This window comes from Emydura macquarii, unplaced genomic scaffold (assembly GCF_026122565.2).
Source record: "Emydura macquarii macquarii isolate MOO-44397 ecotype Brisbane River unplaced genomic scaffold, CSIRO-AGI_Emac_v2 contig_3305, whole genome shotgun sequence".
NCBI lineage: Eukaryota > Metazoa > Chordata > Testudines > Chelidae > Emydura > Emydura macquarii.
Window position 1 is genome coordinate 3340146 of NW_027133442.1, and position 265228 is coordinate 3605373.

General features: G+C 53.3%; 6 protein-coding genes across 14 annotated transcripts in view; 3 read left to right on the plus strand and 3 right to left on the minus strand.

The window, feature by feature from the left end:
* LOC137143195 (heme-binding protein 1-like) overlaps nt 1-4106 on the minus strand; it is a 13530-nt gene extending 9424 nt beyond the window's left edge. The window contains exons 1-2 of one of the 2 annotated variants that reach the window (XM_067532845.1): nt 3976-4106; nt 2338-2504 (exon numbers count right to left, since the gene is read on the minus strand). In XM_067532845.1, coding sequence (XP_067388946.1) covers nt 2338-2485 — 148 coding nt within the window. In that variant the 5' untranslated portion in view covers nt 2486-2504; nt 3976-4106. Of the gene's footprint in view, nt 1-2337; nt 2505-3483; nt 3900-3975 lie in introns of those variants that run through there. The other variant, XM_067532846.1, reaches the window with a different exon arrangement.
* A 3621-nt stretch (nt 4107-7727) lies between these two features.
* On the minus strand, nt 7728-60482 carry KLC4 (kinesin light chain 4). 5 transcript variants are annotated; one of them, XM_067532930.1, is made up of 16 exons: nt 60344-60482; nt 43137-43407; nt 42650-42880; nt 42149-42227; nt 41726-41951; nt 41294-41381; nt 40638-40739; nt 39793-39966; nt 39546-39645; nt 38803-38855; nt 32077-32144; nt 30300-30408; nt 29038-29169; nt 11143-11267; nt 10559-10616; nt 7728-8736 (listed from the first exon to the last, which is right to left on the minus strand). In XM_067532930.1, exons 2-16 carry the CDS (start codon nt 43383-43385, stop codon nt 8647-8649), a joined length of 1884 nt encoding a protein of 627 aa, XP_067389031.1. In that variant the 5' UTR covers nt 43386-43407; nt 60344-60482; the 3' UTR covers nt 7728-8646. The 5 variants fall into 5 exon arrangements, with proteins under 5 accessions (XP_067389031.1, XP_067389030.1, XP_067389032.1 ...); XM_067532929.1 differs by having other exon boundaries at nt 29011-29169; XM_067532931.1 differs by lacking the exons at nt 7728-8736; nt 10559-10616; nt 11143-11267 and adding an exon at nt 20608-21740 and having other exon boundaries at nt 29011-29169.
* Nucleotides 60483-68815: 8333 nt separating this feature from the next.
* Nucleotides 68816-75196, plus strand: MRPL2 (mitochondrial ribosomal protein L2). Its single transcript, XM_067532892.1, has 8 exons — nt 68816-68856; nt 68999-69076; nt 71661-71829; nt 72293-72434; nt 72665-72780; nt 73379-73489; nt 74264-74337; nt 74944-75196. The coding sequence occupies exons 2-8, from the start codon at nt 69008-69010 to the stop codon at nt 75154-75156; spliced, it is 894 nt and encodes a 297-aa protein (XP_067388993.1). The 5' UTR covers nt 68816-68856; nt 68999-69007; the 3' UTR covers nt 75157-75196.
* Nucleotides 75197-78289: 3093 nt separating this feature from the next.
* CUL7 (cullin 7) lies at nt 78290-107614 on the plus strand. Of its 3 annotated transcripts, none has more exons than XM_067532908.1 (30): nt 78290-78303; nt 82192-82798; nt 85386-85540; nt 85807-86325; nt 86588-86723; nt 92344-92528; nt 93729-94095; nt 94356-94548; nt 95788-95995; nt 96191-96384; nt 96526-96752; nt 97093-97327; nt 97566-97671; nt 98131-98358; nt 98768-98858; nt 98954-99125; nt 99677-99782; nt 101458-101553; nt 101718-101893; nt 102017-102150; nt 102236-102397; nt 103058-103167; nt 103566-103748; nt 104138-104295; nt 104574-104787; nt 105238-105406; nt 105760-105908; nt 106311-106428; nt 106624-106820; nt 106907-107614. In XM_067532908.1, exons 2-30 carry the CDS (start codon nt 82204-82206, stop codon nt 107189-107191), a joined length of 5868 nt encoding a protein of 1955 aa, XP_067389009.1. In that variant the 5' UTR covers nt 78290-78303; nt 82192-82203; the 3' UTR covers nt 107192-107614. The 3 variants fall into 3 exon arrangements, with proteins under 3 accessions (XP_067389009.1, XP_067389010.1, XP_067389011.1); XM_067532909.1 differs by having other exon boundaries at nt 103061-103167; XM_067532910.1 differs by lacking the exons at nt 85386-85540; nt 85807-86325; nt 86588-86723.
* Nucleotides 107615-107841: 227 nt separating this feature from the next.
* LOC137143237 (phosphofurin acidic cluster sorting protein 2-like) lies at nt 107842-237863 on the minus strand. Of its 2 annotated transcripts, none has more exons than XM_067532911.1 (24): nt 237628-237863; nt 159205-159292; nt 137803-137892; nt 137151-137276; nt 136785-136947; nt 136494-136585; nt 134465-134545; nt 133013-133072; nt 128310-128461; nt 126584-126677; nt 126121-126192; nt 125068-125198; nt 124680-124812; nt 124367-124471; nt 114237-114343; nt 113395-113549; nt 113141-113251; nt 112935-113037; nt 111396-111438; nt 111239-111281; nt 110587-110728; nt 109831-110054; nt 109602-109715; nt 107842-109403 (listed from the first exon to the last, which is right to left on the minus strand). In XM_067532911.1, exons 1-24 carry the CDS (start codon nt 237789-237791, stop codon nt 109288-109290), a joined length of 2709 nt encoding a protein of 902 aa, XP_067389012.1. In that variant the 5' UTR covers nt 237792-237863; the 3' UTR covers nt 107842-109287. The 2 variants fall into 2 exon arrangements, with proteins under 2 accessions (XP_067389012.1, XP_067389014.1); XM_067532913.1 differs by lacking the exon at nt 107842-109403 and having other exon boundaries at nt 109831-109887; nt 109934-110054.
* An 11726-nt stretch (nt 237864-249589) lies between these two features.
* On the plus strand, nt 249590-254976 carry LOC137143179 (transmembrane protein 121-like). Its single transcript, XM_067532824.1, has 2 exons — nt 249590-250262; nt 253738-254976. Exon 2 carries the CDS (start codon nt 253739-253741, stop codon nt 254660-254662), a length of 924 nt encoding a protein of 307 aa, XP_067388925.1. The 5' UTR covers nt 249590-250262; nt 253738; the 3' UTR covers nt 254663-254976.
* The last annotated feature ends 10252 nt before the right edge of the window (nt 254977-265228 follow it).

Below are 265228 nucleotides of genomic sequence, written 5' to 3' on the forward strand. Positions count from 1 at the left end.
AGCTGCTCCTGGGACACACCCCAGCACCGGGCCTGTTCAGACTAGCAGCCGTTTGGGGAAGGAATCCGTGCTCCATTTCTGCTTGCAGAACACCAGGCCCATGGTCAGCACTATTCAGTAACAATAGCTCTGCCTCATTAATGCCAGACTATTGGGCCGACGCATGCTCTGGGTATCACAGCTGTAAGCATGCGGGGGTGGAAATCTCCACAGCAGAGCATGCCCCATGCAGCTAGTGAGTCAACACCGACTTTCCATGGCACGCAAGCTCGTTTCTGAGCAAGGGTACGACTGATTTCGCCTTTATTCTCAGATCTTATAAAGGCCGTTGACAGTCGCTGCATTAAACAGCGTTTATGGGTCAAAGCAGAGGTCAATGGCCATAGGCGGAATGTACCCAGGTCATTACGCGAGTGTGGATTACCTGACGGGAAGGAAGAAACAACCAAGGTTGACAAAGCGTGTGTGGGTGGGGTGCTTCCACATGACACCCCCCGTCTGTAAATAACATCAGCCCCCCTGAAACATTCACCACGAGCCTGTTTGCCAAAGGATTACTGGACATGGGCATGTCACTTATTTCTAAAAGGAGCCAGTGGCTCGTTGTGAACCAGCAGAACAGTTCTGCTCTGACCCCCTGCTCTCCCCACGGACTGGAAGGCTGGTGGGGACTAAATCATTTCTCTGAGGGCTCTCGCTGTTGGAGACACTCGGCACTGTGGACTCAGCTCTGGCTTCCACGCAGGCCACATCTGTGCTACAAAATGAAATCGACCTAACTCACGTCGGCATGCGGCCGCCACAGCAACTGCATTGCTTGTGCATGTCTGCACCTCCTCACCAGGAGCTTGCACCGATCGGTCGTATTGTCAGGGAGGGGCATTGGGGGATGTCTCCTGAAAGCTAGCAATAGATGATGTGGGCAAAGCGGTGTCTCCAATGACACTGCATTGACCTAACTGCATGGCCACTGACTCCACGCCTCTCGTGGAGGTGGAATTATTAAGTCAGCGGGAGTGAAACGTTAGGCTAGACACCTACAGAGGCAGGTCAATGCAAGCTGCCTTGCATTGACCTAACTCTGTCATGTAGACTTGGGCTCAGATGTAGCAGTTAAGAGCCGGAGTTGTTTGTTTGTTTGAACTGGTCACTGAGAGTCAGGGCCTACCAGGTCTATCTTTTGAACCCAAACTGAATTCAAACACCGTGATGTCAAAACCAATAACTCCTTAGTGCTTCCCCCACACAGCATCCTGCATCAGAGCAGCTCAGGGAGTCTGCAGCAGAAGGGGCTGGAAGTGGAGAGAAGGAAAGGGCCTTTCCACAAGTCCCACAACACAGCAGTGGCAGGGCCAGTTACGAAACCAGGAACCGCGACACCCAGCTCCACTGTTGGGAACCAGGACATAGCCTAATGGTTAGAGTCAAAGTCATGCCAAGGGTCTGAAGCAAGGCACAGGGGCAGGACCAGAGATGGGGCAAGGATCAGGAAGAAAGCAGGAGTAAGGCTGGGACTGGGACAGGAACCAGGTAGGAGCAGGGCAGGAGATCGCAGGAGACAGGCAAGGAACGGGGTCCGATGCATCAGCAAGAGAGAGTTTACACAGCCACCCGGACCCCGCTCCTTCAGTCTGCATCAAGCCCTGTTGCTGATCTGCTCCCTGCCTAGTTTTTGTCCCCACTACCAGTTCCTGCCTTACTGATGCCCCTGGCTCTCTTCCCTGTCCCCTATGCTTTCACTCCTGATCACTGGCTCTGAACCCAGCTCTGACTCTTGGCTTGACTCCTGTTCTGCCCATTAGCCAAGACCACCGACATCCTGGTTCGTAACAGTTGCTCAGGCAACCCACCCAGCTCACTCCTTGGTTGAAATAATGGGTGCAAGCCAATCAGGCGACCCAGGCCATGCATGTCCCCATAGGACTTCCTGGGGCGCCTGAGCTGCCAAGATTAGCAAGGTGCTGCTTCCATCAAGGGAGTGTCCGAGACTTAGGGCCCCCAAAGTCCCAGGTTCTAGACCCGCTGAAACCAAGGGCCTGCGCTTTCAGCTCCTTGCACGCATGCTCCATCTGTCTGGCCACAGAAGTTCCATCAACACTGCCCAGTCCTGTAAAGGAGCTACTAGTTTCATGTTGCCCAGGCCACAGGGTTTGGAGCCCTGCAGACCATACACTTGGCCCTGGAGGGCCATCTCCTCATGGTGGGGCAGTCAGAAACCGCTGCAGCAAAGAGCTGCACAGAGATGCTGGTGACCTCCACAAGGGCTTCCCTTTGAGGTACTACATGCGTTGGCGTTTCTAAGTCTGTGGGTGGGGCAAGAACTCAGCCTCGGCTCACCTCGAGGAAGGGTCACTTGGTGGGTGCTGGCCACTGTCTCCCAGTGAGAGAATAGCCTGTTCTGTTCTTCCCCATCCATTGGCTCCTCATCTTCATCCAGAGGCTCGTCATCCAATCCACCGAGGTCCTCCAGGGTAATGCGAGCCATGCCACCACCACAACTCCTGCTGCAGGGGGGAGCAAAGCAAAAAGCAGAGCACTTCAGAGAGGAGCTGGGGGCACAGCTGGCAGCTCCCACCCTGCCACAAGGGGAGCAGCGTGTGCTCTAGAGGCCAGGGAACTGCAGGCTTGGAGACTGTATTTGCCAACACAAACAAATCTGGGGCAGGGTCTGGAAGAGCCACCGATGCAGCTCAAGCATGACTCTGTTCTCCTCCCCACTCCTCCATTCAATCCCCGAGATGCTGACGAGCAGGTGGGATGCAGGAGGAGTGGAAATGGTGCAGACAGGGCCGGTGACTTTCTGGCTGGCAGGGGCCCGGGAGGATGGCGAACTAAGGTCTCCATATTGACACAGCCCACTTGAGCCCCAGAGATGTGATCAGAATGCAGAAGTCCCGAGTCTATAGCTGCTCAGATGCTTGTCTTTCCAGCAGAGAAGCATCAGAGCGCACCTCCTACACTGTAGATTTTCCTTCCCCATGCTCCCGTGGGGCAGAGGGTGGCTCCCCATTGAACAGATGGGACACTGAGGCAGAGTGACTGGCCCAAAGCCATGGAGTGAGCCCATCTCCAGGCTCCAGCTCCCCTCCTGCAATGGGGATTAAGGCTCAGTGCAGTGGCCCAGAAACAAACGCTAAATATTTAGACATTTGGACTAATGAAATCATAGCACCAGGTTTCGAAGGCCAACTCTTTTCAAACAAGCAGCCCCAGGCACTTCCAACCACGAATAGCTTGTATTCATCAGCCATCTTTGTAAAGCAACCCGAGACCGACACCAACCAGCACTGTCTCTAGGGAGAGCATCGGCTGCCGGGCCCCGGCCCGGGGGCAGGGACTGGGCAAGCCACGGACACTGCCCAGCCGGGCGGGTTCCCACTGCTCTGCCGGGGAGCTGAGCACGTGCAATGAACGTCCCGGTATTTCAGCGGCACCAGGGTCCGGCCAGTCTGGCCACGGGGGATGTGATCGCATGGCACGAACCTGCCCTGCGGAGAGGGACGTGTCTCTGTCTGTCTCTGTGTGTGTGTGGCGGGGCGGCTCAGCCCCAGGCCCCCCTCTCCTGGCCGCCAGCCCGGCTCCAGACACCGGTCGAGTCCCGCCAGCCGCGGCTCCCGAAGGCGCTGTAAGAAATTCTTCCTTGCCCAGCCCAGCCCAGCCCAGCCGCAGGGTGCGCACGGCCCCGGCTGGCTCACGGCCGCCGCGGGACTCCGGCTGCCTGCCTTGCCCGTGTTCACGGCCCGGCCCCGGCGCACCGCAGCGGGGAGTTCCGCAGGCCGAGCCTGCCTGGGGCCGCGGAGAGCAGCTGAGCCGAGCCCGCCCCCGCTGCCACCGGCTCGGCTCGACCCGGCCCCGGCCCGCAGAACGGGAGGGGGCCCACGAGACCGGGGCTCCGCTGGGGTCAGGGGTCACAGGTCACCGGGCGGGGCAGGACTCAGGATCCGGCGCTGGTCGGGGAGGGGGGGAGCCCCTTACCTTGCACTTCCTGCTCCGTGCGCCCCCGTGGGTGACCCGGCCCGGAACCGGAAATTCCCCTGGGTGAGGTCACCGGCCCGGAAATCCGGTGACGCTTCTCGCGTCCTGACCTAACCCCTACCACAGACTGCGAAGGGCGACACCGGAAGCCAAGTGGATGCTTCCGGTCCCGCCCACACCCGACGGCGCGAGCCCGAGGGGCGTGGCCCAGGTGAGGGGCGGGGCTCCCGGAGCTGTGTTTTGCGGGTCCAGCCCCTGAGGGCTGCTCTCCTCCCAACCCGCTGTCCTGGCCCAGCCCTATAGGGCGGCGCCCGCTGCCCCAGCCCCACACTGGCTGGCAGAGCCCCAGGACAGCAGCTACCACAGCTAAGGGCTCCGGAGAGCCTGGGCAGAGGCCGGGCTGAGCTAGCCGGTGCCCTGGGCCAGGCTGGCCACTGGACAGACCCCCCCACTAGCTGGACTGGGATGATGAGCCTCCCCAGGGGGTTGGCCATGCTAATTAGAGCAGAGCAATGCAGGTCATTAGGGTCACAATGTCAGCCTACCTCATGACCAAAACTCGTGAGTCAGGCCCAAAAGATTCCCAGAGTGGTTTCCAAGGCATGAGATTTTGAAACAAATTACCCCTATGGGGCCTTCACATTTGTCTTCTGCTCACTGAGCCTTTAGGTCACATTGTCGAGCTTTTGTTCCACAGCCACAAGGGCCGGACATGTCCCTCTTTTGAATAGAGGAAGCGGAGCTGCTCCTCTATGTCCATGATTCTAGGAGCCAGAGCTTTGTAAAAAACACCATAAGATGCAATAAAAACAGTTGGCGACACAGCGTGCTGATGCCTGTGTCAGTCGCTGAGGTGTCCCGCGGGATTGAGCTGGTGCAGAGACCTGAGGAAACCATAATCTATAAACCAACAGCTGCCCCTTCTCTCCTCTCTGACCAGCCTATCACATGGCCTTATTAGCACAGGTGGTGCCATGGCAGCCACTCTATCCCAGTGCACCCCTGCCCCTCCAAGTCTAGCTACATCACTTGTGCAATGCACATTTTTCCCTTTGTAATGGCTCATTGAGCTGACCAGTACAGTGGGAGGCTGTCCAAGTCACAGAGTTAGTCATTTATCCTTTAGTTCAGTCCTGTGTGTATTTGGAGCCAGCTGCCTTGGCTACACAGGAAGTTTGTTTGTCTAAATGTGAATTTAAACAAATCCAATTATACTGCTCTAATGGCCACAGAGGGGAGTTATACTGAGATAACTATAGTGATAGCATTACTAGGCTGGTAAATTTCCCCATGTAGCTCAGAGAGGAAGAGAGAAGGAAGACATTGGAGCCAAAAGCCGGTCAGCACAGGGAAGAGAATGTCCACATTGCGACTAAGACTCTGGTACAGTTTGGTAGCAATGACACAGTGAGGTGTAGAGTGTAGTCGAGAATTAGATTGCCAGGAAGAATAGTGATAAGGCCCTATGTGAGAATGAGCATCAGAAGAGGAGGAGTTGGAACAAATTGATGTTAAAAAGCAACAAAGTCCCAGACCCTGTTGGTCCAGCTAGGAATAGAATAATAGATTAGGGTTTGAAGGGACCTCAGGAGGTCACCTAGTCCAACCCTCTGCTCAAAGCAGGACCAACTCCAATAAATCATCTGTTAAATCATAGGAGTTCTGAAGGTGCTAAAAAAGGACTGGCTGAGTTGGTAACAAAGATATCAATCACTAATTAAAATCAGCTACTATGTCAGAGAGTGCAAGGGTAGATAACTTTATGCTTATATTTTAAAAATGTCCATCTTTTTCACAGAGACAAAGTGGGTGAAGAAGAGCTCTGTGACACTCGAAAGCTTGTCTCTTCCATCTCACCCACCTTGTCTTTCTCATAGCCTACGACCAACATGGCTACAATAACAACGCTGAAAATACCCTTTTAACCTGAGTTTAACTAAAAAGGCTTGTGGGGTGAGCCAGGGAAGTACAGATCCATGAACCTGGCTACAGTACCAGCTGAACTGTATAAAACAATAGTTAAAAACTGAATTATAAACCTGCTAGATGAAGGGAATTTAATGGGAACTAACTACCACAACTTCTGAAAAGGGAATTCGTGCATCACTAAGCTAGGAGAATTCTTTGAGCATGTCAGCAAAATAGCAGATACACTGTCTGGCATAATTTACTAAAAGCCTTTGATAAAGTCTCTCACAAAAGTTTACTAGCAAAACTAAGTAGCTCTGGGATGAGAGACAAAGAAAAGTAAGAATAGCTGAAAGTTGCAGTAGGGTGCCATGAGGTGCTGTACTACAGCCAGTTGTTTCATATATTTATTAGTGCTCTAGCCAGGAGAGTGAGCAGTGAAGTAGCAAAATGTGCAGATGACACAAAGTTATTTAGGTTAGTTAGAACTAGAGAGAACTGTGAGGAGCTTCAGAGAGAACTAACCCAGGTAAGAGAATGGGCAGCATGATGGCAAATGAACTTCAGTGTTGAAAAATGCAAAGTAATAAATACAGAAGGGAATAATTTGAGCTATTCATACATGCTACTGGATTCTAAATGAACTGTATTAATTCAGGAAACAAACCTAGGCATCTCTGTGAGCCGCTCAATGGAGATCTCTGCTCAGTGGGAAGCTGTGTCAAATAAGCAAGTGATACATAAGGAATGAGATGGAGAATAATATAATGTTATAATAATGCCACGTCACAAACCACCATGACAGCCTCACTGGATACTGTGTGCAGGACAGGGCACCCCATTTCATACAGGGTATTGCAGAATTAGAGGGGTTCAGAAAAGGGTGATGCATGATGCATAATTAGCCTGTGGAACTCACATGTGGAACTCACTGTCACATGATGTTGTTAAATCCCAGAGTTTGGCAGCATTCATGAAAGGCGTGGACATTCACTGGGTAACAATAATATGCAGGGTTATAATAATAAATACTGAAAACAAATGGGAGTTTTGGAAGGAATAGAAACCTCTAACTGATGGGGTTAGGAGGAAACTGTCCCTGGGGCAGAGTATTCTACAACAGCCACTGTCAGAGACAGGATACTAGACTAGACGGACTGTAGTACTGCATGATAAATTTCCTATGTAACTCTCCAACCTGCAACTGGGGAGTTCAAGGATGGAAAGCTGGAGAAGCCACCAGGCGTTTCACCTCCAGCAGCTCCCCTGTATTTAACACAGCAGCAGAGAGCCAGGGATCTGCATGCAGCCAGGGGTTGGTGTGAGACCAAACCTTCCTCTCCCATTGGCAGCATGGATGCCAGGGTGCCAGCTGAGTCTGAAGGCAGGCCAAGCCAGGTGTCTGTCTCCGGCACCTGGGGTGAGTCAGCTCAGAAGAGGATGTGGGGTCTTGAGGCTAAACAGGCCTGGGTATTAGGAGTGGAGTTGGGCGACATTTTTTGCACAAAACTTTTTTTTAAAACAAAAAATGCATGTTCGGAGCGACCAAAACATTTCACTAATTTATGTCTAATTTGCCAAATTGGTTCATCCAGAAAATTCAGGAACCATCAAAATGTTTTGATTCAAAAAACCTTTTTGATTCAAGTTCTACTTTCATTTCATTTCATTTCATTTTTTTTAAAAAAGATAAACCCTCTTAAACAAAACCACAATGTTCTGTTTGACCCAACAAACCTTTTTTTTTGGTTCAGCCACTGACCTCCAAGGTTAGGAGCAGTTGTCCATGTCTGGAAGAGTGCAACCATCCCTCCCTCCCCAACGGCTTTGAGGCTCTCACCACAATCATTCCTGTGATTTATTTAATAAAATAAAGTACCACAATCAGAGGTAAATCATGGGTAACAACGGCCCCGCCCACTCACCCAGTGCCCCTGATAAGGCAGGCACAGGGAACATGGCCAGAATGAGACCAGGGCTTGTAGGGCTCCCAAGGACAGGTGCCAGTGGGTCTCCAGTGGAATGTCGGGAACTGGACACATTCCTGATGGGGTCAGCACCTGCCCTCGAAGCCTGGGCTGAGTTACACAGGTGAGCTCCCCGGGAAGGTCCTGGGGTTGCCAAGACCCTCCTAGCTCTTCTCTGCTTCCCAGGGAGCAGAGCAGGAAGAGCCCCAGTCCTGGGCACTGGGTGGCGCTGCGGTCAGGGAGCAGCTAATAACTAAGGAGAAGGGCGGTGCTGAGCTGGGAGAAGGGACAGGCATCCCAGGGGATGCTGAGGGAGCCTGCAGGTCTGCTTTAGAGCCCACCTGAGAAGGAGCTCCTCTCAGCCAGTCCCTGCCTTGTGGAAGGGCTGGCACCAGTCCTAGGGAGTGGGGAATCTCCACCCCTCAGCTCTGACAGCCAAAGCCCCAGGTAAGTGCTGCTGATGCTCATCTCTGAGCAAACACTGCTCTACGTGCTGCACCCAAAGCTGCGAGTTTCTGGCAAGGACCAGCCCCGGGCAGTCACCAGGCAGAGGGAGGCTCTCTTCCCAGGCTGTGCTCCCCACACCATGCAAGGCATGCCCCTCTTCCAGGGGCAGGGTCTGAGCCTGGCCAGGCTGGAGCTGTGGGCTGCAGGGAGGAGCAGTACAAGGCTGGAGCGATGTGAGCGTCTGAGAAGGCTCAGCTGGAGTGTCAGGCAGTGTGGGGGCCTGGAGGCAGTGCCAGTGCCCTGCTGCAGTCAAGCAGTAGGTGCATCTGAGATGGAGCCAGGAGGTGAGTCAGTTGGAGGTGAGCAGAGAGCTGTGAGATGACAGATCCAGGCTGCTGGCGCTGTAGCCTCTGCTCTTTGCCCCGAGGCCTGGGGAACCCTGAAAAACAAACCACACTGTCCAGGATCCCACATCCTCAGCAGGCAGGCCCATGCCCCGACAGCTTCCGCTCAGGTCCCCTGTCCCCTCCCAGGGGAAATGTGCTGACTGCCCTGCTCTGAGCTGAGCCTGAGGGGCCATGTCCTCTGAGCTCTCCGGCCAGACGTCCAGTGGCAGTAACCATTCGGGTTAGTTCACGCCCCAACCTCATCTCAATGGCATCATGTCTGATTTTCATCGTGACCATAGATGACAATATGACAGGAGCTGTGGAGCGAAGCTGGAGGCTTTGGGGCCTGGGGAGGGGCCATGGGGGGCAGTGTGGATTTAGCACATTAGTTGGGGGTGTTTTGTTAAAATCATCATCAGGGAAAACGTTACTGTTGACATGCAACTGTGCTGAGTAGGCTCCAGAGTCAAGAGCTCATCAACAGAAAGGAATCAATTCAGCCCTCTCCGAGCTACCGTTTCAGGCTGTCTGCAGACCCAGGCAGGCACATGCAGGAGTCATGCTTGGGCCACGTTTAAGGTTTCTTCCAACAACAGGGCTTGATTTTTGTTTTTAATGAACACTCAGACTCTGGAAAACAGTTCTGCAGCAATTCTGCCGTCCCTGGAATCGTACAATCCAGGCTCGGGCCGGTTCACACATGGGCCTGGAAAGTTGCTGCCCAGCCTGAATGGTCCTAGACACTGGTGTACCTGGCCCAGATCTCCTTCCAGAGCCTGTCAGGGGTGCTCTAGTTGGGCACAGGGCTGGGCTCCCACTGAGCAATGCCACCCTGCGTACTGGGCCCCGCTGTGGGGCGGGAGGGCTGGCACCAGCAGGGACCGGTGCTGTCCCACTGCTGGTTCCCTGTGACTGCAGAGTCAGTCATGGGCCTGAAGCGAAGCCAGGATGGCTGCTGCACATGGGCAGACAGCTCCACTGAGTAACTGTGAGGGCTCCCAGGTGTCTTTGTTCAGAATCTGGGAGCAGATCTCCCTGGGGCACCATTGAGGGAGAATGGCTGTCACAACAGCTCTGTGCCACACCACCTCTCCCGCCATCCAAGGCATCTCTCTACTCAGAGACTGGGCATCTGCCTGGGCTGAGCTCCCATCTCGAGAGCGGGACAGGCAGGAAAGGCTACCTTTTCCTGCAGACCTTTCTACGAACTGATTTTGGTTTTGTCTCTGTTTTCATCCAAATTTTTCATCAAATTTTGGAGATGTTTGCTGCCAACCCAAAACCTGACTAATCCCGTTTTTGGTGTGGGGTTTTTTCCTCAACAACTCTAGAAAACGTCTTTGAAAATGGGCATTTCCCATCACAACATCCGTTTTGAGCCCCAGTGCTCTGCCCCAGGATGCGCCTTTGCAGCAGGGATCGGCCCAGCAGCTTCCACAGGGAAGACTGGCATCAAACAGACATCTCTGCTCCTTCCCCCCTCTGCCCCTGGTCTTCTCCAGAGCCTACACTGGTGTCTCTGCAGTCTGCGTGAGACCTATGCTGTCCCCTCTCCCTTCCCCCCACTCCAGGGCCCCTGGGGGCCTAGGCTGCAGACACCTGTCAGATTTCTTGCTTCTAAGATCCTAGAGTCTGGTTCCCTTAATCTCTGGCTTTTAGTCCCTATCTCGTCTTTGCCCGCTGTGTCCTGACGCTACTGCACAGCTGATGGATGCTGAGCTCCCACTTCATTCTGCCGGGGCAGGATTTCGTTTCAGAAAGGAGGCTTTTCGGTCCTAACTGGTCAGTGTGCATCCCTGCTTAACCAGGCAGCTTTCCTATGCTCCACAGGCTCTAAGCTGAGGTGTGGGGGGCTTGCTGCTGAGCACTCACCTGGAAGGAATCGTCGCTGGATTTATCCAGGTAATTTAGTGATGCTGCTCGTTTCATGCTATAAAAGGAAAGGGAAAACGAGTGAGCTTTTGAGCTTGGCCCCTGCCCGTGGGGGGCAGCCTCCCGCCCCTCAGTCTGGCCATCACCTGTATCTCCACCTCCGACAGCACAGGGGCAGGAAGAAAGGAGCATAGTACATATGCTATCCCCTTGTCAGCCCCTGCCTCCACCCAGGGCCAGAGAGCTCCAGCCCTACCTCCAGGCCCATCCCCACAGTCTCCCTAAAGTTCCCTGGGTTCCCATCTCCCCACATGGGCAGTACGAGAGGGCCTCTTGCTTCCCCCTCCCCGTTTTCTCTGGGCCCAGCCTGCTGTCACTCTAGTGTGACTGAACGGAGCTGGCAGCGTCTATGCACGGCTGCCAGCCCTGGCAGGGCCCGAGGCCAGGGGGCTCTGCAGAAACCACTCCGTGAAAAGCCTCAGGAATGGGCAGCCCCTGGCATGCAAGGGCTGGGTTTCCTACTATGCCTTCCCATGGGCCTGAGAGTCAGCAATGGGTGTGAGGGCCCCTCGGGAGACTCGTACCTCACGTTCTTGGGCTCCACGGGGACATTCCCCTGCAGCTTCTTGACCAGCATTTCACTGCTCCTCCTTAGCACGGCCCGAAGCTTCAGCAGCGAGCTGCTGCGTTGGAGAGCACCAGTGCCATCCTGCAGAGGGTGAGACAACCAGCCGAGGGCGGTGAGATGGCTGACGAGCGCAGGGACTGCACCTCACACCAAGGGACAGCTGCAGCAGGACCTCTGCGCAAATCCCCCTGGCTCACTAAGATCTAAATACTTGGCAGATCACAGGTGAAACGGAGCCAATCCTCACCGAATCGGCACCTCCACCAATACAGCCCCAAAGCCAAACACGACCAGGACTCAGCTGGGAAAGACTCAGACGAGACAGGGGCTGATCTCCAGCCCCGCACTGATGCCAACCAGAGTCACTCACTCAGCCCAGGGAAATCAACATGACAGAGCGATTGCCAGCGAACCCTGGTGCCCCTTAACCAGCCATTAGCGGATAGGGACTCTCCCCGGGGGGGTGCTGGTGGTGTGAGCCCCATGCCTCTGGAATGCCAAGTGACCCCCCCATCTCGGTGCAGTTTGCAGAGGGAGAGCTGCTCCTGGATTGCCCCATGGCATCGACCCAGCACTATGCAATCTGTGGAGACTGAACCCCTTTGTGGGTCAGACGCAGGAGGAGGCAGAGTCCACACACTTCCCCCAGAAGGGCACCGCAGCTTCCCCACCCCGGGATGCAGCAAAGGTCAGGCAAAGACTGGTCGGGCTGTTGCTCTCTGATGAGCATGCCCTGGGTGGGCTGGCCAGAGCTGGGGTGGGTATACACTGAAGGGAGCTTTGCAATTCTTCTTAGGGGAGCCTGCTCATTTCTCACCTCCCTTGCCCTGGTAGCACTCTCTCTCCTCTCCACCCTCTTCCCTTCCCTCACGTATGCTCTTGGGCTGACCCTCCCTCCCCCTCCCAGGACCAGCGGGAGGCACAGGAGAGCGCTGTACTGAAAGCCTCCGGCTCCAGCTGGGCTCCTGCCAGAGGAGGGGCTGGCACTAGCGATGCTGGGTCTGAGAGACAGATCCTGCCCTGAGGAGGGCTTTCCCTCTCAGAGTCATGGATGTGCTTGGCTCCAGCTTTGCTCTGCTGAAGATCACTCCCGCTGCCATCTCTGCTTGGAAGGGTGTTTATTTGCTCTGTTTAGCGCATGTGGAGGCACCAGAGGTGCTCTGCAGCCTCCTCTTGAAGCCTGCTGACCTGTGGCTCTGGCAGCTCTGGGTTTGTGAAACATTCATCGGTGGATGTCTTGGACTGATATGGGGCAGAACAAAGAGGGGGCCACAGGCCCAGCATGGCTGTGGGATCCACCATGGGTCCCAGCTCAGCTACCCTGGGGCCACGGTTCCAAAGTGGCTACCCTGGGGGCCATGGGCCTAGTATGGCTGTTCTGGGGGCACGGGGCCAACATGGCTGCCCTGGGGGGCCTGCCAAGGGCTACAGGTCCCAGCACTGCTGCCTGGGGGGACCCACAGGAAGCTGTTCTCCCCCTACTCGCAGAGCAGGCTGACTTCCCTGGTCCCCTAACGGGAGCTGATCACGGCACGTCCCAGCAGGACCAGTGAGACCAGCACTCCTGGCTCACGCTGTGGGCCGCTGAGCAGAGCTGCCCTTTGTCGCTGCTCAGTTACTGCACGAGTTGGGGTGAAGGGCCTTGTGTTGCACCCTTTGGTCCAGTTTCCCCCCTTCAAAAGGGCTCTGCTCTCCCTACACCCTCAAGGAAGCTATCCCTCCCACGGCCCTTGCCAGGCACACACGGGGGCTGTTGTGTGTCCCAGCTGTGCTCTGCCAACAGCATGTCTCCGGTGCGTGGCCCGGCAGAGAGCACACGAACGCCCAGGATGTATGCTCCCCAGAGCACTGACCGAGTCTGGATGGTAATGGATGGGCCCTGCTGTCCTACGGCGGAGGGGAAGGCTGCACTGAAGCCCACAGAGAGGCAGTGCCTAAGGTCACCCAGCAAGCCAAGCCCCAGGGCTGGGGACAGAACATGGCAATTGCCTGGCCGGGTCCAGCCCAGGTCCCATCTCTGACATGGGCCAGGACCAGCTGCTCCTGAGGGAGGGGCAAGAAGCCCCCAGTGGCAGTGACAAGATAAGCTGCCCTCAGGGCAACCTAACCCTCCATTGGCTACGCCTGGCCTGCACTACCCAGCTGGAGCACGTTGGCACCCCGCTGTGAGAGTTGTCTCCAGGCCAGCCCCAGTGCAGAGACCAATGGAGAGCAGCGCAAACCGAACTCAGCATCATGGCAGCCAACACCACTGCTGACACGCCGGCTCAAGACACGGTACAACACTGTGCTGTGGGACAGGCCGGTGGGGTTGCCTGGCCCCCGACAATGGGACTATATCCCTTTCAAAGCTTTTGGTTGGTAAAAGATCCTTCTGACTGTGGCTCCAGCAGTTATCCTAAGCCACGTGTCCAGTCCTGTTTTGACGCCTGCTAAGCTCTTAGCCTCACCCCTATCTTGTGGCAGTGAGTTCCACACACCAACCGTGTCTTGTGTAAGTCTTGCCTGTGCTCAGCTGTGAGTTTGCCACCTTTCTGTTTTAACGACCGTCCCCTCATTCTTGTGTTATGGGAGCTGGTGAATAGCCATGCCCATGTGCCCATCCTTTTCTTCGCTCTTCGGTATTTGGGGTCCCTTTGTCACATCCCCTCTGATCCATCTCCTCTCTAGAACAAACAAACCCTATGTGTATAAGGCAGCACCTACAGGCCACAGCTCCAACTGTGCTAGGCGCTGTACGGACGTGAAGTAAGAGCTTGACAAGTGTAATAATCATGTATTCCCCCTATGCTAAAGAAACACACTTCCAAGTCCTGGGAACAGTGAGCTGTTCAAAACAGAAGCAGCCAAATCAGCACAGGGGCCCAGCCAGCCCAGGGTCCTGGCTCTCACACCAGCCAGGAGCAGCCAATCCAGAGGTGAGTGCATGAAATTCCATAAAGGACAATAAGGGGATAACTTGTGCAGAGGAGTGTCTCTCACAGCCTGGGCACTCAGTGGCAGAGTCATTCTCTGAAGCACTACGGCTTCTATCCCACTCCCAGCCTGAGTATCCCCTATACCCAAATGGCTCCATCTCTAGGAATGTGACAAGCTTTTCCTTTGATCAGGGTGGCAATTGCTACTTTCCACTTTCACTGAATGCTCCTTGTATCATGAGATCGTCCCTGCACGATGAGAGTTCTCTGTGCCATTCACTGATGTAGACCCCTGGGTCATATTCCCTCTAATTTGTCTCTTCTCTCACTCATCACTTCTAATCTTTGCAGTCTCCACCTGCAGAAGCTTTTCCAGGCCTTGAATAATTTGTGATGTCCATCTAAAAATCCCTTCTATTTCTCCTCTAGTGTTTTCCAAACAGGGTGATGTGCAATGCTCAGAGCATCGCAGGTAAGAGCACGCCATGCTGGCAGTATGACTGGCTATTCCATTCTTCTGTATTTTAGAGAATTTCACTGAGCTGCTGACAGCACTGCCCTCGTCTCTTGCACATGTGGTTCCAGTTAATTCAGAAGCCAGGCAGGTGGGGGAGTCATTCAGATGATTCTCTCCAAGTGCACTACCTTGGATTTGTCAGCACTGAATACTGTTAACATTGTGTGGCCCAGTCTCTGAACGCAGCTGGGTCCCAATGAGGTCCCTCAGAGTTCTCTATGGTCCTGACAAACTTAAATAATTAGGTGTTACTTGCATATTATCATTAATAAATATACTACACTCAAATGGCTCTTTTATGGAACCTTCTAACACTCCACTGTAGCCATCTGCGATGGTGGAAACTAACCATTTATTCCTGCTCTTAGTTTTCTATCTTAGCCGCTGTCTGATCATGACAGAACTAGGCCTCTCACTTAGTTTCTTTAGTAGCCTCTTGTACTTCAAAAAGCCTTCAACAATATCCCCCACAAATAAATCATACCAGCCATTCTTCTTTATTCGCTACTTGACATGTTCAGAGAAATCTAATAGCTTAGAGAGGCATGAAGCACAAGATAGGGTATTAGTTGGTGATTGCAACAGACCATGAAATCACGAGGGACCAACATGACCACCTCCTATTTCAGCAGCTACTAAAGTTACACATTTTTAAATCAGCAGGTCTGGCTACCTTTCATCCAAGAGTTTTAAAAGAAATTGACTCTCAATAAATCTTGAAACGCTGAGGAAGTTCCAGAAGACTGGAACTAAACTAACATCGTGCCAGTATTTAAAAAGGGTACACAGGATGACCAGGGTAATTATAGTTTGACATCAGTTCTGGGCAAAATAATGGAGCAACTCATATGGGATGCGATTATTAAAGAATTAAAGGAGGGTAATGTAATTAATACCAATTAACATGGATTTATGGAAAATAGATATCAAGTTATTTGACATAATCTATGTTTGATGAGATTTCAAGTTTGGTTGATAAAGATAACAGTGTTGATGTAATATTCTTAGACTTGTGTCAGGCATTTTACGTGGTACCACATAGTATTAGGATTCCAAAATGAAAACGATATGAAATTAACATGGCACATATTAATAGGATAGGTCTCAAAATGTAATTGTGAACAGGAAGCCATCATCAAACAGGCGGGTTTCTAGGGGGGTCCCACAGAGACTGATTGCTAGCCTTATGCTATTTAGTATTTTTATCAATGATCTGGAAGAAAAATAAAATTATCACCGATAAAACTTGAATATGATACAACAATCGAGGGAGCGGTAAATAATGAAGACAAGACACTGACACAGAGCGATCTGGATCACCTGGTAATCTGGTCTCAAGCAAACAATATGTGCTTTAATCTGACTAAACTTAAGTGTATCCATCCAGGAACAAAGAATGTTGGCCACACTTATAAGAGAGAGGACTCTATCCTGGGCAGCAGTGACTCTGAAAAAGATTTGGGGGTTGGAGCAGGTAATCAGCTGAACATCAGCTCCCAGTGCAACGCTGTGGCCAAAAGGGCTAATGTGATCGTGGGATGAATTAACGGGAATCTCAAGAAGGAGCAGAGAGGTTATTTTATCTCCGTATTTGGCACTGGTGCAACTGCTACTGAAATGCTGTATCTAGTTCTGGTGCTCACAATTCAAGGACATTGATAAATTGGAGGGAGTTCAGAGAAGAGCCACAAGAAGGATTAAAGGATTAGAAAACACGCCTTATTATAGTGACAGACTCCGGAAGGATTTATTTAGCTAATAAAGAGAAGGTTAAGGGGAGACTTGATTAGAGTCTGTAAGTACCTATACAGGGGACAAATATTTGATAATGGGCTCTTCAGTCTATCAGAGAATGGTAGAACACGATCCAATGTCTGGAAGTTGAACCTAGACAAATTCAGACCAGAAATAAGATGTCAATTTTTAACAGAGGGAGTAATTAGCCATTAGAACAATTTACCAGGGGTCGTGGTAGATTCAACATCACTGCACATTTTTAAATCAAGATCAGATGTTTTTCTAAAAGATCTGCTCCAGGAATTATTCTGGGGAAGTACTATGGCCTGTGCTGTACAGGTCACACTTGATAATCACAATAGTCCCTTCAGGTCTTGCTATCTATCCAGGCTGACTAGTCCCACATATCTAACATATTGAGAAATTAGATAACCCTACTTTTAATTATAATTTCAACCTAGTTAGCTGATCCGGAAGTATGGGCCCTGGGCTGTAATTCACAAGATCATTCTTGGAGCCTTTGCAAAAATAGGAAATGTTGTACCTATCTTCCAGAACTCTGGTGCAGTAGCTAATTTCAGTGAGTGGTGGTAACCAAGCCACTAAGGACCTGGGTTTAGGGCAACATGCCTCTGCACAAGTTACCCTCTAATTGTCCTTTATGGGATTTCACAGCCTGTCCTCTGAACTGTTGTCCTCTGTTGGCCACTGTTAGAGATGACCCATGGGTTAAATAGGCTCCTACTCTGCATGTTTTGGTTAGCCACTGTATTCCCAACCTCATCTAGAGCTCTTGACAGTACCACCTTATGCCAGAGCCTCCTTGCACTTTAATATTGGTATGATCCAGCATCTTTCCTTCTGACTCCTCAATCCTTGATACAGCAGGTCCAGGGTGTGAATTTCCCCAACATCCTTGGCCATGAAGACTTAGATGAAGAAATCCTTTAGCTTCTCAGCAATGTCCTCCTCTTCTGTATTTGTTCTCTTTGACTCCAAGTGATCCAGCCGACCCATCACTTCCCTCACACAATTCCTGCTTGTGATCTGCTTACACTTCTCTTTTTATTTTTAATACTTTTGGGCATTTGCTCTTCAGATTCCATCTTAGCCTGGTTGGCTCCTCAAGTTTTGTCTACTATAGTGCATGAACTTTTCTATTGACTTCAGTCATTTCTGAAGGGTCCCTTTGGCTTGAGTAATGTCTTAAACCAGCCAGTTAGCCAGACAGGTTTATTCTTGTGCTCCCTTCGCTTGTCCTGAAGTACACCTACCCTCTGAGACTCTTATCATTGCTTCCTTCAGTAGCATCCAGACCAAATTTATGAGGGTTGATTTCTTTACTTTTTACTCCAGTGCCTCTTTGAACAGCTTCCCCACTTTTTAAATTCCCATCGTACGTGTAGTGTCGACGTGCCAGGTTTTGGTGACTGTCCTTCCCCATCTGGTGACATTTTGGTCACTATCACTTAGAGCTCATCTACAGTCCTTTCTTGAGCCAACTGCTGTGTGCTACTCAGGACTCTCCTCTGATGTGCTCTGGAGCCCCTGTTGCAGAAGCAATCACTGAAAGGAACTGCTTCTCTGAACCAGGTCCTGTTGCACCATCTGACCAGTTTCTATGTGGAAAGAATCCCATTATTACTGCTGCATTACAGTGAGATGCCCTTTGATCTCCTTTAATAGGGCACATGCCGTATCCTTTTCCTGATCAGGAGGCTGATGGTAAAAAACTCTACTCTTGGATCTGTATTCTTCAGATTTGGAGCATGCCTGTATATCAACTGAGCTGTGTGGTTATTTCCACTCAGAAATATCGCCTCATTAGGTTCTATTGAACCCTTGATCTCTAGCTCTATTCCATCCCCACAGCTATCCTCACTGCAGAGGTGGATGCTACATGGCTCTCAGTTGTTCATGGATGTTGGTCATTCCGCCGTGTGCCACTGTATGATCAAGCTTCTCTCTCTGGCCAGGAATTCTAATCTCCCTCACTTGCTCATTTGCTTCTCACTGTAGGATAGACTCACTGTAGGGGTGGAATTACTTGTGACTGTATGCCTATTCTTAACTCCTGGGTCTGCCACTTTGATAACAGCATTTCCCTCTGCCTCAATGCTCCTGGCCTAGCCAGCCTTGTGTGTGGAGCTAAAAGCATTTCAAAAGAGTCTGTGACAGAGGCCCTTGGTTCAGGCATTCTTCTGAGTGATCAACATCTAGCTTTCAGCACTCTTCCTCCCACTACACTACTGAGGTAAATCATCCAACAGTTCTCCTCATCTCCCCAGACCCCACTCACTATTTCCAGTGGCCAAAATCCCCTATGGAAGCTCCCAGCTCCAATCCCAGTCACTGGAGCCACCTTCTGGGTCCATGAGGATTGGTCAGCCTAAACCATCTCCGTGGGAAGGTGGGCCCGCTCTAAGAGGATATGCCCTCCATCGCACCTACACCCCTCCTCCTGTGGGACTGACTGCAGTGCCAAGAGAACGGGAGGAGGCAGACCTGGTCGACAGCAGCTCTTTTGGTTGCCTCTCGAGTCGTTTCAGCTCTCTCTGCTTCTCCAGCACAGCAGCTCTGGCCTCAAGATGCTGTATGTGGGCTCTGAGGTCCAGGGGTTGTTTGCCTTGGATGCAAATGTACCCCCGCGGTCACAGCACCTGCCTCCTGGGCTGGGTGTCCTGGCAGCCAATCTTCTGGCCCAGAGCTAATATGGACCGGGGACCAGGTTATCTTCCTTGTAGTGGAGGGCAAGGTTTTCAGTGGTCTCTTTCATCCATGGGATATCTAAGCACTTTACACTAACAGCTAATCTAGCAGCCTGCCCTCTCCAACCCGCAGCACCCAGCTCCCCCACTGCTCACTCCAGCCATTGGCTCTCCCCTCACACAGGGGCAGTGACCATGGCTGGCTCCCCACGTCCTACGCGCTGTGGTGCCAGGCAGCCCACCTGGCTGGGGTTGGTGTGTGTGCTAGTTCTGTGTGCGGAGCCAGTGTGGGGTCCGCGTACTGGGGCAGACCCTTCCCCATGCAGCACAGGAGGGTGCTGTCCCATAGCAGCAGAGCTCAGGCAGGCTAGTGCCCAGAGAGAGGGAACGGAAGGACCAGAACAAGTGCTTTCCGACGCCCAAAGACCCTTCACAATAACAGGAGAGCAGATAAACCTTGGAGTAAAGCGTCAAGGCTTGTAAAAATAGGGGTCTCCCTCCCCCAGGAAATTTCATTAGTCACTTCAGAAAGTCCCACAAGGCAGCTGACCCTTGCTCTCGAGAATAAAGCCTGTCTCTAGCCGAGAAGTGCTCCTGTGTGAAATAACACGCAGCATCCTGCAGCGAGGGAGGCCAGACTGCTGGAGCTGAGAAGATGCTGCCTAGGAAGAGGGCACAGCAAGCCCACCTCAGAGTGGCAACTCTCATACTCCACGGCATGAGGGGCAGGAGGGAAGCTGGTCGCGTGATGGAAGGGGACATGGGAGAGATGGAAAGACAAACTCTTTGCTGGGACGCCTACCCTGGCAGAGGTAGAGGCAGCTCAGCATTCCTCATGTGCCCCGGCGGTCACTCCACACACACACATAGCCAGACGGGGGCAGGGTGATCAGCTAGCCAGACCTCCAGTAGAACACAGGTCAGAGAACCTCACCCAGTGACTCCAGCACCCAGCCTGACGGTCCGCTGGGCCAGCGCAGAGCGCTTTTAGAAACACATCCAGTCTTGAATGAGAGATTCCCAGCGATGGAGGAGACACTACATCCCTGGATGAATTGGTCCAGGGGTTAATTACCCTCAGTATTAAAAAGGAGGGATTCAGTCCTTACGAATGCAGAGGGCAGGGCACCCGATGCCTATGAGGACCATCTTGTAACTTGCCTGCTGTGCACAGGATGTTGGCAGACATTTAGACAGACTTGTCATTAGTGCCGGAGGGAGTCTGATCGTGGCACTAATGGCAGCAGGCAGCGAAGGTACATTTAGCTTGCTAGGAATAAAGCTTTCAGGTCTATGCACAGAGGGAGCTTCGGCATCTCCCAGCATTGACGAGAAGATGGGATGAGGGTTTATTTTTTCTGGCTTTGGGGATCCTTGGGGGGTGGGACAGCCCCTCCGGCAGGGATGAGGGGGACCCCACCCTGACCAAAGTGTTGCCGACAGTGACCACTAACAAGAACGTGGGTGGAGGGGTTTATCTGAACTCGGAGCTGAAGGAGCACTCAGGCCGGGCAGAGAGCTCCATGGGGTGCCAGCACAATGCAAAGACATCTGGCTGCAGTAGAGAGGGGACGGACTGCAGATGACCTGGATCAGGCACAAGGTAAGGTCACAGAAGTAAATTCTGGGGAGGTGACAAGGCATCCGCCTAAGTCCTACTGGAGTTAGTCCAATGTGAGATGCTCAGAAGCAAAACGAGGGGAACTAGAATGCCTGGCAGTGCACAGGGAGCTGGAATGTCTCGGGCTGTAAACAGTACAGGAGGACAGCTTATGGCCAGAGGGGAGGACCAGCACTGTGTCCGCAGGGTTCCAGACTCTAGTGGAGAGGACTACAGCCCCATCTGCATGGACAAATTACATGTCATTCCACTGTGGCAGCTTCGCAGAAGAGATGCAGGTGAGGCCTGTCTAGACCCAAGAAGACTGAGGAGTCGCAGAAGGACCTAACCTGGCTGTAGGAATGGGCAGAACAGGTGATGGCAGCACTGCTGACAAATACAAGGGACCCTCCCACTCACTCATTCAGTTCTAAATGGCCAGAGGTAACAGACAGGAGAGCCCTGGTCTGACCCTGGCAATTCTGACGCTCTGCATTGAACCATCTCCTGTTCCCAAGACTTGCCACTGGTTTCTAGCACAGGTCAAACACACTCTTAAATCCTTCCTGTTGTCACACAGCAACGCCCAGCCTTCCTCCTTCTGCCAGAGGGGGAAGGTGGTCATGTGACAATGCAGGGATTGAGAATTCAGGACTCCCTGCTCGTCAGAAGGAATAATTTTAACTACTTCCACACCTCAAAGAGTTCTACCTTAACCATAGCCGCAGGGAACAGGCCTGTGGGAAGCTCAATGGCAATCTCTGTGCCATGGGCCACAATGGTCAAAAATGAAAAAATATATTACGGCTGATAAGGAATGGGATGGAGAATAATGCTGAAAATTACAGTGCCCTCATATAAATCGATTGTGCAGGCTCAGCTGGATCCAATGCACAGCACTGCTCCCCCTGCCTGAGACAGGATAGTGCAGCAGCAGAGAGAATTAATGACATGCAGTGGGAATGATCAAGGGCCTGGAAAAACTCCTATGAAGAGAGGTTGGAAAGACTGGAACTGCACAGGCGTAAGCTCTTTGGGCCAGAGACTGTCTCCTCCTCCATGTCTGCACAGCACCTAGCACAACGGGGCCAGTCTCAGTTAGGGCCACGGGTTGCTACAGTAATACAGTACAGATAACATTTACTCTAGAGAGGGCCGGATAAGAGGGGACACGACAAAGGGACACAAAGTGCAGAAGGGCAAAGAGAAGGGCAGGCAGGCATGGCTAGTCATCCACTCCCGTAACACAGCAAGGGGATAGTTATGAAACTGAAAGGTGACAAATTCACAACTAAGCAAAGGCAAGCTATCACACAACACACTTGGCATGTGGAACTCACTGCCACAAGAAATATGTGATTCTTCCTAGGTTTTCAGGCCAAAAGAGACTAGATTATCTAGCCTGACCTCCCTTACCACACAGGCCAGAGCATTTCACCCAGTTACCCTTGGATGGAACCCAGTTACTTGGGTTTAGCTAAAGCCTCTTCCCAGAAAGGCCTCCCCTCGGCATTTCATGACATCAGGAGGTGGAGAATCCACCCCTGGCCTGGGGAGTTTGTTCCAATGGCTCATCCCTCTCACCGGCAAACATCTGCGCCTTCAGTCTAACTGGAATTTGTCTGCATTCAGCTTCCAGCCCCTGGCTCTTGTTCTGCTGGTCTCGGCTAGATTAAAGAGCCTACCAACACCTGACATTTTCTCCCCACGAAGGCATTTATACTCCGCAAGCAAATCCCCTCTCCATCTCTTTTACAATCTGAGCAGCTTGAGCTCTGTCCTTCTCTCACCGGGAGGCATTTTCTCCAGCTGACCAGCCCTCAGATCAGTTTACGTCTTTTCTCTGCACCCCTCCAATTTTTCAGTTGTTGCCAAATGCTTAGCAGTATTCAACAAAGGACTGGCTATTTCTCAGGCTAACTAATGAGATATTCAGAGATACAGCAGTGAGGTGTTAAAGAAAGGATGGGGTAGGGATACTCCCCCTGCTGCAGGGCATGAATCAGCCTCCAGCTAATAGGGTCAGGAGGAAACTGCCCTTGGGGGTAGATTATCCCACTGCTACTACTGCCACGTTTCTTCCGGCCGGCTCTGGCACGAATTGGAGATGGGCCCTGGCTCCAACCTGGCCTGGCAATTGCCACACGAATGGCTTAGTTCCCACAGTCAGTCCTAAGGGGCTCTCACGCTAGCCCCCCCTGCCCCCAGCACCCTACAATACTCCTGCTTGTAGCACTGATGAGCCCTGAATCATGGCTTGAGCACAGGCCCTGCAGCCTCTGTGAGCAGTTCTGTGTTGCTGTCCCAGCTTTGCGTATGTCGGGAAGCTCATTCCCAGCCCTACTGTGCTCTCTTACGGCCCTTTGGGGGTGGCAGGCTGGGACGCTGACCCTCAGTGACTGCAGACACAGGCCTAGGGAGGCAGAAGAGCCACAGCTCGGGTCCAGGACTGGGAGTCAGGGTAGCTGGGGTTTTTCCCAGCTCTGCTTCAGCCGCCTCACGTGATCATGGACAACTCACTTAGAGCAACACTTTCCAAAGTGGCTCCTAACTGGATGCCCAGCCTGAGCTAGCCACGGCCGGAGAACCCACAGCTCCCATTGAGGCGAGCATCAGCACCTCCAGAAACCAGCCCCTGCCCTGAGCCGGCCACTTTGGGACATGTGACAGCAGCTGTCCGTGCCTCACTCACTCACTGCCATGCTGAGGTGCATGGGCCCTGCTGAGCAGTAACTCCTCCCACACACAGGCACCCAGCCCCCCCACACACCCCTCCTCCTGGCACTGTTTTGGGAAGGGAGGGGCACAGGCTGCGCAGGGCCAGGCCCAAGGAAGGAGGGGGCTTGCGTCACACAGCACTGGTCCGAGGACCAGGCAGAGGCCAGGCCCGTGTTGCATGGAAAGAAGCACAGGGCAGCAGTTCTAGTCTGGCTGCCTTTAATTGGAGGTAAATTAGTTCACAGCAGCAGTGAGGAGACCAGGGCACGTCCGAGAGGGTGCAGGGGAGAAGCGCCGCAGCAGAGGCTATTCCCACACCCAGGGCCTTCAGCAGGCAGGCCTCTGAATAACCCAATGGCAGGCAGAGCGCACAGCCATGCAGGGCCCACGGCATGGGCGGAAGAGAGGCACAGGAGCAGGGGCTGGCTTAGGGCTCTCTGGGGAGGCATTGGAAGCAGCAGCCAAGGAGAGGCTTCCCCACAGTGGCCTGGACCAGACCTTGCTTAGGGCTAGAGCACGTTCACATGGGCAAGCGAGCTAGGAGCCCAGTGCCCCTTGGCACTCAGGGAGGGGAGGAAGCAGCTGCTGTGCATCTGGCATTAGCTGGCCACCAGCTCCCTGAAGCATGAGCCAACTAGAGATCCTGCCCCACCCTCATTCCCCAGGGTGCCAGGCCACAGAGGAGCCACTGGCAGCAAGGGTTGGCATTCTCAGAGGCCCCACTGAGCCCTGCCCCACAGCCCCCATAAAGCACAGAGCTCCAGGGCTGAATGTACCCCCTTTGCTAGGCAACCCACCCCAGGCCACCGAGCCCTAGGGCAAAAGACCCCACTGAGCCCCAGGCAAATGCCCCCCTTGTGAGGCAGCCCTGCATCCCCTTGTGCTGATGGTCCTAGGAGACCCCTCCTAGACTGCCTGCAGCCCTGCCATCTCCCATGGCCCTTGCGACAGGCAGCACTGGCTCTCTTCTCTGCGCTCCCACTGTTGGACTCGGGGCCAGTCCCACCGCCGGCTGCCTGGGGCCCTGGCTGAAGGGAACTGTGGTCTCAGCACAGTTCTCAGGCGCTCCCAGACAGACCCCTCTTCAGCATCAGACTCTCTGTCTGCAGGAGGGGGGCAGCCTTTCCGGCCACAATTGGAAGGGGAGAAGGGCAGGGCAGGCAGCGTGTGGACACATTCCCCACCTGTAGCCTCCTCCTAAGTGCTAGGAAGTGACCTGGAAATGCAACTCCCAGCCCAGATCCCAAAGGCCTGTGTGGGTCGAGGGCTGCTCAGCCGCTGTCTGGCCATGAGGTGAGCTAGGAGAGGGAAGTAGGGGCTCCCCTGTCCACGTCCCACCTTGTGCCTCAGAAACACACCCTGCTCTGCCTCATCCCTCACCCCCACCCACCTTCCCTCCCTCCAGCCTGCTCCCAGCACTCAGCCCATCTCCGCCCAGCTCCTCTGGCACACCCCGTCCCCTCAGCCCACCCCACTGCTCCTCCCACGAGCAATTCAGCCCTGCCCCCAGCGGAGCGCCCCACTGTGCGGGGGCCTTCTGCTGGGAGCTCCAGCAGCAGCCCGGCTGCTCTGTGTCCCTTCCCTTGCCCCCTAGCCCCAGCCTCTGCTCCTTCATTTCCTGCTCCCTTCTTCTTAAAGGAGCAGCACTGCCTGTGCTGCTCCCTCCCCGCCTCGGAGCTACTGGGGAAACACAAAGAGCCACCCCCGGCCCCACCCTACGGTCTCAGCAGAGAGGCCAGGACTGTATAAGCCACAGCTGAGAGCAGACGCAGCAGCCCCTGTCCCTCCCAAGCCCTTCAGCTGCTGCCCCCAGCCCTGACTAGGCGGTGCCCCGGGGCCAGTCTGGATCCACTGCCCCTGCTTGCAGGGTGTGACTCCTTGTTCACCTCAGCCTTGGCCCCTGGTTCAGTCCTCACTCCCACTAGAGCCCAGCGCTACCAGCCCAAGAGGCAGAGCAGGGCCTTCCCAGCCACCCTTGCTCACCCAAGCCTCTGGCCCAGCACAGCCATGGGAGAGGGCCAGGCCACGGGTGACAGACCCAGGCCCATTCTAATGTGATACAAGGCTACAGGGAATGAAGTGCCCACACACGGCCCAGGCCTGCACCCCCCAAACCGTACCCCCCGCCCTCCAGCCTCCCTGGGCCCTGACAGCTAGGGGAAGAGCAGGGAGCAGGCTGGCAGGCTGGGGCTGAGGGGGTGTGTGCTGCAGAGCAGTCTGTGAGATGATGGGGGAGTGTGGGTGGGGGGGGGGGGGGGGGGGTGAGGTCCTTTGGGTGCCTGGTGCACACCCAGGAAACGAGGACACTTTCCATCAGTAGGCCTGGCCCCAGCGACACAAGGAGAGAAGCAGAGGTCGGGGGCCAGAGGGATCCCTGGAGCAGCCCCGGCCTGGCCGAGGGCATAGGCAGCTCCACGCAGACTCTTCCTGCTCTCTGGCTGGCTGACAGCGTACAATGGCGGAGCCCCCTGCAGCCAGGCGCTCGTCTGCAGGTGCTGTGGCGCCCCTCGCGCGCTGGGAAGGTAGGTTGGGGACCGGTGCGGAGTCCTTGCCGAGGAAAGCAGGAGCGGTGGAAGGAGGGATGGTGTGGAGGAAAAGTCGGAAGGTACAACACATACATCCAGGTGATTGTAGTGGAAGGGAAAGGGAGTCTCAGGAGGCATTTAAGCCTAGTGCACAGAGAGGAGAAAGACATCATTTACAAAGCCCTAGTGAGGCAGGAGGTAACCGGAGGGGCAGGCAGGGCCAGTGCCCCAGCCTGGGCAGAGCCAGAACTCAGCAGCTGGGGCCAGGCCATTCCTAGGGGAGCTGGGAGACTCCACCAGGGGCCTGAAATGGTGAGCTGCTGCAGCACCAGGACAGAGAGGAAGTTCAAGGGGGCAGTGGGGAGAGCTGGATCAGGAGAAGACGGGCTCGCTGAGTGCAGACAGGGAGGCCGGGGAGGGTTTGGGAGCCTGACCTTGGACTGTGACCAGAGAGCTCATGGAAGGAGGTGCAGACACTCTATCTCCCAGGCGTTTAACTAGTCACAGCAGGGAACAGGGGCCCACAAGCAGTGACTACAACCTCTTCTTCTCCCACGTGCTGCCTGGCTGGCTCCCGGGGCTGTGATCAGTTTCTCAGGCTCTGCAGGCCAGATAGGCCTGGGCTTGCTAATGAAAACACCAGCAGAGCCCCCCTACCCTCCTCTTGCTGAGTGTTCAAGCCCCTGCAGGCCTTAGTTTTGGTTGGAAAGGGCCCACATGCACTGGGGCCCTTGGGAGGTCTCCTTTGCAGCTGCCTGCACTGCTCCAGGAGAGGGGAAGGTACTATCTGCCCAAACCCGCTGCAGAGCGAGCCTGCTGCCAGGGGAGCTGCTCTGGGGAGGGCAGGACAGCAATTTGTGGACAGCAGTCTCTGGCCCTCGAAGGCCTTCTGTGTCCACCAACTTGACCACTGGAAGTTATGCAACCTTTGGCCCAAGAGGTTAGACAGGCAGGACAAGGGATTAGCAGTAGGGGCTGGGAAGCTAGGATCAGAGCCACAAGTGGGGCTTTGAACCCTCCAGGTCAGAGCAGGGTGCAACTGCCCAGGCGGAACAAGATCCACCTACCACGGGAAGGGCATGGAGCCAAGGGGCAGGGCTGCACAGCAGAGCGGGGGCTGGCTGGGGGGCCTGGCAGTTACAATGGGACGGGAAAGGCACTGAGCCACCAGGCCGGGACTCCCTCATTCCTCCTCAGGCTCAGCAGGGTCCAGACAAGCCTCCTCGATGGGGGTAGCTCTGAGCTGCAGCCCCTCCCTGGCTCACTCCACGGCTTGCCAGCCAGGCAGAAGCAGCACTGCTTGGCAGCCCTGGGGCAGGACTCTACAGGGGGCACTGCCTTCCCCCAGCTGGGGCAGCAGCTTGGGCTGGGGCGTGGCACTTCCTGGGCCCCTACAAAGGGTGTGCAGCCCCCCACTAGGCCACAGCCGATCAAAGGGCACCCCAGTGCAGACACAGCATGGGAGGAACCACGCAGGAAAAGGCAAGCCAGGATCGCAGTGCTGGGGGAGTTCTGGACCCAGCACCCGGGAGCCCCCAACCCCCGGGAGCCCCCATCTCTGGGAGATGACAGGCCCGTGTAGAGACCCATCCATGTGGGGCATCCCTCCAGCCCCCTCCCACAGGCACTGAGACAGTTGTGTCTGCACAGCCTGGCCTCCTCCCTCTACGGAGTAGTGAACTGCCCTGGAGCCGTTCCCTGGGAGAAGGCGATGAGCTGCAGCCAGGAGAGGAGACCACCCCCATCCTCTGGCAGGAGAACCCCTGGCAGCCCCTGGAGGACAGCCCCTCCCCTGCTCCCAGCCCAGGGGCTCGTTCCCTGCCGCTCTGCTCCCAACCCCAGGGGCTCCCCACAGAGCCCATTACAAGTCACTCCATGGCTGCCTCTTGGGTACAATCCACAATCAAGAGAGCGAGGCCGTGGTGCTGCCTGTCTGTCATGGCAAGGGAGGGAGGGAGCGTGGAGTGAGGATGGAGGAGAGGCTCATGCAGGGTCAGTGTGTGAGTGGGGAGGGGTTAGTGAGCTGATGGAAGGGGTGTGTGTGTGTTAATGTAGCCGGGGTCACAGCAGGCAGGAGATCCTTAGCCTAGGCCAAGCCCACCCCCCACCATGGCTTGTGCCCCCTTCTTCTAGCTCAGATGTGCCCAGAAACTAGCTACAGTACATGGCTCCCCAGATCCTCCCAGTGCCTTGGCCCCTCCTGGAGCCAGAACACACGCCCCCTCCCTAGCACCACGTGCCCCACTCTCCCTGCTGCTCTGCACGAATCCCACCCATGGGCACTGCACCCCTGGATACACACCCAGGGCCATTCCTCTGGGCCAGGAGGTTGGTGCCCCTGCTAGCAATGGAAACAGAGCAGCTGCTCCCTTTTGGAGCAAGCCTGCCCAGACCCATGGAGCCAGCTGGCCAAGGCCCGTCTCCTTTGCAGGACCTTCTGGAGGCAGGGCTGGTGGCCGGGGGATGGAGACACGCTTCTCGCCACATTGCCTGGCCTGTGCTCCTCTAAGCCCCAACTCCTGAGCCCTCCCTTAGACCGAAACCACGAGGGGGCAGCAGTGAGGGTAGGGAGTTGCCTGGAGCTATAACCCACCCTGCCAACCCCCAATCACACACACACACGCGCATACACGCACCCCTCCCACCCCCAACAGGGTGCTGCCCGCCACAGGGCACAGGAGCTGTCCGCCAGGCCCCTTCAGGAGTCCCACACAGGGCTGTCAGGCAGTGCGAGATGCAGCCAATGCTCTCAGCCCACGGCTAGGAGGGGAAGCGCAGCTTGCTGTGTTAATGGGGATGGCAAGGCGGAGTTAGGGGCAAGCCAGGGCTGCTTTGTTTCCAAAGCCAGGCTCAGCAGCCCCTCAGAGCAGCAGCCCCCCTTGGAAGTGACAGCAGGAATGAGTACCAGGTGTTCCTCTCCCTGGCCTGGCTGGCTAGTGGCGAGAGAAGGCAGGGGAGGGTGCAGGAAATGAATGACAGGGATGCCACGACAGGCCATCAGCTCCCTGAGATGGCAGGGGGCAGCACTCCGGCAGGGCAAGCGCTGCCCCCTGCCTCTCCCGGCTAGCCTAGGCAGTTCTTGATGGCGGACTTGTACTTACCCCGCTCCACTCCACGCCCATACTCACTTCCTCGCTACCGTCTGTGGCACTTTCATACTTGACACTGGCGCTCAGGCTGTCGCGGCTCCTCCTCCTCTCCGCGCCATCTCCCTCCTTCAGAATCTCCACCACCTTGGTCTGGTTAATGGGGTCAATGCCCTGCAGAAAGGTCAGCACAAGAGAATGCAAGTCAGGGCTGGGCCCTCCCCGCTACCAAGAGCCAGCGCCACCACCTCCCCGCCATGGATGTGGCAGGGCCCATCCCGCTGCCCCCATCTCCGAGACCAGAGTGCTCCAAGGGGGCTGGGCCCAGAATGGGGCGGCACAAACAGCCAGCCACACACAGCAGGGAAGGGAGAAGCCAGGAGAGACTTACTGCAGTGCTCTCGGCAGCAGGCAGCAAGGCAAAGGAGAGAGAATGGGCCTGCCAGGCATGCCAGACCCAGAAAACGGCTGGAGGGCTCTTGAGCAGCAGAACGACCGAAAACCCATCGCCTACACCCTCTGCTGCTAGCTGCTCCGCGTCCTTGAAGCCCTTTGTGTGAGGCCTTGTGGAAGGCCACTTGAAAGCCAAACAATTGGTCATACAGCAACTATTTTCCTGATGTGTTTGGCCGAGTCTAACAGATCCTAAGGGCATTGCTGCCCTTTGCCAAAGCTGTGCCGGTCGGGCTAACATCTCAGCCAGCGGCTTCAGCATTTTAGTTATTAACCTTCCAACCCATTCCCTGGTACCGAACAATGCTTCCAGCTGTGCAGTTCCCAGGATCACCGCCACAGCCTTTCTGAACAGACCGGTCCATGCTCTGCTACCCTCCAGTCCTCAGCAGAGTCACTCATTTGTTAGCAGCTCAGCCACTCCACTTTCCACAGCCTCTGGCTGCACCACCAGGCCTGGGATCTGCTGTGTCAGTCTGTCAGTTTTATCTCTTCACACCTCAGTCTTGGAAAATTCCCCCTCTCCCCAGCAGCTTCTGTGGTGGAGACGAATGGTTCCCGCCACTTTCCCTTGTTCCCAGCCAGTCTAACAGATCTGCGGCCAGAGTGTTTCCCAAACTCCAGCTCTGTGCTGTACTGCAGACACCCCTGAACAATTCTTCCCCAGCCCCAGGGGGAGCCAGTGGGACTGCACTGATTTAAATCTGACAGGCCTAGGGAGCCAGCAGGGTGGATGTCACAGAGCCCCATGCCCAGGAGATCCTGTTGCAACTCCGAGGGGATGTGCCAGCCAGAAACCCCTCCCCTGTCCCCATCCCGCTGCCCAGACTGCAGGGCATCCCAGGGGTTACCTGCTGCCGAGACTGCAGCGCACAAGCCTCCAGCGTCTCCGCTGCCTCCAGCTTGCCCTGGCGCCGGTACAGAGCGCCCAGGTTCCGCAGGGTGGTGGTCACAGTGGGGCTGGGGACGAGAGGGAATGCGAGGCTGAGGCAACATCCATCTATCCCCCCCAGGAGTTCCTAGCACCCCTTGCTCTGGCATGGCTGCCCCTGCCCACTGGAAGGCTCAGCTCTGTGTGACAGTGCCTGGGAGTGTTCCAAGGGGTTTGGATTAACTGGGAAGAGCAGATGGGTCACAGCTAGGCTGGTCCCCTCTGGCAGATTGGAGTGGGAGAGCAGGAGCCCTCCATGTGGAGCATTAGGTGCCTGGCCCTCTGGGATGGGTCACGCTGCACAGGAGGGCCCAGCTGCCAACTCTCCCTGAAGACAGTGTGAACACACAGATGCTGCTTGTCCCTGAGGAGCACCTCTGTGGCCCTAGCAGCCCCTCAGTGCCACCTGGCAGAGGGGCCCCACTGTACCGCAGATCAGGCCTGACACTCATTGCCCCAACTCACAGTCGTCAGCCGGTCTCTCTAAGCATCACGTCAGACGGCACATGTAACTGGTGACTCACTGGCCCTGAAAATCATCGAATGACCTATGGTCGGGTGCTGGAAATAGATTCTAAGCATGTGTCTGGAAGGTGGCACATATGTGGAGCCTGCCCTAGCAAAAGGAATGTGGATTCCCCTGTCTGACTGGCTTGGTCACAGAGAGCCAGGATTGGGGAGGGAATGTCTTTTATTGGACCAACTTCTGCAGGTGAAAGAGCCAAGTTTTCGAGCCACACAGCTCTTCTTCCGGTGTGGACTCCGGCCAGGCAGAGAACAATGAAAGTAAATTTACATACAAGATAAAGTAATCAAGCTAACAAGCAAGGGAGGAAGAAACCCAGTGAGTCCAACGGGGTGAGTGCACCCCAGGGATGTCTTCCTGGCTCTTGAGGCAGACACAATGGACTTTGGTTAATATAGGGGGCGCAAAAGCCATTTTAGTTACCCCTCACTAAGGGGACCTAGGGTACAGCACCCTCTGAGCCTGTGAGCCGGATGCCCTTGGCTGGCAGTAGATGTAAGTAAGAAAATGGCTTAAGCAAACGTTGTAACTTGCTAAAGCTATTGTTTCAGTCACTAGAAAGCGTATTTTGTTTCATTTGTAACCCTACCTGTCGCTTTGTCTCTTACTTAGTATCACTTAAATCTGTTATTAATAAACTTATTCTTGGCTATTACAAAACCAGCTTAGTGCTGCATGTTAAAGTGAAACATGAGTCTTCAGCTAACCTAACAGGCTGGTGTGTGCCCTGTCTCTCTGGAGGCAGCGAACTTGAGAACTTCTGGGAGCATCCCAGGGAGAGGGACTGGACATGGCAGAGACGTCTCTGGGAAAGTGGGAGCTGGGGGTCACTGCAAGGCAAGGTTTTGGCTGGCAGTCTCAAGGGGTTTGCTGGCAAGGCAGACAGGCCAGCATGTCAGGGAGCCGACACAGCGTAGCAGCAGCAAAGCTGCTGAGGCAAAAGAGTAACTGGCTCACGGTTCAGGGTGCCCTGAGCAGAACATCACAACCCCTCGGCGCACCCTGGGGAGGGTGGCACAGCCAGCAGGGAGAGGAGGGCATGGATGGGACTGTTCTGGTGACGCAGGGCACAGCAGGGCAGCGCCGTGGCTCCAGAGGGGCTGGTTGCTGACGCTGATGCCACAGCCCCCGGCGCAGCACAGTGGTGCATGAGCCCCAAGTCCCGCCTTACCTGCTAACCTTGCAGGCTTTGTACCAGCCGCCGTACTCTGCGTAGGGGGTGCCGTCTCTGTGTTTGCTCTGCAAGGGAAGGGGAGGAGAACTTAGATGGAGCAGCCCCATGATGCCTGCACCTCACACAGGCAGGAGCTGAGACTCAGGCCTCCAGAACAGCCCCACCCAATGCTGGACTGAGCCCTAGCCTAACCGCTGTGACCAGCAGCAGCCGCTCAGCATTTAAACACCCTGCTCCCCAGTACAGAGGCCTGCCAGAAAAGCTCTACATCCAGCCTTAGCTTCCCAGAGCTGACCGCAATCATCCCAGTCCTCATCCCTGGGACCCATCCTCCTGCTGGGGCATGGTGTTTTCCTGCCCTACCCTGGGGCTGAGAGCAGGGGAGGCACTCAGGCCTGCCTGCCTAGCCACAGCTCACCAAGATTTTCACCAGCACAGTGGCTGGTTCCCAAGGCAGCCCAAGTGGGGCCAGCACCCACAGTCACTGGGGCACCTTGGGGACAGCAAAGAACCCAAACGTTCAGAACAACTCAGTCCTTGGGCTGGTTTAAAGGGAGTTCTTCAACCCAGACCAAGGCTCTGAGCGGCCTAGCACTCAGGGAGGGCAGTGAGGCACATCAGGTCTCCCCGGCCCACTTTAGGAGTTTCACTACAGTTTAGGCAGCTTCTCCAGACCCCAGTGAGAGCATTTTGGCGTAGGCATCCTCTCAGCCCAGGGCAGAGCCGCTCCCTTCGGAGGAATGCCAGCCTCTGGGCCTGTCACTCCAACCCCCAGGGCAGGCAGCCAGCGTGGGGACACTCAGACCATTCTCGGAGGCTGGCTTTCCTCGCCTGGCCCTGCCCAGCTGACTGGGGAAGGAGAGCCAGCCCTGGGCAGGGGATCGGCCCAGGCTAATTCAGCTGTGCCAAGACCACAACCAGGGGAAGCAGCTCAGCCATGTCTGAAGAAAGGGTCGATGTGGGGGACAGTGAGAGGCTATGCCCAGCCCTCCCTCTTCACATAAGCCCAGGTATGCCCTGCTGGACACCTAGCTGCAGCTCCTCCTGCCGGGGCCTAAACTATGGACCTTTCTGCTGGGCTCTGGGGCTGGGAGAGCTAGAGCAGGGGGTGCCGCCGGCCCCCAGAGTGACCACTTTGGCCACAGGACGACACAGCCACGAGAATAGTACACTCTGGACAGACAGCGAAAGGACAAACAGCAGGGGACTAAACGACCCTAGTACGTACAAGCCTCGCCCCTCCAAGGGGCCTGTGGCTTGGGGCCAACCTTGCACCCTTCCATACAACCAGCCCAGAGCACAACACCCAGCCTCTGGCAATGACCAAACTGCTGCTTCAGGACACGGCCAGCTAGTCATGGGTCTGCAGCACCCCTCCCTCATCCCCCGCCGTGCCCTCAGCCCGACAGCAACCCTTCCCTATTCTAAAGGCACCCTCGGCCCCAGATGGGCAGTGCCCCTCTGCCGCCTCATTAACACCCTGGTCCAAGTATCCCCTCCCCATCCCATTAATGTTTCCAACCTGCGAGCGCTCCAATAGCACCCCAGTTCAGCTGGGCAGCACTACACGAGGCTGGCCAGGCAGCCAACAGATCGTGCCGTGGGGCAGAGCACTCAGTTGTAGCACATAATGGTAATGTAGTTTATTGCTCAGACCCTGGAGAGGACCCAGACCCAGAGGTCATAGATTCTAAGGCCAGAAGGGACCCCTGTGATGATCCACTCTGCCCTCCTGCATAGCACAGCCCATGGGCCTTTCCTGAATTAATTCCTGTCTGAACCAGAGAAGAACACATTCAGTCTTGATTTAAAAATTAATAGTGATGGAGAACCCTACACATCACTTGGTAAATTGTTCCAGTGGCTAATTACACACTTTAAAAACATACACCTTATTTCCAGTCAGTTTGTCTAGCTTCAACTTCCAGCCCCGGATTGTGTTATACCGCTGTCTGATAGATTGAAGATGCCATTGTTAAATATTCGTTCCCACTGTAGGTACTTACAGACCGTCCTCAAGTTACCCCTTAACCTTCTCTTTGTTCAGCTAAAATAGATGGAGCTCTTTGAGTATCAGTGTAAGTCATGCTTTCTAATCCTTTAGTCATTCTTGGGGCTCTTTTCTGAACCCTCTCCACTGTATCAACATCCTTCAATTGTGGGCACCGGAACTGGACACACGATTCCAGCACTACTGACACCTGTGCCAAACACAGAGCTAAAATAACCTCTCTGCGCCTACTTGTAATGCCTGTTTCTGCATCCCAGGATCATGTTAGCCCCAGTGGCCACAGCAATGCAGTGGGAGCTCACGTTGCCGATTATCCACCATGCCTCTCACCTCCTTTTCAGAATCGCTGCTTCCCACGGTAGAGTCCCTCCTGCTGTAAGCATGGCCAACATTCTTTGTCCCTAGCTCTATAGGAAACATACACAGTCTGCTTGCCCAGGCTCTAAAACCCCAGCAATTGAGTTTCTCTCGCCTGCTGCCTGCTGGGGTATGTCTACCGCACAATACAATAGCTGGGGCTGGCCCGCATCAGCTGTCTCAAGCTGCCGGCACTCAGACTGCGGGACTATGAAATTGCAGGGTAAAGTCTGGGATTGGGTTGGAGTCCAGGCTCTGGGAGCATCCCAGTTACAGCATGGTCATGCCATGGGAGACAAGGGCCAGGGCCCAGCCCATCTATCACTCAGCCCTGCCTTTAAACACCCAGTGATTCTCCTGCGAGGCTGGCATCACCACAGCTCCCCCTCCCAGCCCTCACATCATGGGGAGAAGGAGGCTTTGCCTACCAGTTAGCATTTCACCACACCCTGAACCCAGGGGCATTCCAGCAGCCACTGCCATGGCCAACACCCTCCCGCCAGTGTTTCACAGTCTCTGCCATGGCCCTGTCCAATTCCCCCTCGTGCCTGGAGGCTAGTAAGTGCACCCTGCCCAGGCCCTCAGCCCCCCGTGCCCACAGCGCGACCTACTGTGAAATGACCAGCAAAGAGAAAGAAAGTGAAGCTCTGCCAAGGTGGGTATGATGGTTTTTAATAAGAGAAAAACAGACAGGAGCTGGGCTAGCACTGAGCAGAATCCAGAGAGCATGGCTCAAGGGAACAGGGGCCACCTGTGGGCTAGGCTAGAACACACACCTCCCACTGGCCACAGTGCAGCCCCACTCCCTACACCCAGCCCTCTGCAGGAAGGGGCAGCACAGGCCAAGGCAATTCTAGGGACACCGGCAAAACCTCCTTGTGCAGAGTCTTCGTGTCCTGGAGTGGCAGCAGGGGAGTCAGAGGGCCGGCTCATTTCTGTAGCACTAAGCTAAAGGTGCAGGCTCTGGGCCAGCAGTTCGGTTCTGGGACTGTGTGTGCATGGAGCAGGCAAAAGGCCTGGGCGGCAGGGCCCAGAGCTGGGAGAGCAGATGTGAGCCCTCTGGGCTCACGCAGGGATGTTGGTGACTAACAGCCCGCTCACTCTACTAGCCTGGGCCGCTGTCTCACCTCCAAGCCCTGCTGGGAAAGGAGTTGTTCCCATCTGTCAGAGCAACACTGGGGCCCCTGGAGAGCAGGGGGGGGACGCGAGAGCTGCCTTTCCGAAGGAAGGGCCTTCCCAGAGCCTTCTGGCACATGCAAACAGAGTCCCCCGGCCCCTCCTACATACCCTGTTGGGCTCCTCATCTCTGAACCAGTTGGCCAAGGCTCACAGGGCACCCAGCCATGGTGCCCAGGGAAAGCAACAGGACACAGCACTGCTCCAATCACCAATCCCACACTCCAAGGCTGGCAGTGCAGGCAGGCTTCCTGAAAGCAGCCTAGCAGCAAGTCCCACTGATAAGGGGTGGCCATATGGGCCATGCACCATCAGTCAATCTGTAGAGCTCTCCCCCTCAAACCATAGCAGCATCTCTTCTCTGAGTGAGCCTCCAGCCAGCCAGCTCTCAGCCAGCCCTGGGAGAGCACTGACCCTGCGCCATGCGAGCAGGTGGCACTGCAACCTCCAGAACTCACCTGCACATGGAGGAGGTGGGACCTTGGGGAGCTCTGCACAGCAGTGGCCTCAGGCTAGATGAGCAGGTAGCCAGGAGCAGAAGCCCTCTGGAGCAAGCCTGGTCAGCCCAGCCAGGGGCCACAAGGGAATCAACAGAACTGGATGGGTAGGGCCATAGCAAATTCACAGCTGTGAAAAACGCGTCACGGACCGTGAAATCTGGGCTCCCCTATGAAATCTGGTCTTTTGTGTACTGTTACCCTATCCTTCCGAGCTGGGTGGTCAGAGAGTGGTGGCTGCTGGCCGGGTGTCCAGCTCTGAAGACAGTGCTGCCAGCGGCAGCAGCGCAGAAGTATGGAAGGCGATACTGCTGCCACCATATCTTGCCTTTACTTCTGCGCTGGTGCGGACAGGGGCACTGACGTCAGAGCTGGGCACCCATTTAGCAGCCTCTGCTCTCCAGCATCCCAGCTCTGAAAGCAGTGCCAAGTAAGGGTGGCAGCACCGCAATTCCTCTCCCCCCCCACATACACGCAATAGTTTTGCAACCCCTCTTTTGGGTCAGGACCTTCAGTCTGAGAAACATTGAATCTTAAGGGCTTACATGCTATAGTTTGCCATTTTTAAATATCTATTCATGGTTTGTTAGAACACTGAAATTTCAGATTTCAATATCTGGAACCGTGAAATTCAAGATTTAAAAAATGTGACGACGGAAATATGTGGAAATGGACTGTGAATTTGGTAGGGCCCCGTATGTGGGCAATGGTATCTAAGGCATCCGACAAACTTAACGGGCTCAGTGCTGTCACCTGACCTTCATCCATGTCTAGATCATCTCCATGCCCCGCAAAGCTCTAGGGCAGGACAGAAAAGTGGAGGCAGGTTTCCAGGCAATGCCAAGGCTGCCTCACTACCGCCTTTTCCCCAATGGCTGCTTACAAGCCAAGTGACATTCAGCACAGCCACAGGGTCAAGAGGTAGCTACAGCCCTCCTTTTGGGAGGCGTTAACAAGCTAACAATGGCCCCAAACCCTTCATTCAATTTAGCCAGCCACAAGAGGCCAGGATTCCACCCCACCTCAGCGAGAGATCCTGGCTGGAGCCAAAAAGGCAAGGTGGGGCATGCTCCTTCTCCCTCCTCCACAGCTAGCACCTCTCTGCTCAGAACTGGCAGCCCACCAGCACCACTGGAGGTGATCCTACGAATACTATCGGTGCTAGACGTCTTGGCTTGACAACTGCCATGTCACTCCCTCCTTTTCCCCAAAGGTCTTGTCTAGTCCAGGCTACCAGCACAGCCAGCTGACCTGTGAGCCACTGCAGCGATGCTGATCTCTCCCTGCAAGCTCCTGGCTGAGTGCCCCATGGGTCACCAACCTGCTCAGGTGGAGCAGTGAGTGCATGCACCCAATGGGAGAACTAGTTTAGAGCAGCAATGGCACTGCCACCCGGATTCTTTACCGCTTGTGTGCTAATCTCTGCAGTCCTGCACCACCCCCTGCCCAGCATAGGGCTCGGCTTCTCAAGGGGACCCTCAGCAGCCAACAGGGACTACAGCGGGAGCTGAGGAGAGCTGGGGTTCAGAGATCACAGCTTGGGCTTCACACAGGCCAAGGGAGAGATCTCTAGACTAGATTGGCTTGTGCAGGATAGAAGCTGGGACAGCTTCCAGACACAGGGCAGGATCTCAGAGGGGCTGAGCACCTGCAGCACTCAGAGAGTTAGTCAGTCAAGCCTGGTCATCTAGACAACGACGCTGCCAATCCTGACCGCTGGCTCCAGGCACACAGAGACCGAAGATAGGCCTCCCTGCCGCATTTGCACGGCGGCAGAGAGGAGGGGTGGGGGAGGCATGCCTGCTGCATAAGATGGGACACCTACTCCCCATGTCTGTTTAGCTCAGTCCATCTCAGGAGTGCACCTGCTTCTCTCAACTGCCAAGGTCAACTCCCACTTCGCCGGGAGCCAGAGCTGCTGCCCACTGCCCTGAGGAAGGCAGTCTGGCTCCCAAGGCCCTGTGCTCTCTGGGGCTCTGGCTGCAGGCATGGTTTAGGTTGCCATGGCTCAGAGCTGGGCTGGAACTGGGTGCTGGGGAGAACGCTAGATCCCATTTTGGCTCCAGCAGCACACAGCAGAAGTTCTCTGGGGGAGATGACGGAGGCAGCAGACTGAGCCTCTTCCCAGTGCTGTCTGAGGGGAGAGGCAGACTCCCTTTCCCCTGATCAGACTTATGTGCTACCCCAGAAGTGAGCGGGGCTTTTGAGGCCCTTTGGGGCTGGAAGCTAAGTCTCTGTGGCACAGAAACACGCTGTCATTCCGCCATCTTCTGCTGTCCAGCATGTCCTAGGGAGAGCACTACAAGCAAAGAGAAAACATGCAGGCACAGCTGGACACACAGCAGGCCTCCCCCATGCCACAGTGCAGCCCTCCCTCCCACACAGACACATGACAGCAGTTGCAGCACCCCCCACACTCTGCCACACCCTACCCAGCTGCAGAACCCTGCCTCCTCGCCATGCCTGCACCTTCCCCGGGCGCCCCTCTCCTGCTGGATGTGACCAGCTGCAGCACCTGCTGCTCCAGAGGGCTACAGAAAGCAGAGACTCTGCTCCCACCCCTGGAGAAGAGAAGAGACTCCAGCTCCCAGGACAGGACCCTCCCTGCCCCCAGGATACAAGCTCAGTCACAGGGCTGTCTCCGCTCCCAGAGGCTGTGCCCATCCAACCGTTTGCCCTCACCTTGCTCATCTCCTCCCTCTCTTCTGCGTGCATCCAGATCGGCTTGTGCTCATCTGTGGGGCAGAACACAACAGAGTGCTGCTCACAACCTTGCTCCAGAGCTGCACCCCACCCACCTACACTTCTGGCACAGGCTGCAGCTCCGCTCCCCTCCCAGGAACCAGCCAGGGTCCTTCTGGCTCTCTCCATGGGACACTGCCTGTGCCAGTGGGTCTCTCCTCAACCGCAGTAGGAACACAGCTCCCGCCTGCGGGCTGCTAATCCCAGTCACTGGCCTGCTCTCCGCACACAAATGACCTTCCCTTTAGCCCCGGGGAAAGCCTCTGGTCAACTGGCCCAGCAAAGGTAGCCAGCCAGATTCCTCTTAACTTGCATAGTCAAGAGAGAGGGGCAGGGCAGTACCCTGCCCAGGGATGGCAGTGCAACGACAGCTGGTAGCCATCCTGTACAGTGTCCCTGTGCTCTGTAAGGTCTTTGGCTAGATCTCAGGGCGCCAGCCCTGCATGGGACGTGCAGTGCAGGAGGACCCTCTCCCTTCCCAGCCAGGAAGCCGAGAGCAGCAAACTGCACAGAGACGAGCCCAAGCAGAGCACAGAAGGCAGCAGGCCTTGCAGGGACTTGCCCCGTCGGCAGAGGGCACATCGCATCCAGCCAGTCCCACAGCTGGAACAGGGAACAACCCCTCAGAGAGCCAGGGCCAGGCTCATCTGCCCCCACTGCCAGCCACTTCCTGCTGTACGTACCATCCACAGAGCCAAACTCCTTTACGTGGGCACGGGTGAGGATCTCTTTGTACAGCACCTCAGCATCCTTGTATTTGCCTTGTTTCAGGTAGCAGGAGGCCTGCAACCAACACAGAGAGAGTTCTTCAAACCCTATTGGGCCATGGGGGATCATGAACACCCCTAGGCAGCTCTCCCACCCCTCCCCCACTGACATAGAGGTCACCCTATGCCCTCCAGGCAGCCCCCCCTCTCCCTGCAGACGCACCAAGTTGTTCTTGGTCTTGGCCACGTTGGGGTCATCAGGACCCAGGCGATTCTCGTAGATCTCCAGTGCCCGGAGGTAGTAATATTCCACCTCCTCGTACTTGCCCTGGTTCTGGCACAGCAGGGCCAGGTTGTTCAGCTGCTTGGCCACGTCCGGATGGTCTTTGCCTAGAACCTGGTGAAGCCAGAAAAGGGAGGCCTCAGACAGCAGCCCCTTCAAGATCACTGCAGGACCCTGGGGACACCATGGCTGCTGCTCCGTGGACTCCTGGGAACGCCCTACTCCGCTGAGGGACGCCAGCATGCCAGCCCTTGCCCAGCACCCCCAGAAGCTAAAAGCAGGGAGCAAGTGGACTCCCGCTGGTCTCTCTGTGGGCGTGCCTGTAGCCACACGGTGGCCAAATGCCAGGGAGATTCAGAGAAAAGCTCCACTGGCAGTGAACGGAGCTGGAGACCCTGATGCGGCAAATCAAAGCTGGAAGCAGGAGGAGAGCAGGGGCAGAGGCGAGCACTGGGAGTGGGGGGTACTACAGGGACCTGCTGACTATTTTTCAGGGCCCGGGGGACTCAGACTTTTAAGGCCAGAAGGGACCATCATGATCATCCAGTCTGACCTGCTGCACATCGCAGGCCACATAACCGCCCCACCCACTGCTCTAAGAGACCCCTGACCTCTGGCTGAGTTACTGAAGTCCTCAAATCATGAACTCATCTCCCCCCCCCGGGTCAGGTTGCCAGGAGAAGTGAGGGGCAGCCAAGACTGGTCTCTTCTCCCCGATGTCAGGGGTGTGGAGAAGCCCATCAGGAGGGGTGAGGATGTGTACGTGCACACATAGGGGCCGGTACCTTCTCACGGATCTCCAGGGCTCGCTTGCACAGTGGCTCTGCCTCCTTGTACTTTCCTCTCTTGCCATAGAGAACAGCAAGATTGTTGAGGGTCGCTGCCACCTACAGGAACAAGCCCCCCCACCCCCGCGTGAGAAAGAACCAGAAGGAGTGTGTGAGGGGAGAGGAGGTGGTGTGGAGCAAGGCCACTGTTGGCCCTTTACACTCACCACCGCAGCCGCTGGGGCAAGGCACAGCAGCTGTTTGGCAGCACACAGCAACGCTGCCCAGCTAGGGAGAAGCAGCCTGCATCCAGCGGCAGGTGCTGGGCACATAGGAAGGCTGCAGAGTTACTCAGGATGTCCAGGCTCAAGCCCAAACTCTTCCCAAAAGTGCTGGAAGCAGAACTGGGCCTGCACATGCCCTCACCCACAACAATATGCGGAGGGATCAGAGCAATGCCAAGGAGTGCTCCATGGCCAGTGCTAGGCCCCACTCCCTGCCACCCGGGGCTTTCCGTGGCTGCCTGCTGTCCCAGCAGTGAGCAGCCCAGCCATGTGTATCACAGAGAATGGGGTGAAGGGGGGACGTGACAAGGGACCCTAAACTGCTTCCTGCCCCCCACAGCCCAGCCAGCAGGGACATGTGCCTCCAGGGCCAGGGCAGCAGATACTCACTGCAGGATGGTCTTTCCCCAGTGTCTTCTCGCGAATGGAGAGCGCGTCATTCAGCAGATGAGCTGCCTCTTTGTATTTATTCTGATCCCTGCAGCACAAAGCCAGCGAGTCACAGTGCAGATCTACAGTGCTGGGACTCTGAGCACATAGAGCCTGGAGCAACAGTCCCCCTCAACCCTAAAGCCTTCTCCAATTCCCAAGGAGCCTCATCAGCCACAGCTCTCCCCAAATCCCAGCTCCCCCATGGCATTCTGCAAAACCCACCCCAGGCTAATGGGGCCTGGGCTCCGTGGCCATTACCTGACCCCAAGCAGTTTTCAAATGGAGACTCTGCCAGATGCAGGAGCCCCACATCTGCCAGACTCCAGCAGTGGCAGATGGGGAAGGAGTGGCAAGGCCCTGCTGGGCCCTGCCCCCCACCCCAACACTCACCTGTACACCAGTGCCAGGATGTTGAGCATGGTGGCCACATCGGGGTGGTCGTGGCCCGAAGTCTTCTCCAGGTCCTCCAGCGCCTGTTTGCAGAGTGGCACAGCTACCTCGTAGCGCCCCTGTGAGGCGTACTGGATCACCAGGTTGTGGAGAGTGCGCAGGCGTGCCGGGATCTCGTAGCCGCCCTGCTGGGCAGCTGCTGCTGCACTGCTGTGCTGGTGGGGCACTGCAAGCACACGCACAAGTAACCAGGCCGGTGGTGGGCACAGAGCACGGGCACAATACCACTTGGGCTCGCAGCACCAGCCAGGCTGGGCTACTCACCCCAGACCAGCCAGGGCTCTTTCTGCAGGCCCCAGCAGCCAGACCACAAGAGAAGTAGGTGGGGTGGTGGTGAGGGGGGGTGAGACTGGAACCACTTACATCCTGGGCCGTGCTCCTCCTCTTCGTTGGGGAACAGATCATCCAGTGAGTCCTTTGTGGAGTCCCCTTCCTTCTCCTCCTTGCAGGGGGAGGGGAAGAACCAACAGCATAAGGTGCCAGCCCCCCAGTAAGACACAGCACCCCACCTCATCCAGTGCAGGGTCTAGTCCCTGCTGAGGTCAGGTAGGTGTTCCCCCACCCTCCTGGGATCCAGTCCCCCCGGCTCAGTGAGCCCACACCGCACCCTGAGTCTCACTCCAGGTCGTGGGTCCCACCCACATCACAGCTGGCTTCTTAGCAGACAGGCCCTGGTTCAGGTGGCTGAAAGCACACTCCCCTTTTGGGACTAGAAGAATCCCAGGAGGCAGGGCTAGGACACACTGCTGAAGTCCAGAGCGCAGGCTACGGAGGCTGGGCACTCCTGGAGGGCCCGTCCATTCTCCCTTGGCTCAGCTCTGTGGGACGGCTCTGGGAGTTAGCACCCCCTGCAACGACTCTTACCGATGGAGAGACATCCTCGTCATATTTCTTCAGCTGGTTCATGAACTCCAAGTGCTTCTTCTCCTCCTCCAGCTGGGCCACAGTCTGCTCACTGCGCTGCAGCTTCTGCTGGGTGTTGGCCAGCTCATCCCGCAGCCACTGGTTCTCTTGGCACAGTCTCCGCACCTGGGCGCGCAGCTTCTGCTTCTCTGACTCCACTGCATTCAGGTGACCGGACAGAGCCATCATCACCTGGGCAGAGAGAGACAACAGCAACATCAGCAATCCAGCAGGAGAACCAGCACAGCCTCTCCCCAGGGCAATCATAATACACTGCACTCTGGCCCCATCTGCCTCTCCAGACAGAGACTCATCATTGCCAGGCTCAGATCTGGCAGAGGATTCTGCAGCCCCTGGGGAAGGCATGATGCTGTGTCTGCCCTTCTCTGCCGGATCCCTGGCTGACCCCTACCCAGTTGCTTGTTACCATGCCTCCCCCGTCGCTCACCTGAGCCTCCCCGAGCCCCAGCTCAATCATCTCCACGGATTTGCGGAGCAGGTTGGATTTCTCATGCACCAGGTTGGCCTCCTCATCCTTCTTCAGACACTTGATGGTCTCCAGCAGGCTGTACAGGATGGAGTTGTGCTCGTTCTTGAGGGCCTCCAGCCCCTGCATTACCAGCTTGGTGTTGGAGATGATCTCCTCCTGGCTCAGCTTATCCAGCTTCTCCTCTCTTGGGTACACCATTGTGGACATAGTCCTTCACCTACACGCCCGTCTAGCAATGAGAGAAGAGGCAGAGCCTTGGTGACTGTCAGAGCCCGGCCCAGGCGAGCTACAATGGAGCAAGATCTAACAGAGAAGCTGCTTAGAGCCCCACCCCCCTGGACAAGTCAAAGGGGATGCCAGGGATCAGACATCAGAAGCTCTGGATTACCCCTCTTTGCAAGTCCTCTCCTCTCTTCATCCCATCTCCTTCCAGGAGGGGAGAGCTTTGGGGGCCTATCCCCTTGTAAGAGGAGGGGGACATGGAGTGCCGGCTGTCACCTGCAGGAGCAGCATGTGTGGGCAGGAGAGAGAGGGCCGGCTTCAGAGCTGACGCTCTACGCCCCCACACCCTTGGAAGCTAAGAAAGCTGATTTAGCTGCCCTTTAAGAGCGGAGATAAGTAACTGGCAGCTGGGATTTGGCAGCAAACGCACCTCCAGTCCAGAGGTCACCAAGAAAGCCGGTAGGAAGCAGGGAAAGAGGCATTTGGTGCCTTGGCTGGATCAGGAGAAAGGACAAAAGGGAAGACAAAGAATCCAACCCAAAGCCTGCTGTTTCCTCACCAGTGAATCCCCTAGGAAAGCACCTGCTGCAGGGCTGGCAGGCACCAACCTAAAGGGCTCACCACCCCCAGAACAAAGACATGCACAGGTCCGAGCCAGGGGAAAGGAGTACAGCATGACAGACAGTATTCAGCACAAGCAAGGGGGAAAGACACCAACAAGTTCCTAAAGACTGTTCTACACAGGGAAATTTACTGCATTACAACTGCAGTAGAACAGTACCAAAGCAGCTATGCCGGTGCAACTCCCCATGGGACGCACTTCTGCTGGAATGACAGTAGCTTTTTTCTGTGTGACTTCATCTGCTTTGCTGCCAGCAAGGGACTGTTCTCAGCAAGGCCTTAGGAGTCAGGGCTCCTGGGCACAAGTCCCTCCACATCTCTGCCCCTCCCTGTACCTCAGTCTCGCCATATGTACAATGGGAGACTAAGGGCCCACTAACGCTTGCAGGGGAACTGGGAGAGTTACTATTTACTGTGTGTCATTGTTACTGCTGGGGCCCTGCACAGGAGCTTTTCACGCTGTTCCTGGGGCAACGGGAACAGCGTGCGCCCTGGGCACGGACGGACTACATGCAGGGGAAAGCACTGCCACGTTTGGCAGCTGCAGTTCAGAGAGTGCAACACACTGTGCAAACAGAACTCCTGTGCCCTAGCCGCCCCCCGCCTCACCCGACAGACCTGGAGGCTCCCTGATGCTCAGTCCCCCTCTCCAAGGTGCATGGTAGAGACATACCCCACACAGATCATCTGCAGTGCCACTCACAAGCCAGACGAGGGCCCTGGCTCTAAACCCATAGCCCCACGCGCACCCAACACTTACCTCCCTCAGCGTCCCTACCCGTGCTGCGGTGTGCAGCAGCAATGGGTGGAGTCTGCCCACCAGCACCTCCCTCTGCAGGCATGGGGAGATACTAAGCAGGCAATGCAATGGGCTCCTCTGACCCCACTAGAAGGGAAGTGGCAGGTGGCCAGCGTATTACGCCAGCCAGAAGTGGGAGGGTGCTGGAAGCAGATTTGCCTTTGTTCTGCTGTTAGGACCCACCTTTGTGTGTTATGGGCTCTTTGCTCAGCAACAGTCTCCTGCCTGTGTTTACAGCCTAACTAGAAATCCCGCTCCAGGTGCGACATGAGGGACATCAGAACAAGTGGAGTCTCTACACAGCTCCCGCCCCAGCCAGCACTCTCCTCTCCCAGCTCTCAAGAGAGCCATTTCCACCCAGGCCTCCAGGTCTTTGTGCTGCAGAGGGGAGCCCCGGAGAGGAGGGTGGTCTGTGCAGCTGCATGGACACAGCCCCAGGGACACATGCTGAAAGGATCGCCCTCCCACAGCGAGACGGGGAGAGAGGAGACTGGCAGTCAGTGACCTAGGGAGACACAGCAAGGCTGTGGAGCAGAAGGCTCTTGCACCAACAGCACAGTGAGACGCTGAAGGGGCAGAGAGGGCTGGGCCTGCAACAATGGCTGGGGCATGTCCATGGGGAGGGATTTTAAAGGGGCATGGAATGATCAGGACTCTGCTGGGGATGGATTTGCAGGTGACAGCAGCACCCTGGATGTGCTGGAGAACTGAGCCTTGAGGAGGCCACAGAGCAATGGTCATGGGGAGAGGAGGGTCCCAGACAGAGTAGCACAGGGGTCAGAAAAGGAGACAGACAGATGTGCAGACAACAGAGGTAAGGAGATAAGTCAGGCACTGATGCTGGGGCTCAGGGAAAGGAATAAAGGAAAGAAATCAGGGCTCATGTAGGAAGCAAGGGGAGAAGACAGCAATGAAGTGACTGGAAAAGGAAGACGATTAGATGGGAAGGAGTGAGGTAAGTCAGTGCAACGGAAGGAACTTGCAGATTCCTCACCTCTGGCCAGACAAACTCAGAGAGGTGGGAGAGATGGAGAATGGAAAAGAGTTAATGGCCTGGAAGAGGGAGCAGCAGGTTGGTAGGGAGGAAAAGTTAGGGCTGATCTACACTGAAAAATTACACTGGCATAGCTACGGCTCTCAGAGTGTGAAAAATCTATACCCCTGACGGACGTAGTCTGACAGACATAGTTAAACCAACCTAACTCCCGTCCTGCCCACGGTGCTCCAGAAACAGTCCCCAGAGGCCTGTGCACACACGGGCTATTGGAGCCACCATCTCAGCAGAGGAAAGCACCTGGTCACTGCTGGCCATTAGGAGGTGTTACCCTAGGCACCACTCTGGACTCAGATCCACCCCATCCCCACTCCCTTGGGGTGCAGTGATAAGCGACTGGGGAGCTACGCAAGGACACCAGTTCAGGGAGGGCAGTGACCTGGAGAGATGGCGGCTCCAGGAACCATTTGATTGATCCTATGCTCAGTTAAGAACAAAAACAGTCACCCAAAACACACACCCAGCACACATCTACAACAGGAGTTACTGGGAAGGGGCAATCTCTTCCCAGACTTCAAAGGCTCTTCACACCCCAAATGAACCAAAATGACATTGGAGGCTTGCAAGGGGCAGTCTCCATAGCGACTTTATAAATAAGGGCTGAACATCCTTATCCCCTGGCTCCCCACACTACCTTGTCCACAGTCCTCCACTCTGCAAGACTCCTGCCTCCAACCCCCGGCACAGCTCCCAACTACCCATCCCCTAACTCAGCTCTAGGGGTTCCTTACATTCCCTGCCACACAGAACAAGAAAATATATACCTTCCATGCCCCTCTCTTCTCCTTAAACAGCTCCAGTGATTACAATTATCTCCCATTTACAGAGAAGAAATTTAGGCAGGTTAAGGGCAAAGTTAGTGGCCACCTCCCAATATTTTGGCTTAAGTGGCTTGCCCAACATAGCATGGGAAGTCTGTGTCACAGCAAGAAGGATCCCAGCTTCCTTAATTCCCAGGTTAGTGCCTTAACTACAGGACAGCTGACAGCTGTTCAGGGGCAGCACCAGAAGAAGTCACAGAGATCCTGGATAGTCACAGAATCCACGACTGCCATGCCAGAATCGTATCCTTCATTATATCGATTACTTAAGAATTCTCAGTTGTCACTCTGAGGTTTGACAGGCCTAGTATTATTAAAAGTACTGTTTACTGAGGAATCCCGATGTGCACAATTCCAACATGCACACTTGAGGAACCCTTCTGTATTTGAAATAGTTTATTAATACACTTAGCAAAGTCACAAACACTGTAACCCATCAAGATAGATAGAGATAATACAGAATGCACATCTGAACATCCATACACTCACACCATCCCTTGCAGGACATGAAATGTTCTGAAATGTTAGCCATTATCTTCCTCGTCACCGTCACCTTCCTCATCATCACCAGCAGCTATGATCCTGGCATCTCTTTCTCCTCCTACCAACAGGCTGGGATATAACTTAACACCGATGCCACGCTGTCTAATGCATATTCAGTAGGGGTTTCTTCTCGCTTCCTTGTTTATATTTCATCACCTACTAATGTTGTAGTGTCCTTCGCCTACAGGTTAGTACATTCATGATCTCAACTTATTATCATATACGTCAATTCGTTGTCATGGCACTCGTGTGGTCAGACATCTGCAGAAGTTCCCATCCTAAAATATCGAAAAGCTGGGGTGTTAGCTCATGTTTCTGTAGTTGGCTGGTGTCATTATGGACAAACTCACCCCTTAAATGCTCTATTCCCAGCTCCCCAAAACTTAAGGGTGATGATTAGACCATTTATCTGTGCCAAAGTTTATAAGCCTCAAGCCTGATGTTAACTGCTGAAGCCAATGTCTTACAGTTTTCCTTGAATTGCTGCTGAATAAAATAAATGCTAAAACTAGATCTCTATGGGCTACAGTGGGGAGACAGAGCTTTGCCTGGATGGTTGGCAGCATGCCACCTCCCTGAAGTTTTAAAAAGCAGATCAAACTTTTCTGTGTTTCCGCTGCGCAGGACCCTGCACTGGGTCTCAGTGAGGGCAGGCCAGAGATACATGTCATGGGTCTCCTGCACCTCCTTTCCCCTTAAATGTGGGCAAAAAGCACCACAAGTCTTTTGCAACTTAGAGCACCCTAAGTTTTCAGTCTCAGGCACCCCTTTTTCAAGTGACCAGATTTTCCCACTGCTCCCGCCCCAGCCCTTGAGCTGAACAGGCAATTTCCAGGCCTAGCCAGTTTAAAACCAAAATTGGCAACTTCAGTCAAATCCACAAAGGGGGAAAAACCCACCCCTCCATAAACAGCACTTCATCCTTCCACAGCCCTTTTATCAGAGGATCTTAACGCATTTCAAACCCCAGAGAGGGAAAACAAGAGACAGAGAGGAGGAGAGACTTGTCCAAGGGAAGTTTCTCACTGGCACAGCTGGGACTAGAGCCAAGGAATCCTAATCCAGAGAACCCCCTGGATATTCCAGTTCTAAGCTGAACGCACCGAACTCTGCAACACTTCAAGCTTTTCCAGTCCTGAGCCCCAGAGCTCTGTATATGCACCTCAATCCTGGCTTGCAAGAAATCCTGTTATTCCTCACCTGAGCTGCACAGCAGCCCCTGCTGTTCCATACCTGACCTCCTTCCATACAGCTGTTATTCAGCAACAGACACAGAGACACCCAGCTTTGCTGCTGTTCTCTTTATTTAAAAGTGTCTATAAATGTCAAACATCAATGCTTGTCTAGCTGAGCAATCCCTCTTGCACATACAAAGGGAACACCAGTGGTGGTGGGGCTCTGCTCAAGGGGAAGAGAGCTCTCCACAGCACCATACTTAAGTACTCCACCATGTAGCCCAACACCGAACACTGGACGCACAGCCTAGCCAAAGATCTGCTCAGCAGCTAGCTGTACCCAACAGGAAGAGGAGGTTTTTGCTTAAGAAGAGGATTCAAATTCCCCATTCATCGTATTCAAGCAGGAGGGGAAAAAAGGGAATCCTCCAACCTGAATCAAGGTCCCAAGGACTGGGAGCAGCATTCCGGCTGCCTCCTCTCAGCCCGTGTGGAGTCCAGATGTGCTAAGTAGCAGGGAGAGCAGGGTCAAGGAACGTCACCTCAATCCCTGGAAAAAATCATGGAGCAGGTCCTCAAGGAATCCATTTTAAGGCACTTGGAAGAGAGGAAGGTGATCAGGAACAGTCAACATGGATTCACCAAGGGCAAGTCATGCCTGACCAACCTGATTGCCTTCTATGAAGAGGTGACTGGCTCTGTGAATGTGGGGAAAGTGGTGGATGTGATGTACCTTGACTTTAGCAAAGCTTTTGATACAGTCTCCCACAATATTCTTATCAGCAAGTTAAAGAAGTATGGGTTGGATGAATGGACTATAAAATGGATAGAGAGCTGGCTAGATCATCGGGATCAATGGGTAGTGATCAAAGTCTCGATGTCTAGCTGGCTGGCAACAAGCGGAGTGCCCCAGGGGTTGGTCCTGGGTCTTAATTAATCTTAATTAATTATCTGGAGGATGGGGTAGATTGCACCCTCAGCAAGTCTGCAGATGACACTAAGCTAGGGGAAGGGGTAGATACCCTGGAAGGGATGAAATACAGAGTGACCTAGACAAACTTGAGGATTGGGCTAAAAGAAATCTGATGTGGTTCAACAAAGACAAGTGCAGAATCCTGCACTTAGGACAGAAGAATCCCATGCGCAGACACAGACTGGGAGCCGATGGGCTAAGCAGCAGTTCTGCAGAAAAGGACCTGGGGGTTACAGTGGATAAGAAGCTGGATACGATTCAGCAGTGTGCCCTGGTTGCCAAGAAGGCTAAGAGCATATTGGGCTGCATTAGTAGGACTACTGCCGGCAGATCGAGGGAAAATGATTATTCCTCTCTATTCGGCATTGGTGAGACTGCATTTGGAGTATTATGCCAAGGTTTGGGCCCCCCACTACAGAAAGGATGTGGACAAGTTGTAGATAGGCCAGAGGAGGGCAATAAAAATGATTAGGGGGCTGGAGCACAAGACTTATAAGGAGAGGCTGGGTGAAGTAGGCTTGTTTAGTCTGCAAAAGAGAATGATGGGGGATTTGATAGCAGCCTTTAACTACCTGAAAGGGGGTTCTAGGGAGGATGGAGCTAGGCTGTTCTCAGTGGTAACAGATGACAGAGCAAGGAGTCATTGTCTCAAGTTGCAGTGGGGGAGATCTAGGTTGGATATTAGGAAAAAGCTTTTCATTAGGAGGATGCTGAAGCACTGGAATGGGTTACCTAGGGAGATGGTGGAATCTCCATCCATAGAGGTTTTTAAGATGTGGCTTGAAAGAGCACTGCCTGGGATGATTTAGTTGGGGTTGGTCCTGTTTTGAGCAGGGAGTTGGACTAGATGACCTCCTGAGGTCCCTTCCACCTCTAATCTTCTATGAACGTGAGGTCATCACAGTCGAGGGTGCCCTCTCTTATGGGCACAGGAGCAGCCTGTCTCCCAGGAAGCTCCACACACATCACTAGACAATTTATTATCCCTTGAAAAATGATAACCCCCCAAGGGTTTCCCTAGAGTTACAGGAGAGCCCACACTTATAGCTTTCCCAATGCTAGCAGGTTCATGTGGGGTACATAACCTTCCAGACAGCAAGGGAGCACTATGGCAACGGGTGCCAACGTCAGGCCGGCTAGGAGCAGCTCTGTATGCATGCTCAAGAGAAAACCTTCCCTGTACCTCCCACTGTGATAAGGGCATTGTCTGCTCTTTATCTGGGCAGGCAAAGCTTTTCAGAGGCTCCTTTGGAGGGCAAAGCAGCTGCCAAGAGGAGGGCAGACATCTGAACTCACCCTTCAAGATGAGGAAGTCCTAGCTGAACAGCTTTTGGACCACAGGCACTCCAGTGGCGGAGGGAGGGACAGGGAAGAGTGTGTTTAAACTGTGAGATTCAAGGACAGTTCTAGGCTTGCCTACACTAGAATTTAGCTGACACTTGCTAACCAGGAAGCCTCGTGAAGACAAGACATCATGCCTGTACTATGTGCTGAGCAGGTCCAGTTAAAGACCAGGCTTCCCTCCTTCTAGGAGAGGCAAGGGCCCAAGAGACCTTCTTCCTGGGGACAGGGCAGTGGGTACTTTAGTGGAGGTTTTTATACAAGGGAGTTTGTTGAAATTCGCTACCATTCAGTCCCAGAGGAACTCCCAGGGAGGGTGCACAATGATACTAACTCCAAGAGAAGAAAGAAGGCCCTGGAAGCTGAACTATAATTAGCAGGAAGTCCAGAGCCACCAAGTCTTCTCTGACCTACTCCTGGCACCACTCACAAGATCAGCTGGGCTGGGGCACTATAGAGCAGTGGTCCTCAACCAGGTGTACGTGTAGCCCTGGGGGTAGGCAGAGCCCTTCCAGGCGGTATGTCAACTCATCTAGATGTTTGCCTAGTTATACAACAGGCAACATAAAAAGCACTAGCAAAGTCCATACAAACTAAAATGTCATACAGACAATGACTTGTTTATACTGCTCTATATACTGCACTGAAATGTAAATACAATACTTATATTCCACTTGGTTTATTTTATAATTACAGGGTAAAAATGAGAAAGTAGGCCATTTTTCAGTAACAGTGTGCTGCGGCACTTCTGTATTTTTATGTCTGATTTTGTAAGCAAGTCATTTTTAAGTGAGATGAAACTTGGGTGTACACAAGACAAATCAGACTCCTGAAAGGAGTACAGTAGTCTGGAAGGGTTGAGAGCCACTGCTACAGGGTCTTCTTGAGGGTGGTGGTACAGAGAGGACTTGTTCAAGTCCTTCAGGCAGGGCATCTCTTATGGACCGGCAGAGCAGAGAGTGAGGGGATCCCTCTAGAATACTTATTCCATACTCCTCACCATGATAAGAGCAGTCACCCCTTTGCCAGAAAGGAGCTGGACTAGTGGCCTTCGGGAATCCCTCTCCCCATCCCCCTTAGTTACTTTACACACTGAGAAGCAGAAAACCTTTGAGGATCCAGGAAGGAAGAACTGATAAGAAAACATTGCCTTATCCAGTAGCAAGGGGCTATGGTGCAGGCATTCAGCTCCCTTGCTTTCCACTGTGAGGTGGCATGAACACACTGCCACTGAGCTTGGAGCAGGCACCACCAGCAGAGGTGTGCTCCACAGAAAGGGCAAAGAGGAAAGGACACTTTCTCAATAAGCTGTCCAACACATGCTCCAGGTTTCTCTATCAGGAACTATTTCCCCATTTTCTCTTCTCCCTGTTCAGTACAGGTTCCCGGTCCGTGCTCATCACCATCACCCTGAGTCCCTTCCCGTAATGTGTTAAGTCATGTGACTTCACGTCACGTGTTGGTTATTTTCTCTCCAGAGGGGGAAGGTTGTGTAATGGAGTGTCTTGTTTTGGTTGTGTGTGGGGGGGTGTTGTTAGCAACAGGTATACACACACACACAAATACATTAGAGAAGACAGGTCAAAGAAATGTGCCTTGTACTTGGAGCAGAAAGTGGTGAGGTTTGTGCTAATTATTCCACAGTCTACATGGGTGAGGGTCCTAGAGCCTGGGCTCCAGCCCGAGCCCAAATATCTACACCACAATTATATAGCCATGTGCCCAGGCCAGGTGAAAGTGTCTAACTGTAGTGTAGACATACCCGTCGCATCCAAAATGGGAAAGCTGAAAGAAGTGCTTATCACTTTCCTGGCCCTGAGATATGTCAGGCTGCGTATTCTAAAGAGAAAGAGCTGGGAAACCTATTGCTTGGACATTTGAAACCAGAGCAGCCAATGCATTAGAAAGAACCCAGTCAGGGCGGATAGACTACATCTATAGATCAGAAGAGATCATTCTGACTATCTAGTCTGCCCTCCTGCAAAATACAGGTCGTAGGACTTCCCTGAATTCTTTTGTGTTTGAATTAGAGCACAGCTTTTAGAAAAACATCCAATCTTAATTTTAAAATTACCAGTGATGGAGAATCCACTACAACCACGGGTAAGTTGTTCTAACGGTTAATTACCCTCAGACTGGAAATATGATGCAAAATTTTATGAGTTTGTCTAGCTTTAACTTCCTGCTATTAGTTCTTGTTAGACCTTTGTCTACTAGACCGAAGAGCCCATTATCAATATTTTGTTCCTCATGTAAGTACTTCTGAACTGATCAAGTCACCTCTTAACTTTCTCTTCGTTAAGCTAAACAGATTCAGTCTCTTGAGTCTACCACTATAAGGCATGTTTTTCAATTCTTTAATCATTCTTGTGGCTGTTCTCTGAACCCTTTCCAATTTATCAATACCCTTCCTGAGTTGTGGACACCAGAGTTGGACACAGTATCCCAGTAGTGCCACATACACAGCATGGATAGATAAAAACAAGATTTTTTAAAAATTGAAGAGATTGGTTTATTTAATTTAAAATTTAAAAAAAATCCAATCTAAAATTAAATTTGAAATTATAACAAACTAGTGTTAAGGCCTACACTTTCTATAATTTATTAAAGTTTAAATTAAATTTAAAATCATATTAAGCAGTACGTGTTTGCCGCCAAAGTTTCAAAGAAAATCAAACCACTGCATCAGAAGAAGTCACAGGCTAAGCACCTGAACTACTACACTAGTTTTTGACAGCAGTAGCCTCTTCTGCAAGAGCAGAATGAATAAATTAAAATGAAGAAAATATTCTACTACTGTAGTTCAGTTAAATGACGAGTTAATTCCAAGTTGAGACCCCACACCGGAAAGCAGGAAGGCTTGTTTTCCCTCTTCCAATCTAACAATGAAAACTTTGTGTGAGAGGATGAGCTTTACCAGTTTTAAAATCTTGGAGGACACGCTGACCAGAAACAATCAGTTCAATGCACTATCTACAGATAACATCACATCCTTAGTTTTCACCAAAATATGTTATCATACATTTTGAAAAAAATTCTTATCTATCCAGCGCACCTAAGGTAGTTTTACTTTAATAATACATAATAAATGTTGAAGTATTTTTGTGCATTTTTTATTTAATTCAAATTTTCATTGAACAGAGCATGAAACAAACCACAAGAAAAAAGATAAATCATCTAATAAATAAATGCATCATACACCAGAGTAAGAAATGTAAAAGTTAGGAATCTGATAAACGTAAATTCAGCTATATAATTGCTTACACTAGATCTATATTTATTTACTTATCCTGCTTAGCAAGAAAGAAATTTAATGTAAAGACTATATTCAATTTACATTTTAATGGTTACCAACCAATGAGAAACATCTCTTTAGGAAGATATTTAAAAATTACAAATGCAAAATAAGGTTAAAAGTGATAAATTAACTCAAGTTTTCCTGCTTGGAAATCTAAATCATGATTAAAATTGGCAATTTAAATCAATCCACCCTGCAAATATAGTAGTAATATAACCTCTTTCTCCCACTTGATGGGCCCTAATAGTTCTGTTCCATCCTGAACTTCCAGGACCTGGTCTCAGATGCTGTGGGACTAGATGAAGCAATGGGATACAGGGACCCCTGAGTGCTCAGATGTTATGGTGATGGGAGACGTAACAGTTTGGGAGGAGAGGGAAGGTGATCACCATTAACATATTTACAAATCCCTTTGTAAGCCATTCACTTTATTGCCTTCCAAGATATTCTGGTACCCAGTACATAAGAGGGGTTCTGATAAACATACAGTGCTGCCTGCACAGGTAGCTAAAGATTGTAATGGTGACTGTGCTAGATGAGGTAGCAAAGCGGGAGAGGCTGGAGTGCATTTACACATAAGAGAGACCAGGGCCACCACATTGGGGGGAAAGGGTACACTTTACTAGGGCTCAGAGGTCCTGGGGGGCCCAGCCCCGGCTGCAACCCCCATGGGTATGTGTGGGGTAGGGGACTCATATTTCAAGTTTGCACTGGGCCTGAAAAAAATTATGCTTGGGCCCTGAAAGAGAACATGGATACCAGTGAACAAGTCACAGGATGAGATGATTAGGGTATGGGGCAAAGGAAAATCAATTTAGTTGTACACCACATGTAACAGAAATACTAACATCCAGTGTGAGAGAGAGAAAAATAACTGATTCTCAGTGGAGAATAAGTGACAAGGGGCCTAGGATGTTTATTTTAGAGAGAGACTTAGGCCCCTTTTAAGATATAAACTGAGGCTTTAAGGGTTTTTCAAAATAATCATTTAGGTCTCATTGATCTGAGGGCCAGCTGGTGAAATAGTAAGATTATGACATCACCAACACTAGGGAAGCAAAGTCTGATTGGTCAAAAGCAGGGATATTTTTTTCAGGCCATTTCAAACTCTTTTGTTAGTACCCATCAAAACACAAACACTTGGGATAAAAGGTCTCTTTGGACAAGATTCCCCACACCTCTAATTAAGTGGAGAGAGAGCTCCCAGACAACAGCTGAGCCCCTACCACCAGGGACACTCCAGAAAAACAAGACTTGACACTTCCGACATTTTTCAGGTAAAGGCAGGAGATAAAGAAAAGCTTTTAGAAAGCAAACAGATTTCCAGGGTCCGAAATTGTCACAGAGAAGCAAGAGAACATGGCACACTCTCTCATGCTTTGTCCTGCAGCAAGGACATGGGGACCTCCTCTGCCCAACCTTCATCCTCTGGATAAGTGAACCCAGAAAAAGAAAAGCCCCTCATATCCCATCCAGTCCACAGCTGGGAGCCGGCAGGGGTGTTCCTACTGTACATTTATCAGGACTGTCTGGTCTAGTATGGATCCTCCCAAGAGGAGGTTTCCAATCTAGCTCACTGCAAAAGCATGACCAAATGCAGTCCTTTGTTTCAGGTACACAGAGCCAACCCTCCCCCCCAGGATGTGACTCACCACCCCTCCTCCCCCAGCCTGAACTAGAAAGGAGCAGTACCTGGATTCCTGCAGCAGCCTGTCAGGTATTAGCACTCCAAGCCAGGGATGCTGTGGAGTCCAGAGGACTGCAGGATGCAACTATGTACACAGAGATGATAGTAGCTGCTGCTCTGACCTCCCTTTGCACTGGAGCCAGAGAAATTAGGCAGCTCAGCAACCAACCGCCCCCTCCTGCCGTGAGCTGGGGAGGAGATGCAGCCAGGCAGAGAAATCATCAAGACTCTCCTGGGAACACAAGGTGGCTGAATAATGCTGGAGACAACCATCAGCATGGCAAGCCAAACCCTCACAGGCTCCTGCCTCTAGGAGACTGGGAAAATCCCAGCAAGCAAAGCATAGCAGCCAGGCCATCACCGCATCAAGAGGGTCCTGCTCTCTAATTATTACCAAAGATTCCTCCCTTGCTGCTCTCTGGAGTAGGATCTTATAGACAATACCTGCCCCAGGATGCTGATGCCACCGCCTTCTCCCTCTGCCGCCAGCAGGTGACCAAGGATTTGCTGGGCTTCAGTGAGATGTTTAGTCATCACCCCTGTCTGAGATCACGCTCATCATGTTCTCAATGTGAGCCCTGCCCCAGGCTCTCAGGTCAAACATGCGGTGCTTAAGGAATCCTCCAATTAGGCAACAGTTACATCTGGCCCTGCAGGGTTATTAGCTATTATCTTAGGGCCCTACAGTGCTACGTGCTGTATATGGACAAAACACGAGATGGACCCTGCCCAGAATTCACAATCTGATTAGACAAAGAGGCCACACAGTCACTGACAGGCTGACATCCACTCGACTGCTAGGTAGCATACAGCTTGGCAGTTAGGAGGTAGTTTTTGTTTACTAGGCCCTAGCCATCTTGCTCAAAGGTGCCCACCCTTCAGCCTGGTCCACCTGCATAAAAACAACCCCATTCATGGGGCAAAACGAGCAGGAACAGGCTACCATCGTAACACTCCCTAATATGGCTGCCTAGTCTGTGCTCTCTCCCCCACCCCATTACTACCGCTATTTGGGCTGTAGCCTCAAGGTTTTGGCCCTGTCCTATGTAGTGTCCCTGAGTGAGAGGGGAAAAGCCCAGCCCAATGCTCTCTTCACCTTGCTTCTGCAGGGTATCAATAAGGGATCTTACCATTCACCCTCTCTTGCTGCATGTTTGTTATACCCACTTGTTGTGTCTGGTCTCAAAGATGTGTTTTCTCCACGATATAACTAACACTCATTTGACATCTCACTACAGAATCCTAGCGGAGACAAGGCGCTATAGTTTTACTGTGAGGTAGCACAGTGAAGGCAAACCAGGACAGGGGTGCAGTGCTGATCTTGCCTTGCTACATCAGTAAGAAATCCAGCATCTCAGCGCCACAGCAAGACCACAAACATGCATTATCTCACTGTAAAACCCATCTTTTCTGGCAGTGGAGAGTTGGTCTAGCTAGACCATCGGATCCTGAGGCCATGGACTGTCTGTATAGCGCACTGCACAATAACAACCTTGTCTACCCCCAAAAAACACTTCCTCTCAGGACAGATTCCTCCCCCCCGCAGGCACTTTACCGGGCAAGTGCACACAGAGGGTAAGGAATCTGCCTGACTCTCTGGGACTAGGCGCTTTACTCATGCATCATCAGATCAAGCTGGTTTTCACTCAGTCTGAAGAATGTAAATTCTAAAGTACAAGGCAAGTCTTGTTACTGTGCCTATACCAAGGAAAGCTTCTTCTTGCTTGATTAGGAGTTAATATTAACTTTGCCCTGCTTCTAAGGCAGCTCAAGTCCAGCCCCACCTGTCCCTTATCCAGAGAAAGCTGTGGCTGCTCCAGCAGTTCACAGGGACTCTGGACTCTTGTTAACAGACACGTCTCTTGCTTAGAATTAAGGTTTCTTCACTGTCTGCACAGTAAGTAGCGTTACTGTTAAAACCTAAGCCTTTCCCAATACAGAAGTTAACAGGGTAGATGATACTCACCTACAACCCAGTTCGTACAATCTCTGAAATAGATGTTTATATGTAAAATTGCACTGAGTATTTCCCAAACAACCTTACCACCACATGCCTGCATCTCCTCAACCTTCAGACCAGAAACTCTGACACCTGCTTACATTTCAGCATTGACTGCAAGCCATCACCCACCCCAGCCTCGCATGGCCAGAGCATCCTCCAGTTCTCCTACACATTACTAGCAAGCATCAATGCCCTGCCTCCACATGCAGAACAATTATCTCCACCATGCCCTTCTCAACTACTCATTACGTTCAAGAGACCATAAATTTCACAATTCATTCTCCAGACACTGCCCAGAAACATCATCTATCCAGTACACCTTTCCTACTCACCCTCCCACTGCAAGTGGGAGTTCTTACCTTCCACCAACCCCGTCTCTCTGAGTAGCATTCAGATTTGAATACCCTGCTCATCAAAGCAGGCAGGTACCTTGCCACAGAAGAGATAAGGGAGTCACCGTGGTCATAAAGTGGGTATTTTCATTTGCAGTAAGTTTTTTCAAGAGAGTTTCTGAAGTTGTGTTTATGACCAAAGTTAACGTTCTCAGAAAACACAGATGGGCCATTAGGACCTAGACAGAGATTGAGCATCCCTGTTAGATGGATGGCTGCATGCACCAGAGCCAAAGGCTGGGATTTTTGAAAGCCTGCAGTGTGATCTTATACAGGTTTGTTGACCCCCCCCCCCCGAGGAAAAAGGGAAAATCCACAAAGGTTTTGTGAAATTAGACAACACCCCAGTACATGATGCATATGATTAATTCTTCAAACACAGATAGCTAACACCTCTATACGTGCTAATCTTGGACACTACAAAGTCTGCAGGAGGATGGCACAGTGCAGCATTTGGCCCTGTGTGCCTATCTCCAGTTAACTGGCAAATCAACTAACTTGAATTATAATGCAGACAAACCCAAAAAAGGCAGCTCTCTCAGTCAGCAAACCTCCTTACTCTGACAGCTAAATCCCATCTCTGCTGCTCCCTCCCCAATCTCTCCTTCTGCCCTCCAGAAAGTATCCTGTCTCAGAAATGCTTCCTCATCCATGGACCCATCCCAGAATAGCTGATTACTTCTCTGCAGTTCCTTAGCAGGCCATCCACAGCCTGCAGCCTCTAGATTCCTCAGTCTTGGCCACACTCCCCGCTGCAGTGCAGAAGGAGCACAGCCAGTAGACATGCATCCTTGGAAGAACAAAGCAGGGACTTTACTGAATGGGAAGCAGGAGCTTAAGTGGGGGAACATGGCTGGGAAATATCATGGAGCACAATGGGGGCAAAAATTGCAGTCTCTGAGAGCCATCCACAGCTGGCTTCCAGCTAAGACAGGCAGGAGTCTGGAGGGTAGGGGGATTTCAGTGGCTCTCATCCAGCAAATAAGAGATTTGACTGACTGAGAGCTGTCCGAGTTAAGTATGTTGATTATTCCACTATGTTTTGCCCATCTTGCCTCCCAATCAACCAAGCATGAACTGATTCAGTTGACCCTGATTCTTGACCTTATAGGTATCCGGGGTATGAGAACACTCATTGCTGTCTTCACAACAAACGAAGTGGCACTTGTATGCAGACCCCAGGTGCTCTTCGATCAAATAAAGAGATCCAATTGGTGTGAATTTTCTATTACTATTATTAGTTTAGACAAGTAGACTACCATATAGTGAGATACAGTGGATCACCACATGTCAACAGCAGCAGAATGCTCTGCCCCAGCTTGAATTCAGGACTTTGTTTCATACCCAGCCCTGCCTTCACTCTGATAATTAAGGACCCTGCAAAGTCACACACAAGGCAGGACAGGTGAAAGACCTAGTCACCTTCTGGCTTTGCCAGACCCCACCTCCCATCATAGCACAGCACTGGCCAAGTGCCCCCTACAGTTAGGCTGTTCAGAAAGACCCTGGACTTTGGGGCAGCCTGCCCTAGATCGGTCATCACACTGCACCGGCTAACATGGTTTTGCCACATGCCAAGGGCCGGCAGAGGCCAGGTTACTTAAGTCAGACCCTTTCCTGGGCTGGGACCACGTCCCCCTACCCCACTAGTTCTGCCTCAGGTCAAACTGGGAGACGCTGGCGATGGAAGAGACCTCTTCGGCCGGTCCATGCCCAGGGGCAGGACTAGGCTCAGTTCTGGAGAGCTTGGTCCAACCTAATTTAAAGCACGCCACGCAAGAGGGTCCCTCTGCCCGCGGGCCTCCATTCGCTGGGGCTCCTGGCGGCGAGGGGCGCCCCTTCCCGCCCACTCACCGCCTCGCCCTTCACGGCACCCCAGGGCTCCCAGCTCCGTCCCTGCGCTCCCCAAAGCCGGCCAGGGCAGGGCAGGGCGGGGCGGGGGGAGGGACAGCAGCCAGGCTGCGGGGTCCCGGCGCCGGGGCCCAGGCACGGCCAGGGTCACCGCCCGTCCCGAGCGCTGCAGGCCCCTTAGCGCCGCACAGCCGGGCCGGGCCGGGCCCCGGACAGACGGGGCCGCCCGCAGGCGGGCGAGCGGGCCCACGGCCACGGCCGAGGCAACGGCCCGCGGGCGGCGACCCGGCGCGAGCCACGGCGGCGCCTCCCCTCGCCCCACGGGTCGGCTCGCCGGGCTCGGGAGAAGGGGGCGGCCCGCGGCGCCCCGCGCACGCCTCACTCACCCCCTCAGGCGGCGGGGCCCGCGGGCTCCGACCCTCCCCTCAGCGCGACGCAGCCGCCGGGCCCGCTGCTGCCGTTGGGTCCCTTTAAATGCGACTCGGCCGGCAGCCGCCTCCCAGCATGCCCCGCGGGAGGAGGCAGGGGCGGGAGCTCGCGCGGGGGGGAGGGGGGAAGTCACGTGAGCCAGGAACCGCCCTCTCGCCCCTGAGGGACAGACCCCTCCCCCCCGTGAGGGCGGTACGGAGCTGTGCAGAGCCCGCCCCCTGCAGGATGTGTTCAGCGCGCCCAGCTGGGCGCTAGGGGGTGAATGAGGGGCCGGAGGAAGATGGAGGGGGAGAGTTAAGGATGATAGGTGGATACTTGTGGTAGGGACAGGTGTCGCACCTCGCTTGAGCCACCTCTAGCAACTGGTAGGGGGAGCTTTGGCTACTGCCTGCCTCAAGGAGTTGGCTGCACACGCAGGACCTGGCCCCGCCCCCCTGAGCAGCCCACTCCCTGCTATCCAGCAGTCAGAGTATCTGGCCACACCGCTTCTGTGGGGGTGTTTAACGAAGCACATCAAGCCCCCTCCCACAGACTATTAAAAATACATTTTGTCACACAGTCTGTTGGAGAGAGAACACATGCGGAAGATGATGCCACTGGTGGGGGACACAGCACATATGTTTGGACTTCCATAAGCTCATTGAGTCCTGCCCGGTGACACAGATTTAAAAAAAAAAAAAAAAAAAAAAAAAAAAAAAAAAAAAAAAAGCAGCACTATTTGAGATGCATGTCATTTATATGAAATGGATTCAAAGCTGGCTGATAGACCTCAAAAAGTAATTGTGAAAGGTAATCCCTTCTAGTGGGGTACTGCGCAAATATGTTGTGGGGCTAATACTGTTTAATATTTTTTATCAGTGATCTGAAAGTAAATATAAAATCACTGCTGATTTAGTTTGCAGATTGGCAGACTGGAAAATTATAAGGACAGGGTAGGCATACAAAGACATCAGCATCACTTGGTAACCTGGGTTCAAACAAAATGTTTTTTAATATAAAACAAATACAAGGTCTAGGAAAAAATAAAGTAGGTCACACTTACAATATGGGAACTTTTTCTGTAACATAGTGACCCTGAAAAGAACTCAGGATTAGGACAGATAACCAACTCAATGTGAACTCCCTGTGCAATCCTGTGGTTAAGAGCCAACACAATCCATGGATGTATAAGCAGAACATCAAGTAGAGTGGCATTACCTTTGTTTACAGCACTGGTGGGCCCATTACCAGATACCATGTCTTCTTCTGGCCTCCACACTTCAAAAAGGATGTTGACAAACAGTAAGAGTTTCAAAGAGCTAGAAGGATGAGGCAGGGTCTGGAAAACATGCCTTGCAGTGAGAGACTAAAGGCCTTCAGTCTATTTAGTTTATTCAAAAGAAGGTTGAATAAACTATCTACAAGAACCTACATGGATAACAGTTCTTCTAATTCAGACTAGAAGAAAGGTGTACATTTTAGACCGTGAGGACGACTAACCATTGGAACAACCTACCTAGCAATATGGAGGTTTCTGTATCACTTGGAGTCTGTAAATAGAACCTGGATCTCTTTCTAAAAGGCAGTAGCTCAGCCAGAAGTGATGGGCTTGATGCTGGAATCACTGAGAGAGATTCTCCAGTCTGTATTATGCAGGAGGTCAGAAGAGATGATCATAATAGTTCCTTCTGGCCTTAAAATTTATGAAATTTGACACCTCAACCCCCACACCTGGTGCTAAGGCAACCTGCCCAATTTTCCTTGCCAACCACACTCAGCACTAAGAAAACCTGGCCCTACTCAACTGTGCCAGACGTACCTGGCCAAATTCTACTCATCACCTGCTTCCATCTACACTCCCCTCAGGAATGACACCTGACTCAGGCCCCAGTTATGCCTACTGCATCTCTGGCTGGCGCAATAGCAAAATAACACCCAGGCCAACCCAAGAATAACTGGTACTAACAAGACCCAGACCAAGCAAGATTCCTCACGCCCACAGGAAGAAAAATACCAGTTAGGGGAATTACAGAGGATGTGTCAAGATTGATTTCCAATTTGCACTTAAAGAAGGGACTCAACCTCTTTTTTTTTTTTTTTCCCCCCCTTACAGAATAAAGAGTACAGCATTTTCTTTTCAAACTTACAGCAGTTACTCTTGGGGCACAGAATGAGTTTTCTAAACATTTACAAGTAAAATTTAATTAAGAACTGGATCCTTTAAGAAAATAATGGATCTGAGAGAGTATTTTCTTTATCTTGAATGATCTTAACAATGGACTAAACACAGATACTTCAAACTTTCTATATAGTTAAAAGTAATTGAAATCTTTTACACAAGCTATGTTTGAAGAAATGTGGCTGTAACTAGGTTACATTATTGACTGCTATATCTAGTTGTTTAAGTTAGATTATTTAAGTAGAAATCAGAACTTAACTCTGGCATCATGATCAGACAGATTCAGGACTTTAGCTCAGGTGATGCTTAAGTGAGATCAGAGGCCAAATCACTCAATCACCACCCTTGCTGTACAGCTGATTTGCATGCAACAGTTCTGTTGATTGGAATAACTCAATGAACATAAGAACAGCCATACTGGGTCAAACCAATGGTTTTATCTAGCCCAGTACCTTGTCCTCTAACAGTGACCAATGCCAGGTGCTTCGGGGGAATGAACTGAACAGGGCAGTTACTGAGTGATCCATCCCCTGGCATCCAGTCCCAGGTTCTGGCAGTCAGAGGTTTAGGGACACCCACGGCAAGACATTACATCTCTGACCATCTTGGTTAATAGCCACTGATGGACCTATCCTCTATTCGCTTATCTAATTCTCTTTTGAACCCAGTTATACTTTTGGCATTAGCAATATCCCTTGGCAACAAGTTCCACAGGTTGACTACGTGTGGTGTGAAGAAACACTGTTTATTTTAACCCTGCTACCTATTAATTTAATCAGGTGACCCCTGGTTCTTGTGCTACGTGAAGGGATGAAACACTTGTCCATTCATTTTCTCCTCATTATTCATGATTTTACATACCTCCATCATATCTATTCCCCTTTAGTCATCTCTGTTCCAATCTCTCTTCGTATGGAAGCTGTTCTATACCCTTCAACATTTGTTTCCTTTCTCTGTATCTTTTGCAATTCTAATATAGCTCTCTTCAGCTGGGGCAACCAGAACCGCATGCACTACCCAAGGTATGGGCATACCATGGCTTTATACAATGGCATTATGATATTTTGTCTTATCTCTCTTTCCTAATGGTTCCTAACGTTGTTAGCTTTTTTGACTGTCACTGCACATTGAGCAGATGTTTTCAGAGAAGTATCAACAATGACTCCAAGATTTCTCTCTTGAGTAGTAACAGCTAGTTTAGACCTCATCATTTTGTATGTATATTTGGGGTTATGTTTTCCAATGTGCATTTCATCTGCCGTTTTGTTGCTCAGTCACCCACTTCTGTGAGATCCCTTTGTAGGGTGACCCGATGTCCCAATTTTATAGGGACAATCCACATAGTCAGGGCTTTTTCTTATATAGGTGCCTATTAACACCCTCCCGCCCCCATCCTGATTTTTACACTTGTTATCTGGTCACCCTACCTTTGCAGTCTGCTTCAGACCTAACTGTCTGGAGTAATTTAATATTGTCTGAAAACTGTCACCTCTCTATTTACACCTTCTTCCACATCATTTGTCAATTATGTTGAACAGCATAGATCTTTGGGGTACTCCCATTATTCACCTCTCTCCACTGTAAAAATGGACCATTTATTTCTACCCTTTGTTTCCTGTCTTTTAACCAGTTACTGATCCATGAGAGGGCCTTCCCTCTTATCCCATGACTGCTTACTTTGCTGAAGAGCCTTTGATGAGGGAACTTATCAAAGGCTTTCTGAAAGTCCAAGTACACTATATCCATTGAATTATCCTTGTCCACATGTTTGACACCCCTAAAAAAATTCTAATTGATTGGTGAGGCATGAATTCCCTTTGTTGGCTCTTCCCAAACATATTGGGTTCATCTATGTGTCTGATAAATTGAAATCACAGTAGAGAACAGAATTACTTGACTGCTACTGAAGTTGGACTTCCCAGCCTGTAACTGCCAGGATCGCCTTGGGAGCCTTTTTTAAAAGTTGAGATTAGCTCTCTTCCAGTCATCTGTTATGGAGGTTGATTTAAGTGATAGGTTACATACCACAATTAGTAGTTCTGAAATTTCATATTTTAGTTCCTTCAGAACTTTTGGGTGAATGCCCTCTGGTTCTGGTGACTGATTACTCTTTAGTTTATTGATTTGTTCCAGAATCTCCTCAGATACCTCAATCTGGGACAATGCCTTAGGATTTGTCACCTAAAAAGGATGGCTCAGGTGTGGGAACCTCCTTCATATCCTCCATAATAAAGACTGATACAGAGAATTCATGTAGCTTCTCCCCAACAGCCTAATCACATACACCCTGAGCCCTAGGAACTGGATAAAGGTAATCTTCTGCAGGTTTGCAGGGCCTCTTACCAGTGAAAAAGCCTTACACAATAATAGCTTTAATTGCTATTTATTAATAGTTACCAAAAGAGAACACACATGCTAAGCATACAGTGCTTACCACTCCCAATAAGGCAGACAAACATTTCCTGGTGGCCAGTCAGGATGAAGTTGTCCCAGGCTCCAGCTTCTGCACAGTGTGATTAGCAGGGTCTTGTAGTCAGGCAGCTCTTGGGCTGTGTCCTGGAGTTAGGTTCCAAAGAACTTCCTTTCGGACCCTAAAGCACAGTTCAATTCACTACCTTGGTGCCTCCTGCTGGCTACCTGGAGAATCAGCTCTCAGCTAGGCAGATGCCCCTCACTGTAGTGTCTCTCCCTCTGTCCTGTCTCCACTGGACCTTCCTTCTCACAACTCAGCCCTCCAGCTGAGTCACATTCCATGTCCCCCACCCTTCCAGGGGATTCTGCAGTCCATTCTAGCCACTTCCTATTGGGGCCACTACAGTCATGCCACCACTGCAATTGCAATGGGAGAAGACCTGAGCCCACCCACTACTCCAGGCCCAGGCCCTGGCCCAGGCGCATGCCTGGGGCAGCCTTTCACTGCATCTCCCCCCAGCTCCTCCATGGAGTTCCCTGGGCCACTGCCCCAGCACCTTCACCACCCTTGCTCCAGGGCATTCTGCTCTGGTGAGTCCTAGCAGCCAGCCTCTGCTCTGACAACCCTGCCTCATGAAGTTCCTAGGAGTCTAAATCACTCCCCTTGCTCTGCTTGCTGCAGCTCCCTTTTATACTGGCCTCCTGGGCCCTGATTGGCTGCCTTTCCTGCCACCATGGTCCCTCTTAACCTTTTCCAGGCCACTGAGGGGCAGGTGCCCTGTCACAGACCCCAGTTTATAGAGTTAAAACTTGGTGGGTCCTACTTAGCTGTACCTTAACCAATCATTTTAAACTAAGCTACTAGACAACAGTATTTTTTAGCAATCCTAGCCCCTTACAAAACAATTCTTTAACCAATTTTATTCCACCACCTTAGCTGATTTAAATCTTGCAAAATTAGTTAGGCAACAGACAGAAACAATTAAAGAATCAGACAGAGACATATAGATAAACAATAGAGAAGTAGGAACCATAAATGCAAACTATTAAGAAGTATAGATTTCACAATCACACCTGTTGATAAGTGATTCCTTGCCAGTCAGAATGGTATCAGTCTAGGGTTGCTATCTTTCTAAATGCTGGTAACTGGATCCCAGAGGCTTTCCTCCACCTCTTCCACCCAAGGCCCTGTCCCCATTCCGAATCTGCCCCCGCCGCCGCTCACTCCTCTCTCCCCCTCCCTCCCAGTCGCTAGCTGGATCATCTCAAGGAGCCTGCCTGCAGGTAGGAGGTGGCCCCGGCTGAGCAGGGGCTGGCGGGTTAATGACCCAATGCTGCCCCACAGTAACTGGACTTTTGGTTCAGGTGCCATTTAGGGCAGTCTGGTCACAAAAACTGGACACCTGGCAACTGACACCCAGACACAAAAGCTAAAAACCAGACTGTCAGGGTAAAACCCTACCCGATCCCCTTCCTCTCTCCTCTGCTCCATCCCTTTCTCTTCCCCTGGCCCAGCCCTGCCCCATCCCCTCTCCCATTCCCCCATCCCCTTATCTTCCCCCAGCCTTATCCTAACTCCTTCCTTCCCCCTGCCCTGCCTCCACATGGGCACTCACAGTTGTACAGAAATAGGACCCAATACATGTAGAAGAGCACAATGATGGGCACCCACTAGGAACCAGGAGGGAGCTGCCAGCCTCTCTTAGGGAGAGGGGCTGAGCAAGGTGAAAACTACACCATGTTGGTGTGGGTTGATGACCTGGTGCCCTCTCTCCTCCCTCCCCCTCACCTGTGGCAACTGGACTCTCAGTGTCCAATCAAAAGTGCTGACCAGACACTGCCAGGTTCCTTTTTCGACTGCACTTTCTGGTAAAAAACCGGACACCTGGCAGTTTTCTTTAAACATCTTAAGATCTGTTTCTTTCTCTGGTGATGGTGGGTACTATTAGAATAGGAGCGCCTCCTTAATAGCCTCATATGACATTGTTTTGGTGCAATTTAGATGGAATGTGAGGATGTGACTCTGCAGTTTAGCTCATGGTTGCTGTCTCTCAATCTGGCTGCTGTTTTTACTGCAGAAAAAGGCCTCAGACCTTACAATGCTGCGAATTCAAAACACTGGAAATGTCCCATGGGAGCATTCTCTTGGAGTTTCTTGTTTAGGACTCATGTGCAGTGTTCTTAATTTAACAAAGCCAACCATACAAACATGATGCTAAAATGGAATTAAGGTTAAGAATATGCATTAGTAATTTAGGATAAAAAGCATTTACAGGGATGTTGTAATTATCCCCAAACCAAACATGTTAAGGTTTGGAAAAGCACAGTTGAGACACCCAAACAACCATAAATTTTTCCTATAGTGACACCAAGAAATGGTGAAAGATGTATGGAAATAGTTGTGTTGTTAAAAAAATTACTGTAATCTAATGTACACTAAGAGTTTGTGATCCCACGTCTATACGCAAAGAAAAACTCACAGCACCCAGTCTCAGACTCCAGCTGTGGTGCTAAAATGAGCAGTGCAGACGTTTGGGCTCTGGCTGGAGCCAGGGCTCCAAGACCCTCCCCTCTCGCCAAGTTTCAGAGCCTGGGCTGGGCCACCCAGCCTTACCATCTACACTGCTAGTTTTAGCCCTGTAGCCGGAGCAGAGCCCTATGAACCTGAGTCATTTGAGCTGAGCTGTAGGTCTGACCACTGCAGGATTTTCTTTGCAATGTAGCCATACTCTAAAATACCTTAATCAAACAGTATGGATTATTAGAGGAGATGGTTGTAAGGCTGTTTGATTGCCTTAATGATGCATTTCCACACCACGTGTGATTGAAGTGTAACCTTAACTCTAATTTTCCTGGATGTTTAAGGCTTGGATTGGAGACAATTACATCACTGTTATGCTTTTTACCCTTAAGTTACTGACGCGTACTCTCACATTGATACCACCCTGCCTCTTAGATTGTTCTTGTTTGGGACTAGAGACAGAATGGATAGTCACCATCCTGTGTGAACACTACTGCACTCTTTTCCCAGTTGGGAGAAAATTGGGGGTCCAGTGGTTAGAGCTGGGAATCAGGACTCAGCTCAGGGAGTAAACAGTTTGAGTGTGTGTTTTGGGGGCAGGTATCATGTCTTCTCTTCATCTCAATGGAGCTACCTTAGAAAAAAGCTGGTGCAATAGACTAGTGATTCAGGCCCTTGAAGGGGATGAGTGTTGCTAAACAATTTGCACTGATATATCTCCTACCTACTTAACTTTGTTTTAAGGCTGGAGATTGAACAATTTTTCTGTTCATTTGCATGCTATCAATATACCGATTCATGCATCAGAGAATCAGGGCCCAAGCATCATTTTTTCAGGCCCTGTACAAACTTGTAACACAGACCCCCTCCCACACACATACCCATGGGGGCTGCAGCCTGGGCCAGGCCTCTGGGCCCCAATAAAGTGTGACCCCTTCCCCCAATGCGGGGGCCCTGCATAGAATTCAAAGGTACATTGCTGGGAGTCAGGACGCCTGGGTTCTGTTTCTAGGAGAAGGGGCGGGGGGAGTGGGCTAGTGGTTAGCACGAGGACTGGAAATCAGGCTGCCTGGCTTCTGCCCAGCCTGGGAGAGGAATGGAGGTGAGGAGGAATTAGGGCATGGGTGCCTGGTTCTGTCCCTGGCTCTGTGAGGGGCGCGGGCTGGAAATCAGGACGCCTTGGTTCTGGGGTTGGGGCGCGGTCCCTGGCTGGCCGCTCTCGGCAGTCCGCTCGGTCCGGGTCCCACTCCTCTCTCTGCGCCTGCGCCGAGCACCGCCAGCCGCTGCCTGGCCTGTGGCGGCAGGACCAGGATCCGCCCCGCGCCCGGCGCGCGCGTGCCCAGAGTCGGGAGGAGTGGGGGGGCGGTGCCGTGCTGAGGGTAAGGCAAGGCCGGGCCTTCCGCTCCCCCCGTGCTGGAGGGGGGGCGCGAGGCGAGGCGTCCTCGTGCTGTGGGGGGAGGGAGCCTGGTCCCCATGACTGCTGGTCGCTGACCCGCCTGTCTCTGCTCTCTCCCCAGCCAGCCAGCCAGCATGGTTGTGTCAAGCCTGACTCGGGCCTTCGGGGCCCTGCTGCTGTCTTCTGCCCCGAGCCTCCCCCAGGTACCTACCGGGCCGGCCTGCAGTGCAGCCCTTCCACGGATCGAGGGAGGGGGAGCATGTCCCATGCAGCCTGTCTGGGGCGGGGGTGGGCGGAGTGGGTAGGGCAGGGGGCCGAGTTTGCCCCAGCGACCCGTTGCATGTTTCTGGGCCTCACCAGGGGCTCCCAGGCTGGGGTCGCTGGCAGATCCCCCTGTTCCTTGTCCCTCTGCCTTGCTGCCCTCTCCTTGGAGTGTGGTGTTTGTGCAGCCGCAGCTTCCACCCTGAGAGGGCCTTGCCCTCCAGAGGAGCCAGTCTGGCTGGAGAGCTGAGGGGACTGGAGATGAGCCCTGTTTCCTGTGCTGAATCTCCAGCCTGGTAACCAGGCAGCTGGGCTGAGTGTGCCCCAGAGCCAGCCAAGGCCCATCTCTTTCCTTCCAGCTCTGGTACTGATTGTGTTGTATTGCAGGTGTATTGCAGTAGAGCCCGGAGCCCCGACTCAGGATTGGGGCCCTGTCGTGCTGAGTACTGCACACGCACAGCCCCTGCCCCCGAGAGCTTGTCACCTGGTTTGAAACAGGTGCAGGAGTGTGTGTAGCAAAGAGGGAGCCCAGGGGAGCACTGGGCGGATCTCCCAGTTCTTGGGCTGCCAGTGTGCACAGTATGACTATTCTGTGATAGGCGTGGGGGAGACTATGAGACTGGGGGAGGTTGGAGTGTGGAGGGCAGGGGAAGGGAAAGGATAGAGACAAGACTCAGGAGTGAGTGGCTTGGCTGGTGGCCATAAAACAAGTGGATGGAAGCTGGTGGCCCTGTGAGCTGGATTGCAGGAAGGGAGGCGTAGCTGGCATTTGCTCCCAAAGGCTGGGGTGCTGATGGGGAGAGGGTACAGCCTTGTTGGTGGCTCTGGTGCTGTGGGAGGTCTGGCTGCTGGGGAAACTGGTTTCCATAGACTTCTTGTAGGGAGCTGCTTCTGCAGCTGGGAGAGGGAGCAAGCAAGTAGCTTTTGGGATTTTGTGTCCCGGAGTGTGGATAATGCGAGGGAAACATTGGGGGGAAAGAGAAGGGGGACCAGCACAGCTCCTCCCAGAGGAGAGGCTTGTCTGTGCGCATGCTGGAGCCCAGCCTGGGGGTTGCCTGCCATTAGGACAGTCTGGAACTGAGCTGTGCGCGCTGTCGGGGAGGCTGTTTCTCCAGTGTAGGGCCTGTGCTAGGTGAGAGGAACACTTGCTAGTGTATTACCCAGGGAGGCTCCGCCAGGGGACTCTGGCACCCGATTGCACTGTGCAGAATCAGCATCCTCTGCCAGGGCTTCCCTGGGCCAGAGTCTGGCCAGCCCCCTGGTACTGGCTGTGCCTGCTCCATGTGAGACTTGGACATCGCTCCTCTCCTCTGGTGGAGCTGGAATCCTAGTTGAGGCCAGTTGCCAATGCCCTCAAACTGGGCGGGGGGAGAGGACAGCAGAGGTGGCCACTGCAAGCTTAGTCTGATCTGCCCTCTCTTGTCTTGAGTGGCTGAGCTGCTCCCAAGCTAGGCCAAAGGCAGGAGCCGTTTGGGGCTGTCGATTTCTCTGTTGCAGCTATGAAGGGGCAGCCCCAAGTCCACAGGCGAGGTTGCAGCAGGCTTTCTGGTTAGAGGAATTTGTTTCAAAGTGCTTTAAAATCTGCATGCCAAGGCAGATTGCCTTGAAAATTGCTGTGGCACATGAGTGGCAGAGATAGTGTCTGATGCATATATGGGGTCATTTGGTCAAGGGGTTCCCAAGATACCCCTCAAATAAGAAGTCCTGAAGCTTGCACATAGCTGAGAACAGACAGGCTCAGCGCATGCCACAGGCATGCAATGCCACAAAGGAACAGGGGACCTGAGACCTTGACCCACACTTCCTTCAAAATCCAGAGGAATTCCATTAAAAAGGAACTTGGTTAGGGTGGAAGGTAGGTCACAGGTGCGCAACACTACCCTGTGCTCCCAAGCCTCTCCCAATGGGAGTCAATTCCCAGAATTCCAAAACTGGCAAATGTGCCTCCTCACATCACCCTTGCTGCAAGAACACAACCGTTGGAAAACAGAGCTAAAGCAACACTTCCCACCTGCATTGTGCCCCTCTGGTCCCTACCCTACGGTGTCCCCTGGGGGGCTGGCAAGATCTTACCACCCCCTCAGTCTTGTTGCCCTGGATGCTGTCTGCCAAGCAGCAGCAAGCCCTTCACAGAGCACAACGAGGGGCTGGTGGGCTGTGTGGACAGAGTGTGAAGCTAGAGCTGTGCAGGGCACAGAGAGGGCAGCAGCTCTGGGTAGAGGTGGGCAAAGTGCTATGATGTGCCCAGTTCTTATTGCCATAGGGGCAGAGTAAAGAGGGGGTGTATGGGCAGCATTTCTGTAACTCCACATTCCCTGGTCTGCCAACATTTATGTTTTGGGCTTGAGGCTCTGTCTCTGGAGGGGCAGGGGGAGCGCTAGGCAGCGCTCGGTATCTGTCACCTTCACCCCACTGTAACAGTGTGAATGAGACTCGCCCTATAGGGTGGTATTTCAATTGTAAGTCTTCTGTCACTCCCAGCCCCAGCTCTCCTGAGTTCCATGCTGTTTGTTTTGGATTTCCCAGATAGTCCAACATCCCAGGCTGGTCTGCCTTGGGGGGCAGCTCCTCCCTGCATGCCATGGATTCAGCACCTCAGCCGCCCTCTGCACCAACAACCCCATGTGGAAATGCAGGATCAAGTACACCACCAGACCCATTGGCATGAAAAAAACGGGCGGCCGCGATCACACAGGTACGTCTATAGTTCAGATTCCCTGCAGCCTGCCAGACTGGAGCAGCAGGGGGAGAATGGACTTCCAGGTTACACCCAGGGTACTCCATTCATCTGGAGGAGTGATAGAGGAAACAGAGAAGTTAATGGCCCAAGGTCCATGCCGTGGGGTCAGGAAGGGTCTGCTCTCCAGGGCTCTGTCTTGTGTGTGGAACTCACTCCTCCTGCCTGCAGCCCAGGACGCACTGTTAGCATCTAGGCTATGCTGGGACAGTGAGCTGCAGGAAGCCTGTTGGGGGGTTAGAATGACCCAGTGTGGCCAGGCACTTCTTTCCATAAACAGAGCAAGTGTGGGTGGACGGAGGAGTCGGCACATCGGACACCTGGGCTGGAATCAGCAGCTCCTGAAGGGGTTGAGGGGTGGATGCTTCCAGGGCCCAGGAGCGGATGGAGCCGGCTCAGGGATGACTCTGGCTGTCTGCAGGTCGTATCACTGTGCATGGGATCGGTGGGGGACACAAGCAGCGCTACCGCATGATTGACTTCCAGCGGCTGCGCTATGAACCTGGGGCGAAGGCAGAACCCTTCCAGGAGAAGGTGATCCAGGTTCGGTATGATCCCTGCAGGTGAGTGGCTGTGGGTCAGCTTTTGACTTGGGGATGTGTCCGGGGCGGGGGGGCCCTGTGGTGGGGAGGCCGGGCATGGCTCTGTGTGCCCTGTGTGGGGTGGGAGGCACTGTGGGCCCCAGGGTAAACAGTGAAGCTTGCTCGCACTGTGGGAGCCAGGTGTGAGGCTGACAGTCTTGCGGCTCTCCACACTCCTGTGCCCTCGTTGAACTCCTCTTTATCTGTGGCAGGTCGGCTGATATTGCCCTGGTGGCTGGCGGCAAGCGGAAACGCTGGATCATCGCGACAGAGAACATGCAGCCTGGCAACCTCCTCAAAAACTCAGGGCACATAGGCAGGATGGCAGGTGAGCCTGGGTGAGGCGCTCAGGCAGACACCTGCTGGGTGAATCCCAGGGCTCAGGGCCTGGCTCCCTTTGGCAGGGGCTGCACTGCTGCCTCTTGCAAGCTTTGGAACATCTGCCATGGGCCCAGCTGCTCAAGTTCACTGGCAGGGCAGCACAACTCCATGGACACCCTCCCCCTGGGATCTACATTGGGACTCAGCTGCTTTGGATACTGTGTCAAGTGGAAGGAGGCCACCCCCCCCATTCACAGCCAACTGTCTGGGACACCAGCCAGGCTTCGCTGATGCAGGGCTACAGAGCGGTTGGGAGGGCACTGACAGAGGGGAAATGTTGGATGATGGTTGAGGGAACTTCAGATGTTCTCATTTTGCTGTGAGAGCCTCTCCTGAGGGTGGGGCAGAACCCCAAAGCCTGAGACATTGCCCTGGAGCCTACACTGCAGGGTCAGAGCTTGTGCTGGCCTCCCTGTGGGGTGGTACCCCGGGGTCTTCCCTAGACCGCTGGGATTGGGAGCTGGAGAAGCCCCACATAGGCCACCTTGGAGTCGCTGTGATCAGCTGACTTGGTGCTAGCATACCGATGGGGCTTTGTCTTTCAGTCTCTGCCAATGAGGGGGATGCATACCCCTTGGGAGCTCTGCCCGTGGGAACCCTGATCAACAACCTGGAAAGCCACCCTGGGAAAGGAGCACAGTACATTCGAGCAGCAGGTGAGACGGACCCTATCCAGGATCACAGTCAGCCCTACTGCAGGTCTGGCTTTGTCCCTCTCTTTGAGGAGAGCATCCTGGATGGGACTGAGTAGGAGCCAGGTAGCTCCAGGCAGGCTGTTTCCTAGGTCCTCTCTCACTCCACCCTGTTGGGGACTGAGCAGCTTTCTCTGGCTCTGGTGCTGGTCTGAGGTGGCCGGCTGGGGGTATGCCCAGCCCCGGGGATGCAGTGACCTGTGGGCGCTGTGGTACCAGGGAACCAATGCTGATTCCAGGCTGGTATCCTGGCCATTTGCCCTCCATCATCTTGGTTCAAGGTCCCTGCTCCGGCAGCTCTGCCCAAGGCTGGGGAGAGTCCTTGGTGTTGCTTTGCTGATTATACAGCTCTCCCTTAGCCTCAGCTGTGGGGACTGACATCCCCCAGCAGTGACTCCTGCTTGGGGAGGGAGCTAATACCTTGTCCCAGTTGCTGAGCAGTGCTCCCAGCAGGGCATTGCCAGAAAGGGGGAGCCTTCCAAAGCTGTCTGCTTGCCACAGTCCCAGACCCTCTGGGTGTGGAACACTCCCTCCTTGTGGTATGTGAAAATCCCAATGGCCTTTGGCCCCCCCTTCAGTGAGAAGGGAAGAGGTGAACGCTCTGTGCATATCGGCTGGAGCCACTTCTCTACAAGGTACTGCAGAGGGCTTTAGCTTGTTTGCTGGTAGGGGAGGTTGCTGGCAGGGGTCTGGTTGCTAAAGGAAGCCATAAACTAGCCTGTCCTCTCCTTGCTGCAGGGACCTGTGGGGTGTTACTGAGGAAGGTGAATGGAACGGCCATCGTACAGCTGCCTTCTAAGAGACACATGCAGGTAGAAGGGGGAGAGTGGGGATGAGGGTAGTGTGTGGAGGCCTCTCTGCCCTGGGCTCTGAGCAATGGCTGCTGACTGAGTCTGCAATAGTAGCAGCAGAGGATGAAATGTGTGGGCTGTGGCTGGGTCTGCTCTGGGTGTACAGGCTCTGCAGCAGCTTAGACCTGTGGAGCATAGACATGGCCCGGGATATGTATCCTCAGTGTGGACAGCCACCGAGCTGAGGCAGGGAGGGCAGCTTTTGCCCAGGGATGAGGCCTGGCTTTCAGTTCTGCTGTAGGTTAGGGGAGAAGCCCCTTTCTTGGCTGGCCCCCAGCCTCTGGTCTTTGTGTCTCAGTAATAATCTCTAGCCTGGCCCGTCCCACGGTGAGGTCCAGCAGTGGGAGAACCTGCTCCAATGCAGTGGAGGGAGACCAGTGCCTGCCATACCTCCCACCAGTCGGAGGGGCTCCATGAGCAGACACGGAGTTGTTGGGCTGTGGTTGGGTGTGCAGGCAGAGTGGCTCGTAGGCAGGAGGGGCCAAGAACTCTCCCCAGGCACCCCTGCCCTGGGTGCTGTCTGCCCTGTGCGTGCTCCTGCTTACGGCCTCTCTCTTCCCCTTGCAGGTGCTGGAGACCTGCATAGCCACCGTGGGGCGAGTTTCCAACATTGACCACAACAAGCGGGTCATTGGGAAAGCTGGCCGGAACCGCTGGCTGGGGAAGCGTCCAAGCAGCGGCTTATGGCACCGCAAGGGCGGCTGGGCGGGACGCAAGATCAGACCACTCCCGCCCATGAAGAGCTATGTCAACTTGCCCACGGCAGCAGTACGTGCTTAACGCCTGGACTTGCCCCTCAATAAAATCTGCCCCTCAGCTATCATTTGTCCTACAGCATCTGTTGTGTGCAAAGCTGCAGGAGTGAACCGTGAACTGCTTATGTGAACCTAGCCTTGATGCTGTGGGCATGTTCAGACCCCCTATGCTGTGGGCATGGAGCTGCCATGGGAGACTCCCAGCTACTGGGCTCATCTGTGCCTAGGGCCATAGGGGGGAAGGGGCTTATGAATTACTGGAGCGTTAAATGGATTTGCCCTGTGTTCTGATCCCTTCAACATCTGCAGGAATCCTAGTCCACACATCTTCCCCTTCTCCCAGAGCACTCTCCACTGGCAGGGAAGTGAGCCTAACCCCCTGTGCCTAGCATGGTAAAAATCCTGTTCTCTGTGGAAGTGGAGGTGGGTAGGAGCCTACTAGCTGGTTCTCTCTCTACTGAAGTTACTGGACCCTTTCCAAGTACCTCGTTTCCTGGTGCTGGAGATGCTGCAGTAGCTTGCATCCCGCTGTAGGTTATGGCTGCTCTGGAGGGGCTGAACTTAGAAATATAACCACTCCCCTGGCCTGTTGCCTGCAGTGACAATAGGGGTGCCAGCCAGTTACCTACTATATGTTCCATAGTGATGATAGGGTGGGGACAGTCTCAGCATTCTCCTGGGTTATGGCTGGATGGTACATACTGCTGGGCTGCCCTTCTGGAGAGGAGATAGCAGCTCTCATTCTCTTTCCCATCGAGAAGCTGCCTTGTGGGACTTGGATTAGAAAGCCATGTGGTGCTGCTTTGTTACAGAGGACTGGCATGGGTCCATGCTCCCCCTGCTGGGCCTTTCTCACAATAAATTTCAGTTGCAGCAGAGATTTGTCACTGGCGTGGCCACCCTCCCGATTTTATAGGGACAGTCCTGATATTTGGGATTTTTTCTTACATAACTGCCTATTACCCCTTGCCCCCGCCCGATTTTTCACATTTGCTATCTGGTGACCCTAGACCCCCTAGGATAAGCAGAGTGAATTGCAAGCCTAAATCCCTGGTCTGGAAGGAAAGACATGGGTCTGTAGCCTGAGAGAGGTGATGGCTAAGAAGCCTGAGACCTGAGTGGGTGCCGTTAAGGAGGCTAAGAAGGGGGTTAAAGGAGCAGATAACCCCAGAACTGTGATACCCAGAATCAAAGGGAAAATATCCATGCAAAAAACATGGTCACCTGCAATGGAGATATCCCAAAATAAAATGTATCTTTTGGGACTAGGAGAGTCGGGCCTCCCTATCTTGAAAACCAGTTCTGGAGCCCAGAGTCAACAATAGGATTTCCTCCTGGAGGCTAAGTCCAGCAACGGTGCTTTGTAAATATAAGAGAGAAGGCTGTATTACTGCTTTAGGGAGCTCAGCAAGTTGCCTCTAATTGAATGAGTGTAGAATGACCAGCCAAGTCACAGCATTATGAAATACCCTCTAAGTAACTAGAGCTGGGTGGTTTTTTTTCCCCCCGGCAAATCGTGCATTTCTGAGGGGCACCAAAACAATTAACGAATTCAGGTTGGCTGAATTTTTTTTTGAAACACTGAAGTGTTTTGTTTTGACATTTTCGAGACAAACCATACCAACATTTTTTAAATGAAATGTCATTTTGAAATGATATTTGAAACCTTTAGTTTGACCTGGACAAAGATTTTTTTTGTTTTAGCAAGAAAAACCAAAACAATTCAGTTTCTGTTAGTAATGGCACTGCCATTCACGTGAAATCAAATGTTGAGTAACTTAAGGACTTCAGCTCCTCCAAGCAGAACTCCAAGGAACTCTTCACAGTAGGCATGTGGAGAATGGCTTTAGCAAGATGGACATGTGGGGAAAATAATGGCAGGCCACTGATGCCACCTTGGGAAGGGATACCAGCAGTATGCTCTGGTTGCTTTGTGTCACTCCAGAGCAGTGCAAAACAGCTGGAAGGTACTGGCAAACTGTCCCTTAATTTGCTACCAAGCAGCCCCAGAACTTTGAGGCTCGGCGATGGTTGTGAACCAAGGACTCTACCAGTGAGAAATGTTGACATGCAGAGTTTCCTGCACATCATGGATTAATTTCTACCATGGGAGTAAAGAATGCAAATTAGCCTGAATGGAAGGATGATGATTGGTTGAGTTACTTCTGAGGTCACAGTGGTCCCTGGCGCAGACAATGGGTTTAGTGTATAAACCATAAAAATGAGACCGCAAGATCTGAAGCTTCTTTGGAGATGGCATTTCAGGCTGCTAGTGTTATTTAAGAGTGAAACCATTACAAGGATGCAATTCCCTCAAAGCAAGTGTTACAGAGAAACTCAAAGATAAGAATGGCCATGGTGCGTCAGACCAATGGTCCATCTAGCCCCAGTATCTTGCCTTCCACCAGGGACCAGTGCCAGGTGCTTCAGAGGGAATGAACAGAACAGGCAATCTTTGAGTGATCCATTCCTGTCGTCCACTCCCAGCTCCTGGCACATAGAGGGGCAAAGATCATGGGGTCGCCTGCTCCTGGAAGCAATGATGAATTAGCTGTGAGCAGAGGGTTGGACTAGATGACCTCCTGAGGTCCCTTCCACCCCTAACCTTCTGTGATTGTAATCCAAACATGCTGAGGTGTGGAAACACAGGGAGATGGGACCCAAGGCCTCCCTGGTTGTTGATGTAAAACAGGGGATCCGAGTGTGGGAACTAGCGCCTGCTTTGGATGCCGGGTTCTAACGCTCCTTAGTGCGGGCAAGGCCGTCCCTGTCACCAGAACTTTGATGGGCAGCTGGTTGCTGAGAGACCAAGTTCCCTGGGTGCAGAGTCCTACAGGGGTGTCCCAGGCTGATGCACCCCCTGCAGGGGTGCAGGAGGTGCGTGGACACCCACTGCTAGCGCAGCTTGCCACTGGAAGGCCACCAGGACCCGGCTGTGATGCACGTCCCCATGCTGCTTGCTCCCCCTGGAGCCTTAATAACTCCACCAGCGGGCGAGGGGAAGATGGGGGGACATGGGGTCACCCACACAGGTCAGGGCCACCCGCGGTACTTGAAGCAGCTCCAGGGGCGGGGCCCCCCTCCAAGGGGGCGGGGCCATGTCGCCAGGCCCTAGTGGGCGGGATACGCATGCGTCAAGGACCCGGAAGCGGCGCGGGAGCGGCCGGAGCAGGTAACGGGCGGAACCATCCCCTGGCAACTGGCCGGCCCCGCCCCTCCCCCAGCGGGCCGGGCCCTGGTGTGGCCCCGAGACCCCACCGCCCCCAGCGCGGGGCCGGCCTTGGCTGGGGCGCGGACCCTGCTGCGCCCGGCCCGGGCCCTGTGGGGACGGCCCCGGCCCCGGCCCCGGCCCGGCCGCGCCGCAGACCAGCCTCCCTTGCGCGAGCGCCCCCCGCAGCCGGCGCGAGCAGCCGCCGCGCGACGTGGCTGGTGCCTGCCGGGGGCGGGGCCCTGGGCACCCGCCGGCCCTGCCAGGCAGCGAGACCCGACCCCCCGGGGCCCGGGCCGTACGGACCGGAGCGGCCCTTAGTCTGCGGGGAGCGCGGCTGGAGGAAGGGCGGCGCCGCGCCGCGCTGCCGGGAGCCCGGGCTCCGCGTCTCGCCTCCTCGCTCTGCACGCGAAGGGCTCCGCTCTGCGCCTGGCCCCAGCTCCAGCCCTGGCACCCGGCTGGGCTGCCTCAGTGCGGGGCCGCCCTGCCCTGCCCTTCCCTGTCCTGCCCCCTCCCAGAGCCTGGCCGCCCAGCCGTTCCGGGGGAATGCGCTGAGCTGTGGTTAGCGTTGTCAGGTCCATCTGCCCAAGCAATTTTTAGTGAGCTTGCCACCCTAGTCGACAGACTCAGGCTAGCCGGCCTCACGCTCTCCAGCTAGGTGTATGGAGGGTGGGCTGAATCTTGGGGCATGGGATGGCAGCTCCAGATAGAGAGATTGGGCTTCGGAGCCTGAGCTCCAACACAAGCTGCAACTACAACGAGCTGTTTATAAGCCTGTTTGTAGAGCACCAGGGTGAGCCCTATTAGCCAGAGTCTGTTGACCCAGGCTGGAATGCTTGCTCCAAAATGCCATGTAGACATATCCATAGTGTTTAAGGCCAGAAGGGACCACCAGATCATCTAGTGTGACCTCCTGGACGTCACAGGCCACCAGCAGCTGCACACTAAATCCAGCAACTGAAATTAGACCAAAGTGTTACAGCCCTCAGGAGACTAAACTATTTTGTGCCAGGCAGCGAACAGGAAGGACCAAGGTGCACCAAAGGCAGGGAAGTGGTTACGTGCCACAGGCCCAGATACAAGCAGGTGAACTGCTCCCCATGCTGCAGAGGAAGGTGAAAAATCCCCAAGGTTCCCGCTAATCTGATTTGGGGGAAGTTTCTAAATTGCTAAAAGATTCAAAAACTAACTGTAAGAATTAGTGTAAGTATTTCAGAGCCAGGAAAACTGCCAAGCAGGCAGTGGGGCCGCTAGGGCTATGTCTACATGGGGATAAAAAGCCCACATCTGGCTCAGGTCAGGTGCCTTGGGTTTGGGCTTTGGGGCTGAAAAATTGCTGTGTAGACGATTGGGCTTGGGCTGGAGGAGGATTCCAGAGCTCAGGCTCCAGCCTGAGCCCAAAAGCTTACACACATGGTGTCCATGTGTCCTATTTTGGTTGGCACAGTCCTCTTTTTAAGCTCTGTCCTGGACAACCTGACTTTTTTGACAAATGTCCTGTTTTGCCAAAAAAGTGAGGTGCGCCACCGCTAGTGGGCTGGAGCAGGAGCAAGCAGCAATGCCAGCCCTGTGTGGTGGAGCCTGAGCAAGCAACGACTCCAGGTGTCTCAGGCCAGCCCCAGATGGGGGAGGAGGATCTTAGGCCGGCCCCAGGTGGGGGACATAGGTGAGCTTCATGCAGTGTCTCGTTTTCCCTTTGGGAAATAGTCACCCTATTTATACAGCAGTTTTTAGCGCCACAGCCCGAGCTCCAGAAGCCCAAGTCAGCTGACCTGGGCTGGCCGTGGCTGTGCTGCAGAGCTTTTATCCCCATGTAGATGTAATGTAGACGACAAAGGTGCTAAAGGAGCTCTCAAGGAAGACAAGGCCGTTGCAGAGAAGCTAAATTATTTCTATGCATTGGTCTTCATTGCAGAGGAGTTGAGGGAAGATACCCCATCAGAGCTATTCTTTTGTGTGGCAAATCTGAAATACTGTGCCACATTGATGTGTCAATAAAAGTTTTCGAACAAATTGATAAATGAAACAGGAATACGTCACCAGGACTAGATGGGATTCACCTAAGAGTTCTGCAGGAACTCCGATGTGAACTTGTAGAACTAGGAGCTGTAGTATGTAACCTGTTGCTGAAACAAGTGTCTGTACCACATGACTCAAAGGTAGATAATGTCATGCCGATTTTTAAAAAGGGCTCCAGAGGTGATACTGGCTATTACAGGCTGGGGATCCTAAGTTCAGTACCAAGAAAATTGGTAGAAAGAAACCATAGTAAAGAACAGAATTATGAGATGCATCAGATAAATAAGACTTGTTGTGAGAGAGTCAACCCAGCTTTTGTAAAGGAAAGTCAGACCTCCCATTCTGTTGGAATTCTTTGAAGGTCTCAACAAGCATGTGGATAAGGGTGATCCAGTCGATGTAGTGTTCTTGGATTTTCAGAAAGCTTTTGAGAAGGTGTCACGGATCCACAGGATCAGTGCTGTGGTCCCAGCTTTGGAATCCCCTCTAGGGGGAACCCTGTCAGTGTGCCAGACTCCTAGGGGTCTCACTCTTCCTCCAGGGTAAGCTATGGAGCTTCACCGGCTCCTTAGGCTGGACCTAAGGAAGTCCAACTAGTTACTAGCTGTCAATGTCCTTGCGATTGGATTTGCCATTGGCCTGGTCTACACTACACAGTTAGGTCAACATAAGGCAGCTTATGGTGACCTGATTATGTCAGTGTACGCTACAGCCTTGTCCTGCCGATGTAAGTGACCTGCTACACAGACATCATAACTCCACCTTCATGAGAGGCATAGGATTTATGTCGATGTAGTTAGGGTAACGCAGTGTCTGTGTAGACACTGTGTGCTGTTGACAAGAAAGCTGGGCAGCTAGAGCCCACTCGCCCACCCTGCTCCCAGCGGGACTGCTTCCTAGAGGCTTCCCCGTTCCTTGCTCAGGATGGTGAGAAGCCTACCTGGGGAAAAGGGGGAGCAGCTTGGCTTCCTCCACAATGCCTCTCTTCAGTCGGTGGAAGCACTTCTGATGAGGACGTGCACTATTAGCAGAAGGAGGGCAGTGTGGACATCAGCCACCACAGTAATGACTGTGGTCGGTGGCTGTAAGTCGACCTAACATCGGTCGATTTAGGGCTGTAGCATAGACATGCCCATTGTCTTCTCAGATGCTCTACTGGTATGGGGATTAAGGCCCAGACAGCTGGTTGACACCCACATTTCTATCTCCTAGTGTGCCCTGAAAGCAAACAGTCCTTTTCCCCCACTGGGTAACAATGCAGCATATGGGGAAACTGAGGGTGACGTGATCGTGCTTTCCTGTATGGGGGTGAGGTTTCAGCCGAGGTGACACGTGGGCCAGGGTACACCTGGTAATGCAGAGGTGGAGACTTGCCTAAGGTCACACAGCTGGTCGGTGGCAGGACTGAGACACAACTTGGGTCTCCTGAGTCTCAGGCCAGTGCCCTGTCCATTTGACTGTGTTGCTTCCTGTGGGATGGACTGGCTGGGTCTCTTCCATCTGCCGGGATGGCTTTGCCAAGGCTCTTGCTCTGTTTGGCTCCCCCACTAACTCAGGGCTGGGCCCCAGGCTCATAGGGAGCTTTAGGTTTGCATGTCGAGCTCTCGCTCACCTTCCTCGGAGGGCCAGGTCTCCTGACTAGGGTGTTGCCTACAGAGCTCTGGCCTGGGGTGCAGAACGCCAGGAGGCCTGATGCACAGAGCTCTCTATTTCTAGCCCCCTCCCCTACCAGCTGGGTCCCAGAGGCTCTTCACCTGGAGAGCTCTCTCCCAGAGCTCTTGACTGGGGTTTCTAGGGGGATCATAACCTGCTCCTGCCTCTCTCTCTGCACAGACATTCCCCGTCATGGTGGGCGAGAGGAAGAACGGAAACCTGCTAGTGCACCTGGGGCCCAAGCTGCAGGCCTACCCCAAGGAGCTAATCCGGCAGCGCCGGGGCCACGATGGCCATACCGAGTACCTGATTTGCTGGAGCATCCTCAACTCGGAGGAGGGCACAGAGAGCAGCACCAGTGCCTCTTCTGCAGAGAGCAAAGCAGAGAACATCCTGATGTGGATGTCGGCAAAGGAGGCTTATGCCAGCTGCCCGACGCTGCTGGGCAAGAGGAAACCCGAGGGGCAGCGGGTGACGGAGGAGAAGGCGCCTAGCACGTTCCCTCAGGATGTCACGCTGGACGAGGCCTCGCTGCTGGAGATGAAGGCTGACGTCAGGACCCTGGTGCAGCGGGCTAGCCGGCAGATGGCCAGGCCCTCGGGCCCAGAGTCCTTCATCCTCAACACCATCCACGTGCTGAGCGCCTATGCCAGCATTGGTTCTCTGACCGGCATCTTCAAGGAGACTGGGGCCCTGGACCTGCTGATGGAGATGCTGTGTAATGAAGAGAAGGAAATCCGCCGCAGTGCCGGCAAGATGCTGAGGGCCCTGGCCTCACACGATGCAGGTGAGATCTCCTGGCCAGGAGCCCCAGAGAAGGTCTGGGCCGGGCCCAGGCTGCTGAACATTGGCACTCTGCGGGGAGCCTGGAGCTCCCCATGAACAAATTTATGTATGGCCCTTTCCAAATAGCCATCGGACTCGAAACTGGGTCAAATCCCTTTGTGTACGGGACTGGCTTCTGCTGCCTGAGGGAAAGCAGCAGCCATCAGCACCCTGAGCCATCCCTCCTCCAAACAGGTACTGGCCTTTGGCAGTCCTGGGCAGAGTGCTGGCGCTAGGCATGCTACTCCAGAAGCATGCGCAGGGCTGCTGCATGGGTGACTATGCCAGAGGCCCCTTCCTAGGGAGTCTGCAGCTTAATGGTGCCAGCTGGTACAGCACAGAACCATGCTCACTGTCACGGTGTCTGGAGTGGCTCCTGACCTTGAGTGCCAACCTCCAGGCAGACAGTCAGAAAGCAGGGCAGATACCCCAAACTGGTTGTATGTTCTATAATTAGATATCCCCAACCCAGTAACAAGTGTGAACTCCTGAAGCCCTGTAACAGTCTTGCCATACAGTCACAGACAGTCCCCATGGGCACTCCAGTCTATCTTGCCACACAGACTATCTTGTGTGATAGTCACTTTACACCAAAAATCACAAACATATTCAGGTTGCTCCCAGTCCCAAAGGACCAGTCACTTACCCCAGGTCAATTGTACTCAGATCTCAAACCCAAGACAGAGCCTGTAGCCAATCCTGTAATAAACTAACTAAAATATTTATTAAGGAAGAGAGAAATGAGTTATTTACAAGGTCAAAACAGGAAACATACACACACAAATGAGTTACAGTGTTAGGTTTAAAAAGGTACTGTAAGCTTCTATAATAAACATTTTTACATGTCCTTTAGGGCTGACCCATGCCAAGCCATATCCCAGGGTTTCTCAGAACTCAAAGCAGTGGTAACTAAACTGTTTCACTGCAGGCAGTATCAGGAATAAATCAGTGGGAACACAGCACTTCCATCTAATGAATAATTGATACAAACAAGTGCTCTGGTCTAAAAATACTATTTATTAGATTTTAAGCACATACACACATACGCAGTAGGGTTAGGACATCCCAGATATAGTTACCCATAGTCTGAGATGGTTTCGATGATCACCAGCCAGGCTTCCAGGGGCCCTCTTTCCATACAGCTGATGGGGAGTTTAGATGTCAGCTGCTTGCCCGAAGAAAAGTTCCCTCTAACTGTTCCAAAGCATATTCTTTCACCTAATCTTTTATAGCTAATTTCAAATAAAGCACATAACCTATAGTGACTCCTAGTGGGTCACCAATTCTCCTAATTTCAGCAAAACTACTCATTATTTCAACACATTTCCAGTCATAACCAGATGTCAGGGGCACTTAAAACCAAGATCGCTATTCACTCACTCTCTTCCATAATTTTCTATCCCATCCTCCCATTCTGATTAGCAAACTGCAAGTATGCATCTGTCTGACCTAGTCTCACAAAGTCCTAAGATTATTCCTTGCTATGTGGTATTTGGTTTTCAGTTGGCAGTGGTTGAACATACAAAACGGCTGGCTGCAGTATTGTCAAGTTGTGGGGTACACCTAGGAATGTGAAATTCTTGGGTAACAAAGCAGCATGGGGATCTCTTATTTATGTTTAGGAATCTTTGCCCCTCAGAGTCTTGACAACGTAAAGATTCCAGTTTCTCCTTGTCAGGGATTTTTATTCTCCCCCTCATCCCAGAATCCAAGCTGATGGGATGAGTTCATGTGCAGGTCTCCTCTTGCTGGAGGGAGGGAGGAATGTAGTCAACAAGGTCTCGGTCCTTAGATGCTACGCAATGCCTCATTTGCCTTCAATGGGCCATCCTGTGTGCAGGACCAGGACTTGACCTGAATCAATACTTCATTTCCTGTTTGGGAGTTATACAATTACAGAGGTTTACCATGCAAAGACTCAGTGTAACTTTATATCCTGGGCTACAGAGGTTGTAAGTGAGATCAATACATGCAGGATCCTGCAGTATTCATAAGCTCTAGGCATCAAACACATTATTACAACTTACATTTATCTTAACGATACTAACCTGCATGTGGTCTGCCCCCATCACACTCACCTGGACAGCGCAGCGCAGGGCAATCTCTGTAGCTGGAATGGAAAAGGGTTGTCTTCAGGTGCACTGGGAAGGAGATGGCAGCTGGTGTTTGGCCCTGCCTGATAATTTCCCAGGTGTACAGTGGCATCTCCCTGCCTCCTTGGCTTTGTATATGCAGCCCCCTGTTCTGAGAAGGCCACACTATTGAATCAAGCTGTTGTCTCCCCAGGAGCTGCTCTGCTCTCCTCTCCTGGTGAGCATGAGCAGCACTTGGTTTTGAGACAGTGGAATAAACATCAAGCCAGACCCTGCACGATGGATGCCTCTGAGAAATGTTTCTGGAATCCCAGTCCTTCATTTCCTTGCCAGGTGCTTCCACCGGGGGGCTGGGAGAAATGGTTAGAGGATGGGGTGCGGGTGCTGCGAAGATTGAGACACTGCTGCAGGGCTGGGTGAGGGAAAGCACTTAGCTGGCGTCTGTCACGGCTGCAGGGAGTCGGGCCTACGTTCTCCTGTCCCTGAGCCAGCAGGACGGCATTGAGCAGCACATGGACTTCGACAGTCGCTACACCCTTCTGGAGCTGTTTGCGGAGACCACGTCCTCCGAAGAGCACTGCATGTCCTTCGAGGGGATCCATCTGCCCCAGGTACCGGCAGGGCCAGCTGGCTCAGCGGGGGGGCGGGGAGGCTTGGAGTCCTGTCTTGTATGGAGATGGATCTCAGAGGCCTGTTAGGGATAGGAAGGATGGCTTAGGGTGGACAGGACAGCGGAGGCTTGTTGGGGTGGGTGGTGGTGGCCCAGGATGGGCAGGCGGCCTATCAAGGGCAGGGGGTGGGTGGGGGCGACTCAGAGCTGGGTGGTCTGGGTGGGGAACTCTCGTGGCCGTGGCTCTGACGCCCGTGTCTGTTGCAGATCCCTGGAAAGCTGCTGTTCTCTCTGGTGAAGCGCTATCTGTGTGTCACCTCTCTCGTGGACAAGCTAAGCAGTGGCATGGAGCTGGGCGGGGAGCGCCAGGACTGTGTCGCACCCTGCGTCCACGATGAGGATCGGAGCCACATGCAGCGGGAGTTCGAGTTCAGCATGGCCATGGCCAGTCTCATCTCCGAGCTGGTGCGGGTGATGGGCTGGGACCGCAGCCAGAGGATGGAGCTGCTGTCCCTGCAGGAGAGACAGCTGCGGGGTGTCCGCTCCATCTTCCAGCCCAAGGGTTCCACCTGCGCCACCGTCAAGGTGGCCTCCTGCCCACCACAGAAAGAAGCCAGTGCCTTCAAGACACGCTCGGCTTTCCCAAGCCGCAGCAGCTATGTGGAGTACGTCCAGGGGAACTTGACACGGGGCATGCGGGTGCGCATGCTGGAGGACTACGAGCAGGTCGGCGCTGGGGATGAGGGCGAGTACCACCAGAGCAACGACGGCACGCCACCTGTCCAGGTACTTCTGCTTGCAGCAGGGGCACCAGGCCGGCACTGGCGAGTGCCTGTCCCAGTGTCTGGGTGAGCCTCGCTTGGCCTGAAGCTCTCTGGTGCCTGGCCACGTCCTGTCCCTGGGAAGGTTTGGGGAGCATTGCTGCTGCTGGAGGAGGTGGCGTTGGGCTTTCCTGCTGGCTTGTGAGTTTCTCTGGGCCAGGCTGCTCATCCTGGCTTGTGGGCACGGTGCCCTTAGTAATCAGCTGTGTTGGGTTCTGCCCCCCCAGGTTTATTGGCAGGCCCTGGGCCACACCTACTGGGTGCACTGGCACATGGTGGAGATTGTCAGCTCGTCTGGCCAGGTGGAGCGGGAGGCCCATGAAAAGGTGTCCAGCCTGATGGAGAACCTGAAACTGACTACTGGTGAGTGTGCACTGCCTGTGTCGTGGGGCTGGGCTGGCCTGGCACCTCCTGCCCTGTGCTGCTGGGCTGGGGCTGGTGGGGCCTGGCCTCACCTGCACCTCCAGCTGTTCCTGGGAGGGAGGAACTCAGGCCATCTGGCTCTGTCACAGGCCTGGTGGGTGACCTTGGGTAAATCCCTCATCTGTGCCTCTGTTCCCACTTTGATAGAGAGGGGCACTGCCTTGTCCCACAGGGTGCAGTGAGGACACCCCAGAACTCTGGGGAGGTGCTCGGTGCTGGGGCTGTGTGGGCGCTTTGCTGGAGATGTGCATTTGTGCTGGCAGCCGTAGAGAGTCCTGTTTTGGGACCAGGGCAAGTGAGGAAGAGTATTAAGGATCTGCACTCATCCTCCATTTCAGTGGGGGCCCCTCCCAGCATGACTTTCTTCCCACTGCATGCCCCCTCCCGAAGCCCGGAATGAAGGAGGAGATCAGGCAAGGGGATGGGAAGGTGCATCATTCCCTACACTCACGCCGCTGCCTGGAGACAAATACCTCGCAGTCTGGGAGCAGGAGCAATTCTGTGGGCAGGTGAACGATAGAAAGGCGAGGGAAGTGTCATTTGATTTGTAAGAACTGCCTGACTGATCATTTCAGTGATGTCACCCCCTGTGCATGGCGGGGGGACTCGCTGCCTCCCTGCTCCAAGTCCTCCCATTGGTGGAAATGTTGCTAACGGGTGTCATCGGAAAAGGGGCGAGTCGGTGTCATTCGAAAGCCCTTTCCTCCATGAACACAGCGGGATCAAGCATGATGAACCTAGAACAATTATGTAGCTATATAGTCGAGAGAGTGTTTAAAAGTCATTGTTTTGTAGTTCTGCTTTAACACAGGCGTGTCAACATGTTGCCCTTGCTAAGTTCCATTGTGGCCCTGAACTGACAGTACTGGGTTGTCAGTTAGTGCTCAGAATGTGACACTGGAAACATTTCTTTAATGTTACAGGTGACTGTGAATGGAAGGAGAGCTGCAAATTGATTTGCCATCATTGGCAAAAAAGAAGCAGTTTAGGGGTATTGATTATCAGCTTTGTTTATTATGCTGAAAGAGTTTTAACGAAGAACTGGTTAAGATGTCCAGTCAGAAATCACTGGAATCTGTCCATGAACTGTCTACACACAGTTACGTGGCATACCTTGCCTGACAATTTATTACAATCCCAAATCAGTTTCTTTCAAAATCCCTTGGCTTTTCTTTGGTCTGGTAATTTTTAGGCATCAATGGGGAGAGAAAGAGTACCAAGTAGTAGCTGCATCTTTGAAGAATACCACCGTTGAGGACCAGGTTACACAGAACGCTCGGTAGCACCTTACGTGGAAACCCTGCTGGCAATAGCTGCTGCTGTGATGAAGCATCATGGAATGCTGTCCTGGGGAGAGAGAGAGCTAATGGGAAGGCAGCTTGCACTGCGGAGGGGACAGATGGAAAAAGCTGTTAGAGAAGGAGGAAGGAAGAAGAATCGAGATGCTGAGCTAGTGGATGACCCGGAGCTGGGGTAGGCGGTGAGGTGATAAAAGAACAGCAGAATAAAGGTAAGGGACTGGGAAGTGAGAAGGAAGGAAGAAGGAAAATAGCAAAGATTTCAGGTCAGGAGAAACGGGGAGGAAAAAGACTTAGGTATGTGAGCAGCCACTACTAAAGAAGGGAAGTAGAGAGAAGTAAACTACAGATGTACCGGAGAGGAGTATCAAGGGAAAAAACTGCAAGGAAATAGAATTGGTGAAAAAGGGAATCGATCAGAAAATTGTGTTAGATGCAAACAGATCCTGAATATAGTAAACATATAATAAACATAAAAAATATAGCCCACCCCCAAAGGACCTAAAATATATGAACAGAGAGAACGACTGGTTGCACATCTGTTGATAGACTACAGTTCAACAGTGCCTGATGGACAAGGGAGTCCCGAATAGGTGAAGATAAACTTGTGGATAAACTTGGTGAAAAGAGGTACAGCGAGAGGAGCATCCACTCCAGGAGCACTTCAAGTAGAAGAGGAGCAAAGAACAGGACAGCAAGGTGGCTCTGGACTTACAGCTAAGGAGAAGCAAAGTTGATTTTTCTCTGAAGTGGGACAGTATGTTGTTGAGTAATCACTTTTGTACTTGTTGATTTGATACTAACTGCCCAGCATGTACAAGCTCTCGAAGGTTACTGAGTTGGTAACCTATAGTTTATTATAATAAGTGGTAAGCTCTTGGCAATGTTCTGTATTATTTTGGAGTTTTCCCTAATAAAATTAAAAATTGAAAATGATTCTTTTTGTCTTGGTTTGCCTCCGCCTTGCCTAGCCGGGTCACTGCACTTCCACGCTATAAGAAGTGCACACAGAGACTGAATTTTGGCAATGTTGGAGAGGAAGTACATCCAGCATCAGGAAGAAGTTGAAGATGCAGGGACAGGTGCCAGCTGGGGGTGAGGCTCAGCTTATACTAGATCCCATGGGGTGTGTTTTGAGAAGACCACCTACTTCTTGTACGATAAACTAGACGCCCATCCTTTAAGCACAGTTTCAACATATGACAGGTGAGAAACTGTAGGAAGCAGTCACTCATAGTGAGAACATCGCATGGAAAGTAAAGTTATGTGGGTGCCCTGACCTAAAAGACACCCATAGATACAGTATTGGGAACCAGATTATTGCAGTGGAAAAGTTGCGAAGTGGTGTAGAAGCACACACCGAACTCTCATTGCCCTTCAACAGTGCTCTTAGTTGTCTTCTTTTTTGAAAAGCATTCTGATGTGTTTGAAGTCCTTTCGCAAAGGGCACAGGACTTGCGAAGCCATTTCCACACATCCATTGGATGTTACACTCACTGCAGCTCAGTTACTGAGAGCAGAATGGATCAAGCAGTTTGATGTGGTCAATTGGTGACAAAGCCAACTTTCAGAATGGTTGAGTCTTTGCTCAGGATTGCTAACTGGAATTTGCACCTGTCAGCACTGGAAGATTTCATGGAATACTTTTTTGCTTTGGATTTAGCCAACTATTCTGTGATGATTGCCTGGTAGCTTGCTGAAATAAGAGATGTAGACAAGTCTGACCCTGATATATGGCAGGAATTTCAAAAAGAAAATTGGGTTGTTAAAAGATCACCGGTTCCCTTCTGTGCACTTGGTTCAGACGAAGCCCTAGAACATGAAAGCAGCAGTGAAAGTCATGGGGGGGCATAACACAGCATCCAAATGCTCTTTCCCGGTTTTTTTTGACAAACCCAGAATTCCATCGAATTTTGAATAAAATATTAAGCATGACTGGTATGATTTTCCCAGAAGTAATCAGACGCCATCTAGATTCAGTAGATGCTTTTAAATGCCAAGAAGGGACAATTTTAAAGCCACATGATAAGCTTACTTGCACTGGCAACCCATTCATGTATGACAGACCAGAGCTCATTAATATCATAATGAAAGCCATTGTCAGTGATGAGATAGCTAAAGATGTCAGTCGAATGGATTCTTTGGATCATGACTTGTCCTAAGCCTTCAAAACCCAAAGAATTATCCAAGACTCTGTAAATCTATGAGCTCCAGTCAAGAACAACAAACTGAAGCTGTGCTTGAATGCAAAGAAGAAAGTCAGAGTGAAGGTGGCAGGACTTTACAGAACTAAGTGCAGGAAGTTCATTGTTTGCTTGTCTCCTGATTGTGTCCAGATCTCAGGATGATGTTGATCAGCATGTAACTTTGGGAACGTACAGGTGCTTCATGATAAAATGTTCAGTATTCGAATGTGACAGAACAATGCATATATGCCGGGTGAAAAGCAAACTAATATAGCTCTCGCATAGTCTTCCAAAACCAATGTCTACCGACAGTGTGACTGATACCTTATGCCAGCAGAGGCCATTCAGCCTAGCAATTGTAGATGGTTTGGCTGAGGTACAAGCTGTCAACAGACCAGAAACTGTTAACACCAGCCAAGATTTGGCTGAATGTTTCATTATGAGACTACAAAGAAAATACTGGACCTATGATGAAGTCCGCCTCATGTTTGGCGTGTATGCAGAGGAATCAATTAAAAATATTCCCATAAAGAAGAGACTCCGTGGTATTGAACATGTCCAGTACGAAATCATTGGTGCTGCAAACATCTCCAGTGTCACAATGAAGAAACTGTCAGCTCATACTCGCATGGGAGATGTTAACGATATACTTTCGGGAAAAACGCTCCAGCGTGCAAAGAACTGCTCAAAGAATTTTGTCATCGCATGTCATAATGAAACTGCTACCTCACCTCGTCATTGGAGTTTCTTTATAGTTCCTATGAGGAAACTGAAATTATCCTGCATGCCATCAATGACACAGAGAGAGGTGCTACTAAATTCTGGATTTTGCACAATACCCAGGTATGCTAGTGCTCTCTGTGAGATGTTGCCTAAGACTTCCTCGAGATTCTGGTTTTTGTGCCTGCTGGTGGGAAACAGACTCACTGTATATCCCTTGGAGATGTGTTCCTATCACTTGGACCATTGAAAGCCACCACACTACCAGGTTTCCATGCCCTTTCAGCGTGTGACGCTACTGGAAGGGGTGACTGGAAAGGCCAAATTATTTTACAGGCAGGCATTTGATTTGACTGCGGAAGCTCTGACGGTGCTCAAGATGCCTGAGACAGTTACTGATGAGGTCATAAATGCTGAGTTTACCATTTAAAGATCAGCATTATATCACTTGTTGAGCTAGGTCAGTGGATGTTTTCCAAGAAGCAAACAGAGAAAAATTGCCACCAAACATGGGGTGCATTTATACCTGCTCTCAAGAGGGCAAATTATCAAGCAGTAGAATGGCTCTGGAACAATGGAGTGCATGCAAAAGGACCCTCCTTTATCGGGAATGGATGGGTTTTGGAGGATGGACTGATTACACCAGTTATGTGTGACATAACGTGCTCCCGAATCAGTCCCTTAGGTAATCAAATGCTCATGTGCAAAGACTGGATGCTCACCACCCTGCAGTTGTTTAGCCAACAGCCTGCTTTGGATGCACATGTGAGTGTGGCACGGACAAGGATCAGTGTGACGTGTCTAGCAGAGACAGAGATGTCGCTGGCGATGACTTTGAGGAGGAAATGTTTTCAGTTATGTGTGTCAAGGCTAACTTCCCTAGGATTAGCTGAGATCCGTGTCTTTTTTTTTTTTTAATGTAAATAATGCATCCCTGTCTTAAAGTATAATTTTAAAAATTGATTTTGAAACATTTTCTCGACTGTTTACTACATACTTGCTCTAGATTTGTCATGTTTGGTACCATTATGTCTGTGAGGGAAAGGACTTTTGAATGGTCCCCAGCTCGACCCATTTCTGACAACATTGTATTGTCAACGTTTCCACCAATGGGAGGATGTGGAGCTGGCAGGACAGAGAGTCTCACCCTCTCACACACAAGCTGCAGATGGTGACACTGTTGAAATGATTGTTCTGATGATTTCCCTTACCTTTTTATCACAACTCGCCCTTGGAATGACAGTCATGCTCCCAGACTATAGTGTCCTTCTGGGTCAGATGACTCTGCAGCGGGGTTTGTCTGTCCACCTCTGGGGGAGTTACAGGCTCTCTCCATGTTGTTGTGTCCCCCTGCAGTGACCCAGACGTTTTACTGCAAGCCCCTGGGGGGGCTCTATTCCCTGCCCTACCTGACGGACCGGCTGAGCGAGGACTGCGAGGCCCTGAGCCGAGCCGAGTGGTGGGAGCTGCTCTTCTTCGTTAAGAAGCTAGAACCACACGAGCAGCAGGAGATCACCCACCTCATCCAGCAGCAGCAGGAGGTGAAGGGAGAAGGGAATGGGGGAGATCAGGCAGCATCTAGCCCCAGCCTGCAGGGTACCCCGTTAGCCTGCCTCATCAAAGAACACGACCGAGCACGTTTCTGAACAGAGCTACGTGTGCAGTGTATCTCGGGATGGGACAGGCTGGAGAGGAAATCCCTCTTGGTACATTAGTTATTTGTCAGAGCTGCTGGGTACCCCCCGTCCCACTCTCAGGCCCTGCATTCAAGGCCACAGTCCAGATTTGCTCCCCAAACTCGCCTACTCTGGTAAAGAAAGTCTCTGCTGGCTTCTGTCTGTCTGTGGCATGAAGCAGGCAGCGAACACACTGACTTGCCCTGGGGCTAGCAGTGTTGTCTGTGAGGAGTAGCCCTTCTGCAGTCCAGCCGCTGGCTGCTCAGCCCTTCCCAGACCCTTGCTTTGAGCTTGCACTTCCTATTACTGCTCCCAGCTGGGTTCTGCCCGGCTAATGGGCTCCAGCTGTTACATGGTGCTGCCGGTTAACTTGTGCTGCCCTGGCCTGGAGCCTTGAGAACGTCTGACCTGGCCACTCTCTGACCTGTCCTGGGTCCTAGATGGCTAGTGTTTCCTGGCCATCATCCTCCTCTAGCTCCGCTATTCGGGAAGGCTTTCATAGGCCACAGAGTCAAGCCTGGTGCAGGAGTGTGAACAGAAAAGGGAAGGAGCTGAGAGGATCAGGTAATTGGGGGCTGACGTATTGGGAATGGGATGGAGATAAGAATGGAGTGGAACAGGTGACTGGGGAGCTGTGAGAAGAGCAGAGCAGAATGGGGAGGGGAGGCTGAAGTGGGGGAGCAGGTGGGGAGAGTGTGGGGGGACCAAGGAGGATGGCTGGAACAGAGAGAGAGAGGAACAAAAGAGGAGACCAGTTCGGCCCAGGCCCAGGCAGAGAAACTGTGTCCAACAGACTCTGGATGGGCAAGTCACAGGCCTGGGGAGATGCTGTCAGCAGCCGCTGGGACCTTGATTGTGAGACGAGAAGAAGGCTTGTGCGGTGCTGGTTCGGTTCTGGTTGGCCCTGGCAGTATCAGGATTGGGCTTGTCCAGTGCTGGTTCTGTTCTGGTTGGCGCTGACGGTATCGGGGTTGGACTAGCCCGGTGCTGGTTTGGTTCTGGCTGGCCTGGGGCTATCGGGTCAGCTGAGGATCCCTGAGGATTAACCGGGGCTCTGCATTTCAGCTGCCGGAGCTGGATGAAGAAGCCCTGATCCAGCTGTCAGTACCGGTGGAGCTGGCCCAGAAAGTGCTGCAGATGCTGAGCGAGCAGTGCCAGGGCTGCACCCTGAGCGACCTGCACAGCTCCCACGTCTACATCAAGTACTTCCTGAGCACAGGGGAGGCGCAGCCGGCCTGCCTGGGGGTGGATGCAGCCCCCTCCGAGTGCGCCGAATCCCTGGTGTCCAAGAAACTGAAGAGAGACTCTCCCGCTGCCAAGATGCCTCCCCCCGCCACAGCCCCCCCGGAGAAATCCGACTCCCAGCTTTTCAGCGAGCTGCTCTGTGCAGAGGGGCTGCCCTGCCCAGAGGTGCTGGAGGAGAAAGTTGAGGGTACGTGCCAGCCGGGGAGGGAGCTGCGCATTGCAGTCGCTGCGGGAGGCTCTGGTCTCTAGCTAAAGCGGGTCCCTGCTGCCAAAGGGCGAGTCTGGACAGGGAAGACTGGGTCAGGGAGGGGAGGGGATGGGACTTCCCAGGGAGGGAGAAGGGTGATCCGTGGGGAAGCGCTGTGGGGAGGGGGTGCCCAGAGGGTTCGGCGAGACCCGGGAGGCCTTGTCCTGCTGCCGGGTTGAAGGGTGTTTTGGCCTGGCCAGTGTTGTGCAGCACGAAGGGGTCGGGCAAGAAGAGCTCCTTGGAGAGGATTGCCGACATGGTGGAGATGATCCAGCGGTCCAGCTCCCAGGTCGGGATGCAGGTAGCTGGGCTCAGGATCATTATCAAGACCCTGGAGGAGGAGGCTGGGCGAGAGCGGCAGGTCATCAAACCGGAGGGCGGACTCACCGTCAGGTCAGTTCTCGGGGGGTTGTCTGGGCTCGGCCAGACTGTGTGGTGCAGCCCCTTCCCTGCAGTAGCTGGAGATGGCCTGCGGGTGCCTCCTGGAGAAACGGGGCAGGAGAACCAGCCTTTCCTGGCTCCAGAGCTCAGCTGCTGGCAGGCATCTATCTCTGGCCTGGGTGTTACCCGTGTGTGATGTTTGTTAGACCCGTGCCAAGGGATGCCAGTCAGAACTCGGCACCGTGGGGCTGTGTGTGCGATCGTGTCTCCGGAAGTGTAGCGTCTAGCTAAAGGAACGGGGGGGAGATAGCACAGATACATTTAACAGATTGTATGGCCAGAAGGACCATTGTGACTGTCTAGCGGGATCCTGTGCCCAGCACAGGCCAGAGAACTTCACCCCATGATGCCTGAAATCATGACTGTAAGTGACACCGTCGAGCCCAGTAAGTTGTGGTTGAGCTGCAGTGTGTGCTTGGGGTGGACGGCCCCTCTTGGCGTAACCACCACAAGCAATGGAAGATTTGCCCCATCCCTGGGAAGCTGTTCCAATGGCCGGTCACTCTCCCAGTTACAAAGGTCTCTGATTCCCAGTTTGAACTTTGCCACTGGATCTCGTCCATCTGTGTCTGCTGGATCTAAGAGCCCCCTCGTGTCAGAGACGTTCTCCCCAGGCAGGTACCTGCAGACTGGAGCAGGTCTCCTCAGCCTTGTAGCTTCTCAGAAACATGGATCCAGCTGTTTTAGTAGTACGCTGCAAGGCAGGTTTTCCAGACCATGATTCTTGTAGCTCATTTCTGAACCTTTTCCAGTTTCTGAACATCCTGCACCAAGCGTGGACACCAGAAGATCAAGCGTAAGGCCTTTTCAGTGGAGAAATCATAGGCACTAAAGTGCCCTTTAGTCTCGCAGAGACGGGCAGGTCAAGAAGCAGTGGCTGGAAGCGGAAGGCAGACCAAGTGAGAAATAAGGCGCAGATGTTGGCCAGGGAAGGCGACGACCCATTGGAACAAATTCCCAAGGGCAGTGGTGGATTCTCCACATCTTGCTGGCTTGAAATCAGAACTTCTGGGACTCACCTGCCAGCGTTAGGGGGATGGGGATCCTGTGGGGCCGGGAGGGGATGGGGAGGCCCGTTTGAGGCCGGGGGATCTGGTTTCTGGGGCAGAGCTGATCTGAACCTGGAGCCAGGCAGCCAGTTGGGTCCCTGGTTCCCAAGCCCGGCTCCTGAGCTGCCGTTGGGCTTCACAGGGAGAAGCTGGTGAAGATGCTGGTGGAGTTGCTGACCAACCAGGTGAAGGAGAAGCTGCTGGTGGTGCTGGCGCTGCGCCTGCTCTGTGCGCTCATGGCCAAGTATGACTGGCGCGTGCTCTTTGCCACGGAGGGCGGGGTGCGTGCCGTGCTAGCCTGCATGCAGGAGTACGCCCCCTCGGCGCTGGTCCAGCAGGCCGGCCTGGCGGTGAGTGCATGCGTTGGCAGCCGTGGGGCTGGGCTGGGGCCAGCAGGCAGGGTGAGAAGTTCGGCTCATGGGGGAGGTGGTGGCTGTAGGGGGCTGAGGGGCGGGGACGTATTGGGATCCTGGGGGCAGCCTCAGGTTCTCTGTCTGGGGCTGCGCTGCCGGCTCTCCTCGCTAAGCAGCTTCCTCGGCCTCCAGGCTCTGAAGGTGCTGGTGGGCGCCGGGAACTGCGAGCTGCTGGGTGCCAGCGAGAAGCCGTGTCCCCTGAACCACGCTGATGCCCAGATGATGCGGGAGATCTTCGCCAGCATCGGCTCTGCCTCCAGCAAGGACTCGGACAGCCTGCTCTGCGCTATCCCTGCCGCCATCCGCACCATGCAGGGCACTGCTGGGTATGGGGGGGCTGAGGGCTCATTTCCAGGGGGAACCCTGCAGGGGGGTGGCTCTGGGGGAGGCCTGGCGGGGGGCCCTGGCTGGCAGTAGGAGCAGCGTCTGGCATCTGCAGGCGCTCACCCTGGCGCTCTGTCCCACAGGGCCTCGTCGGCTGTGCAGAACGGGCTGCTTGTGGCCAGTGTGCTGATCGACAACCACCGGGGCCTGGCCGAGCAGCTGGTGAGCTGTGACCTCCACTCGGCCCTGCAGAGCTGCTGCCAGGAGGGCCAGTGCTCCGCCGCCCCCAGCCACGCCAACGAGCCGCTGGCCCGGGTCGTGCTCAACCGCCTGGCAGAGCACAAGCTCCTCACGAGCCTGGAGATGGCAGGTATGGAGCCCCCCGCATAACTGCTGCTGTGAGCCTGGGACGGCAGGTACAGGGTCCCCTGCATTCACTCCACAGCCGCTGCTGTGAGCCTGGGGACGACAGGTACAGGGCCCCCCACGTGACCCCCCAGCCGCTGCTATGAGCCCTGGGGATGGCAAGTACGGGCCCCTTCCCCCCACACACAATCCCACCCCCATGAGCCCAGAGACGGACACTGCCTGCGAGCATGGAGCTGGCAGCCATGCCATTCTCTGCCCCAGCGCCCCCCAGGGGGGTTCCGGAGGTCCTGGGGGAGGTTGCACCCCCCGTCCCCATCCCAGAACCTCTCTCTCCGTGGCAGACGCGGGCGCCCCCCTGGATCTGAAGGACGTGGACGTGCAGAAGCTGCTGGGCAGTCTTCAGGAGAGCAGCCTGTCTCCGGAGGTGGTGCTGGCCCTGGAGCGCTGCCTCTGCGACGGGGCCGGCCCGGAGAGTGAGGTGGCTGACGCCCTGCGGGACCCTCAGCGCTTCCTGCTGCTGCTGCGCAGCCTGGAGCAGCTGGGGGCCGAGAAGGCCGCGCAGCTGGGGATCCTCAGGTGAGGCGGCTGGAGAGGGCGGCCAGGGAGCCTGGGGGGGCAGGAGGGAGACTTGGGGTAGGGGGCGGCCTGGGAGCCTCAGGTAAGGCTGGGGAGGGCAGGGAAGCCATGGAGATACGAGCCAGCCTGGCAGTGAGAGTGGCCCATGCGGCTGGGAGGGCTGGCACCCAGGGGGTTCGGGGCACCGGCAGCCGCTGGTCTCTGCCCTCAGGTCCTGTGTGCTCCGTCTCTTGTTCAGGATTTTGAACAAGCTTCTGGACGAGTGCCAGGAGGAGGCGCTGCCCTGGCACGAGTGCGTCAAGCCCTGTCTGTCCTCCATGAGCACCCACATCAACGAACGGGAGGTGAGGCGGTCGGGGGGGTTCCCGCTCGCTGGGTGGGGTGGGGGCGGCTCCTGGCCCAGCCCTGGATATGGGCTGCAGCAGGAATTGCTGGTCAAGTCTCTGGCCAGTGCCTTTATAGCCCTGATGGACACCAGTCTGTCCCTGGGGGGCTGGGCCTGTCCCCCCCCTCCAGCCCCATCCCCACAGCCGTTGGTCACGCCTTTACCCAGCGCCCCCGGCCAGGCCTTGGGCCTCTCTGCTCTGGTGGGGCCGTGTCTGGAGGCTTCAGCCAGGCACCCAAGAGCTGGCCCCACAGAGCTGTGCTCCCCAGAGACAAGGTGGGCATGGGGCCGAGGGCGACAGGCACGGGAGGGGCGGGGGGGAACTCACCCTAGCCACGTGGCAGAGCCGGGACTAGAAGCGGGTCTCCTGGCTCCCAGGCCGGTTCCCTAACCCCCAGGCCACACTGCCCCTGTGCAGGTAGTGCAGGAGTTCATTCGCTTCCTCCACCGCCTGGCCACCGCCCACAAGGACTGTGCCGTGGTGATGTGCCGTGTGGGCACCAAAGAGGCCCTGGCCAAAGCCCTGGAGAAGCACAGCTCCAACCTGCTGCTGGTGCCGGAGCTGCGGGACCTGGTGACCGACTGTGAGAAATACGCCAGCCTTTATAAGAAGCTGACGACCAGCGTCCTGGCTGGCTGCATCCAGGTGAGCCAAGGCCCATGCGCGGTGTGGGGTGCCCCCCCTTCCAGGAGAGTCCCATATCCTGCCCAGGGAAACAGGCACTCTGCCCGTGGGGGAGACTCCCCCCACCACCTGGGGGCAGGTCGGCCGTGCGCTGGGTGGGTGGATGGAACTTCTGACACTTGCTGGGCGCAGATCTGAGGTGTCTCAGGTAGAAGAGGGGCTGGTGGTCTCTGTGCGGGGGCTGTGTGAAGAGGGGCAGTGACCGTGAGGCAGAGGCTCTCTTTGGGCGCAGTTCACTCAAGGGGAGGCCACTCCTCCCTCCCCCCCCCTGTGGGGCTGCGTTGCTCGGGGGCCAGCTGGCGCCGGGGGCAGCAGCGGGGAGGGGGCCAGGTGGCTCCCCCCAGCGACGCTTTGTGCCCCTCTCTTGCAGATGGTGCTGGGGCAGATCGAGGAGCACAGACGCAGCCACCAGCCCATCAACATCCCCTTCTTCGACATCTTGCTGCGTCACCTCTGCCAGGGTCAGTGTGCGGGGGTCGCTGGCGGGGGGAAGGGGAGGAGCTGCTCGCCCCAGCAGCCATCCAGCTCCTTGCAGCTCTGTCCTGTCTCCCTGCAGGCTCCAGCGTGGAGGTGAGGGAGGACAAGTGCTGGGATAAGCTGGAGGTTTCCTCGAACCCGCACCGGGCCAGCAAGCTGACGGACAGGAACCCCAAGAGCTACTGGGAGTCCAATGGCAGCACTGGCTCCCACTACATCAATGTCTTCATGCACCGCGGCGTGGTGGTCAGGTGGGGCGGGGGCCGTGTGTGCCCGGTGCCCTGGGTGTGTTCCCTGGTTGGGGGGGACAGGTGGGCATGGGGAGGGCTGGGGGCTGAGGATTGGGCGGGGTGACAGGAAGCCCTGGGTGGCAGAGAGGGTGTTTCCGGGGGTGGGGGAGGGATCGTGGGGGGTTGGGTGGGTGAGGATTGGGTGGGGGTGGCAGGGAGTCCTAGGGCCAGGGGGGTTGGACTGCACATGCTGGTTCCCTGCCCCAGGCTGGGACGGGTTCCATTGCCAGTCGCCAGCCATGCAGGGGCCTCGGCTGTGCCCCATGGCGCCAGGTGCCCTGCTGGGGTGGCTGTAGGAACTGGGGCTCAGAGCAGTGCAGCGCCAGGTGCCCCCCACCCAGAGCTGGGGCCGTGGGGCTCAGGGGCTCCCGTTAGGCCCAGTAGCCGTGCAAGGCTCTGAGCCAGCGGCGGCTGTGCCCTCCCCCCATGGACGGGCATGCTGGGCCGGGCTGGCGCTGGAGCAGAGCCCTGGGATGGCGTGGTGCCAACACTGCGGCTCTCCCCGGCGGCAGGCAGATGAGCCTGCTGGTGGCCAGCGAGGATTCCAGCTACATGCCAGCCCGGATCGTGGTCATGGGAGGAGAGAACCCAGCCAGCATCAGCACCGAGCTCAATACGGTGAGTCTGGCCCAGCCGCCCCAGAGAGGAGCCCTGGCGCCAAGAGGGGACATGGCCAGGCGTGGGGGTCCTGGGCCGTGGGGGCTGCCCTGCATGGCGGGCAGCAGGGTGAGAGCTTGGCCCCTGCCAGCGCCCACCTCTTCTGTTCAGCGTGGAGCTGGGGCAGCCCGGCCCAGGCTGGCATTGGGAGGAGCCTGTGGGGCATGACTGACTTGGAGACTCCGGGGGCCGGCTGTCCCCCAATTCCAGCCCCAGACCTGCAGTCCCTGTGCGGGTGGGGCACATCACCAGCACTCACCCAGCCAGAGTAGGCAGGGGCTCCGTCTCCAGCGCTTGCCAGGACCCGGGCTCCAGAGGGAGGGACAAGCAACCCCCTTGGACAATTCCAGAAGAGCCCGTCCCGGCTTCCCCTCCTGTCCTGCCCCTCGCCCTCCCCCTGCAGGCCCTGTCCTAGGCTGCTCCTCTTTCTGCTGCTGGGCTCTGCCACCCGCCCCTACCCTCGGCTGCCCCCGGCCCGTTTACCCCTGGCCCAGCTGGAGTGAGCGAGCTGCCCTGGCAAACCTTTAGACGAGAACCAGTCTGGCCGCTGCAACCGGCGCTGTCTGAGCTGGGCCGTCTGCCTGCCCCTGGGCGTGCCAGGGTCTCCGCTGCACCCGGGCCTGAGGGTGGAGGACAGACTAAGATGAGCCAGGGAGTCGCCTTCTGCCCCACTGGGCAGCGCCCATCCTCAGGACGTCGCTGGAGTGGGCAGAGGGGCAGGCGGTGCACAGGCAGCCCTGCACATTCCTAGCGGAGCAGCACCTACATCCGGGCAGCCTGGCCCTGATCCTGCATGAACAGCACCGGCGCCAGCTCCCGCGTGTTTGGGCTGGTCTTTAAAGCCCCGGCCCCTGGAGGCAGGGGAATCTGTCAGCATCACAGTTGTAACCGGCCGAGCGAGGTGCCCGCCCCTGAGCTTGACACTGGGCCCCCCACGACTCCAAAGCCGGGGGGCAAAGAGCTCCTGGGGATTGTTCTGATCTGAGCTGGGGGCTGGGAATCCGCTGGGACGCCAGCTGCTCGGGGAGCAGGAGCAGAGGTATAGCCCCGTGCGCTGGTCGGGAGCTGGGACTTGACGCTGGCTCAGCAGCGTCGGCAGGGCTTGGCACCCAAGGGCGCGATAGGAGATTGTGTCTCACTAAGTGCTGGGGGCACGCAGGGCTTGTTGAGTGGCTTGAGGCCAGTTCCTGTGGCCCGGCGGCACCCTGCATCCCGGCTGGTTGTGGTCTTGGATGCTCCCGATGGGCTGACAGCAGCTCCTGAGCGAGGGTGCATCTCCCCAGGGGCTGCTCTCAGTGGCCCTGCCTGACGGGCACAGCAGGGAGCGGTGGAGAGACCAGCACGTCTGGCTGCTCCGGCCGGGTGCTTGGTTCTCTCATCTCCCTGGTGTTGGCTGGTAGGCACCCTGGGGCTGCTGGACAGAGGCAGAGGCTTCGCTGGCCAGTCCCCACTTACATCCCTGCTGCTGCTGCTCTCCTCTCCCTGCCCCGCCAGGACCCGTGTTCCCGCTGGCGTAGCTCTGGGGCTGGGCCCTGGCACGACAGTCAAGCGGGGTAGGGGCGGGACCTGCCGCTGCAGGTGGCGTCGCTTGGGGCCTCACCATCCCAGTATCACGGTGGCTTTGTGGCTCCCCCAGGTGAACGTCCTGCCCTCGGCCAGCAGAGTGCTCCTCCTGGAGAACCTGACCCGCTTCTGGCCCATCATACAGATCAAGATCAAGCGCTGCCAGCAGGTAGGTGCGCGGGGGGCTCTGTCCCCATGTGCGGCCAGGCCGGTCCCCGGCCTCCCTCGCCCCCCGGGGCTGTGCTGGCAGCGATTGGCCTGGCCTGGGAGCGCCCCGCAGGGAGCAGCCTGGCCGGCCCGTGTCTGAGCGTGGCGGGTGGTGTCCTGTTGCAGGGTGGCATTGACACGCGTGTGCGAGGCATCGAGATCCTGGGCCCCAAGCCCACCTTCTGGCCGGTCTTCAAGGAGCAGCTGTGCCGGCGCACGTGCCTCTTCTACACCACCAAGGCGCAGGCGTGGTGCCAGGAGATCGCAGACGATCGGATGCAGCTGCTGCAGCTCTTCAGCAGGTGAGGCCTCCCCTGGCAGGGCCCTGCCCCGTGTGTCTGCACCCGGGTCTCCTCCCCGCCCAGCACTGGCCAGGGCCCCCAGGCCACGGGCAGTGACTGGCACTTGCGTCTCCGCTCTTGCAGGCTGAACAGCGCCCTGCGCCATGAGCAGCTGTTCGCCGATCGCTTCCTGCCCGATGACGATGCGGCCCAGGCTCTGGGCAGGACCTGCTGGGAGGCGCTGATCAATCCCTTGGTGCAGAGCATCACCAGCCCAGGTACTGCCCGGCTCCTCCCCTGCCCGGCTCCCAGCTGCCGCCAGCCCGCCTGGCCCCGGCTCATCCTCTCCCTCCGGCCTTTCAGATCCCAGCGGCGTCAGCTCCCTGGCCTGGCTGCTGAGCGAGTATCTGCAGAACCTGGAGCCGGCCCGACGCACCAAGAGCCGCGCCACCATCTTCAACTCCCGCGTGCGTCGTCTGAGCCGCCTGCTGGTGCACGTGGAGCTGAGACCCCCCGTCAGAGCCAGTGAGGGCTTCCCTGGGGCAGGGCAGGGAGTGGGACGGGTCCCAGGGCTGAGCTGGGGTAAGGAGCCCGTTGAGCTGCAGATGGACGTGACCCCTCTGCACCCCCGACAGCCGCAGGCAGGGGCAGTGGGGAGCATGCTGTGTGGGGCTGGGGCCGCCCCTGGGCCTGGTCCGGCAGAGGCTGACTGTGGGCAGCTGGCACAGGCTGTAGGAAGTGGAGACATGAAGGCCTTGCCCTGCACTCGGGGCGTGCTGAGGATCGTGGGTCTGGTGCCCACAGGCAGAGCCAGCAAGTGCCAGCTGCCTCTCTGCAGTGGCCAGCCCTCGTGTAGGGGGCAGGATCCCGGCCGGGCCTGGCTCCTCCACCGCTCGGCAGGTCTGCGCAGGAAGGATTGCTGGGGCTGGCTCCAACGCGCTGCGGGCTCCAGGCTTGGCCCCTGCACCCACTGGTGAGTGTGTGGGGCTGAGCCTGGTCCCAGCTGGGCAGGGGTTGTCGGGTTGTGGTTCTCGCCCACCCCTGGAGTTGCCAGCGAGCCGTCCTCCCCGTAGGAGTGGCCCCAGCCCTCGTCCCACAGGTGGCTTTGGGGCCTGGAGGCTGCTGGAGCCGGTGACACCCCCAATCCTGCCCCCGGCCGCTGCTCTCACACTGGACCCCCCTCAGCAGGTGGGAAGAACAAGGAGCAGAGCTCCGGGGCTGCCAAGGTGTCGGGGAAGAAGCCCAGCGGCATGACGGGGATCGCCCAGTGCTGGAGGGATGTCGTGCAGCAGCAGGTGTGTGTGGAGGGGTATGGGAGCGTTGTGCAGCAGCTGGGGTGTGTGTGTGGGGGGATGGGGGTGTTGTGCAGCAGCTGGGGTGTTTGTATCTGTTCCTCCTCCACTTGCTCCATGGGGTACCAGGCCACCGTTCCCCCGTATCCCTGGGCCTTCTGCCTCAAGCCCATAGGATGCCAGATGGGGAGCCCAGCCCCCGCCATGCCTTCCTCCGGCCTGTCCCGCCCCCAGTCCATCGTCCCAGGGCCCTCCCCATGCCCACCGGGTCCGGTCCTGTCCTGTTCCCCCAGAGCCTGCCCCGTGCCTCTCATCCTACACCTGCCTCCCTTAGGTCCTCCCCTCACCTGCCCCGTGCCCCTGGTGCCCCCTGTAACCCTGCGCTGCTTGCCCCTGCCCAGGTGCAGCGGTTCCTGGAGTCAGCGTGGCAGGGGCCGGACTTCGTGGAGCGATACTGCTACGTCTACCGGGGCCTGCGCGGCGCCATGGAGGAGCTGTTCGGGCAGCAGACGGCCTTCGCGCTGGCCCTGCGGCAGGGCTTCTCGGGGGCGCTGCTGCAGCTCTCCTTCCTGACGGCCACGCACGTGAGGGGGGGTCGTCTCCGGGGCGAGGGGGGGCTGGCCCGACCCTGGGCCCCGGCAGAGCCTCCAGCTGATCGGCCTGGGGCCAACCCCCTGGGCTGAAGGTGACAGAGGCTGCCTGAGGCCTCACCCCTTTGTGTGGGTCTCTCCCCCCCCTCCTGGCTGCCCTGGGGGCCGGGATCTACGAGTCCCAGCTGCGTGGGGTCTCTGCTGTTAACCCTGCAGCACCCTGGCCGTGTAGCTCGTGGGTGCCTCCTCCTCTGTTCCCTTCCCACAGAGCCCCCCAGGGGAGCGTCTCCCTCCATCCCCGTGTCACAGCTGCTGCCATGGGGACTCCCTGCCATGGGGAGCTGCCTGAGAAGGCCCCTGGCAGCTGGTGCTCTGCCCCACAGGTGAGCGAGAGGTTCGCTCGCTACATTGACCAGCAGATCCAGGAGAGCCAGACGGACGCGGCCAATGTGGAGACGCTGCAGCGGCTGCAGCGCAGCCTGGAGCCCATCCTCTTCCTCTCCGGCCTGGAGCTCGCCAACACCTTCGAACACTTCTACCGGTGAGAGGGACCCCACACGGGGGCTGTGCCCCACGCCTGGCCTGGGGTCGCTCGTGTCAGTGGGGGCTGGTGCCTGGCTTATGACGGGGGGGCTCTGGCGGCTGCAGGGAGAGCGGCTCAGCTCAGGGCCGTGGGCTAGTGCGTGCCTGGTGCCAGCCGCCCAGGACGCCCTGCTCCAGACCATAGCGAAGGAGTGGAGGGCGCCAGGGGGGAGGGGTTCCAGGTCTGGGGGCAGGTGGGGCTGGTGAGGGGGTGCCTGACGCTGGCTGCTGTTGCAGGTATTACCTGGGCGACCGGCTCCTGGCCCAGGGGAACGTGTGGCTGGAAGGGGCTGTCATTGAGCAGATCGGGCTCTGCTTCCCCAATCGCTTCCCCCAGCAGATGCTGAAGAACCTGAGCGAGTCGGAGGAGCTGCAGCAGCAATTCCAGCTCTTCCAGCTGCAGCAACTCGATGAGCGTCTGCTGGAGCTGGACGCAGGCCAGGAGGATGAGGTGAGCCCCCGGGCGGGGCCCCCTTCGTTGCTGGGAAGGCTGGGGGGATACTGTGATCCCCTATCTGGGCAGGGCTGGATCTGGGCAGGGCCCCCTCTGTTCTCGGGTAGGCTGGGAGGATGCTGTGAGCCCTGAGGGTGGGGTAGGGTCTGCACAGGGCCCTCCGTTTCTGGATGCTGAGAGCCCCATAGGCAGGGCGGGTTCTGTGTGGTGGCCCCTCCGTTCCCGGGGGGATGCAGTGAGCCCCCTAGGGAGGGCAGGATCTGTGCAGGGTCCCTTCCGTTCCGGAGAGGGCTGGGGGGATGAGGTGAGCCCCTGGGCGGGGCCCCCTCTGTTCCCGGGAAGGCTGGGGGGGATGCCCTGAGCCCCTCAGGCGGGGCAGTCTGCGCGGTGCCCCCCATTCCTGGTAGGGGCCACAGACTAAGCCCGGTGCCCCCTGCCCATCCCCAGGCAATGGAGGAGGCACCGGCTGCGCTGGAGGAGCCGGAGGTGAAGGTGCTGGCCTTGTCCCCGCGCTGCTGGACCATCTCCCCGCTCTGCTACCTGGAGGACCCTGGCAGGTGTTTCCCGCAGCCCCTTGGGGGCTACACGGCTCGGTTCACCGACTTCTACACCAAGAGTGAGTCTGGGTGCAGGGGCGGGGTGTCTGGGCTGAGCTGGGGAAGGGGCTTGGGGGGGGGGGTCACTGGGGTGTGGGGGAGGGTTGCTTGGTGGGGTGCAGTGTGTGTCAGGAGCAGTCACTGAGGCAGGGGGGCCATTGGGGTTGCTGGGCTGGGGCGGGGAGGAGTTGCCGGGGCAGGGGCAGAGGGTAGTTGGGTCTCTGGGCTGCAGCGGGGCAGAGTCTGATGGGAGTGGTCGCTGGGCTGGGGCGGGTGGGGGGCCAGGCGGGCGAGCCGAGGGTGAGCTCCAGCCCTGCCTGGGGGGCCCCTGCCCATGGCTCTGGCGTCTCTGGACTGGCCCTGTCTCTTGCAGGTCAGAGCCACTTTGGCCTGGAGCACTCGAAGCCGCGGCGCTTGCAGTGGACGTGGCTGGGCCATGCTGAGCTCCGGTTCGCGGGCAGCACCGTGCTGCATGTCTCCACCCTGCAGATGTACATCCTGCTCTGCTTCAACAGTGCCCAGGTGGGGCCCCTCGCCCAGGAGAGACCCTCACCTGGCGTGCAGACCTCTCCTGTCCTCGCAGGGGCTTCTCTGCTCCCTCCCTCCCTCCCTGGGGGGGAGACCCCCACCTGGTGCGTGTGGGGCGCAGACCCCTCCTGTCCTAACAGGGCAGGGAGAATCCTCCCCCTGCCTGGTGTGTATGGGGCAGACACCCAAGAGACAGAGCCCCCCCAACTCAGGCTTTAGGCTCTCCCCATGTGACTCGTGCCGGAGGAATGGGTGGTGTTCTCTCTCCCCTTTGCCCCTCACACCCCCAGCCCATCGCCACAGTCCCAGAGCCTCCCCCCTCATCATAGCCCCTCCCACCCCAGCATCGCCATGGCTCTGCCCTGCATGTTCACTTCCTGTCTCCTTTCTCCCCAGGAAGTTGCTGTGGAGACGCTGTCCCAGGCCACGGGGCTGCCTATGGTCCTGCTGAGCCACGCGCTGAAACCTCTCACGGGAGAGGATGGGATCCTGACTCAGAGCCTGACTCAGGGGGGTGGGTATGGGAGGGCCGGAGGGTGGGGGGAGCACGGATGGAGGGCAGGGCCCAAATCAGGTGCCAGGGAGGGTCCATGGGACTGGGCTCTGAGCTGGAAGGGGGTTTGTGTATGGAGGGGCCAGTCCCCCAGCACAGCTAGAGGGGGTTGGTCCCTGAGCACCACTGATCTGGGGCTGTGTGTGTTGGTCCCAGGCATCCTGCGGCTGAACGAGGCAGCCCTGTCACGGATGGCTGGCCAGCGCCTATGGCTGCTCCCCAAGCAGACGTACCTGAACGTGGAGGATGACGAGGGCAGCACCCTGGAGAGGAAGAGGAACATCATCTGCTGCCTCATCATCCGGATCCTGAAAGGGGAGAAGGCACTGCACATCGATAACCTGGTGTTCAGGGTACGGGTGTCCCAGCAGGCGCCCAGCCCCGCTGCTCGGCTCCCTGGCAGCATAAGGGTTAACTCTGCCCTCTCCACCCCTCCCAGGTGATGGATGCCTGTCAGAAGTGGGAGTCTGGCCCGGCCCGCAAGTTCCTGAGCTTCTTCTGCAGCAACACAGACGTGCTCTCCTGCGTCCTGCACCTGTTGACCCAGGGCTACGTCCGGCGCCAGGAGGACAGCCCCCAGCTTCTGGAGTATGTCTCCACGGAGCCCACGACCCCCCCATCCCCGCATAGCCAGGCCCAAGTCACCTTCCAGACGGTAGAAATAAAGAAGATGCCCAGCGTGGCCTGCCCAGAGAGGAGACAGACCTTCTCTACCTTCAGGTAGAAGCGGAGTGGGGCTGTGCGTGTGGGCCAGGCCCCCACGGACCCTGCAGCGTGGTGCTGCTGGCTGGGGGACCACAGCCAGCACCCCCTTGCGCTGCCTCAGCTGCCTGGGCGTCCAGCAAGGTGAGCGCCCCAGCCTGGGCCCAGCCACTGCCCCTGGAGCACAAGACACGATTCCCAAGGGCTCTGGGTTTTTAAGTTAAATAAAACAGCTGAACTGCAACCCTCTCCCCCCCTTTGCTGATCTGTCAGGGAGCCCTGGGAACCGCAGAGCTGGTAACTTCCTTCAGCACCCCGAGGCTTGGGCACAGCGGGAGGCAGTGGGGTGGAGCTCCCTTCCTTTCTGGTGGCAGAGCCACAGCCCGACTTGCTTCAGCCCCGTCTCCGTCCGCCAGGGGGGTCAGCGTTGGGCTTGGCCTGCCAGGCGTGGAGGGGAATGCTGCCTGGGAGGCTCCGTGGTTCCTAGGAACTGGCAGGGCTGCCGCTCACCTCTCTAGCGGCCCCACAGCCGCAGCCACGCTTGCTTTGTAGGCCACACAACTGCGCCACTGCCTGGCTCGCAGGAGTGTGTCTTGACCACAGCAGCAGGGCTCTGCACAGCCGTGGCTGGACGGGGCCAGCTCACACACACGCTGTTCTCCTGGCCCACTGTTACCGGCATTAATTTATTAAAATTAATCCAGAAAAGCAACATACAACACATTTAAAAAAAATAGAATCTTGTAAAAAAAAAAAGGGGGGTAATCACCCCTGGCCTGGCCTGGCCCCGTACACCACAGTGTAGGTCTCCGAGGGCAGGGGCTCCTCTGGCAGCAGTGTCAACCTTTGGGGGGCTGGGGCAAGAGATCAGCCACGCTACTGGGGGGGTGGGAGGGGAGTAATGGGCAAATCCCCTGCTTCTGGGCAAGCCTGTGGGCTCCCCCACCCCTGTGCTATTACTGTGATCCCCAAGCCTGTTGTAAATGAGACAGCCGTACCCCCAGCCCCCATCTCCATCTCCTGCAGCTGGCAGCACAGCCCAGGCCCAGCAGCCTCCTGTGGCACACCCCCCCCCCCCCCCCCGCCCTATTGCTCCGGTGCAGCTGGAGGGGGGAGCAACTGTTCGCATGACAGGCTGCAGCTTGGATGGACGCAGGGCCCTGCCTCAGTGAATGCTTGAGTGCAGGGGGTTCCCAGGGGCAGGGGCAGGCCTGAGAGCGGCCCCTGGAAAATGGGCACTGCTATGCAAAGGTTGCTGAGTTCCTGCAGGGAGGGGCCGTGCCAGCCACACACCGGCCTCCCTCCTGCCTTGGACCAAGCTGCCGCCCAGAGCTCTGTTGCACCCTGGGGGGAAGGCTGCTCATCCAGCACCCCAGCTGGGCCCAGCATCTGCTCCACAACAGCGTGTGGGCCCCCAGGAGGGGCTGATGGGCGAGCAGCCACGCTCCTGTCCTCTCTCCCACCCCCCCAGCAGCTCTGGGAAAGCCTCAGCTCATCTGCAGCCTGCCACCCCCGAGCCAGCTGGTGTTCCCCATGAGGCAGCGCTAGGCCCAGCCCTACAGCTCTTGCCAACCAGCCCCATGCCCTCTGGGCTCAGTAGGTCCAAGCTTACCCACCCTGAGCAAGGGGTGACATCAGGGCGGGGTAGAGACCCCTCACGTCCAGGTGGCTGCCACGCTTCAGCCAGGAACGATGGAGTTAGCCCTTCTCCTAGGGTGCAGCTGGGCAGGGAGGGAGCCAGGCAGCCATGTCTCGTGCAGGCTGGGCTCTGCTGGGGCATGAGAGACCAGACCAGCAGAACCAGGCTGTTGTATGAATCCCTCTAGTAGGTCCTAGTCCCTTCCCTTCCTCAGGGTGGGGTCACCCTGCTCCTGGACGTGCGAGGAGCTGGGCTGGGGGGTCACGCTGCAGCCCCGCTAGCAGCATGGAGGGCCCTGTTGCACCAGTCCTAGCTGTACGTTAAAAGCCCCCGGGGTGCAATAGGCAGAGTGGGATGGATCCCTCCCTGGACTAGATGGGACGCCGCCCCAGAGCCTGCTGCTGTGCCCTGCAGCAGGGCAGGGAACTGGCCAGTGCCTCCTGCTGCTGCCTCTGCACAGTCCCAGCACCCCGGCCACTTCACACGCTTTTCGAGCAGCCGAAGACGCCCACCGGGAGATACTTGACGTGTGTTGGCCACTGTGCCGCCAGCTGGAAAAACTTCACGTCGTTCCATTCCACACCGTCGATGGACACTGAGGGAGAGAACAGGGCTCAGAGCATGTGCCGCACCGGGGCAGGGCACACACACACACACGCGCACACACCCCCCCCAGCATAGGCAGGGATCCAAAGCAGGGGCAGAGATGCGCAGCTCGGGGCCGGGCAGTGGCAGGGGGCCAGGCGCAGGAGAAGCCAGCTGTAGCGAGGGAGCGTGGGGGGGCCGCCCTTACCGCGCAGCATGGTGTTCTGGTGCTTGGCCGTGCAGATCAGGCGTGTGATCCCTTCAATGACTTGGCTTTTGGGCTCCAGGTCCTTCTCCTTGGGCTTCTTACTCAGGAACATCACTGGGAGAAGAAAGCAAAGACTCCTAGAGCCAGCCCTACAGGCGGTTCCTGCCCCTTCCCGCAGGGATACTCCATCCCCTCCAGGCAGTGGGGCCCGGCCTGGGCCAGCCGTTACCTTTCTTGTTCTTCTCCTTGGTGACCACGGTCATGGCCATGGTGGTGCGGGGGGCCCGCTCACCGGCGCTGGGGATGCGGCTGACCTGCAGGGACCGGAAGTTGCTCTTCAGTGTGTTCTTCAAGCCCATCTCTCGCTTCTCTGCCTCCTTCTTCTTCTCCGGCCCCTGCGCCGTCCAGTAATCGACCTGCAGGTCCATCACCTCCACGCCGGGGCTCAGGGACCTGGGCAAGGGTGACACACAGCCCCATGGCAGCTGGCCCTCAGCACCTGCTGTGCGTCCCCACCACTGCCCCTTCTGGGCCTGTGGCCTTCAGGATCCAGCCACACGTGTGTCACCCTCCTGCCCCAAACCTGAACCCCATAGCCAGTTCCAGCCCCTGATGCCTGGTGGGTCAGAGCCAACCCTCCTGGTGTAGCCCTGTGGGCCGCAGACACAGTGCCCACAATCTGGGCTTTCATTTAACTCCAGAAGACTTTTTGGCTTGCAGCGGCTGGGGTGGGTGGAGGGGAGAGGGGCTGGCTGTGTGGGGCATAGTGCCCCCTCACTGCCTGGCAGTGTACACCCCACCTGACGGGAGGGCCTGGACAGGGTGTCAGGTGCCACCTTGGTGGGGGGGCTTTCAGGGTGAACCCCTCACGCCCAGCCCTGCCAGCCTCTGGCTCTCCTGCCTCCCGTACACCCAAGCTGGCCGTGCCCACTGCTGGCATTAACCATGCTATGGCCTCCCCCCAGGGCCCCGCGCCGTGCCTCACCCTGCCCCCGAGAGGCCGCTGCTGACGGACGGGGAGGGGGGCGGAGTGCCCGCTGCCTCCTTGCTGTAGGGGATCCCTCCACCAGCTGGGGGTGCAGAGCTCAGGAGGATGCTGGCGCAGACCGTGGCATCGTCAGAGTCCACTAGGGAGAGGGAAAGGTGGTGCCACATTAGGGGGGCGGAGCCAGGGAGGGCCAGGGGGAGGAGCGTGTGGCCGGGTGGCAGCGGGAACGGAGGCTGCTCTGGGATAGGAGGCCCTGATGCCCACTTGGCCTGTGGCTGTGGGCCGGGGGCAGGATTGGCACTCGTAGCCTAGGGCCTCCCCACAGCTAGGGCTTCGCCCTGGGGACCTCTCTGGTGTCCTGGCCCTGAGGCGATGCCCACCCCATCACACTGAGAGGTGTAGATGGGACCCTCCTGGCTCCCTTGCACAGCTGAGGCTGCAGCAGGGCCTGGGGACGCAGTGTCATGGGGCGAGGGGCCGCTGGCAGGTCGCAGCGCAGGGTGCCCCACCAGAGGGGTCCCTGCTTTCCCCGGTGGAGCCTGGGCTGCCCAGCAGGGGGATGAGGCAGAGATAGGAGTGGAAGGGCAGGGGGGCTAGGGCACTGTGCCTGTCCCTGTCTGCCCCCAGAAGGGAGGGCGGGCGGGCTCACCTGAGGCGCTGAAGGACTGCTCCACAAGCCCCACCTTCACCACCTGCAGACAGACAGACGTTAGAAGCGGCCGGCCAGCCCCCAGCACTCGCCCGCAGCTTGTGCCCGCTGGGCTCGGGGCCTGCACCCCCCTCCCCACTCCCAGCAGTGCACTCACCCCGACAAATGGCACAAACTTCTGGCAGGAGTCATCGTCTGGGCTGAGTGAGGGAAGAGCGGACAGGTCAGAGACAGCAACCGTGCCCCAGAGACCCCAAGGGTGGCTGTGCCACGGCGCACCAGCCCTGGCTGGGCGCAGCCCCCTGCTTTGTCCTTGTCATCGCATTGGCTTGCTGTAGGCAGCCCACGACTCATTCACCCCCTCCCCTGGGCAGCCTCAGGCCCTCCCCGCCGGCAAGAGGCCCCTTGCGTCATCCCCCCAGGTCCCCGCTCTCCCAGGGCCCGGCTGGGGCCACGGTGCTGCCCGTCCCCATCATGCACAGCACAGGGTGGGGCTAGGCAGGGAAGGCAGGCGAGACATGGGGACAGCGGCGCAGGGGAGTTCACAGGCCACACGGGGGGCTCAGTCCCGATCTGCTCCTGGGGCAGGGCCCTGCTGTGGGGTGGGCGGGGCAGGGCCAGGCCGAGGGGCGGGCGGAGCACTGGCTCTGTTCCAGACACAGAAGGGAGGGACGGACCCGTGCAATGAGGCGACCGCGCAGCGAGCCACAGCCAGTACCTGATGTAAAAATCAAAATAGAGGCTTCTCTTCCTTGAATGCCAGAAACCAAGAGAAGGGAGAGGTGAGACCGCTGCTGGAACACTCCATTACCGTCGGCCGGGGCAGGCGTGGTGCCAGCCTCCCATCACGAGGCCCAGCCCCAGCCCTAGCCCCAGCCGCAGCCCTACGGTGGCAAGGCGGCTACAGGGCCGATTCCAGAGGCTTAACCCTGAGTGGGGACACAAGTTGCGCGAACCCTGCACCTCTTCCCGACCCCGCCAGGGCACCTTCCAGCTTTCGGGCCCGCAGCTAGTACGACTGGGGTTTCTTTAAATAACAGCTCACCTGGGCTCCCCTCACAGCTCGGCCCGTGTCCCTCCCTCCTGGCCCACAGCTCTGCCAGTGCCCCTCACTGCCCTGCCAGCCCAGCCCTGGGTTTCTCTGAAATGGGGCTGGTGGGGTGGTAGCTCGGTGGGTTTTCTGATCAGCTTGAGCGAGGCCCCGACGGGAGGGTCACCCGCTGCTTTCTGCCTGGGCCCCACACAAGCAGGCTGAGCGCCAAGCACTGCGTGGCATTTGTGTGGCCAGCTCAACTCAGCTCTGGTTCCCACGCCTGCCTCTGCTGCTCGCCCGCACCTGGGAGCAGCCTGGGCCGGTCGGGGGGCCCCTCAGGGCGTTCAGCAGATGGCTCAGCCAGTCTGGTGGCTCCCTGCCCATCCGAGCCTGCCAGTCTTTGCTCTGCCACCCGCCTCATTCAGCCAGCGGATGCACCCTGCCCTGCCTGGGACCCTGCCTCAACCCGGGGGACACCCACTGGGACTCAAAGCACCAGAGCCTGGCAGTGGCTGGGGAAGGCATGGGAGCCTTGCGGGCCCTCAGGAGCAGCTGGCGCCAGCTGCAAAGTCTCGGTGGTGTCCGGGGAGGCCACCTGCAGCCCAGGGCTTGGAGCTGGTTGTGCCCTGCACACAGAGCCCCCGGGCTCCCTCCTGTTCTCACCTCTTCTGTTTGTACGTCAGCATGGCCTCGGAGATGGGCAGCTGGTGGGACTGGCTGGCGCCTGCAATGAACTGAGCCACGCGGCCAGGGACGTCCACAGTGTCTGGGGAGGCAAGAGGAGAGCTGAGCACCCAGCCGCCAGCCTGGCCCTGTGCCATCATCAGGGCTGGAGCCGGAACCTCCCCATAGGCGCCCCTGCTGCTCACCTGTGCTGGGGGGCTCAGCCCGGCTGAACAGCTCCCTCCACGCCGAGTCCAGGAAGAGGGAGCCGTACTTCCCGTCCACAGACGCCAGGTACTTAGCCAGCGGGTGTGAGCCTGGCAATAGGAAGGAGGAAGTGACACAGGCAGAAGAGACGCTGGCTGCTCCCTCCTCTCCCCTGCAGGGCTGCCTTCGGGGGGCCCTGCAGCCCCTTCCCCAGAGAGCCCCGGAGCTGGGGCTAGCCACGGGCGGCTCTTACCCAGCGGCACCACAAGGAAGCGGAGGTAGGTCAGCCAGTCTGGGGTCTTGCTGGCCAGCTGCTCCACAAAGAACTGCAGCACGACGCTCAGGTAGCTCTGGTCTCCGGCCACGGCCACCTTGACTGGGGGAGGCACGTGAGAGTTGCAGTTACAGCTGCAGAAGGAAGAGAAACCCCAGAGACTCAGAGCCACGCAGGGGCCTGGCAGCACCACCCTTAGCTCCCTGGGCTGGCCATGCAGCCCAGACTAAGGGCACAGCACAGCTCCCCATAGGCGGGCTCCTTGCTAGCGCTGTCCCACCTGCCTGGCTTGGCCTCAGGGCCGGGCACATCTGGGGTCACCTGCCTCGCTGCTCAGTGATCCTCCGGGGTGCTGCCGCGAGTTCTCTGGCCTGCACACACCAGACAGGGCCCTGCGGCAGCTCTGCAGCCCTGCACCTAGCATGAGCCTGGCTCCGGGGCCTGGCTCCAAAGCTCTGAATGATCCCCAGCCTCTCCAGCCTAGTGTGCCAGCAACCACCGATTCAGTGGTGAGACAGACGCAGCCATCAGTAGGGCCCAGGGTCAACACTCCGCTGTGACACATGCGGGCAACCCATCCCTGCTCGAGGCCCGGGCACTCAGGGTCCAATTCCAACCCACAGCCTGCGCTGGTGCACAGCCAGCCCCCAGGCGCTTCTTCCACCCCCTCCCTCACTGCACGGAGCTGCGCCTGCCCCAGAGCCATCCAGGCCAGGCCCTGCCCCCCCAGATCCAGTCTCCTCCCCCGTCCCCTCCCGCTCTGCCACCAGTCCCTACTGCCAGGGGCCAGGCCTGCCCTCCGCACCGCCAGCTGCACTCACTATCTCTGGATGCGGGCCACGATGGTATTGAAGGCGGCCTGGACGTCGGCCGTGGAGCAGGTGGAGATGAAGGGCTGCTTGTGCGCCTGGAGCTGCTCACTCAAGTACTGGCGAGACAAAGGCAGGGGCTGACGCCCAGCTCCAGGCAGCCCGGCCCAGGCAGCCCTCCCACGGCCCCGCACACGCACTCCTCAGCCTGGAGGGGGCTTGGCCATGGGAGTGTGAGCGCTGGGGCACAGGCCGGTCTCAGCAGCCAGGCAGGTCCCTGGAAGCGGCAGTGAGGTGAGCTCCACTGCCCTGACCCGGGACTGAGCCCCACCCCACCCCATGGCTGGGAGTCCCGGAAGGGAGCCATGCTGTGAGCGAAGCCTGCGTGTACCTGCGTTACCCAAGGAGTGGCCGCTCGTCTGTTGGCCTATCCATCCAGCATGTCCCCTCTCCACAGCATGCTCTATCCCATGGCCCCAGTCTTTGCCAGCGTGCCACCCTCCCTGTCCCACGGTCTCCTTTTCAGGATGGGGGGGCCAGAAGTGACCCCACCCAAAGGCAGGGCAGCCCATCTAGCACTCAGACTAGCTGACCAGGGCGTCCCTTTCCGGCCTCCCCAGCTCAGTGGCTAGAATCACTCGGCGGAACAGCATCAGCACATTCCCATCATCTTCTGCCCCCAATTCCTGGGGCCTCTCACCACCCTGCTCTGACCCTGGGGCCACCACGGAGCAGCTGGCACCACCGCCCTGTTCTCTCTCCCCAGCAGCTCCAGTTCATTCAGAACCTGGCCACGTGGAGCAGCACGTCTGTGTCTGGGGCGATCCATGCCAGGGCCGCTGCCCCTGCCCCGCCCCCAGAGGGTTGGACCCAGGGAAGCTGCAGCAATGCAGACCTCAATTCAGAGGGGGGCGGTGCATTTCCAGCAGGGGCGCATGCCTGGCCGAAGTATCTCCACGCCAGACCGGTTCTCTGATCCCTCCGTCCACACGCATGACCCTGAACTGCCTGCCAGTCCTCCCAGCTTCGTTAGGGGTCTCGGAGGTTCGTCACAGTCTTGAGTCACCTAAATTACTGGTGCCCCCACCAGCACGGCCACCTCTCTGTTCACTCCCAGTCTCCAGCCCCGAGCAGAGGGGCACCGTTGCTGTGTAACCCCGCCGGGCGCTAACTGCTTGGAAAAACGAGCCCTCAGCAACTCCCTCCTCCCCCCGCCCAGGTCAGAGCCGCGCCGCGCTCGTGGTTGTTTGGCTGGCATGTTACAGCCAGATGACACTGGGCAGGCAGGGAAATGAGATGCCCAGATGCCAGGTGCTCCTGGTACCAGCCTATTGCTAACCTCCTTCTGCGCGGGAAGCTGCTTCTCTCCGCCCACTTTGCAGGTCCTTAGCCGCTGTGTGAGTGAGGAGATAACCAGGAGGCTCTTCCCTGCCACCCCAAACGCCAGTTACCTAGAGGTTCCTTCGTGGACCAGCTGCTGCTGGTTTGTCCCTGTCCTGCTACGTTCACTGACACACGTGGTCACACAGTGAGGTCACTGGTGGGGCAGGGAGGACCCCATCTCCTGGCTGCTAGAGACAGGTTCAGCCCTGCCAATTTTCCACTCCCAAGCGTGGATTTTAACAAGCCATGGGGCTCTACTAGCAGCCCAGCCACGGCGTTCTCCAGCGCCTGCAGGCATCACCAGCCAGAACAGGGGGCTTCCGGCGGTTTCAGCGAGCCTTTGTTCCCAGAGAACACCGGCAGCTAGGCCAGTTACTCCATAGCGTGTCAGGCCAGGCCATGGCTGGCTGGCGTGGACTGCACTCGCTCGACTACCTGCAGGCAGTTTAAAGGGGGCATATTTGAAATGCCGAGGGGCACGCCCGGTACCGAGTGCAGTGGTGACGGATTCCAGACAGCCTGAGAGCTGGAGGCCAGAAGAGACAAGACGACCATCCAGCATGATCTCCTGTAGAGCTCAGGCCAGGGCATTTCACCCCTAGGCTGGAGCCCAGGCACTTGGGTTTGGCTAAAGCCTCTTCCTGAAAGGCCTCCCCTCTGCATTTCACATCAGGGGTGGAGAATCCACCCCTGGCCTGGGGAGTTTGTGCCAGTGGTTCATAGAATCTTAGAGTTGGAAGGGACCTCAGGAGGTCATCTAGTCCAACCCCCTGCTCAAAGCAGGACTAACCTCAGGACTCATCCCCCTCCCTGGCCAACATCTGTGCCTTCAGCCTAACTGGAATTTGTCTGCGTTCAGCTTCCAGCCCTTGGCTCTTGTTCTGCCTCCCTCCACTAAACCAAAGAGCCCTGGAGGGCCTGGCATTTTCTCCCCGTGAGGGCAGTTACACTCCCTAATCCAGTCACCTCAGTCTCCCCTTCAATAACTGGAACAGATCGAGCTGTCTGTCTCTCCCCGTGCAGCGTTTTCTCCAGCCCTCTGATCATTTTGGTGGCTCGTCTCTAACCTGATTCCAAGTCTTCAATGGCCTTTTTAAAATGCAGCCACCAGAACCCAAGGCAGTTCCCTGTACTGGTCTCACCAACGCCAGAGACGGGGGTAAAATCACCTCCCTGCTCCTACCTGTTTATACATCCTGGGATCACAACAGCAGTAATTTTACATTCTCTCTTCGAGAGTTGCTCATATGCATTCCATTTAGGTGAGTGCGCGCCCCGTGCACGAGCCTGCGGAAAACTTTTCTGCCCTAGCAACCCAGCGGTCGGTCTCGGCGCCCCCTGGAGTGGCGCGCGTATAGCGCGGTATATAGGACGCCACCGACCGCGCGGGTCCCCAGTTCCTTCTTTCCGCCCGTGACGGTCAGTGGAACGTCTGCCCCTTGCCTCTTTAGCAAGTAGCAACCTATTTTACTCGTGTATATAAGTTTTTTTATTGTTTTATAGTGTGAATAGTTAGTGTAGTATAGTGTATATAGTTAGCCCCTAAGGGGCTCCCTTAGGAGCCATGCCTGGCTCCACCGGGTTTAAACCTTGTGCGGCTTGCGGTAAGGTGTTCTCCGTCAGCGACCCCCATGACCGCTGCCTTCGGTGCCTCGGAGAACAATACCGCAAGGACAAGTGCCGCATATGTAAGGCTTTCAAGCCGCGGACCCAAAAGGACAGAGACGCTCGCCTCCGGGCGATCTTGATGGAGACGGCACTTCGTCCCGACTCCGAGCCGTCCAGATCACCCACGGCACCGAGCGTCTCGTCGATCCGGAGCGCACCACCGGTACCGACACCAACACCATCGGTACCGTCTAAACCGGTACCGAAGAAAAAGAAACGGCCAGCGGCCGCACCTATGGACTCCTCCCTGCGACCGGTACAGCAGGAAGTGATACAGGAGATGCCCCAGCCACGTGCCGTTGAATCTGTCCCGGCACCGGCATCTCCTCGTAGAGAGCCTCCCCCGACCCCGAGGGGTGGGGGAGCGCCTCTACAAGGGCCGTCGACGCCGGAGGCGTTCACAGCGGCACGAGCCCTCATGGCCCTGCCTACGCCTCCATCCCCCCCTCGGCCGAGGGCATCGGGGATAGCGTCTCGGGGTAAGCCCGCGCTGGGCTACCCCGGTGGGAGGTCGAGACAGGACTCGGTGTCTCCCCCCAGACGGTCGGGGAGAGGGAGAGCAACATCCTCCCCCCAGCTCCGACCGCGAGTCGTCGAGCTCCTCCAGAGAACGGCACCGCAGCTGTTCTGGAGGTTCCCGGGCAAGCTCCGCGTCCGATCTAAGACCTTCGGAGCCCCGGCGCCGCTCAGCACGGCGGAGAAAGACCCGGACGTCGGAGCCACGGCACCGCTCCCGTTCGTCTTCGGGCTCTCGGCACCGCTCACCGGCTACGGTGCCGAGACAAGCTACAGATCGTTCCCGATCAGCGGAACGCAGTCCGGTGCGGATCCCGGCGCCCTCACCACGGCACCGGTCTCGATCCCCGGCATCGCGTACGGAGAGGCAACGGGACACTCCATCACGCCGGGCTCGCTCGCGCACCCGGACTCCGAGCCCATTCCCGGACGCTCCCACAAAGGCACCGAGGGCTCAACAGCGGTACCGGCGCTCTCCCAGCCCGGTACACCCGAAAGCTTCAGGGCATATATCTCGCCCTCACCGCACCTCTCGATCCCCGGTACCGAAAGACACTACACGGCACCGGACTCGATCGAGGTCGCCAGCTCCCTCTCCACCGCGGCGTCCGGCGTCGAGACAAAGGCGTTCGGGGAGCTCGGTACCGAGAGAAAGCCAGTACCATCAAGCTGCGCGGGCCCGCTCCCGCAGCCCGGTACATAGCCATCGGCACCAGGAGCGATCTACATCTCGCTCCCGTACTCCCAAACGAGCCTCGGTACCGGATGCCTCGGCACCGCACACCTCTACGGTGCCGCACCCGCCCACGGGGAATCGGCGCTCCAGGAGCCCTAGGGTTCACGCCAAGCGCCATCATAAGTCGCGGAGGTACTCCTCCTCGTCCAGCTCGTCTCCCCGGCGATCCAAGCGTCGTCACCGCTCTCCGGCATCCCACAGCCCTTCTCCTGTTAAAGGGCACTACAAGAGGAGCCGGAAATCTCCGAGCCCGGCTCATCCATCTGGGCCGGCCTACCCGGCACCGGGACCGGTACCGGCATGGGGGCAAGGCCCCTGGCAGTGGCCTTATTGGGGTCCCTGGCCGCCTCAGACAATTCAGGGCACAAGGTCACTCCCCTCCTCCTCCAAACCTCAACCGCCCCCCCATCACAGGGGGCACAGCAGGAGGAGCCGCCCCAAGAAGGGGATCATTCGTCGGACTACGAGTCTGATCCTCTGGAAGGGCCCTCTACAGGCCCATTGTTGCAGTCTTCCTCCTCCTCTCCCCCTGATACAACATCTAGGGATCGGAGGACTCCTTTGCCTGATTTCAAGGCACACCAAGAGCTCCTTAAGCGTCTGGCGGAGAACCTCAAAATAGACCTCAGGGAGCTCTCGGAGGAGGAGGACCCTATATTTGGTCTCCCAGCCTCGGCGGGGCCCTCTAGGGTGGCACTCCCAGTGCACGACCGGGTACTCAGACTGGTCAAGCCCATATGGGAGACCCCTGCTTCGGTAGCTCCAACCTCTAAGACCGCGGAGCGAAAGTACTACGTACCGCAGCAGGGGTTTGAGTACCTCTACAACCACCCAGCCCCGGGCACCTTAGTGGTGGACGCTGTTAATCAGAGGGAGCGCCAAGGTGCCCAGGCTAGTACTCCCAAAAATAAAGACTATAAGAAATTAGATCTTTTTGGGAGGAAGGTGTACTCTACCGCGGCCCTTCAGCTCCGTATAGCGAACCACCAAGCACTTTTGGGGCGCTATAATTTGAATCTCTGGGCTTCTCTCCAGAGATTTACGTCGGCCCTTCCCCCAGATCTAGCGCAGGACTTCACCACCGTCCTCCAGGAAGGGTCAACGGTAGGGGGCGCTACAATCCAGTCTGCTAGTGATGCGACAGACGCGGCAGGTAGGGCCATGGCGTCCGGCATCGTTATGCGCCGGTCGTCCTGGTTACAGTCATCTGGACTCTCCACCGAGGCGCAACAGGCCATTCAAGATCTGCCCTTTGAGGGCACAGGCCTGTTCTCCGCCAAAACAGATGACAAACTGCATGCCCTAAAAGACTCTCGTGCCACCCTGCGATCCTTAGGGCTTTACATGCCACAGACGACGAGGCGCCAGGGCAGACAGCAGCCCCAGAGGCAGCAACAACAACAGCCCGCTCCTAGGCTGCCCCCCCGCCAGACCCAGCCTAGACGAACCGGGGACCGTTTCCGGCAGAACAACCGCCGGAATCGCCCCGGGCCGGCCAAGAGCTCCCAATCCGGGCCGCGCAAGAATGGCAAGCGCCCTTTTTGATGGGACGCTCGGGAGCGGCACCTCTGCCATTCTAACGACCCCAAGGGTCGACCAGGATCTCACCCTACCCTTCAAAGACAGACTTCGCCCCTTCCTCCGAGAGTGGCGAGGCATAACCTCGGACCGCTGGGTGTTAAGTGTGGTGCGGAGGGGTTACGCCTTACAGCTCTCGGCCTTCCCACCGGACTTCCCCCTACCCCGTCCCTCTTCAGGGACCCCTCTCACGAGCAACTCCTCCTTCAGGAGGTCCGCTCCCTGCTCCGCCTAGGGGCAGTAGAGGAAGTCCCACCTATGGAAAGGGGCAGGGGGTTTTATTCCCGGTATTTCCTTATTCCCAAGGCAAAGGGGGCCTCCGGCCCATTCTGGACCTCCGCCGCCTCAACAGGTTCATCAGGCGGCTCAAGTTCCACATGGTCTCCCTCGCCTCCATCATTCCCACATTAGATCCTGGAGATTGGTATGCCGCTCTCGACTTGAAAGACGCATATTTCCACGTGTCTATCCTCCCTGGCCACAGACGTTTCCTACGGTTTATGGTAGCTGGTGGCCACTACCAGTTTACAGCCCTCCCCTTTGGCCTTTCTTCAGCGCCCAGGGTCTTCACCAAGTGTATAGCGGTGGTGGCGGCCTACCTGAGGCGCAAAGGGGTCCAGATCTTCCCCTATCTGGACGATTGGTTACTGCGGGGAAGATCCAGACTCCATGTAACAAACAGTTTAGCCCTAACGTGCGCAACATGCAACAGACTGGGGCTGCTCATAAACGAGCAGAAATCCACGCTGACCCCAGTACAGCGCATAGAATTTATTGGGGCCACTCTAGACGCAGTACAGGCCAGGGCCTTCCTTCCACTAGCTCGCTTCCAAGCCATGACTGCCATCATACTCGAGTTACAGACATTTCCTACAACAACAGCCAGGCGCTGCCTGCAGCTGTTGGGGCACATGGCGGCATGCACATACGTGGTCAGACTGGCTCGCCTCAGACTCAGGCCTCTGCAGGGCTGGTTAGCATCAGTATATGCCCCAGCCAGACACTCTCTGGGCAGGGTAGTCACCGTCCCACCCCAGGTCCTAACGTCACTGAACTGGTGGACAGACCAGAGACAAGTAATGGAAGGAGTCCCATTCTCGGACCTGATCCCCTCTGTAACATTGATCACAGATGCCTCCGATATCGGGTGGGGGGCTCACATTACCCACAGCCTGAGTACTCAAGGTCAGTGGTCAATGCAAGACAGACTGCTCCATATAAACATTCGGGAACTCCGAGCAGTCCTTCTCGCTTGCAAGGTTTTTCTCCGCTTTCTCAGGGGGCGGGTGATACAAGTCCTTACGGACAACACCGCCACGATGTTTTACATCAACAGACAAGGCGGGGCGCGTTCCTCGAACCTGTGTCGCGAGGCGCTACAACTATGGGACCTTGCGGTGAGAAACGACTTCCACTTGGTGGCATCTCACCTACCAGGGGTGAGGAACGACGAGGCAGACCGCCTCAGCAGGTCGTTTTTTCCCCGCCACGAATGGTCACTTCATGGGGAGATTACAGCGTTTCTCTTCCGCAAGTGGGGAGTTCCCCATCTGGACCTCTTTGCCACGCGACAGAACACGAAATGCCCACTATTCTGCTCCCTGCGAGGGCGAGAACAGAACTCAATTTCGGACGCGTTCCTGATAGACTGGTCGGGGCCACTTCTCTATGCTTTTCCACCGACCCCACTGCTCCCCAGGGTGCTCTTGAAAGTCAAGAGGGACAGAGCGGACATCATCCTGATCGCACCGGCATGGCCGAGACAGCACTGGTACAGTATGCTGCTCGACCTTTCCATCGCCGCACCGATCCCGCTCCCGAGACGATACGATCTCCTCTCCCAGGAACAGGGTCGCCTGCTCCACCCAGACTTGGACTCCCTCCACCTGACGGCATGGAGGCTCCATGGTTGACAGAAGGAGAGAGGGCTTGTTCCGCACAAGTCCAAAGCGTCCTGCTGGGGAGCAGGAAACCTTCCACCCAGGTGGTTTATCGGGCAAAGTGGAAACGCTTCACTTACTGGGCACAGTCACGTGGTATTTTGCCTCTGGACTCAACTATCCAGGCTATATTAGACTACCTCCTCCATCTAAAGATGCAGGGCCTTGCCCTGGCCTCCTTAAGAGTGCATCTGGCGGCCATCTCGGCCTTCCATTGCCCAGTGGAGGGGAGGTCTATATTCTCCCACCCAATGTCCATCAGGTTTCTCAAGGGAATAGAGAGGCTTTTCCCACAAGTTCGTGATCCCCTGCCTCTCTGGGACTTAAACCTAGTTCTCACTATCCTCACAGGTCCCCCCTTTGAGCCTATGGCTACATGCCCTCTTCTAGTCCTATCATGGAAGGTAGCCTTCCTCGTAGCCATTACATCGGCTAGGAGGGTCTCCGAGCTAAGAGCCCTAACCTCAGACCCTCCTTACACAGTATTTTTCAAAGATAAAGTGCGACTGAGACCCCACCCGGCCTTCCTCCCTAAGGTGGTGTCCCAGTTTCATTATAATCAGGATATTTTCCTCCCCGTGTTCTTTCCCAAACCACACGGATCGGAGGAGGAGCGGAGATGGCACTCACTGGATGTCAGGCGAGCCTTAGCCTTCTATATAGACCGGACTAAGCCGTTCCGGAAGTCCACGCAGCTCTTCGTCGCAGTGGCGGACCGCATGAAAGGCTCACCTGTCTCCACCCAGTGCATCTCCTCCTGGATCACCACCTGCATCCGCACCTGTTACGAGATGGCGAAGGTACCACTCCCGGGACCGATTACAGCGCACTCTACCAGGGCCCAAGCCACCTCGGCGGCTTTCCTGGAACGAGTGCCCCTACAGGATATCTGCAGAGCTGCAACCTGGTCATCGGTCCATACCTTCACATCTCATTATGCCATCGTGCAACAAGCAAGAGAGGATGCAGCAGTTGGCAGAGCCGTGCTGAGAAGGGCTTCACGCCACTGACTCCTTCCCGCCGCCAAAGGTATGGCTATGTAATCACCTACATGGAATGCATATGAGCAACTCTCGAAGAGAGAAAACAGGGTTACTTACCAGTAACTGTTGTTCTTCGAGATGTGTTGCTCATATCCATTCCAAACCCACCCTCCGTCCCCGCTGTCGGAGTCGGCAGAAAGAAGGGACTGGGGACCCGCGCGGTCGGTGGCGTCCTATATACCGCGCTATACGCGCGCCACTCCAGGGGGCGCCGAGACCGACCGCTGGGTTGCTAGGGCAGAAAAGTTTTCCGCAGGCTCGTGCACGGGGCGCGCACTCACCTAAATGGAATGGATATGAGCAACACATCTCGAAGAACAACAGTTACTGGTAAGTAACCCTGTTTTTCCTTCGTTCACTGCTGAGAACGTTCAGTGTTACTGATCCCTGAGGAGCCCCACTAGAAACGCCCGCTGAAGACTGCTTTCGAGATCTGTTGGTCAGCAAGTTCTCATTCCATTGAACGTGGGCTCTGTGGCAGTGCACAGTGCTAGATTTTAACTGGAGCATTACGTGGAGCTGAGTCAAACACCTTATAAAAGTCTCCGCCTGTTACATCTATGCAGTTACCTGCATCACCCACACCTGTAATCTCATCAAAGACTGAACTCTGGGTTGTTTGACAAGACCTGTTGGCCAGCATTCACTATACTCCTGTCCTTCATTATAACTGAATTGCACATCAGCCGTTCCACTATATTGCGTGGCACTGACGTGGGGCTAACCGGCCCACAGTTAGCCAGCTCACCCTGCTTGCACACCCTGCTTGAATACTGGCACTTTTCCAGGCTTCTGGAATTTCCTTGAGATTCCAAGATTTATTCAAAATTAACGTCAGAGATCTCCTCGGCCAACTCTTTTAGCGTTCTTGGATACAAGGGATTCAGGCCTGCTGCTTTAAATCCATTTCTCCTTGGTTGACGTTGTTTAGCATCTTTGTCCGTTCATCCTGCACATGTGATACAAGTACAGCAGCCTGGTTCTTTTTCAAATCCAGCACTGAAGTAGTTAACACTGAAACACTTCTGCCTTTTCTGCATCATCAGCGACAGCTCTGCCATCCCCCTCGGGGAATGGGCCTGTCCCATGGGTAGATTTCCTTTGTTCTCAATATGCCGACATGATTTGCCTCCTGTCCTGGTCACTTATCACACCACTCCTAAGGCACTGAAGCTATTCCCCACGTCTTGATATATGGACCCCCTGTTTCCTGGGGCTGCCTTCTCCCACCAGGCTGCCCCCTCCCAAGGCCGTGCTCCAGCTCCCGTCCCTCCTCACCTGTCCTTGCCACTCGGCGATATTCACCAGGACGATGCTCTCAGGAAGCTGCTCATCTGAGATCAGGATCTGGTTCAGCTGATCATAAATGGATTTCCGGGCCACCTAAGAGAGCACAAGCAGGTAGGATCAAATGCTGCAGGGATCCCCTAGTCTCCCACTCTCGTGCTCCAAGGCCTCTCCACCCACAGGGGCGAGGGTCCTACAGGCAGAAAACCAGGCCACCCGCTGCCTCTCCTGCAAGCAGATGGGGTCCAGCCACACCTCCCCACCATGCCTTCCCACACGCACTGTCCCACTGCAGCAGCCTGACCTGGGCACTGAGCCGCGAGTCCGGTGAGCTCTCGCTGTCCAGGCTGCTGGCCCGGTCACTCTGCGCCTTTGAGTTCTGCCGGTCCTTCATAGAGGTGCTGCGGGGCCGCCACCCCTGTCTGCTCTCAGCTTTGCTGCAGGATGAGATGTTCCAAGAATTCAAGGTCACGCTGCAGCGGCCTCGGCGTTTGGGGCAGCCAGGTCCCCAGAACTGCCACCGCAACAGGCATGCAGGGGCTGGCTGCCCCCGAGCCAGGCAGAACCCCCGACATGCCCCTGGACCGGACAGCCTTTTCATTGCCAAGGAGCTGCCTGGCAGCCCATGCCGTGCTCTGCCCATCCCAGCCCTGAGCCCCGCATAACTGGCCTACCCGTGCAGGTCCCCTTACCTGGGCGACACAGCGCTTGGGGGCTCGGGCTTGCCGGAGCTGCTCAGCTGGGCCAGCCTGTCCACGCTGCTCTCCCTCCCAGCTGCCTCTGCTGCCCCGGGGCGTGGGGAGGGCTCCTCCGACTGCAGCACCTGAGGGGAGGCACAGAGAGTCACTGGACACGGGAGCCGCCCGGGCGCCGGGACCCCTCCGCAGGGGCTGACGGGAGCCCTCGGCCAGCCGCACTGAGAAAGGAGGCCTCCTACCTACCTCCCACTGTCTAGCTACAGTACTTCTTTGGCCCTGTCCCCGTGTTTCCCCTCACATGGCCATGGGGCAGGGCATGGCTGTCCTCCCCCCTGCACAGATGGGGACCAGCCCAGGGCCCACCGGGAGCCTGTGGCAAAGATCTGCCAAGTGCCCTAACCCCCTGGGCCATCTTTCCTCAGCTCCCAGCCCACGCCTGCCCCTCCCCCAGGCTGGCAGCATTTTTCCAGGGGAGGCTGGAGAAATGGAGCTGCCTGGGGCCAGCTTGCTGCTCTGGTGCCTGGATGCGGTGGTGCTGGGCACCCCCAAAGCCTCAGCAGGCCAGAGATGTGGGCCATAGAATCATAGAATCATAGAATATTAGAGTTGGAAGGGACCTCAGGAGGTCATCTAGTCCAAACCCCTGCTCAAAGCAGGACTAACCTCAGCCAAATCATCCCAACCAGGGCTTTGTCAAGCCTCAGCTTAAAAACCTCTGAGGATGGAGATTCCACCACCTCCCTAGGTAACCCATTCCAGTGCTTCACCACCCTCCTAGTAAAAAACTTTTTCCTAATGTCCAACCTAGACCTCCCGCCCTGCAACTTGAGACCGTTGCTCCTTGTTCTGTCATCTGCCACCACCGAGAACAGCCTAGCCCCCTCCTCCCTGGAACCCCCTTTCAGGTAGTTAAAGGCCGCTATCAAATCCCCCCTCACTCTTCTCTTCTGCAGACTAAACAAGCCCAGTTCCCTCAGCCTCTCCTCATAAGTCCTGCATCCCGTGGGGGCCAGCCGCCTGCCGGCCTGACAGCAGGCAGAGACTCACCACTGCCGCTACCTCCGTGCCCGCTTCCTCTGGGGCCCGCGGCGCTCCGGGCCTTCGCTTCTCCACGTGTCCCTGGGGAGGGGAACAAGAGTCTAGACCCGAGCACCCCAGGGCGGGGCTGGGGCAGCCCAGCCTGCAGCCCCCCGCATGGCCTCCAGCACAGGGCAGCTGCATGTGTGTCTGGCTGCCTCTGGGGACAATGAGTATGGGGGAGCCTGCACCCCGAGCTCCCGCCAATCCTCCCCCTGACAGTGCAGGGTAGCTCCCCTGGCCAGGGAGTGCTCCTACCCCTCTGCCGGTGCTGGGAAAGGAGCCACTCGTGCCAAGGAAAGAGAGAAACGGAGAAGGAAACAGTGCGGTGAGCCCCCAGCAGGGGACAGGCACCTTCCCGGGAGGCCTGGCTCCCAGCGGGACATCCCAGGCAGCCAGAGGGGGCAGGCTGAGGAATGGGGATGTGACTCACAGGGCTGCCTGACTCCTGTCCCTGCCCTTTCTGGCCGTGCAGACTGCCGATCTCAGTCTGGGAACCCGAGTGAGAGACGCCCTCAAAGAAACGCCTGCAGGAGAAACAGACAGATGCACAGGGAGATAGACAGAGGGTGAGATGAGACAGACACGGAGTCACCAGGGCCCTAGCTCGGCCCGCCTCTGCCTCTCCAGCTGGCAGAGAACGGTCTAACGCCATCCCAGGGCGGGAAGCTGAAGCTGGACAAATTTAGACTGGAAAGAAGGCGTCAATTTTTGACAGAGAGTCATTAACCATTGGCACGACTTACCCAGGGTTGGGATGGATTCTGGCAATTTTTAAATCAAGACTGGCTGTTGCTCTGAAAGCTCTGCTCTGGGAATGATTTAGGGGCAGGTCTCTGGCCTGGGCTGGCCGGGAGGTCAGACTAGGAGATGCCCAGGATCCCTTCTGGCCCTGGAACGTGAGAGTCGATGAAACCTGCCCGTCCCGTCTCAATGAGTTGCTCTGCCTTAGAACCGTGTGCGCAGCTGCAGAGCGACTCAGAGATGGGCAGCCACAGCCTGGGGGACCTCGCAGAGTTGCGGACGGCACAGAGTGCAGGAGGCGTGACAGAGGCACCCGACGAGCGACTGGAATAGAGGAGCTAGGCCAAGTGCTGCTGAGCACGGCAGAGAAAGGGGAGAGTCACTGGTGCTGACAGGAGCTAATCTGAAAGGGACACAAGGCAATGCCTGTTCACACAAGAGCCAGCTAGCCTGGGAACGCACTGCCCTGAAGCAAGGCTGGCACTTAGCAGGGGTCAGCGGAGGACTGGACTTTTCTGTGACTGAGGAGGCCTCCAGCCCTGAGCCTGTCCTGCGCAGAGCCCCGGGGGGGTCACGGCACGGTGCCCCCATGGGCTGGTGCAGCAGATTACACAACCACTGCAGTAGAAGGAGGCCCATTTGTACACACACAGCTCGCTGCAGTCTGTCTGCACTGCCCCCCCTGCACGCTCCCAGGAGCGGGGAGGATGTCGCTAGCCCTGAGTTCACACTTGAGCTGCCACATGCGCACCGCTGTCCTAGCGTGCGTCTGTGTGCCGGGCTGGGAGCCTCGTATCCAGGTGCAGTGACACAGACTGTGTGTCTCCCACAGGGAACAGCCCTGGGAAGGGGGAAGACAGGGCTGGGGATTGGGGCCTAAGCCCCTTTTCCCATCCCATCCGGCAGCAAGTGAGCAAAGTGCGGCTTGTATCCAAGTGCGTGGCTGCTCCGCGTGTCACCAGCTCTCCCCAGCCACCTGCCAAGTCCAAGGTCAGCTGCAAGTTATCAGCCCTCGTCGCGGAGCACGTTAGCGTGGGGAGCCGGGAGATGGGCCACTGGGGACGCAATCGCCCATGACGCGGCAGCGCGGCGGCAAGGAATCCAGGAGTGCTGGGTGAAAGGAGAGGTGAGCCTGGGGCTCTAGGCTGGGGCAGGGGAGAGCGTATCTGACCTTGGGGACTAGCCACTCCTGTGCCTGGATCTGGGGCACACAGCGTGCTGCAGTGAGGCGAGCTGGCGCCAGGCGTGTGATGGGTCTGTGCTTCTCTTGTCAGCTCTCATAGAATCATAGAAGATTAGAGTTGGAAGGGACCTCAGGAGGTCATCTAGTCCAACCCCCTGCTCAAAGCAGGACTAACCTCAGCTATATCATCCCAGCCAGGGCTTTGTCAAGCCTCAGCTTAAAAACCTCTCACCTCAGGGTGGGCTTGGGGGTGCTGTGCACGCTCTCATTATCCTCCAGCTCTGGGCCGCTGTCACTATTGTTGCATTCCTCCAAGCTGTCGTACAGCAAACCCAGGTCCTCCTCCACTTCCCGGGTCTGATCCACCGGGTCAGAATCCAGAACCTGCGGAAGAAGCCCACAGGTAACAGCAGCCTCCCAAGCCCCCCGCTGTGCTTGGTTTGGCGCCGGGGGCTCTCTGGAGTGAGCAGCTCCCACAGATGTGTCAGCAGGAAGAAGAGGAGTTGCGCTCACCTAGCGTGGGCTCTCAACTCTGATCTGTCCCAGCCTTGCCCAGGCACCTGTCTTCTCTCCCCTGACGTAGGCAGGGCACGCTCTATGCTAAGGCCTGTCCTGGGCCTGCAGGGGCATTCAGGGGACACATCTCCAAGCCCTCACCAAACCAGGGCCTACCTGTCCTCATGGAGCAGGCTGGAGGACAGCAAGGACGGAGCTGCCCCAGGAGAAGCAGACCTGGGATCTCACTGCCAAGTGCAGCAGCAGCAGGGACCTGGCCATGCTGCTATTTCCCAAGCTTCATCCAGCTGGGAATGAAATCAATCCCCGTGCATCCTGCCAGGCGCAGTTCTCCTAACGTGGACACCTCCCCGCACGCTCAGGGAAATGACGTGCTGCTCTGCACCCACCCCATCGTCTCTGCCGGCTGCTCTCCTGTCCCTAGTGACACAGACATGGGATGAGCACGCTGCGAAGCTCCTCAGTGGAGACGTAACCCCTTTGTCCTGCAAACCCTGCCTTGTGTCTCCCAGACAGAAGTATGACAGAAGCCAAATACAGAAGCCAAATCCAAAGACAGAAGCCAAATCCAGCCCTCGAAAGGGACAGCAGATGGCCCCTCAACCCTTGGGGTGGCCATAAAACCCCCAGTCAGAAGGGAACATATGAGCTGTGCCTCTGAAGGTAGGACTAACTTTTCCCCAGTGAAAGAATCCAAGTGGTGGAGGGCCCCACGTCTCTAACTCCAGCCCTGTTCAAGCGACAAAGCCACCAAACTGACACTCGCAGCCCACTGACAGGCCTGAAGAAGTCTGCTGCGAGGCAGGCAAAGAGCCAGGGAGAGGCTGGCTTCAGCAGAAATGATCTTGGGAGTTCGTGTCTGAGTGATCACCTCCCCCAATAGGCTCCTCACACAACCTGAACAAACATGGCAGAGACCTTCAACCACCGAGGAACCGCAACTTCCTCACACCTGAGTCTCCAAAACCTGCCGTCAAACCAAAGCACAGCCTGGAACACACCTTCTCCGACAACTCCAAATTCACTGTCCACCAGGGCGTAGCAGACTCTACCAAACTGACGCCTCTCTGCTGGGCTCAGAAAGCCGCTGGCGAAGCCTCTGGGAAAGGATAAAGCCATCGGGGACCCACCCTAATAAAGGGATTTTCAATGCAGACACACTGGTCTGTCTTCCTGCGACTCTCCAGCTGTATCATTACTGATCAGAGACGCCAAGGGAATCTCCCAAGGCTAGCCAGCAGAAGGGAAATCCCATGCCTACAGTCATGCCACCAAACCAAATCTGGAGTGGCTTCACAAAGGGGTTGTGGCGGTATCTGAGAAGTTCTCCATCTCTCCCATTAAAACAGTGCGATAAGCCCTTCTATCCCTCACTGCAGCCGAGGCTGGCTAGCTCCTCACCCGTACAATTGGCCCTAGACGCATCAGTTCCAACACTCCCTCTGCACTAAGGACAGCAGGCCGAGGCTGCCCAGGGACACCGAGAGCCTCTGACCTGGCAGAAAATACTTCTCCTCACATACCTTCGATATCACGCGCACAACACCCGCCAAAGACCCTACCTGGCACCTGCTCAACCCCACGTAATCTAATGTCGGGAACTAAGCTCAACCCAGGATGGCACATTCCCACGCCAACTTCAGCTGTGTCTCTGCGTGGAACCTTCACGCTGACACTTGCCAGGTTCAGACGCTGGCTACACCCCTAAGCAAAGGATGCTGACCTAGGGCTGTGAATGGGCTCTGGGGAGAAGTCTAGACAGGCATCTTTTATTGGTCCAGGCTGCTCTCGCATTTCCGCCTGTAACCAGGCAGTGTGTGGCAAACAGCACGTCAGTGGCATTTGCAGGTGACACTAAATGCAGGAGCTGTGACCACCAGTGAGGACAGAGAAATGATCTGCAGGGACCTAGCCAGATTAGTACCGTGGGCAGAAATGACTCAGCTGTGACATGATCCACAGGTCTCAAACCTGGGTCCGCAGCTAGGCTCCTACCCTCCACCTGGCAGCCAGCTAAGGATTGCCTACCTGCCCCAGTGTGAGACTCCCCCCTGCAGTCCTATTGGCTGAGTCCCAGAGCAGCTGACTGGCCCACTGGCTGTATGTACATCAGAAGCAGGAACGGGACTGTGTGCCTCTGCCCCGCTGATTGACCCGGCCTGACTCCTGGCATGATCTGATGTGTGGTTCTGGTCTCGTTTGTCTCCCTTCTTTGACATCCCAGTGTCCTGCCCCAGCTGGGGAGAATGAGCTGAGACACCCCAAAATCAGCGACAGAGGCAGAGAGTGTAAGGCCGGAAGGCCCCATCAGATCATCTAGCCTGACCTCCCGTAGATCACAGCAACCAGCGGCAGCCAATACCTGCCGGTGCCTAGACTGTCACGTGCCACAGGCAGGGAACAGGAGGGACTCAGTGCCCCAGTCCCCCGCACTGGCATGGAAACGATTAAGTGATACACCCAGATAATCCTTGCAAGTGACCTGCACCTACACGCCACAGAGGAAGGCAAAAAACCCCAAGGTCACTGGCAATTCAACCTGGGGGAATATTTCTTCCTACCCCCTCTGGCCATCAGTTTGGCTCTGAGCATGTGAGCAAGAACCAGCCAGCCCAGCACCTAAGAGAGAATGCTCAGTGACATCCCAGAGCCCTGGCCCCAGCTGTCCAATGTCCCTGATGCTTCTGAGGAAGGAGATTAAAAAACAACCACCCCAGAATATATTGGGGGCGGGGAGGAGGATCCCTTCCTGACTCCTGCCGCTGGCCAGCTGGAACCCTGAAGCATGTGCTTTGGAACATAAGACATGGGAGGAACCAATGGAGGAGGCAGCACAGCTGAGAGCCTCAGGCTCTTGCTTACACTGGCCTTTCTCCTTGTGCTTTCCCTTCACCCCCAGCACTGAGGGCAGCCCCAGTGACCTCCCACATGGGGGCCACCATGCCAGGCAGCCTGCTCCCAGCCGGGTTAGACAACACCTGCGGCTGCCACCTTAGCGCTGCCTCTGGAGAAGCTGAACCAGGGGTACCAATGGTGGGAAAGGCAGAGTCCCGGGGGTGACAGTGGCTGTCAGCCCAGGCACCAGCCAGAAATGCGACGTGGCAGCAAAATGGGCAATGCAATCGTGGGCTGCAGACAGAGGCACCCCCTCACTGAGCAGCGCTGGGGGCAGTCGCTGTGCGTGCGGCAGGGCCGGGCCCAGCACCTTCCATTCTGGACCCAGGGCTGCATTTCTGCCTGCAGCAGTGGGGTATCATGGGTCTCCGGTGCCTGGGGGCCACACTTACATTGGTGCCACCCCATCGGCAGCGCCCCGCGGGGGATGTGTGTCTGTGGGCCCGTTTCCTGCTGTCTCCCCCACTGTGGGGATGGTGGGGGCTGCCCGTCAGTGGGGGGGGGGAGGGAGTGTGATGGGCTCTGGTCCCTACAGCTCCCTCCTCGCACCCGGTGCAGGGGCGAAGGGGGTAGGAGGACGCCCTGGCTGCCTGCGACAGGGGGTGGCTCCTCCTCCGAGGGCCTGGCCGGTGCCCCTCCCTAGCCCGGCACCAAGGGGCATGGCCCCCCTCCACCCGCCTCGGTATGCCACTGGCCTGCAGTGCGTCAGACCTGGCAACCTCGACATCTTTCAACACAGGTGTTGAAAAGAAAAATTCAAATTCTCTCCTGTGCAGCTGGAGTGGCCCTGCTATGGCTCGAGCCCCAGTCCTCCGGGGCTACTGCATAGATCTCAGCTGCATGAGCTGAAGGAGTACCTCCATTAGCTAGAGCAGTAGGCTGTTACCCTCAGCATGTGCAACTGGCAAATTTCTGTGTCTTCTAACTTGGCCAAACCAGGGAGGGGTCCCAGGGGAAGAGCTAAAGGCACCGCTCAGGGTCCAGCCCTATCCCCTGGTCAAACGTTACACTCCTGCCCCACATCCCTGAGGCATCAGAGCTCTCCCAAACCACAGACGAATGGGCTGAGATTGTCACGCCCCCACTTCCCCCAAGCTTTGGTCTCAGACACAGTGAAACCCAAACGCTGGGTTCTGGACCTTGGAAGACCCAGGAGCTCTGAGCAAGAACCAGCCATCGTGGCTGCGTTCCTGAGCAGGCTGGAATGTGGGAAACCCAGATGTTCTGCCATGCCATGTGCTGGCTTTTGCAGGTTGCCCACAAGGGCCCTCCCGTCACGCTGCACGGAGCCTGCCAGCCCATCCACGGGCATTCCTGGCTCATGTCCGCATGCTGCCCCCATCTCCCGGGGCAGGAAGGGGCTTTCCAGGCACGCTGGGACGGGCAGTGTGTCCCTGACGGACGCCACTGGGCTCTCACCCACCTGTACGTGGGGTTTGCCAGGGGAGAGCCCAGGGACTGATCCTGAGGCACTCGTCCTGCTGATGCCACGTGTCAGCCAGGGGCAGACCCGCCTTTTCTCACCTCATCCATCACTTTAAATCTCTTCAGCAAAGCCACGAATTTCTGCTTGAAGTTTGGTTGCTGGAATGAAAGGAGGGAGGAAAATCAATGAGACGCCGAGTGCGCCGTTCCTGTCCCGCTGCCTCTGCTTGGACTGGGTCTGGTGCCGAACTCATGGCTCTACCGCCTGCTGAGCTGGGCTGGGACCAGGGCTCCTGCGCTGTTGTAACTGCAGCGACCGCATTAGCTAAACACGGAGAAAGACGCAGCCCAGCTCAAAGGGCTCACACAGACAAAGACAGACGGGCGGGAAAAGGGATACAGCGTATAACCAAAGTGTCCGGGGGACGCTAGGAATGCAGCTGGCCAGTGACTCTGCAAAGCATCCTGTCAGCCACCACCCCACCCAGGCCATGTCCAGAGCCCCAGCCCCCAGCCTTTCTGTAATGCCCTGAGTTCGTTAGAGATGTACTGGCTCAGCCCACACTGCACCAGGGCAGACTGTGGTGCCAGCATGATGCCGGCAATACAGCCACGCCAGGGCAAGCGTCCCCAAGGCAGGTGGGCCGGCAGATGCTATGTGCTCTTTGCCATTGTTAGTGGAGGTGTTGGAATAAAAGTAGAAAACTCTACCACAACACAGCCCCCGACCTCCTCCCCCCTGAGCACACGCATCCAGCCACAGCCCAGCCTCCCCAAAGCCCTCCCGAGGGCAGAGCTCTTAGCGGGGTCAGGTCGGCCCAGGAGACCTCGGAGCAGACTCCTCCCCGTGCTACGCATGGACGCTGTATTTGTACGTGCGCTTTGGGCCGCTGCCAGAGAACACGGGCGTGGGGAAAGGGAGCCCGACTGCCTTTGCTTTCGGTAGTAAGAACAGGAATAACAATCGTCTCTGCTCTGCCAGACGGCCTGGGCGCTAGCCTCACCCTACCCGAACGATGGGGTAACCGCCCGGCCCTGCCTCCCAGGGGCGGGTGAGGGGAGATGTGAAGCGCTCAACATGACAGTGCCATGGGAGGCTGGAAAAGCTGCAGTCCCTCTGCCTGCTCGCGAGCCAGGGAGGCGCGTGCAGGTGACACAGCTGCCCTCCCAGAGATGGCCCACACGACACACCTCGCACAAGTCTTCCCAAGCCAGTGCAGGGTCTGCCAGGCAGCAGGGAAGAGAGGGCTGAGTCTCCGGACCCCAGGGACAGTCACAGCCAGGCACCGGGGAGGTCCTGAGCTGCACGCAGCTTCCAGCAGCCTGCCCAGCTCAGCCAGCCAGAGATCACAGCAGGCTGCGCCCCTGCCCCCTTCTGGAAAGGGAGGGGTTCTCTTGCGGAGGGCACAGCCCCTGCCCCGCTCTCTCCAGCGGCGCAGGCAGACAACGTGGGCGCTCCGCCCCAGCCAGAGCTTACAGCGCCTCTGGCTGGGGTCGGGCCGCGCCCAAGTCCCAGAACCGCGGCGGTAACACATTAAATGCTGACATTACTCTGGTCATGGACGTGGTTCTGATCATTTTCCTCCGGGCTTTCTTAGGCTTCCTCACTTCATCCTCTTCATCGTACAGATCCTAAACGGAAAGAGACGGCAGCGCGTGAGAGGGACACAGAGTGCGGGGGCTTGTGTAGCCCCAGCTGGAAGCCAGCTCTGGGCCCTCTGACATGACGCCTGGCAGCTGCCCAGAGCTGTTATCTCCCAGCTCATCAGCGCTCGCTGACTGCTCCCCCTTTCACTCCCTGACCGTAAGCTGACGCCCACACCCCCGGCAGCCTGCCCTGTGCAGCCCCCCTGCCACTTCATGGGGGATCGCTGTGCTGGGACTCCCATGTCCAGCACCCAGCGGGCCGCCTCACGGAGCTGACAGGCTGAGGTGCCTGAGTGGTTCAGGAATAAGGCAGCAAGCCGGCGTGCAGCCCGCTGGGGTCACCTCATTGCGGAGCTGTCAGACCCATGAGAAAGGCGACCTGGGCCTCCCTAGAGGGGGTACGTGAGCAGAGGGCGGAGACCCTGTGGGGGGCCGCTCAAGGGGAACCATGTTCCTTTCGCGGCAGGAAGCCTGGGTGTCACAAACAGCAGCTCCCCACGGACTCTCTGGAGCCACACCTCTGGCCTGTCACAGTTGGGGGTCGTAGCGAATGCTCAGCTGAGCTCGAGCTCCCAATGCTACTCTGCAGCCAAAGGGTTGACGCCATCTCGGGATGCAGCAATGGGACGCTGGGAGCAGGAGCTCGGAGGTGACTTTGGGCAAGTCTACACTACAAAATCAAGTCAACCTAAGTTACGTCGACACGCGGCCACCGCAATAACTGAATCGGTTTTACACGTCTACACTGTGCTCTGGTGTCGGCAGGACGCATCCTCACCGGCAGCGCTTGTCCTGACTGAGCTGCCAGCAGGGGGCAGCATGGGACAAGTTCAGAAAGGCAGCGCCAGTCGACGGAAGTAATGTGGTGTCTACGCTGAAGCTGCGTCGACCTAACCACGGCAACGTAAGCGCTGCGCCTCTCGCGGGGGTGGAGTTATTCATCGGCGTAGGGGGCGAGCTACACGGCGGGGGGGGTAGATGGGATGAGGACGGACGACGACGACGACACATCTTAGTGTAGACACTGATAGAGTTAGGTCAATGTGAGCTGCCTCACGTCAGCCCAACTCTACCAGCGCAGGCCAGGCCTCCAGCTCTGTGTCTGGCACTGGTGAGACCAAGGCTGGGTACCGTGTCCCTTCTGGTGCTCACAACTCAGGAAGGACGTTGATAAATTGGAGATGGGTCCAAGAAGAACCATGACAACAACACAGGACTGGAAAACATGCCTCACAGTGATAGACTCAAAGGCTCCAGCTATTTAGCTTAACAAGGAGAAGGTTAAGGGCTGACTTGATGACAGTCTGAAAGTACCTACATGGGAGCCCAATGTCTGATAACGGGCTCTTCCATCTAGTCGAGAAAAGTCTAACAAGATCCAAGGGCTGGAAACTGAAGCTAGATACATTCAGATGGGAAATATGGTGCAAATGTTGAAGAGCGAGAGTAGTTAAGCGCTGGAACAATTTACCAAGGATTAGGGTGAATTCTCCATCACTGGCAATGTTTAAATCCAGCTTGGATGTTTTTCTAAAAATGCGGCTTTAGTTCAAAGCAGTATGTGTTCAGGGAGGTTCTCTGGCCCGTGTCGTGCCGGAGATGAGACTAGATGATCACAATGGTCCCTCCTGGCCTGGGGAACAATGGATCGATGACACAGGATGTCTGCTCAGAGCAGCCCTGTGACCCAGAGAGTTCCAGTCTTCCCCGAGACGTCACTAGGGCATCCGTGGCTAGCCAATGCCCTGCGGCCCCTGTTCTCTGCTCCCCTGCAGCTCAGGCAGACATTCATCCCCAGGACAGGACAGGGTCCGGGCCAAGGGATACCTGCTGCACCAGTCCATTCCTCCTACCCTGTGGCTTTGAAAGCAACACCTCTCCCTGAGGACAGGAAGCCGAGAGATTCTCAGCAGCAGGGCGACGCCGCCCTTACCTGGCCGTGCACAGCATCGTCACTGGCCTCCTGCTCTGAGGAGAAGCTGTCGTCCTCCTCTTCAGAGTAGTTATCCATGTCCGGAGAGCGATCTGGAAGCAGGAAACGCAGATGCCATGCCCGAGCAAGGCCCCCCGCCCCACACTACGGGAACACGACTTGCTCAGAAGCAGACCAAGGACATGGGGCATCCCCCACCTCCCTGCCCCGGAGCATGGGGGAGCCTGTGGACACCGAAACGTGAGTGGGGGAGCGAGTGCTAGTGTCTCGTCTCGGCTGAGCAATACGCACCCGAGGCTTTGATTTTGGGGCCAGAGGGGACGCTCCCATCTTCATGGTCAATGGGCTGGCTGGACAGGGAGCAGATGCTGATTTCGGCAACTCGGATGCTCACGTCCTTCATATTGCTGTGGAGGCCCAGAAGCTGCCCTCCATCCGTGGGGTGCTGCATCACCTGGGTGAGCAAAGACCGAGCCCAGTGCAGCAGCTCCCGAGGCGGTGCTGGCTGCCCAGCACGTAGCCAGCAGCTCCCCGAGGAGCGCCCCGCACTCTCTGCCCAGCCGCTCAGCGCAGCAACCTGAGGTCAGCCTGCTGCCCAGCTCCCGCCCCATCACTGGCATTGGGCCAGCTCTCCGCGCCCCTCCCAGCGCCGCTTACCTCTGCCATGTTGATGATTCCCACCGCCAGAGTCTTGTAGCCCAGGATGGTGCGGTTCTTGTACCTCTTCCTTCTCTGCAGCATAATCTGCAGCTTGTTGCCATCTCGCTTTAGGAAATGGGGATACTGTGGAGGAGGGAAACACACAGACATGCCAGCACAGGAGAGCTACGTAGGCCAGGCCCAGTGTTACCTGTAAAGAAAAAGTCCCAGAGCCCAACATGCAGCCGGTGAACCACCCAACCTCCCAACCGTGGCCCTCCTGAGTCCCGCGGCACCTTGTTCCCTCCCACAGGCCCATGCATACCTCCTTCATCCTCCGCATCCTCTCCCCCCACCAGGCCTGCCTGCCACGTGGCCTGCGCTGCTTCGGCACATACGGGCGAGACGCCCAGCCTCGCTACGCCCACAGCTGCTGGCGTGTGGCACGGAGCTGCAGTTAGCCCAGGATCCTGAACACGTGTTCCCAATATCACACGTGCATCCCGCAGGGGTCAAAGCCCCCCACAGCCAGGACCACCCACTTCAGCTCAGGGCTCCCTGAATTCTTAAAAGCATGGCTGGTTGGGCAGGAGAAACAGGGTGGTACCAGCAGCGTCAGATCCTGCTGAGGCTGCATGCGCTGCATTTGGGATAGCAAGGCGCTCGTTACCTGTAAAGAAAAAGTCAGTTCCAGGTCAGTGTCCATCAGGCCTCCAGGTGGAAGGACGTATTCATTGGATCTCAGGACTCTCTTTGAACCCTGCAACAAGAGGAGAGGCATGGAGGGACAGGCTGCTAGCACAGGATGGGAGACATGCATTCGATGCGCTAAACATGCCAGTGTAACACCAGGTGACTCACTGATGTTAGAGACGGGCGATAGGTCCCGTGTGATGCCCTCCCAGAGACCAGAGACAGATCACTCCCTGAGGGACACTGAGAAGGGCAGTTTCCATCACTTCCCTTGGAAGACTATTCTAGTCTACTCGGAAATCTCTCGAACACCTAGCTTCAGCCTAAACAATCCCCCTCCATCCCCATCAGAGCCACCCCACCCCTACCAATGAGCATTGAGCAAAGGCACATGACAGAGGCATCTTCCAGCTTTTCTGACCATCTGGGCTAACCCCCCTGTCCCCCCGCATTGGTTAGCAGCGGGGTGGCATTTTCTGATCAAAGCCCAGAGGACACCCCAGAAGTACAGACTGCACTGTCTGGCTCCTCGCATCCCCTCAGCGTGCACACACGGCTAGAAAGGGGGGCCCAGGAGACAGGGCAGCGTATGGGACATGATGTGATATCAACACAATCCCCATGGGGAGGATGCCAGCACAGGGAGGCATTTCTCACTCAGGACCGTGACCTGGCGTGGTGCTCTCCAGCCATTTGTAAGTGACAGTCCCCTCAGAGCCGCCCCTCTGGATCGGCATGGATCACCTGGCAGCCCACCAGGAGACATTTGAGACAGCACAGTTCGGGAATCCCAGCCCTCGAGCACACACCCAGATGGGCAAGCCCCCTGACAGGCCAGATTCTGTTCATCACACTCATGCAACTAGCTCAGCTGGAGCTGCTACCTCCCCCCACGCCCGCTGAGCCCCACAAACAGCTCCTGTCCCTCCCCCAGCGTCAGGGACTTTGCCATCAGAGTCACCTGACCTGAGTCCAGGAGAAGGAATCAGAAATGCCCTGAAGAGAGATCTGCTGAGCTAACTCGGAGCAACAAGGACCAACGAAAGCATGACTGTGCACCCTTGCAAAGCTCCATCTCTGGACAGACAGCAGCCCAGAGAGACCTGTAATTCCCTGGCTAGCTAGCAAGCGAGAAAGACCAGCACACGGACAATGCTTGTGCTATTTTTGTTATTCCTTGCTATGTCCTTGTGTGCATTTTCTTTTGCCTTAAAGCAAACAGGATTGAACTTCAAAAACATCCACAGTGGCAAAAATGAACTTCTCCACAAACTTTTTCTTTTTCCCCACAAAGGACAGTTAACGCCATCTTTGAGGCCTGCAGGGGAGGTTTCCTATAAAAATCTCCAGACAACTGAAGGGAAAGGGAATCATGGAAATTGCGACAATGAAGTCCTTACGTAACTTTAGTTTTCAAATCCTGTGACTGTTTTTTCTTGTGTGTATTTAATACAAGGTGCTAAAGGTTGGTTGTTGCAATGGTAATTGCCAGCAAAAACTAAACACAAACTTGCGCCAGTGTGTTTAATGTTGTAACGCAGTGAACAAGGGTTTTATTATCACCTTAATCTTGTTGGGCATGAGAGATTCCCCTCACACCCATGAGCACTGCAACGCATCCAACTCTGTTTCCAGACCCCGGACCTCTGGAACGCTTGCGTTCACACACTGTACAGAAAGTTCCAAGCACTGGAACAAGGTCTAGTTCATTTTCATCCTCACACAAGATGGGGTCACTGGAGCCCTGGGACTCCAAAGCTGCAAAAGCTTTTGGGCCACGACCGGTTCTTTACTGGTGCAACTGAGCAGCACCTTTCGCCAGGCTATAGCCGAGCCTCTGTAGGGCTAGCTGTGGACAAATCGCCCCGAAATGTCTTCGGGCGCTGAGGGTGCTTTATTGCAAAAGGCAAATGAGGAACACGCCTGCCAGGGGCTTCCCTGCCCATCTGCAAAGGCAGTCGCAGATAGTGACGCACCTAGATCTCCACCCCTTCCAGGTTAGTGAGCTTTGCAGTGGATGAGGTTCCACATCTGTGTGCTATTTGTCTGGCTTGCAAGGCTCTCTCTCTCTCTGATCACATCCAAACCCATCCATGCTTTGACAGACAGCCCCAGTGACATACGGCCAAGGAGGGATTTGTTCTAGCCAGCTGCGTCAGGGAGTTTTCCCATTCTGGGAGCACAGCATCCACCTTGGATTGCGCCAATGACTCATCTGCCGGGGAAAGACAACGTCTTGGCAGACACTGTGAGCACAATTTACAATCAACTTTTCTGGAGAAAATGACAGGTCTGGTCTAAAAAGGTAACTGTGCTCTGTAAAGGATATGCCTTCCTACCACATCACATTCTGATTAACAAACTAACACCGGAGAGAATTGATGTACCACCAATTAAACAGATTCGAAACTGGCTGACTCAAACTTTGACAGGTTAATAGGGAATTATCAGCTAGTGGGGGGGAGAGGGGAAAAGTTAGCAGAGTCTCAGAGATCGGTTCTCAGCCCAACGCTATTTAATAGTTTTATCAATGATCTGGAAAAAAATATAAAATCTTTGGTGATAAAGTTTGCACGTGGCCCACGGTTGGTGGGATGGGGGTGGAAATAATGATGGGGACTCATCACTGAAACATGGAGACCTGTATCACTTACTGAGCTGGACATAATCAAACGTATTTCAACATAGCCAAATGCAAGGTCTTACATCTAGGAACCCAGAGTGTAGGTCACAATTAAAGGACGTTGGACCATATCCTAGAAAGCAGCAACTGAAAAGGACGTCGGGGTCATGGTGGAAACCAACTGAATATGTGCTCCCAGTGCAGTGCTGTGGCTAAGGGGACTAACATGATCCTTGGATGTACAAGCTGGGAAATGTTGGGTAACAGGAAGGAGGTGACATTACCTCTGTGGACGGCCCTGGGGAGATCATTTTTAGATACCGTATCCAGCTGCAGTGTTCACACTTCAAACCAACTGTGAACAACTGGAGAGTGTTCTGAAAAAAGGCACCAGAATGAATTGAGGTTTGGAAAACCTGCCTTTCAGGGAGAGACTGAAGAAACTCAATTTATTTAGTTCATCAAAGAGAAGGTTAAAAAGAGACTTGATCCCTGGACTGAATTGTTCATAGATTCCAAGGCCAGAAGGGACCATTGTGATCATCTAAGCCAGTAAATTTTTGCATCAAGCCCATGTCATCTGGTTGCGCTACGACATGTCTTTTAGGAAGAGAACTAGTTTTGATTTTAAGATTCCCAGGCAATGGAGAATCCACCAGCTCTAGGTAAATTGTTCCAATGGTTAATTACCCTCACTTCAAAATCCGCACCTAATTTCTAGTCTGTATATATTTAGCTTCAACTTCCTACCATTCAGTCCTGTTATGCCTTCCTCTGCTACCAGAAACGTCTTCCCCACGTAGCTACTCACAGAATGCCATCAAATCACCACTCCACCTTCTCTTTAAAAAGCCAAATACACCGAGCCTCTTCAGTCTCACTGTAAGGCAAGTTTTCCAGATCTCAAAGCGTTCTTGTGGTTCTTTCCTGAACTCTTTCCAATTTGTCAGCATCCTCTTTGAAATGTGAACACTGGAACTGGCCCTGTCCAGCAGTGGCCTCAGTAATGCCACCTACAAAGATTATTAATGCCACCTTCTTACTCCTATTTGATACTCCTCAGCTTATCCATCCAGAGTCCAAGGACTGCATTAGTCCTCACAGCCCTTGCATCGCACTAGGAGTTCATGTCTAGACAGGTCCATCGTGACCTGTAAGCTCTTCTGACTGCTTTCTGAAGTACTGCACCCCAGCCTGTAAATGGGACCATCTTTGTTGACTCAGAAGGTTTTTGGAAAGTCAGTCAGGGTGAAGTCCAGACGTGGTCAGTAACCCTGGCCAGGCTTTGGCCATTTTGACCTCAGTCATCTTGGATCTGATACTGGAGCTGCAAATTCTGCTTCCCGATCTCCTGACTCTCTTGTCCCAGGGTTAGGGTGAGCATTTCCACTCAGCTCTGCAGCTCTTCAGGTCAACAGCTTGACTGCAGGATGGCCAGGATGCCCAATCCTGGGTGTTCTGCTGAAGGCCAAAAGATCCTATTGGGAAGCAGGAAACTTTCTTACCTGAGAAGTTGAAAGGTGAGAGGGCCCCACATGCTTCTCCTCCACTTTTAACTCGGATGATCAAACGCACCTGGAAGCACTGCAAGGGACACTGAGTTTGGGAGACCCCTGGGACATTGCTCTCTTAGCCAGGTACTAACCCATTTTCATAGCAAGACAGATGAGCTAAGGTGTTTAAAAGCAGGCGTGTTTTCCTCGTGTAGACCAGGCCTGTACAGTCCTTTGGAGCAAGTCCAGGAGGAATGTGAAAACAAGGGTGATTTTGAACTGAGCCCTGAAAGGGGAGCCAGCTGGAGGTGATGGGGTCCCCCACAGGATGGCCTGCAAGAACAGGGGCAACTGCCACAGAGAAAGGAGCTGCAACAGTCAGGAGACAGGGAGTGGGGCAGGAGGAGGATGTCGGCGGAGATGGAACTGAGGCTGTGGTGTGCACAGGTTGGCAAGCGGCAGGAAGATCTCAGTCAAAGAGGGAGTGTGAGGAGATGAGGCAGGGTTTGAGCCTGGAAAGCCCTGTGGCCCTGGAGATTTTCAATCGAGCAGAGCCGTGCTGAGGCGAAGAGCTGACTTGGTCACCACAGCAGAGGGTGGCCAGGGAGAAGTCCCCATGGGGCTGAAAGACGCCAGGAGAGTGGGGGTGAAGGTGAAGAGAAGCTGACAGGAGAAGGTCTCGGTGCGGAGGGGGAGGTGACACCAGAGACCACAAAAGGGCTGTATGCTGGGAAGGAGTGGGAACCGTCTAACCCGCAGAGCTATGGAGGCCGGGAGGAGATCCTTGAGGCAAGACAATATTTCTCTAGGTCAGGAGAGGCTGGGGGCAGGAGAAGGCACCTCTAGCACAGCACAAGAGGAAGAGGTCACAAAGGAAACAGTGGAATGGCTGACGGGCGATCTCACTTTGCTGGTGGTGTCTGACGCCAGCTACCCATGACTAGAGTTCCTTGCTATTCCAATCAAAGCCTTGACAGCATCAGTCTCCTTTAGTATTTGAGACTCCGCTCAAGAAAGCCAGGTGCCAGAGCCTGGTGAGTGCCAGGGGCTCGGGCGTGCTGCTTTGGCAGGGCATGAGGAATAGAGCACAGCAGCACATTTTCACACCCAGCCCAGCGGCTGATGTTTTAGAAGCAACTGTAAAATACCTGATGTGAAGCATCTAACTGCGACAGAAATGCCTGTGGCGAAGAGTAAACCTCTATCTACCCACAGGCTTTGTACCAGCGCTCTGCACTGTAATGTCTGGGTGTAGCTCAATGACCACGAAAGGCTCTTTCCCCTCTCTGCATCCTCTAGTTCACCCACTGCCCGACAGCTAGTGACATTGGCTGGCTCGTGCCCTTTTCTCCCACGTAGCAGGCAGGGTCTGAGCCACCCTGGGGCATTCTGTACACGGGGAGTTTGCTCAGATTCCTTTCTCTGGCTGCCCAGCCACTGCAGAGCAGTCTTTCTGGTCTATGTTAGCAAACGCCCCACAACTCTCCCCAACCCAAAGAGGTTCCCTTCGGACTGGTGGGAAGCACAAAGATGACGGAAGAAGCAAAATCAAATTATCTGCCCAGCTCAACCTATTAAATTTTACAGAACTGATCTGAGTCAGGTCCCACCCATCAAATATGATACAGGTCCCCTTCTGATAAAAACTCCCCAACCAGCAAGATTAGCTGCAACCTGCTTCACTTCTGCTGGAAAAGCAAATGGATTAGTGCAGCTGTAGGGACTTTACGCATGGCATTAGCAGCTCTAATACACGCCTGTCCAAACTCCGATCCCTTGGGCTGGTAATACCCTTTTAATTAGTTTTAAAATCATATTAATCCACAGAATGTGTCAAAGAACCTCTCTGCAAAGCTGATCGCTTGCATTGTGACTGGGATGTGCCATTCAAACACACAGGAGCATCCCTGTCCCCTGGCTCCTGCTAGGAGAGGCAGAAGAGCTCTGAGGCCCTGTGGCGTCTATCCACTTCCAGCTCGGGAAGCAGAACCCTCTTCTCGTTGAGGAGCTGTCAGGTCACTAATGATCCCTGATTATGGGCATAGGGCTTGAGCCAAAGCTCACTGAAGTCAGTGGAAAGACCCCCCCTAACTTCAGTGGGCTCGGGATCTGGCCCACCGTAACTAAGGCCTGCTCTGCTCACCCACTTGCCCAGGTTTAACAGCAGGGCTGTTCTGACACCAGTTTAGTTAACCCGCTGCAAACCCTTGTATGGACGCTCTGACTCCACTAACCATATAGCATAAGTGCATTCCTTACCGACTACAGTTTAAACTACCCTGAAATAAGCCACTCTAAAACTGAAATCAGAGCGTCTACACAGGGGCTTCGGCTTTAAAACCAGTTTCAGTTAAAGCAGTGCTGCTTGCTCCTTCCTGGAGCAGCAGTGGCACAGGAGAGGCTGCTGCTGGAATCTAAGGGCTCAGCTCCACCCAGTCTTTGTCCTTTACACTGATGCAGCTGCACCCATCCTAGGTGGCCGTATTGCTTGAACCACATCAGTGTGAACTCACCCCCCTGCCCAAAATAGTTAAACCCATGTGAAAACTGAGTGTCGTCCAGGCTGGGGTGCAGCCCCGCAAGGGGAAGGCTTAGACCACCATATTTGGAGCAGAGAGGAGTTTACTGGGGAGAAACTCCACACCAGTTGCCCTGGCAAGCGTCGAAGGGAACGATAGTAGGGTTTTCAATGCTTGGTTCAGAGAAACCCAGAGGCCTGGGAGGAGTTCTCTTTTTAGCCACACACGTAGTCTGCACACAGTCTTGTCCTGATTTAGCAGAGGCCTTGTCTACACACAAACTGGAACAGCAATAACTCAGTGGGCTTCACCTCACACCTCTAATTACTTTGGTGCCGGTCTCTGGCTCTGTCCACACTGTGAGCTAGCAGTGCAATTCCCCAGCTATCAGCAAGCTAGCGCAAGCAAAATCAGACATCCAGGAGCAGTGGTGGCCTGGCTCAGCCGGGCTGAGTACAAACCACCTAAAAGCAGCGGGTGTATGCTCGTGCTGCTACCTGTACTACTCTGGCTACACAGCTGTTTATACTTGCACTAGGTCGATGAGCACTAGTGCAATCTGTGTGCACGAGGTGGGCAATCACAACTCTAGGTCATCATGTAGATGTAGCCTGTGTGCGCAACTCAGGGGCTTTATCTCTGGGAGAGCGGGGCAGTGGTTTCACTTACAAGCGATTTCATGGCTTGCTCTCATGTGAGCATTAGAGTGGTTTATTGATGTTTAATTTAAACTGACTCCTCATCAGATTTAAGATAAACCAAACCAACTGAAATAGGAATGTCTACACAGCCTTTTGCACTGGTTTAGCTAAACTGGTTTAAATCAGTGCAACTTTCTCCTGTGGATAAGGCTTGTTTGGGAACGAAACGTGACTGACATCAGTTTGTGTCAGGGACCCGGGCGTAAAGGGTCTGGCCTAGCAGTCACAGCTGGGAGTCGCTGAGCAGGAGTCGGAGGAATCGCAAGAGCTAGGTTCAGTAAGCAAGAGTCAGGTTGGGATGGGAGATCAGGCAACGAGGCGAAGTCTGAAGTTACAGCAGGCCAGAGTCTATATGGTTGCCCGGATAATTTCCGAAGGCAACCCCTGGGATTAAATAGGGCCGTTGGCCAATCAGAGGGCCTCAGGGTACTGTCACGCCGGCTCTTTGGGCGGTACTTCCTGCAGCACCTACTTCCCACAGTCCTCCCTGGCTGTGGCTCTGCATGGCCTCCTGGGGCGCTGTGGCAACATCAGCTGACCCAGGTTCTGCAGACCCAGGTTCTAGCCCGCAGACCCTGCCCGTTTGTACAGACTTGGTGGCTTTGAGAACGTTACCCCAAGTCTGTACGAATGAACACTGGCCGCTTTCCTTCCACAGTAAGAGCATCCATGTGCAAACTTGTCATTCCGGGAGGTTTCATTCACACCTGTGTCACTGCAGTGAAAGTCTGAATGCAGACAGCCCCCAGGTGCTGCAGGAGACCTCTCTTTAGGCTAGCTTTCATGCCATCCACGGAGGGAGGGTGCAGATACCCTTTCTCGCAGGTGTATAATTAGTCTCAGGAGTGAAATGGTGCCACAAGCAGCACCCATCTGGCTCTCTGGGCTCCTGCGGCAGCTCTGTTTTTCCAGGCCACACAGCTGCAAACACAGACAGAAAAGCCCTTTGACCCCACAAGCCCCTTTCCAGCTTCCTGGCTTGGTCAAAGAAGCAGAAAAGGCCAAAGTTTCCCTTTGCAGCTCACCCTGCTAGGCTGTGAAAGTGCTACTGATCAGCCTATCCCTCATTCCCTTCGATAGCCTCCAGGCAAGATCCTCGGCCCAGAGGAGAAGAGCACACACCAGAACTAAGAAGGACCCCAGGGTCAAGGTCCAGCACAAGAGAGGAGATGCAAAAGAAGAAGACAACTGCATCCTTCCAGCTGAGGGTCTCAAAGTGCTTCCCGGAGACCCAGCGACGTAGGACAGCAGCACTGGCTTGACTTTGCAGCACAGAGTAAATACTAACGTGACTTGCCCCCGAACAGCTGACTCCCAGAGTGCTGCTCTCGCCACTGCACAATCCTTCCCCAACGAGGAGAGCAGAAATGCCCCAAAGAAATAACAGAGGTTCTGGTTTCCAGGGCTTCTGGGATGAGTGACATCAGATCAGATGGAGCCAGAAGGGCCAGGTGAATTGGAGAAGCCCATACAGGAACCAGCAATGCTGGCAGACAGACAGAGAGGAAATATTAAGCCGCAACACAGACAAAAAACGGAGGCGATAAGGCAAACCTCCCCAGAGAGGCCTCACCTTGAGGGAGTGAGCAGAATCCTGGTCCTGAATGGGCACAATGGAAACTGCAGGAGGGAGCGGGACTCTTGGGAAGGTGGCAGGGCAGCTACCTGCTTTGGGATGTGCCAACAGACATCTGCCATAGACTTAGTAAGCCAGTAACTGGAGCAGAGCAGGGAAAGGAAACCAGAAATCCACACAACTCCCTGTAGCCAAGGGAGAGGAAGGGACACAGCAAGCCCTCCCCTGTGACGTGTCCCAGACATCTCACCCTGGCAGGCCAGGGCTAAGCATGAATTCAGAGCGTGCAGGATGGGCCCTGTGTGTCGCGGGGAGAAGGGGCCAGCCACGGGGAGAGGTAGAAAGACCTTGTGAACAACGACCATAATCCAGCCAGGAGCAAGGCCAAGAAAGGAAGGCAAAGCAGGTGCTGAAGCTCAGGGTGCTCATGCTGGATGGAACTGATGGAGCCAGGCCCGGGGACAGGCGGGCACAGCTCTGTTAGCAGGACGCTGGCAGAGTGACAGCAGGGGTGGTTATTTGAGAGAATGGGTTTTGTTTGGATGTAATCACAGCTGCAAGCAGCGCCTGTTGCCACAGTGCCAACCTGGGGCAAAGCCTGGACGCGAACGCACACAGCTGTGGGGGAGTTTGCATGCTGCCATTCTCCCTTTGCTCCATGCCCTGCTGCCTCACTCTCACACCAGGGCAGGATGAAGTCCAGCTGCTCCATTTTGGACCAGGAAGCGGATGGTCTGCATCCAGCTGGAATGGAGCTGGGTGAGGGGGCAGACGGGGCCCTGCACTACTTCTGGTTCCTGCCCTCGGAGCTCAGTAAAAGTGGCAGCTCAGGCTGTGCTTTTCAAGGCAACTGTTAGATGCATCCAGCTATGCAGCCTGCCCCCCCCAGAGCCTGCTAACTCCTAGCCGGAGCCTATCCAAAGCACTTCGCTCAGGGCATGGAATAATCACCTCTGGTGCTGGACAGGCGGCGCTGGAGTCCTTGGTCGTCCACGGAACAGACATAACATGGACAGCAAGGAAACCTCCCCACCGTACCTGACCAATGTCACACACCCTGACTCACCTCTAGAGCAAGCCGGTCTGCGAGACAGTCACTTTTTAGCCTCTCGGCAGCCAACACTGACAGTGGCAATCTGGAGCTCTGCCCACTGGAACTGGACTGAGACCCCAGCGCACGTCACAAAGGTCTCCAAGCACCCATCAGCTATGGGTCACTCCTGACTCAGGTTAGAACTGACCCAAGCGACTACAAGGTGAATGTTTATCCCCCCATTCCCAGCCCGAGTCCTCCAGGTCAGCGTCTGAGTACACAGAGGCCCCTCTCTTTCCTTGGCTTTCCTTTCCCTCTTTGCCCGCAGTTACTGATTCTCCAAGACAGGCATTTAGACAGAGCTCTCAGATGTGGTAGAAATGGGATGATTATATTGAAGGAACCAGTCTGGTGCAGGTGCAGTTCATGGAACTGAGGCCCAGGTCCCAGCAATCTGCGTGACGACCAGCTGACTGTAAGGCTTCTACCACTGCAATTTGAGAGGGCATGCTCGGGACTGGGCTGGCATACAGGCTTGTCTTTATCCCCTCACCACTTAAGCTGTTTATTCAGATCTGGTTTCCCAGGGGTCAGATGGAGGGATGGGGGAGCGTACACTGTACCAGCTCTGCCTACATCCCAGGAGTGGGGAGAGGTGGCTGGGCTCCGTTCAATGTCTCTACAGCTGGCCTGCCCTGGCTTCCCCTCCTGCCCGAGGGTGTGACTGGGCCATGCTGGGCTGTTCTACATTCAGGTGCTCCATTTCCCGGGCAGTGGAAGCAGTGGCATTCTCTCCAGAGCTAGGCAAAATTTTGCCAGCAAATAGTTATTAGCTGAAAAATGCAGCTTTGGCCAAGCCAAGACTATTCCCCAATCCACTCCAATAGCTTTGACCAAAGTGGAAAATGGAAAGGTTTCAGTCATGTCCACACGGAACATTTCGCATCGACCCGATTTGCAATTTTTTGTTTCCGCTTCGGGGATTTTGACAAAAGCAAAGGAGCACCAGATCCACAACTGAGCTGGGGCAGTGGGGCTCCTTTTTAACTCTCCTGGGATGTGGGAAACCCCAGTTCAATCCCCCACTGCCTGCTACAGACAAGGGACTGGAACAGAGGCCTCTCACCCCCTCCCCCCGTGAGAGCCTGCCCACACCATTGGGGTGCTGACTCTCTCTCCTGCTGAAGCTGTTCTACTTTTCATACATAATTAGTCACTGGCCCAGGGATGGGAACATAGGTTCCCCACATTCTAGGCGACAGCATCATTCTCGTGACTGCACCCTGTCCCAAGGACTAGGCACTATCACACTGAATGACTAGGACTTGCCCGTGTGAGGGGCAACGGACAGTCACTGGGCCAGGGATAGAGAATGAGAACAGCTCTATAGCTCTATACCTCACCTAGCCCATGGGAGACTCAAGGCCAAGTCCCTGTGCCCGTGACTACTGAATTATTTCTAAAACGTGGAACAACCTCCGCAGGCAAGACAGAGCCCCAGCCCAGAACATCCCACCACCAGGGCATGCCCCTGCAGCGTGGGAGAGCCATGTTCAAACTCCTTCCCCCCATCAGCCAGGGGGGAAACTGACCCTGGGGCGACCTCCCTAACCAGGAGGCTGCCACCACTGCTGCCTTCCACCCCTGCCCCCCAGCTGTTTGCGACTCTGGTCCTCTGCTTTTGCCAAAAGGCCTGACACTGAAACCTGTTTTCCCAAGGTGGACAGAAATAGAATGGTTTGGTTTGACTCAGCTCCAAGGTTTCTACCTTCTGAGCCTCTGAACATTTCCCAAAAAATTGGTTGGCTCAACCCAAAACAATTTAACAAAAGATTTCGGAATTGCCAGTGAATCAAAAAATCCATCCTCTACCCAGCTGTAATTCCCTCCCCTGTGGCGGCTGCTGGGCTTTGTGTGTGCCAGCCATGGCTTGACTCTGGTGTCGCTAGCTCCGACGGGCCAGGAGCCAGGGTTGCAGAAGCAGGAAGGCAGCAGTCAGTCCAAGGGCCAGTATAATGCCTGGATGCCTTTCACATGACACCTCAATCCAGTTCACCCCCGCCCCCGCTGCAGCTGGCTGCTAAAAGGGAAGAGGGTGAATTCTTCCTTCCCCTTTAGATTTGGTAAGCTATGGCGCTCTAACAGTGCGGTGTGCTAACTTGCAGCCCACCACTGGGACAGGTCCTTTAAATAAATAGTGATCAGCCCCCTGAATGCAGGTTGCAAAGGCCTGTCCTGAGCATCCAATATCACAGGACGCCAGTACCACTGCAAGGCTGTGTGTGTCCGGGAGTGCCTGCTGTCCTGTGCTGGAAAGGGAGGGGCGTGGGCACCAAGCCAGCCATCAGAGGATCACGCTCCGGCCATGCTCCAGCTGCTGTGGATATAGCTGTAACATGGAGAGAATTATTCGCTGATTATGTCGTCTGGCCTCCTTCCAGTTGGATTCCTAGACAAGGTGGCCAGACCAGTCCTCTGCCTCCCAGGGAGAACCTGGTTTTGCAGCTATATCCCCCCCCTCACACACACACATAATAGATCAGGTGCATTTTGGTAAGGATGACTGTGGCTGTGATCTCTGCCCAGAGTTCTCATCGTGCTACTCCCTTTGTATTATCATTTCATTCTCCTGACAACACCCCATTAAGGATCATCTGCAAATTTAGCTAATGAGCTGTTTTCCCTCTTCTAAGTCATCCACTGAATTCTGTAATTCTGGGGAGCGTTTTGTGCTGAACATATCAGCGTGCTAGTAAGACAGGGGGTAAATAAGGCTGGGGCTGGCTCCAGCACCTGCTGTCCCCCAGTACAGCTTCCTCCATAGCAGGGCGGGTTGGGGGTGTCATCCAAGACGCTGAGTTTTCTCTGTGGTCTCCTTGAGGCCATGGGAATTTGGTTACTTGATCCCGTCAGACTGGTTGTTTCAAATAATCTCTGCCTATTCCCTGGTCCTGAGAGTCACTGAGGGGCCCACAACAGTTGCTGGCAGGATTACACAGGTGACGATTGCAATTCCGCTGCAGCTCTGGCTGCATGGGCTATTTCTCCAGCGCAAGGCAGTTGCTGATTTAGGTGGTGGAAGGACCTGGAGAACTCAGTGATGGACTCTGGATGGGGAACATCTGCAGCCACGAAGCAGGGTCTGTCCTGTACTGCCTGCTCCTTTGGAACCTCAGCCTTGTCCACCCCGGCTGCCATGCCCTGCATACCGGCGGCCTTGGAGCATTTCCCAATCAGGGCTCCTGCCCCATTGCTCATGGATTCTAGCAGCACGTGGCATGGACTGTGGTCTGCGTTCAGGCATGTCACAGGCTTCTATTTTGGGACCTTGGCTTTGCTGTGCACACAAGGGGGCTGTCGGGAGCTATGCCGACTGCGGCAGTACCATGTGGGGCTCCGTTGCGCTGTAGATGTATTTAATTCTTTTGCCTAAGCTGGCAAGGGCAGGGCCAGGTACTGACTGCGGCGGGGTGCCCCACAGGCAGGGTGGCAGAACCCATATGGAATTCAATCCTAGAGAGCCTGACGTGTGATTGGCCAGGCCACATCTGAATGCAGGCCATGGAACTAGTCTCAAGTTCATCTCTTGACTGGCATCTTGCATCTGCTACCCCACATTCCTTTTTCCCAGCTTCAAAGCACTGTTGGAGCTGGCTCCCAGGACCAATTAATGCTCATTAATGCTACTTGCCCTTCTAGGGTTGCTGAGTATCATTCGTAATGCCGTCAGCAGATAGCGCTCCCTGCAACTCAGATATCTGGCCCGATCACTCCACTGTCACATGGCTTCTTTGGCACCAGCGCAACCCCCCGCTGACTTGAATGTACTTGTATTCGGGTAAAGTGCCTCCAGAAAGTGTTGGCTTCATACAGTAAGCTTTGGAGTAGGCCCTGGCACAAACAGTGCTGACCTAGGAAGTTTGCCTCTCTTAGCTTACTACACTTTTAGGGCAGAAGTTTTCCAGGCTTTGCTTCTTCCTGAAGCTGAATGTTTTTATAAAGTTTGAGCAATATCCTTCCAGCCATTTAAGAGACACAAAATTGGAAATATGCATCTTTCCTCACTGTCAGTTGTTGCATCTGTTTTTAGTGCAGAATGACATGAAAACAGCTAAACTTTGAGACACAAAGAATAGCCCTAGTGCTTTGCTATGGGGGGAACGTTAGACTAGACATAACCAAGCTATAAAAGACGACAGAAAATGCAGGTGCAGAAAAATATTCCATGAATGTTTATGCTGCACAAGGACAGTGGATGCAATGCACATATGCCTAGTGAAGGACCTGTGTGACTAACCCTGAGAGAGCTCCCCGGCCTCACAGCCACAAGGAAGCCAAAACCATTCAGTGCGCAGGGCTGAATTCCATGTTTACATACGGTGCGTGGGCCTGGCAGAACTGTAGGACTCTGTGCTCCCCCCAGATGCACTGTGGTCTCCCACGGCTGACCCAGGGAAGGTCCCAAGGGAAGGGGGACGCTGCCCTTTGCGCAATAATAACTGAACTCTCAGGTGCAGGTTAGCCAGGGCACTACAGTCACATCCGGCAACGCTCAGTGTGAAAACATGCTCCCTTAGAATCCTCTTGAGCTGTCTTGGCTCTATGCTCTTCCTTCTCCAGCCCCCTTTCTCCACTTCTCTTCCCTTTCCCTGCCTGCAGCGACTCCGAAATCCCAACCCGCTGCAGGTGTGACTCCCTCTCCTTCTCCAGCCCATTGCTAAAATAAGCAGACATACAAGAGTTAGTGTCAACACTGAAATGTCCTGACTAGATTCGAGAGCTAACTGCACAATGCAGTTAGCAGGGCAAAGTGGAGTTCAGATGTGCAGCTGCTGTCTCAGGCTCTCTGCCAGCTCAGGCAGATGTCACCTCAGGACCCACTGGGAAGCTTTTCTTTGCAAGCAGGAGGGGGAGAAATTTACTAGTTTTCAACCAGAGCAGAGATGCTGGATGCTGTGAATCTGCTCTGCAGGTCATACAAACGCATCTATCAGGTCAGATCCAGCCCCATGGGCTGCATGTTTGCCACTAGTCCAGGGACTGGGCACAGGCGGGCTAGAGCATGAAACGCAGTGTCTCTGCCCAAGCGGCAATGAGGCCTCTGGAACCCAGAGGAACAGGGAAATATGAAGACCCTGTTTTACAGCTGGAGAGAAAAGCTCAGAGACTTGCCTTAGGTCAGTGTGCAGAGGCTGGTGCAGGGCAGTGTGCTGGGAAAGAAGCACAGCCCTGTTTAGAGGCCCTATAAAGGCAGCCAAGCGGTCAACCCAGCGGCACAGAAGCCAGTAGACAGAGCTGGAAAGAGAACAGGAGAGTCTCAGTGGGAAATGGTGAGGGGAGTTTGGTGGAGGGAGTGTGAGGTGGTCTGGTTTGGTTTTGTTGGAGGGGTTCTTTTTGGGTTTACTGCCTCCTTGGCAGGAGCTTAGAAGCGAAGGCTATGCCAGCAGAGGCTGCAGTGGTTGGTGAGCCAAGGAATGGAGGAGACACTGGAGATGATCGCATGTAGCAGCTGCGGGATGCACATGATCCTGGAGCAGGTACTCGAAAAATGCTTCATTTGTATCGAGTGTTGCCTAACAGAGCTGATGGAAGAGAAGATCTGAGGTCTGGCGATGCAGGAAGGAACTATGTTGAGTTTCAAAGGGATTTGAGCAGATGGTGGAGGGAAGGCGAGAAGAGGCTGAAGGGAGAAGTCAAGACTTGCAGTTGCAAGCTGGACTGAAGAACTCTGAGGGTAAGCTGCTGAGTGAGGAAAGTGGCCAGTAGAAGCATGTGACTACGAGAACCAGACAGAGGGAAAGACGGGCTAGTGAAGGAAAACCAGAGCTCAGGAACAGATTTGCTGAGTTGGAAAATGAGGAAGGGGCACAGAAGGCAGTGAGTGAAGGTGGGAGGGCAAGGGAGAAGAGCAGCTAGTCCTACAAGAAAAGAGGAGGAGTCAATGGAGACAGACAGAGTTTGGAGCCCCAGGAGGACAGAGGACAACTTGCAGAAGATTGCACAGGAGAACAGAAGACAAGAGGACTTGCAGCCAGCAAGAACAGGAGGAGGAAGGCGGATGAATTGCACCAACACCAGGAAGAGATAGGTCTACAACTGGGGACTCCCTGCTCAGAACAGACAGGCCTGTCACCAGAGCTGATCCAGAGAACAGAAGGGTGAACTGTCTGCTGGGAGCTAAGATACAGGATGTGGACTGAGGCTGAAGAGAATCCTAATGGGAGCAGGAAAGAATCCACTGATTCTCCTTCACATGGGAACAAATGATAGCTAGACTCTCACAGGAATGCATCAAGGGAGACTACGCCAGGCTGGGAAGATGCTTAAAGAAATGGAGGCTCAGGTGATCTTCAGTGGGATTCTACCTATCCCAAGAAGGAGAGCACAGGTGAGACGAGATTGTGATGATCAGCAGATGGCTCAGGCAGTGCTGCTGTAAGGAGGGCTTTGGGATGTTTGACTACTGGGAGGCATTCACAGACAGAGGACTGTTCTCATGGGATGGACTCCACCTGAGTGGAGAGGGAAACAGACTTCTGGGATGGAGGCTGGCACAACTGATTAAAACAGCTTTAAACTAGGAATTCGGGGGAGACAGTTGGAAGATGCTCAGGTAATCTCCACACCTGACTCTAACACTGAGTGGGAGGAAAATCAACCAAGAAGATAGAACAATGGAGAAAGGAACAACAGAGGGTAAGTGAATGAACCCCAAGAGGAGAGAGAGTGACAAGGACACTAACAGGCAGGTAGGTGATGATGGCAGTAGAACGACTGCACATAAGGAATTTGGGCGAAGCTGAGCAGAAACAATTCAGATGTCTGTACACCAGTGCAAGCATCCTGGGGAACAAAATGGAGGAACTAGAACTACTGGCGCAGGAAGGGAAACCAGCTGTTACAGGAATAATGGAAATGTGACACGCTGTACAGCACGTGCACCCTTATAGTGTGATTTGTGTATTATTCATGTTCACCCTTAGAGTGTAACTGTGTATTGTCTAATGCAGTGTTTCTCAACCAGGGGTACGTGTACCCCTGGAGGTACACAGAGGTCTTCCAGGGGGTACATCAACTTATCTAGATAGTTGCCTACTTTTACAACAGGCTACATAAAAAGCACTAGCAAGTCAATACAAACTAACATTTCACACAGACAATGACTTGTTTATACTGCTCTACATACAATGCAGCGAAATAGAAGTACTACTTTTTTTTCTAATTGATTTTTTTATATGGTAAAAATGAGAAAGAAAGACACTCTTCAGTAACAGTGTGCTGTGACACTTCTGTATTTTTATGTCTGATTTTGTAAACAAGTTGTTTTTAAGTGAGGTGAAACTTGGGGTATGCAAGACAAATCAGATTCCTGAAAGAGGGCGGTCTGGAAAGGTTGAGAGCCACTGGTCTAATACACAGCATGCCATGTAAGGTGTTTTTGGAATGCTCATGACATACTGAACATTACTGTTATAGTAGCATGTTTCGTATGTGCAGATATGAACTCTGCTATGTCATATCTCCAAAGGTGTGTCTCACATGGCTTGAATGGATGCAGACAACCACAAAGGTGAGAGTGCACGCCTCGCAGAGGCATGCATACAGGAACAATGGGCTGGCCTGAGCACTTCTGAGCCCTTTGGCTCAAGTGGAAGAAATCATGCCCATGGCCAGACATGGCCGATCACATGACCCCAGGGGGTCGAAGAAGCTTGTTAAAAGAGAGAGGCATCTTTGTCTCGAGGCTTTCCCTTGGAATCCATCTTCTAAGCAACATCAAAGACACTGACAACTGCCCACGGGGGAGTGGGGGGGGGAGGCGGGGGGAGAGACCTGGCTGCAAGAGGCATCTCAGCCAGCTGTGGATAAGCTAACATCACAGACTGAAAAGCTACTGAAATATTAAACTTAGTTTAGGATGCGAGTTATCTTTTAGTTAATTGTGACCAACTCCTTGATTCATATTAATCACTGGATTCATAATAATCTGATTTATAATCACTTAAAATCTTGCTGTAGTCAATAAAAATATTTGTTTGTTTTATCTCAAGCAGTGCATGTGGATTGAGTGTGTGTAGAGACTTCGCTTGGAATGACAGAGCTGGTGCATATCAATTTCTTTGATAAAAATTGAGGGACAAATGTAAATGAGCTTGCAGGCTGCAGCACTGAACTCTGTAAGACAGTAGTTCCCGGGGTTGCATCTGGGGCTGGGGGTCAATCCTATGAGCGGCTGGCCAGAAGCACTCCTTCACTGGGCCAGGGACTGATTACTTCCAGGAGGCTGGGCGTGGGCTGAGCCAGGAGTGGGTGGTTCACACAGCAGAACGGAGTAAGTCAGGGCCCAGGAGTAAGGAATTGGAGTGACACAGCTACATATCACTCCAGATTGCAGGGGGGGGGAACATCACAGGAAACATGGTGGAACAGCAGTCATGATGGGAGTACAGGTATTGAAGGTATGTGCTGTTCAGGAAAGACAGAAATAAAGGTAAAGGGGCTGGAAGAGCATTGTATATCGATGAGGTAGATGGTAAAGACGTGATGGAATGGATAAAACAGAGTGTTTGGGCCAAAATCACTTTGTGAAAGCAAGCTAACAAAGGGCTATGCTTGGGGTGTGCTACAGACCCCAGGATCTGGTTTGGATATGGACAGAGACCTCTTTAATGTTTTAATGAAACAAATACTATCAGGAATTGCATGATTATAGGAGACCAGTTTCCCAGATACAAGCTGGAGGACAAGTGCTACTAATAATAGTAGGCCCCAGCTATTCCTGGCTCTGATCGCTGCCAGATTTCTTCACCAAACCGTCACCCAACCAACAAAAGGCGATGCCATTTTAGAGTTAGTGATGGTAAGCAGTGAGGACCCTCATAGGAGAGCTGGTTGTAGAGGACAACCTTGGTTCCAGTGATCATTTGCTGGTGTGCCAACATCCACATTTCGGGCTTGAGGTTCTGTCTCTGGAGGGGTAAGGGGTGCCCAGGGCAGCGCTCGGCACCTGCTGCCTTCGCCCCATCGTAACAGTGTGTGAGAATAAACGCCGCTCCTCACTCCTACTGAGCTGCGGCCGGTGGGTCGGCTGCACGTGGTCAACGCCCCAACTCTGTGGCTGTACACAGAGACACCAAGGGCTGGGCAACTCCGTAAAAGAGAACCTGCAGAGCAGGTAGGGGTCATGTGGCACTTGGAGGTAAGAAAGAAGACGGGGGCAGGAAAGACCTACAGAGATCCTGTGCAGTTAGCGACCCAGGGGATTACAGCCTTCGGCAGCCTTGCCCTCCCCTCTCAGCCCTTGGCCAAGCCCAGCTCTGCTAGCAGCTCCGCTTGCTTGGGTTTCCGATCACACCACCACTGCGCTAGCGGGGCAGCCTAGCCCCAGTCTCTGCTGTGAGCGCTGCCCCTCGTCTCTTCCTGCCCAGCTGTTATTCCCCTGGGGAGCACCCATGGCCGGGGGACCGTGGCAGTTCTCTGGGGCAGGGGCCTGTGCTCTCAAGTTTCCTAGATAGCTCGGTAGCTATTTACAGAGAAGCTAACAACCCCCAACAACTACCAAGCCGAGTCTGAGCCGACACAAGGTGAGTTTCATACGGAGAGCAGGAATAAAATCCTGGACGCTAGAACTGACTGCAGGGGGCCAGGACTGGAGAGGCTCTCTGGCTCCCTGATACCTCATACTTCCTACACCTCTGCTTTGGATCCTGTTGAGCAAGCGGGGCCTACATGACCTGCCAGAAAAGACCAGCCCTCGCTTCTGGAGCAGCATTAATACCCCAGCTTCCACCGCTAATCCCAGTTTTAAATCCTAATGCCTGTGGCACAAAGACTTCCCTGGGCTCCCAGCCCCAGCCGGCTTTCAATGGCAGCAACAGCTTTTCTGCCAGCTGCCAAGAGCGCAGGAAAGGCACTGGCTTCCCAGCAGGGCAGGGGGAACCCCGTCCATCAGAGACGTCTTGCTCCCACTCTCCTCCTCAGCATGGCGACAGGACCACAGCACCTACGCACACTGAGGAGGGGTGATCTCCCTCACGCGCCCTGCAGGACCCTATCGCCTCCTGTGTCTGGAGACATGTGATGCAGCAAGAGGAGAGAGATCCCGTCACCTGCCCCTTCTTCCTGACACACGCAGGAGAAGGCAGCGGGACCATGCCCACCTCACCAAAGGGGAGGACAGCACGGGCGGGAGCGGTGGGAGACCACACACGCACACGGGTTTATAGAGAGGAAGAAAAATGGCCTACAACAGGCTCGTCTTTCTCCTTCTCACACAGCATTGCTCCCCGTCTTCTTCCTCCCCGCACGGTGGCTGGGGCGAGGACGGTGTTGCTGAAGTCTGGGGGCTATCTAGGGCTGAGATCCAGCCCCGTTGGTCAGCATGCCAGGCCATGCTCGGGCTGCCAAAGCAGGAGAGAGAAGCAGAGGCCCTGGTGCCTGGGGGAGACCCGGACTAGCACCACGTTTGGGGTTCGAACCCCTGGCTTCGGTCACGCAGAGCTGTTTGCAGGGCGTGGCGCAGGGAACTCTCCCTCTCCCACACCCAGGGCCCAGTATAATGCATCTGACAGCGCCTGATGGGAGGCGTCCAAGCAGGGCAGAGCTTTGAGCTGTCAGGGGCCCCCGTCCTTCCCGCCCCGCTCTGCAGCCAGACACTATTTGGGCAGCTACTGAGCAAGGGCATGTCAAGGGCGACGTCTCATCATCGCAGGCCTCTCACACAGACAGAGGGTTTCACTTATGTGCCAAGGCTGGGTTCTCGGGGCAGAGGCCCTGCTGGGGGAGGAGGCAAGAGGTGCCACTCACCAGGGCCCAGCTGGGGGCGGGGACAGAGGGGGCAACAAGCCACATTAGCTGGCATTGGCGGAGGCTGTGATGGAGCCCCGGGGAGCACGGGCCCCACATGGCAGTCTGTCCCGTGTGCAGCCCCTGACAGCAGGCAGGGAGGAGAGCACAGCGAGGGCTGCAGCACACAGGGAAAGAGCTACACGGCGTTCCAGGCTTCCACCTGGGGGGCCCTGAATGCTGGCTGCCAGGCATCACTCTCTATGCGCAGAGAACAGTCCCGGACATGAAGAGTCAAGTGAATTCCTTAGGGCCTTCTTCCAGGGGCCCCTCAGCTACCTCAGTGCTGGCAGGTGACTGCTTCCCACCCTCCAAGAGGCCAGGGGGGAACGCTCAGGCAATGGGGAAAGGACCTGATCCAGCCATGCATCGCTGGATTACAGGGCTGGCCCCCAGTTCAGCCCTACAGCAAATGGCCAGCAGCAGCTGCCACTGACTTCAGGGAGAGCTGCTCCCGCTGCCGCCAGGGCTCCCCCGCTCCCGGGGACCTGAGAGAGGCGCTGACGCAGAAGAGCGGGGAATGAGGGCAGCAAACGCATCCGGCACTAGCCTGCCAGCCCCAAAAGGCTGCATCAGGGCAGCGGGTTACCTGAATCTTCACAGCAATGAGCACTGAGCTCAGCTCCTTGTCCAGCTCCCGCAGCACCGTCAACTTCTTCAGGCGCAGACTGCAGAGCCTGTACGACAGAGAGAATGGGACACATTCAGGCACCACCATCCCCGGGGCCCTGCCGCATGGTCCGAGGCGTCCTGACGGCAGCCTGGACGGAGCGCAGCCGCCCGACTGCCTCTCCCAGCTGCAGGCACACGCTCAGTTGAGGAGTGGAGAAAGCGGCTCAGAGCAGAAAGGGAAGAAGGAAAATTAACAGAGCTTAAGCAGGATTAAGGGGTTACTCTGTGACAGGAAGCCACAAGCCGTGGGCTGGACAGATCCTCCCCAGCCATGCAGAAAGCTACCTTGGCCGCTCGTGCTGTTTATTTATAAACTAAAGCACTTAAATCCACTCTTATCCAGGACTTAAACAAGACAGATATTCCCATTCCCACATTATGACTCAGCTCGCTCCCGAGGCATCTGCACCTGGGGACCCCAGCCCGACACTTCCTGGGGCCAGAACAGGAGGCCCGGAGCCCACTCTCCATGCCGGGGTGCTGGGTGTCTGCTGGGGGAGGGAGGACGCTGGGTGGAAAGTGGCCAACTGGCAAGTCAACAAGCCAGGCTTCGTCCAGCCATCTTGCTCTTTCCTACCCATGTTATTCCAGCCCAGCTGTGGGGAGCAGCAACTCGTAGCCATGGTCCAGCTCCCCCCTCCACATCGCTCCCCATCACTGAACCACTCCACCCACAAAGACTAGCTCCAAAGCAGAAATGGATGCAGATCTTCCACCCCCCAGCTTTGCTGCCAAAGGGTCATCACAGAAACCCACAACTCCGCCTGCCACAGTCCCCTCCGCCACCAGCAATAACCCACCCCCCCATGCTCCTCGTATATCCCCCTGGCCTCCCCGGCATCAGAGCCTGCAGAGGGGAAACATCACCCTTCCTCTGGCTAGCTGGTCTGTGCAGACAGGGTTCTTTGGGCAGCAACACCCTCTGCTACATGGTCACACAGCACCTAGTGCAACAGAGCCCGCCCTGGCCTCTAGGCCCTCCCATGGTTCAAATAACTAACAAATGCTCCTGTTACTTTGAGACGCCTCCCACTGTGTCCCCCCCCTCCCTCCCCCACGGCTGGGAGAAATCCTTATCCCATTGCCCAGACTGGACTTCCTGCCCACAGGACAGGACACTGGCAAGAGGGGAAGCTGAGGGTGTGTGAGCTGTCAGCCACAGGGGCTGGGGCAAAGAACTTAGCAACTCCCAGGGCCGGGGGAGGGGGCTGAGTGCCAGTCCAAAGGAGCAGGAAGGGCAGGTCGGACAGACAAGTAATGTATTTGGACCAAGGAGAAGTGCCTGGAGGCTGAACCCCTCTGAACGTGTCTTCTAAGCAGCAGGCTGCAGTGACTAGGGAGGCGAGCGACTGGCTCTGACTTTTGCAGCTCCAGACAGGTAGTTCAAAGGCTGTTTATACCTTCACCAGAAAGACGAGTGACAGCTTAATCCGCCAGTCAAGCTGGGGTAGGCTCTGTAGTGGAAAACCACAATTTGATTATTTGCTGGTGCAGCAAAGCACACCCAGATTTGATTTTGAGAAGGGATTGCCTCTTGCTAGCATTTTGTTATAGTTTTATTGCAACTGCAAACTCCACGGCTGCTGGTGCTACCAGGGCCAGGCAATAAAGTGTGCAAATCAATCTTGATTTGCTCACTAACTAGATTAAACACTTCTGCATTAAAAAAAAATCACACACGCATACACACACTCTTGGAGAATTGTCACATATGAAAAGTGTCTCGTATGCGTCAAACAACGCTGCTGGGTTTGGGGAGGGATGAAGAAACCCATCCATTTGAACCAGCAGAGGGTAAGACAGACGGTACAGCGTAGTAGGCTAAGGAATAGGAGAGACAGACATTCGCAATCCCCCTAATTCATGGGGCACTAAATATCCCTGAGTGCTGTGTCTAAAGAGGTGCTGTTCCATGTAATAAGCAGCATGGGAAGCTCTCTAAGAAGGCCAATCCTTTGTAGATTGAACAGGTTCCTTGCACGTACACATGCAGTCTGCAGCTCGCATGAAATGCTCAGAGGCAATATGTCACTTTTCTCACAAGCTCTTATTACCACAGTGATGTCCTCTACAATGCAACATGCAGAGATCCATCCAGATACTTGCACCATATTGAACCCTGCCTACACAAACATGATTTCAGGTCCAGAGATGTCCAATAGCTTGCAACCTGGGGGTCTAACGGCCTGAATCTTGAGTCAATGTGTATTACACCCCTATGAAGTGAAAGGCTTTTGAGGCATTTGCAAGCTCTCAGGGAAGTAGCAGAGTCTCAGAAGTGCACATAGAAAGTGACACTTACTATGCATGGCTGGAACACCACTAGCTGGTCTGGAGCTGAGCAAGAGCTGGTGTGCTTCAGCTTTGTGCAAGACAGAAAACCTTGTACTGGCTTAGCTGACACAGTAACTCTGGAATCCGGGGCAGCTGATGGCATCACTCGGGGAATACAACCAGCTTCAGAACCTACAGGGACCAAGGCCCAAGAGCTCAAATCAAAACTGATTGGCATAAATGTAGATGGCGTGGTGGTGAATATGGGCTATTCAAATGGCATGTCATCCACAGCTAGACAAACATCAGCATACAGCATCAGCCACGACCTTGAGCTTGCTAGCCAGGCTATCACAGTACAGTCTCCCTCCAGAGGTTGAATTTAGCATGCAAGACATTTTCCAACCCTTCTCTGTAAGCCCCCAATGGCAACAGCAACTCTTGCTGGAGTCTTTAGTGGCAGAACCGCTGCTAAATCAGATCCACCCACCTCAACTGCCGTTGAATATCCGGATGCCAAATTCACCAAGCTCTAGCAGCTGCCACTGAGATGTTCCGAATGCACTGACTGCCCAACGCCATAAGGACAAGAGGCGCTGGCCCATTACGGTAATGAACAAACTGCTGGCTAGCTAGATCACTTCATACAACTATGAAGTGAGGATGATAATGTCAATTAGAGCCTCTGAAGCTGCTCTTCAATCCATAACAAAGGACAGCATGCATCCACGCCTAATAAAACCAATCCCCAGGTTTGGGGTCCCACTGCACTGTTGCACTGCAGGAGGAAGGCCAGGGTTTTCCAGTGTCCTTAAATCAAATCAAACCATACTAAATATGTGCATCAAAGCAGTGTTTCTTTGGGGTACACAGATCTTCCAGGGGGTACATCAACTTATCTCGATAGTTGCCTACTTTTACAACAGGCTACATAAAAAGCACTAGCAAAGTCAATACAAACTAACATTTCACACAGACAATGACTTGTTTATACTGCTCTACATACTATGCAGTGAAATATAAGTACAATTTTTTTAATTGATTTTATTATATGGTAAAAATGAGAAAGTAAGACACTCTTCAGTAACAGTGTGCTGTGACACTTCTGTATTTTTATGTCTGATTTTGTAAACAAGTCGTTTTTAAGTGAGGTGAAACTTGGGGTATGCAAGACAAATCAGATTCGTGAAAGGGGTACAGTTGTCTGGAAAGGTTGAGAGCCACTGCATCAAAGCACACTCCAGGCCTTGGTGCAGGTGAGCGAGCGAATGGCCCAAGTGCAGAAACTTTCAGCCCCAGCAGGTTATTCTGCATTACCCTAGAGGGCAAGATGAACAGAACATACCTGTGGACTCAACTAGTGAACACTCAACAGCAGGCGGAACCAGGAACGGCCTAGCTAAGTGCTATTCTACACAGTGCAGATTTCAAACCAGGCAGACGTGCTCTGAAATCAGACCTAAAGAACACATATTTTTACTTGAACTGGAAAGAAATAGGTTGGTGCACAATCTCATCTTCTGGTGGCAGACACATTTTAACTTAGATTAAGGCAAGAACAAAACTATGCATGCAAAGCCAAGGAAGCATCAGACGTGCTGAAAGGAACAGCTTTGGTGTAACAGCAGACCAGGCAGAGTGCGGTGAGGTGACAATTCCCATAGACTATAACAGCACCAACAATCTGGCAATTTGATTTCAGCCTGAAAATGGGGATGACCGTGTGTTCTTGGCGGACAAAAAAGTCCAGTGTCTTAATTGCCCAAGGCTGGCTGTGTGACCTTGGGCAAGTCACTTCAGGCTGGATCCACAAGGGGACTTAAGCATCGCAATGTTGAGCTAGAGACAGACAGCAATGCGCACATGCAGAGGCAGAAACACACACACCTATGGGACTTTTACAGTAAAAACGTAGACGCCGAGAGAGCTGAGATGCCTCGAGGGTAGGTGGCAACCATGCAGAGTTTTTGTGGATCACGGTGATGTCTCAAACTGAGATAAACTTAAGTACCTCTGTGCATCAGGGCCTTCCCCTCTCTGTGCCACTGTGCCCCATCAATCCTCGGTCTGCCTTGTCTATGCAAGTGGAAGCTCTTCAGGACAGGGACTCTCTTGCTGGGTGTTTGCACAGTGCCTGGTAAAATGGAGCCTCAATCTCAGCTGGAATGTTTTGGCACTACAGTAAATACTCTTTTGGCATTGGTCAGGTACTGTAACTGTTCCTCCTTCCCATTCACGGGAACAAGCAAACCCCTCAGTAAATGTTAATATAGACACTCCACAAATGTGTGTTCCAGGACACAGTCACACAAGGTTTACCCTAGGCTGTCTTGGACAAAGCGCTGTAGACTGTACAGCATTTACACAGGGGTTGGTTAGCTGGAGTTAACTGGCAATCAGGTCTCTCAAGGTACTTATGAGGGACACAAACTCTAGTGCAGACATACCCGATTTTACAGCCGAATACCTTTCTGCATCAGGAACTTTTCCAGACTCATCCCACATTTTCCTTTCCTTCCCAGTTTCATCGCATTACTCTAGTCTCTTGAATTTCTCTTAACATTTCCTCTCCTACTTGGTGTTCGTATCCTTCAAGCCCTTTTAACCCTGTCTAGACAAAGTGTTAGTGAACATGTTTTAACACACACACTTAAATACACCACTTAACGATTGTCTGGATTAGGCAAAGTGAGCTGGGGTAGGTCAGGATTTAGACAATTAACCACGGCCTTTTCCCTGCATAGACCCAGGGTGACACTCCCTCAGGTCTCCTCAAACAGCAGGAGATCATAGAGCACTATGGAATTTTTAGTGTGCGGTAGCAGGGTCCCCAAGGCCACTTAGTGTTGTGCAGGCGGATGGATTCGCACCCCAACTGGCCGCGCACTAACTCTCATGACAGACAAGCCCATAATCTCATCAAAGAATAAAACTGGGTTTGACAAGATCTATTTTCCACAAGACTCCAGCGCCAGCGACTGGGAGCTGTGGGTGATCAGCAACCCTGATAATCAGTCCCTCTGCGTCTCAAATGGGGCACTCAAAATTAAAGCCCCTTTTGAAAAAGGAGGCTGCAAGTATGTGTGCCGATGAGCAGATTTCTCCTTGGGGTTGGGGTTTCATGGAGCATGTCCTCTCATGACTGGCCATTTTGGAGACGGTGGCTCAGGCGATAAATATTGGGAGGTTCTTTCCGCATCTTGCCTTTCTCCCAGCTTTGTACAATCTGCCTGCCTTCCATTTTAGTGGGAGATTCTTGCTGTCCTGTGTATGTACTTCCATGGGCTTCACCAGGCTGCCCCAGGTAACTATAGGCCAGTGAACCTGACGTCAATGCTGGGCAAAATCATGGAAAAGCTAATACAGGATTCAGTCAATAACTAATGCCAGTCAACATGGCTTTAGGAAAGTAGTCCATGTCAAACAATCCTGATTTCATCCTTTGCTGAGATTACTAGTTTGGTTCATAAAGGCCGTTGCATAAATGTAACATACAGAGACTTTGGTAAGACATTTGACTCAGCACCACACAATGCTCCATTAAAAAACTAGCATTATACAATGCCAATAAAGCCAACGTTAAATGGATTAAGAACTGGCAGATCCCAAAACTAGTTATCAATGAGGAATCCTTACATGAGATTTTCCTGGTGAGTTCTGCAGGGATCAGTACTACACTGGTATCTTCCAAAAGTTTTATCAATAGTTGGAAGTCAATATAGAAATCACTTCTGGTAAAATTTGCAGATGACATACATGGGCAGAGTGGTAAATAATGATGAGAACTGTGCTCAGTGACCTGGATCACTTAGTGACCTGGGCCTATTCAAACTACATGTGATTTAATAGAGCCAAATGCAAAATTACCTATCTAGAAACATGGTGGGAGACTGTATCCTAGTATGCAGTGATGCTGAAAAGGATTTAGGGGTCTCCTTGTGGACAAGCAACTCAACATGAGCTCCCAGTGCGACGCTGTGGCAAAAAGGGCTAATGCAATCCTTGGATGTATAAATGGGGAGGAATACAGAGGTAATTTTTACCTCTGTATGCAGCACTGGGGAAGCCAATGCTGGAATACTGCAGCCAGTTCTGGGGTGCATGTTTTTTATGTTGAAAAATTGGAGAGGATGCAGAAAAGCACTACAAAAATGGTTCAAGGACTGGAGAAAATACCTTATGGTGAGAGAATGAAAGAGCTCAGTTTGTCTGGTTTATTAAAAAGAGTGAGGGAAGCCTGGATTACAGCGTACACAAGGAGAAAATGCCAGGTACTAAAGGGCTCTTTAATCTAGCAGAGAAAGGCGGAACCAGAACCAGTGGTTGGACGCTGAAGCCAGACAAATTGCCATCAGAAAGGAGGCACAGGTTTTTCACCATTGGGGGGATGAACCACTGGAACAAACTCCCAAGCAATTCTCCATCTCTGGGTATCTTCAGATCCATACTGGCTGCCTTGCTGGAAGATGCTTTAGCCAATAAAGGGGTAAGTGGGTAACACTCTCCGGCCTATGTTATACATCAGGTCAGGCTAGATGATCCAATGGTCCCTACTGGCTTTGAAATGAAATCTACAAAGCACAGACATCTGAGTGCTCCTGGCTAGGAAATCCCCCAGCTGAAGAAGCCTCTCTTCTCCCTACTGCTTGGCATTTTGGAGAGTGCGGTGGAAAACATCCCTCCGTTTCCTTTCCTCATTTTTCATACTGATTAGAAACTTGATCTCCCTTGGGTGCCAGGGACCAGTTCATGCTCATTTGGTCTACAAAGCTTCTGCCCAGGGATTCTCTTCCCCCTGTGCTGTCTCTCCAGAAGGCAGGATGCTGTTTTCAGGGCTGGGTCCCTGCCTTCGGTCTGATTGGGTGGTGAAGTAGCTTGTTTGTACTGTAGTCGTACACAGACCTGGCAGTGAGCCTGGAGTGTGTTGTATTCACAGGGCTCCGGTTTGTCTGGTGTGATTGTCTCTACAAGGCACTGGGGCACTTATCACTGGCAGGTTAGCAACTTGTCGCCCTTCCTATTCATTGCTTTAGTTTACCCGAGATTTATGTTGGACTTCCCAGTAGTAACTGCCAAGGTCACTGGTTCTGGGTGTCACATTAATTCTCTTGGCCCCCTGGGATGTATGCCATCTGGAGCAGCTCATTTACACGTTACCCTTCGCATTAGATACTTGCACTAGGTAACCATTATTTACTAGTGTTGCAAACCTCTATTTTCCTTGCTAGACGGATTATAGATAGCAGTTTAGCAGCTCGTCTCTAACCCCCTTCTCCTGCTAGTAAATATGTCACGCTCTAGCTCTCTACCCAATACCCATCTCGGCGTTTGGTCTCTCCCTGCCTGACTCAAAGGGCAGAGCCAGCCGAGGAACTCACGGTATTATTAAGGGCAAATGCTGGGCAGGATTCAGGAGCGGCTGGACCTTGCTCTGTGTCAGGAGAACACACAGGGCTACATCAATGATGGGCCTAAGGAGATCGGAAGTCAGGTAACCCTCCTGCAGCAGGGCACGGGCCAGTCTTGAAAGCGACAGGGCTCAATAACTTGCCCTACCACTAGCGGGTTTCCAGCACCGTGCTCTGCCGCAGGTGCAGCTGGGGCTGGCCAGGAGGGACCGCTGCTCTTATCCAGGCAGGCAGCTACTGCATCCCTCAGGCAGGCATCCTGGCTCAGAGAGGGGTTTGAGTCGCTCCACAGTGACCAGAGCCTGCTGGCTACAGGTTTTGGCAGGCATTTCAATGGGCTCTGGCTGGCTGCAGAAAGGACAGCCATGATCCGGAGTCAGAGCACGAGGGAATTCCAGGGCTCAAGCTCTATTGAGACAAAGTAGCTCAGGTCCTTCAGGGCCAGTGGAGAGAAAGGGGAAAACACCAAGCCCCCCTCATGGGACATACACCTATAGGCACTCTCGAGCCAACTGGCCATGGAGCACAGGCTGGAAGCTGAGGCCTGCGTTGGTTGATTCTCCATCACTGGCAGGTTTTCAGTGCAGACTGGTTGCTGTTCTGAAAGCTCTGCTCTGGGAATGGTTTGGGGGCAGGTCTCTGGCCTGGGCTGGCCGGGGGTCAGATTCAAACCACACAACGGTCCCTCCTGGCCTTGGGATCCAGAATGCCCAAAAGACTCCCCAGCTGGGGGTACACGTAAGAGAAGAGCCGGGATTCCTTCGTCCTCTGAAACAGTAGCTCCTGCCATCAGCAGGCAAGAGCAATCAAGTGGGGCAGCAGCAGGATTATGTGCAATGGGGAGAAGAGGGGGGGAGGGAACGACAATCAGAAATTAATTCCTCTGAGCCGCATCGAGCTGAAAGCTGGGGCCACTGAGCAGCTCCCTGGTACATCCCTGCCCAGAAACGTTCACTCCTACAACACGCCTAGGCACAGCAAGGGCTGCCGGGAGCACAGGCTGGCCTCACTCACTCCTCCCTCCTGCTCGGGCTGGGGAGGGAAGGAAAGCAGCACTGCAAGGGGTAGGTATCCAGATCATTCCCAGGGCTTATCTTCCCCCCGCCCTCCAAACCCACCCAGAACCAGGGCCCATTTGGGACAGGTCCAGGGACGACCTGACAGCAGCACCAGCCTGGTGGCTCCACACCCTTACACTGAGTGGGGGACCCAGCACGGCAGCCCAGCCCCAGCCATCCACCCCTAAGCCCCCAGCTGCAACGCCCCTGGAAAGGGCCACCCAGAGAGAGGCACCCCAGTGGCTGCTGCTGGGCTCCTGGGGGTGATGTCCAGTGGCTAAGCTGAGCTGGCACAGCTGGAGTGCAGTGGCCTCCTGCAGGCAGCCGCCTCCTTGCCGGGCTCATTATTTCCAGCCCCACAGGATCCCTGTGATCAGAGTTGACAGCAGCTGTCGCCAGCAAGAGACTCAGGCGGCACTGCCGAAAGTGGTCTGTGGCTGCTGCTTCCAAAGGCTGTGGTACACGGGGGGAGGGGAGGGGGGCTGGTCCCAATTAAATCCAGGGCAAGGCTGGGACGAGAACCGCCCTCTCCCTCCCCCGAGGCATTGCTGCTGCCCCAGGCTGGGCACAGCGAGGGGCTTAGAGCCCCAGAAATACTCAGCTATGCCCTTTCCCCGTTGTCAGTCTGAAGGACCCTTGCTGGGAAGACCCAGGCTCACCTAACCGAGCTTTGAGAGACGCAGGCAGAAGCTGAGGCCCCAGAGGTCCCCACTGGGCAGCCTTCCCCTCTCACTCTGCACGTCTAAGTTTGTATGCAGCAGCCTCTGCCTGCCTCCCAAACTGCAGCCCTGCTTTCCAGGCATGTCAGCTTCTGGTGAGCATCTCCCACGAGGCAAACCCAAGGCTGGAGCGGAAGAGCTGAAGAGCAAGCAGCAGCAGACATGCTCACACGCTCCAAGGAGCGATGCAGCTCAGGAAAGTGAACCCAGGCGGCATGCTGCTGCATTCCCCGTCTCCCACAGCAGCAGGCAGCCAGGTCTGCAGCGAGCAGCCATGTGCCCTGCGGTGTACAGCGAGGAAATGAGTACAGTGAGGAAAAGAGTAAACAGGGAGCCAGGCCACTGCTAGATGGAATCAGGGCCGAGAACAATCGACACACAGAGAAAAGCTCCTACTGCAGCAGCAACAGGTTCCAGGGCAAGGGGTTAAGGCTACCCCACTGCAGGGGTGTGCATTACCAAGAGCAGGGGACACTCACAGCCAGCACAGAGCTGAAGGGAGGGGGCTGCAATCAGAAACATACACTGAACTTTCCCTCTCTTTGCTGCTGCCTCTCCAGCCTTCTGGGGGCTGCAGGAGTGGGCCTAAAGCTGGGTCCCTATGGCAGCCTGCTGGGCTGGACGCCACGGCTTGCCTGGGCTGGCCCGGGGACCATCACCTGTGGTTTCTGCTCATCGACGCTCAGCTGACGTCCCGCAGAGCAGCCCCCAGCATCCTTCGGAAGTGCCCCAGCCCGTGTTACAAGGCCACAGCATGAGGTCCTCTCTCGCTTGGTGGAGCATCTCCCCGCACAGTTCCCGTTCGAGCCCAGTATCCAATTACAGGTGAGGGACCCGGAGCAGGACACAGCTCACAGGCACCGCAGCCCAGCGCCAGCTCCACTCTGTACTGCAGCCCACTGCCCAGGGAAACAATCCATTCACAGCAGAGGAACCAGGGATGTGAACAGCTGCCAACCGTCCTAGTACTGCCACCCTGATCAGCGCGTCCGTCCGTCGCAACTTGGCTGAGGGCGATTCACCGCTCTGGCCCACAGCCTTGGGAGGCAAGCAGCCCGGAGCAGGTTCTTGCTCCAAAGTGATACCAGGCCCTGCTGCTCTCCTGTCTTTCTTTTAAACCTCACCCTGTCACATGGAGCCTTGCAGGGGCCTACATTTACTGGTCACGTGCCACAGAGACTGGCCCTGGCTGAGCACCATAATTAGCCTTTCACTCTCCCATGTGATCACCTCAACGAGCCGACGCGCTGTGTGGACACTGCCCCCTCAACTTTGGGGGCTCTAAGCTGCAGAGAACATCAACACTCAGTCAACGGTGTCAGAAAGGGCTCAGAAACCTGCTTTCCCGTTGCAGAGGGACAGTTAACTCCAAGCGCTGACCTGAGCCACAGCCCAGCTGGCCAGGCCGACACCTCTGGGAGCATTTCCTCACTTCATTACTATACAGCACCAGTTTGCTCGGAGAGGTACTATTTTCTATTGCAGGAGCTCCAAGGGCAATCCAACCAAGGCCCCCAGCGCTGGGCGCTGCCCAGACCCCACCTCAGAGAGCTCACAATCTGAAAGACAGGACCTAGCAGGGGGCAAGACAAGCTAGCAGATGGGGGTGGGAGATGAGGGAGACAGGGTACAGGAGGCGCACAATTCTTAGCCCATCAGGAGCATCGACTCCACCCGACCAGCCGTTGCCAGTTGCTGCAGGCATTGCACCAGACGTCAGCGTAGGAAAAAGGACCAGAGGGAGCACAGGCAGGTTGACCATCTGGCAGTCCTGGCAAATGCCAGAGGGGCCCGTGAAAGCCTTTCATCAGGCCTTCCAACTGGGCCTGGCTGAGCATGGCAGCCACTCCTCCTCCCCCCCCCCCCCCCCCGGCCTCACCCCTTCTCAGTCACGTGGGCCCAGCGGCGCCCTGGCCTGTGTACTTTAAATGCCAGGGCCAATTTTTAGGCCCAGTCCGTCACCGAGAGGGAGAACAAGCTGGCAGGTTTCTGGGAGTTTTTCTTCATGCATAAGCGGTAGAATGAGAGCGCGCAGAGGAGCCGATGGGAGAAGAAGCTGATTGGGGCTAGTGTGACTGGCAGAGGAAAGGCGTGAGTCAACGTCCTGAGAAGGGAATAAATAGGGCAGAGAGGTGGGGCACAGCCCAAAGAAGGCCAGGAAGTGTGTGTCTGAGGCTGTGGATCAGGGGAGCTAGTGGAGGAGCTTGAAGGGGGGCATAGTTTGAGCAAGCAGAGGTCCCAGCTCTGAGGCTCTTAGAGGCAAAGGTGGACACGCAGGCTGACAATAAACATAAAAGGGGAGGAGCAATGGGGAGGCAGAGTGATTCACTACAGCCACCCATTCTCAGGAAAGGTGCTTATTGTTCCCTCAGAGATTTATTACTTCCTCTCCAGAGCTTTAATTGCTGGCAGCCGATGGCTGGAATGGAGCCCAGTGCAGGAAAGCCAGCAGCAAGAAGGGAGCGTGGTGAGGGAAGGTTGGAGGAGATTGAGGTCACGCTGTGCAGGAGGAGATGAAGTTCAACCCTGGTGAGGGCCAGCCCAAAGCTTTAGCAGCAATGCTGTCCTTTAAATCAGGGCCCCCTGCCTTGTGGCAGCCCTCAGAGTCCACGGGGGTATTTCACCCAAGAGCAAGGACGAGACCCTCTAGGCTCATCTAGACAAGGAGAAAAGGGGTATTTTTAACCCGCTGGCTAACACCCTTTAACAAGCATGTTTTAAAACCCTCCTGCAAACTGGGGATTTGACACGTGTCACCCAGCTGGGTTGCAGCCTAGCAGCCACCTCGACCAGCCAAGGTGCGTTAAAATACAACCTGCCTGCCTGCATTAGGGGTTTCACACGTGCCAGTGTGACCCTGCCAGCCTACCCTGCACATCATAGTAATAATCTTGATTCAAAATATGCCTTGTGAGGCAGCACTTGAAAGCTAATAACTTGTTGGTCAATAACAGCAGGGTGAAATGGGTATAGTAACTTTATATGTGAAGTTATGAACATAAGCTGAAATCATGACTCACGTGTGTTTACCAGAGCAATCTGAGGAGGGGGTAAATCTGTTTCTCAAAAGCTAAAGGACAAAGTGATGCCTCTAGCCAGGTGTCATCAAAGCTGATGGGCAATCACCTATAAAGTGGCCATTCTTTGGCACGGAACGGGGAAGGAATAACCAGATCTGATCTTAGCAAATAACGTCATGGAACCTCTTTTCTCCACCAGACTCCTTGTCTCCATCCTCAGCAGGAATAAGCTTTGTTTAGGGGTAACCCTCAGGAAAATGCATTTCAGTGGGGGACTGGATTATAAAAGTGAGCAGCAAACCCCCCCAGGTTCTCTCTCCCTATCCATTTCTCTCCATTTCACCTAGGACAACAAAAGAAACAGCCATGGGCCTTGGGGAGCAGATCCGGGCCTGAACGTTTGCTCAGCAGCATTAATGGAAATACACAATAAGAGACTTCACCACCTTGAACCTAGCCAAACTTGTTAGTTTAGTACTAGGAAGCATTTTATCTTTATTTCTCTTGTAACCATTTCTGACTTCAGGGGCTGATACGTGTACTTGCTTACAACCTGTGCTATGTCCTTACAGTTAAATACACTGGTTTTATTCTTTAATTAAAACTAAGCCAGTGTTGTGAATTGTTTGGGTAACTCCAGTTAAGGCTGCAGACTATTGTGTGTTGATTGCCTTAGGGGGCACTAGCCCTCATGTAGTTGGGTTGGATAGTGCAGAACATGTTCTCTGGGGGGAAATCAGGACTGGGAGAATTTTAGGGTCGCCCTGCAAATAGTGATCAAGGCTACTGGAAGCCAGAGCGTGGGTGGTGCGTGTTGACAGGCTGGTGGGGTCAGAGCCCTGGGACAAGGGCTGTGGCTATACACAGATGCCCAGGGTGTAACCTGCATGCTGTGGCTGTCCAGCAGGGGCCCACCTTGGGAGCAGGACAGGGGTGACAGCCCCTAAGTGCTCTGGCTTGCACCCTGAAATGTCATAGTTAGCTAATGTTTAAAACTCCACCTTTTCTGCCAGCCTTAATGAGGGCTAGGCACCAGAGATGGCACAGGACCTGGGGGTGATACTGCACTCAGGGACTATTAGCAAACCATTACACAAGGCAACATTCAGGTATCACCCCCAGGAAGCAATTACCGCTCCTCAGAAAGCTTTGCCCTCCCTGAAAAGGATGTTTCCAGGGACCTACACAGGCAAGGCAAACAGGCAGCACAATTGCTGAAAGTCCCCAGTGAAAACAGAGGGTAAGACACAGTGGAAGGAAAATCTGAACTGCTTACACACATGCCAGGGTCCTAAATGAACTATAGTCATTCAGGGAAAAGACCTGAGCATCAGCGTGAACAGCTCAGTGAAAACCTTTAGTTCACATCTAATTCTCAGAATGGTGAGCCATCCCCTCTGAGTTATATACAGCTGATCAGCGGCACAAATGTCTCATGATCTGTGCACACAAATTACTTCTAAAGAGAATGGCAGATGCTGCTTCTTCTGAGCAATACAAGGCAGAATGGAGACCCACGAAAAGCCCATGCGATGACTGACCCCCTTCTAGCCACTCCTGAACTAGCCCTGTCCCAATGTGGCGATCTGCAAGCCCCACTGGCGCCAGCATTCAGGGCCTGGAAGGCTTAGCAATTCCCATTGCAGAGCTCCTGGAGGGTTGCGTTGGCATTTTGCTAAGCAGCGTGTGGAGCCTAGGAGGCGACTGACCACCCTTTCCAGCCAGCAGCTCTTGGGACAGGATGATAGTTCCCGGCTTCGGGTTGCATGGGCAGGCGGGGCTGAAATAACCCAGGCTGAGATGGAACTGGACAGTCTTTGCAGGTGCACATGTGGCAGCCACTGCTCTGTGCTCCCAGCTTTCATCCGCACCGTGGCTCTCTCCTGAAGCAATATTTACAGGTCACATCCAAAATGCACGGCTTTTTCACCCAGGCATTAGCAAACATTTCTGCTGGTATTCTGAGCCCCTCGCCCCTTTTCGGCACCGCCAATGCCAAGAGGAGTCCTGGCTTAACCATGTATCCAGCAGAGGGAACGGCCCGTTTAGCTCCGCCCTAGAGGAAGGGCAGCCGAACAGAACCAAGCAGGCAGCGGAGCTAGGATTAGCGGGGTACAGGGAGGTCCCATGGCTCTGCAGGAAAAGTTACAGCTTTGCACACATCAAGTTTTCCTCTGAGCCACTAACACGTCCTTCCTGAGCCAAGGTATCCCTAGAGCATGCCTGCCCCTCCCCACACATCTCTTGGCTCCGACCCAGACAAGCACAGCCCCAAGGCACCCCCATTCCATCCCCACTCACAGACGCACACAGGTCTCCCACAGCTTCATTTCTGCATCTACACTCCCTGTGTACAAACAGACCCCACTCCCTGCAGAGCTCTGCTCCGTGAGGCCCGAGCCAGCCCAGCCAGGACTCAACCTCAGCTTAGTGCTCCCGCAGGCAAAGCTCCCAAGGAAGGCAGGGCATAACTGACGGCCAAAGCAGAGCAGCAGGATCTGTGTTACTGTGGGTGATACATGGGAAGGAAAGAACTCAGCCTGACTCAGGTTCCAGGCTGAGCCAACAGGGCTGGCAGTTAGAAAAAAGGATCCTTTTATTTGCCAACGCAGCCCATCTGATTTGAGGGCCCTGACACATAATAAATACGGCAGCCCATTAGGTCACTTTCCCACTCTCTTTCTGGAGTAGAACAGCACTGTGGACACAGTGCCCTCAATGAGGCAGTACAGCAAACTGGCTACAGCAAAATGCTGTCCCAGAGCAGCTCACCAGAGGGTCTGAGCCGTTTGCTACCACAGAGGCATGTGCTATTCGGGGGTTTCACTGAGCATTAGCTGCCATCAGAAATTTTTACCCTGCCTCTATGTTTACATCAAACCACTGCATGATCGCAGCAAAAAAGTCCTGACTTTGCATTCACTGCACTGGGCTTTCCCCGTACAGCTTTGTGACATGGTCAGCAAATGCCTTCAGCCACAATGTATTAGCATATTCTCTCACAGGCCAGAATGCTTCTTTCTGTTCTGCTTCTTTCTGTTGCCTCTGCTACTCGCTGCACCTGATCCTCTTGCCCTGAAATCAATGGGTGTTTCCCTGCAAGAGCAACAAGGCAGCGTGTGCAGAAATCCTGCGGCATTAGGGCCATCAGCCTTTCACAAAGGGACCCTTGGCCATCTTAGCCAAGCTGCCTACTCCAGCATCTTTGTTTTCAACTTTTGCAGTGGCGGTGGCACATGTGAGTCAGCAGTGTGCCCTGGTTGTCAAGAAGGCTAATGGCATATTGGGCTGCATTAGGAGGGGTATTGCCAGCAGGTCACGGGAAGTGATTATTCCCCTCCATTCGGCACTGGTGAGGCTGCATTTAGAATATTGTGTCCAGTTTTGGGCCCCCCACTACAAAAAGGATGTGGAGAAGTTGGAGGTAGTCCAGCAGAGGGCAACAAAAATGATTAGGGGGCTGGAGCACAGGACTTATGAGGAGAGGCTGAGGGAACTGGGCTTGTTTAGTCTGCAAAAGAGAAGAGTGAGGGGGGATTTGATAGCGGCCTTTAACTACCTGAAAGGGGGTTCCAGGGAGGATGGGGCTAGGCTGTTCTCGGTGGTGGCAGATGACAGAAAAAGGAGCAACGGTCTCAAGTTGCAGGGTGGGAGGTCTAGGTTGGACATTAGGAAAAAGTTTTTTTACTAGGAGGGTGGTGAAGCACTGGAATGAGTTACCTAGGGAGGTGGTGGAATCTCCATCCTTAGAGGTTTTTAAGCTGAGGCTTGACAAAGCCCTGGTTGGGATGATATAGCTGAGGTTAGTCCTGCTTTGAGCAGGGGGTTGGACTAGATGACCTCCTGAGGTCCCTTCCAACTCTAATATTCTATGATTCTATGTTACCCAACAGAACCGGAGGGAGTCCAGAGGAGAGCAACAAAATTGATCAAAGGTTTAGAAAACCTGAGCTATGAAGAAAGTTACAAAACTGGGCATATGTTTAGTCCGGAGAAAAGACGACTGAGGGAGGACCTGATAACGGTCAAATTTGTCAAGAGCTGCTATAGAGAGAGGAGAGGGATCAACTGTTCTCAGTGGCCACTGAAGGCAGGAGAAGCAGTAACGGGCTTAATTTGCAACCAGGGAGTCTTCGATTAGATATTAGGAAAAACTTTCTAGCTCTCAGGGTAGTTAAGCTCTGAGACAGGCTTCCAAAGATGGTTGCGGAAGCCCAGGAGGTGTTCAAGAACAGGGTGGACAAAAACCTGTCAGGAATGTTCTAGGTTTACTCAATCATGTTTCAGTACAGGGGCTAGACTCGACTTCTCAAAGTCTCTCCCCGCCCTGCATTTCTAGGATATTCTGCTACTGTGGAAAAACAGGGCTGTGATAAGCTCTACAGGCCAAGAACGGTCTCTTACTATTTGTGCGTACAGCTCCTGCTCTCACGGATACCTTGTGGCACTGGGTTCCACTGGCTAGCTAAGCATTGTATACAAATATTTATTTTCACCACTTTGAAGTTTGCTACCTTTCAGTATTCTTTAACATTTATACTGTGGTACTGCCTATATTAGAAGAGCTGTCCCAATGACCTCCAGTCTGAAAGAGAAGACATTATAGGCAGATGAGCCAAACTGGCCAACTCAGGTGAGAGCGACTGGATAACAAAAATAACAGGATGTGTGTAATTCTTAGCAGTCAGGAGCAACGATCATTACATGCTGCCTTGCCTACCTGTTATCAGTTATTTAATTAAGCTAACTCAATATAAACCAGTTATAAACAGATTTAAGTGTGCCCACACAGGAGTTTGCACTGGCTTAACACAATTTAAAAACTGATTTTAGGTAAACCAGTGGAGACAAGGCCCAAGATGGAGCGGGATTGCATGGAGGGAGACCAGTCAGGTGTGGAGAAGCAGAGGTGAGTCACTGGTGTAAAGCTGGGAAATGCCACTTTGTCAGAAGATGAGACTATCCACTGGAACAGATGCTGGGGAAAAAGAGAAGGGGACAAAAGACAAAAGTCCCATGCCAGCCCCCAGGAAGCACAAGAGAAAAAAGAAGAGCTGAAGAATCAGGAGGAGACAGTCGAAAGCCAAGGAAGGACAAGACATCAAGCAGGAAAATGTGACCAACAACAGTGTCGAAGGGATCAATGACAACAAGGCTGGAATAAAGATCCTGAAATCTGGCCAGGAAGAGGTCACTGGAAACTCTGCCATATTACTGTCCTTATCACAACTAATGTCAATTTCAGCTTACCAACTGCTACAATGCACTCTCACATCTTACCCTCCACGTATTCAGGCCTGGTCTACCTTAGACTGTTTTGTCAGAAAAAAGTTGACTTTTTTCAACAAAACCGTGCTGGTGTACACACGGCAATCACACAAGGACAAACCTGTCTTGTTTTTTTGACAAAATAAAGCCACCTCAACAAGAGGCGTAGAGCTTTTTGTGCCAAACTTTTAGCGCCAAAGCGTCAATGTAGACACTGCTTGGTCATGTTGCAGTAAATGGCCTCCAGAAAGTGTCCCACAATGCCCATCCTAACTGCTCTGGCCATCAGTTTGGACTCTGCTGCTCTGCAGCCATCCGACCCTCCCCCTTGAAAGTCCCAGGAAGATTTGAAATTCCACTTCCTGCTTGGTCGGTGTGGAGAGCTTGCATCTCATCTTCCCAGCTGACCATGACAGCTCTATGCACCAAACGCCCTCTCGCTTGGAGCACTTCAGAGCTGCTGGACCTGATCGATATTTGTGGAGATTCGGCCGTGAAGTCTTAGCTCAACTCTAGCTTAAGGAACTTTGATACTTACAGCCAGATGTCTCATGCCATGGCAGAGAAGGGCTACAAGCGGGACATGCTGCAGTGCCGAGCAAAAAATCAAGGAGCTGTAGCAGAGTTGCCAGGGAGGCAAACCATCGCTCTGGTGCAGAGCCACAGAGCTGCTGCTTCTACAAAGAGCTGGAAGCCATCCTCAGCGGCGACCCCACATCCACCCCCAAGATGCCCGTAGACACTTCTGCGGCCCTGGGGCCACCAGATACTGGACTGAATCCCAAAGAAGAGGTCTTCACGAGGAAGTGGAGCTGGAGGATGACCCGGAGCTGGGGACTGGTTCACTTGGTGAAGTTGGGAGTCAGGAGCTGTTCTCAACCCCAGAAGGTTGCAGCCAGCCCCAGCCCTACAGCTCAGGCATTCAGGATGCTGGAGAGGGGAGCTCTGGTATATATTTGGAAGCTGCTGCTGCTTGTGTACAGGAGGCAGGGGGACGGTCCTTACCTTGGCTAAAACATACAGGTAATTGAAGGGATAGAAATGCACAAGAGTAGCTGTTTGCGCATGTGCTTTCCCATTCCCTTGTGCAGCTAGGCAGTGTGGCTCATTAATGCACGCAAAGATTTCACGGATATCCTCTGGTGAGATCTCTAAGAGACTTTCTTGTAGGTACTCTCCAATTCTCTACTTCAGATTTCTCAGCAGAGCGGCTCTGTTCCTTCCCCCACTGTAGGACACTTTTCCACGCCAAACGGCAATCAGCTGTACAGGGGCCAAAGCAACACACAGGCGTGCAGCATAGGGACCTGGTTTGAAGCTGCTCACATGGAAGAGATGCACCCTGTTAATCTCAGGAGTGAGATATCAGCTTCTAGGACCCCCGCCTGTGGAGAATGGTGGCATAATTTGACATTTTTTCCCTATGTACCTGCATTTATGCCCCAAGCAACCACCCACCCAGTACCTCGATCCAGTTGGATGATCCACACCCCCACCCCCAGCAAAACTCACCATTCCCAAGCTGTTCAAGGAGCTGTGCTCTGCCCATGGGACAGTAAGAAAGAGGTGTGTTTAACAGTAAAGCATCTATAGTGTTAGGGCACCCACAATAATGCTTCTGTTCATTGGTTCTTGTGCTTGCACAGATGTGACCTTCACAGCTAATGCTCCTACACCAGTGGGCTGCCTCTGGCTGATAAGGAAGCAATCCTGGAGAAGCAAGGAGGAGATGTTCCAGGAACTCCTCCAGTCCTTTGAGGGGGCCAAAAGAGAAAAGAGGGCATGGAGACAATCAATATCCAAAAGTCAGAAGACAGAGACAGGAAAGGAAGGACAACCAGAAGCAGGTCATGACTGGCCATGAGCACATGATCAAGGCCATGGAGGAGCCGACAGAGCTACTAAAGACAATAGTGTCATTGCAGACCCAGTTCATGCATGCTCCCCTCCCCCCTCCAGCAACAGAACTGCTTTCCCTGAACTCCCCAAACTCCCGGAACACATTCCTACCAAACTCTCAACCCCTCTCGCTACCCCTTACACTTTACTCCCTCAGACAGCTATGAGAACGATTGCTGGACTTACACCCAGCTGTCATAGCTCACACTGGTCGTTCCCCCCCCCCCCCACTACTTTCTCCCTCCTGTGTTTTTTTAATGTTGTGAACTGTTTTGCGTTTAATAAAAGCAAGCTCTGAAAACAACAAGCACTCTTTATTTCTGTGTTGCACAAGATACTTTCACCAGCCCTGACACAGCTCAAGCTGGATAGCAGTCGTAGAATGGCACAGCGCTGTTCACGAAAACCCCTTATGGGCTCTCATTCCCAAAATGGGCCCCCAACGCCTCTCTGATCTGTACGGCCCCCCGTTGTGCTCCTCTAATACCACTAGCACCTGGCTGCTCATATGCAGATGCAAGATGATCTGCCTTTGCAGTCCACCTAGGGGCAAACTTTTCACCCTTAGTTTCATATAAATTGTGGAGCACAGCAGGCAGCTATAACCACAGGAATATTGTTCTCATTTAGGTCCAGCCTGCCATAAAGGCACCTCCAGCGCGCCTTTAACCTGCCAAACACACATTCAGTCATTCGGCACCTGCTCAGCCTGTAATTGAAGTGCTTCTTGCTGCTATCCAGGGTGCCCATGTAAGGCTTCATAAGCCATCGCATTAGTGGATAGGCTGGGTCTCCCAGAATCACTACGGGCATCTCAACATCCCCTACTGGAATCTTTTCATCTGTAAAGGAAGTCCCCACTTGTAGCTTCCTGTACAGGCCAGCGTTCCTGAAGATAAGAGTACCTTGCACCTTTCCTGACCAACCTACGTTGATGTCAGTGAAATGCCCCCAGTGATCCACAAGCGCGTGCAGTAACAGAGAAGTAGCCCTTTCTATTGATATACTCAGTCACGAGATGGTCCGGGGCCAAAATTGGGATGTGTGTGCCATCTATTGCCCTGCCACAGTTAGGGAATCCCATCGCTGCAAAGCTATCCACTATTTCACTCACAGTGCCCAGAGTCACAGTCCTTCGCAGCAGAATGCAATTAATGGCCCTGCACACTTGCAATAACACAGCTCCAATAGTGGACTTGCCGACTGCAAACTGATTAGCAATCGCCTGGTAGCAGTCTGGAGTTGCCAGCTTCCACACGGTAATTGCCAAGTGCTTCTCCACCGAGAGGGCAGCTCTCATTCAAAAGTTCTGCAGCCATTGCTCGTCATCCCAGACCTGCAGAACGATGCGATCTCACTACTCAGTGAGTGTCTTGCCCCCAGAGGCGGCAGTTCACCGTGTACAGATGCTCTGTGAATGATGCGGTGCTGTTTGTCCACATGGCATTCAGCAAGTCAGGCACCTCGGATTCTTGTTCTGATTTGGAGCTCACGATATACTGCGCAACCAGCCATGATGCATTCAGAACGCTGACAGCAACAGTAGAGAGCAGTGCAGCAGTAGAGAGCAGTGCAGTAGAGAGCAGTGCAGCAGTAGAGAGCAGTGCAGAGCAGATGGTGGGCGCACAGGAAACGGTGAGCCGTTGAAAAATTGTGTGAAACGCAGACAGGATTGCAATGAATGACGGGACGGAAATCACTGCATCGTGGGACAGAGCCCGCACCCATGCTGCTCTGCGCTCCTCTCCTCCTTCTCACAATTCTAGGCTGCAAAAGGTGGCGAGTTGCATGGTGGGATAGCGGCCCACACTGCACTGCTTTCACTGTCAATATCAGAGCACCCAGTGTGGATGCACTTTGGCAGCACAATGACCGCTGCGTGGATGGGCGCGAGCGCTGTAATTACAGCGCTTTAATCACCAATGTAACTACCGTCGACAAACCTTTCTAATGTAGACAAGGCCTCACTGAGCTTGTTTACATGCAGTGTTGCACCGGTTTAACTGAAGGTATTATTTAAACTGATTTGGTTAAATCTGTGCACAGGACACATTTATTCCAGTTTAAGCCAAGTATACAGGAGCTAGATAATCTCCTTGCTACTCTTTCGGTTTAACTGAATAGGCCTGGTCTACACACAGTATTGTGCTCCAGACATGCCATTTTAAACTGATTTAGCTAAACCAGTGAAACTCTGTGTGTAGACACTTATTGGTTTCAACAGATATACACCAGGTTTAAACCAATGGAAGAGTGTCCACTCAAGGGTTTGCATCAGGCTAGTGGTTTTTAAACGGATTTAAGTTACAGTGGTGCCATTTCTGTATGTGTGTAGAAAAAGCCTTAGGAATAGGTGAAAACAAAACCACTTCAAGATATGCTTAAACTGAAATAAGAGTGTCCACACAGTGGTTTGTCCTAGTTTGACTGAACCAGTTTAAATAAACATGCAAGTCTGAGACTAGACAAGACCTAAGCCTTCAAATACCCTGATGAGTTACAGTATTCCCCCTCACTTTGCAACTGGGGAAACTGAGGCACTGAAGAAAAGTAAGTTCCCCAACTCACTAACTCATAACAGATCTTTCATTTGCAACAGCATGATTATTTTGTGGGCCTCACTGTCTTTCTAAATGAAGGAAACTGAGACCAGATTCAGCTGCCTTTTCGGCTTACTAACTAGAAATCCCATTCCATGGGAATTCAATAACTATGTGATGTAGTGTCAGGGGAAGTGGTTACCGAGCCCGTGCAGTATTGTCTTAACAGTCAAAGTTTTTGACCTACAGTGAAAACTAGAAGACATGTGGGAGGGAGGGGGTGACACTACCACATTAGGAGGTGTGAAATATCAAGTCAGCTGTGACATAGACACCCTGGGGCTCTAACACCAAAAATGCAGACAGATTGTGGTTACAGTAGGACTTCTCACACTGTTTGTCTAGCACCCTGCTACTGGGAGTGCTCACGAAGATTGGGCACAGCTAGTGTTACTACTGTGTCATCTACACCTGGTAGAATTAAAAGAAAAGCCATGTAACATCAAGTGTCCTATGGAGAATCCCTGTGTTGTCTGCAGGCCCCATCAAGGTTCATTCGTTGGAATATTCTCTTGTGTGTTTGCTATTACGCATCAATCACCCAGTTAAACTAGACTGATATCAGACAACAGTAAACTGACGTGTGTGTGTCTCCATACAGGAGCTTGCAGTGGTTCAGTAAATCAATTTAAACCCATTTTTAGTTAACCCTGAACATACTGCGTGTAACAGACCAGCCCTATTACAGGTGAAACATTTACAAGCCTTTCACAGAGCTGGTTCTCTTCCTGAATCACATGGACAGCCAGGCCCAACATCCCATGGAAATCACTACCACTGACTTGCATTCAATGTCAGCAGTGGTTCTGGCTGGCATGTATACTGTTGTGCTTCTAGTGTCACACACTACCAGTGGTGCTGTGTAATGCTAGCAGCACCTGAAGACACCAGCCAGAGAGGGAAAGTCAAAAAGGAAAGGAAGGGTAGGGATGAAAGGAGCACAGTGAGGGAAGAGAAAGGGCAGAAAAAGCAGAGAATGCTGTGGAGGCAGAACGATAAGCCACAGAGGCAGACACACATACAGACAACATCGCCTGACAGTCATGGACAAGAAGTGCCATTTCCAGAGAAGTCAGGTGAGAAACCAGGAAGCAGCAAGAGTTGAATCATCTGAACTACGCTAACAAACCCTAGGGCTGGCCCCTCCTTTGGAAACTGCACCTTTTGGTTTTGTCCTGGGGGGTTACAGTTCTATTGCATGGGCTTTGAACGGAGTCTTGTTAGGAGAGCGGACGCTGTACAGCTGTCCTGCATTCACCACTAGCCACCTCACAATTTTTTTCCAGGCACCTGTGTACTCCAGTGTGCACACAATGCTGGCTATTCCTCTGGGATGATAATGTCACTCTTCATTCTTGGGTCAGCCTTGACCCTCTCTGTTCGGATTTCATTGACTTCAGCCTCAGAGCAGCAAGGAACACTTGTGAAAGCTTTCCTATTTAATCTCCTCTGTAGCAATCTTCCTCCACAGCAGGGACACGTCTGGCTAGAAAAGCAAAGACAGCCTTTACTTGACCTCATCAGAGCAGTGATTCCAATCCAACCTCACCTGGTGACACCAGATAACAATCTGGGCTGTTCCAATTCCAAGTTAAAGTGAAACTGATCTCAGGAAAAAAATCCGGATTTAGATTATCTGACATTTCATCAAAACTGATTTACCACCACAGCTTGCAAGTGCCAGCTTTAGAATTAGGAGAGAGCAATAAAGAAAATCAATGCCCCAATGAACCAAGGATCCTTTCAAAGAACAGACACAGCAGAGATCTAGAGATATCTTCTCTTCTTCGCTTCTGACCCCTGGGGCATTTGAAGGTCTACATCTGTGGGCACTTGGGGAGCAGGGATCCCACTGACTTGATGCAAGTGCATTAGCTGAAAGATACAAATCTACTAGCTGCAGATTTTAGTGGCATGTTTGCATGTATTGGAGGGGAAGGTGGGACATGCCTGGATGATCCAATCACTGTTGTTCGGTGTACAGCAGAGGGTATTTAGTTTACATCTCAAAGACAAGAGGTAACTGGTGAGTGAAATGACCAGTAGGCATAGGACGGAGAGGAGTGGGGAACAACAACAGGATGTTTCAGCCCAGACTAGCTGTGTGCAGAAGTCTTTGCCATAATGAGCCAATCAACAGCAGCAACTGGAACCAGACTGCTCAGCTGTCACCACATCGCCGTTTTCTGGAGGCATCACTGCAGGGGTGAGTTTCAGAGGAGGATTTGAAGGCAGCTAGGGTGGTAACTTTCTAAATGCGGATGTGGGGGTTTCCAACCCCTATGAGGTGGCGTGGAAGAAAGCGTGCGTGTGCCTCTGGGAAAAGCGGACAAGCCACCAGAGAGCAATGGAGGCTGGCCCAGCAAAGTTGGGGTGGATGTCAGAAGAACCTGGTGGCTAGGTAGAGCCCGACTAAGCAGTAAAGGGACGTTAAAGGCAAGGTCAAGGGCTTTGCGTTTGATGCATTGGAATCGGGAGAACCAGAAAGCAGGTGACAGTCAGAGCCATGAGCCAGGAAGAAGATCTCAACAGCAGCATTCTGGATGGGCTCAATAGGCGCTAGATTGCAGGGCTGAGAGGTGGATTGCAAGTCAGCAGTGGAAAGACATGGTAAGATCACCACAGACAGGTACAGAGGGAGAAGAGGGAATCAAAGACGGCACCGTGGAGGATCCCCACTGACAGAGGGAGGGGGGAGAAGGGACCCCACAGGATGACACTTTGAAGTTGCAATCTGACAGCCAGGAGGAGAACTGGCAGAGCGAGGCACAAAGGCTGAAGGAGGGCGGATTCGTCAGCATCACAAGCAGCCCCTTGCATGAGGAAGGTGAGGACAAAGTGCTGGCCCAGAGGAGGCTGTTTGAGACTGGTGAGAACAGACTCGGTGGCGCAGAGGGCAAAAGCTGGACTGGAAAGGGTGGAGAATGGAGCTGGCAATAGGGAGCTGCAGACAGCTGTAGCTGACAGCACATGCAGGGAGCCTGGAGAAGGGAGATGGGGGAGGAAGAACCCAGGCTGGTTCAGGTTTTTTCAGTGATGGAGGAGACCAGTGAATGCTTGTATTGAAGGGAAAGAACCTAAGGAGCGAAGAAGAAGAGTGGAAGAAGGAAGGCACAGAAGAGGGAAAGCAGGGAAGAGGGCTCAGCATCAGACAAGGGAGGAGGACAACATGAGAGGGCGAGGGGGAAGTCACACGGGGTTGGATCGTTCTCCTTGAGGATCTTGCCCAGAGAGCGCAGGCCAGTGAGTGAGTTACAGAGGCAAGATCTCTGGGATCAGAAGTTGTTCCTGGGAGGAAACACTGAGAGCTCTTTATGTACCGAGGAGGAGATTCTGCACTGCAGGAGTGAGGGGCAGCCCCCATTCTCAGGAGGGTTTGGTGGCTTTGACTTCTTTAAGAGTCAGCTTCATACTCAGATTCCTCGGGCTTCCAGGGGCTCACCTCAGGAATGACTCTGACCCAAGTCTGACATTGGGCCCAGGTGATCTGACCACAAGCTCATGCAATCACACAGCACCTGAGTGTTTTCCTCGTCACTGCCAAAGGGGGTGATGGATCTAACTCCCACCCAGTGCTCCGCTTTGTCCCTACTGAGAGGAGACATCCAAGTCTCTGGAGTCTACTCATCTGGGCATCTTGGCCTTTGCATTGGAGCTGGCAAAAAAATTAAGGGCCACACCAAGCCAAACGTAATCAGTAAAATGAAACTTAATACATCCCATCTCATTGCAACTAGGCAGGATTTTCCTAGATCTGCCATTCTTCGTTAGCACACGTGCTGGAGAACAACCTGTAGGAAGAGCCCTGCATGGACAATACGATTTGATAGCTCATTTCCATTTTGGATTTCTGGGATCCCCCAATTCTTTACAGCAGTGGTGCTTGAGACACGGAAGTTAGGGGTGAGACACTGTCTGGATTGAGGTGACCATTTATATTATTTAATGACAATATGACAAAATTGCAATGATTCTTACAAGATATGCCATGTCAGGTACCATTGGGAAGGTTATAATTTGCCAAGTGTGATAATATTGTTTATACGCATGTATCAGTTTTGTATTGGGAGATCTAAATAAATCTGGTATATTTGTATTTCAAACTTGCGCGGTGTTGTTGGGCAACACCCCAGCCAGGAGGGCAGCAGCACTAAGCCTGCTTAATGGCCCCTCCAGGGAACTCAAATGGACAATGAATCCAGTGAAAGAACCCAGGGGCTGCACCTTATGAGTCACCAGGACATGTAGGAACACGCCTATGGATAAGGGACGCTGAGGCTTTTCCACGCCATGTGTGGTGGGGCTGTGTTTGGGACAAAGGAAGTACAAGCCTGATGGCAGAAACTATAAAATGCAGCTGCACCATCTCCATTTTGTTGTCATTCTTGCTTCCTATCTCTGGATCCACTATTGTACACCTGGAGCTGTGAAACAAAGGACTGAGACCCATCCAGGTACGGAATGTACACCAGAGGGACTGTACAAGCCTGCAAACTCCACAGTCTCTCACACACACACACACACACACACACACACACACACACACACACACACACACACACACACACACACACACACACACACACACACACACACACACACACACACACACACACACACACACACACACACACACACACACACACACACGACTTCAAAGTCTGTGTGTGTATGTATCTGATTGCTTTGACCATTTAACATCTCTCTTCTCATTTGTTTCTTGCCTTTTATAATAAACCTTTAGTTTTAGTTACAAAAGGTTTGGCTGGCAGCCTGGTATTTTGGGTAAGATCCAAACATATATTGATCTGGCAATGTGGCTGGCTCTTTGGAGTCAGGAGAACAGTTTCGTAAAGGGAATAGAGTTTTAAATAACTGGGTCCAGTAAAGAGATAAGTTACTGACTGGGTGTCAGAGATGGAAATGCAATAAGGGGGCCTGTGCATTTCTTGTTGTAGAGTCTTGCTAACCAGTGTGGGAAATCAGACGCAGTGTCTGTGACCGGTCAGGGAATCTAACTTCAGTATCACCCACCAGTTCCGGGAGAATCTGCTCTCCTTTTGCAGCCTGCCCAGGCCTTGGCATTTTCAGGTGGTCTACCCCAGACACAGCCAGGTCACAAAGGATTCTGGTCTGGACAGAGTTCCCACCCAACATCCCAGACCAAGCATTTCACTGAGGGTTGGGTTTCTTTGTAAATGTTGCTTCCAAGCTGGAAACCAAATTACTGAACCATTTTTTCATGTGACAAGTGGGAGGTTTTAGAAGGTTTTGCTCACTTCATTTGCAATGGATTTCACGCATGCCAGGTTAGTTAATAAAAACTGAGTTACTTCACTGGAGTAAAGGGTTTACTAATTTCAGAATCAGCCCAGCCTTGGCTGAAGCTCAGGCACAGTGAATGCAGCTAGGAAGTATGAGGAAGGGGACCTGCTGGCCAGATCTATGGCTGGCCAGGGCAGTGCAGGGGCAGATAAGGCACAGCTCACTTGGCGCCACATGATGTAAGGGCAGGGCTACCCACAACCACAGGGAAGAAGCATGTTCAGAGCGTCTCTGAGCTGGTTTTAAACACCCACCTTTCTCCGGCTGTTAATGCAGCAGTGGTTGTTCAGAGGCAACCCATGGTGGGAGAACACAAGCACAAGGCTTGGTGCACACACATGGTAACTGCATTGACAAGACACACTCCCATCCTCCACTACACTGCACTGCTGGCCACACATTCTTCCAAGAGTTCTTGTATCAGACACCCAGAAGCCTCTTGGGGAGTCATCCAGGCATCAGGAAAGAAACCTTTGCTCCTGTTAACCTGTGTTGTATTGAGAGTCGTGGCTATGACTTGAGCAGACAGAGCGTGCGAGAGCTACTAAAACGACTGTCTACGCACAGAGCCCTGTGCACACCCCAGCTAACTGCAACTGAACTCTGCACCCTGGGCCCTAGCAGCAGAGCCAGGATTTTGCTGCAGCTTCACATCAATTTTAAAGGTGCAAGTTTTACCCAACTAAACAGGACAGGGAGTAAGTCAGTATAACAGGTCCTGTGCTCTTTATTTTGACATTAAATCCCATTTGTTTTACGCTATCTCAGAGTTCCCAGGGTGCCACAGATTTTTGTACTGAAAATGGATCGTCATGGTCCTGACACCGTCAGGGGCAAAGCTGGAAGGTCTGGGGCAGCAGTGGAGATAGCTGGAGTTACGGCATACGCTAAGTCGCTAGATATTTCTGCCACAGCGATTGACAGCGACACAGCTGAGTGACATTTCAATTATCGTCAGCTTCAACAATCCCATTGAGCTGAATTGGAAGTTCAGACTTCTCAGTGCATTAGTTTTAAGCTAGAGACTCGAGCAGACCCCAATGTGCTGGTTACACTTGGATCTCCTTCTGCAAGGTTTTCTGCTCAATTATGCAGGCTTGATTTTTTTTTTTTTTTTTTTTTTTTTAAAGGAAATCTTAGATTCTGAAGCACAAAGCTTCAGCAAAGGGTGGGTTCCCTGGCAGATGATCTGGTTCGGGAATCGTGGGTACCACGGGACCTGACTACCTACACTCCAAAAGAGCAATTACCATCAAGCGTTTGAACTCCTGCACGTTCAGCTTTCAAGGGTTTCTTTGGGAACCTGTAAAGACATTTTTCCGTCTTTGTAATAGTGGGGAGATGCCCAGTCAATATTATTTGACCAAAAGAAAAAACTCAGCCTCTTCCAATGCTCAGAAAGGTTTCCAGTGCTTTATACTTTCTCTCCAAGACTGAGATAAATATTATAATCTCTATTTTACAGAAAGGAAAACTGACGGCTTGTCTACACGGGACCTTACGGTATGCCAAGCCAGGACGTGAATCTATAGCGCACTAAACCGTAGCCTGCTTTGATGTACTGCTGTTTGAAATGGCACTATGGAACTTCCAGTGTGTTGTAGCAGTGGCCACGAGATGTTACCGTGTGGCAAGCTGGCACACAATAGGTTCACACTGGCTTGCCAAGTGCTAAGTGGTCATGCAGACAAATCCCGAAGCACCAACTGACAAGACTTGCCCAAGACCACAGCAAATTAGCAGCAGAGGTGGGATAAGAGCTTTGTCCTAGGTTTAACAACCAGGCCATACTTCCTTTCAGCACAGCAAGTATCCTATCACTCTTCAGTGCTGCAGACCACTACTTTATCAGACACTAGCTTGTCAGTGGTACATCTAAACTCCAGGGGAGGCAGAGGACTTGGGGGAGACAGATACAGAGCAGCTGCTTTGCATTGCAGTACTTCAGAAAGGTTTTTTTAATCCTGCCAATCCAAATGGCCAATCAAACGCTGAGTACACCACTAAGCCTGTCCTTGCCAGCCTGGAGGTCCTGTGTCCAAAAGCTCTGATGGAGGCCTGCTCTGCCTCTCCACATAATGCAGATATCTACCACAAATGAATTTATTCAGGAGCTGGGAAAGCAAAGTGCAGTCACCAGCAAGCAGGACCTGAATCCAAAAGTAGAGGGTCGTCCACAGGCCCCCGAACAACAGGACACAAGATCCGGCCGAAGGATCTGCTTTCTCATTCCGAGAGGCTGTAGGATGGCTTCCCAGCGCCAGCGTTCCCTTCTGGGGGCTGCTGGGAGTTCAGAGGGAAAGAAAAGAAGATGAACCAGTATTGGCTTCTCAGGTGGGAAACGTGGGACGGACAGGCTGTTGTAGACCACCCCATCCTCAGCAATGGATGCCCAACCGGGGATTTAGTGAAAACGCAACAGGTTGCCCTGCACCAGTACAAGGGCAGCCCCCAAGACCACCCCTCCCTTAGCAGACTGGGAACACAGTGACAAGCTGGGGGGGCAGGAAGCCACCCCACAGCTCTGAAGAGAGTCACCAACAGACAGAGGGAACAACCATCTCCTAGCATCTGCTCCAGTCCCAACAGGAAGCACTCTGGGACATGAGACAGCGTGCTAGTGATATGGGAGCTGCCAGCCAGAGGCCCTGCAAGGAGCTGGGCAGGAGCGCTGGTAAGCTCCCTGTTACTTTAGCACAAGCCTAGCTGAGCAGCAGCTGCTGTCAGGAAAGGTATTTCCTTGGCGAACACTAAGGACGACCTGGGAACTGTATGTTCCTCGGCAAGGGAATGAAGGCAGCATTTTGAGGCACGTTTTTGTTGTGAGATCAGATTGCTCCAGCCATCCAGCCGTCCCTCCCTCCCACCCACCCACCCACACGCACCCAGTGATCAGAGAGCTCAGTCAGCGCCCAAAGTGAGCAGGAAAACACTTGCTTATACTTCCCTCCCTTGGCCTGTGACTGCAGCGAGCGTTGGTTCAAACCCAGGGTGGAGCATGCGTGAACTCCTGTCTCCCAGCCCCCAGTCACATTTAACCCGGCTGCCCACGTCTGTCAGGATCTCCTGGCGCTAGATATGCACTGTGCCTGTTTTCAGATGAAGAGCCGAGGGACCGAAAGGTGAAGCAAGTTGTTCAAGGTCACAGCAAGCCGATGGATGCATTCCAGGAGTCCCGCTACCCATCCACAACTCAAGCCACTAGACAATGCTCCTCCACCAGGCACTGGTATTTCTATGCTAACCCTTACGATTTAAATTCAAAGCATAAATCCCTTTAACAGAGACAGACGGAAAATGGATTGTGTTGGGTTATTATTGCCTTCCCCAAATCTCCCTTTCCCTCTCCCTGACTCTCCTGACAAGCTGATGCATTTTCCCCGACCTACTTTTCCAGGAGAACAAAAGACTCAGCTGCTGCACCTGAATTCCAATGAGCTTCCCCACCCCGGCAATTCAGCTCGCCTGGCCCAGGAACCGGGCAGCCAGCCTCTCCATGGAGAAGGGGACTGAGTGAAAACCACCCAGGAGAGACGGAAGCATGCGTCCAGGACCACAAACCTCAACACAGCTAGACTCTTACCTCATGAGACCTGCCTGACCACCCCCGTGAACTGCATTCACACAGGGCTGAGGAACCAGTTCAGATGGCCACGTGTTGGGCTTTGGCAGACTTCCCCAGGGGAGGTTTAACCAGCTCAGAGCACTCCTGCTCTTGTGTACGCACACGGTGGGAGGGAGACGAGGCTCAGCTGTGTTCAGACGCCCATGCAACCCCTGCAGTTTGCACTGACTGTTGCCAACTCTCGCGATCTCTTTGCAGCGAGGAGATCTCAGCCGGGGCTGGGCCCTGCCTGGAAATGATGCAAGATGCTCCAGCCCGCTAGGTGATTTCAGTTCAGTTTCCCCTCCGACTGATTGGCTGCCTGCCCCATTTGCCCGCCTCCTTGGGTAGAGCAGCCAATCAGGGCTGCAGCAGGAAGCAGGTAGAGCCCTGTTCCTCAAAACAGCTCCTCTGCTAATCCCCCCCAAGCACACACCCCCGGCCTGGGAAGAGGGAGGGAGGACTCTGCTGCAGCCCCCCAGGCCTGGGAGAGGGGGGTGAAACACCCCAGGAGAAGCAGAGGGGAGGTTAGGTGGGGCAGAATCGATCTGAAGATCAGAGCAACAGGACGGATGTGAGGGTTGGGGGGCAGAATGAACTGCTGGGCAGGGGATGGGCAGATGTGGGGTGAGAACTCTTGCCGCTAGAACCAACATCCCCTGACCCAAACACATTTGGGAGAGTTGGCAACACTAAGTCACCCCCACAGTGGGGTGGCCAGGGCATCTCAACAATCAAGAAACCAACCTCCACACCACCACCTTGTTAAAAAGGTCTCGTGGTAGCTTGGGGCTGAGTCAGGGTTTTGAATGGTTGGGGCTGGCAGGATAGTGCATTCAAAGATGCCTCATGGCCTTGCCCATGGTCCCAAGGCAGCTGGGTGTTACTGCTAATGAGATCAGTGACATTATTAATGCTGCCATCTTCAGGGTTCAGAGCCTGCCCCCCCCATGGCCACCAGGGGAGCCTCCGCAGCCCCAGGCTGGCTGGCTGGCTGTGGACACAGGCCCAGCTGCACTAGAGCAGTGTTTCTCAACCTTTTAAGTAGCAAGTACCCCCTAACTTCTGAAAATTTTAATAAGTACCCCAGCACTCAATTTTCCACTCTGACAAATGCAATCTTTCCCCCTTTACCGCTGGACGACTGTATTTCTCGTTAAGCAGGAGAGTTCTGAGTTCTGCAGTGCTCTGTGGCAGATCACAAAACCCCCTGCTCTCTCCCCTTCCTCCTCCTCCCTTTCCTCCATATAGGAGCAAAGGTCAACATCAGCCTATCGCTATGGCCTAATGGCGGGATCAGGCGATGTTCTCTTCACACAGGCGGGAACTTGTGAGGTCTGAGCAGGCACTAGCGGCCCACCAGAGTGGATAGCAGCACTGCCCATGGCTTTACTGGTAAAATCTGGGGCTATCATAGTTGTCCATTTCACTGCTCAGCTAGAGCAGTGAAATTGACAGGTAAGCCTGCAGGTAGAGCCCGGCTCCAGGACTGGGCAAGATGCTGGGCTCTCCACCTGGCTTTATGGGCACTGGGCTTTGAGTCGGGGAGGGGAGCTGACACCTGGGAAAGTTGCAGGCAGCTGCTGCTTGGCTGCCAACCCAGGAGGTGGGCGCCTGCCACCTGCTCTGAGCTGGGGTGGAGGAGGCTTCAGCGCAGGCTGGGACCCAAGGATGTGGGCAAGCGGCAGGCAGCTGCTGCCCATCTTCAAGCCAGGGCACGGGTAGCAGCCACCCAGCTGTGAGCCCAGTTCGCAGGGCGCAGGAGACTGCTGCCGGGCTCCCACCTGGGAACTATGACTGGGCGTCCCAAGACTGGGGCGGCTGCCATCTACCTCCAAGGTAGGAGGTGGGACCGGGCGGGAAGCTAGCAGCTGCCGTCCACCTCCCGCAGAAGCCGGCAGCTGCTGCCCGCCTCCCTTCGCAGCAAAAAACCCAGTGTACCCCTTGCCTATATCTCGCATACCCCTAGGGATACGCGTACCACAGGTTGAGAAACTATGCACTAGAGGCACTGCCAAGGTTCAGCAGAATCAGAGGAGTAAGGTTTATTTTTTTAAAATTAAAGTCTGAATTTTCAGAAACTGAGAGACAGTGGAGCCAGGCAGGGGCCAGGAGCTGACGCACACAGACAGTCCCACTTGCGCTGCCTCGAGATTCCCACGGGACAGCCCGAGGGGCAGCCCCACGGACTAGCACAATCTCAGCCCTTTCAGTCTCTATGGCACAACATGGCTATTTTCACTGCAGTTTTTTACCCCATTGCCCACCCATCCCGCTGTCATCCCCTATTCCCCAATCATCCAGCCCCACTCGCCCACCACCCGCCTCTCCCCACCTGCTTCCCTATTCGCCACCACTCCCACTCACTCCTCCGCCATCCCCTCTCCTGTCATTCCCCCTCCCTGCCATCCCCTCTCCTGCTGCTACACTGTGCTGAAGACTCCTAGGGTACATCTCCAGCGGGCAGGGAGTCAGAGCCTGGGTCAACTGACTCAGGCTGCTAAGCTATATATAGCAGCAGCAGTGTTCAGGCTTGGGCTGGAGGCTGGGCTCCAGGACCCTCTCCCCTCACTGGGCTTCAGAACCTGGGCTCCAGTCTGAGCCCAAAGGGCTAAACCACTGGTTTTAACCCGGCAGTCCAAGCCAGTCGACCCAGGCTTGGACACATCCCAGCGCCCAGGGCTGAGATGGGGCTTGTGAGACCTAACTCCGAGGAGGAGAGGGTACAAAGGGGCTGTAAATGGCTTCTGGAAACAATTTTCTAGATCTTCCAAGCTGCTCAACCCTGTTGTGTGAAATTCTGGGAACTCCACAGACACGTATTGTCCATTATGCAGATACAGACCACGGGCAGTGGCAGCCATCGTGGAGGGGCTCCGCATTTCCATTCCTCCCGGTTTCCAGGTTCCTCTCAGAGCAGGATGCTGCTGGGGGCTGAAAGCCCGGCAGAAGCTTCGGGTACAGCCCAGCAGGCCACTGCGGCCCTGACATCCAAATCTGGGACCCAGCTGCCAGGTCAGCATTTGGTCGCGTGGTGTCCAAAATTCCTGTGCAGTGAGCACGCACAGTGCAGACCTGTGTGTCTGGAGCTTGCTGGGCAATTCATGGACCAATGTTTGCACTCAAACTGCTGATGAGCAGGCTTCAGTGTCCCAGCTTCTGGAACAATACATGTTTGCTGTTCCCAATTATCTCCACATCCCTGCCCCAGCGAGAACCGCCACCTGCTTCACAAGACAGCAGAGGCAGGCCCCAGCAGCCATATCCATGAAGAGAGAAAGTCAAGCTACAGGGTCCATCACCCTCCACTGCCAAAGGCATCGTTAAAGGTTCGAGACACTTGCAGAACACTGCTGGGGGGAGCTGAGATAACAGCCTGACAGCAGGGTGTCCTGCCAGGAGGTGGGAATTCAAAGCCCCACACTCAGATGCTGGGACACCAGGAAGTGGCAGTCAGGTCTCCACAAAAAGGCTATTGGCATTCCCACAATGATTCCCAACCCCCCCAGCCTTCTCTGTCCCTTACAGGGGTGCCACAAGGAATTCAGAGCCTGAGAACCTTATCCCAGCCTAACACGCATATGCATGTTTTATCTTAGGCCCAGTTCTTAAACATGAATCTACCATGTTCCCTATGCTAGGCAAGCTTCTCAATTTTCATTTTAGACCCAAATTTACTCCTCAAAAGCCTATTGTCTCCCTTCTATCAGATCTAGACACACACAGGACACAAACACCTAAGTGCATGCAGAGACACGTATGGGTTTGTACAGCACCGAGCACAACAGGACTCCACTACCAACTGGGGCCTCCAGGCACTACCGCCATGGTAATTAGTATTAATACACACCAGATACAACACATCACATGGAGGTCACCAAAACAGCACAGCTCCCGATCGCCACAGCCGCATTCTGCCCTGCTAGGCCATCTATGATGAGTCGACTTCTAACAAATTGCCCATAAAAATGTATCCTCCTTTCATCCAAATATGGCATTTTTCCCACCCTCCATGGCCCAAGGACAAGTAATATTCAGTCTTGGGACAGACTTAAAGTCCAATATCTCGTGGTCTTTCAGGGACAGAAATTGGCACTTTCTACCATTACAGAAAGGAGACGCCTAGCTTTCAACAAGACACACCAGCCCATGTTCCTACACTTGGAAGGTTCCAAGATATTGGGCTTCAAATTCATAAAATGCTGCCAAGAAAGGCAATTTTAGGTCATTGTTAGCAATCAAATCAGTGGAAGGGGGGGGAAAAAGGCTTATAAAATGAAGTCTGCACACTGGGCTTGGGTTCCTAGAAGACCCTAGGGTCCTTGGAAAGGGATACAAAATAGTAACGACATTCTCTAAAACTCTGCGGAACAAGCAGTAAAGACAGGAGAGATGACATAGTAGAAAGGTTTTATCAGCACCTGCTTGGGATGGCTTACATAGCTCGTGTGCAGTGACGCGCTCATGGGTAACATGGCTACTCTAGGCCCAGCGACTAGGGCTGGCCCCACTTGGGAATTGACTAAAATAGCCATTCCGGAATAACTCCCCATGTGGACACTCAGATTCTGCAGTAAGAGGGACTTTTGCCAATCTCACTTAATCCAGTGGATTAAACTGAATACACAGAATATACATATTTTACACAGACACACACCCATGAAGTGTGTGTAATAATTATTCCAGAATAGCCTATTTCAGTAACTTTTCAAGTAGTTTCTATGCATACACATGCACTTTATTACATGTATATGACAGATGGAAATAGTGGCCCGGCCTATTATTAAGGTTGCCCCACACTTCCTATTAAAACACCCCTTTCCCAGTTGCTTCTCACTCTGCCAAACTTCAGCAATTTGATTTGAAATGTTCCATGCCAGGTACCTACCTCAGGCTCAATTATTTTGGAAAGCTGCAGCCAAGCCAGTTCCGCCATTTTCAAGAATGAGGTTAGGAGAAAATGTATCATTTAACCCAGTACAAAATTCTGGCCCCCCCTTTTCTTTGAGACACTCTAGCCTCCCCATGCCGTAGGGCAGGCACTTGAAATGTGGCAGGAGGTCACCTGTGTGTCAGAAAAGCCTCATCCAGCCGCACAACTATCCCCCACACCTCAAATTTGGCCTGGGCCAGGAGCCCTTTAAAAACTGCAGTTTGTACATGCTCAGTAGGGACTTACTAGACCTTTGCAGCTTAATTATTCCCAGATAAGTCCATCTGCATTGAGCATGCTCCTGACCCAGGCTCCCGGGGCTCCCTCTGCAGCTACAGCTCTGGGCTGCTGCAGGCCGTGCTGCGTCCCGGTTTGGGCACCAGGACTGAGACCAGGGAGCTTCTCTCAGCTGCGCACTCAGCGCTCCCCCTGCTGGCACCGAGGCCGTGGGGAGAAGGAAGCTGCATGAATTGAATGCAGAAGGGACAGGGCTAGACCTGAGGGGTGGTTGGAGTAGCAGCCTGGAACTAGCTGGGCAAGGAAGATGGGGGTTGGGGGACAGAGGGGAGACAGACTGGACCAGGAGTTGGGGGGAGCCTGGAACTGGCTGGACAAAGAGTCAAGGGGAAGTGGGATTAGATGAAGAGCCCAGAGGAGGGAGACCGGGAGCCAGTGGGGATGGGAAACATGAGCATGGCAATGCCGGGAAGACAGATCAGATGAGGAGCCAGAAGAGCGGTGGGGGATGGAGGGTTGACTGTGTGACCCAAGAATCCCTTAAATGCCAACCAGCAAGGCGGTTCCAATATCCTAATTCCGGTATGTACATTCTGGTTCACAGAAAGTGCCACGAGGTCTCAAAAGGCAGGGTCACGCTGGCCATTATCACTGTGAATCACACATACAGCTACTATGGAAGGAGTTAGGTCTAGATACTGAGAACATGTTTTCACGTCTGAATCAAGGCAGGGCTGACAAACAGGTTTTCTGTCCGACAAGATGTTTATTCGTCTGTCTCCCTGCTGAGATGTATATTAAAGCATTGTAAGCCAACACAAAAAATATCCATTTCCATACCAAGTCAGAGATGTGAAATCAATAGGAGAGCAGCACCCAGGAAAAATAAGCCACAGGTGGTTATCCGGACTGAATATAGATAATGAACTTTGGGGATAGAGATAGAAAGTGAAGTAGGAGGTAAACGGGCAGTGTGTTCCCATTCATGAAACTGGGATCACAACCAGCCTTGGTTGAAATACCGCAAAGGACTCTGGGGAGGGTGATAAACTTCGTTAGACAGGAGGGCAGCCTGTTGAGGTGAGTTTCTAGAAAGTGCGTTATGATTGTTTTACATGTAGCCTTTTGTTTCCAATATCCTGACTCCCTATCACTTGAATCTTCGACAATAAACTTAGGCATATTTAGAGTGAACACAAGGATGAGTGCTGTGATACTAAGCAAAGAGCTGGTCCTGAGGTGAACCATACAAGCTGGGGAGCGTACTTGTTCCCCTGGAGACAGCAGACCTGGTATTTCTGAGTGTTCGGTGGAGAAGGAGCTGAACACTTATAAAAGGGGCTCGAGGACAGAGTGTACCTATCGTTAACCCCACAGAGCAATTTCTCAATACATCTATTCAGATCAACCCACAATTCGTGTCTCACAAAACGCCATCCCCCGCACTATAAAAAGACTAAGAAGTCATTTCATCCACAATTAACACCCCCCCATTTGTAGCACACAAGAGAGAACTTCCTTTACTGTAAAAAAGTGCTGTACAAATACATCCATAAATGTACTATTCCCCCTATTCCATCAGTCCCGGCAAGTCCGTAATAGGGGTGAGTGCACAAAGTATCCCTGATTTCCATTGTGTCTTGCTCCAGCTATGACAGGTGCACTTCCTGGCTGAATACATCGGTTCTGCAATCCATTACGGTCATAGGTTCACTCAGGGGCAAACGGATCGGCTCTGGATTCACAAAGATTGAGAAGAGCACGGCAAGCCAGAATGCCACGGACAGCACTAATGACACTGAAATCAAAATGGTTCTTTAAACATCTCCAAAGGGATTTCAATCTGTCAAACACGCATTCAACTGCCATTTTACACCCTACTGAGTGTAATTAAACCTTCTTTGGCAGGTCCTCTGGGATCAGAATATGGTTTCATAAGCCAAAATGAGATATGTGGGGTCCCCCAGAATATCAATGGGGAGAGTTATTCCATTTATGACCATGTTGTTTGCGAGGAATAGTGTCCCAGTCTATCCATGAAGGTAGACTCCCAACTGGCAGATAAACCTGGCATCATGAACTTTTCCAGTGCAGCCCATGTTGGCATCCATAAATCAGCCTCTGTGGTCCATAAGGGCCTGCATAACAATCCAGTAGTAACCTCTGCAATCTATGTCCTCATGTGCTCCTTACTAGGGAAAACTATGGGCACACGAGTCCATCAATGGCCTTTGTGCAGTTTGGAAACCCCTCTCCCGCAAAACCAGCCATTACTTCAGGGTTATTTTTTATGCCTATCACCGTGGATAAGCCATATACCTGATGGAAGAGTACTGAGATTCCCAATCCTCTGCCCACCAAAGCAGAAGTTATGAGCACGCATTCAGAAGCCCACAAGTCAACCCACTTCCACAGAGCAGCAACTTCCTCTAAGCGTACCTGGAAGGGGACAAACAGTAGAAGAAAAATACAATCACACCAGCTGATGACCTGGGGTGCTTTGCCTGCTCCTTAAATACTCACTATGCACTGTGGACCTCACAGGCCCTGCCTGCCTTGGCACTGCACTGGGCTCCCAGAAGCCACAGCCACTTTCCTCTCTGACATTGGAGAAATACCATCCACAGCTTCCAGGTTGCCAAGCACCAAGGAACATCATTTAACAGGGCAAATGCCCTTTAGGAATGGAAATGGACACAGCAGAGCTTCTGAGTAACCCTGCCCTAGCAAGCCAGGAAAGCAGAAAGAAGGAATCCTTGCCAGGGACATTTGTGCTTGTCAGCCATCTGTTGCCATGCTTTATCAGTAGCAGTTGCCGTATTCCAGCAGCACCCAGGAGGCGTCCAGCACTGTCCAAGCACATAAGAGGACAATCTCTTCCCTGAAGGGCCCATAGTCTAAAGAGAAGGGATATGCAAAGGAGAGGAGAGGGATACCATTATACTTTTTAAAACGGTATTTTACATAATAAATGTCAGCGATGCCAAAGTGCCCCTTTGTCGAGACATAATTAGGTGGCCAATTTCCTGCAGTCACCAAGTAGAAGTGGTTCTCAAGGAGGGAGCTGAAGGAGAGGGTAACGGCCGTATGAACTAAATCCAGACATGTTTCATAAAAAGGGGCAAGATGACTGGGGAAAAATGGCCTTACGATGAGATTTCATCTCATTCCAACATTTAAACAGGGTCAGGCCAGGTCAGTACTCGGAGCGGAGACTGCCTGGGAAAATCCAGTCATTCAGGAGGAGGTGCTCTTCCCTTGGTGTTTGTCCTGACCCTACTGCCCCGCTGTGGTGCTGGGGGCACCCTCTTTGGACAAGATGTGAACTGAGCATTGAAGAACCCACGACACTCTGCGCACACAAGCGAAGGTGCTAGCACCCACACCCTGGCCAAATTCCAAGTTGAGAATTACATTCTACTTTCCTGCTCCGCCCCGCTGGTTCCAGTAGATGTAATTTACATCACTTCCTGCCACCCAGTGCTTGCATTTCAGTGGCAGCTCCCGTTTGTAACTGTAAAATAGAAGGAGCTCCGCATGAGAGTTAGCTGGTTCCACGCAGGTGTCTCTAAGATGTAGGGGGGTTGGGGTAAACTGTCAGCCCACATACAGAGAGGATAGCCAATTCCTCCCCTTATACACAGGCCACAGTCACTATCCTGTGAGTGAAAGCCCCATTCCGACCCATCCTATGGGCTTTGCTAACCTTTCAACTGTTTCCTGCAGGGTTTGGCTAATTCTACTGGCCCTCGGCTTTTAATGACAGGACACATCTCTGGCAAAGCAGGGAGTTAGCTTAGTTCTCCCTGAGAGGAGAGTAATGCCTCAGCTGCACCAGACTTTCCTCTTCGGGGAACCCCAACCAAGTCTCCACTTTCCCTGCTGACCCTGAAATGGCAGCCAAAGAATCTCATTCTAGCATGACCTCCAGGCACCAGCGATCCTGGATCTCTTTCAGTTTACTGCTGGTGCCTTTAAAAAGACTAAATACTTTCTCCCATTTGCAATCCAACTTTCAGACCAGAGCACTGCCAGCTTTCCCGTCTCCAAGCATGGCAAAAGCAGAGAGCACCAGGGTGTCGGACATGATTCCCATCTCTGGGGCAACTGAAGGGGGCTCCACCCACAACGCAGTTAACTGGAGAGCTGAGCAGTCTTGCCACCCTGACAGGACCTGGCACGACGCTAGATCACTGTCCCTGCCAATTCAGCCGGCCACCCACAACCTTCCCCAGTACAAGCCATAACAGGAAGACAAAAAGAGAGCTATTGGCCAGAAAAGATCTCTGGGCAGCTAGATTCAAATCAGTGCAATCAACAGCTACCTCCCAACTGTTCCAAAACCATCAGCAGAATCTCAGCCTCATAGTGAGCCACACAAAATATCTCTAGCCAACAAACCCTTCCCTATCCACGAATTGCTCCACCTGGTCTGCATTGATGTGAGAGATGGAATTCTGTAAGGCATTTGACTTGGTGCTGCACAAGATTCTGATTTAAAACACCGGAACACTACAAAATTACCACAGCACACATTCAATGGATTTTAAAACCAGCTAACTGACAGGTCTCAAAATGTAACTTTAAATAGAGAATAATCCCCTGCACGGGGAACAGACATTTAATAATGGACTCTTCAGTCTAGTAGGTAAAGGTCCGACATGATCCAATGGCTGGAAGTTGAAGCTAGACTAATTCCGACTGGAAACAGGGCACACACTTGTAACAGTGAGGATGCTATTCAGCACGCCCCTAGAACCCTCTCTGATTAACCCGTGCCTCGCCAATAAGAACCTGGATGAAGAGCAGCGAGCTAAAGCTGAACCGAGGTAAGACTGAGGTCATGTTGGTAGGAAAAGGGAAGAGCTTCAAAGAATTATCCTTGGCTATCACACCTCCCAGGATCAAGGGCATCTGCCCTCAGACTGGTACAGTAAGTCAATCTGCAGCCTTCATGTCCTTTGGACCGCTGGAGAGCCAGACCGGATGGTAGCAAGAAGCACCCACATCTATCCGTGCTTTGAGAGAAGGTTGTGCGGCTGCCAACCTTGCATTTTAGTTTTTACTGCCATGAAGATCTGAAATTGATTTTTTTTTTTTTTAAACTGACCCGGTAAGCTTTTTATTGACATCACTAAAAATACCACTCACAATACAACACCGTCACAAAAGCGTGCACGCGCTCACGATATTTTGTACACAGAAATTTGGAATTACGCAATTGTTTTAGCTGCAGTTAATTGATCTATCGGGTTCTTTGAGCATGTGCAATAATAGAAAACAGGAAATTGATAAAGGCACGGTCAGTGTAGTTTTGGGATAGAAGAAGTGATTCTGAACGATGACAATCAATGTCAAAATACGTGTTTTATTTCTACCCAATTTTACGGACATTTTCATTTATTTACAGATTTACGGACAGTGTTAAAATTGTACAATTTTTTACCAACTGTCCATCAATTTACAGATGGTTGGTAACCCTGTGCCCCACCTTATTGGATTCAGAGATGGCCAAAGGGATCCATGCATTCCTAACTTCCAGGTTTGATGCCACTCCTACCTAGGAATGAAGCCAGGTGCTCTGAAAAAAATCTCCAATCCATGCAAAATGCAGTAGCCCGTTCCCCTGGCAACACAGGTTACTGTGAACACATCACTCTAGTGCCTGCTCTCCATGTGGGCTCCCCATTCCATACAGAGCCCTGCTCAAGGTCTCTGCCCAGATTTTCAAAGGCATCCCTGAAACTGGCCGTGGATCCTCAAGACACCTCTGCCTCCAAAACCCCACCAGCCAGGGGCACCCATGAATGCAGGAGACAGACCAGCGACTATGGCACTCGCTCTGAGCAGAATGATCAGACCACGAGCCTCTGTGTCTTCAGAACTAAATGCAAAACCCAGGTCTTCAACTTCGCTCCATGCACACACCTGCACTGCACTGGCCTGAGCACTACGGGCCCCCAGGACCAAGCCCGGGGTTAGAAATATTGCAAAAGTTATTGTACTGGAAAAGCTTTAGCACCTCTGTAAATTATTCTCCCAGCAGCTCCCACATGACTGACATGCTGAGTAACAGTCAGTGGGTGGCTTAAGGGAACATGCACTGCCCCTTGGCCCCGGGACCACTCAGTCAGAACCTCATACCACGCTGTGTGCCAGTACCCCCAACCTGCTTCTGGCTTGGCACGTGTGGCTGCTGGGCAGCTCCTTTTGGAAGTGCGAGTGGCGTGCCCGATCCTGAGAAGTCCCAGTTTGGAGGGCAGAAGTGCGTCAGGGACTTGGAGGGCAGCTGGGCTGGTACGGTAGGGACTTACTGAGGCATTGAAAATTACACCAGAGAGGCCACGCGCAAGAGTCCCAGCCAGGACAAATTGATTCTGTGCTGGGGAAGGCTCTGTGGGCAGCATTAGGCACAGCTGACAAGGCCTGTGGCACAAACGGAGAACGGGCATGCTCCATGTGTGCCACAGGCACAACGGCAGTCAGCTGAATGGGGAGAGCATTCGTGGAGATGGATGGAGCAGTTCACACCTCTGCGAGTTGGGTGCAGAGTCCCTTACCCCACACTAAGCCCCCAGAGTGGTAGGGAGTCCAGGGCTCCCTCTCCCTTGCTGTCCACACTCCTCACAGCCCATCAGCTACCATCTTCCCTCCTCCCCCTGGCCCCTCTGAGCATCCAGTGGAGCTGGGGGGCAGGGAAAGGGCAGAGCTAAGCAGCAGCAAGGTGTGCCCAGGAAGTCCCCTCTGGCCCTAGTCACAGGTACCCTGCCATTCCGCCTCCCTCACCACCAACCTGGCTTTTCAAAGAGCGAGGGCAGCGCCCTGCCAAACCCTGGTGGTAGAGCAGAGCCAAGGCGAGCCCAGCACTGCTGGAATGGGGAGAGGAATCAAAACACTGGGAATGTCTCCCACCCCCTCACCCACACCCACACATCTGCGCAGCACCCCCAGGAGGCCCTGTGAGATCACAGGCCTGTGGCTTTCCAGAGCACGTGGAGGGCAGCAGGGAGAGGGAAGAAAAGTCTGATCAGGGAAGAGGTTAGACCAGGCCTGGACAAGAGCAGAGGCTGAATCCAGATCGAGTTCAGCTAACCCAAGAGAGCTGGTCCCAACCTAACCCAATGCCTCTTTGCTACAGAAGACCGGGTGTTACTGTTATCCAGCGGTGTGCGGAGGAATAAAAGTTCAGCCACTTAATGTGCCCCCCCTCCCCCCCCCATAGCACTGGTGGAGCTTGCTGGCTCTCCTCCCTCCTCCCCACGGCCCCAGAGGAGCTGGCGGGCTCTACCGCCCCACCTCCCCCCCCACAAACAGCTGGAGGAGCTGTCGGCTTCTGGAGGAGCTTGCCCTCCCTGCCCTGGCCCCAGAAGAGTTCTGTGCCCCTGCCCGATTATTGGGGGGGCCTGTGCCTCTGCTTGCCCCCCCGCCGTGCACGGCCCTGCTGTTACCTATCAGCCAAGGCCACCCCCCCGGCAAAGCCTTTGCAGCTACGAACACCCTTTCATCCTGTTCTAAGGAATCCCTCGGGGCCATCTCCTGCACTCAGCGCTGCGCTGCACAGCGAGGTGACCCATGCCCTGAGCATGGACAGGCAGGGTGCACGGCCAGGGGCAAGTGCAAGCTCAGGTGGGAGCTCTGGCAGCACCGAGAACACACAGGGGCTAGGAGAGGGTGGAGTACACTCACGCTCCCTTCTCTTCTCAACACCCCCAGGGAACAGCAGCTCCTGAAGATGGCAAGAGTGCCATGCAAAGCACCTGCAAGCGCTGCCCAGATCACCTGCGCTAGAAGCAGCCTGCTGCTGGACAGGGCAGCGGCCGATTAGGAGCAGCGAAGCAGGGTTGCATTGTTTTCCCAGTGCCGAGCGCCGTCCCCCCAGGAAGATTATGTGGGAGACGTTCCCTGCACTCAGCATTACCCAGCTTTCCGGCACATCTGTTTAGCCACCCTCCACATTGTGGGAGGGCGCAGGCAGTGCTAGGCCAGGCTGAAATACCAGGAACACAGTTTCCCACATCCATTTGCACTAAAGCAAGGCTGGGCAGCAGATGCATGAGATGGCACGGCAAAGCTTGCAGAGCCCATTGCTGCTGACGGCTCAGCTTCCAGCTCTCCTCGGCCTGTGCTGCTGCGGGACCACAACTCAACAGTCACCGGCTTTGCGCTGGGGAGTCTCTAAGAACCATTGTCACAATGTCGTTCAAGGTGCTGAGGACAGAACCACGACACCCGCCTCTCCCACTGCAGCCCTGCACCAGCTCAGATAGGGCAGCTTCACCCCCTGGACCGGGGGAGAGGGGGCATCAGGTTGGCCATTCATGTCGGGCAGGGGGCGCAAGAGGCTGAGGGGCAGCTGCTCCCGCTTCCGCTCCTGCACCCCCCGCCACGCATCGTGAAGGACCAGCCCAGCATCCCCCCTCAGGCCAGCGTCTGGGGGCCTGGCCCCCTCAGTACACCACTGGAATGAGATGCCTTTCATAGCACAGCCCCACAGCATAGCCCGCTCCCCCTGCTGCTTATGGCAACTCATTGATGGAGCGCTGGGCTGGTGCCAGCATCCTAGCAAACACACCTCTCCTACAGTCTTCTGCCAGCTGTCACCGCTTTTCTGCTCACTAGGTAAAGAGCTGCTGTTTCAGAGGCTGATCTAGCTGAAGACAGGCAGATACTGAAACAGCAGCTGCTTCCAGGCTCCAGTGTTCAGTACGGCTCCCTGAGCCAGGAGAGAAGCCCCTGGCTCTCTCAGTCTCTGCCCCATAGAGCCGGGGTTTTGTTGCTGTCTGTAGTGGTAGCCGTAGTTCATTCTTCCTAGCAATAGCCAGCCTGCCCTAGGATTCTGCAAAGAACGGGGCAGAACCGCCAGATAGAGCTGACGAAGGCTAGCTGAGCGCGCTCAAGGTCCCTGCTCCCCCATAACATGCAGTTCTGCTGAGGACCTAGTTGTGCTAATTCAAAGCAGGAGAAAGATTAAAAGAAACCCAGATCCTAGATAAGGAGACCAATTAGGTCACCCAATCCATCCCTTGCCAATGATCAATGCAAACCATGATCTCTCTGCACGTCACACCATGCCTGCCTCAGGAGGGGCAGGGCCACAGTGTGGAGCGCGACAGAAAGCAGCAGCTTGGCTGCGAGGGGGAAGGAGGAAAGGAATCAGCACTGGCCCCCGGCTCACAGCCTTGGGCAAGGCAGGCTAGAGCGATTCAGGCTGCAGCAGAATAGCTCACGCCTCTCTCTCTACAGCGTGTATGGCGAGGGGGCCTGGTTCCTGCAGGATCCAGGCTTTGCATATCCCCCACGGGGAGTAAATGGACACTGCGTGTATGGCGAGGGGGCCTGGTTCCTGCAGGATCCCTGCAACGGGAGTAAATGGACACTGCCCTGCAACTCGCCCATCGTCAGCAGCTTGTTTGCTTGCTCCAAAGAGCAGCGCCCTAGAACAGAGCACAGCTGAGCCAACTCCCTCCAGCCACACCTCATGCACTCTTCCACGCAGCCCCTGGCACTCTCTCCCCTCCTTCCCTTCCCAAGCCTCACTACAAAGCAGCCTAGGAGCTACTCTGCCACCTGCCGAGGCCTCAAGCCACATGGCTGCTCTCTCGAGTGAGCATGAGAGCTTGTCCGCACCCTCCCTGCGGGGCCATCGCCTCCTGCTGGAGAGCTTCGAGCGGGGCCAGCCTGCACTGCAAAGAGCCATCAAAAGCAACATTAATGCTCTATGACCAGTGCAGTTGCTCCATGAATATGCCCAGCCCAAAGCCAGGGAAGTCAGCTTCTTCCCAGGGCCACTGAAATGCTTCCGGGAGCCCCAACCAGAATAAGAGTTTGTCTACACTTACAACGCCGCAGTGGCTCAGCTGGAGGGCTTCAGTGTAGACACCACAACGCCGACGGGAGGGATTTTCCCAGGTATAGGTACCTCCCCAAGAGGCAATAGTTAGGTGAAATCTAGGGAGGGAAGCTACTCTCCCATCCACCTAGCACTGTCTAACCAGGGGTTAGGCTGGTTTGACAGTGTCGCTCAGGGGGGTGGATTTTTAGTTATACTGACCAAGCTTCCTAGCGCAGACCAGGCCTAAACCATGCTTCCCTCCCCAGCCTCCGCGTTTAAATTTAGCAAGTGCACGGGACACTGACTGAGTGACAAGCCGACTTCATCGACATGCAGGCAGCAGTGGGCAAGCTGCCAGCAAGAAACCAGAACTGCCAAGGGGTCAACGGATTCTGTTTGCAAGCTGGCGCAAATCTAATGTAGACAGATGATCTCTGTGGATTGCAGGAGTCGGAGGCTAAGAGGTGGCTGGCCTCCCAACGCCCCTGGAGGGGGCATGCTCCCAACACAACTCCCAGAGACTAAAGGGAGGAGGGGGCACTGCCATGCATACTGCGCCATACTCAGCCCCCAGGCTCGGGGACAATGGAGGCACCTACGGTTCCCTGAGAAGGCAGGACATGGCAGTGAGCTGGGGAAGGGAGATGCGTCACAGCAGGAAGATCACACATTGCCCAATACTGTGCGCCACTCAGTGCCAGTCCTGGGTGTTTCAGCGCACTAGTCAGAGAGGGGTCCAGCGTAGCAAATCCTGGAGGAAGGAGCAGCTAGCCTGTCCCGCTGACAAAGGCAGAACCACAGGCTTACTTTAGAGCGGCGCCCAGAACATGTGCGGCACTGCACAGTCCCGGGGTACGTCTACACTGGAGTCGGCGATGCCATTCCAATTCTAGACACGGCGCCGCAGCAGGACAGGCTAGCCACCCACGCACTTGCCTACTGTCTCGGACGGGATCAGACACAAGGTGGCTAGGCCCTTGCGCCACTCCTGCCTCCACAGCTATGCTCCAGTTTTCATGTGCTAGCTCAGTGGTTCCCAACCTGAGGCCCGGGGGCCAAAAGTGGCCCACAGGGGTCTTTCAAAGTGGCCCACGGCTCCCCTCCCGCTGGCTGCAGAAGGGAGCCGCTGCCTAAGAACCCAGGCAGAGCGCGTTGCCACGGGGCTACAAAACCGGTGCAAGCTCCTTGTGGCAACCAAGGGGACAGGAGATCAGCGCTGCCCTTGCCCAGTTGTAGCAAGGAGCAGGGCAAAGCGCTCCGCCTGGGTCCCCAGGTGCTGGGATTCCTGCTGGAGCCGGGGAAGGGGAGCACAGATCTCCCAGCCCCCTGGCTGCGGAAGGGAGCCACTGTCTAGGGACCCAGGTAGAGCGCATGGGGCTACAGGTTGCGTGCACTTTCCCTGCTGCAGCCAGGGGGACGGGAGATCAGTGCAGAGGGAGGCAGCATCCTCGCTAGACTCCTTCCGTCTGGCTGCCGGGGTGGGGGGAGGCCCTGCTGGTGGAGACTGGTGGCCCTTCAGGGTTCTAACAATGATATTTGTGGCCCTCGAGCCAAAAAGGTTGGGAACCACTGTGCTGGCTCAACCAGAGCTAGTGCGGGTGTGTCTGCCGAGCTGGAAGTGCCGCCGCCAGCTCCAGGGCAGACGTTCCCATGGGTCAAGTCTACACAGCAACAGCTGTGCACAGCACAGCCCAGCCCAGCCCAGCCAGTACCATTGACAAGAGCAATGAAGACAGCCCAGGGCAGACGTCAGTGCAGCCAGGGGGATGCTAGGCATATGGCTTGTTCGTTCCAGGTTACTGGGCTCTGCGTTGTCCACCCCACACAAGCCCTGAGCAGGTGAATGTGGGCCAAGAGGGCCAGTTAACCTCAGATGCTGCACTGGAGGGGAAGCAGGGATTGACCGGGCCTAGTGCACAGGTCCCCAAACTTTGGGGCATGCTCCCTAGGGGAGCGTAGAGGAACCTTCGGGGAAGCCCCCACAGGGACAGGGAGGAAGCACCACCCAGCACCACACTGCCCCCATCTCTGCTCTAGACCTACACCCTGGCTGTGGTCCCAGTTGCAGCTCGGATTCTGGCTCCTGGCCCCCGACTGGCTTTAGCCCTGTTCCAGGCCCAACTCCCAGTTGCGGCTCCTGTGGGGGCATGGACCAGGTAGAGGTGGGGAGGGCATGACCCCAACAGTTTGGTGACCACTGGCTTTATGGCAGAGAAAGGCCAGCTAGGGGAGGAGCAGAGCTAGGAGAATAAAGCCAGGAAGTGAGAGCAGAAAGGGGCTGCAGAGAGGAGGTCTGCAGTCACTCCCTAGAAGGAAGGGAAGTTGGCCCTGGACAAGGAGGAGACCCAGGGGGAGAATAAGCCCTGGGGTCCTGCTCTCAACTAGGTAGTCTTACTAGAAGCCTAGAGGGGTGCAGTAGCCAAAGGGAGTGGAGGAAGCTCCCATGGTAAACCCACAGATAGGCATGGAAATAGAGAAGTGGGGTCAGAAGGAGCCCAGAGAAACAGCAGCTGAGACTGAGCAGCCCTAGGTTGCTACTCATAGGGTTCCCAGGGCAGCAGGTTCCCCCCACCAGCAACTGTCAAAGCCACAGGACCTGGAGCTGGAAGAGAAGATAGCCTGAGACAACAGACCAGTAGCTTGTCCACTGGGACTTTGTTACCCCCCAACAGGGTGGGGGGAGAAATGTTATCGTGACCTGGCTGGAGGGTCAAGACATGAAGTGAGAGCATGCTGCATCACGGACAGAGAGCCACAGCGTGAGCAGCTGAGTAAAGGGGGCACCAGATGGGGCAAAAGCTAATTCCCAGACCCCGCCACCAAGAGTGGCGAGTGGAACCCCTTCACAGGCTCTTTTGGGGGGAGAAGAGAAGGAGACAACAGCGGAAAGGGCAGAAGAGGAATCGGGCTGTGTGACAGAGCTTCCAAGGGCTACCCCAGCAGCACCCCAGCCCGAGGGTCAGGATGACACCCCCAGCCAGAGCATCAAGAAAGCTACTGGAGGAGTCAGCCCAGATGTAATCCAAAGCGATGGAACTATTGGTGCAGCACTAAACCTGCAGGGCAAATAACGTGAAAAGCCAAGCAGCTCAGCAAAAGCAATAAAAAATATTAAATCTAACCCAACCCCGCTCTGTCCATCAGTTGGCAGTGAACGAATGCAGCCACCAGGTGTATGACAGGAGGGGGCAGCAGCTAGCGAAGTGAAAGAATCCATTGCAACAACAGCTGCTCCCAGTGCATGAAAAAACGCTGGGGGAGGGCACACCTGAGAGCCCCAGATGGCATGCCTTTGTCACTCAGGGACTGTGCTATCCCACAGCCAGGCCTCAGCCCACACACCCCGTGCTCCTCCAACCAGGAAGTCAGTTGCACTCTGCACATTCATCAGGCCAGTCCTGACCCACCACCAGCCTGCTGGGGGCACTCAGGGGAGGGCAAGAAGAAAGGGCAGGGGGAATGGCATACTGGGGCAGTGCGATCCCAGAAAGGACCTGTTCGGTGGGGAGGGAGAGGACTGTTGCCAGCAGGTCCCGAATTCAGACCTGACACAAAGTCTATGTCATAAGAAGTTGAGGAAGGTTTATTTCCACTCTCCTCGTCTCTGCCCATCCAGTCTAGCTGCCCTTGTTACCAGACTCAGGCAGGCAGAGGGCACAACACAAGATTTAACACACAAAACAACTTTTTGTCAAAGAAAAGCTTTCAGATGCAGCGTGACACAAACGAAGGAGAGTGTGCAGCTCCTTATCGCCTCAAGTCAAGCCCCTCCACTCCTGGCACCACCCCATCAGGTAAAGCATGGGGGTTCTGGCACAATCAGTCCCCATGAGACACGAGGCCGGTCAGCATCACCATGAGGGGGACACATGCCCCTGACTTACACTCACAGAGACCTGATGCAGTCGGCGCGCACGTGGCCAGAAAGGCACCTCACTGGCCATGTGTGAACTCCACACACGTATGAGTTCTGTATGCAAGTCCGATGGGTCCAACTGCACGTGCCCGGCTTTGAAAATCTGACCCTGCATGACCAACTCACAGGCCTTCTCGGCTGATTTATGGTACATTGAGACATCTAGGTGTGACCCGTCCGTGCCCAGGGCAGCCACCTGAGAATGCCAAGATCAGGGCAGGCTGCAAAAGGAGAGCAGATTCTCCGCGCGCTGGTGGGTGACAATGAAGCCCGGCTTCCCAACCAGCCACAAACTGCTTCTGATTTCCCCACACTGGTTATCAAGAAGCCAGTCCACAGATGCCTACAGCCCCCTTTACTGCATTCCAGTTCCTGGCTCCCAAATCAGCACTAGGTCCAGTAAAGAGACCAGTTATTAAAACTCTATGCTCTTTACTAAAAAGGTTCCCTCTGATCCCAAGGGGTCAGCCACAGCACCAGATCAATCTAAGTTTGGATCTTACCTAAAATACCATGCTGCCAGCCAATCCTTCAGTAGCTAACAGTAAAGGTTTATTGTAAAAAGAAATAAACCAGGAGAGAAGTGTTAAAGGGTTAAAGTAAATCACAGATATACAAATGATTAAAAGTCCATATACATCAGGTTTCTGGAAGAAATGTGGATTTGCAGGCTTGTATAGTTCCCTCTGGTTCACATCCAGTACCTGGATAGGTCTAGGTCCTTTGGTTCAGTTGCAAGATGAATTGATCCAGAGGTAGGTGTGTGTCTGCAGCAGGACAGGAACAAAGACAAAATGGATCCTGTGGTTTGATCTTATAAACCCCCTTCCCCGGTCATGCGGCCTGTGGGCAGTCACAAGACCCAAACTAGAGTCCAGAGTCACATGGGCCAATCCTGGTGACTCTTCAGGTGTTCCTGGGGTCCCGAGTCACATGGGCCGATCCTGATGACTCTTCAGGTGTGCTTGGGCCCCTCCCATCTGTGAGTGTCTTGATGGGCCATTAAGCAGGCTATTGTCTTGCTGCCTCTCTGTCTGGGGTGTGTCCCAGCCAGCCCAAACTGACATACAGAAATATCAAATACATTCATAACTTTCATTTCACCCACAATACATGACCATGAGTATTATTATCTTACTCAGCATGATATATCCCTCCTAACAGTACCAGACATGACATACCTCACATGCATTATCATGACTCTGCCATACTGATGTCACACAATATTATTAAATCCCCCCCCACTCAAGCCAGCCGCGTGACACTAGGCACCAGAACATGGAACAGACCATTCAAACACACAAATGTGCACCAGTGTAACACAAGGAGATGCCCTCTGGGAATGTGACTGATGCTCATGCCTGTGGTTTCTGAGATCTCTACAATCTCTGAAGGATTACAGCCTGGGGCTACACATTTGAGTCTCTCCTTTTTATTATACACATAAAATAGCTCTGTCATTTGAGGCTTCAAGGCAGGAACACTGGTGAGTGAAGAGCTAATGTGCATAAAAGCTGGGAGGAAAAATCCATTCCTGGAGTCATCTTGTACCACAAAAGACAGTCCTAATAAGCCAAGCCTATGTGGTAATTAGCTAGCCTCTCAGGGTCAGCTACAGGAAGAGAAGAGGCTTTTCTGCCCCATATGATCAAACTAACCAAGCAGAAGAAACCATTTTGGCTCCACGCACGGGCTGACTATTCCAATGAGTTTGGTACAAAAAAAAAAATTAGATCAAAGACCTGCTAAACTCTTGATGTAAAGCAATCAGCATTTGTGGGTACTACTTGCACTGTGGGACCAGAACTCTGTAGCTGGCTCTGAAAGGAACTCAAGGAGGTGACAAGATACATTCTTCCTCCGGGGAGGTGGAATGTATCAGAAAGTGTGAGCTTTCTCTTGAATTGCCAACAGAAGAAAGGGTCATTCAACAGCCCGACGGCCAATAAGCTCCTGAGAAGCCTTTTGTATTGTTGGGAGATGCAATCCCGGCTCAGTTGATGTAGTAATTATTGTCAATCACACCCGGCACCTTCCACAGGGCTTCTCATCCCAAGGGCACAAAATGCTTTAGAGACAGGAGGTCAAACAGTATCATCATCCCCATTTTACAGGTGGGGAAACTGAGGCACAGAGGTTAAATGCAGAGTCATAAACAAGTCAGTGACAGACATGAATAAAACCTAGGCCCTCCTGACCACCAGACCAGAGCTCTTGCTGCTGCCTCAGGGTCTCCCTCTTATCTGCCAGACAACACCCAAGATGGAGAAGTTATAGATGAAAGAATTGCAGCCTCTTTGTCAATAAGGATCCTGAGCAACAACCATAGGCTACTGCCTCCACTGAGGCCCAGGAAGAGCTCTGTGGCCATTCAATAAGTGACTCAAACAGCAAGGCTAGTGAAGGAAATCAAATGAACTGCCTGCCCGACTGACACTACACAGTCCTGATGTTGATCAGGTACATGTGAGCGCATTTCACACCTTTCAAAGTCCAAATGACCAGGGTCTTGGGGAGGAATCCTGAGGAATGTCTCTGGAATCAAGAGTCTCAACACATCTTTTAGTTTCTAAACCACATTACCAGGCTGACAGGCAGAAAAGGAAGCAAAGGGAGAGCCCATCTCTCCGCGCACAGCGGATGTAATTCGTCATCTCTAAATGGATGGAGTCATGACCCCATCTGCATATTTAATAGCACAAGGCTTCTTAACTGGTGCCGATCTATACACCCTGGCACAGGACTCCAAGAGGTGACCTCTAGAGGGATTTCACAGACGCCCACTGCAGTTGCAGGCCATCCTACTCAGAATGTCACAAGAGGAACGATTCGTACAGCCGCCACCGAGTCAAGGTGCAGTTATAAAAGACACAGAGTATGCAGATTCCCTCAGAGGTTCAGTAATAAGATGAGAGAGCAGCTTTTTAATCATTGCATGCACTGTTTGCCTTATCAGTTAAGTACGCTGAAGAATAGAGCATCTCCCAAGGGGAATGTGAAATCCAGGATAACATACTGGTGCCTTAATAGTTCAGATAGAGAATAAATTCAGAGGCAGGGAGAGAGTCTCCAGAATTAGACACGAGCTAGGGAAGATAAAAACAAGGGATTTTTTTAATTTAAATCAGGATTTTTGTTTAAATGATTTTTTTTAACATGTTGCTAGTTTTTTTTTTTTTAAACTCTCTCTACATTTTATAAACTTAAAAGTGAAATTTCAGATTGTACATGAAGACTTCTTTTCCCCACAAGGTTTCACACTTAGAATGCTCGTCTATACTGAAAAGACTAGTTCAGGGCCTCATTGGGTACGTCTACACTGGAAAAAAAGTGAGGCAGAGGCAGAGCGTGGGTCAACTGACTCAAGTTCGTACTACAGGGCTAAAAATAGGAGTATAGACATTCCCGCTTGCGCTGGAGACTGGGCACTGTGAGCTGGCGAGGGGATGGGTCCCACAGCCCAGGATCCAGGCAAGAGGGAACAGCTACATTGCTATTTTTAGTCCTGTAACGTGAGCCCCCACAAGCCTGAGTCAGTTGACCAAGGCTCTAAGACTCGGTGCTGCTGGGGTGGATTTTTGTTTGTTTGCAGTGCAGATATACCCAGAAACATCCATACCATAAAACCACTACAAATGTAAACACAAAACTGAGAAGCAAATAGCCAGCGATACATTTGCAACCATCCTTCCCATGTACGGCACTTCCACATATCAAGAAAATTGGAATGCTTTGACCATGCACTACACAGCTGCAGGCATTGCATTTGGAGACTTGTGCACCTAAATCACTTACATGCTTTTGAAAATCCTGCCCTTAGGTGCCTAACTTTAGGCTCTTATTTTTTTAAAGTTTTGGCCTGTGGATTAATGAAGCTATTAGGAACTTTTTATATGTATTGAAAAATCAAACTAACTTTTCACAGTTAACCCTGAAGCAATTTTGTTTGGAAGTGACAAAGATTTTTAGGCCACTAAAAGAAAAGTTAATACAAATACAATTTTATCCCGACGCTGCAAACATTTCTGCACATATTTGACTTTACTGCTAGTCACATGAATTATGCACCTGTTTAAAATCTTGCAGAATCAGAGCAGCAGGATCATATTCAACATTTTACTTTTTACCTGTAGAAGGTTGTAAAGTTTAAATAAGATCTCTTACCACACTACAAACAGTATTTATAATTTATTCATTATACATTTTAATCTAACAGCATAAATTTTCAAGCTTAATTTTTAAAAGAACGGCCATGCTGAGTCAGACAGTCCGACAGTGACCAGAGCCAGGGTCTTCAGAGGGAATGAACAGAACAGGACAATTATCAAATGATCCATCCCCTTGTCATCCAATCCCGGCTCCAGGCACTTACAGGTTTAGGGACACCCAGAGCATGAGCTCACGTCCCTGCCCATCTTGTCTAATAGCCACTGATGAAGCTGTCCTCCAGGAACTTATCCCATTCTTTTTTTCAATCCAGTTATAGTTTTGGCCTTCACAACATCTCCTAGCAATGAGTTTCACAGATTGACTGTGCATTGCATGAAGAAGTATTTCCTTTTGTTTGTTTTAAATCTGCTACCTATTAATTGTATTGGGTGACCCCAGGTTCTTGTGTTATGTGAAGGGATAAAGAACACTTTCTTATTCACTTTCCCCACGCCATTCATGATTTTATAAATTTCTGTCATGTCCCTACCTAGTCATCTCTTTTCCCAAGAGAATAGTCCTAGTCTTTTAATCTCTCCTCAGACAGGAGCTGTTCCACACCCTTCTTTGTTTTTGTTGCCCTTCTCTGTAACTTTTTCATTTCTAATATATCTTTTTTGAGACGGGGCGCCCAGAACTGCACACAGTATTCAAGGTGTGGACGTACCATGGATTTATTTTGTGGCATTATGATACTTTCTATTTTATTTTCTCTCTTTTCCACTGGTTCCCAACATCGTTCGCTTTTTTGACTGCCACTGCACACTGAGTGGATGTTCTCTGAGAACTATCCACAACAACTCAGAGATCTCTTTCTTGAGTGGGAACAGCTAATTTAGACCCCGTTATTTTGTACGGATAGTTGAGATTGTGTTTTCCAGGGTGCACTATTTTGAATTTATCAGCATGATAACCTGATTTAAATCAATGAGTTAGACCGCCCTGACTTAAATCCTTCCGCCTTGGGACAAATTACAAAACACACACTTCAAAAAAACCACTGCAGACCAACACGGTACCATCAGCTAGCTCACATTCAGCAGATACTGAAAGGAGGCCAGTGGCTTTAGCTAGCCTGCATGCTCTAAGACCAGGATGGCAAAGAGCAGCAGAATCCTGTTTGTCTTTTGAAAGGTGATGCACAGCCCCCTCCCCTCCCGGCAAGAGAGGTGCCTTGCTGAGCTCCACCCCCGCCCCAATGCAAATGGGATGAATGGCGAAGCTGATAGGAAACTCAGTAACAAGGATGGGGCGCCTGAGGGAAAGTATGTTGCCACAGCAACGCAGCAAATCCATGTCACCAGAGACCAGCACGCTGTATAAAAGGAATCCAGACAGTGAAAGCCTTTCCAGCGCCTGGATGACAGCTGCTTATCCCTGGTTATCCTAACCGCCTGCCGCAGGGTGACACAAGCGAAGCAATATGAAGCAGGGTCAATATATGGAGGGGAGCTCTCCAAGGAACATGAAGGCAGCTGCAGAAAGTACATGTGTGTGGGGGGAGGGGGGTTCAGTTGGTGACACTCAGCTCTCTGAGTCAGTCCTGAGCCAAAGCTCCAGCAGAGCATTAGGAGAACCATGCTATGGAAGGTGCTGTGATATGGCTGTTTACAATCCCTTCACACTTTTCACAGCTGTGTGAGGGCAGGGGGAGGGGGTTATTTGAGATGCACAGCTTGGACAAACCAGTTTCAGAGCAGCATGTGTATGTTCCATGCAGTCAAACATGTGTATGTGGCATGCAGTCAAAGGCGCTAGGCGGGAAGAAAATAACCGGGAATCTGGATCCTGAGTAAAGTCTAGCAGGCCGCTCGCAGGCACAGCTTCAAAAGCCTCACTTTCCCTTTGAGGGGTGACAGCTGGGCCCTGATCTTGAGGCCGGGGAATTGCCCTAACTTCACTTATAGTTTTTATGCCTCCTTCTATAGGGCTCAGTGTAGGTCTGACCCCTGAAGCGCTGCTGTTGAGAGGGCCTGAAGTGTCTCCTGGAAGAAGATGGGGTGTAGAGGCCCAACAATCTCAGAGTGGCCCTTGAATCTTTCAGCCCATGCAGCCTGGAGTCAGTCTGATCCGCAAAGAGGAAGGAACCATCAAATGGGAGGTCTTGGATGGATTGTTGGACACCCATCAGAAGACCAGAAGATTGCAGCCACGATGCCCTCCTCGTGGACACCACTGAAGCCATCACCTGCACAGCCGAGTCTGCTGCATCCGATGCTGCCTGCAGGGAGGCTCTGGCTACTGCCCTCCCCTTCTCCATGACTGCTTTGAACTCCTGCTTGGAGGAACGTGGGAGGAAGCTGACGGATTTCTCCAGCAACTGCCAGATGTTATAATGGTACCGGCCTAAGAGAGCCTGCTGACACCCTCAGCTGAAGGCTCACTGTCGAATATACCTGGCAGCCAAATAAATCTAATTTTTGGCTTCTTTGTTCTAGGGTGTAGAGCTCATTTGTCCCTGCCTGTTGCGTTCGTTGGCCACCGCCACAACCAGCAAACCCACGGATGGGTGCGTGTACAAGTATTCAAACCCTTTGGTGGGCACATAATATTTATTTTCTGCCCACTTAGATGTGGGGGACAATACCACACCAGCAGTTCCTGCAGAGGGACTGGGAATGCAACTGCCAGGTCTGTCCCTCTCTCGTACTCAGGAGTCCTTGCTCCAATTATCTAACTCTCTGGATTTGTGTCTCGAGCTCATCACAGTCTTGGTTTTCCTCTTGATGCAGCTTACAAACAACCAGGCTCCAACAGCACATTTATTTTTATATGGAATGAGACCCGATCCTGTTTAAACAGCACAGTAAGTGACAGCACATTTCCAGAAGCTATTCAGCTAGCAAAACAAGCACCCGTCATGAGAACAAGACACACTGCAAGTGCTAAAGCAAACTAGAGTCTCCTTCTTGGAAGCTAAGGACCCTCAGTCAAAGATCACGAATGCAATAACAGTGGCCAAAATCTTCAAACTTGGAGTCCTAAGTTAGGCTCGAAATAGAGGCGCCTAGTTTTCAAAATGCTGACACCCCCACTGCCTCCCCCTCCACTCCCAGCAAGGAAACAGAGTTGGCTTCTTGCAGATTTCCTGCTTCCCAGAAATAATTTCCTTCAAAGGGAAATTCTGAGTACACAGGACAGGGCCCAACATACTCCCTGCTCTCTGCCAGGTCACCCAAAGCAAAGAGTCCTATCCAGAGAACCCTATTCCCCACTCACACACACTGGGCAGGATTAGATTCAGAAGACAGGAAATCAAAGAGGACAGCTTGGCAGTTATAGACATGACATTTAAAAACAGCCTTCAAATTCCAATCTTGCCAGCTATTTATTATTTATTTACACAGCACCGACAACAGAGGTTGTCACTAGATCCCCAGCTACTTTGGGACACCCTGCCCACGGGCTCACACAGAGCGCCTGACACAGCTGTGCTCCTGGATCTGCACTGGCTGAGGACTAATTTGCAGGTAGATTAGGTGCTGGTTTGGACCTGTAAAGCCCTGAGTGGCTTTGGTCCTAGCTGCCTGAATGACCTACCTCACTTCCCCCACAATACCACAACTGTGAACATCAAACATGCTCATGGTGCCATTTAAATAAAGCCTCTCCATAATGAAAGAAAGCTGCAGCACAACGGGGTAGATATATGTGTAGGGGGCTTGCTGCAAACACGTACACTCTGCTCCTGAGAATTATACCAAGTATAATCAGAGGATAGCAAGTGTCCAGCATGGGTCCCCAGAAATGGGAATGGAGTTAAGAGTTTCCAGAGGATGTCTGGCCTTCAGTGTATTTGGATCCAATTGCAAGACTTTTTGCTCTTCAGAAGCATTTGTATGAGCCCAGGATATTAAATCCTCTCTTGCAGGGATGATTTAACGATATCCACAAAGAGGGTAACTCCATCAGAGGTGGGGAAACTGCCCCAACACTCCACCTCTTCGCTTCAGTTGGATGGCAGGGCCCACTCCAGTACAGCATTGTTACAGATCGCGTGGTTCCAGGCTAGAAATGGCCATCAGAAGCATGACAGTGAAACGAAGAAGAGGGAAGCTTGGACACTCACAAAGGAAGTTTTGGAAAGCTCCCTTTATTCCCTTCTCAGATAGCTTGTTTCATTAGTCTCACCATTTCACCATTAGGGGTTACTAGAAGCTGTCTCAGAGACAAACAGTCCGAGCACAGATCTTCTACTCAACAAACAGCTTGCTCAATGGTTACAGGGAGACAAGTGTTGTCAGAAACTGTCCCACCCAAGAACCTGAGCAACAGGCAGCAAAATGGAGACAGTCCTTCTCTTCTACTACATACACTCTGTCCATCTATTTAGACAGCAAACTTCAGGATTGGGACTGCCTCCCATGATGTGTTTGTACCACGTCTAACACCACAGGCCCCCCTTGGTGCTGCTGCAATACCTGACACCGGGAAGGGGAGAGGATGATAATCTGGCAAAGGGTGTGACCACTCCCCACAAAGTAGAGGTTTGGGGAAGGACCATAGATAGAAAAGGGATTCAACAGCAATCCAGGCCACAGGATGTCAATAGCGAAGGGCTGTGTTTCTTCTCCCTTGTATTGATTCAATGATGAGAGCGCCCTGGGCTCAAGGAAGAGGGGAAGAAGATGCATCCCAGAGTGCACCACCACGTAGCAGCAGCGAGCAACCGTCTTACTTGTACATTTAATCTCTACCCGGGGTGAGGGGGTTAAATCTGCATGCGCATTACGCAAGCCCCGCTGACAGTGTGCCCGCTGTTAACAAGCACCACTGCATAAGCATGGCAGCGGTTTGCTGTGAACGGAGTGTGTGGCATTCTCAGAGGGTATCCTACGCTCCTTTGCTTCGCAGCTGAGCGGCGTGCATTCTGGTGTTTTTCTTGCAGTGCACTGTGGGATGCATAGTGGAAGCCAGGCCAGCTCAAATATTTTTTTTAAATCCCACCAGTCAGTGCTTGTGTCTCAGAGCTCTTCATCCCAGAAACAGCACTCCACCATCTGCAACCGCTCTGTGACCACCACCAACAACAACCTGGAATTATTTTCTGCTATGTCCCTTACCAGTCTTTCCTCAAATAAATGGTCACGTCCCCTGTTGTCGTGGCCCTTCCTGCAGGTCTGCAAGTACCAGGGGCTCATTTGGCCGCTCTGGTTCATGCCAACGGTGCAGAGCTGTGTGGGGAAGAGCTCCATGCTTTCGTCAGAGAAGGCAGAGAGTGACAAGCGTTGTTCATGGTGAAAATTCCCCAAAAGGCATTGCACTGGAGGATGGCACGTGGCCCACTGCGATACTTACTCCTGGTTCACTGTGCTTTGTATCTCCACAAGCACTCCTGGTGACCATGCACCGTGCTGATGCAAGCAGCCAAGCACGCATGCACCCAGGCGATGTAACAACTGCAGCAGTTTTACATGGACATAACTCATTCAAACCAAGGTTTGTAGTGTCAAGATGGCTGGAGCCTCCAGCTGGTTCTTCTTTGCTGTTTCCTCCTTGCCCCATGTAGGGGTAGGAAAAGGAGGAGATGTAACTGGGTCTTAGTGCCCCAGAGCAGAGAGTCCTCTTCTGATCTGGGAGAGGGGGCCCAGCTGGGCCCCATTTTACCCTGTCCCCTAGTGCAGCACTCCCTACTTTTGCTACCACTGGCTGGAGTCTGCATCTGCACTAGGCAGTACATGCACCAGTTTCTAGCTACATTCTAGGCACTGACTGGATGTTGGCTCTGCCTTCACGCTGCACACCTCATTCAGGCAAGGTACATGTAGTGTAACAGTGTGGCTCTGAGCAGACGCACTGACTGGGCTCTGTTCCAAGTCACTCAGCGATTGTTTAGGCTCAGTATACGGAGCATCATCTGGCTTTGAAAGGGGATGTCTGCTCCAGACAGGCGGCTGGTGAATGGCATGGGATTTCCCCAGAGCACAAGTTTTCAGTTCTCTAATACTTTGCAAGGGGGAAGCAGTCACTGCTTTGGTACAGATAGCAGAAAAAAACCACATGCTGTTCTCTGTCAGCTGATTAGGACGACGACTCCTCATTCTGTTCCACAGCGTTCGTGTGGAATTCCTGCACATGTTTAGTGTTTATTTGTATTGCTGACAGCATAGGACTCCTTTTGGTGTGCTGCAGTGGGAAGTTGGTGCTGGACAGCAGGCTTCCCCGCTCCTAGAGTACAATGGCTTACATTATACGATCATGTACGTTCTAGCTCTAGTGGTGTTCTTTGCAACGGAGTAGGTTCGCACAGCCTTTCCTAGTACTGCTTGCACAGCATGTGTAAAAGTCACAGGATTTATTGTGGTATCAGGTATTATGAAGAGGCAGGGACCATAATCTTCCATAAAATGGCTAATTTAACTCCTAAAACTGTGGCATGGAAAACCATTTGTCTTTAGTTCCAGAGGGGTAGCCGTATTAGTCTGTACACAGCAAAGACAACAAGAGTCCTGTAGCACTATAAAGACTAACACATTTCTGCAGGTATAAGCTTTCGTGGGCTGTAACCCACTTCATCAGATGCATCTCGGTTTTTTTTCATTTGTCTTTAAGTTAACAGATTTGCTTTGAAGGCAAAGATTAATACATTTTCTTCAGACTTTGCTGAAACAAAAACTACTTGAGTGACTTGATTTTAAACTGACTTGTCTAGTGTCGGTTTCCTCCTAGCTCAAACACGGTTCCTGCCCTCTAAACATCCCACAGGGCTAAGTCTCCTTGAAAACTCATTGGCATTGCCTGTATTTTGGAAAATGGGTTGTAATTAAGGAAAGTTATTAATTTTTATATCTGTTGGGACCCCAATCCTGCTTCTACGGATGTCAATGGGAGGATTTTTGCCATTGTCTGCAGTGGCCTCAGGATTAGGCACTACGTGAGGACGCTGAGACCCTTTGGATGGTCGAAGCTTAGACAGAACCCAAAGATTCATCTAGGGCAGATAACTAACAGATGTGCCTTAGGTCCTACATTCTGAAACTGTCGAAACCAGGTTTCTAGCTCCAGCAGTACCATGGTATACAGTTTACTCTGGAAAGGGGAAAGCCTTTTCGTCAATAATGTTTTAGTTACAATACAGCTAAGTAGGGGTTGATTTTGATCTCCTTTTTAATAAGGGAAAAAGAAAAAACATCAGCATGTCTTCAGACTTTTAGTGTTATAGCTCACTGACAGCAAGAACAAAGTTCTGAGAATTAATTAAACCAAATAAGTGCTTTCATGTCAACATTTTTTAAATGGCTCCTTTTGACCTTTTTACAAGCAATTTAATATTAACTAGGCAGATGGCCACACAAATATAGTCACATAAAACCACAAAATCCAAAAGTAAATTTTTTTTTAGATTGACTCACATGCAAGAAACAGTTTCAAGGACTCGAGTTGTCTAGTTTTCTTAAATAGTTTACAAATCTGTTAGCTAAAACCAGAGGACAAATAAATACAGACATAGCTGAGGAAGATGTTCTGTCTCCCCAAACCAGACAGGGTTTACTTTCCCTTGTAAAAAATAATTCCAGGATCTGGTAAAATTCCCCTATAGATCAAAGAGACAAGTGCACATATTAAATTTCAAGATGAGGCAAATGAACCTGATGTGAAGCAGCTGTCCCGTGGTTTGCCCCTATATCAGAGTGACTCAAAAAAACCCTCAAATAATTGGGCCAACGGTAGGGTAGAGATAATGCATACATTCTTATGAGCCAGCTTTTTCAAATGTGTTGTAGGTAAGGCGCAGAGAAGTTCAGTGACTTGACTGGTAGGCAGTGTCCCCGGGGGTTAGGCACAGACTGTGAAACCAAGAGATTCAACCAAGTTCTAATCTAGGAGCTGACAGCGTGGCACGAGTGAGTGCTTTTTAGCATCATTCGGAGCAGAGGCTGGGTGCTTGGCTAACTGAGCTAGATAGCAAGTATGTGGACTTTGTCAGGTGGACACTGAATGAAGCAGGCTCCTCGGAAGCCTCGCCACTTGGCCAGGACCTTCCCCATCGTTACACTAATACTACAGCGATCCATCCATCCCAGGGATTTAAAGTTTTGTGGTGGGATTTCCAGGCACCTGAGGCAGTTAAATGGCCAACATCTATTGAATGTCATTGCGATGTGGGTGCCCAATACCCTTCGGTGCCTTAGAAAATTCCAGCCTTAGAACTAGACTTCCATTTGCTTTCACAAGAAAGATGTAATCTCCACTCCCCCAGGAAATTCCTGACACAGCAGTTTATTTTAACAAACTGAGGTTACTACAGGACCATAGACTTACTTTTACCTCATCCACCAATCCCAAGCACTTAAAAAAGCAATGAACAGAACAGTTAAACAGATGTGTCATGCCCTTAACCCAAGAAAGGTAGGGGTCCAGCGGATGGGAATCAGGAGACATGAGTTCTATTGCTCCCTCTGCCACTGGCCTGTTACAGGGCCTTGGGCAAATCACTTTACTGCTGTGCACCTCTGTTTCCCACCCCATCCCTTGGCTTATCCATCTACACCATAAGCTCTTCAGGGCAAGGACGCAGGTAGAGTATCCAGCACAACTGGATCCCTGCTCTCAGCTGGGGCCCTCTAGGTCCTACTGTAATACCACCCTAACAATTCCCACATAATAAACCCATCTGGCATAGATCAGATATTTGTATTTTGCTGGCACTCTCCCGGATAGATGCTGTCCGGGTACAGGAAGAGAGTGTATGCCCTGAAGAGCTTGTATTCCAATTCTTGTATTCCAAGAGCTTGTACGACCGGTAACATACAAAGGATGAAGGAAAAGGGGCGATGGAGATTATGCACCATCTTCTCTTGTTCAGTAAAAATCAATCATTTCAAGTGACCCAATACTCTGGAAAAATTATACACACCTAAACACTGCCTAGTGACCATCCTTAAAAGCAAGGAATCTGCTTCAGATTACACACTTTTCCTATTGACCAGGCATGATGCCGCATATGGAGTTGTGCAGGAGCACGTAGAGGCACCATTCCATTGTGCTAGGCACTGTACATACACAGAAAGAGACCGGTCCCGCCGTATCAACACTTACATGCCTAAAATTAAATATTTGTGAGAACAGCCCTGCAGGAATTGGGCCTTAAAATACAAGTATCATCAACCCCATTTCACAAATGAAGCACTGAGGCAGATGGAGTAGTCCAAGTCACAAGAGTATGTGGAAGAGTCACGAATTGAACCCAGATCTTTAAATGCCATGGCCATCTTTCATCTGATTTCCAGCAGATAGTAATATTTTTGATGTAACAGCCCACCTGAAAATATTTAGAAAAAAATTAACAAATACATTAAAAATCCAAAAAATCCCTGGATCAGAGCTGAGGCTGTGTTGTGATGCAATACGCCCATCTTTATGCTTGATCGGAATAGTGATATATTATGCGGGCAATGCAAGATCTGGGTCTTGAATTGGTTATTCTCTTGCTTTTAAGTGCTTGGGTTCTGCAGACAATGTGATAGTTGACTTATCACTGTTCTCACAGGACTTGTCTACACTTGGAATTAACCCTGATTCAACCATCTCAAACAAGTAGCAACACTGCATACCCAAGGTGCCGACAAAGAAACTGGCCACTTGCATCAGTTGAGTTTAACCTAAGTAAGACTGACCCATGTAAGTCACAGCTTCTCTTCTCTCTGCTAGTCTGCAGTGATACAACGACACTGATTGCTGGCCACAGATGGCTGAATTGGAGTTAATCGCAAGTACAGGCAAGGCCATGGCAGCCGTTACTGGTTTTCAGAATGGAGTGTTCTGGTTATAACTTTAACGTAAGTTCAGTGGGTGTCTAAAAATGGTAAGGCTTGGTCTGCACAGATTTGTCTCCATATAGCTATTTCAGTTAGGGTTGTGAATTTTTAAAGCTGAAATAGTTCTACCAGTACAATTCCTTTTGTGAACATCGTTATATCCATATAAAGGTGCATACCCTGGGACAGCTATTCTCCCCAGTATAAGCACCTTTCTCTAGATACAACTTCATCCATACTAGAGGGATTGGACCACTATAGCTAACTCACAAGTTGTTTTAATTTAAACATTTCCCCCTTCTCAGCATTGCTTCACTAGCTGCCCCCAAATCCATTACTATTTTAACAAGGAATTACACATAGCACAGGTCTCATCTGTATGACTCAGCAAGTGGATTCCACTTTTCCCAGCAGAAAATAGCACAGAAGGACATGAAAACAGAGCTCTGCCTCTGGAAAGCTAGAGAGCTAACCGACTGTGATGTGGCACCTGTTGCTAAATGATGTAGCCATTGTTTCCACAGGCAAAAGCATGATGTGTTAATGAGCTATCATGCCAAAGCATCAAAAGTGCTTGCAACTGGACCATTTACGGCCTTAAATAGACTGTGGGGGGAAAGGTCCTTTATAACTTGTTAGTAAATATGCTTTTACATCTTAAAACCCTACGGCAGCTAGGGCAAGTCACAGGTTTGGCCGGCAAACCAAACACAACAGGGAAAATATTCAATTTCTCCTGTTGAAGTTGTTACACTTTGTATTCGTTGGTCACAGAGAAAGTACAAGAATGAGAGTATAGCTTGGTGATTAAGGCACTCTCCTGGGAGGCAGGAGATGTGGGTTTAAATCCCTCCTCTGAATCAGGCAGAGACAGAGACCACTCTAACATTAGGTGAGCTAGACACCATGATGAACAGGGTGTCTGGGCCAACCTAGACCTATGGGGGGAGGGGGTGACACACTGAAGTTTTGCCTAGGGCTGCAGATTCTCTTCAGCAGCCTCTGGGCAGACAGAAGACTTGAATCCACCCCTCCGACCTCCCAGGTGAATGTCTTCAATCTCCAATGTTGTACAAAGGCTCGATTTAGTTGCAAATCAACATGTTTTAATGGTTACCAACCAACAAGAATCAACCCCTCCTTCAGGAAAAAGATCACTAAAAATTACAAATGCAAAACAAGATTTAAAATTATTTCAAATAACCTTGCTAGCTAGCTAGCTACCATTTGAAAAGACAGTGCTTAAGTTGTGCCAGGGCTGAGCCCTGGCAACTCTAGGCTTGCTGCATCAGTTATGAATGTACAAAAATCGCTTGAGCCCCGGCACCTCTCTCATTGCAAAGGAACAGAACTAACAAACATGGGTATTTGGAGAGAAAAATGAAAGCTTCTTGGACCAGCTCCCAAGGTAATCCAAAACCATAGTAAATCCCCCATGAATGAAATGATTTAACAGGCATCAGGAAGAAAGTTCCTACATTACATTATTTACTCTAGGTACATACATTATATTCTGGAAGGTTGGGCCTTCAACTGAAGTAGCTACCCAGAATCTGTTTCTTGGGGATAAGGAGGGCCTCCACAATCATATGAGAAAAACTGGAACACTTGGAAGTCACGATCTACAGTGTAATAAGGGGTGAGAGAATCAAAGCAGTTCAGGAAAGCAAGTTTTGGGGAATTCAGAAAAATCTCTAAGTGAAATTGGAGGAAATATTGAAATTTACTAGTATACCACAAGAGAATCCTAGGAACACCTTAAAGCCCAGAGCCTCTGAAAAAGAATGCAAGGAATAACATTTGGCCAAGGTGGCTTCAAAAGGGACCGGCTGAAAGATATGGGGATAAAAGCAAACTTGTCCTGGAAACGGAAAAGCAGAGACATCTAACAAGGCGAATCACTCGCTGAAGGCTTGGGGGGAATGACATGAGCAGAGGGAAAAAAAGCAGTAACTTAATGGTGCCAAAGATGTCAAAGGGAATATGAAAGGCTTTCAAAGCAAAGGGAAAGTAGCGGTATTAAGAAAGTAGGTCCATTAATAAGTGAGGAAGGCAGAACGAATGGATGACTCAAAAATGACTGAATTGCTTTCTAAAAAAGCATCAAGAAAAATATAGAAAAGATCTTTGAACATCAGTAAGAAAGATCTTATAAAAATACAAGTCAGCTGATCTGAGTGACATGCATTCAGGGTGGCTGAGGGACTTCCACTATCCCTGAAAACAGGGGAATTCTAAGAGACAGGAGAAAAACCAACGCAGAACCAATTTTAAGTGCACTATCTTGGAAACTAAAGCCCTGAAAATCCTGCCTCTAGTAATCCTGCCTCTAGTAATTACCCCTAGTAATCCAGTGGAACAAGGTATTAAGAGAAAAAATTAAGTAACAGAACTATGAGCAATAGGTAGCATGGGGGCAGGCTATAAAAAACACCTGACAATCAAATGTGATTGATTGTAGAAAGAAGTGAAAAGCAAATTGCTGAAAGGAACCCTGTAGCTATAATATACATATATGGATTTTAATAGAGTTTTTGCTATTGTCTCAAAATCCTATATTGAAAAATTCAGAATTGTGTGGCTAGGAATGCTATCAGATGGACTGAAAACTGGTTAAAATACAAAGAAGTCATAACTGGTAACTTCCCCCATCAAATCTGGGGAAGGTGTCTAGCAGAAAACACCATAAGCACTTGGTCTTTGGTCTAGTCTTACAGGAGTTTGCAATGCAACACAGTGACAAAATAAGCCAATATAATTTTGGGTTTCATACATGGAGGGTGATGCCATTATGGAGCCAGCAATTAACAGATTCTCTGTATAGCTCCATGTGACACTGCATTCCGGCAAGGTGTCAAGAGCAGAACTATACTGTAGCATCAGGGGTATTAAGATAAATGAGGCAAGACCATATTGTCAGAGAGATCCAACACACTAATCCACCCACAGCCCTTGCACAATTTCCTGCCTCTCCTAGACAGTACCCCCCAAAACCACATTATTTCATTTTTCCATTCCCCCACGCGATCTAATCACATCCACTTGCAACCCAGCCAGCAGGGGAGGGGAAGCCAATTATAGATATCCACAAGCTGGAATTCGGAGGAGTACAAAAACCAGTGGCGGGAGGCTGGCAGAGCTGATGTATGAGGGAAGATCGGGCGAGCTCAAAACCTCTGTACGTCTAAGCTGGCTAAGCAATGACTTTGGGGGGGGGGGGGGCAGGCAGAGCAGCAACAGACTGCCTATAAATTCGAGAAGTTACTTGGTGTGGTACACAGGATGTAACTAGGAGAAATGGGGTTAAAGGGAATTTAGGCTAAGGGCAAGGAAATCTTCCTGATGGGCTGCACAAGACTATCGAGCGAGAGATGTAAGCGGCATCACTGCAGCAATCTCAGCCTGGCTCTGAAATCTCGTGGACATCTAGTCATCAGCACAAGCTCAAGATGGCTAAAACAGAGCTCTTCACCACCCAAGCCCTCCCCTCCATCTCCTTCTCGACTACTGTGGACACCACCACCCTCCTGTCTGCTGTTCACACCCATAACCTGGGCATTATCTTCAACTCAGACCTCCCGCTAGGTCCTCACATCCAGGCTGTGGCTAAATTTTGCTGATTCTTTGTAACATCTCTAAGATAGGGCCTTGCCTATCCATCCTCACAGCTGGAACTCTTGTCCAGGCTCTCACCTGGCATCTCCATTCCTGCAGCACCCTTCCCTTGGGCTTGACAAAGGCCATCTCACTCCATTTGTATCCATTCAGGATACCATCACAAAGGTCATTTTGCTAGCCAGTCATTGACTGTGCCATCCCTCTCTTTGCTCCCCCCCTCTCTACTGCATAAACAAACTACTTGTCTTTACTTTCCAGGACCTTAATGGTCTATCATCCCCACCCCATCTCTCTCATTCACTATTTAGACCTTAATGCTCACCTCTGTTCTCCCTATGATGTCAGCCTCCACTAACCACTTGTTAAATTTCTAAATAAGCATCTATGTTGCCCCTCCAGCTTCGGAGGAGCTCCCCATGCATTTCTGCAAAGTGACCTCATCATTACCTTCCAGTCCTTCCTCCAAACTCTCTTTTGCCATTATGCCTACCAAAAAAAAAAAGTTAGGCTGCTGGTGCGCTATACTACTGCCATGCCTATCACGCTGACCAATATCATCTCACTGTTTCCTTGTACTCCCTCGCTGGGCTTTCTGTATGAAGCTGTTATCTTATACTTAGACTCTAAGGCTCGCTGGGGCAGGAACCATCTTTTTGGTCTGTTTGTACAGCACCTAGCACAGTGGGATCCTGATCCATGACTAAGGCTCCTAGGCACTTAAGTGATGCAAATAAATTAAAAAGCTAGGAGTGGACAAAAACCATTAGAATATGTACAAATAGGGAACAACAATGCACTGGTCCCAGGAGATGGGATGCATGATCAGATAGATCTTTTCATCTCTACCTTCCACAAAGCCATTTCTTTCACAAAGCTCTTCCATTCTGTGCCCTCCAGCTGGGATCATTCCACATGCAGAGAACTACACAGCAAGAGCAGCAACAGACTTCAGCAAAAACTTAATCTACTCCAGCAGCTCCCTATGATTATTGCTGCCCAGCAATTCACTCCTTTGGCAAACAAGAAACCTGACAAAAGAGGAGGCTGCAGAGTAGTGTTATCCCAGAAAAGGTGGTAAAAGCCATAACTCATCTAATTGGCTTATAAATCAACTGAGCTCCATTTTAGCCAGGTCCCAGGACAAGCAGCAGCAAGATTGCACTAATATAATCACAAATAGATACAGCACCTAAGAATCTAGCAAGCGATCGTGGCTAGTTTAAGCATGCTAGAGAGAAGCACCAGAAAGCGACAGATACCACTGTAATGAGGATGGTATGAAAACCTAGAGAGGTTACTAAATACCTGAGCTACTTTTGGTAGCAGAACTACTGCAGTATAAAATGTCACCCAGTGCTGCAATCTCAAACCCTTGTTAGAAATCAATCTAAGTTACAACAGTAATTCAGACCAATCTTCTATCAGTTACAAAGTTAGCAGTAGAAGAGAACACATAGCAAAATGACTGGCTTTCAGGCAGAGCCAAGATGGGGGAGGTCATATCTTTTATTGGACCAACTTCTGTTGCTGAGCGAGACAAGTTTAGGCAAGCATTTGGTAATCTCGGACAGTCTTATTGACCGATATACTCAGCTTTGTTTAGATCTGCATATTGGCTAACGGGTGAAGTACTAAATTGTAAGGCACATCTAGCAGGTGGGGTGTTGCAGGAATTGGTGAACAGCTCAGTGTTATTTAACAAGTCATTAATGACCTGGAAGAAGGAGTGAGTACATCAGAGCACGCCAATTAAGTTGCCAGGGGATACCAAGTGAGAAGTGTAGTAAAGACAAAGAAGGATGGAGAATAACACAAAGGCATCAAATAAATGAGTCATCCTGGAGACATACAATTTAAGAGTTCTGGAGAAAAATAATTCCAAGTATATTAATGTCTTCAGTGGATGAGAGATGCTTAGAAGCAGGAGTGACAAAGGAGAACCAACAACGGACAGTAGGTTAGCAATACTACTTTGTCATGTCCTCGCCAAATGCATGTATTAAACACAGTAACTGATGAGATGTTTGTTCAGAACATTTTATTTTTCATCTGGGGCTAAAAGAAAACCATAATCAAAACAAGGCAAACAGGACAAGTTACACAAGGGTACCGTTTCCATGCAAGGAATGGAGCATTCCATAGCACTCCCAGTCAGGAGCTTCCCTCACTTGCAATAGCATCAATACGTTCCTTAAAAGGACAATCCAGAATCAATCAGCTCTCCCTGAGGTGCGACTCAGGCCATCTTATTCAAACAAAGTTTCACTGAAAATGTAAAGTCATGTCCTCTTTAGTGTAAATACCTCTCATTGGAGAGTTTAGAAGGCAGCCAAACATGCACATGAAGAAATAAACGTATTCCAGCTGGAATAAAGGAACGCCCAGTTCAGAGACCCTCATCGTGCAACACAACGGCTTCAGAAAGGGCAAATGTTCAGGAAGCACAAGGCTGAGCAGCAACAGAGCCAGACAGAATTCAGTCTCCCTATTTCCTTCTCTGGAATAAAGCCCTGTAACTGACATGCTAGGAACTCGAGGTCACATGGCTGAGAGAGCAGCTGCTCACCACGCACAGCAGCATCACTAGAGCTAGGGCTGCAGCCATTTCTCCACCTTGCACAATATTTTTAGGACAAAGATCTTCATACCTTTGGCAAAAGGTCACATTGGCAAACTGAATTAAACGTCTGTCCTAATGTTCATAGAATGAAGTAAGCAGCTGATCCGTCTAAACAGAGGTGCGACCATCAGGCTGCTTGGATCAAGGTGGAGGCACTTCATGGCTGACGCTGTAGTCTCTGGGTAAATAGATGGGTGACTGCAGCTAGCACTTAGGATTCTGCTGCTGCTATTACACTTACGGCACCATTTGTCTCCCAGCCATGTTTTCATGAGCCCATAACTTTCCAGCACATGCATTTTGGGCTTCAGTTAACAAAGCAGAAGAACTCGCATGTGATTTGCTAAAGACAGCACCATAGGGCTCCACACTGATTGTTTCCCAATGACTCCGGTTCAGACTGGATCAGTTTCCAAAGACAAAAGATTTTTTTCTGCTAACTACCAGAACCACAAAATCCATCTGGCTGTCCAAGGAAAGGCGGGCTCCTCCTGGCTCATGCATCACCACCATAAAAGATTCTTCAGGTCAAATCCAGCCTTATTTTGCTCCCATGCAGCACCAGTCAAGACAGTATGGTTGCACAGTTGTGAAGGCAGAATTCCATTCTACAAATAGACTTCAACAATTCTGCTGATGGACCTGCCAGAACAGAATCCCCCTCTCTCATGGTAACTAGAGATGCAAGGACTAATTTATCACGAAAGCAAGCAGTTATGACCCTCAACACAAACATGTGGCAGATCTGTCAAGGAAGAAGGGGCCACTGTCAGAGTATATAATGCCCTGGAATTTCCTAACTCTTGAAAGCTTGATGTCACAGACTGTGTGTTATTATTGCTAGTTTTTTCCATTTAACATTAGAGGTTCAATAGTGCCTCTATGGGTTCCATTTCTTATTCATAAGCCGGTACTCACCTTCCTCGTTTTGAATGAATTTATCTTGTGCATCTCACCCAAATTTACAGCACAGTGGGTAAAAATACTGAAGAACTGAAAACCCCTAAAAATTCCAATGAAATATGACTTGGTTTGAGTCAAAATTAATTTTAAAATAGGAGCTTTTAGAAAGTTCAGAGCAACTTTTCTCCAAACCCTTTTAATCAACAAGAAGCTGATTTATTACTCACACTTTCCATACAGAAAAGACTCACCGACAGCATTTTGGGGGACTTCCCTTACACAAAGTGAGAATGGGACACTTATTCCCAAATTTAGACCTTGTCCACAAGCACTTATGCTGGCAAAACTTTTGTCGTTCAGAGGTGTGAAACCCCCCCCCCCAGCGACGTACGTTTGCCAGCATAAGCACTTATGTGGACAGCACTATGTTTAGGTGGTTTTATTATGTCGGCGGGAGAACTCTCTCCCGTCAACATAACAAAGGTACACAAGTGTACTTACAGCAGCACAGCTGTACCGATACGGCTGGGCCACTGTAAATCTGAAGTGCAGACTAACCTTAAGAGTTTCCACACAGACTTGCACCGCTGTATCAAGAGGTGTGAATTAAAGCTAACTTGAGTTATTTTAATGCAAGTCTGCGTATTGACAGGGCCTGAGTCACGAAGATTGGAAACCAAGCAGACAGACTCCCCAGCATCCAAGGCATTAAGTTGGGAAGCCAATCACTCCTGTACAGCTGTGTGGCTTAACTGCCTAATCAGAGAACACTATACTCAGCTTCCAGGTGCTCAGCTCCTTCTACATATCTGCACAACAGCCCATTGCTGGGGAAAGCCAGCTCTGTTCACTGCATCTGAGTGCTCCCGGAGCCTTTCCCAATCCAGAGGCAGGGCATTGAGAGGGCAGAGTGGGCAAGTGGCAGAAGTCACACCACCCCTGAAAGCAGACAGATTTAACCCAAGTCAGGAGGGATGACATCTGTTCAGGAATGAAACTTATGTATGTTGCTGGTCAGCCTGGAAAGAGGCTTTTTAAAGAGAGATTCTAAATCTGTTTGAGCCGTTCTTGATTTAGCCATTCGCTCTGGGGCCCAGCAGGAAGATGCCCTGCTAGGCACAGCAGCTAGTTTCCATAACTATTCTTCCACGATTCAGCACAAACCCTGTAATCACATTAGAAGCCGAGAGACGAGGAACATTGAATTTCATTGTTTACGGTTTCACATAGATGCAATCGGAAACAGCATGTATCTTAGGCAGCTATCAGCCAGGAGGCCTTTCCTTGGTGTCATTTCTAGCAGCAGCTCGAAACAAGTCCAGTGGTGCATCAAGGCTAGTTACTACAAATACTTTTCTGTCCACTTCCAAGATCAGCGCAGAAGCCACAGTTTCTTCAGATTTTAGGACTTTAGGTATTGACATTACATACTTACAACACACATCAAGCTCCATTTCAAGGAAACTTCCAATAGAGAGATTGTATTACAGTGTACTACGGTAGTACCCAAAGGCCTCTCAAACACGGTCTGAGGCTCCTTGTGCTGGGCACTGTGCCATAAAGTAAGATAGTACCTGCCCTGAGGAGTTTATAATCTAATTAAGACTTGACAACAAGTGGGTGTAACAACCAGAGGGAGGGCAAGGGCACGTGACAAACACATGGGCACATAGTAACATACACAATTAGCTGGCCTGAAGTCAAAGGTTTGGTTTTAGGATATAAAAAATAAAGTCATGATACTAGCAATCCTTACTAAGCATTTTCCTGGCTAGTGCTAATCTGTGGAGTAGTCTACATCAGGAGGGGAAAGCCCTCTCCCTCAGGACATTCAGGGCTGGTCTACACTAAAGTTTTGTTGATAAAAGTCAGCTTTTGTCGACAAAACAGTAGAGGTGTACACATTGAAATATTCCTCTCACTGATGTAACACCCCTGCTATGCCAATGTAATAAAACCACATCAAGGAGAGGTGTAGGGCTTGTCGATGTAGTTAGGGTGACACCAGTGGCAGCGTAGACACTGCATTCCTTACATAGGCTATTGGCTGTCATTCTTGTGAATTTCACAGCTCCAATGGAATCAGGCAGCTGCCCCCGCTCCCCTGAAGAGCTGGACCCCATTCCAGCCTGGAAGCAGGCAAGAAGCCCCTGGCGGCTGGAGGGGAGAAGCCCCAGGCAGCCTGTGGGGCAGTCAGGCTCCCGGCAAGGAGCTGCCAGCATAGCTGAGAGACCAGGACATGCACCACTGACCCAAGGAGGGTAGTGTGGACATCAGCCACTGCAATAATTAACGCAGTGGCTGTAAGTCAACCGCCTTATCTTTGTATCATAGGCAAGGCCTTAGACTAGGCAAAGCGCTAAATGTATACAAGAACAGTTCCTACACCAGCCCCGGGAAATTGACAGGATGACCTAACAGGCCTTTACCTCTAACTTCTGATTCTGGTGCATTCTGTTCAAAGCGGAGTTTGTAAAGTAGGAATAGTCTGACATCACCTACATCACAAGTTAACCTGGGCCCTGTCCTATCAACAACTGTACTTTATTTAAAGACACTACAGAAAAGCCCCAAGTTAAATTATTTACCAGTTCTTCCCAATCCTGCTTTAGACGCTCCTTGCATATTGCAGTCAAGCTTTTGAATTAGAACAGGAGAGGTCATACATTACTATTTTATCTTCGGGAAAACCCTAGAGTTATTTTAAATATTAATTTGACATCAGGATACAAAGCTGCAGCCTGGAGAGCAACTCCAGGCTCCTCCTATAGCAAACACCTAGTAATGGTGAGACCGTTACTGGATACAGTGTGCAGTTCTCAGGTCTACGTTCCTAAAAGGATGCTGACAAACAACAAAGGGCTCCCAAGAACAATTCACGATCTGGAAAACCTCCCTTACAGTGAAAGTCTTTGCAAGCTCAGCTTATTTAGCTTATTAAAGAGAAAATTAAGAGGGACTTGATCATGGTCTCTATGTACCTATATGGGAAGAAGACTTCTGATAGCAGAGAGCTCTTCAAACCAAAGACACAACAAGATGCAATAGCTGAAAACTGAAGCTAGATAAATTAAGGATGACAATAGAGTGCAAATTTTTAAACAGAAAGGGAAATTAGCTATGGGAACAACTTACCGAGGGATACAGTGGATATGATCGACACAGGAATTACTGCGTGAAATTCTTTGGTCTGTGTTATAAGGGAACACAGACTAGATGATCATAATGGTCCCTTCTGGCCTGAACATATTAACCCCTCTCAACCTTAAACACCAGAGACCTTGTTGCTACACTGTGCTAGTGTGAACAGTCCCGGGCCTCAGCTACAGGATACAGTCTATAGAAAGCCACAATAAGAACTGCTCTTCAAAGTAGCAGCCAACCCACTTCCTATTCCATTTGCATTCTGATGCCGCATCTCAAACTTCCCACAGAAGCTTCTCCCAAATATTTTCCCTCTCTAAACTTCATCCCATTACTCCTAGCTATTGTCCTTTTACCTCCCCCAAAAATGTCTTCCCCTTCTTGGTGTTGATAGCCTTCACGTTCTTGTTGATTATGTACACACCCATACACCTTGCCACTGAGCTCAGCTACTTTTATATATTTAGCACTTTTACTCTTTCTGCATAAATCACTACCTTTAGTCCCCTGATCATTGTTGTTCTTTGAACTCTCATTTGTCAATATCCAGCTGGTAACATGTCCAGAAATAAACATAATATTCTAAGTCGCCATATAGCTGTATGTACTACTTTCCTGCTCCATGTTGTGCTTTGGCCTCAGAGTATGAATATGCAGCCCAAAATTGCATTTGTTTGTAACCATATCATATTGCAAGTTTCTGTCTAATATGCTGTTCCCTCACCCCAAGGTCTCTTTCAGCATCTCTGCTATCCTGGTTTCTGCTGCCAATTTATAATTTGTTTCAGAATATTTTACACCAGATGCGTTCATTCAAGTTGCTCAGTCATTGATTGAAAGTTTCCCTAATATTCTTGTATTTTCACTTAATTCTTTCCCATCGGTACAGAGATGCTCTTAAAAGCCTTACACACACGGTCACATTTGCCAGACCCAGAAGAATGGAGAGACGCACACTTTTGTTCTGGGTTTTTATCTAACTCAGTTTTGTGCAGCACTTTGATACCATGTCGACAGACACTAAGATAGATAGATTCAGGATGGCTTCTTCTCCAGTTAACTTAAAGAGGAGAAGCTATCGTCTATGTAACCGAGGGGCCTCTCTGATCCACATTTGCCTGGGTTTGTTAACCAAAAGATACATAGTTAATTAAGATCTCCAGTGTCCTCTGGCTTCAAGAGCCTGACCAGAGTTGTCACAGGAATTTTTTGTTTTTTATCAGTCATAAACAAGTCTCTTAAATCCAGACATACCATCATACATCAATAAGGTTAGCACCCAGCGCAAACGATCTTGGTTACACCATTGGGTCCTTTTAACAACCTCCTAGGACTAACTCTGATCGCGTATCTGCATTGCACTACAGATCTCAGAGTACAAATCATTCTGAGATTTAGAGCAAAAGGGTTTTCACTGCAACACAAAATCCATATTTGAAAACCAAGTTCTTGAATATGGTGTGTCCACATCTGTTCTGGCTCTAATCCCGCCAAGCACATTCAACAACAACAAAAAAACCATCTACACTTGAGCAGATTTAGCTACTTCAACATCAGGTAAAGGCTGGGCCAGCATGGCTCAGCAATGGAAACAATACTTCCTGCTGCTTCTGTTGCTAAAATTCAGGCTCCAACACTGATGCCAAAGGCATTTCTAAACAGTTTTCTGCAGCTGGTGCCAGGGGCAACAGTATGTTCTTAAAAGAGTTTGCTTCGTGAGATGAGGCAGATAGTGCCAAGACGGCAGTGAAGAAGGCTAACTTTCAGTCCTCTTGCTCAGGCCAAGAGCATGTATTAGCCAAAGGAATTATAGCCCAAAACAAAGTCTTCCAATGATGTTGCTACCTACCATTACAGTAACTTGAGCACTCCTGAGGAGAGAGACAGGAACTCATGCACGATGGTGATGACACTAGAACAAGATCTTACATAGACAGACAGCATTGAGAAAGACAAGGTAAGAGTTTGGTAAATAAGTTAGACAACACAGCATTTGAGATACATTCGCTTTCACAAAGTTGGCAAAGAAATAAGAAGAGGGACATTTGTTTCTGAAAACCAACTCTGATGTCCAGCAATCCCACTTCCTCCCCAACAACCTCTCAGACCTGGTCTTTTGTGTGTGTCCTCCAGTGAAAACTCATCTGGTCGCTCATTTCCATCCTGATTACTGCAACTTCCTTATCCCTAGCCCCTCTCACACACTGCCCTCCTCCACTTCAGAAAAAATACATGGCTGGTAAGATCATCTTCCTTGTCTATAGTGACTGCATCCTCCATTGCACAGAATTCAAGCTATTGGTGTTAACATTCAGAGTCCTGCATCGCTCGGCCCGCCTCCCTGGCCTCATTCTCCACTGCAGAGCAGAAGGGACAATGTCGGCCTCATCCACCTCTTTGTCAGCTCACTCTCCATGCCTTCTTCTCCATGTACTCACCAAGTCCCACCCAAAGCTATTACCCCCGCCACAGCCACTCCTGGAGACCCACTCCTGCCAGGAGTCCTATGGGAAGCTTGCTGATGAACAAAAGACAAAGCTGGAGAGTAATTTGGGAATCATTTACATATCCTATTTTTAAAAACGTTACCAGGTGTACCTAAATCACACCCCATCACCCTACATGGCCTGTCTTTAGATTGTGAGCACCTCAGGGCAGGGATTGGTCTTCTCTGTTTAGAAAGTGCCTCTCACATTGTGGCACAGAGAAAGTGTCTCTAGCTACCAAAAGCATTGATAAGAGCAGCAGGGAAAGCCAGGAGCAGCACACAGGAGCTCCTGGAGGCACCTGCCCAGGTGCTAGAGTGGAGCAGAGGAAACTGAGCTCCCAATAGGCACTCAACCCACTATTCTTCCATTCCTGAAACTCCGTTTTGAAAGGCGTCTTCCAGAATAGCTAACTGGGCATGATGCGGCGGTGGGAGAAGCAGACAGAGAACAAGCTGTGGAATTCCCACTCCCCCAAGGTCAGAGAATCAGTTCTGCTGTGCACGGCCTGAACTTCCATGAAAACCAGGCCACATACTGTGGCCCAATCCTATTCACCCCTCTCACTGGGAACGCTCTTCACCCACAACCCAAATCCCCTCTTCCTGAGTCACCCCCGTTCACTCTGCTCCTAGGGCCTTCAAAGCTGCCTCTCCCATCCAACCCCCCAAGTCCAAGAACAGAGCTCGGAAGACCCCACCAGAACAACAGGCATCCACATGCCATAGCCCTGGCTGCCGGCGAGCCCTCGCCGCTCCCACCTTCACTCCCACTCGCTGCCCCTCACGGCTCCCAACATGCTCTTCCACACATGCTTCCACACCTCACCGCACAGCCAGGCTACAAAGGGACTGCCAAAGCACCTCCTTGCTTCACACTGGGCCCCAACCCCTCCCCCCCACGCACCTCCCAGGCACACCCTCACACGCTCCCACCTGCACAGGGATTGCTAAAGCACCCATCACAGAAGAATGAGCACCCCCAACTAACCCTGCCCTGTAAGTCCACTCCCCCACAGGCTCCCACCCCACAACCTGCCCCTCCCCCAACCTCACCTCCCCCCCACACTCTGCCCCATAAACCCCCCACATCAACACCTCCCCTGACACACTGCGCCCCATAAACACTCCACACACCCACGTACCCTCACACCAGCACACCCCATAGACCCTCACACACCCTGCCTACCAGCAGCCTTCCCGAACCCCACCTCCCCCACACCCTGCCCCATAGACCCCCCACACCAACACCTCCCCAACACGCTGCACCCCATAAACCCACCTGCCCTCACACCAACACACCCCATAGACCCCCCACACACACACACCCTGCCTCCCCCAACCCTGCCCCATAGACCCCCCCACACCAACACCTTCCCGACACGCTGCACCCCATAAACGCGCCACACCCCCCGCCTCGCCCCACAGCGACCACTCCGCCCCACGGACCCTGCCGACCCGCCGCCGACACTGCGCCCCACAGACACCCCCGCGCCCCCCCGCCGCTCACCGGGGCACGCAGCTGGGCGCCGAGCGGTCGATCTCCCAGGTGGCGAACAGGTTCATGGGCACCGGGACCGGCCCGGACCCCGCCGCCCCGCACGGACCAGCCGGGGGCCCGGCCGCGCCGCCCGCCCCGGGAGCCGCCCCCAGCGAGACCGCCGCCGCCGCCATCCCGCCGCCGCCGCCCGGGAGGAGCCGCCGAGACTGAGCAGGAGACGGGAGCGGAGCCCCCAGCCCCGCGCCTCAGCCCAGCCTCCACCCAGCGGCCGTCAGTCACGCCGGCGGGCCGGGCCGAGCCGGAGGGCGCAGCCAATCGGAGGCAAAGGGGCGGGACCGCTGGGATCCGCGCGCCACCAGGGAGGGGGAAGGGGGTGTGGCCAGCCCAGAAACACAGCCAATCAGGGCACAGCGGGCGGTGTTGGTGGGAGGGGCGCTGCTGGGCGGGGTCACGCCCGGAGATGGCCGAGGCTGCCGCTGGCCCTTTAAAGCGGGAGGGCGCGAGTAGCTCGCGGGAGCTGAGGGTCGGGGAGGAGCAGAGTCGGGGCGGTGCCCTGAGCCCCGAACCCCCGCCGTGCCGTGCCGTGCCGTGCCGTGCCGTGCCGTGCCGTGATGGAGCCGCTCCCTCTCTCCTGGCTGCCCCGCTAACTCGGACCCTCCGCTCCGCCCCGCCGAGCCCGGACCCACACACCCCCCCAGCCGGGCCACGCCACGCAGCCCCTTCCCGGAGCCCAGATCCCCTCCCCATAGCCGCGCCGCGCCTCTCCCCTGACTTCCCCGGCCGCGTCCCCCTCCCTGGAGCCCGTAACCTCTCTCCCGGGTGGGAGGTGCTTCCACCCACCCCCATCTCCCCTTCCCCAGGACTGAACACAGAAGTGCGCACACCCACACACCCCTTCTGTGCCAGGGTAGACCTAGGAGTCCTGACACCCCCATTCACCCTGTCGAGGTAGAACCCAGCAGTGTGTATACACACGTACAGAACCCAAGATTTCTCTCTCACTCACTCACTCACACACACACACTCAGAACCCACGATTGTACGCAAGAGCCCTATCTCGCTTTCATTTGCCACACACACATCCTTTCTCCTCCTTCAAGGCACCAGTGGAAGGGGTTCCACGGCCTAGCTCCCTGTGGGGCCGCTGGCATGAAGTTCAAACAGGCTGAACGCTCAGGAGGGACTAGCCCCAAACTCTGCTTTCTGGACAGAAATAGATCACACACTTAACTATAGCACTTGGCTGCTAAAAAAATTAATTGGGGAGCTCCATGCCAGTCCTGTGACCTCTATCCCATGAAAAGCACTAGCTGCATTTCAATGCCCTCCTTCCCAGATACAACCCCTGCTACAGCTATTTGATAGTATAATCCTGCCCAGGGGAGCAAGGATGGGCCCAGCCACAGTTTATACTGAACGGAATGAAACCCCAACAGAACCCCACACCTGTACATCTGCAAACAAGTACTCCATTTAGACAGGAGCTCCCCCCTCCAGCAGCTGCAGACTGGAAGGAGGGACATTCCTAATGCTGTGCAAGATTCTGGAGCCACGGTAGAGAGTCCAGAGTTGAGACAGAGAGTTACCTCCCACAAAAAGCAGGCTCTCTTTAAAAAGATATTGTCTGACTGAACTGTCCCATGTTGAGCTATAAGGGAGAACGGCGGGGGGAGGGGAGACTCTAAAGTGAATAGGAGAAGAAGATCTTAATTTATGAGTCACCAAAACTGGCGGGTTTTCACTTTAGAAAAGTATCTAATGATATTTTGCCAGAACATCTCTCAAAAATGGCTTGATCTAAATATTTCAAATGCATTTGTACCTTGTTCCTCAGCAAGAATTATCGCACAGGACTTGTATGTGACAGCATGGAGCCTCTGGGAGCATGGCAAATATTCTAAGTGTTTCAAGAGCAAGAGGCCTTGTGGAATTTAGAAGCAAGATGCAAGTCTGCAGAGTTTGTACATTCAGTGACATGAGGCACGTTTTCATTAAAGTCTGATTGTTTTACTACTTCCTAGCTCTAAAAAATGCCCAAATGACGCTGACTCCCTGCAATTTGGCCTGTACAGGGACTTGGAGGATTTTTTTAAAGTAAATTTTATGTTAATCAGATAAAGTATTTTTCTGATGGGAGGCGTTTGGGAGGGAAGGTTTTAGGCATTTCAGACAGTCAGGTACATCTTTGGAACATCAGATCTCAAACATGAGTTGGTTTAAAGCACCACATCTTTACATAGGAACTGTTAGACTAATTGGACCAGGCCCTAGGACTCTATCTCTAATGGACCAGAACCAGCCTCTTCAGAGGAAGAAGCAAGTAACAAACTGGCCAACATTAAAGTTTCTTCTTAACACCTTCAGTTAATGGTTGGTCTGAGGCATGAAGGTTTATGGATCCCTATAATTTGTCTGTCTATCTAATGAACATGTAGATGTGTCCAATCCTTTTGGGTTCTGCTAAGCTCTTGGCCATAATGATATCTTGTAGCAGTGAGTTCCAATGGGTAATTATGCATTATATACAAAGTATTGCCGTTGGTCGGTTTTAAATTTGCTGCTGTTCAGTTTCATTGGAGGGCTCCTTCTTCCTGAACTCTGAGAAAGGCCCATAGGAACATCCAGTTTGCCTTACTCCTTATTTTGTGCAGCTGTGTCTACATAAGAAAATTGTACCAAGGGAACTAAACTGGTTAGGAACATTTAGTTAAATGGGTGCAACCCCCTTGTATGGCAATCTGGCTGGAGATTAAGAGTGCCTTTCAGTGCTTTAGCTTAACTGGTACTATTAAACCCATTCCTTACTATTTTCTCATGTAGACAAGGCCTGTGTTATGTCCTTTTATTCAGTTCTTCTCTATGCTGAGTAGTCCCCATCTTTACACTCTTTGCTCCAGTGGATGATTTTCCAGATCCCTCATCATTGTTTTCTCTCTCCAGAACCCCTTTGAATAGCTTGTCCCATCACACAGAGGCATCACAGCCTCACCCAGCATAGTTTAGGTAGGAGATCTGAACAATGTAGCTTTCAAGCTATGACCTCTACTGGTACTTCTTCTTGTAATTTGATAACATGCCTGGAGCACTTAGGAGAAAGCAAACCCAGCTGTGTGGCTAGTCTGACTGTGATTTCGCTGCTGGAAGTGAGATTGAGCTGGCTGAGATCCCTGGGCTGTAATAACAAGCACTCAGCAGGGCTATCCTGATGGACTGTCCACCCTGAGGCCAGGACTCATGGGATCCCCTTCTGTAGCTTGCGTCAGCCGAGTGCACTGAGCCCGCCATTCTCCATCCCTCCAAGCTCTCTGCGTGCCATCCTCTTCTGCGTCTCTGTTTCAGGGACCATCCGCAACTCCATCCACTCCCTCTCTGGCTGAGGGCTCTGTGTATCCCGTTCCCCAGGGGCTCTGTATCTCCTCCACACCATTGTCCTCCATTGTCCCACCCCATGGCAGGGGACTGTGTGATAATCCATTTTCTACCTTCTCTCCCATGGCAGGGGCTTTGTATACACCCACATTTCCCCTTTGCCCCCATGCCTGCGATTGTATGCCCCCACAGGCTCTCTGTGTACCCCACCCCATCTTCATTCCCTCCCCCCTGGGTCCTGCTCTCCCAGTCCTGCTTTTCCCTCCCCATTTCCACTCCCCCTGCCCCAGGTCCCCACTTCCCCCTCTCCTGACGTTTCTCCTCCCTGGGGCCCTGCTTGCTCGGCTCCATGGCAACAGCTCTCCTGTCAGTTAGGGTATAACACTTCTGAGTCCTTCATGGAAAGCTGCTCTACTAAGCTGCTAGCCTTTATTATGCCCAGGAGTCGTGCGTTTCAGAGCTTATGGTTCTGCGGGCAGCTAGCAGTTCTCCTAACCCGTGGGCCGATCCTAGTAACTCCAGCTGAGCGCTGCTCCACGTGATTGTCTCCCGGAGTCTGATGGAGACGGCCACTCTGGTCAGAGCACACGTGCCGTTTCCAAGCGGTTCCCCAACTGAAAGAGCTTGGGGCAGCGTCACTGCCCTGGTCTCTTTGTAGCTGCACAAGATGCACCGGATTCTGTTCCCTGACTCCCCTGCTAGGGATTCACCCACCACTGGGAAGTCCACAGGGAGTGTGCAGCCAGCTATGCTGGCTCTATGCTGCCCTCCATCCTACAGCTCCTCCTGTTCCGGAGCCATGCTGGAGGCATTTCCAGAGTGCCCCATGTTCTAACTGGCTGCAGTGTCCCTCCGCACATGGCAGAGCAGCTCCGACCTCCTTTGCAGAGTGGGATCTCTCTGGGGCCTTGATTTCAGCACTCCCAGTTTACAAGTGCATGGATCTGTGCCCGCTGCTGTCCTGCCCAGCCCCCTGCTCAGAGCAATGTGCTGCACTTTGACACCACTCCAGGGTGCGCAGTTTCATGCCAAGTGAAAGGATGCTGTCAGTGAAGCATGCAGCACTCTAGTCTCCATGGAAATCCTGCTCAATCCACACCAGTGTCCATGGAACAGACCCCCCCAAAGCTTTCCACTCGGCATCAGACAGAGCTCACACTCACGGCTTTGTTCCTCTCTTCACCACCAGTAGGAAGTAAGTGTGTGTGTGAGAGGGGGGTACCTGGTGTCAGCTGCCAGTCAGGCTCCTGGTGCCCTCACCAGAGGCTCCCTGTCTGAGCAAGGCCTCTCTGGGCAGGCCTGGAGAGACCTGAGCCAGCTTCCTCCTTCCATATGAGTCTGACCTGTCTGGGTTCACCTAACATCCCCCCCCCGGCCATGCCAGCGCAGCTGCCCCTGCAGTGCACCCAGGAACAGCAGCCACTTCCCTGACAGCAGGGTACCACCACCGACAGGCCTGCACAGAGCACAACCGCCTCAGCCAACACCTGGACTCCCCAGATCCATGGTCCGGATTACACCAAGCAACCCCTCATTTATCAGCATCGCTAGTCCCTGCCTGGTGTGGTTGCCGGAGCAGAGCCACTCCCAGCCTCCTGCAGGTACCACTCAACTGCTTAATGTGCCTGCAGGGCCCCCAGCAACAGTAAACCAGCCCCACTCTGGCTACTCAGGGCAGGCTGCTGGGAGCGGAGCAGCTCGAAACCAGGGAGCCCAGAAGGCTGGCAGGTACCACAAGCCCTGGGAGAGATGACCCAGAGATTAAGCTGAGCTCCAGGGAACCTGTTGATTTGCAGTTGGTCTAAACACCAGGGGTGCAGGCGGGCACCCCCAAGGATTTGGGGGGTGAGGATCCAGGGATTTGAGGGTGCTCTGCACCCTAGACGGTAAAGGTGGGGTCACCAATGAGTTTCGGGGTGCTCTGGACCTAAGGTGGGCAGGGCAGGAGCCACAAGATGCAAGAAGGGTCCTGAGTCGGCTTGGCCGGAGCAAGCAGTTCCCTGTCCATCCCAAGAAAAGAGAGAGCAGCAGCTGCCCCGTGGAGCTGCAGTGACACCCTGTGGCTGGTTTGGGCAATCAGAGCCCTGCGGACACAGCTTCTAAATCATTTAGACACTTCTGAAAATTGTGCCCCCTGTTTGATGTGAAGGCTCCATGGGTTGGATAATCCATCTCATTCCCAGGGTTCATTGTTCCAGTGATTCATTCCCCTCACTCAATAATGTATACGTTATTTCTAGTCTGAATGTGTCTAGTTTCAGCTTCCAGATGCTGAATCTGATTCTGCCTTGTCTGCTAGATTAAAGAGACCTCTCCTATCAGAAATCTTCTCCCCAAGTAGGTATTTAAACTGTGATCAAATCACTTCTTAACTGTCTCTCCAATAAGCTATCTAAATTGCACTTCTTCAGTCTCTCACTATAAGGGAGCTTTTCCAGACCTTGTGTCTCTTTTCAATTTGTCAACATCCCTTTGAAGTGTTGATACCAGAATTGTACAGACTACTCCAGTAATGGACTCACTAAAGCCATGGACTGAAGATGGGGTGCTGGAGGGCATCTGTTCACAGACCACCTTGCTAGGGAACAGGATGATCTGCTCCTTAGGCATTTGTCCGTAATGCGTAGGAAGGAAAACTGTGATCATGGATGATTTCAAACTGGGGGACTGTTGTATTAAGTTAGATGGAATACATGGGCCCAAAAGTGTTAACATAACCTTGTCGCTGTCCTACATTAAACAGTGTTAAACAAGGTTTGGTATTTGGCATACAGATACCTCAGAGACTTCTTCATACCATAGCAAACTCCCCTTTAAACAGCCTTTTGACCTTTTATGAAAGATACAGAAAGACAGTTAAAGCCTTTGAAATGTAAAGTATTAAGTAAACCTTTGATTATAACAATGTCCATTGTTCCTTTTCCTTTAGCTGAAGAGAGGTTTGACAGGGACCCCCAACCCCATGCCAATTTGGCAGTCTCTTAGATAATATTAAAGGTGGTAAAACTGTCCCTTCTGGAGAAAGAGATGGGCTGGAGCTGTTGTTGTTAGAGTCTGAACCCGTTTCCTAGAAGACAAAACAAGACAAACACACACAAGAGAGGGAACAAAAGAACAGCAAAGATAGAAAATGCAGCTTCTGTCTTGGATGTTGACTCTCACATGCAACATTGCTGCTGGAAAAAACCCACAGGCACAGCGCACTCTGAGACCTGGCAAAGCAGAATCGGGCTGTTTACAGCATTGAATTTAGCTGCCTTTCTCTGGTCACAGGATTACGGTAGTATTGCAAACTATACTGGCTGGCTAAGACAGATTCTTATTGGACCAAAAGGAATAGGAAAGACAATACCTAAGGTGGGGAAGGAAAAGGACACAGGGATGGGTGACACCGTCTCACATCGCAAGATTCAGCTGGCACCAGCAGAAGTGGTGCTGTTATCTGGATTCCTCTCTCTGGCCCGGACATCTCTTGGGATCAGGGGGACAAAGGTCCATTTTGGTTTAGGTGGAGCCCATCCTTCCTGTATAAGCTCCTTCTTTCTCAAAAGATTCCCCAGTTCCTACTAAATCTAAAGCCTCCTCCCTAGACCCTTGTCTCATCCATGCACTGTGACCCTGAAGTTCTGCCTTTTTAACTGGCCCTGCCAATGGAACTGGAGGAATTTCAGACAATGCTACCGTGGAGGTCCTGGACTTTCATCTCTTACCTAGCAGCCTAAATTTGGCCTCCCAGATCTCTCTCCTATCCTTCCCTATATCATTGGTACCTACACATAGCATGACCACTGGTTCCTCCCCGGCACTGTACATAAGCCTGTCTAGATGTCTTGAGTGGTCCACAACCTTCGCATCCAGCAGGCAAGTCACCATGCGGTTCTCCCGGTTGTCGCAAAGCCAGCTATCTATGTTTCTAGTGATCCAAACCCCCATTACTATTACCTGGCTCTTCCTAATAACAGGGATTCTCTCTCCCAGCGAGGTATTCTCAGGGTGAGAGGACACCATGACATCATCTGGAAGGAGGGTCCCAACCATGGAATCGTTTCTCTCCGCTCCTGTTTGATGTTCTCCTTCCCTGAAACTTTCATCCTCCTCAACAGCACACAGGCTGTCAGATTGTCAGATCTACTGGGACAATTTGGATGATTAGAGTGGTACAATCCCTGGTTATAAATTGCTCAGGAAGGCCGGGGGGTGGGGGGGCGGCATTCTACATTGAAGGCAACATTATCTGCTTCAAAGTTATCTGATAACTCAGAACCATGCGATCTTGAATGTTAATTGGGTGTATCTGGCTCTCTCACTCCCTTGAAAAACTCCTGTTTGCAGCTCCTGTTTGCTAGCTCCAACGTAATAAGAGGGTGGTAAGGAGACAAAGGCAGTACAAGGCAGTACAAACTCAGGGCGTCACAACCTCATTAACCTGACGTGATGAAGAATGTGCAGAGATTTTTCAATTGCTTCTAACCCAATGCTGGGTAACAAGCAAGAGGAATTTGAAATTCTCACTGATGAGAAGAAATCTGATGCAGCTGACACTCCTGAAACCTACTGGGATAATTTGCATGATTAGAGTGGTACAATCCCTGGTTATAAACTGTTCAGGAAGGACAGGGAAAGTAAGGGGGGGGGCATTCTACATTGAAGGCAACATTACCTGCTTCAAAGTTATTGATAACTCAGAACCACGCGATCTTGAATGTACATGGGTCATGTGCTAACTTACAAAGTCCAGACAGGGGTACGGGTGGGGATCTGTTGCAGACTGCTGAATCACACCAGAGCGCAGAATGAGTTATTCCTTCAGCAACGGTCTTTAATATGTGGAAATAAAAACTGTGTTGTTATGGGGGATTTCAGCTGGGAGTCATATGCTGGAGGTCTCAATAAAACATCATTAGAGTTTCTAAAAAGTATGGATGCTAAGTTTCTGACACAAAAGGTATTGCATCCAACACAAGGTTACTCTATTTTGGACCTCATTATGACAGATAAAGATGAATTAGTCCCTGGGATGGAAGTTTGTGGTTGCCTAGGAACCAGTGATCATGACCTGATTACATTCAATATGCCAAACAAAGGACAGTCCCAACCAGTAACACATATTCTTGGTACTTCAAAAGGCTAATTTCCAAAGCTAAGGAAAATGAGGACTGAAACATCAGATTGAAAAATGCAAATGAAAATTGGGAGTTCTTGAAGTGGAGATCATGCGATGGCCAAAAAGCCATGATTCTACCATCCAGAAAGAGCATAACTTTGGCTAAAAGCCCAGCCTGAGTCAGTGGCAAAGTGAAGGCAGCAATTAGAAATAAAAAAGCAATACATAACAAATGGGAAAAGGGGGAAACTGATAGCAATCAATATAAATTAGAAGTTATGAAGTGTAGAAAATGGATAAGGGAAGCTAAAGCCCTCAGGGAAAAATCCATGGCTGGCAGGACTAAGGGTAATAAGAAGATATTTTTAAGTATCTTAGGAGCAAAGGAAATCCAAGCAATGGTATAAGCCCATTACTAGATGGAGAAGATAATATTGTTAATAATGATGCAGAAAAGGAAGAAGTATTCAATAAATATTTCTATTCTGTATCTGGAAAGAAGCAGAATAATGTACTCATATCACATGAGGATGATGAAGTTCTTTCCAGCCCATTATCAGAAGGCCTGGATAACTTGCACCCATGAGTCTTTAAAAAGTTGGTCAGGTTCAACTTTTTCAGGTCAACTTTTATTTAGACAGCATTTCTTAAATCAGATGTTTTATTCTTAACCAATCAACAATGTATTAATTCACCCAGAATCACATTAGCAAATCATCAGTTCTTCAATCAAGTATAGACACAGTCAGTGTTCTAGGCATGCACTGAATGCACCAATACAGTCTTGCAAGCAAGTGTCATGGAGTAGGATTGAGGCTCAGCAGATACAGCTTTATGTTCTACAGAACAACTGGTGAGGAAAAGAAAGCAGAAGAAATAGAGCATTACGTTGATACTAACAGCACAAAGTTGTTTCTTTACTCCACTTATGGCCCATCGAAATTGGGACCAGCACCACCAAAGAGTTCAGATGGTTCCACCTTATTCCAGGACAGAAGCAGCATCTCAGAAAGATGGGTGCAGCATTTTAATGAGATATTCCACCATCCCTCTCTTTTCAACTCACAGAGACAAGGAGAACTAAGCCAGCACCCTAGACATGAAGAAATAGCCTCATTACCTACAGTTGAGGAACCACAAAAAGTTATTAAACAAATGAAGTCAGGTAAATCACCAGGCAAAGACAACATTGTGATGCTAGCAAACCAGGTGCCAACTCTGGTCAGAAGTACAGACCAATTCACTTGTGTGTTAGTATAGATTAGGGTGACCAGATGTCCCAGTTTTATAGGGACAGTCCTGATATTCAGGACCTTGTCTTACATTTGCTATCTGGTCACCTTAATATAGATCAAAGTGTTAAATGTATAAGTGTGTATTCAGAGGTTTAAACTTCATGAAACTAGCAGAATGTTATTTGTATTGTTTTCACTTATCTGTTCCTGCCATAATGTAATAGCGAACATTTACATAGTAAATATCCCTGTAACTAAATAACTCATCAGACATCAAAGAAGCCATGGGGAATGCTAATGAAGGGCTTTAGCAGAAAAGGCTAATTTCAAAGCAAGTGGCCATTACGCCTGGTGGCCAGAGGTCAGAGACTCAAAGTGCATCCCTCTCTCATCCTCGTCAAAGGGAAAGCCCAGATGGGTAGAAAGACAGTCAGCTTGTCTTCTGTCGGAAGAAACTATAAATATGGATTCAAAGAAGGATCCTGTATTTGTGGACTGTTTGGACGCTTACAGGGAAGTGTACTGGATGCAAAGCAGAGATCCCCAGAGGCAATCTGGAGTCTTTTGGGAAACTGGCAGTTTATTACATCACTGCCATCATTTTGGAGTTTCAAAATGTGATTCACTTGTATATGTATTTTACGTGCTTTAACTTCTCAATAACTCTCATTCTTTTTTCTTAGCTAATAAACCTGTAGTTAGTTTAAAGAATTGGCTGCCAGAGCTGTCTTTGGGGTAAGATCTGAAGTCCCAATGGATCTGGAGTAAGTGACTGGTTTCTTAGGATTGGGAGAAACCTGATGTGGTGTGATTTTTTTGTTTTAATAACCTTTTATCACACAGTTCAGTTTGTCTGGATGGCAAGATAGACTGGAACGTCTAAGGGGACTGTCCGTGACTTCATGATAAGACTGATATAGTGATCCAGGAGTTTACATTTGGTACTGGCTCAGTGAAATCTAATTAAAGAATATACCACCACTTTGGGGTGTCTGCCCTTGTTTTCTGACAGTCTGCTGTGAGATCGGCACTCACAGTTGGGAGCCACTCCAGACAGCATGATACACATACCAGCTGAAATTTTTAAACATGCAGGCCCTCAAACTGTTAACTATCTACATTAACTTATTAACAATATCTGGTAACCTGAGAAAATTCCTGAGGATTTCAAAGATGAAATCATAAGCTATGTCTACACTACAGACCTTACAGTGGCATAGCTGTACCGCCGCAACTGCACCGCTATAAGGTCTCACGTGCAGTCACTCTATGCTGATGGGAGAGAGCTCTCCAGCTGGCATAATTAAACCAGCCCCAACGAGCAGCGGTAGCGATGTTGGCAGGAGGACATCTCCCGCCGACATAGTGCTGTCACACCGGAGCTTTTGTTGGTGAAACTTATGTTGGTCAGAAACATGTTTTTTTCACACCCCTAATAAACAAAAGTGCTAGTGAAGGCAAAGCCCAAATGACACTATACAAAAATAAAGACAACAAATCTGACTGTGACAACTACCAGGGTATCTTCCTGCTATCTGTGGTGGTAAATCCTCGCTCATATTTTACTCAATCATCTTGTTGAAACATTATCAGAGAAGCTTCTACCTGAGACCCAAAGTAGCCCCTGGGATCCTACACAACATGTGGCGCACCTCATCCAGGGCGCTAAATGTCCTAGTAACAGCTATGTGGGTGAAACCAGACAATTGCTCCGCTCTCGCATGAGCTCACACAGAAAAATGATAAAAAGACAAAAAAAAAAAAACTTTCACCTGCGGGTGAACACTTATCTCAAAGGGACAGATCATTCTATACCTGACCTCTCAGTCCCCAGCCTCAAAGGAAACCTGACGACACCTTCAAAAGACGACCCCAGGAGCTTAAATCCATATCTTTGCTAGACACTAAATATTATGGACAGAACAGAGACACTGGGCTTATCGCTTTACAACCATCTATAACCCACTAACCACCCCGAGCTTTTTTTTTTCTCTCTCTCTCTCTCTATCCTTTTCCCCTATGGCTGGAAAGGTGTGCAGGGGCCACTTCACTTTGAAAGGCCCCTTGAAATATGTGCTAACAACTTCTGCTCCTCCATCTGTCCCCCCTTGTGTTCAGCTGGCAGGGATCCTCTGCTCTGAGGACATCTCCCACTTCCCAGACTCTGCTCGGGGCGGGCTAGGCTCTCTCGCCAACCGACAGAAGGAAAGCCTCTCACCCTCCCCCGGCCGGTCTCTCCAATGTCCTGGGACCAGCCCGGCTACCTGCCTGCGGCGTTGTGTATGCTGGCGGGTCTGTCTGCGGACCCTACACAGGGGCATTTATCTGCCCGCCTCTGTCCAGGGCGGCGCTAGTGGAGAGCCAGACCCAGACCTAGACCCAGCTGTGCTGCTCCCGGCTCGGCCCCGCTCCCTCTAGCAGGATCAGTCACCCCCCGCCGCCGCCTCTCCGGCCCAGCCCAGCCCAACCGCGCCGCGCGGGGGAGCCGCGCCTGGCCGGGCCGGGCTGCGGGAGGCGCTGGCCGAGCTATGAGCGGCCGGCGGGGGACTCGGAGCCCCGGAGACCGTGGCGAGCCGCGGGCAGCGAGAGGCGAACCCGGCCGCTGAGCTCCGCGGGGCCAGCGCGCAGGCGGCCGGGCCCGGGCCCCGGGGTCGGGCATGGACCTCGCAGCGCCGCGACCGCTCCCCCAGCCCCGGCGCCGGGCTCCTGCGGGCTCCCGCTGCAGGGAGAGCCCCGGAGCCGCCAGCCGCTGCCTGCCCGTGCCCCGAGGGGCCCGGAGCCCCGGCAATCGCCCGAGCCCTGCGGAGCGGGCAGCGCCCGGCTCTGGCCGTCCGGACCCGGACCCGGACCCGAACTGGGAGCAGGCGCGGGCCGCCCGGGCGAAGCGGCATCGTGGCGGCGGGCCGCGGAGAGGGGCCGCCGGAGACCAGCGCTAGGTAAAGACCGGGCAGCTCCCCCTTCTCCCCGGAGCGAGGCCGGCCCGGCACATGCTGGTGGGGCCCGGCTGGGGGTTCCCCCCTTGCAGGCTCGTGGCCGGGGCCTGGCTGACTCCACAGGCCCTGGAAACAAGGAGCCAGGACAGGGGGTCCCTGGGGTGCTGGCAGATCAGCCCTCTGGGCTGGTGCCCCCCGGTGCAGACAGGCCCTGTGGGGTGGCTGGGGGCTGGCAGCTGGCATTCCCCCGCTGGGCTGGCCACACCAAGGCGGGCAGGGGCCCTGTCCCACTGGGTGCGTGCACCACATGGAGGGGAAATAGGGGGATGTACGAAGCCTTGTCCAAGCTAGCCCGGGTTGGCTATTTGGCACTAGTACAGCAGCGTGTCCCCTGGCATGGGCAGTCCTAAATCTGACGGGGTTAGCGGCAGCTAGTGAGATGCTGGATCGGCCCTCGTGGCCTGGGCGGTTTGCACCAGCAGTGGGGGGACATCCAGGAGCCAGGACCAAAGAGGTGGATTGGGGCACCAGGACTATAGGCCCAGGGGCTTGAGAACTGGTAGACACAGTGAGGTCCAGAGCACTGGTGCGGCTGGGTTCTGTGTGGGCAGGCGCTGAGGCCATGGCCAGAAGAGAGGCGTAAACTGACGCATATGAGAGCTGGACAAGGACAGGACAGGCCCTGCCGTCCGTTCTCCAGGGCTGTGGCCAAGCGGATTTGTAATGCCCCAAGCACTGGGGGCCCTCCGTGGGAAGACCCCTCTCTGCAGCAGGGGTTCTGTCTAGGGTTCTATTTCTCCTCCATCCAACGCCCACAGCACCTCCCTCCTTGCTTAGCTGAGCCCAGACAGAATGAACTCTTTTAACCCTTTAGTCCCTGGTCATGCTGTTGCTCTTCTCTGAATTCCCTCCAGTTGTCAGCGTTTTTCTGGGAGTGCGCTACCTGGAATAGGACGCGCTGGGCCTGGCCTGGCCCTGGCTGTGCATTCATGGTCTGCCCCCTGCTCTGCGAGATGATGCCTGTGGGTCTGCTGCCATGCTGCATTTCCAGCTGGGGCCTGGGCTGATGGCCCCTGTCACTCCCAGGACTCTGTCTTGGCCCACCATTGGTACCCCTAGTTCAGCTCCTCCAGAGGCAGTGCTAAGGTGGCAGCCGTGGGTGTTTACCCACGTGTTGTCTAACCCGGCTGGGAGCAGGCCTGCCTGGCATGGTGGCCTCCGTGTCGGAAGGCCATTGGGGCTGCCCCCCAGTGCTGGGGGTGAAGGGAAAGCAGAAGGAGAAAGGCTAGTGTAAGCAAGAGCGTGGGGGCTCTCAGCTGTTCTGACTCCCCCATTGGTTCCTCCCATTGACTGGGGACGGCTTAGCTTGTTCTCTCCAGCTGGGGTAGCTGCATCCATCCCAGATGGAAGTTTACCATTGCAAATTTGACTGTGCCCCATTGGGTATATGCATTATGACGCAGCCTTTAGCTGCATGATCACAAGTTATTTTTCTCTGTGCACAGGCGCTCAGCAGGATTTTAACTTGGGACCGTCAGAGCCCCAGCAGAGACCTCTGCCAGGGCGCAGTGTGGGTCAGTGTGCTGTGCCCATAGCATCCATAGCCTCAGACTGTCCCAGGCTTAGTCACCAGCCATGCTGGTTAGCAGGGGGCTTTGATGCCTCCACCGGGACAAACGCTCTCCTCCTCCTGTCTCAGCCATGGTGCTGGCTTCTCTCCAGAGCAGCTGCGGAGCAGCAGCAGTTAGGATCCTGGCTCTGCTCCTCCTCTTTTCCCCATGAAGCAAGCAGCAGCAGCTGCACGAGTGCTGTGCCCAGGCCAGAAAGAGAGACAGAAGGGGTATGTGTAGCATGCTCTGCAAGTATGGAGGATGAGCAGGGAAGAGCTTCCCTGCCCCAGCAGTCAAGGAATCTAAATCAGTAAGCTAAAACACAGGGCCCAGGTAACAGCACCCTGGATCTGCATGTGAGTTGTTGCTCCAGCTTTCTCTGTGCACAGCGAGATAGGTCTGGGCACAGGAGATATTTATCCAACCAAAAGCCACTTGAATGTCACATGGCAAAGTGACACTACAAGACATTTATCAAATAACATGGCCTCACCCCTTCACGTTCACGCATGTTAAAGAATAGTAAATTGTGCTGACAGGTCAGACTAGATGATCATATTGGTCCCTTCTGACCTTAAAGTCTATGAGTCTATAAGGCTTCAGAACAAAATAAGGGCAAGTGGGTGCTCCTGTGAGGGTCATTTTAGGACACAGAAACCTGAGGACATAACAGCTGCACTGGAGCGCAGGGTGTAACAGGGTTTGTATTTAAAGCCAGGTCTCTACTTGAACAAAAATTTGACAATGGGCTCTTTTCATTGTAGCAGACAAAGGTCTAACAAGATCCAATGGCTGGAAGTTGAAACTAGAGAAATTCAGACTGGAAATAAGGTTACATTTTTACTATGAGGATAATTAACCATGGGAGCAATTTACCAAGGGTTATGGTGGATTCTCCATCACTGACAATTAGGGCTGTCAGTGAGTCGTAGTTAACGCAAGCGATTAACACAAAACAAGTTAATCACATTGAAAAAAAATAGTTGCGATTAATCGCAGTTTTCATCGCACTGTTATTAATAACAGAATACCCATTTACATTTATTATACATATTTTTGGATGTTTTTCTACATTTTCAAATACATCGATTTCAGTTACAACACAGAATACAATGTGTACAGTGCTCACATTATAGTATTATTTTTTATTACCTACATAGTAGAACCTCCGAGTTACCAACACCTCTGGAATGGAGGTTGTTTGTAACTCTGAAATATTGGTAATTCCGAACAAAATGTTATGGTGGTTCTTTCAAAAGAGTACAACTGAACATTAACTTAATATAGCTCTGACACACTACTATGCAGAAGAAAAATGCTGGTCTCCCTTTTTTTTCCCCAAGTATTTTACCTTTAACAGTACTGTACAAAGTTTGCTTTTTCTTTTTCCCTCTGCGGCTGCCTGATTGTGCACTTCTGGTTCCAAATGAGGTGTGTGGTTGACTGGTCAGTTCGTAACTCTGGTGTTCATAACGCTGAGGTTCTGCTGTATTTGCACTGTAAAAAAGAGCAACAAAAGAAACTGGGAGGAAATGGGGGACCTGGCACAGGGATGCTCTTGGGAGAGGGGCAGAGGGTGGGTTGGGAGAGGTACGACGGGAGGAAGTGGGGGACCTGGAACAGGGATGTTCTTGGGGAAGGGGCAGGAGGAGGAAGTGGGAACTTCCAGTGTTCTTACCTGCCAGGGACCAGCTGGCCCTGCCACAGCTCTTGTACCGTTGCGCTGCCCACAGCTGGCTGGGAGAGAGGTGGAAGGAAGGAACGGGCGGCCCACCACGCTGGGGGAGATTTGACCCCCACCCACCCAAAACAAAGGGAGCCCTACAGCAGAGTTGCTGCCTGACTGACCCATGTTTTCCTCCTTCCAGGATGGTTCCCCCACCGTCCATCAACAAGCCCCACATCTGCCTCTCCACAGTCCTCATCATGAGCAGCTTGGTGCTGATGGATGCCTATCTGGTGGAGCAGAACCAGGGCTCCAGGAAACTGGGCATCTGCATCATGGTCTCGGTGGGTGATGTCTGCTTCCTGGTGGTGCTCCGGTACATGGCGGTCTGGGTTGGGGCCGAGGTGAGGACAGCCAAGCGCGGCTATGCCATGATCCTCTGGTTCCTGTACATCTTCGTGTTGGAGATCAAGGTCTACTTCATTTACCAGAACTACAAGGCTGACCGGAAGAGCCTGGACCTTCTGGCGCGCAAGGCCCTGACCCTGCTGCTGTCCATCTGCATCCCAGCTCTCTATGTGCTGCTGGTGGCCACCGAGCACATGGACTACGTCCGGACATTCAAGAAGAAGGAGGACCTCCGCAACCGCCTCTTCTGGGTCATCGTCGACATGCTGGACGTGCTGGACATTCAGGCCAACCTGTGGGAGCCCCAGAAGAAAGGGCTGCCCCTCTGGGCCGAGGGCCTGATGTTCTTCTACTGCTACATTTTGCTCTTGACCCTCCCTTGCGTCTCCCTGTGTGAGATCAGCATGCAAGGGTTCAACATCGTGCCACACCGGATGATGCTCTACCCCATGCTGAGCTTGCTCACCATCAACATTGCCACCATCTTCATCCGGGGCAGCAACATGGTCTTCTTCAGGGACGCCCGGGTCTCGGGCATCTTCATGGGCAAGAACGTGCTGGCCATCGCGCTGAAGCTCTGCATGTTTGTGCAGCACCAGAAGCAGCTGCACCACATGCCGGTGGCAGTCAGCGCCGAGCTCCAGCACAAGTCCGCGCCCCGGCCAAAATCCCAGAACCAGACACCTGGCCCTGCGGCGCTGGCCCAGGAGAACACGTGACCTGTGGTGGGCACCGCAGACGGGTGCCCAGAGTAACATGTCTGTTTTGGGTTGGAGCCTAACGATGGCAGATTCCCGGTGCCTGCTGAGCCCCCGTCCCATGCTGGTTCCTCTAGGGAGTCGGGGAGCGACCCCTCCTGGCCTCGCACGGACAGACTGACCGTTCACCCACATCCCGCTGAGCACGGGGCTTGGGAACGGTCACTTCCGTGGTGGCACGGGGCCTTGGCACTGGAGCGGATGGGGGCCAGCCCCTGAGGCCAGCTGGTGGTCACCGTGGAGATGCTGCCAGAGGGAACAGGCTGCGCCAGGTGACAGGGATGTATTCATTGTATTCATTCCTTTAATTGCTGGTGTGTCACGGCGCGATGGCTCTGGGATGGGCTGGGGGCTGGCTGGGAATGTTCCGGGGAGGGAGGAGGGTTCAGTCTGCATGCGCTCCCTGCGCAACCACACTGTGTGGTTGGAGGCAGGTGAGGAGTCTTTCCAGTGGTGCCAGGTGGGCACCCGTTCTGCCCTTGATTGTTTCTTTCTCATCGGACAATCTCTCTGCACGCCCACCTTCTCCCTCCATGGGCTGGCTCAGAACCAGCCCCCCCCCCCCCCAACACCGCTGCCTGCTCCTGCCACGGGAGTGCAGGATCCCCCAGGGGAGCGGCGTTGGTGCCAGTGCCACCTGGTTCCCAGAGGCCCAATGGGACTTGCTGGCCCTGGACTTTTTTCATGAGCATCTTCCTTTTTCCAATAAACAAGAGCCCACGCCCTGTAGCCTCCTGCTATCTGCGCAGCCGTGGCCTGTTGCTTCTTTTGGGATGAGCTTGAGTCCTGCTCTCTCTCTGCTGGGTGACAGAAAGCATGGGAGGGACGGGGGGAGGGTTATGGGACACCAAGAGCTGTCTCTTTGTTAAGCTTCTGTTTGAATTTTCCAGCCTCTCTGAAGTTTACACCCCCAGTCAGATGGGCTTGGAAACTGGGTATGCCTGTTCAGGGCCCAAGAGAGAGTTTGTCGGGCACCTTTGGGGTCATTGGACCAAAGGGTGCCCAAGATACATACAGACCTCCAGAATGATCGGTTTTGTAAGACTTCAGTTTCTTATAACCTGCTTTTTTACAGTTTAGGAATGGACAGGATCCAAGTCTCATTCACTACGCCATGCTGCCTTCCGGAGAGAATCCAGGTGTTGGCCAGCTCTGATTGCTAAACACTCTTCCTGCTCCCCATTCCCACAGCCAGCAGCAGAAGCTAGGTCCCCTCTTAGCCACATGCCCGCTGGGTGAGCCCAGTCCCTGTGCGTGGCGAGGCTGTCTGCAGTGGGGGCTGCTCCAGCGCACACATCTCCACAAAGCGCCGACTCTGCACGGGGGGCTGGGAAGATCAGAGCACCTTGCTTGTCCCTCACAGACACAGCCACTTCCCATGCGCTCAGCCCGTCCCACAGCCACATTCCTATTCGCACAGCCCCTCACCGTCCCCTGGGCAGCAGCAGTCGCCCAGGGAGCGCTGCCCTAACTGCATTCCCTGGCTGTCATCACTTCAGGGCATCTGGCTCCCCTCTCCTGGCCTCCACCCCAGGTCCCAGCAGGGCTTGGGGACTGGGAAGCCCCGTAGCAAGGCCGTTACTGCAACTCCACCTAACGATGCTCTGAATGAATATTCTCTGGGCCGATGCTCTGTCCCTGGAGAAGGGGAGTCGTAGGAGCCCTGCTGAGACGCCCCCTCATGTAGGAGCTCTGTGCCATGATGACCAGGGGATGAGCGGGCTTCTCTCACTGATCCTGACCCTAAGGGAAAGGCCAGCCTCCCAGGACCTAGATTCCTGGTTTCCTGCCCGCCCTCTCACACAGGCTGCCCTCACTCCCTTCCACAAGCCACCCGCTCCCTGCCATGGCTATAGGAGCAAGTCGTGGGCTGGGGTGCCAATCCCTGCAAAAGGGGCTCCATCCTCTCAAGCCTCTCCTGCTATAGCAACTGCTGGCTCTTTCCCAAAGGCCAGGCCTGGAGCTGCCGGCAGGCAGCCAGCCAGCAGGGGAGTGAATTTATGCTGGGCTCTCCCCCTGCATGGCTGGGGTTAATGCACAGAGGAAAATTATTCCAGATGCTTGGAGTTGCTTGGTCTCTGTGCACACAGTGCAGCAGGATCATGCCCCCTGCACACACCCACAGGGGCACCCAGCGCCCTGCTGCTCCATAGTGCCCCAGGCCAGAAGGAGCAGAAACTGACCTCATTGCTGACCTCTGAGCAGAGCCAGCTTTGTCCCATGCAGAGGCAGAAGGAGCCACACAAGCGCCAGCTACACCCTGGTGCAGCCGGCTGTGGGAAGGATGCTGGGGAGAGATCCTTCAGCAGCCCGGGAGAGACCAGAGCACAAGCAGCAATGCTGCAGCCCAGCCCCTGAGCCAGCTGGGTCCTGAACAGGGGATACTGGTAGAGAACAGGATAGCTCTGGCCATGGCGTAGGGGTGGGGGAGCAGTGGATGAGTACTGCTACAGGAGGGGATGGCAAGCTGTAGGGGTGCTGGCTCTAGGAGGGGCTGGCGTGTGGGGAGCTGGCTATTCAGAGATTCCAAGACCCGAAGGGACCATTGTGACCATCTGTTCTGACCTCCTAGCTAGCATAGGCCAGAGAACTGCTCCTGAATAATTCCCAGAGCAGATCTGTTAGAAAAACATCCAGTCTTGATTTGAAAATTACCAGTGATGGAGAATCCCCCACAACCCTTGGGACATTGTTCCACTGTTTAATTACTCTGACAGTTACAAATTTATGCCTTATTTCCAGTCTGAATTTGTCTAGCTTTAATTTCCTTCCAGACATTGGTTCAAGTTATGCCTTTCTCTGCTAGACTGAAGAGCCCATTGTTAAATATTTGTTCTCCAGGTAGGTACTTACAGGCTTTCATCAAGTCACCCCTTAACCTTCTCTTTGTTTAATTAAATAGACTAAGCTCCTTGAGTCTTATCACTGTAAGGCCAGGTTGCTAATCCTTTAATCATTCTTGGGGCTCTTCTCTGAATCCTCTCCCATTTATCAACATCTTTTTTGAATTGTGAGCAGCAGAACTGGACACACGATTCCAGCAGCACTGACACCTGTGCCAAACAGAGAGGTAAAATAACCTCTTGACTCCTACTCAAGAAGATTTCCCCTATTTATGCATCCCAAGAGTGCACTAGCCTTTTTGGCCACAGCATCCCTGTGGGAGCTCATGTTCTGCTGATTATCCACCATGACCCCCAAATCTTTTTCAGAGTCACGGCTTCCTAGGCTAGAGTCCCCCATCCTGTAAATGTGGCCCACATTCTTTGTTCCCAGAGCTAAACATTTACATTTAGCCATATGAAACCCCCTGTTGTTTGCTTGTGCCCATTTAGCAAGTGATCTAGGTCACTTAGCGTCAATGACCTTCCTCTTCATTATTTACCACTCCCCCAATTTTTTTGTCATCTGCAAACTGTATCAGTGATGATTTTATGTTTTCTTCCAAGTCATTGACAAAGATGTTAAATAGCGTAGGGCCAACAACCGGCCCCTACAGGACCCCACTGGAAACACATCTACTCAGTGACGATTCCCCTCTATAGTTATATTTTAAGACCTATCTGTTAGCCAGTTTTTAATCCATTTAATGTGTGGCTGTCATGGGATTCACTACTCACTGCTGGTGCGCCTCCTTGTGGCTCATCTGGGGATTATCTCACCACTGGTTGGATAACCCTTCCTGTGGTGGCTTAGCTCATTGCCTCAGTCTCACCTTCCAGGGCTCTGGTTGGTTGTCTTCATTGTGACTCAGCTGCTCCCTCTTAGTGGATTGGCCTTCCAGCCAGGTCACTATAGTCCTTCCCTCTTCCGGGGTCTGTTAAAGTCTCTCTGGACAAGCTGTCACTCTGCTGTTCCAGGCAGTCTTCCATTCTATGTCCTAGGCTGTGCCACTGCCTTGGTGGATGGTAGAGGAACCTGGGCCTGTCCTCTACTCCAGGTTCCAGCCCAGTGACACTATGCTCCACAACTACAGTCTACTTACTCCCAGACCTGGTTTGTTCTCTCGACTCTGTCTGACTTCCTCCTTCCACCCTCTCACACTTGTGATGTGGCATTCCCCCCACATGCTAGCCCTGGAAGTGTTAATGGAGGCAAGAGAGGCCAATTCAGCATAGGCTGCCCTGGAGGGGAGCTAGAATGCAATGAGGCTGAATTGGGGATGAAGTTCACCTGGGCAGAAATAGGGGGGTGTCTATAAAGCAGGGCGCTGGCAGCAGGGAAGGGAAGCCTGCAGTGAGGAAGCTTCAGACACACACCCTGAGATGAGGGAGCGCGCAGGAGCCTGTCACAGGAGTGTTCATTACTGTTGACTTCCCTTTCTTGCATTCAGTGGTGTGTGCATATTATTCACACACACACACAGACATTTTTTTAAACCAGCACAACCTCCTTTATCAGTTATAGGATTGTGGCTTTTGGGGACTCTAATAAGGTATTCTTAAACAATTCCCAATTATCATTCACATTTTTCTCAGTAAATTATTCCTCCCAGCTGATCTGGCTCAATTATTTTCAGCTTTGTGAAATTGGCCCTATTAAAGCACTAAGCATAAGAACCTAAGAATAGCCACACTGGGTCAGACCAATGGTCCATCTAATCCCATATCCTGTCTTCTGACAGTGGCCAGCGTCAGATGCTTCAGAAGGCATAAACAGACCAGGGCAATTATCGAGTGACCCATCGCCTGCGGTACAGTCCCAGCTTCTGGCAGTCAGAGACTTAGGGACACCCAGAGCATGAGGTTGCATCCTTGACCATCTTGGCTAATAGCCATTGATGGACCTCCCCTCCATATATATCAATGGTCTGGACTTTATTCTGCTTGCACATTATAAAAGTGATCAATTCATGATCACATGTATCTATATTATTATTAACTTTTAGTTCCTCTTTACCTGTTAAGACAAAAGTCTAATATAGAACTCCCTCGTGTTGGCTGCACCACTTTTTGAGTTAGGAAATTGCCATCTATAACCTTTAGAAATTCCAAGGATTTTTGAATGCTGTGAGCATGACACATCTAGCTCATCACTCAAATTGAACTCCCCCATGATCACACAGCTTTATCTTCCCCTAGACATTACACAGGTGTGTGAGGAGCCAGTCATCCTGTTCCCTAGTGTGATTTGGTGGGCTGTAGCAGACACCAATTAATAGCTCATCTTGTGCTTTATCTGTTAGGACTTTCATCCATGAGCATTCAGGGTCATTTTCTTTTGAGTTATCAGTGATTTGGAAATGGGAAATGCCATTTTTGACAGAGTGCAACACCCCCCTCCCCTTTTTGCCCACTCAATCCTTCCTAAATAGGTTATAACCATTGATTTTAACATTCCAGTTGTGCAGCGTATCCCACCAGGTTTCATTAATCCTAACTAGATTGAATTTATGCTCATAAATGAACAATTCCAATTCATAGTTTGTTACTCAGGCTCTTAGCATTAGTATATAGACAATTATATAATTTCTTCTCTTTCTGGCCTTTGGTTCGTTGATTAATTTTGTCCTCAGCATCTCAATTTTGTCTTAACTCAATGCTCACATCTTCTGTCTTTTCACCCTCCTCTTTTGCTATTAGTTTAACTCCCCTCCTGACTCCTCCAGCCAGCCTGTCCCTGTGGAGATTGCCCCCCCTTCTATTGAGATGGAGGTCATCCAAACAATATGGACCCCTCTCCCTAAAGAAGATGGACCAATGTTCCCAAAACCCTTGACCCTCCATCACTCACCTAGCCAGCAATTTGCTTCCAGAATATTCTGTCTTCCTTTGTTCATGGGACAGGAAGGATCTCAGAGAAGGTTGCTGAGACATTCTTTTTCTTCAGCATGCTTCCAATTTCCCTGAAGTCATCTGTTATCTGTGAGATATCCTGTGATGCAGTGGCATCAGTGCCAATATGAACCATCACCAATGTATCCTTGCCTGTTGACTTCATGAGCCTATCCAGTCTTAGAGCGACATCTTGTGTCTTGGTCCTGAGAAGGAGGTATAGTGGCCTGTTGTCTGCCTGTCACTTGCAGAACGTTCTTTTGATTCTTCTGAGTATTGAATCTCCAACAAGGATCATCTATCTTCTTTGGATGATTGGAGAACTCTTTGTGGGTAAGCTTGCTTTTCTTACACGTTGGGCTGAGCTGACATCCATGTGTGTGTCCCATACATCTCTTCATTCCCTTGGACTGCTGGATCTTGAGAGGTATCTTCCATAGTTTCCACACTGAGGATCGGATATTGATTTGAAACTTCTAGTTGTGTGGAATTCCTCCTGCTTCCCTTCTTTCTGCTAGCTGCAGTCTGCTCATCCTCATCTGACTCCATCTGTGCAGAAAGCCGCTGTGACCTCCTGCTTTTGAACTGTTAGGCCTCCTTTCTGATACCCTCTCTTACCAGTTCCTTGGTGGCCAGCTCCATACTTCATTGAACCTGGGGTACTGGTGTTTCCCATATCTGGTTGTTTAGAAGCTCCTCAGCTTCTCTGACTCTTAGTAGCATCTCAATTTACCCCTCCAATCCAATAATCTTCTGCTCCACCACTGTCACCAGCTTGCACTTCATGCATAGAAAATCCCTCCTGGCTTCAGGCAGGAAAGAGAACACGGCACTTCCACTGCAGGTCACCATCCCTGTTCCATCGCTGGCCTCTCTTGCTTTCCACAATGAGCTGCGCCTGGAAGGAAAACCTCTCCCACTCCTTAGAATCTCCTGTGAGATGCTTCTTTTTGTGGCTCTTGAATTCACCTTGCAAGTGACATTTTATATCCAGTCTTTGCTGCTTAGCTGAGCTCAGCTCCTCCTTGCACACCTGTAACCACTCTGAGACTTCAAACAGTGGGGCTGGTCAAACCTGCAAGGGCTAGAGCCCTGGGATCTTTAGCAACATGCTGATCAAAGCTCCAGAGAGGGAATGGGGAGAGCTGGCTGTGGGAGGGGATGGTGCTGTGGGGTGCTGGCTGTGGGGCAGGGTAGCTGTAGGGGGGCTGGCTTTGGGAGGGGCACTGGCCCCTGAGAAGAGATGAAGCTATGGGAGGGGGCTGCTTCTAGAGGCTGCCATGCTACCAGCTGTTTGGCCCTGCTGCACTTTGCAGAGGTGGTTCCGTTCCCGTGTGACACATCCAAGGTGTTGGTGCAGCATGCCCGCACAGCCCGTGGCCTCTGAACAGTCGGCCCTATGACATGCAGGAAGTCCAGCGAGGATCCCACCAAGCCCATCTCTCCCCTCAGTCTCTGCTGTCTGCTCAGCACACCCCTTTCCCCTCTGCTGGCTGGGCCCTGTGCATTCTCCTGGGGGAAATGCTTAGCCCACCAGCCCTGGATGGCATGGGCCACTTCCAACTGGCCTGGCCATTGACCCTCCTTGGGACCCAGATGCTCTGCAATGCCAAGGTGCTTCAGGTGGACATGACTAGACGCAGCTCCGCTGCTAGTTCCCTGCTAAAGCCCCCATGATCCTGTTAACAACTGTCCCCAGCTGGGACCCTGCCATGGATCCACAGGATCAGCGCTACAGTCCCCGCTTTGGAACAATGTCTAGGAGGAACTCCGTTGGTGTGCCAGACCCCCTAGGGGGCCCACTCCTCCAGGGGAAGCCATGCAGCTTCACTGGCTCCTTAGCCTGGAGCCCAGGGCCTACAGCACCCCTGCTTCACACCGTCAGCTCCGCTTAGTGGGTGCCCCTGAGACAGATCCAGAGGGAGATGTGTCCACTCTGCAGGGATTCATGCACCTCGCCCAGCATGTGCAGTGACACTCATGCAGCGTTGGCAGATCAGTTGGGTTTATTCATTACTCATTACTGGGAGCACAGCACAGGAAGTCCTTAGAGTAGTCTAACGAAGTGAAGGCTAAGGCCCAGGCCATTCTGGTTAGCCCAGAGCCCAGCGAGCTACCGGGAACCCCTTGGTTCAAGCACTTTCTGTCCCTCCATCTGACCTCCTTCATCAGACTCCAGGTGAGAGCCCTGACTCCTTCCAGCACCCAGCTCTTGTCCTCCACGTCACAGCTTCCCCCTCCTTCACTGCTCAGCCTCCCTGCTGAGAGGTGGGGAGATCCAAATCCCTTTGGGTCATTGGCTGCTAGGTGTCAATGTCTGGGCCATTGGATGTGCTAGTGTCTTTTCAAATGCTCCATTGATATGGGCCCAAGCCCCAGACAGCTAGGTAACACCCATACCCGTGTCTCTTGGTCTGTTTGCTCCCAAGGCAGGCTCTTTCCACCCACTGTGTAACAGTGCAGCATAGAGGGGAAACTGAGGCACAAACAGGACTCAAAAATATTCCCACTTCATCCCAGCACCATTGGGCCAGGTGTCTGCATTTAACTCTTTGCGCAGGGAGTTTCCTATCCAGCACTTACTCTTCCATACGTCATATCATGCATCGCAGCAGCAGCTTTGCCGTAGCAGCCCAAGCCTCTGGGCAGGTCACGGGAGCTGGAGACGCAGTCTCCACAGTGCTTCTGCCTGCTTCCTGCTATATCCTGGGAAGATCCTGCCAGATTCCAGCCCCAGCTTTGTGGGGAGAGGCTCAGTAACATGACTCGCCACTTACTGTAATAGCATCTCCTGCAGCCCATGGCTCGTTCCCAGAGACTCCCCCTCTCCCACCATATACATCTTCTGCTGACCCCTGGGACTGCTGAGTTCTCACAACCCTCGGGCTCATTGTTCCCTGGTTATTTGTTTCCATGGAGCCGCAGTCTGGTTAGCAGGAGACCCACTTCTCTCTTTTATGCAGCCATCTGGCCTGAGGGGCCTGGGTTCTCGAGGTGCGTACAGCCTACAGAATCAGAGCCAGCTGGGGCATTGCACCCTCGGGTGTCCCTGCTGCTGGGCAGGGGAAGCCAGCATCTCAGGGACAGCTTTCCTCTCTCCGTGCTGGCAGGGCTGGAGCACAAATGGAGAGAAGCAGCAGCAGGTGCCAGAGGCAGAGAGACACGCGAGACTCATCCATCTCCCCAATCAGCCACTCGCTTCTGAGCAGAATGATAGCACAGCACCTGCCCTCCCAGCGTGGTTAGTTACTGCACGCTGCCAGAGTTTCCAGGAGCGAGGAACAGGCTGCGCAGGGGGATGGAACTCATTGGGGGCAGCTTCCAGTCCAGTGATTCCCCTGCTCAGCCAGCCCTGCCTCTCACTGCCCTGCCCCTGGGCCCAGAGCCAACCTCCCACAGAGCTGTCCCCGCTCCAGTGCTGCTGGTGGTGCAGCACTGGACTGGGAATTCGCAGCTGGACCTGCCTCCAGGTGGCAGCGATGCCTGCAAACCTTGGGTGCTGGGGCACCTCAGAACCACCACTTTCATTGAGGCGGAGGAGTCAGTTCCTAGCCCTTCTGGCTGTGAAGGAAAGCCTGAAACCATATTCCCCCCCCGCCCACCACTGCGCTCCAACCCCAGAAGGCAAATAGATGCCCTCAGTTTATCAGGCTTTCGCTGGCAGGGGCCCACCTCAGGGATGGCCACTGCACATGACCCGAACCCCTCTGTGCCCCAGCCTGGCTGAGCTGGCCAACGCTGCTGGGGTGCATGTCGCTGAGTGACGGAGCCAAGTGAGGACAGCTCAGGGCTTGGTGCTGGCCCACACTCCAGGGTCTGTACTGGGGCAGTTACCTTTATGGCTGGAGCCCTGTGATGGTCTTTGCTCATGGAGAGCATTGCTTATTGGTCAGTGGCTTAGGCCCTTCAATATGGGGGTGGGGGTGAAGACAGTTTGGGTAGTGGAGCCTAGGTGCCCCCCCACTCCACCAGGCTCTGCCCAGGGCCCTGTGAGGGCAACAAAAGGGTCTGACCCCTCCAAAGCACCTGCTGGATGTTCCCCCCACTGGACCACTGCCTACCACCCCATGCTTGGCCAAAGTTCCCAGGCTGTAACAGGAGCGCGTGGGGAGGGGTCAGCTCACCAGTTGGCACCTCTTCGCAGCTGGGCATGGTGTAGTAGCTCTGCCTTGTGGGGTGGTGGCTGCCTCTTCTCGTGCCTTGGCCTGCTGACCAGATCGGTTCCCAGTCTCATCCCTTCGGGGCCAGTCCCTAAACCACAGCCAGAGAATCAGCACAATCCGACTGGGCAGGAGGTGAGAGGGGGCAATGCCTCCTTCTCAGGGCCCATCGGAAGCTGGGCCTCCCTTCCCCGCAGGAAGGGCCCTTCAGGGGCTGTGCATGGGAGAGAGCCTGCCTCCCCTCAGCTTGTCTCGGGGCTGCGAAGTGAAGGTCCTTTCTCTTCCCTGGCCTGCCCACCTGTGAGCCACTCTGCTCCCTTTTAACTCCTCCTCCAGCCCGTGCAGCTCTTGCAGGTGGGGCAGGGCTGGCTGAGCCCAGAGCAGCTCCTTCGCCCCTTGTTGCCCAGCGTGGGGCTTGTGCATCCCATTAGGCACCCTCCCCCTCAAGCTAGAACCTGGGGAGCCAGGGCCCTCGCATTGCTCCCCCCACTCCCTGGGGCAGCGGTCAGCATGTTGGTGAGCTTTTCCAGCTCTGCGCTGACTTTGGACGGCTGGAGACTCAGATACCAGCGCATAAGCCAGGGGTTTGTGTC

Excerpts from the sequence above, each read along its gene's own strand:
- KLC4 (XM_067532929.1), bottom strand. The coding sequence starts at position 43,385 with ATGTCCACAATGGTGTACCCAAGAGAGGAGAAGCTGGATAAGCTGAGC. Across the intron at positions 42,881-43,136 it reads TGGGGCTCGGGGAGGCTCAG|GTGATGATGGCTCTGTCCGG; the intron begins GTGAGCGACGGG and ends CTCTCTGCCCAG. Across the intron at positions 39,646-39,792 it reads CCAAGACCAAGAACAACTTG|GCCTCCTGCTACCTGAAACA; the intron begins GTGCGTCTGCAG and ends TGTTGGTTGCAG.
- MRPL2 (XM_067532892.1), top strand. The coding sequence starts at position 69,008 with ATGGTTGTGTCAAGCCTGACTCGGGCCTTCGGGGCCCTGCTGCTGTCT. Across the intron at positions 72,435-72,664 it reads GTTCGGTATGATCCCTGCAG|GTCGGCTGATATTGCCCTGG; the intron begins GTGAGTGGCTGT and ends TATCTGTGGCAG. Across the intron at positions 73,490-74,263 it reads ACAGTACATTCGAGCAGCAG|GGACCTGTGGGGTGTTACTG; the intron begins GTGAGACGGACC and ends TCCTTGCTGCAG.
- CUL7 (XM_067532908.1), top strand. The coding sequence starts at position 82,204 with ATGGTGGGCGAGAGGAAGAACGGAAACCTGCTAGTGCACCTGGGGCCC. Across the intron at positions 99,783-101,457 it reads TCAGCACCGAGCTCAATACG|GTGAACGTCCTGCCCTCGGC; the intron begins GTGAGTCTGGCC and ends TGGCTCCCCCAG. Across the intron at positions 104,296-104,573 it reads ACCTTCGAACACTTCTACCG|GTATTACCTGGGCGACCGGC; the intron begins GTGAGAGGGACC and ends CTGCTGTTGCAG.
- LOC137143237 (XM_067532911.1), bottom strand. The coding sequence starts at position 237,791 with ATGGCGGCGGCGGCGGTCTCGCTGGGGGCGGCTCCCGGGGCGGGCGGC. Across the intron at positions 136,586-136,784 it reads CCCCAAAATCAAAGCCTCGG|ATCGCTCTCCGGACATGGAT; the intron begins GTGCGTATTGCT and ends TCCTGCTTCCAG. Across the intron at positions 111,439-112,934 it reads CTGACGTACAAACAGAAGAG|CCCAGACGATGACTCCTGCC; the intron begins GTGAGAACAGGA and ends TCCCTCACTCAG.
- LOC137143179 (XM_067532824.1), top strand. The coding sequence starts at position 253,739 with ATGGTTCCCCCACCGTCCATCAACAAGCCCCACATCTGCCTCTCCACA.